The sequence below is a fragment of the Channa argus genome, chromosome 8 (assembly GCF_033026475.1).
Source record: "Channa argus isolate prfri chromosome 8, Channa argus male v1.0, whole genome shotgun sequence".
NCBI lineage: Eukaryota > Metazoa > Chordata > Actinopteri > Anabantiformes > Channidae > Channa > Channa argus.
In genome coordinates this window covers 11,688,774-11,891,117 of record NC_090204.1, presented here as the reverse complement: position 1 = coordinate 11,891,117, position 202,344 = coordinate 11,688,774, and the positions used below count along the sequence as shown (strand labels likewise).

General features: G+C 39.4%; 10 protein-coding genes and 1 long non-coding RNA gene across 20 annotated transcripts in view; 4 read left to right on the top strand and 7 right to left on the bottom strand.

The window, feature by feature from the left end:
* Positions 1-2,667: 2,667 nt before the first annotated feature.
* On the top strand, positions 2,668-13,056 carry LOC137131747 (ceramide synthase 2-like). Of its 3 annotated transcripts, none has more exons than XM_067513470.1 (11): positions 2,668-2,823; positions 3,965-4,141; positions 6,410-6,527; positions 8,003-8,121; positions 8,336-8,393; positions 8,667-8,717; positions 9,795-9,887; positions 10,469-10,597; positions 11,599-11,705; positions 12,092-12,248; positions 12,332-13,056. In XM_067513470.1, the coding sequence occupies exons 2-11, from the start codon at positions 3,966-3,968 to the stop codon at positions 12,530-12,532; spliced, it is 1,209 nt and encodes a 402-aa protein (XP_067369571.1). In that variant the 5' UTR covers positions 2,668-2,823; position 3,965; the 3' UTR covers positions 12,533-13,056. The 3 variants fall into 3 exon arrangements, with proteins under 3 accessions (XP_067369571.1, XP_067369570.1, XP_067369572.1); XM_067513469.1 differs by having other exon boundaries at positions 2,814-2,952; XM_067513471.1 differs by lacking the exon at positions 2,668-2,823 and adding an exon at positions 2,833-3,227.
* Positions 13,057-13,970: 914 nt separating this feature from the next.
* Positions 13,971-16,745, bottom strand: LOC137131746 (kelch-like protein 24). Its single transcript, XM_067513468.1, has 3 exons — positions 15,518-16,745; positions 14,915-15,326; positions 13,971-14,812 (listed from the first exon to the last, which is right to left on the bottom strand). Exons 1-3 carry the CDS (start codon positions 16,494-16,496, stop codon positions 14,509-14,511), a joined length of 1,695 nt encoding a protein of 564 aa, XP_067369569.1. The 5' UTR covers positions 16,497-16,745; the 3' UTR covers positions 13,971-14,508.
* Positions 16,746-16,752: 7 nt separating this feature from the next.
* lsm7 (LSM7 homolog, U6 small nuclear RNA and mRNA degradation associated) lies at positions 16,753-19,819 on the top strand. The gene is made up of 4 exons (XM_067513467.1): positions 16,753-16,836; positions 17,082-17,172; positions 17,837-17,908; positions 19,357-19,819. The coding sequence occupies exons 1-4, from the start codon at positions 16,831-16,833 to the stop codon at positions 19,497-19,499; spliced, it is 312 nt and encodes a 103-aa protein (XP_067369568.1). The 5' UTR covers positions 16,753-16,830; the 3' UTR covers positions 19,500-19,819.
* A 1,171-nt stretch (positions 19,820-20,990) lies between these two features.
* tmprss9 (transmembrane serine protease 9) lies at positions 20,991-30,514 on the top strand. The gene is made up of 16 exons (XM_067514079.1): positions 20,991-21,394; positions 21,795-22,000; positions 22,161-22,288; positions 22,372-22,439; positions 22,529-22,704; positions 22,850-22,894; positions 23,362-23,475; positions 23,635-23,800; positions 23,971-24,245; positions 26,009-26,151; positions 26,607-26,886; positions 27,061-27,174; positions 27,246-27,414; positions 27,644-27,909; positions 28,090-28,226; positions 28,835-30,514. Exons 2-16 carry the CDS (start codon positions 21,877-21,879, stop codon positions 28,994-28,996), a joined length of 2,367 nt encoding a protein of 788 aa, XP_067370180.1. The 5' UTR covers positions 20,991-21,394; positions 21,795-21,876; the 3' UTR covers positions 28,997-30,514.
* LOC137132045 (uncharacterized) lies at positions 25,861-27,771 on the bottom strand. Its single transcript, XR_010915063.1, has 3 exons — positions 27,632-27,771; positions 26,592-26,811; positions 25,861-26,124 (listed from the first exon to the last, which is right to left on the bottom strand). It is a non-coding gene; the product is annotated as an uncharacterized lncRNA (long non-coding RNA).
* timm13 (translocase of inner mitochondrial membrane 13 homolog (yeast)) lies at positions 30,221-31,753 on the bottom strand. The gene is made up of 3 exons (XM_067514080.1): positions 31,508-31,753; positions 31,120-31,188; positions 30,221-30,823 (listed from the first exon to the last, which is right to left on the bottom strand). Exons 1-3 carry the CDS (start codon positions 31,625-31,627, stop codon positions 30,725-30,727), a joined length of 288 nt encoding a protein of 95 aa, XP_067370181.1. The 5' UTR covers positions 31,628-31,753; the 3' UTR covers positions 30,221-30,724.
* Positions 31,754-35,013: 3,260 nt separating this feature from the next.
* enc3 (ectodermal-neural cortex 3) lies at positions 35,014-46,223 on the top strand. 2 transcript variants are annotated; one of them, XM_067513776.1, is made up of 4 exons: positions 35,014-35,312; positions 36,533-37,567; positions 37,656-38,429; positions 44,747-46,223. In XM_067513776.1, exons 2-3 carry the CDS (start codon positions 36,545-36,547, stop codon positions 38,400-38,402), a joined length of 1,770 nt encoding a protein of 589 aa, XP_067369877.1. In that variant the 5' UTR covers positions 35,014-35,312; positions 36,533-36,544; the 3' UTR covers positions 38,403-38,429; positions 44,747-46,223. The 2 variants fall into 2 exon arrangements, with proteins under 2 accessions (XP_067369877.1, XP_067369878.1); XM_067513777.1 differs by lacking the exon at positions 44,747-46,223 and adding an exon at positions 39,845-44,740.
* A 12,638-nt stretch (positions 46,224-58,861) lies between these two features.
* arhgef18b (rho/rac guanine nucleotide exchange factor (GEF) 18b) lies at positions 58,862-96,747 on the bottom strand. 3 transcript variants are annotated; one of them, XM_067512854.1, is made up of 32 exons: positions 96,598-96,739; positions 90,031-90,185; positions 88,843-89,462; positions 88,267-88,447; positions 87,788-87,914; positions 87,633-87,687; positions 87,016-87,060; positions 86,451-86,525; positions 85,843-85,951; positions 85,282-85,459; positions 78,462-78,529; positions 78,126-78,171; positions 76,487-76,694; positions 75,597-75,703; positions 74,573-74,713; positions 73,951-74,201; positions 73,576-73,701; positions 73,376-73,493; positions 73,029-73,283; positions 72,771-72,847; positions 72,414-72,592; positions 72,078-72,151; positions 71,731-71,913; positions 71,383-71,529; positions 70,952-71,067; positions 70,158-70,226; positions 69,904-69,951; positions 69,267-69,548; positions 68,958-69,107; positions 63,878-64,229; positions 62,936-63,079; positions 58,862-62,453 (listed from the first exon to the last, which is right to left on the bottom strand). In XM_067512854.1, the coding sequence occupies exons 1-32, from the start codon at positions 96,671-96,673 to the stop codon at positions 62,131-62,133; spliced, it is 5,085 nt and encodes a 1,694-aa protein (XP_067368955.1). In that variant the 5' UTR covers positions 96,674-96,739; the 3' UTR covers positions 58,862-62,130. The 3 variants fall into 3 exon arrangements, with proteins under 3 accessions (XP_067368955.1, XP_067368956.1, XP_067368958.1); XM_067512855.1 differs by lacking the exon at positions 87,016-87,060 and having other exon boundaries at positions 96,598-96,738; XM_067512857.1 differs by lacking the exons at positions 58,862-62,453; positions 62,936-63,079 and having other exon boundaries at positions 64,092-64,229; positions 68,931-69,107; positions 96,598-96,747.
* Positions 96,748-99,367: 2,620 nt separating this feature from the next.
* On the bottom strand, positions 99,368-182,565 carry insrb (insulin receptor b). Its single transcript, XM_067512028.1, has 23 exons — positions 181,108-182,565; positions 159,503-160,051; positions 130,794-130,999; positions 130,534-130,667; positions 122,534-122,673; positions 120,287-120,431; positions 119,967-120,181; positions 118,916-119,042; positions 118,358-118,608; positions 116,556-116,723; positions 116,246-116,444; positions 114,454-114,592; positions 113,995-114,148; positions 113,630-113,778; positions 112,133-112,289; positions 111,664-111,760; positions 111,382-111,449; positions 111,014-111,243; positions 110,140-110,250; positions 109,896-110,058; positions 109,591-109,720; positions 109,360-109,494; positions 99,368-107,555 (listed from the first exon to the last, which is right to left on the bottom strand). Exons 1-23 carry the CDS (start codon positions 181,199-181,201, stop codon positions 107,201-107,203), a joined length of 4,116 nt encoding a protein of 1,371 aa, XP_067368129.1. The 5' UTR covers positions 181,202-182,565; the 3' UTR covers positions 99,368-107,200.
* A 14,100-nt stretch (positions 182,566-196,665) lies between these two features.
* use1 (unconventional SNARE in the ER 1 homolog (S. cerevisiae)) lies at positions 196,666-200,888 on the bottom strand. The gene is made up of 8 exons (XM_067512130.1): positions 200,740-200,888; positions 199,976-200,025; positions 199,627-199,705; positions 199,301-199,453; positions 199,163-199,178; positions 199,022-199,052; positions 198,549-198,711; positions 196,666-197,983 (listed from the first exon to the last, which is right to left on the bottom strand). The coding sequence occupies exons 1-8, from the start codon at positions 200,878-200,880 to the stop codon at positions 197,801-197,803; spliced, it is 816 nt and encodes a 271-aa protein (XP_067368231.1). The 5' UTR covers positions 200,881-200,888; the 3' UTR covers positions 196,666-197,800.
* A 908-nt stretch (positions 200,889-201,796) lies between these two features.
* si:zfos-588f8.1 overlaps positions 201,797-202,344 on the bottom strand; it is a 59,516-nt gene continuing 58,968 nt past the window's right edge. For all 5 annotated transcript variants that reach the window (XM_067512121.1, XM_067512122.1, XM_067512124.1 and 2 more), the window contains one exon: positions 201,797-202,344. This exon is cut by the window's right edge and continues 3,294 nt beyond it. The gene's annotated coding sequence lies outside the window, so the exon portion shown is untranslated.

Below are 202,344 nucleotides of genomic sequence, written 5' to 3'. Positions count from 1 at the left end.
CCACCTTCCCGGCTGTGTTATTGTTGGCCTAGACAAAGGGGTACACAGCTAGCAGCTAGGATGTCTCTACTCTTTAGGGCCTTCAGACCCCAGAGAAACATGGTGGAATGTGGATGGTGGATATCTTGAGCTTGGCGTTGTTGTAATGTTTTTTTTTTTTGTCTCAGTCGTAGTTGGAGCATTGCTGTATAGGTGCCAATGTCAGTCTGTCAGTCAGATTTTTTATTTTTTTGGCTCGTATGTGTTCTGATGGCGTTGCTGCCTTTGTTTTTAGCACCACCACTGGCATTTGTGAAAGGATTAACATGAAAACTGGTGAACTCATTCATATTCCCTTTAGAAGAAACTTTCGTTTTCTTCTAGTTTCATCATCAGGACACCATTTTAATGTGTCAAATCACCAGCAGGAAAGAATAATCTAGAATAATACAACAATGTTTTTCATACTGTGGCAGTGAACCCTTTTTTTAAAAAATATAAGAGGTAAGGTAAAAAAGCTGAACAAAATACAGCTGTGAAGGTCTTTAAAACATAAAAGGCATTCAATGTTTCTGAACATGTACATAAGTACTTTAAAGTGTTGTTCTCTATGTTCAGCAATGATTTATACTTAGTTCATTGTCCATTGTGCTGTTTGTTCATCAGCTTTTTTTTAAGGAAAAAATACTTTATATATATATATATATATATATATATATATATATATATATATATATATATATATATATATATATATAATATACATTATATTAATTACATAGCGGTGTTTTATTAAGCACAAATAAATGCACACACACACACACACACACACACACACACACACACACACACACACACACACACACACACACACACACAATAACACACCGAACAAATACACACACAGTCATACCCTGGCTTGTCTGGGCACATACTCATTTTGACACCAATTACCATGAGAAAATGGTTCTGTAAAACTACATGGTTTACTTTTTTCTCTCGCATTGTTCCTTGTTACAAATGTTGCAGAATATTCATTACATTTCCTGGTGTCTTTCTTTCCCTTTTATGCCTGCCTGACCTAACCTGACATTACTTCAGAGAGGCCACATTCTTAGCCTGATGATGATAACAGAACTCAATACAACACAATGGCTCCCCGAAACAAAATCTATTGAGTAGAAGTATATAAGAAGAACGTTAATGAATGGACTACGCATGTGCAGAGGCCAACAGTATGTGTGCGTGAACACATAGTCTGCATACATGTTTATAAGATCAGTGCATGTTAGTGTGAGTGATATGTTTGCTCATGTGAGCACAGGAAAGGAGTCATTCTACCGGTTTGAGGACATAAAAAATATAAGCTCTGGCATGTGAAAAAAAACATCAGCCTTCCCACAATACAAACATACTGTGATAACAGAACACACCCAGCTGGGGGAAATGTTCCTGTCCACATTTCCGAGATAATAACAGTATGGCAGGTCAGATACACCTGTCAGCCAAGCTACTTGTCAGGATTTGTCTGGTGCATCTCTGGTAAACAAAGGCTTCACATGACTCTAATAATGCTTTTTTTCTTTGTATGAAGAATCAGTATGTGTTTGTGCACACGCAGTAAACACTTGCTAGTTCCTGTCTTTTGCAGATCTTGTCTCACATTTTTCCTGAGTTCCACACAGGCAGACAGATAAATCTCTGTGCATCATAGCTGCCTTATTGGCCACATTTTCTGTTTGCATCTCATAAAACCCATTCTCACGTACTCAGGTGAAGAAGTCCTGCAAAACTTAACAATAACCTCACACAAGGTAATTCAGTGTCACTTTGTAATCCTGTGAGCGCGGGTTGGGCCCTGATCATTAGTAGTTTCCCAATTGAATTAACTAGTGAAGTGGTGGCTGAACAAATTGGCCTATACTCACAGATATAGTGTTACAGGGAATATTCTGTGTACTGTTTTTTTCAGGCTTTGCCCTCTAGCCTCCGTAGTGAGTGAGTGCCAGCTATTGTCCGTGCAGAGGTAAACAGGACTTTATAAAGCACTACTGCATACCTAGAATAACACCCATGCTTCTGTGTGATTCAAAGTGGCTGAATAATATGTGACATAGGGCAATAATTCCCAAGAATGCTACATCTACAGCGCCATATGTATATGAGCTTGAGCTGAACTATGAATAACCCCAACAAGCCAACAATGTACTTATGTATGGTTTCTAAACTGTGCCAAAACATTATAAGGTCAGGAATAAATAAGCTGATGCTGACAACTGTGATTTTGAAAGTTTCATATTCTCGTAAATTACTTAAGGCAACATTCCTTACTATCATAAACGTGTCCAACAAACATCTCAACATTAACCTCTGCTTACCTCAGAAGGAAGAACAAGTGGAAATAGGACGTAGGTCAGACTTGTGTGCTTTTCCAGAATTGCTCCTTACCGACAGTCAAATTGCATTTAAAAAAGACAAACAAAATCATTTACATAAAGCTTTAGAATACTAATCTGCAAATGCTCCTTGTCCAAGGGAATTTTATTTTCCTTTCTATGTAAAATGCCTTGAGATGTTTTCAGAAGATGAATTACAGATACACTCAGGTGTTTATTGGCTATAGCACGCCTTAACAAGGATTGGCTCATGACATGTGTTTGTGTGGTAAGAAATAACGATCATCTGCTTTTCATGCAGGACAACAAAAACCCAGAGATGGAGATGAGGATGATGTGGTGCCAGCGCCTCTCTCCGCCCTCAGCGGAAGGAGGTTGCGTTGTGCACGCTCCTCCTCTCCCATTTGCCGCTGTAGTCGTCCAGTCCCCATCACAGGAGCGCGGACAGGTAACCATAATGTCGCTGTTATATCTTTTAAGCAACAACACTGATGCTTTTCTTCACCTTTCTCCGCTACAAAATAGGCACATGTAGGCTGTTGATGGGACAGATGGCGGATCGACGCTGTAGAGGGATGTAAGACATGCTTCCTGCGCCCTGACAGAGCTAATTATTTTTTAATATGTTGCGCGTTTTCCATGTGTAAACTCATGCATTTGTCTTTGCGGAGAAGTGGCCTGTCCGCTGCGTTTGTGGTAGGGCCCCGTCTTGCCTGCATCCAGGCTGTGACGCTATCAAGCTGAACCACTTTTAATCTATAAACGTATTCAGTGTGACGCTATAGGAAGAAGCCTTTATGTGGACTGCTGTAAATCAGCTTTAAACACGTGATTTTAATAACGCACAAAGAGGTAAAAAGATGTGCGTTTATGTATGTGGCTGCATCTATGTGCGTGTTTGTCTGTGTGTGTTGTGCATGCATCGTTGCTGTTGATCAGGTTTTATTTGCATACATGTAGAGACTCGTGCTTGAATCAGTGTTGGCTGGTCAATTTGTATGTACCTTTGTGTTGCACAGCCTGTGTACAGCTGAAATTATTATTCAATTAAATGAATCAATATTCGATTAAAGAAAAATAAAGGTACATTTATTTTTAGAAGTGAAGGTTTCTGTCGTTTTAAATGCAGAAATGCCAAAGGTCTCCTTTTTTCTTCCTCAGTTGTGATAATGTGATTATAAACTGGTTTTGCACTGATGGTGTGATAAAAAGAGGAATTTGAACACACCTTGGAGTGTGAGAAAATAAAATGTATTTTCCAAATGTTTTCTGTTATCTTGTCACCCAAAAGGTAATCAGTTAATTTGATCAAGACATCAAGAGGTCTAGAAAATACTTGCAGTTTAATTACCAATGAAAATAATCATCAGTGGCTGGAATTCATAATGTGTGAACATGTGTGATACTGCTTTGTTTCCTCTGTGTCTTGTAGTTCAGTTTATACATTTGAGGGTCTCAGCTGCTGTTTGACATGTAAATACTGGTTCAGTGTTTTAACAGTTCAGATTTGTGTGGTCACACTCACATAAAACACTGCTGTCCTCCCATCCTCTCCCCATATCACCTCTCCTCTCCTCTCCTTTCCTCAGGATGGAGGCGCTGTTAAATGAGTATATATGGCAGGAGGAGTACTGGCTTCCTCCTGGTATTCACTGGCAGGACATTGAGATGAAGGAGGGCAAGGGCCGCTTTCCCCTACCCAGGGATCTCATCTACACCTTGCCACTGGCTTTTGCATTTATAGCCCTTAGATATGTCTTTGAGAGGTAAGATACACCTGTCCCCATCGCATTTGGGCCATACACCAGGACCATCAAATCAAATCAAATCAAATCAAATCAAATCAAATCAAATCAAATCAAATCAAATCAAATCAAATCAAATCAAATCAAATCAAATCAAGTCAAATCAAATCAAGTCAAATCAAATCAAAATGTTGCCAGACAAAAAGAAATTTCTTAAACAAACACTGTGTCTGATTTGTTCTTGGAATGGTCATGCTGCTTTGCTGCTTGGGAAGCTGCTTTCATGGCTCAGGGTAATGGCTTCTTTACATTTAATTAGTGCTCCCAATAGATGGAAGGTGTAGATCAGGCATGCAATGGGATGTGGACATCACGAGTACATGGTTTAGCTGCAGACAATTGTAAAGTAATTTCTTCTCCCAGAGGAACTGGATCCAGCCTTAAAAAAATCGGACTTTCATAACACAATCATTGTATTTACATTTACACTTACCTGGTTATTTAGAAATCAGATGTTTATGAGACAGAAAATGTAAATGTGTTTGTCTTTTTTTAAACGATTAAATCACTAAACAGCCTTTATTAACTGATTAGTCATTTAATTGGTTAACTGATCAACCGAAAAGTATTCTTTAGCCACTTTTTTGTGTAAGTGAAAAGAAAAGTTCTTTCTCGCTCTTGCATCTTGCAAACTGTGAACGCTTTTCTGATAGGACTTTGCTTTGATGTTTTCTCCTTGACTTAGATTCTTGCTTGCCCTGTACCTCACTTGTAAGTCGCTTTTGATAAAAGCGTCCGCTAAATCACTAAATGTAAATGTAAATGTAAAGTCACAAAAATGTGAGCATACACTGCCTTCATGGTTCTTATTTTTTTGTAATCCAAATTTTACTGGCATATGAACTGTTACAATGCCATTTTTGATTGTTTTTAAAATGATATCCAAATGTGACAATTATCTTACAGAACAGGTTTTTTGTGCAGACTAAGTACTTTCCTACACCAACTTATTACATATCTAAAATTATAAATCTTTAGTTTACTTATATTTTTACTTGTAACGATTTTTATAAAATTGTAATTAATCAGGATAGACAACCCAATAGTTAGGCACTTTAACCATGTTTATATTTTTCTTTATTGCATTTTACATTGGAGGCAGTGTCACATTACATTAGGGAAACAATTAATCCAGCATTTTGCTTGTTGTCTTTTTGTTTTAAAGTTTGTTTCTGGTTTCCTAGTTCTCACGGTTAATATTGTTAAGGTTTTCTTTGAGTTCAGACACTTGTGACTATGTTGAAGCCAACTTTGCTGTCCTGTTCTGTACATTTAACTGGTTTTTGCTGGTATCAGTTCAGGAAATCAAGAATGGTGGAGACAGGGCCTGCAGTTTTAGGATGGATGAACAGATAGACTGTTTTTGCATGGCTTCCTCAATCAGCTGCTATATTATCTGTCCTAAAGTTGAAAAAACTGCATGAGCTTGTTCAACGTGAGGCAAGTGTAAGATTAGTGCCATTGTTTGGCATGAAGCCTTGTTTGTACCTTCATCAGGTATTTATAAGATTATTAGAGAAGTAACATTAGATGTATTAGTAGCAGTCAGGGCTGAGTGGATAATTCCATATACTCATACTCATACTCAATACCTGCATGCACCTGTTCATAAAGTATGACAGTATGTGCTGCAGTTGGCAGCTGTGGTGGACATTAAAACGTTAAAAATGTTATTTACATTTGTGTGTCTGTGTGTGTGTTTGCGAGTGTGTTTGTGTGTGTGTGTGTTCTGCAACCAGAGACTGTGATTCTTTGTAAAGCTGCAGTGACCTTTTCAGTCTCTGTGATCTCCCCCTCCCTCCCCCCTTCGGGATCATTATCTTTAAGAAAGAGTTACACAAACACAAACACACAGAAAGACACACACATACTTTTATCAAAACTATCTCTCCAATGTATGTACACTCATAGTGCCTCTCGTCTCTGTCTTAATCTCTCTTGTCACACAAACGCAGCTCAAATGTCTCTTAAAGCCATATTAGCTAAAGACAAAGGCCACCCAACAAAATGTGACAATACATCCATGGGTGCAGCTCTACAGGCTGTCAGGTGTAGCGTATCGTGTTGCCATTACTCTGTACTGTGGTCGAGGCCTACTGGACAGCTGTTAATGTCATCAATCATTAATCCTAGTGGAATTATAATACATATGTTCTACTATCAAGATGGAAATTTGTTTAGAAAATAAATGTAAGTTTTTCTTCCTTCTCTTGTCCTATGTCCTTTTAGGCTCATCGCTGTCCCATTAAGCAAATATTTAGGTGTGAAAGATCGCATTTGGATTCGAGCTGCCTCTATCCCAAAGCTGGAAACCTTTTACAAACAGAACAGTCGACAACCTTCTCAAGTTAGTAGTAATGTCTGCTTTCTTTACGCTTATTACAGAACATCTCTTATCTTTACCTTTACTCTTGATTTCATTATTCTGTTTTTTGTTTTCCAACTTTTACAGCTTCGATATGATTACCCTACCAGTACTCTCTAAATTGTTTTGGTCTTGTATGCTGAGTTGATGAAAATGTTAAAATGTTTAAAAAACGTTGGTCACCTGCAATTATTTTCTTGCACACTCAGTAAGCATTTTGTGGATCCTGCTGCTCAAACCAACCATTTTGATTTCAATATGAATTGTTTTGCTAGATCAGACTGCCAGATCAGAGTCCAATCCTGTACCTTTTGTCACAATTAGAGGATTTAAAACTGTGGGCCAGAAGTTGTCCATGTCAGACTAGTGCATATATATCTGCAGTGTAGATAGATGCAAGACTTACTGGGGGTTTTCTCCATGAGCATCCTGCTTAAGGTATAATGATTAGTTTACTGTTAATGCAGGCTAGTGGGGTAATGGTTAAAAAAAAGGTGTACTGATGCAGGCATGTGGATGTTTTGCTTACGCAAATGCACAAAGTGAAAAGCGTGGATAATGGATAGTAGATGGATAGTGTTAACTCAGTTCTATCTATCTTGGTGGTGCTGGGTGATGTTAGATCATGGCTGATTAGCTTGCCTGCTGTACAGTTTTATTTTTTGCCTTTTTGTTTTTATGAGGGGGGTCTATGTCACAGAACAAGGAACTGTCAAAGATGGAAGTCCCTCAGAGAGATTCACATAATTCACATGAGTCACTCTGACGCAAAGCGGTGTTGTGTTAGGTGTTTTCTTTCTGCGGTGTGAGAAAGTTTTATTCTTACAACATTTAATCACCAGTGTTCTGCTCAGTGATCCTTATCACCTTTTATTGTCATCATTTCTTTTTCTGAATCTGCTAATTAGAAATGGTTGTTCACTTCTTTTGTGCTGGGTTCAAAAATAGCAGAACAGTGTTACATAGTTCCAAGGATTCTTTTGTTTTATTCTTTGACTTTAACAGTAAACAGGTACAGAAAAGTTTAAAATCAAATGAAAACTCTACACCCTTCATTGCGACATTGGTGTTCCTGTAAAGACATGCCGGGTTGTGCACCTGTCAGGAGAACACATGCCTTGACATATCAGAAATGAAAGACAACTTTTTCTTTGTTGTGTACTGTGCCTGTGTATGTGTAAGCTTATGCACATGTGTGCATACTTCCCTTTTTGTTTATGTGCTCACCTGGAAATCTTACGTTTCCATCCAATGTGAAGTACATGGGTACATGTCGTTATAGAAGCACTCCAAGTTGACACATAGAATGTAAAGATTGTGTAATGTGTGGTTTTGAGTAGATAGGTAAAAAAGTAAAGCTAAAAGCCGAGTAAGGTGTTAAGTAATAAAGTGTTCTTAAGTTTAGTCAAACCTTGTATGTGTAATCTATGTGTGAACATGTATCTGTGTGCATGTAGAGTGAAGTGGTGAGCTTGGGTAAGCAGTGTGGACTCTCACAGAAAAAAATCCAGACATGGTTCAGACACAGACGGAACCAGGATCGACCCAGCAATACCAAAAAGTTCTGCGAGGCCTCGTGAGTTTTTTGTTCTTTTGTTTCCTAAAATGCACCTTTGGTTGTAGCTGCAGTAAGTTTGATGTTTTAGAGGAGTTACATTTTTAAAGAGTAGTGCTTTGGCAGGGGAGTTCATCCCACCATTCAAACTAACATTATGTAGATAAAATACTAATTATATCATACTTTACAGCATTGTTTATACTACAGCCACTGTCTGTTTTTACCTGTGCAGGTGGCGTTTTGTCTTCTACCTTGTAGCGTTCACAGCAGGAATCGCCTCTTTGATAAACGTAAGTCTACTGGTCATTTTAATCACTTTTCACTTTTCTAACAGACAGTCCCACCTTTGTACTACATTAAACTTAGAAGTATTCGTACATTTTATTAGATTATTTATGAGAAGATGCTGGTTTTAGTTTCAGGTGTGATTGTTATTGTGTTTGATCATCTTAACTGGTATCAAAGTTATATCTTTATCTTCTGTTATCTTCTTGGTATTGGGGTTTAAATAATATCCAGACTGAAGCTTATTTTTTGTGAAGATTGTTTCCTTGATCTTCCAGACTCCATGGTTCTGGGACCACAGAGAGTGTTGGAGAGGATATCCTAAACAAGTGAGTAGACACCGGCTTGATTCGATTAAAGTAATCGGTGTGTTGTTTTATTTTTGATTTCTGATGTTGATAAAAATCTGTCCTAAATTATAAAAATTGATACTTGCAAATTATATGAAAGGAATATCTTTGGCTCTTTGTACTTAATGAGACATTTCCTGTACGTAATGGGCCTTTACACTATCTTACATTAATTTATAAACTAAATAATAAACCAGAAATAATGATTTTGGGGAAATTGATAAATAAATGACAGGTAACTATGTCAGTAGAAGAGCAATAGAATAACAGAAAGTGAATAAAAAAACAATGCTGGGAGGGACCCAAAAAAACAAAGTCCATAGCACAGTTTAGAACACAGATTGGTCACTCCACTCCGCCCACCCACTAACTTCTGCCTTTACTCATTGTATAGCGGCATTGGCCTGAATCTTTTGTGTTTTAATGTTGTGAACGCTATCTGTGGTGTAGCATGGTGTTAGGTATGCCTGCTGGTTGGCATTTCTCCAGGCACGTCAGTTCTTCCTCGTGAGGTCGCGACCCCAAACGCAAAACAATGGAAAAAAATGTGAAACCGCAGATCTCTCTATCTTCTGTTTGAGTGATTACAGCATCTGCAGACAGTGCTGCAACTAACTTATCCCTCTTATCTGAGGTCTTGCAGTTACCGACAGTGAGAAAGAATGTGTTTTGTGGTTACATGCCTCAGTCAACTTCCTTTCTTTGTTTTGCTGACAGACAGTGTGGAGTGCTGTGGGCTGTAAGAGGTGTTTGATTTTAGTACACCACCACCTTCTTTGAATGCAAACATGCCTACTTCAGAGTGCAGGCTGACAGTTTTTTCATTAAGTGCTTTGGCCGAATTGAATCCTGGGATTTTTTAACACACAGGCCAGTGACAGGTAAAGATCTAGATACTCTGTATCTAGAAGCTGTTTAAGACTCTTTTTGGGGTCCTATTAGCTTCAACCCCCTCAGGTGTCCTTAAGCAGAATGATGAAATAGCTTCACTTTCAGCCACCGACCAAACTATGTAACTTGTGAATTCCCATTTCTCCCTTGTTCCCATTTTTTTAGCCTGTGGCCATGCCTCATTACTGGTATTACATCTTGGAGTTGGGCTTCTACTTGTCGCTGCTTCTATGTGTCTCTGTGGATGTCAAGCGAAAAGTGAGTGATTTTCAAAGATGTACTACCGCCCCCTCTCACATTCACAACATCCTGTTAATTTTGAGATGATTTCCTCTCTGGTCTCCATCGTCATTTACTTTGTGTCTGAGATATGAAGTGAAACATCACTCAATCGCATTTTTTGCACTTGTAATCCAAAAGTTTCTCTCTTGCACAATTCTTCTTAACGCAGCTTATGCATTGGATTATCTTCTATTACATAATAACTCTGTGTACTTTGATTGTGTTCTCCTTTTAACCAACTGTTTCAAGATTATAATTTTCAGTAAGCGATTAGAACATAATGTAGGAGCTCCTGAAACAGGAAATACCTATCCAAAGGCACTCAACAAATGTTTAAATGTGTTTTGCACTACTTAGTTAGACTTACTTGTATTTAACTGCTTTTAACTATTGTTTACAATAAGTCCATTACTATAATAACTCTCCTCACCTTTTTCAGGTAATTGTAGGTAATTTTTCCATATGATTCTTGGGCACAACTGATGCAGTAGTGGTTTTACTACTGTACATCCTTCTCATACTGTGTGGTTTCTGTCTATTCATGTCTTGTGTTACAGGATTTCAAGGAGCAGGTGATTCATCACATCGCCACCATATTTCTCATTGGTTTCTCATACTGTGCCAACTATGTTAGGGTTGGCACACTGGTGATGCTGGTGCATGACTCCTCTGATTTTCTCCTTGAGGTGAAGCACCACACATGTATTTCCATCAGCAACACTAAATAATATTTGCAGAATTTACTTAAGGTCCCTATTTTCTATGTTGCGTCTTCTTTATTCCAGTGGACAACAGTAAGGGGGAAGTTTCACATATGTTTACATATACATTTACATTTAGACATTTAGCAGACGCTTTTATCCACAGCGACTTACAAGTCATTGTATGGTATGTCATTGTATAGCTCCAAATTGGAGCAAAGGGAAGGAGGAAATACAGAATGCATCACTAAAATCTATTGAAAAGTGATTGAACTTTATCTCTTTATGTTCATCACTTTGGAAATACCAGAAACATTGCACAAAAAGTCGCAGTCAACTTGACTTGAATACAAGCAGTGTGTATTTTTATTGTTGAAGTTTCCTTATTATTACAACATAAAGTCCTTTTTAGAGTCTGGTATCAAGTGAGTTTTAAAATTACCTGCTAGACTATTGATGAAGTAACAGGTGTATTGTCTATGGCTTTTTTAAGTGTCACATTTCACTGATAACATCTAAAAATGGAGTTTGGTAATGTTTTCAGAAATGGGGAAATATGTAGAGTTGGTCATGTGACTGCAAGCATGAGCAGGTGTTATCTACCCTCTGATAAGTCATAAAGAGACAGTAATGAAGGTGTCATATTCGGGCAGTAACTCTGTACAGCCATGTATATGTTTGAGAGAAAAGAACAATTTGGTAGTTTAGAAATTGGTGACTTGTTTATAGAAACTATCTTGTTGCTTCTGAACAGCTATTCTGATTTGAAATCTGATGTGAAATGATTTACAATTTTCCCTTGTAGCATTTCCTTGCTACTAGGATTTACTTGAAGGTGTACAGTACAGTTTAGGTAGTGTTTAAAGTATGTTTTCTTTATTTACTTGTCATATGTCATCTATTAAATTGCTTATACTTTTAAACATTAAGTATGTTATAACAAATAAAAAATGAATTAATTTATTTTCTTCTTTTTCCTACAAAAGTCTGCTAAGATGTTTCATTATGCTGGCTGGACGAGGACATGTGATTCGCTATTTGTCATCTTCTCTCTGGTCTTCCTGGTAACAAGACTGGTGGTGTTCCCGGGCAGGTAAGATCTTATATCAGCTGACTTCATTTTATTGCATATATGTTAGTGTTGCTTTATATTTAATATTTAAGTAACTACAATAAATATGCAGAAATGTCAAACTAGATTCCTCTTTCTTGGTGATACTGTAATAATTTAAGTCACAGTTTTTTAATAAGTCTGTTTTTTGTATTGCTTCATCTGTTGCCTTCATCTATATTCGCCAGTGCCGCCTGTACTAATGCTTTGTTCAAACTTTTAAAAAAAGATCTGCTGCATTGTGCTTGTATTGCCTCTACTAGATGAAAAATAAAACGTCAGTGTTTTTACACTGCTGTAAACATTTGAAGAGTTCAGAATCTTGGAGTAACAGAACGGCTAAAATTTGTTTTTTATTGGGTTTACAGGGTGATCCACACGACCTTGGTGGTGTCTCTAGAATTCTTCGAGGCCTTCTATGGTTATTATTTCTTCAACACCCTGTTGTTAGTGCTGCAAGCTCTGCACATCTTTTGGGCTTACCTCATCCTGCGCATGGTCTACAAATTTATGTTCCTGGGCAAGGTGAGAGGAGAGCATTGTTAAACCAGCAAATGATAGGACTGGGATTATACAAATGTATCACGCCTTTTTACCTCTGTCCATAGGTTGAGCGTGATGAACGCAGTGATGAGGAGAGTGAGGTGGATGATGAAGAGGAGGAGCCTGAGGAAGAAGGCGAGGAGTGCAGCTGGGAGCAACGAAAGGGTGCAATTAACTCCAAACTGGCATCGCTGGCCAACAACTGTGTGCTGAACAACCTGACCAACCAGAGAACAATAAACAGCAGACTGCCCAAAGCCAGGTAGTGGAGCAGAATCATTTCCTATCTGCAAGCCTCACTGGAAAAATGTTATTTCCCTCACCATCTATACAGATTAAATTATTTCTGATACATACATATGGCTTGAGTGCATCCAACTAGGTCCACTGATAATTTCAGGTAATTTTTGAAGAAACACAAATGTCACTGTCAACATTAATAATGCATTTTGGAAAAATAAATTGGTAAAATAAGGAGACAGTCAAAATTCATCCATATAGTCAGATGTGTTGTTTTGCAGATGTTGTATTTGCTCTGTGTTTCTGTTTAAGTATAATAACTTGTTTGTTAATACTTAAGAATAGAACCTGTGCTAATGTATAATTCTTTTTATTCTTTTTTGTTTAACAAGAAAATGTAAATGTTTTTATACAAAACCAAGCTCATATCTAATATGTGTTATATGTTAAATCCACATACATATAGACAGTATGCTTCCATATACACAGTATGGTTGGTTGTACATAGATGATTATGAACACTGATTGTAGTAAATCTGTTGACAAACCACTTTTTAGACTATTTCTCTAAATGATTTACTCAACAGTAATTTTCATGTTGTTATCTGTAATGAAACACATATAAAGGCCACTGCAGGACACCTTTAACATTGATGAAGTTATATTTTTGTCGGGTTTTATTTAGCCTGTTATGTTTAAGCCACACTCAAGTCTTATAAGAGATATGGCTCCCCCTTGTGCACAAAGAAGATCACATCATTGTGGTATAGATGCTCCCTAGATAAACATAATGCTTTTAAAACAAATACACAGCTCCTAGAAATCCAAACTTTACCAAGATAAATATTTGTGCGTGTCTGTTGTTTATCTACTGTAATGACTTGGGGTAAAAAACATGATTTCCCTGTTGGGTTTTTGTTGTGTTACTGGACTTCAGTTCAGTGCCTTGGCTGCTGTTTTACACTATTTTGTGTCAAACACTTGATAGTCAGTTGTGCGTCCTGGTACTTTTACTGGAGAGACTCTTTGGCCAGGCCTTTCCGTGACGGTGTTTACATGTTTTTGCTTAATAATTAGGTGAGGTTTTTAGTTCCTGGGTTAGCCATAAAAAGTATGCAAACAGACAGTCATTAATAAAATGTGAAACATTTTGATAGAGTTCTTTACAAAGGTCAAATACTTTATTGCTCACATTAGAAGAGTTAATGAAATGTAAAGATTCAGTGATTCAATGATCCTATAAAAAAAGAGATGGCATATTTTTGATATGAGTAGACTTGATTGTGATACTCGAAGGTAATGAAATTTTACATCTATATATCCAGCATGTTGTAACAGTGAGGGACATTGTAATAATTGTATCACTGGATCATTGTAAGTGATGTATGCATACGGCAAAACAAAATGATGTATCCGTACGGCAAAACAAATAGATATTATTTAATACAATCTTAAAATACACAGTATTTAACTTTGTATCTAAAACTGGTGTTACAATGTCATAAGTTAGTAAGGGCAATCGTTTAAGTGTCTCCGTTTGCTGCATACGTGAGTGTGTGATTGATATAGAAATGGCTGAACAATAACTTCGAAGACCACAGCACATGGTGGGTTTTTAAATGATAACATTGTCAAGCACCAAAAGGGCTGCATTACACATCAATAGATACCCCAGTGGGATGTTGTTTTTTTTAAATAAAATATAAAGATAAATGGCAAATGGAAGGATAGAAGATAGGAGGTTCCCATTAAAGTAACTCTTGACTATTGTCTTATAAGTGCACATGGATGCTGAATGTGTGGCAATGTTTTAATAAATAACATCTATTCAATAAACAAGCAGTGCTGTCCTATTTTAAGCAGAACACTTTTTGGTTGAATGTGTTTTAATTCAATGCATTGAAATGTCTTTTTACCTTAATTAGGTTCATACAGAAGTCACGGCCTCACCTAAAACTCCAAGAGCTCTATTTAAACTGATCTATTGTAACAACACACACCATCACATAACCATTCTGATGGTGACACACCCTCTAATGGGCACAGGACAAGGTATAGCATCATCTACCTCAAGGCAAGCATCTATATAAGGGTCCAGCAGCATCATGTTTGGGAAAGCTTTGTTACTCTTTCTCTCGCTGACCAGATACATCTGGCCACTGACTGTGGTGCAGCCACAGAAAAACTTTGTGCCCAGGCATTCCTCCTTCAGCACAGTCCACTCATCTGTGTCCACGTCAAATCGCAGGGCTTGGCCTCCAAACACATAGAGGGCACCATTGAGCTCTGTGGCAACCAAGTCATACCTAGGCAAGGGTTTTAAAATGAAGCGTTAAAGGTTTCACACTCCACCAACAAAATTTCTCTTTAAAGCTTAAAGGACAAGCTATGTCTTTGAATTTCCTTACCGTGGAAATGGAGAATAGGAGACCACGTCCCACTGATCCTCCTTTACTACATACCTCTGAATTCCACTGTACGCTTCTCCATTTTCATCCAAGCCACATGCCACATAGACACATGAACTTAGAGCAGCAGTTGCTGCCCTTTCTACAGCTCTGACCATGGGGCTGACACCCTCCCAACCCTCTTCTGAACCCAGGACCAGCCTCTCTACATCAGCCAGTAGGCCTTCATCCATACTGCCTCCCATGACATAGAGTACTGAGTCGAGCCCTATAGAGCAGTGACTGTGTCTGGACTTCTGCAATGCTGGCCCATCCAGCCAGCGCTGGTTCCCACATTCATATATCCTGACCCAGTCCACACTGAACCACAGCACTTCCCGAAAGTACCCACCTGTCACAAACACACTGTCCCCTAAATAATGACAAAATAAACAAAATGTACATTTAAAGTTAAAAATGCACGGTGATTTCAATGTCCAGCATGTTAAGTGACATTACTTTCCTTTTAATAAGAATAAAAACAGACAACTAACAAAATACACACACATCATCTGTTAAAAAGGTCATCCCTAACATCATGAACATCATCATTTTCATGATTACCTAACGCAGCTACTGAGTATTGTGTGAGGTTCTTCCTCTGCAGAGGTGCACAGCTTTGCCATCTACCACTGAGTGGATGAAAATAATACACTGCCTGTTCTTCCTGATTGTGAGGACCACCCAGGACAAAAATGGTTTCTCTGGCCCTGGTCCTCCTCATTGACCGCCCCACTGACCAAGATGCTGGGAAATGTTCATTGAGCATGAAGATGAGCTTGGCTCTGGGGTCAGAGCTTTTCATCCTGGTCAAAAGTTCTGTAATAAATTGTAAAGACAGAGACTCTGGCCTCACCAGCTCAATGAGCTCCAGAAAATGCGCTTCCCGTGTTGGGTCAAATGACACCCAGTGTAGAATGGCCTCTAAAGCCAAGTCATCCTTGCTGATGGCTAGGTCATTACTAGCGAGAAGGTCTGCTATGGTCTCCTTAGACAGAGACAGGAAGTCCTCCTCAGTGGAGATAGCAGAGAAGTGTGTGAGCACCACCTGGCGTGCTGCAGTGTAGAGCTGAATGCAGCCCAGCTGCCAGGCATAGGCCATCATTCCCAGACAGTTACTGAGGTGCAGTTCTCGCTCCAGGAATTTACAGCACACCAACCTGGCTCTCTCAAGCTGTAGGAAGTCTGCAGTCTCAAGGATCCCTAAAACAGTTTCTCTATTCAAAGCTAGATTGGACGTCCTGCTGTATTCCATCAAAGTCCGGAAATGCTGCAAAACCACACCTTTGATCTCAACTTTCTTTTTGTTGCTCTCTAAGCCACAGCCAAAGAACAGAGCCCTGAAGTACGGACTCTGGAGGGCCAGATGTTGACGATTGACATAAAAACTCTCTCCTTCTACAAGTAGAATAGCATCAGGGATTGTGTCAGGGTCTTCCATGTGCAAAGCAGATTCATCCTCTTCTGGTTTGTTTGTCCCCTCAGAGAGCACTGTTAATCTGAAGCTGTGAGGTTTCAGCTCAGTGTCGGCTCTGCAGGCCATGTCACAACAAAAAGCCACAGCACCCGTCCACTACACAGTGCCTTACCCTCCTTCTGGAACATACTAACTTGTGGTATTAATAGACTTTCCCCTTAACAAACAGCTGGCAGAGCATGAGAAGAATGTGGTAAGTTTTAAAAAACAAAATTTATATGGTTTATAATTTAATGTAAAAATTATTATTTTTAAACTTATTTTAATATCATTGCCATCTGTTTTTCTCCGGTTAGAAAATCATCACAAAAGCAAACAAATGACGTCAGCCACCGGCGCTCGATTTGATTGGTGGAACGTTTCTGAGGTCACAGTTTAACTTCCGTGTCACACAGCTAACATGGCGGTGAGTTCGTATGATTGTCGCGTTCATTCAATTATCGTTTTGTTTTTGCACATATTAAAATATAATGCATGTTTATGTCTACAACGGTTTATTCCCACCATCATCTTAGATACAGAACAGTTGTTTAAAAGTAGCTTATGGCGGTTGTTTGAATGTGCTAATGTAGCTAGCCAAGTGAAGCTAACGTTGTGTGTGAGCGGCTAGCTTACGTGTAATTTACAATAATGTTCTTATGTCCCTTATAGGATAAAGAAAAGAAGAAAAAGGAGAGTATATTCGACTTGTCAAAATACATCGACAAGCCAATTCGTGTAAAGTTTCAAGGTGGACGAGAAGGTATGTGCAATTTGCTAACGCTAGTTTAACCAAAGAAAACAGTTGTTTCCCATGAAGTCATTGGGTATAACTAAGTCCCTCAATCTTATTGTCTTTGCGGCTTAATCCCACCTAATACTATAGTTTAGGGATGCATGAAAAAGACACGAGGAGAGAGAAATGTGTTCTTAAAGACATAAGACTTTCTTTCTTGTGACATGTGCATCGATGTCTGTTTCTCATGACTGCTGCTCAGCTCAATCATACGGAAGCCGAGAACAGCCATAGATGCACTTTTCTTTTTATGCTAATATCTCTTTATTTCTGGAAAACAACTTTGTTTTCTGGTGAAAACGACACTGTTTATCAAGATATAAATTCATAGTTTGACTTGCATAGATCACAACTAACAAGATACCCTTCAGTGTGATTGATTAAAAATGATTTTGCTAGATTGATTTTCAGATTGTCTTAATTCATAGTGTTTAGGTTGCTGCACATTAACAGTGCTGCAGCAAACAATTAGCAACAGGTCCCCAATATAGGATGATCTTGATTCTCACTTATAGCTACTCAGACATTGATCCTCAATCCTCAAGACAAGCAGAAAGCAAGAACAATCTTATAGAGACATAAGACACACTCATTGAATTTATTCTGAATAATGCAACACTCTGTATTTCAGCCAGCGGTGTCCTGAAGGGATTTGATCCTCTGTTGAACCTGGTACTTGACGGCACAATCGAGTATATGCGTGGTAAGTTGATACAAACTCTCCTTGGTGGTTGCTGTTAAATATTTAGGACACAGTTGGGGGGAAGAAATATTTTCATTGGGGAAAATTAGTTTTTCTTTTTAATTGACACAATTAAGAGCAAAATAAAAGATTTGGAGAGACAATACAAGACACAACCAACGCATACCTGGTGCTGTGTCCCCTTGTTTCTGTTTCCCTTAAACTAATTTAAAGCCTTACCCAGTCTAGTCATATCAATAACACCTAAACACAACCAATGATTAGTGAAAAATAAAACCAGTTCAAACTACTAAGTGCAGGACTATTGGAAACACTTTTTCAAAGTGCAGGTGATCATGCCTGTGATACGGTGGCAGTAATACACTACTACCTTGTCTAGTCTGCTAAACATGAGAAAACATGGGTAAATGATAGTCTCTCTTTTCAATCTTTTGAGGGTAATGCAAAATTCATCTTTAAAATATGATTGTGTAATGTTAGCCAATAGTTTTCTGTATCATAAAAGCTTAAACAGTTCTTCCTGTAAAGTATTTGTTGAAATGAGTACAAGTACAACTGCAGCTAATGCAACCCTGCATAATGTGGAGAGGTGGTGACAAAATCTATTGTGATTCAGACTCATTGATCAGCACTGGCAACAGTGCAGAGATACACTATACTGCCAGAAGTATTCGCTCACCCATCCAAATAAATTAATGCAGGTGCACAAAGCAAGGTCCATGAAGACATGGATGAGTGAGTTTGGTGTGGAAGAACTTGACTGGCCTGCACAGAGTCCTGAGCTCAACCCGATAGAACACCTTTGGGATGAATTAGAGCGAAGACTGCGAGCACTGTGTATTATGTATTTCATAAACACGCTCCTAAACTTCGTGGAAAGCCTTCCCAGAAGAGTTGAAGCTGTTATAGCTGCAAAGGGTGGGCCGACGTCATATTAAACTCTATGGATTAAGAATGGGATGGCACTAAAGTTCATATGGGTCTAAAGACAGGTGAGCTAATACTTTTGGCAATATAGTGTATGTGCTCTATTTCAATGTTTTTCAACTTCAAAGTTTTGCAAGTTTTTCTTTATTGAAATTTATCAATGAAAACTACCTGAAGCATGGGGCAGAGCATGGTGCACCCAAGCAGAGGTTGCGTGGGGGAGAGTCATATAACTTACTTAAATTATTGTAGCTTTTAATGCCATACTACAATTGTCATCGTGGTAAAATGCAGTTAAGTCAAATGTACTGTTGTCTGCCAAACTGCAGTTGTTGTTCATTATTGTGAAAGTCAAAGGAGATGCACTTACAAAGTGGTTTTCCTATAGACTCAGTGAATAAGTGTCATGCCAAGAAATGTGTTCTATAATAAATTCTGTAAGAACTGATTGATTTAAAATAATGAAACACTTTCAGCTTAAGCTTACATGTTTCTGTAAATATAAATAAATAAAATTCCAGATCCAGATGACCAACTGAAGCTGACAGAAGACACTAGGCAGCTGGGGCTTGTGGTTTGCAGAGGAACCTCCGTAGTACTAATCTGTCCTCAGGACGGCATGGAGGCCATACCAAACCCGTTCATACAGCAACAGGACGGCTAACACGCAGTCTGCCACACGACCATAATCACACTTGAACATTTTGAGATTTTTGTTATTTTTTTAAGTTGTTTTAATCACAACAATAATGCATACAAAATAGCAAATTTCAGTTGTTTAAAAGTCATAAGTTGATCGTCAAAAGGGCACAAGCACCTCATTTTGTTTCTGTCTGTGGTGTGCAAATTTGTAGAGATTTGAGTTGTAAAGAGCCCAGAAGTTTAGGAAGTGTTAATTGTACCGTTTTCCTTTTAGCAGAATAAGTAAACTTTTTACTATTCTTTGTTGTTTTTTGATAAGAAAATAAATGAAAATGTACGTTGGGTCCGAAGTCTTGTTTTGTCCTGTTTTTTAACTTAGGACGTTCACTTGATGTATAGATGAAGAAGTAGGAAATCTAGTAGGAAAAATTTTAAGTAGCATTCAGAGAGATGCAGCAATTCAACACAGATGTTTTGTTTTGTTTTTTTATGAATGGCTCAGCTGCAGCCTTGAGTGCAAGTCAGCATCCTTGCAACCATATGTGGGCAGTACAAAAAACACACAGCATGTTATGGTTAAAGTCATACTGTCTATGCAAGCTAAGTATACTGCTAGTTTATAAATGTGCATAAAAGACTTGTCCCCGGTGTTACCCACCTAAAATTGCTGGGATCAGCTCCAGCACGCCTGCAACCCTTAATAGGTTAAGCAGTTTAGATAATGGATAGACAGATAAAGGATGTCATTATTTTCTAAACTGGTCAACTGCTTCAGAACTTTTGAACAGCATATCCACCTACCATTTGTGCCTACTGAGCCATGTGAACAGTCTGTTGATATGCCACTGTAATGACTGAGGTGCCATCCTTGTTTTTTTTATGTAATAATAGGATTTTGCTCTTTAATTGTTTTTAGAGCATAAGGGAGTGTGTGTGTTTGTGAAGATGAGCCATTCAAGCTTTTCTGCACACTGACAAAGATCTTTTTGTAGTAATAAGTTCTTTGTGTTGGAGGTGGTTTAAGCAGGGTGGGGGAGTGATGTAAGTAAACCAACTTGTTTCCTCACAAGCTGATTTGAGAGGTTATATATGCAATCCGCCAGAATGTACAATCCATGTGTGTATGTACTTAAAAATGAAAAGATCACTTTAAAGCAACAATTAAAATTCAAATAAACGTTTGTAGTGAACAAAGCAAACTGAAGCGGGGTCAATATTGCTCTTCATCATAGCATTATTCAAATTTGTGATTAGGCTTACAACATACAGTTAGTTATAATCGAATTAAAGAAGAAAACAGATGGAATTTATGTAATATAATTTGCTTTCGCACTGTTAACCTCAGTGCACTAGGTCAATTAAATCAGTAAACGCAACTGAACGGATTAGAGAGGCTATAATCCTGGTGAAAGAAACCTTATGGCTTCACCTGGTCTTTCGGCTAGAAGTAAAAAGCAAAGAATTCCAGGAGCCTTGGCCCCTCCTCTGCTGCTCAGTCTCTGTGTCAGTGGAGCACGGACAAGCAGCAACTAAAGGGGGTATGGAGCTCCACTGAACCCTTTTATCCGGCAAGAGCTTTCCCCAACTTGCTGTAAATAACTTGTGGATGCTTATTGTTCATCTGAAGAACATGGGGGGATTAAGGTGACGTTAGAAATGCCTGTGTACATCTGGGTGTAACCTAAGGGTTTAGGACCGATGTGAGGAGGGTCGATCACCTAAAGTAAACTCAAAAGGTGAGTTACTTGCGTGACGGTCGCGGCACGCCCCCTGACAGGTGAAACAAATAGCGGAGCTCTTGCTGCTGTCCGTCGTCTTCTTTCATCCATGTCCATATTCCCGTGTGCGCCAAGTCCTTCAGTGAGAACTGCGGGGTATGGTGAATGTCAGTGTTCAGAGGCTTGCGACAAGAGCGAGGTGAGTGAGTTTGCTTCAGAACATAAAGCCTGTATTGTTTTAATGTCCCACACAGTGATGAACCTGGAGTCACACCACACGTATTTTGCTCTGATCCAGTGTATCGAATCATTTCCATCTTGTCCGTAAAAAAAAAAAAAGTTTGTAAACTTTTCTCTACATTTATACAGTATATACATTTATATAGTGTATACTATGTATGTGATATTAATTTAAAAACACATTATGACCTCTTAATTGTGAAATTATTCATCCGATTGTCCAGACCTGCCTGTAGCATAGTTCTATATAACGAGTCCACCAATGACATTTCAATCTAAGTTTATATTATCCTGTGTCTTTAACAATTTTAAGAGTATACCCAGTAATTACAGAATAGTTATTACCATATTCTTACCAGGCCTGAATCATTTCATCTGTTGGACATAATAATACTGTAGACAGTGGAATGTGAATTGTGAAGTTGGTGCTGTGAATCCAACATGGAGGTGAAGAAGGATGGAGGAGGGGGGCCGTGGTCTTCTTCCTATAATTGCTACAGGAGCACCCTCCTTGCAGCGCTCCTCTTCTTCCTCTTTATAGGAGTCTTTGTTGGTCTTCTGATTGGTGAGTCTAGAGAGAATATCTGTTTCACCACACAAATTGTAGAACTTTAAAAACAGTGAATATTTTGTGACAATGGAAGTTTTCAAACTGATCAATTAAACTATTATTTCTCTCTTCTTTTCTATTTATGTGTTCACTATTTCTCCTCTCTTTTCACCAGCATTCCTGGTGCAGGAGCAGCATTATTTCATGGAGACAGTAGAGCTGAAAGGTCTGAAGTATGATCCTGTTTTGCAGAATCAGAACTCTGCATTTTACATTGTCCTGTCCTCCGTTTTAAATAATAAGGTTAGTCCTGACCGTCACTGTGGTAGGAAGCTATTGTTTCCTTTAAAATGCGCAACCAATTTTTCACTCTCACTTTTTTACAGATTAAAAATGTCTTCACTGCCTCATCAATATCCCATCACTACATCGACTGTGGTATTGTTGCCTATGGGTAAGTGTAAGCTCAGTGGAAGTGAATAATTTACTTTGAGCAAAAAGCATCTAGAAGAACAACATTTCCTGTTTTTACTGCATTTCCAGTAACATTAATGGTGATGTGATGGCAACAGTCAGACTGGTCTTCAGGCTGTCTAAGGTCCAGCAGTATTCAGACAACTTTGTTCAGGACTTGCTGAGAGCAGGGCTCAGCACATCATTGCACAAAAAGCCGCTGGAAGTGCCAGAATTTGGACAGACCAGTGCTATCATCTTACTGGGTAGTAAAACTGTACCGTCATCAGTTGACTGTGGCCCTACGAGTGGATGTGTGTTGTGGGGGATGACACAGAGATTCCATAGTTGTGCATTGTTTGTTCAGTGGTGCTCAGAGGATCTAATGTTTTGATTTCTCCTCATTCTCAGGAGCTAGTGGAAAATCATTTTATGCTATTGGAAATGAGATGACAGGTGAGTTACTTATGCCTAATTGTACCTGGAAATATTAGGTTTTGTTTACACCTGCTTTGTGTGTTGCTCGTTCCATATAGTTTGACTTATTGTTATTGTAACTGCATACAAATGCACATTCCACGCATCAACGCTGCTCCTGTAAAACTACGAACATGCAACAGCTCAAATGTTCATCACTCAGGAAAAACAGCTTTGTTTCATGAGTTATGTGCACGTTTTCATCTAATCCAGTCGGTTTTCAAACTGTGTATTTAGTTATACATGTTTCTTTTCAAACATTTAGGGACAATTATTTTTCTGCTTTTATTAACAAAATGACAATCACTTGAGTCATCTGAATTCAAATAGTCATCAATATTGCGTATTGTTTGGCACCATTTTCTTTTATTCCTAACTTCTCATTATCTCCTCTAAACTTTTGCACATTATATTCTTAGCATTTATCTATACGTTAAACTCTCCAGGCGGGTGTCCTGACAGCACTTTCACTTGTGACAATGGAGAATGCGTAACCAAGTTAAATCCAGAGTGTGATTTCATTTTTGACTGTGCAGATCGATCTGATGAAGCTCACTGTGGTATGTGACTTTTGAAGTTTTGTTTTTGCTCATTGTTACGACAAACTGCAGCAGCAGAATATACTTGCACTGACATGTCATATTTGAGCTTAGTGACATAAGAAAAATGATCATTGCTGCTTCTGCATCCAAACCACATCAACCCACTCTCCGCTTCAGCCTGTGGGACACGTCCTGCAATGGAGACTCGAATTGTGGGTGGTGAGGATGCTCGACAAGGAGAACTGCCATGGCAGGTCAGTCTTAGGCTCAATGGACGCCACACCTGTGGAGCCTCCATTATCAACAAACGCTGGCTGGTCAGTGCAGCACACTGCTTTGAGAGGTAGGCAGCAGTTACAATTTCCAAATTAGTGAAGACTTATGTATTGTATTAATCTATATTATATTAATATCCTAAACAGTGAAGCGTTAAATAGATTTGTATCACTGTGCTATTATCTACTATTGTAAATCTTATATATTTTCTTTTTTATCTCTCTTTTCTGTTATTAGAAACAATATCTCCAGAGAATGGACCGCCCTGGTGGGGGCCAGACTGGTTGGTGGTGAGGAGTCACAGTCTAAAGTGATTAACATTAAATCACTAATTGTGTCTCCAGACTACAACCCCATGACCACTGACAGCGATGTAACTGTGCTGGAGCTGGACACCCCGCTCACCTTCAGCTCTTACATCCAACCTATCTGCTTGCCTTCTCCGTCTCACGTCTATGTTCCCGGCCAGAGCTGTATGGTGTCGGGGTGGGGTGCATTAAACCAATATACCAGTAAGTCAGCCAGCAAGAACAAACCTGAACACAAAATCAGATAAGGAATTAATTGAGAGATCTAAGTCATACAGAGAGTTATCAAATTTTTCCTTTATTCCAATTTAATGGCATCAACTTTATTATATTTTTTTGGGGGGGGTGACTTTTAGAGCCCTCTGCCATTATTTTTCCATAAAAAAGTTATGGGTGGATAGCAAAAAAAGCAAACATTCCATGTTTATTTAGAATATTCAGAAATGGGTATAACCTTCCACATCTAGTCAAATATCTCTGTCCTCTCTTACGGTACTTGTTTTAGATTTACAAACCCAATTCCAAAAAGAAACTGAGACATTTCATAATTTACTGGTAAATATTTGATGTTATTGAATTTGATGGCAGCAACACATCTCAAAAAAGTTGGAAGTCCAAAACAAATGGAGGAGCATTTGAAAACTAATTAGGTTAATTGGGAACAGGTCAATACCTTGGCTGGGTATAAAAGGAGCATTTCATAGAGACAGAGCCTCTTGAATGTAAAGATGGGTGGATGTTCACAAATCTGCGACTCTGCTAACTAATTCTGGAACAATTTCAGAAAAATGTTCCTCAATGTAAAATTGCGAAGACTTTGATTATCCCACCATCTACAGTATGTGATATCATCAAAAGATTCAGAGAATCAGGAGGAATCTTTTTGCACATGTGACAAGACCAACGGTCAAAACTAGATGCACATGATCTTCAGGCCCTCAGGCGGCAATGCATTAAAAACAGGCATGATTCTCTACGCTCAGAAACACTTCCAGAAATCACTGTCTGAACACAGTTTGCTGTGCAATCCACAAGTGTATATTAAAGCTGTAAGAAGCCCGATGTAAAAAGGATCCAGAAATGCTGCCGGGTTCTGAGACAAAATGGAAAACTGTTATATCGTCATATTAATATTAATTTTTGGAAACTATGGGCGCCGTTTCCTGTGGACTAAAGAGGAGAGGGACCATCCAGCTTGTTATCAGCGGACAGTTCAAAAGCCTGCATCACTGATGGTATGGGGGTGCATTAGTGCCTATTGCGTGAGCAGCTTACACCTCTGGAAAGGCACCATCAATGCTGAGAAGTACTTTGAGGTTTTAGAGCAACATATGCCACCCACACAACGTACACAAACTGCATCCATCACAATATCGTGGCTTTGCAGGAGAAGAGTCCTGGTGCTGATCTGGCCTGCCTGCATTCTAGAACTTTCCTAATAGAAAACATTGTGCACATCAGGACTGTTGAGCAGCTAGAATCCTACATTGAACAAGAATGGGACCACATTTCTCTCCTAAAACTCCAGCAACTAGTCTCCTCACTTCCCAGATGTTTACAGACAATTGTTAAAGGAAGAGGGGACGCTACACAATGGTAAGCATCACCCTCTTTCAACTTTTTTGAGATGTGTTGCTGCCATCAAATTCAAAATGAGCTAATATTTTCTTTGAAATGGTAAAATGTCTCAGTTTCAACATCCGACATGTTGTTTATGTTCTATTGTGAAAAAAACATGGGTTGATGAGATTTGCAAATCATTGCATTGTTTTTTCATTTACATTTTACACATCTTCCCAACTTTTTTGGAATTGGGGTTGTACACAACATCTTCATATTTTTGAAAAGTACTGAATCTAACTATGAATCTCAAATATTTGCATGACTCTGCATTGGGACTACACATTCACTGAAATATGATCCTTGTGAATGTTGAGTGATTCAGTCCTATGCTATATTGTGTTCAGCCGACGTGCCTCCCACACTGCAGAAGGCGGTGGTGAAAATCATCGACTCCAAGGTGTGCAATAAATCCTCTGTGTACAATGGCGCTGTTACTCAGAACATGATGTGTGCTGGGTTCCTGCAGGGCAAGGTGGATTCATGTCAGGTCAGTGTTAGTTTTGCAGTTTAATGAATGATTTACTTAGAATAGCATGAGCTCTTAATTTACATTGTCTTACATGGCTTTCTAGTCTTGAGGCAGAATTTATATACATACACAAAGAATCTGGTACAGTAAGCAGCTGGTTCCACCCTAAAAGTAAAGGCTTTCAGGTGTACTTTGTTATTTAAACCTTAAAATAACAAGATGCTGGTAATTTCAAACTCCAAAGTACAAAATATTTATACAAATAATTAATCTCATGACAGAAATGTCCAAATCGCTTGCACAGTAACTGCTAAACTGGTAGTGATTTGTGTTATCTTATAAAAAAAAATAATTTATGGAGACATGACCATTTATCCAATATCCCTTTACTGAATCGTCACAATTTTCGACAAAAAATGTGGAAAAAAGATCCAATATATATGAAAAGCAGTGTTTACATGTTTTCCTTTCAGGGTGATTCTGGAGGGCCCCTGGTGTGTGAGGCAGCTCCAGGGAGGTTTTTCCTGGCTGGCGTGGTGAGCTGGGGTGTGGGCTGTGCACAGATCAACAAGCCTGGAGTATATTCTCGAGTAACAAAGCTCCGCAACTGGATTCTGAGCTACGCAGATCCCAGCTTGGTTCGTGATTACTCCCAGCATGTTCCCACAGTGGCACCTACTGTGACAGAAAGGAGTTTTAACAATCCACTAGTGCCCATAGCCATGGATGTGCCTTCTGCACCACCACTATCTGGTAATGTCAGGTCAAAGCACAAAGCAACTGACAACTGAAGTTAGTTGTAACTGAGACGAACATTCACCAGTTACTGCACACAAAGATGAGCTAACGAAGTCAGATACAGATACTGTATAAATAATTTCTATTGTAGACTAATAACCGTGTTCTTTTGTCCATCGTGTTTTTCAGGCTTAAACTGCAGTGAAAACTTTCAGTGTAGCACCACCTCCTGCATCAGCAAGATCAACCCAGAGTGTGATGGAGTCCCCGACTGCCCCAACCAGGAAGATGAAAGAAACTGTGGTAAGTTAATAATAAAGGTCAGTATACACCATATTTAAAGTATGTACTTCTAAGGTGGGTATTTGTTTTAGATTGCGGTGTGCGTCCTGCGTTGGGCTCCCATAGAATAGTGGGTGGAGTAACAGCTCGAAGGGGGGAGTGGCCTTGGATCGGCAGTCTCCAGTACCAAAGACTTCATCGCTGTGGTGCTACACTCATTCATAAAAAATGGTTACTCACAGCAGCACACTGCCTCAAAAGGTAATGTGTATTAATACACTGTACACATACACTGAATTTCACCTCACAAACCTACTGAAAGTGCTTCATTTAGCATAGCAGTACATTAAAAATCATACAGACCATGCATCAAATTATACTCTTCTGTACAGCATTGTAGCTTATAAACTAAACCTCACAAAAAAAATGTAATGTCTAGAAACACTGAGTCTGAAATAATATAACAGTCTTTAATTACCCAAACAAACAGTGATCCTGGCCCCAGTAACTGGGCTGTGAGCCTGGGATCTGTGCTCCGCTCTGGGGTAGGAGCCCTGGTCATTCCTATCCAGAGGGTTATCATCCACCCAGATTTCAATGGCACCAACATGGACATTGATGTGGCTCTGTTGGAACTGGCTGTTCCTGCCCCCATCTCCTACACCATCCAGTCTGTCTGTCTGCCTTCACCAGTGCACCACTTCCTAAAAAATGCAGAGTGCTACATCACAGGCTGGGGGTCCATGAGAGAAGGAGGTGAGAGACAAGCCATTTAGCCAACAAGCATTAATTTGCATTATAAAAAGGTTATAATAACTAACTGGAAGTAGAAAATATTCCTGAAAGCAACTAAAAACAACAAAAGTTTTCACGCTGTTATACCCCTAAAAAACTGTGAAAATTAATACCAATTAATGTTGGTTACCACTTTCACAGGTTCATTGACCAATCTGCTGCAGAAAGCACCAGTGAAACTCATTGACCAGACACACTGCCAGCAGTCGTATGGAGACGTGTTGACTACTAACATGATGTGTGCTGGTTACATGGAGGGAGGCAGAGACACCTGTTTGGTAAGATGCTCTAAAGTTTAATCTGAGACAGAAATACCTTTTTCTTTATCCAAGAAATTGCCCAGATATCTGGGTGATGCAGCCTTGGCAGCATCTGAGCAGTAAGATCGTAGAGCATGATTACACTAGTCCTCAGGCTCTGGGACATAAGTCCCATTACAGTGCATGGTTAACCAAGTCATAAAAAAGTAAATCTTGCCCTTTGCTCAGTAGAGGTTTGTAGGAGTTCAAATTATGACTTAAAATTCTAGTCCAGATATTACTTGCGATTATGCTGCAAAAACTGTGTTGCTTGTTCAAAACGTTGCCGCAATTCTGTAAAAGATGCTTATCTAATGGGGGAGTTGAGATTTTCTTTCCTAAAAATACAGAGCCTCCCTTCTCACCTGCTCCCTCTCTGTAATCTGCTTATGTAAGGAAACCCACATGCATTCCTGTCTCGGTCAAAGCACCTGGCATCTTAGCAGCAATCCAAGTGACATTCTCTTAGTACCTGCTGTGTCTTTCTTACCCTTTATGGAAACTTGAAGTACTGAACTCATTTTAATTTCTAACTAAACAATAACCTTGCTCTTTTTACATATCATTCTGTCCATTCTATCATTCAGGGTGACTCTGGAGGGCCATTGACTTGTCGGCAGCTCTCTGGCCAGTGGTTTATTGCTGGAGTGACCAGCTGGGGACATGGATGTGGGCGAACTGGTTTTCCAGGGGTTTACACTCGTGTGACATCTGTCAGGAAATGGATATCTGCTTACCTGCCTTTCTGAAGAGGCAAACAGCTTTACCCGTAAAGAAATTACTGTGTGGAAACAATGGACTTTCTTAATACATCTCCATTAAATCGTACTCTCTGAGGACTAAAGTCATGCTAAAAGCCACACACAGATTCATTTCCACAGTGTTGACCTGTGTGACATACTCTTCATAGGTGCTGTTTGTGATACTGTGCAATCATGTGAACTGGGACAGCCTCTTTCTACATATACTGAAGAACTAAGGAGGAACCTGAACTGCAGCTTACAGACATCCTGCTAGCAAATGAATGATTAAAGTATTTATTTCAGTTATTTATTTTCCTAACCAGTAAACATACTGTACATTGTGGGTTTTTTCTAGTTTTGTGTGGGGTTCAGAATATGTGTGGTTCATCTATGGGTATCTTTCTTTGTATCTATTCTTCAAAAATAAGACAAAAATGCAATCTAATAATTGTTACAGAAGTGAGGGATTTCTGGGGAAATAGTTTTGTGAAAAAGGGGTTTTGAAATCAGCCTTAAAGGAATTCACCTTCGACTTGTATTTATAAAGGCAACTCGTGGCAATGATTAATACACCATAATAAGACTTAAGATTTATTGATCTCCTCATGGAAATCTGTGCATTTGGACAGTCATACCTCAAATCACAGTGTAAATGATGTTCATTGACTTTTCCGGCTATTAAATCCCTTCTCAGACTCCTAAGGATAGAAGGAAAAAAAACAGGTTCCCAGACATCTGACAAACAGTGCACACAAAGCTGAAAAAGGTTCATTACCTTGTCCACAGCAAGGCAGACCCTGCTGAAACAAGCCCGCTACTGTGGTAGGCTGCAGATAGAGTAACAACTGGAAAACAGGTCAGACAAAACTGTTTTGTTCTCCAGGTGTACTTTGATATAGCAGTGTTTGAAGCCTTGTGAATGTTAGGATCACAGATGTGAGAACAACAAGATGCTTCTCAATTTTACCTGGTGCTTTTAAGTAGGTCTTGCAGTCAAGCAAAGCCTGTTTTGTTTATTAATGGGTCCCGTTGTGCTTTTTTTATTATTATTTTTGAACAAATGACTCTTAAAAACAGATTTACAATGAAATGGATGGAAAATAAACACTGGAACATGGCTGAAAATTGGTTAACTGTAGTGACTCAGAAATGCAAGTTTACATTTGTGTCCAAATTATCAAACTGTTGACCACAAGACAGATTCTGCCTAAGTTTGATAACAGGATGATGTTGGGCTGAATAAAACTGTTTCTTTTTAATCCACATTGTAGTAAATACATAAATACAATATTTTGCAAACTCCTAATCAGGGGTACTGAGGACTAGAGTATATTCCAGCATGCAACATGTGAGAACTGGGGTACACCAGAAACCATACATGTGGCTAACACGCGTTTACTGAAAATGGCAAAATAGGAGATTCTAATATCAATCTGTCCACACTGAAGTTTAGAACAAAGCATGATTGCTTAATGAGAAAGTCAATTTATATAGCATTAACATACTTTTGTTGCTGAACTGTTCCCTTTGGGGCAAAATGAAAATGTCCATAGAGCTATTGTTATGGCAAGGGTCCATAGGCTTTGTTTGCCTGTCTGTGAGGCATTATAACAACAGGTGATTACGTGCTGCGGTCGTGTCACACCTGTGCACAGCTTGTGACCTCCACCATTGGGCCGTGCTCTTCACTGTAAGCAGCGGCCCAAGGAAGGGAGGGGTGAAGACAGTTCGTATTCACATACGAGCCCTTTCTCTCTGTAACCTAGAGTTGTATGTTCGGGACACAGTGTTCCAAGCGTCCATATATCGGTCCATACACATGGCAATACATTTCTGTGAGGACAAAAGCAGTGGGTGTTAATGTTGATAATTAACCCTGAAATTAAGCAAACCAAATAGCCAAATAGCATGTCCATTAGCAAATAATCTAACACTATTGTTTCACAATTAAAATTGGTTAAAAAGACCAGCAGCCAATCTATATATTACACAGGCTAGAAACAGTGGTTTTTCACTTGACATTATATAGACACTTATGTATAATAAAAAAAAATATTAGTTACAGAAGTTACAATCTTTAAGACAAACGACTTTTAAAGACAAACGTCTACATGCATGGCCCAATATACCTGCTCAGAGTTGTCCAGCGTGCTTCCAGGTTTCCCTACGCACTTCTTGAAGCATTTGTCTGTCATTCTCTGCAACATAAGACAAATTCATAATTAGTGTATGTCATTACCGATAACAGGTATTTAGTTGCAGCAGAAACTGCAGGTCACAGCATCAACCTGTAGACGGATACACCATTGGTTTAAAACCCAACGGGTTTTTGGACCTCACGTTGTGTCAACTGCATTTTAGTGAGATAGTTATTTCAGTTCCATTCATGTGACAGCACATTCATGACGATACTTCTATTTAACGTTATGACAGGATTTATTATGTTCAACCACAACTAATACACTTTACCACTGATAATACGACGAGCTAGCTTAGCAACAGTGCCCATTCATTTACCTGCAACAGCTCCTGTGCGTTAGCCACCGCGATCTGGACCTTGACCTGCTCCATGATGATACCGGTGTCCACCTTACCGCCGGATCCTCCTCCTGAGAAGTCGGAGCCAAACCCGTCCATTTTTACCTGAGTCGTTACCGAAAACTGCACTTTTATCGCGTTTCTTTAAATGCACGTGCGAGCAGCCACAGTTCGGCTTGGCTAACGTTGGTTTTCGATGCCCTTGACAGCGGCGGATGGGTGCATACGTCATTTCCGCAGAGAATAATTCGCCTCATGGGAAATGTAGTTTTTGCTGCGTTGGCGCTGTCGAGTTGTAGTGCTTAAAAGACAGACAATTGCACGACTGTCAGAAAGCAAAGGATCTATTTATATTCGTGAATATAATATCTTTATAATATTTTGACATACTCAGGCAACACACGCCTCTCCTCTTCCTCAAACGAAGTGCTCGTGTGCGAAGGTGATGGAAACTTGAATGTTTACCACGCGGTGGCGGTATACTCCAATCAATTCTGCTATGACAGCAAACAGCATTTCCTAGTAAGCTGCCAACAGGACCCTTCAGATATTAACAAAGAAGGTTTTCTTTAAATGTCAATCCTTTAAACGTACATTTTGTTAGAATAAGACTATGGGTTTATACATTTGTAGTTGTAAACATTCAAAACTGTAGCAATTGTAGCATACATTATTGTTGTAAAGTACCATTTTAAGATTGTTACATCTGCTGTGATTCAGTCAAAAAAATAAATTAATGCAAGGACTAATATACACAATGGAACTATAATAATTATTCCAAATAACCATATGCATGCTTTTAGGAGGGAGAGCCATACTCTTTTTATCTGCTGCATGATTATATGTCATTGCTGTTCAGTCAGCGATTTTAGGGCTGTTGTAAAGTTGTTTTACCAACTTGCCCACAGTGGTCACATTTCCTGCATAAATAAATCTTTCCTTTAAATTGAAACTGCAATGAAAGTAGGCGCCTACTATAGAAATAGAAAGTGTGCATTGTTTGGTACTGAGGCCTGGACACGAGAGTGAGCCCCCCAAGGACCCCTGTGCTTATGTTTCAGATAAAGATGACCTCATGAAGACCACCTGCCTTGAGTGAACAAAAACTTAGTACAGTGAGTCTGCAGACAACAATGGAGTGACCGTTACTGTCATCTAAGCTGACACTCTGTGAATCATTTGCTACAGAGAGAAATAGTTGTGGGGGGTCTGATTAGTGGCGTGCCTGCATAAGAGTAATTAATGACTGGCTACAAAATGCTTGCAGCCACACACATGCAGATACACACACACCGGACACCTAAGGACACTAGATCTAGTCCTTTACTCTAAACTTAACCTAATTCTAACATAAACCACATAACCAACTCTAAACCTCAGAAGACAAGAAGACAAAAGACCCCACACAACAATGGTGTCCAACTAAAATGTACCCACAAACCAACTGAAACACCCATCTACACACACACACACACACACACATTTTGAGACCAGTTGGCTTCAAGCCATAGGGCTGAATGAGGGGAGGAGAGGGGGCTGGGTTAAAGTGCAGCAAAATGAATTAACCCTAGATTACAATCATGAGTTCATTAATCTAATCTTCTTAAATTCTTAATCTCCTGTAGGCACACTTGTGCATATGAAAGCATTTGGCCCAGTCAGCTAAGTGAAGTAACAATGGTTAGGAGAATGTGAATTACCAATGAGGGTGTTTATTGGTGTCAAATTTTGAGGTTACACAAGGTTGTTAATAGTTACTTTGGGACTTTGAAGTGTAAAGAAGACATCTGGTAATTTGAGATTTGAGTGGCACTCAAATTTAAATCCTTTGTAAGAAAACAATAGAAAACGAAAGCTGGTTGCTCTTCTTTTTTTTCTCAAAACACACATACACATAAACTCTGATGGTTGAGAAACAGCAGCAGTTTTTAATCTTCAAAAGCAGCTGGTGAGTGACAGTGAAGAGGGGGTGAGGGAGAGAATGGGGGAAACCTGAGCATCGGCTGGTGTTTAGCTCAGTCGACCACTCCACCACCCCACGCTGACACAAGCCATTCGCAGAGCTGATACTGTTCGAATAAAATTTGTATTTAAATATTGAATATGCTTGATTCATTTAATCTTCTGAGAAGAAATTTTTCAGTTTTTTTTTGTTCACTTCTGAACATCATCGTCTTGTTTACGGACTTTCATGGAGCTTTTGAGCAGTCATTTGACTAATTAAAACATGAAAATCTCATGCAAATACTGACCTAAACAGTGTTTTAGCTAAACCAAACATACGCAGGTACGCCTGAATGGAGTTCAGCTCTTATTAATGCCATTAATTTAACCTGTAGGCATGTTGGGACATGTCCCAACAAACAACTGTGTGCTTGTCTTAAACAGAAAACAGACCACTGTATTGTATTTGTTGAATAAATACCTACTATATTAAAAATGGGTAGCGCTTACATATACATTAAATGTGTGCACACAAAATATAAATGTATTCTGCTCCAAAATCTTTTATTCTTCTGTTGTATCATATATATATATATATATATATATATATATATATGTGTGTGTGTGTGTGTGTGTGTGTGTCTATGATTCTTGACTGACCTGATTCTTGTCCTAAGAGTCCGCCTGGAACTAAGAGACATTCTTGATAAATTCCTATAAACCTCACAAGTCCTTAAATCCTTCGGAAAATGCCAAGAATTCAACTGAAGAAACGATCTCATGGTCCTCAGAGGGGCTTTAACCTTCCATCATATGATCATTAAGACTGTTTGTTATGTGGAGCAGGCCCAGAGACGAGCCAACACTGTGCATCGCGTTTGTTAGAGAGTGGAAATGCTGGGCAACATGCTGTGCTTGAACCTTATGACAGCGTTATTTATCCTGAATATACTCTGATTATATTAGCTCCGTTGTTTCTGACACCACGAAGAAGTCGCTCAGTTTGTATGCATCACCTATTTGTAGCAAACCTGAGGCCAACTCTTTAACTCAAGCTTTGTTTTTTATTTTATCTCTTTCTTTTTATGAAATATAATGGTACATACTCATCTCTCTCACTCATACTCTATCTCCTTGTCTATTTTATCTTTGTCCCTCTCTCTTTACCTTCCCTTGCAATGATAATAATGATGGTAATAACAATACAACTTACTTATAGGACTTATCAAAAGTGCTGTACAGAAGACAGATAGGCAACAAGACCAATCTGTAAGACCACAATTAAACACCAAATGCATACATATGTACACAGACTACATGGACGACATATAATCTACAGTATATGAATAGTGGCTTATGCAAAGCATTGAGCAGTTGTTGAAAGATGCTGTAAAATTATTATTAATCAATAGGAATAGTGTCATGTGCATATTATTTTGAGGGCAATCATCACATAGCTCTTGGTGATGGACAAAAGAGTGTGTGATCCCATTGGACAAAACAGCAGCAACAGGAGGAGCCAGGGCGAACACTAGCTCTGCTTCTGCTCCTGTTCTCTCCGCTCGACTCGGTGCTCTTCTCCTGCACGGTGCATGGCTTCCTGGGAACAAACAGCGAGGGGAACTTTTTTTGTTTTATCTCGAATTTGCGCGTTTGAATTCCAAAACTTGCGAGACCAACAGATGGCTCACACTTCTCCCAGCGGTCTCGGACACGACGTGGCTTTAACCTCGAGGAGCTGATTTGTTTAAAGTAAGCCACACACTACAAACAAATCAAGAACGGAGGAAGTTGTAACCGAGATAAAGGAATCGAGATCAGCTCTGCTCCTGTGTATAAGGTAAGCACAAGACGTCTAATCCTACTGAAATATAGATCGCCGAGATACGAGCTCGTTTGTCATTTGTCCAACTTCCGAAACGTGAGGAGTTTACTTAAAGGCTGAGATGTGGGTGATTGTGCGAGGCTGTTGTTGCTGCTACACGCTGGCTTCAACGCGGCTGCTAACTTGGGAGGAAAGTTGAGCGCATGTGAAGTGCTGAGCGGAGTTTCACATTTACTGCACAAAACCAATTGGATTTCACGCTGAGTCCCTCCACGGAAGTCCACCGCCCCCCTTACAGTGGGACTGAATACCCGACTTAAATTTATCTTCTAGGAAACAATAGAAGCTTTTAAGCGGAAGATATTTATTTGGTCGTTTTCAAGTTGTGCGCGGTCTTTATTACCCGTCTGTGCAATTACATGATTATTGCAAACGGCTTATTTTCATAACGAGGTTAAGATGTGTTTGCAATAACGAGTTATTACATAATTTATTTGAAAGCAAGGAAATGAATCCGAAATTCGGCATACAAATTTGATCCCACAATATCCTCCCGGTTAATGCAAAGACTGCAAGTCTGCCTGAACCCGCTAGGTTTTTATGTGTTGCACAGTAGTTGCATAATTTTATGCTTAAGGAGCTAGTTTGAGGTGTTGCATCCTATAAGGGCTTCAAAGCTTTGCCCTTGGCACCACCTTGTATGTAAGGCAGCTGAGGAACATTTTATTTTTTTGGCTAAGGCTGTGGCTAGAGGTGAGTCATGGCCCTGAAATACTCAAAGGGAGTTGTTATAAGACCGCACACCCAGGTGTTAACTTGTTTCACATACATTTCAGACGGTTGCATTAGGAGCAGGGTAATGTTGTCACAGGTTCGACATTGATGGATATTTCAAAGTGTAAATCTCAGCTGCACACATTGTACACACCAATATTCTATGAGAGTGGTCCTTATCAGGTCTCCTTTCATCTCTCTAAAGTCTAAAGTTCTTTTCCGTTGCAACCCAGTAGCGATATGACGATTTCAGCTGCCGGCACAGTGAGTTTTATGTGTGCATGACATTTATAAAATCCTTACTCATATGCAAGTATCAAATACTCCTGAATTAAACTAACACAACGGGGTTTTATATATATATATATATATATATATATATATATATATATATATATATATATATATATATATATATATATATATATATATAAATAATTTGTCTTTGTCTTCTTATCCAGATTTAATACAAGATGTCTGTTAGTAACCACGAAAACAGGAAGTCTCGCTCAAGTTCAGGCTCCATGAACATCCAACTCTTCCACAAGACGTCCCACGCTGACAGTTTATTGACTCAACTTAACTTACTGCGCAAAAGAAAAGTCTTCACAGATGTTGTCCTCAAAGCTGGAAACCGATCCTTCCCCTGTCACCGGGCTGTCCTGGCCTCCTGTAGCCGATACTTTGAGGCAATGTTCAGTGGTGGGCTCAGGGAGAGTCGTGACGCTGAAGTCAACTTCCATGATTCTCTCCATCCAGAGGTGCTGGAGCTCTTGCTTGACTATGCCTACTCAGCCCGAGTTATCATCAACGAGGAAAATGCAGAGTCGCTTCTAGAAGCTGGAGACATGCTGCAGTTTCATGACATTAGGGACGCAGCTGCAGAGTTTCTAGAAAAGAACCTGCATCCGTCAAACTGCCTGGGGATGATGCTGCTGTCCGATGCCCACCAGTGTCAGAGGCTGTACGAGCTGTCGTGGAGGATGTGTTTGGCAGACTTTGCTACTCTGATCAGAACTGAGGACTTCCTCAGTCTGCCCAAAGACAAAGTCCAAGAGCTGATCCTCAGTGAGGAGCTGGAGGTGGAGGATGAGAGCCTTGTGTATGAGGCTGTTATTGACTGGGTTAAGGCAGACATGGAAAGGAGGCACAGCGAGCTTCCTGAGCTCCTGCGTTGTGTCCGCCTGGCACTTCTACCTGAAAGTTATCTGCTGAAGAATGTCGCCTCTGAGGAGCTGGTGATGTGCCACAAAGTCGGTCGGGAGATTGTTGAAGATGCTGTACGGTGTAAGATGAAGATCCTTCAGAATGATGGCATCGTAACAGGTTTCTGTGCCCGGCCAAGAAAGGTTAGCCAGGCCCTTCTGCTGCTGGGAGGACAGACTTTCATGTGTGACAAAGTCTACGTGATCGACAACAAGACCAAGGAGATCACCCCCAAAACGGACATCCCCAGCCCCAGGAAAGAATGCAGTGCCTGTGCTATTGGTTGCAAGGTGTGTATGTGTTCTGCGTGAATATGCTCAGTTTTATTACATCTAATGTAAACCAGCAAATAATCTGACTTTTTTCCCTGTGGCTCAGGTGTACGTTACAGGAGGGCGTGGCTCTGAAAACGGGGCCTCCAAGGATGTTTGGGTCTATGACACGCTACATGATGAGTGGTCAAAAGCAGCCCCCATGTTGGTTGCCAGATTTGGACACGGTTCTGCTGAGCTTGACCACATGCTGTATGTAGTGGGAGGACACACTTCTCTTGCGGGATCCTTCCCTGCCTCTCCATCAGTGTCTCTCAAACAGGTGGAGCAGTACGACCCTCAGACCAATAAATGGACTCTTGTGGCTCCACTCAGAGAAGGGGTGAGCAACGCTGCCGTCGTCGGTGCCAAAAACAAACTGTTTGCCTTCGGGGGTACCAGTGTGAACAGAGACAAATATCCCAAAGTGCAGTGCTTTGACCCTTGCCAGAACCGGTGGTCAGTACCTGCTGCTTGTCCGCAGCTGTGGCGATATACGGCAGCAGCTGTAGTGGGCAACCATGTTGTTGTGATTGGTGGTGATACAGAATTCTCAGCCAGTTCTGCTTACCGGTTCAACAGTGAGACCTACCAGTGGTCAAAGTTTGGTGATGTCACAGCCAAGCGGATCAGCTGTCACGCAGTGGCGTCAGGAAACAGACTGTATGTGGTTGGGGGTTACTTTGGAGCTCAGAGGTGTAAGACATTAGACTGTTACGATCCATCATCGGACTCCTGGGACAGCGTGACCAGTGTGCCCTACTCACTCATTCCCACTGCCTTCGTCAGCACATGGAAGTACCTCTCAGCATAGAGAGACGTGCGGACTGAGGTTTCTACGGTGAGTAATTGTAGTTTCCTTAAACTGACACAAACAAACAAACAAACAAGATGTCAATTACATGGTCTATTCATAGTGCCCCATTGTCAGATAATACATAGGAACGAACTTTATAGAAACAAGAATATCCTCAATCAGTTCAAAGCACATTGTGAGTAACAGACCAAGGTGAATGTCATTTAGAACTGGACAAGGCCAGTTTATAACCCCTCACTGTTTTTAGGGTTGCTAGCGGTTACAGTTACACATTGTCTAACTGCTGTGACTGCCGGGTGTTGGGTAAACATGGTGGAGTCCTGGTTTTAGGAGCAGAAAGAATGTCAGCAGTACTGGTAATTACAGAGCGGGGGCTACAACACAAGACCTCTGTTAGTGACAGGAGCGAGCTTTGGAGGCATGGATCAGGCCTGTACTTGTAACGCCAAGACGGCAACTGGGCAGTGTGCTCTGCAATGCCGGCCCTGGGTGTTATATGGAATTCAGGAGGAAGCGGGGGGGGGGGGGGGGTTGGGGGGGGGGTTGGGTGGGAAGAGAGCATCCATCTATAGTATGAAAATATGATTGATTGACATGTAACGTAAGTGAAGAATTGCTCAGTTTAATCTGCCTGGAGGAATGACAGGTGGCAGTTTTCACAGCTTCATATGAGAAAAAGATTGATAAATTTTTTGTGAGGCGTTTTCAGTGTCCCACACAGCGTGGGGGGTGGAGAGACAGTTAGATGAAACCAGGAGAGCAAATCCTCTGATATTTGTAAGGTTTGCACGTTGTTTTTACATGTGCCCGGTGGTGGTAGACCTCGTTTTAAGTTTCACGACATGAGGCCTGTCCTCTGATCTTGTTTTAGCACAGATGCAGTGGATGAAAAAAACGGTTCATTGCTGCATTAGTCATTGGATTTGGATTGTAAAGCTTGAACTATGCTGCATTTTTAATGGTTCATGCTTTTTATTTTAAATACGACTAATTAAATGAATTAGAATTAAATGGCAAAAACAGGATGGGGTTTTATTGCAGAGATATTGACAGAGCTTTGTCTTCTTGCTATAAAACTACTCTTGCTATAAGTCTGTCATCAATGCCAAATAAATGAATGTAAATCAAACAATACACTCAGTCTGGTGTATTGTTTGATTTATAAACTAAAATAACTAGAACTAAAAAAAAACAATGTCTAACTGTTTAAACTAGACTGGAACAATCTATTGTTTTACAGTGTCAGTAAAACAGTAAATACATATGTAAATCACTATCATAGTTTTTAAAGTTTGTTTGCACTTTTAAGATGCAGCATTAAAATTTCAAGTTAGGTTAAAAAATATAATTTTATTTGATCACATTAAAACATTAGGTATGCTAGTCAATTTCTTTGACTGATATTTAGTAAAATCTTCGTTCTCTGTTCTGCATAGCAGCAGGTTTTTGCTGCCAGGAGTATATGGTTGACTCCGAACAAGCTGCTTTCTTATGCTCCCAAGAACTTTGAAAGTAAGACGAAGTGGAAGAAAGAGCGAAGCAGAGGGCTTACGGGTGACTTGTGTCTACAATAAACAGCTGGATATGATGGAGCTGGGGGTTAGCATTATGAGGCTGTTGGTAAGCATGACTGTCCCTGTGGTAGTCAAGTTTTTTCAGGATCAGTTATAAACACATGAGGTTCGTGAGGTAAGAACAGAGTCTCAGAGCAGAATGCTTTAACACACACACACACACACACACACACACACACACACACACACACACACACACACACACAGAGGAGAAGATAATTGTGTAAGCGTGAGTAAGACCAGCAAAGCTATGTGTAGTTTGGCAGCAGAGACTTAGGCCTGCCTAAAAATACCTGCTGCCGAGGCTGTCAACTTCCAGCTGGGGTCAGATAGAAGTATAATTGTGTATATGTGTGTGTGTATTTTTTCATGTTCCTTTCATGTTATAATGGGGACATAAACCAGCTGTCGGCTGTTCAAGTATTTAATAGTAGTGCTGTGATTTATTATTATTATTTTTAATGCAGTTGTGAAACCACTTCATACTGATCGTAATTCACACGCTCCCTCACTCACTCGCGCACACACACACACCGGCAGTAACATTGCTGGCCTGTCCTTTAAAAAGCAGCTATCCTTACTCTTCTTTTGGAGGAATGAAAGTGTGGCCTGCATTCCCATAAGTACAGATTTGTTAATGTTACCTTGTGGTTCAGGCCATTCTCTTCTTTTTTGTCACTTACTGTACACTTATTGTAGATTGTTGTCCTGTGTGCTTCCACCAGATGTGAGTATTCAAAGACCCCAGGGCCAAACCAGAACCCGCTGTTGATGGAAAACTATTTGTAAATGTTAAAGCATTATGGTTTGTATTTGTTATGGTCTACATGGAATGGAGAATTAAATGGCTTTTTTTTTTTTTACATTGACATTTTATTGTTTTCATTTTTCTCATAACAACCAAAATGATTGGCACTTAGGGGTTAAATTGTATATTTTGTGTATGTTTTGGAGGTAGCACACTGAGTAGCATCAGGGTGTAATCTGGTCAGTTGTTGGGACCAGACAACAGGCAGACAGGATGTAACTGGAGATCACTGCACATCTCTGCTTTCCACTGCTGAACTATAACGACCCCCAGAAATGACTGTTATCTATGTTACATCTTTTGTTTTCTCAGCCCCCTCCAGCCCCCACCTATTTCCTGCTCCATCCCTCGCTCTTCATAAATATTCTGAGTGCCAAAAAAAAAAAAAAAAATCAGACATAAGCAGCATTATCCTTTTTAATGAAGCCGTTATGAGTTGGGCACAGCCCTGTGTGATTTGTACACCTGGAGAGGTCAGAGGCCGCATGGGGAGTCTCGGTGAGCCCTTGGCATCCCCAGGCAGCTGCTGTAAAATGGAAAAGGTCATGGTGGGATCAGGGAGGAGGAGTGCAGAGGCCCCAGTCACTCAATACTAATGTTTTATTAATGCTTCACTGTGAGGGCCACCAGGAACACAAGCTGAATGAGGCTTTTATTTTGGCATCTGCGTACAACAACGATCCCCCTCCCTCCGTTCACTCAGGCACACACATACACAGTTAAAGCTAGCACGTGCACACACACTTTGTCTCCAGTCCTTTGAGTAATCAATCCTCCACATTACAGCCCTCGGCATGGCTGCTTAAATTTGCATAAACCTAATGAAGTTTTTATTGGTGTTTTCTCCACGCTCCAAGTAACAAAAAGGAAAAAGATGCTTGAAATGGCTGAATAATCACCCACACTAATTTGATTACGCTCCTAAAAACAGACGAGCTGCCATACAGTTACATGTGGCTGTTCAGAAAGCCAGCTGGGATCGGACAAAGTGTGTCTGCCCGGTAATTAATCTGAATTACGTAATATTTGCACCTCTGAAGTGGCAAGGATTCAGTCACCGAGACTCTTTGTTCTAGTCTTAAACTTGAGTTTTCCAAGGATTCATTAAGTCAGCTTTCATTATACTTTTGCAGCTGCACCAAGATGCTTGTGTCTCTGAGCTCATCCAGGAGTCTTATTTATTTATTTAATTAGTTCCTAAAAACAATGCAATGTAAATGAAGTAATTCACACAATTGTCAATACAGTGGAATTCTAGTTGGTCATTAGTAAACATGGCACAGGCGTTGTTGGACAGAAAGAGGACTTTGCTTTGGTTTGTTGTAACTTGGGTTATTGGGCCTCTAGAAGATGCAAATGGAGTCTGAAATGGAGATTGCATGATGTATGTGCCATTTATTTGATACATGTGACCCGGTCCTGTGGTGTGTGCACTCTGTGTCCTTCGAAATGATAGAAAAGCTACTGTATTTGGTGATTATTTTCCTCCATCAAACTCAAACTGGCATTATTCCCATGTGTGGGAGAAAGATAAGTGCTGAGCGCAGACAGACAGAACCTCCGAGTGCCAGATCCACTCACTTCACAGAGTCCCAGCCCATCTGTTGGTCTGCTGAAGGACACAGGGACTCCCCTATTGCCTCACAGCAGCACACAGAAAAAAAACAGACCAGATGCATACATAAGGCATATGGGTCCGTTCTGGGTTACAGTTATTAACCCTGACACTTGTTGACCTCCCAGACTTAAGCACTAAAGAAATCATGCTCCCTCTTGGCAGAAAGCAATGTCTGTCAAGGTTGTTTTTATAGTTGTTGTTTTTTTTGTTACAGTGAGAATAGAAGAATCACGATGAGTTGATGCTCTGTACTGTTCTGTATGGCTCATAGTTGAACAGTGTGGCCCATATAGCTCAGTGTTGTTTCTAATTGACCTTGACGTGGCAGGTAATAATGACAGGATACTGAGTCAGCGAGGACTCATTCCTGGTGACAGCAGGATCCTTGTTGCAGGAGAGGGAGCAGTGACACAGGGATGGAGTTGCTTTAAGGGCTGTAATGATGACACATCTGCAGTGGGTCAGAGTGTATCTGACATTTACAATCTTAATACATTTGTTTCCCTTCAGTCTGTTATAACTTTTTCAAACGTTCCTGCACAAAACTTTTTAAAAAATCTATTTCTTATGTAAATATTACTGTATGCATGTTATTCACATTGTTTACATGGGTTCAGATCATCCTTATGCCCTAACAACCTAAATGCTACATGTGAAAGCACACTCTTGCTGCAGTGAAGAGATGGGCCATAAGCAGGAGCACCCAAGAAGTGACCAATGCATATCTACCCAAAGAGGGAGCAGTAATTCCATCTTCCATTAGGATTGCAGATGCATGTGATAAGAACTGCACAGGCCGCACAGGCATGAAGGCAAAGCAAAGAGAGTTTGAGGAGTACTTGCATAACAAAATGTCTTGAATTTTTTGATGCAATGCAAATGCAAACTGAGGACAATGAAAATTAGACTATTTGTATGTTAAATGTTGACTAATTGTGCACTTATCCACAAAATGACACAAAACACAACTGTTTACATTTTCCATAGCACCTTTTGGGGTTATTCATTAATATTTATATTGAATTTAGTGCACCTCTGCAGATGTAAGGACATGGGGCTTTTGCTCCCTCCTTGATGGATGAGTAGTGTATTGCCTTTGCACCCAAGCAGGGCAGCAACTGACACATGCTTTATGTACATAAAATATTTGTGTGAACCTTGCATTTACATTGATGAAGAGTTTTTAATGCTCAGTATCAGATGTTTAATTTATTTGTATTGTTTTTGTTGCCTTCCTGGCACCCTGACTGTGACAACCACACTCCAGTCTCTACACCCAACCAAACACATAACCCCTATAAAATCGCAACTTCTCATTTTTACACTACACTCAATGAGATGTCAAAGGTTTATTTGTTAGACTTAGAAGTAGTATTGATTAAAAGTGTGTTGCCTACTACGCTCACTTGAACTATGAATATGTTTTCTGCGTTTATAAAGGTATAATACAAAATCTAGCAGTAATTCTCCCAGAGGAAGACCCTTTAATCTAAAGCCTTTTTTGCCTTCCTGTTGGTGTTTAACTAGTACATTGCTCTGGTTGTGTCGTACTGTTCCGCCGCTGGCAATGGGTTCATAACAGATGTGTATGGATCAATTGAGGCTTCTGTAATATCAGCCAGCTTTGTTGGCCATGGAAATGAGAACTCATTAGGTTATCCAAACAGGCCTCCAGCAGAGCCACCCTATAACTGTCAACGCTCCCTCTCCTGAAATACAAAGTTATCATCAAATATTTGCAAATGAGATGTAAACATCACGTTTGGAATTCATTCGGCTCTCTCCCAAAATATCCAGTGGAACATTCCTTCATAACAGCAGAGGAAGAAAATTAGACGCCAGTGTATCTGAGGTTGCCCCAAAAGCCTGTGATGAGAGATTCCAGAGAATTTATCACATTGTTTTAAGTGAAATTGTGCTTGACAAAAAAATTGCACCACAAGAAGGCATCATGCAGCATAGGTTATATCCAGCTCGTTTTGGAATATGTGTTTTATCTGAGTCTTGAGAGGCTTATTTTTACAAACTGGGTCCTCTTCATTGCCACCCTTAGGTATATATTACCTAGCGACATAAATGGCATATCAGCTTAATCCCACATGCCAGTGGGACTTTGGTTAAATAACTCCCTGTCCTGAAGCATTGTTAACGCTATGGGTAAGCCTGATAAAATGGCATGGTGATAAGCTGATGTGTATCCCTGGGGACTGAAGTCTATGCGTTCCTCTCTGCTCCCTGAGAATGCCCAGGCCCCCTTTCATGTGGTTGGTCTTCACACAACAGCAGCTCCTTTGACTTCTCAGGATCCTAAGTACTAATCCCCCTCTGTCTCTCTACCCAGATCAGCTGTGGTGTCTGGTATGCAGTCTCCCTTGCTGCAGAGACTAAGAGGAGAATGAGGAAGAGGAACTTTTTGTGTGTTCCTGCTGTGGCTCCATCCAGCCTAATACACTATATCTTCATCTGCAGATGAGCGAAGGCCCGAGTCCTAGGAAACAACACTGAGACTGGAAGTCTGCGGCCTCTTTCCATCAGATCTGTTTATTCGTCTGCCGTGTGTAACTTTCCCATGTATCCCATAGCGTGAGCTGAACTCGTTGCCATGTATACGTGCACAGTCGTTTCTGTATAGCTAGCACAGTTAAGAAGCAGACGGATAGCAAAGATTTGTCTTCAGACTTTTCTCTGTTGTCCTACTGGACCAAATAAGCTACTCACTGTATCAGCCCTGCACTGCACAGCTGACTCACTATATTATCAAACAGTTATCATCTCTCCAGTAGATTACCACTTAAACTAACAAATTGAACTAAAAAAGAATGTTGGTTGGTTTCTTTCCCATCCTGACACTGGGCGTTTACTCAGGTGTAATGTATTTGGACTGCTGATCAACTGAATTAGACCTTTTCTCTGCCAGGCATATATGGAAGGAGAGAAGACATCTGGGGAAGTGTATGATTTTGTGCACAAAAACAATCTCCCTCTCTTTATTTTTAGACTTTGGACTTGGGCTTCCCTTAATTTTGGTGAGCTAAATTTGTATCTTCCTCCACGACTTAAAATACAAGCTTGCAACAAGAATATGGACCATCACAGCTGAAGAAGATACTTCTCTTTTTCACCATGGTATGAAAAACTCTGATATATTGTAGTGGGGCTTTTTTTGTTTGTTTGTTTTCTGTCTCAGGGTTATGTTAAGATTTGCTGTATTTGTTCAAGGCAGGGTTACTGTTTAGTTTTGTGGCTTATGGTCTGACAACCTTTATTGTGAATGTACTATTTTTGTTATAAACAGTTTTACAGAAATCTCAGTGTAGAAATGATTTGTACTTTTTTTTTTTTTTTTTGTCAAGTGAAATATATGATTGGGATTAATAGTGATCATATTTGAAACATGAATATTGCGAAGTACTCCATAACTGACCCTGGTGTTTGTGTAGATTTAAATAATAGCTATGTATGATCCTAAGTAGTTAGCTTTTCATTTATTTTTTCATCTGTAAAGGAAGTATTTTGCGTGTATAGTTTGTATATTAGCTTTGTAATAATTTGTAGGAGCCTTTGATTTGCACAGTTTGTATAAAGGAATCTATTAACTGTCTTAATTTTGTATCTTTGTCTTAACCCAGCTTGGGTAGTGTGAATAATCAAAGCCTTTTTGTAGCACATAACTGAGTTATTTCTCTTTCAATCTTCATGTAAGTCTGCAGCTCTCAAAAAATCTAATATACTGGTATACAAAGCTATTACTGATGCACCATCTGTTACTTCATGTTCCACAGCTCATAGAATTAAATGTCACCTTGTTTGAAAACCTATTTCATTGTTTGTCCTGTTTTCCAGGGAATGATTACACTTTGGCACCTCTTTCATTAAGACACCACACAGGTACTCTTAACATGCCTTGAATATTTTCCCAGCTTCCAAGGAGTGGTTCTGGTATTTGCCACAAACACTCCTTCCTCTTGTCTGTGCACCAAAGGAGTCAGTGAGATGAACAACCCATGCTCCTCCTCTCTCCCATAATAAACCCTTGTCACAGCGATATCACACATTCTGGTTATGTGGTATGTGAGCAAGAGCAAGCCTCTGCTGCTCTGGCACTCACCGTGTAAAATGTGCACACACACCCATTATAACCCTCAAACCCTGAAGAATGTGCTAAGTCTGCCCAGTCTGTCAGGTGATGCTTCTCCATCATCCTACGGTACCCAGGTTAATGAGAAAACTGTGCAGTTGGGCGGGAAGAAAAGTCCGGTTGGGAAATTTTTGGAGAGGAATATACCCACCCTCAGGTTCAGGGAGGTGGCTCTGAATGTGCGGCCTGAAGGCTTAAAATCTTTAAACGTTTATGATGTTTTAGCTACTGAGCTGTTATTACTGTGGTGTAAAGATGCCTTCTATGCTTTGAAATCATGTGATCATTGGATTTCAGTGCCTAATGGCTTGCTTGAATATTCTTGCTGTTTATTTCAAAGCACAACATCTGTTCCTTAGGCACCAAGTTGAAAAACCTTTAATATCCAAATTAGTAGGTATAGGTAAATAATATAATGTAATTGCGTGGTGCCCTCTCTATCTGATGAAATTGTTCCGTTCAACAAAACTTCAAAGGTTAAAATCATTGGCCAAACTATCCATCTGTTGGTGACTTCTTGTGTTGAAGTCTCTTGTAAAAGCCTTGTAACTGCACTGTTAGTGAAAGATTTTTTTCCCTAAAATATAAATTTTGCAACACATGGGCCATATCAAATGGACTTGCGGGGGCTCCTATTAATAGTAGTGTCGTTTTTATGGCAAAATGTTTTGTAGAACTTGACCTTTGTAATTTAAAAAGAATGTTAAGATTTGTAGTCTTTCTGTCTCTCTATCAAACACAGACACACACACACAAGAGTGTGTTTATACCTTCACTTCTATCATGTTCCTGCTCAGGTCTTCCCACTTCATCATTCAGCTCCTTTTCCACTTATAACTTTGCCCTGGTGCAGATCAGATGAGTTACCTTGGGGATGTTTGAGAATGATGGATGGATGAACGTGTGTGTGTGTGTGTGTGTGTGTGTGTGTGTGTGTGTGTGTGTGTGTGTGTGTGTGTGTGTGTGTGTGTGTGTGTGTGTGTGTGTGTGTGTGTGTTGTAAAGGCTGAAGAGACATGAGGGAAACAGCCTGTAACAAATGTTTTGCAAGTTGTGTCCTGAATAATTTGAAAATCAAATGAACATTTGCTCTGATCTAACTCAAACATCATGTTCTAAAGTTTTAAAGATTGACTGTAATGTTTTAAATGCCTAAAAGTTTAAATGACAGAAATTATTCAACTCAAAGAAATCTATGGTCCATGTACACCACCAGACCTGCCTATAATTATCCATGAATAAATTACATATAATTATTAGGGAATAACCCAAAACCGACATTTGAATGATGACATAATGCACTGTTAATATTTTCTGAAGACAAAAAAAACTTCAAAACATGCTGTTAATTGGTTATAAACAAGTTGAGGCTCCAAAAATCCCCCTCTGTAGACACGACATCATGGCTGTATCAGGCTATCTCCAGTCATTTGGACATATTTGTGTCAGTGTGGGTATGGGGATTCATTAAAGGTAATTTATGGATTTTTTTAATACAATGCAGACATGCTTAAAAGGATGAAACACTGATCTCTCACAAGGGGACCTGGAACTGGACAGCAGGATGTTCAGTCTGGTCAATGGCTCCTATTGTGATGCAAAATGTGCAAACAGTGATTTCAAACAGATCTTGCCGACACACAATTAAACCACAAATAGATTTGAAAGTCGGCTGGAGACAAAAGAACTTCAAAGGCTGCCAAAACAAAACAAAAAAAAGGGAGGGAGTGAGGATGAAGGGAGAGAAAGAGGACAAACTGCAATAACAATCTGGATCCTGGACTGATAGATATGTGGGGTCTGTGTGTATGTGTGTGTACACATTTATGTCTAATGTGCATGAGTGTCTCGGGTGCGTTTGTGTATGTGAGGTTGCGGCTTCTTGTTGTGCCATAAAAAAGGAAGCAGTGAGGTGGAACAGAGAGGGACGTTGTACTCTGCCTCTCCACCCAAATATTGACGTGTGCCTGCTGGTCTGAAACCCCTGACTGGGGCCTCTGCCTGCTCTGGACGAGGACAAAGACGCCTTGATGAGACCAAAATCGATCTCCTCTCACCTTCCCTAGGGGGTCTGGTTGATGCCCTTGCAGGCCAGCTTTGGAAACCCCACAGTGGACAGCGAGATCAATATTTGGCCTTAGGATAATTCAGACCTGATCTGACAGATCTGCACAATCCTGGATTTGTTTCTGACGTTAAAACCCTGTACTAGGAGACATAACGTCTACATGTGTGTTGTGTTTACTGCAGCAACATACATTTTACTGGTGATGAAACATTGTAATTGTAGCTCAGTTCGTAGAGGAGTTGTTTATGAACCACAGGGTCAGTGGTTTGACTCCCGGTTCTCCAGGCTACATGTTAAAGTGTCCCTGGGCAAGACACTGAACCCCTGTGTTGTCACTAGTGTCTACTTATATGTCACTAAAAGTGTCAGCTAAGTGATTAATTGTATTTCTTCCACTGCCATGTCATAATTAACAGACACTGAGACTGCAACCACCAGGTAGGAATATGTGTTTGAGGTGAGACTAAACCTACATTTGTTGTGTAGTCACTGTATCTGTAGCTGCAGTTGGACAGGGAGCGTGTACAGTGCATGTCTGTGTATGTGGGTGTGTGTTTTCTTACATAAGCCCTACTCACTGCAAATCTCTGCAAGCAAACATCAATCCTCCTCTCTTACCTTTAAAACAAGTGTGTGTTGTTGTACTTTATTGGCATGAATACTAAACAAGACACCACAAGGCTGTCCAAGTCTTCAAGAATAAATGATTACTGAACAATCTTGTTTCTCTTCTCTTACTGCCTCTATTCTGGTAAAGTTAAATGTTTCTACATTTTTCTGTCTCTCCCTCTGTCTGGCTTTGGCATCTCTGCTGGCAGCAGCTCTGAGGTTTCAGAGCTGACTGGGTAAGCAAATGAAGAGCAAACAGAGTGTGAGACAGACGACAGACAGACAGACAGACTAACTGGTGGAGCCAATGGGCTGTCTTGTCTCTGGTGACTGAGGAGGGGGGGGGTCATCCACAACAAAAGGAAAAAGAGAATTGTTGAATTAAATTTAATCTAATCTTTGCAACCTTGAGTTGAAATTAAATGTTCTCTCCTGGCAGTGAGTGCATTACCATGGACCTAAGTAACCAGCTTACAGTTGGCTTCCTCTGGAAAGTTTTTTTATTTTCATGTAAATGGTAAAGCTGGTTTCTGAAGTTGGAGTTGGATTAGGGAATCCTGCTTTCCCTAGGTAGATGTCTGTTGGAGAATGTCAATTTCTTTACCACTTATACGTGTAAACTGTGAGAACAGGTTGATCTCCAGCTGTTAAGTGTGTCGGTACATGTTTCAGTACATCCTGCTTTTCTTTTAGACATCCACTCTAATCAGGTGGAGTGTTTTTTATTTTCTATAGGTTTAATACTCTCAGTTCACCTACTCATCAGTCCTCAAGACAGTTGTCCCTGCATGGCAATATCTTCTGACTATAGAGTGTGCTACAACAAGATTCCTCAACGGTAACTTTTCATAAACCAGGAAAAGCCTTTTTTTGAAAAATACCTTTCTTTCTTATTTAGTCTCATGAAGTAAAAACATTTTCTTTGACCATCAAAAACGACCTCATCATGATCATAATCACTAAAGTTGGAGTCACAGTTTTCACTGGACAGTAATGCCATGCTAATCCTGTATGGTGTTAAACATTCTTCATCCACTTTATTAGGAACACCTGCCATACAGTAACATTTTATGTTCTATTTAATTCACTGTCGACAAAGGTTTGAATTTGATTGTATTTTTTTGCACCGAGGTGTTGCACTGGACAGCATTACAATCACAGGTCTTTCTAACTGGTGTGCAGATAGTGAGGACAAAACCCTAGTTGAGCTCTACCTGAATAGACTGCATGCTCAGTGTCCCTGCATTATCAGCTGGAGTGAAACCTTTTTTTATAATTTGATCATGACTGGACATAAAACAGTTTGACACCATGATGTTAAATCAGACACTGATCTTGCTTTGGCACATCTGCGAAAACTTTTACACCACAAAAATAACAATTCAAGAAAATGGAGGCTGAGTTAAAGATTAACGGCTTTCAGCTTGTCCCTTCAGTGTTCGCCACAGCAGAATGTGTTACGCACGTTGATTTTTACGCCAGATGCCCTTCCTGCCGCAACATTCTCATTTTATCTGGGCTCAGGCCCTTGGTGTCTTGGTCGAGCCACACCTGGTTGCTAAAAAAAATGGATGATGAGTAGTAGAGTAAATTTGTTGTTAGATTTGACTTTAACTCAAAATATTGTGGACTGGTAAAAATTGTTTTGAGCCATTATAACTTGGCTTCACTGAAGTGTGAATTACAGAGGGGCCAGTTTTTGCAGACTCTTCTCTCTCTCCGTTTCTCTCTTTGCAGCAGATTAATTTCATGGCTTCTATTTTTTTAGTGTCTGTGCAGTGAAGATCTGTGGCTTTGAAAAAAGAGAGGGAGCGAAAAAGAGAACAGAGAGCGATATGTGAGCATTGGTAGAGGACAGCGCTTTCAGACTTGCCAAGATTCGGCCACAGTAATAGATGTTTACACAATGGAATAATTACCCAGTAAACTGCAGGGGGAAGAACGGAGGGAAAAGAGGAGAGACACTTTATGGTTCTGGCAGGCACACAATGGATCTGACACCGAGAGAGTTGATTGTTCAACATTCAGGCCTTTGATGAGCTCAGTTCTGTCTATTTGCTGCCTTGTGCACACACTCAAGCTCAAACATGCAAACACACATCTAAACATTTTACTGCTATTTGCCTGCAGATTCAAATTCCAAGTTTTCCTCAATGAAAACTCGTTTACTCTTCCTGTTGATGGACCCAGCCCAATAGGAGTGGTGTTTAAAAGTACACTCACTCCGTTACCGTATTTAAGTGCAATTTGCTAGGGTATTCCATTTTTTTGGGCTACTTTTGGCTTTTACTCATCATAGTTTTATTACCATAGATTTACTCCTCTACAACTATTTTTTTGTTGTGTGTACTAATTATTCATCATTTGAATGTGTATGACAAAAAAGGGTCCTCTGTCACAATTAGGAAAAAGAAAAGGAATTCTTCCACAATTGCCCACAATTTCAGGAATGTGCAGCCTCTACAAATGGCGTTTTTAAGATGCCTTTCAACTTACAAACAGAGGTGGGAGAGCCATGATATGTACTTTGGTAGAGGATTATTTTGTGATCTCCCATCACATCAGGCTGTCAACACAAGAACAGTTTCATTGAGAGGAACATTAAACAAAGGCTTCTGACCACTGGCCATATCCAATGAGTAACCACTGTGGGCAGAGCAGACATGAGCCAGCAGACATTCCAGGCAGGCCTGGCATACTTGGATTCATGTGGTACAAAAAGATATATTTCACTTCCTCTTTGTCACAAAACACGGCAAAGCCCTTTGTATTTTTTCTTTGGCATAATTGCCACTTCCTCTGACTCATTAATAAGCAGCGATTAATTCCCAGTGGTGCTGGAGTGAGGTTCACGAGGGGGCAGGGTGGAGGTCGGGGTAATAAGGAAGGGTTTGAAATATCGCCTGTGGTGACACATTTATGGTCACACATACACACATACTGCTGCAAACCCCAACCCCACCCCACCCTTGCTCCAATCAAAAGCCCCTTTCTGCTTATAGATAAAAACATTTCAGAAGCCTGACGAGACGTTCCCCAAGCTGCAGGATGGCAGATGTAAACCTGCCCTCTGGCACCTACAGGAAGACAAGCCAACAGAATATAAAAATATGCCACACATATGAGTGTGTGAGTGTGTGTTTGAGGCGACCCCTTCTGCTGCACTGTGTCCGGGTGACCACTTCAGATGAGATGTGACACCGAGGATGAATAATACAATAGAGAGATACTCTGACGTGTCAGCAGCATCTGTCTCTGTCTGGGGCTGACGTGTGTCTACCTCCCTCCTCATTCAGAGCAGAGCAGAGAGGCTTATATAAAACTAATGAAGCAGACGCACATTGTATTAACACACAAACGCACAAAGGCTCAGATTGAATGAGGGGAGACTGCGCAGTGTGGCTGCAGTGTGACCAGTATTTCATCTCAGATTCCTCAAATCCTCCCAAGAGCTTCACGCTGGTTTTGTTACACAAGCAATGAGATCCCAGAGAAGAGAGGCTCGGTGGAGTACACCGAATGACTGATGAGAAAATCACTGTAGTGAAAACCTTAATGTTTCTGGGTGTATTGTTCAGAATCGTGACTGAGTGGAAGAGCAGTTTGTTGTTATTTTGACAGAAGGAGATGGGCAGACCATGTTCTGACTGGCTGACAGAAGGCCTTACCAGAGGTGCAAAGGAAACATACGTAAAAGACAAAGAGAGACTGCGGTAACAGATAAGAAGAACAGAGACGGGGAGAAGAAATAGAGGCGAGAACAGATTTGCTGTACTTGAACAATGGCACAGTCTTCTTGTGTGTGGTGGAGCAGGTTCTTGAGCAAGTAGATGACTGTAAGCTCCAGTGATAGCTTTCATTGGAGCTTAGGTTACATTATCATATTATCCCACTTAATGCACTTCAACTCACGGCCAAGAGTCTTTGACATGTCAGTGGTGTGAAAAAAATGTGGTATTTGGCTGGATGCATTTACAGTCTGCCTTGCGTATACGTGCACGCCCGAGAACGTGCACGCCCAAGAAAGGGTTGGCAATAGTTTCTCCTCTGTTGCATATGTAACGTGTCTTCCTCTTATGTGGTGAGAACCTTTGCAACACTGAAGCCTGTTGACATTACAGTTCATTCATTACAGCCAAGAGGTGAATCAGAGGCACTGTGCATGTGTATGTTCAGTATCTTTTTAATACTGAAGCTCAGTGTTGCCTGTAAAGAAAGAAACACTTAATCTCAGTTACACATCACACCTGGCTGGAGTTGGCCACACTTTTCTTCTTCACACCATTTTCTTTCTTTCTCTCTTTTCCTTCGAGTGTCTTGTAAATAGCTCTAATTTGCATCAGCCAATGCTGGGCCTTAAGTACATGCACATACTCAAATACTGGTGTAAGTAAAAATTAAGTAAAATGTTACACCAGAAAAATGGGGGCGGCTGTAGCTCAGTTGGTACGGCATGGTCCATGGAACACAGGGTCAGTGGTTTGATCCCCGGCCCTGGCCCTAGCCCACAAAGTGTCTCTGGGCAAAACACTGAACCCCCAACGGCTCATTCCCATGTGCAGTGCTGGTCCAAGCCCGGTAGGAATTGGGGAGGGTTGCATCAGGAAGGGCATCCGGCGTAAAAACTGCCAAATCAACATGTGGACAATGATGTGCTGTGGCGACCTTGAACTCATGAGACTCCCTTACTCCTCTACTTTTCTGCAGGGGTTGCTTTCTCAAGTAGTATGTATATTCAGTTTTAAACAGCATTTAGGGGAGTCTTTTGTACGGAGTTGATGAGAGAGGTTTAATTCTCTGTCTTGTTTTTCTTTTAGTTTTTATGTTGAGTGCTTTGTCTAAATCATAAAGACGTGTCTGTTTAATCGTAGTACCCTTGAATAATGAGATCAATTCAGATTCCTCCTTTCTTTCTGCACACTGTCACAAACATCCACCCAGCCATGTCTTTCTCTGGTGTTTGGTGTTGTGGCAGTTAGTGGCCTTTTGCTTTTTTGGCAGCCTCTCCCCATCCCCCCCACCCCCCATCTCCCCATCAACAGCAGCCACCCAGCCAACCGACCCTGCCAGCTCTGGTGGGAGGCTGGCGGCTTCTCTGTTCCAGCTACTAAATCAGAGAGGCTGTGCTCACATCCCCCTGTAGAGCAGCTCTACACTCGTGATAAGCTCTGCTGTGTTTCACTCCTCCAAGATGAAAAAAAGAAGTGCTGCAGGAGCTGTACGCTGTTTTTCTTACCCTTGAGTTTGGATTTTTCTGGTTTGGGAAAATGTTTAAATTCTCTCTTTTTATCTTCATCAGCTAATATTAAACACAAATCATCTGGGTCAAAGAACGTTCAAGTGGTTTTGAAGTTACACAAAATATACACTGTCTGACCAAAACTTCCAGTGGAAGACTGTTAGGAGTGGTTCAGGGAGCATGAATCATCATTTTCACATGTAGTTTAGTCACCATTGCTAATCTTTGGGATGTGCTAGAGAAGACTTTACACAGTGGTCCAACTCTCCCATCATCAATACAAGAAAAATTAACGCAGCTCTGGAGAGACATAAACGATTTTTATGTTGCATAAGCTCATCGAATGCATGTCATAATCAAAGCTAAAGGTGATCCAATGAAATCTTAGAGTGTGTGACTTTTTTTGACCAGGCAGGGTACATAGGATACAAATTCATCTTATTTAGATAGAAAAGGCAACTTTCCTCTGCTGAAAGCGTCATGCTGCAGTGAAGTGAGACACCCCGGGCTACATTCTTTGAAAGGGACAACAAATCCTCATAGAGAGCTCCTTAAGATAATACAAGAGGTTTAAGTGCACCATCAACAAAAGTGCATCGGGTTCACCTGGGAGCCTCCAGGTCACTTTGGTTTATTGTAGTATCATTTCACGTCACTATCTGGATTTCTGCTCTTCCTACAGGCCTTTTGTTCCATGGTATTCCATGTTTGAACACTTTTTCCACTTTGTTTTCCATTTTCTTGAAAGCAGTGCACATATGCCCCAGTGGTTGGCACAAACTCAAACATCTTCGATGAAGGCAAAGAAACTTTTAAACAAAGCTCTTATTAGGTTTTTTCCAGGGATAAGCTTAGCAGTTTAAATTGCCGACATCTTCCCCTTCCAACATGAAGAGGGTTTTCCATGCTAGCTGCCAGGATGTTATTTATCTTGGCACCACTAGCGTTTGACTTTAGGTACCAAAAATGTTTGTGAGTGTGCACTTGGGTGAGTGTGAAACGGAAGTTCTTTCTGCTTATTTGAAAACACCACAAAGACCTCCCTGCATCCTGAAACTCAGGTGGAAAATGCAAAGAGGCCTGATTTATCTGATATTAGTAAATATTGCACAGAGTTCCATCATAATTTGTAACCACTTATCTTGTGCAGGGTCACAGGGAGCTGGAGACAGTTCCAGCTGTTAAAGATGGGGTGCAGCCTGGACAGGTCGCCAGTCTATCTCAGGGCCAACATACAGAGACATGCACAGACAGACAAACATTCACACCTATGGGCAATTTACTGTCACCAATTCAACTGACATGCATGTCTTTGGACTGTGGGAGGAAACCAGAGTACCCAGAGGAAACCCAGACCAGAACGGCGAGAGCATGCAAACTCCACACAGAAAAGCTGCAGTCGATGCAAACCCATGACCTTTTAGCTGGGAGGCAGCAGTTCTTACCACTACACCACCATGCTGCCCTTATTGCACAGACAAAGAATCTTAAAAACAATGTCAGAAGTGTCCTTACAGGTGTTCACATAACTGTCACAGTGCTGGTGAGCTTACCTGAATAATGTTTATAATTTAAAGCTAACAGCTGCTTGGCCTGGTACTGGTAGATGGCTTTTCTTACCTTGGGACAAAGCCAAGCTACCTGTTCACCCTAGTGAAGCTAAGGTAACTGGTTGATGGTGGTAGCCTAAATCCTACTATCAAACATATGGGAAGGAAACAAATAAGCCTATTTACTAGAATGTGAAGCTATTCCTCTCATCTCAAACTAAACATCTAATATGTTGCCTCTAGTCTTCAACAGGCTGATCTGTCACAATAGTGGTATTCACCACTTCCTGATACAGTACTGTGGAATCAGCACAAAAGCACAAGGGAATAAAACTGGACCGACCAGACAATTACCAGCTGACTGCAAAATGCAAACCAAACAAAGAGAGAGTCAGCACAGAGCACACTTCCTTTATAATCTATCTCCCTCTTTCACTTCACCTGAGGCGTCTCTTCTGGCAGAACAATAGCGCGCCACCTGATCTGATTACTACCAAGCATAACCTTTCCCTGTCAGCCTTTTTACTATTGCACCCCCACAGAGACCTCCTTTGTTGATAAAAAATGGAAGATCAGTTGAGCAGGTTGGAGGAACAATAATCCCCATTCACCAGAAGCAAACTAAGAGCCAGGCAGCATGAAATGACTCCATGTTTACACAGCACACTTTACAGCCCAGGAGAACTACCTAGTGTCCAAGGAAACATACACAGATGTAAATACACACAGTGGCAAACCATAGAGTTTTACTGCTTTCTATCACTGAAAGATAACACTCAAAATGCCTTTTTGCAGTTTGCCAAGAAGATTATGTAAGAAGAATACAGAGGAGGCTTGGCAGGAAGACATGTTTACTGCAGACTTTCTTAATCACCTTGGGTGTTAGCAGAAGGAAATATGAGTCCTCCGTGTTTTCAACAAGAGAATCTTTGTGTCAGACAGGACTGATGAAATGACCCTCAGATAAGCAGCCATCAATCACATTCCTTCAGAATGTCATTTTGTCTCCAATGACTACAGACCTATGGCTCTAACCTCCCACGTCAATGAAAGTGTTGGAGAGACTGGTCCTGGATTTCCTCCAACCTCTGGACCCCCTCCAGTTTTCTTTTCAGCCTCAACTGGGGGTGGAGGACTCCCTCATGCACCTGCAACACCGTACCTACACCGACCTGGATAAGGCTGGGGGCTCTGTAAGGGTTATGTTCTTTGACTTCTCCAGTGCTTTCACGCAATCCAGTCTGAAATTAAAGAGCGTGCTTGTTGCTGCAGATGTTGTATTAGTCCATCAGCCCCGTCTTCTACGCTGTGGTTTGCCTCGGCAGCAATATGAAGGTGGCAGACAGTAACAGACTGGACAGACTATGGAGGACTGTTTCTGTTCTGGGGGAGAAGCCGGACACTCTGCATGCTGAGAGGAGATTGTTGTCCGAACTCCTCTAAACCCTGACAACCCCTCCCACCCAGTAGTTTGTATTTGTTTATTTGTCTATGTGGTTTCTCCTTTGTTTGGTTGAGGTGCTTTTTCTTTCTAATTTTCTGCAGAGAGCAGCTGTAACAAGGCAACACAATTTTCCTATGGGATAAATACAGTTCTTTATATCTTAAAAAAAAAAGCAAGATGGAGGTTGTGTAGGATGTAGTATCATTGGTGATGTATGCTACACATAAGAAATCCCAGCCTGCGGCAAGAATCTGAGAGGTCACATGATGAATAACAAGACACTAAAAGACACTCCAGCATAACGGTAGTGAATGTATTAAAACTCCAAAACAAAATCTTTGTTAAGTTGAAATGCACAGGTTCAGGAGATGACACTGCTTTGTTGAAGGGTCACAAAAATAAGGATGGGGACCACTGAATTTAAAATAAAATGACCTAATGGCTCATTTTGGCATGTGTGGTGCCAAAAACAGGGAAGATGTTAGATCCAAATAGAAGAAAAAAAAAAAAAAAAACGAACCAGCCGAGACACAGTGTCTGTCTGAACAATTTGTCCTGGTGTTTTATGCGACAGGGAGGTTCGTCTGCATGTCTGTCTCGGTGGAGCATCCATTTATTTAACTTTGCGGTAGGAAGAGCCTCTGACACATAACAACAAAATCCAAGACTCCTGACTTCCTGCAAACAGCATTACACAAAACGCCTCCAAGCTGTGAAGCGGTTGAGCTGAGGAGGGCTGGAGACATTAGATGAGAGGGGAAGAGACAGGGTGACATGCAATGGATAGAGGAGTGGACCGAACGAGACAGAAACAAAGACTGAGTCAAATGCAGCTTCTCTCCACAGGGGAAGCTGCCTGGAAAAATTATTGTTGTGAGGAGACAGAGGAAAGCCACTAATGACAGCAGACAATAAAAACTGGCCACCACTGCAGTGTCTTCCCAGTCAGAATGACAATAACGTAGGAACTGGCAGCCCTGCTGTTAGCGAGGTCTACAGAGGGAACGACCACAACCACAGCACCTGAAAATAGAGGTTTGCCGGGAATAGACTGTTATTAGCTCATCTAAACACAGGGTCAATAACACTGTTGCTGCACCTCGTAGACACTGAGGAGTGGCTAGGGTGCTAGCTAATTGGGTGGTCAGGATTATTTTGATGAGCAGTGAATAGAAATCTAAATAATGAGTCAGAATTATACAGCATGTTATACATTCATGTGGTTTCTGATGAGGGGGAAAAAAGAGCAAATCCTTGTAAATACAAATGTACACAAATGGGAATTATTTACCCCATGCTTGACTTTTTTTCCTAAGCAGCAAGGATCCAAATATGCAACAAACCAAAATAATTATCCTTTTTCGAATATGATTTAAGAAGTCATAAACACAATAAAAGCACAGACAAAATCATTTCAAGACCTTTTATTACTAAATTCTCTCTAAGGCAGCAGTTTGTGTCCACGGGTTGTTCCAATGTCTTACAGTGAATGAAATTAAATGGTATCAAGGTTTTGCTGTGTGCTACAAATAAGACAGCTCATAGTAAATAAAAGTTCACAGACAATAATAATAATAAAAATAATAATAATAATAGCAATTATAAACATTCACGTTCCTCTTCAAGTATACTACTATCCAAAGTGACTAGTGTAAAATTGGCCAATGAAGTAAAATATGTACTATTATTTACACATTACAGGTCCAATATGTGTGTATGATTGTGTGCGAATGGAAAACACAACTGGAAACAACTTGGTTACAAATGTTGTCTTTGTGTTTCTGTTAACAGTTAAAATTAACACACACAATGATGTCACTGACTGGTGCAGAGCAAAAAGCAGTTCAGTACAGCTAAACAACATTTAAGAATTGAGTGGATTCAAACAGTGTCCACCTCGACTATTCAGGTCCTTCATAAACCAGAGAGAAAAGTCTCGTACCAGGAGCAGGACTAAAGTGCTCTTACACCAGTTTTTCTGCTAACATAACACTACAGAAAATGCACAAACATGAAAGTGAAAGTTTGTTTTACAAACCAATCCCAACGGATAGTCAAGCTTCTTTTTCCAGGTGCTTTTAACGATACAAGCACAGTAGCTATCATGCTATCAATAACTTTGGCTGAGTCAAGCCAAGTAGTCTGCAAAAGAACATACGAGTTGAAAGCTCTGGGAAAGGAGTAAGTAGGCAAGTAGGGAAGAGTTTAATTTGGATTTGCTTTGTTAAAAGTCTGGAAAAGTGTTTCATCTTTAAATGGGTTTACACCCAATAAAAACCACATAAAGTATGTTCACATCCAAACTAACTAGCCAACACAGATGAGCTCATCTACTGATCAAGGGAAAATATAAAGCCTGCTATAGTTAGGATGTGGCACTATAAGCAAGTATGCCCATTTATTATATTGTTTGGGTTTGTTAAAAATATTATAATTATTTGTGTGTGAGCAGGATATGAGCTGGACTATACTGTGCCTCAAACAGACTTCTTACGGACACACTCCGTAAGATGTTTTTACAAGTAATAAAACTTTGTGGACAACAACAGAACCAGCACAGTGTCATCTATCCTTCATATATAAGCACAGAAAGAAACCCAGTCAGCCGAAAGTCTCTTTGGTCTACACGACTGATAAAAAGCACAATTTACTTTTTATGACTGCTGCGTATTCTTGGCAACACATTACTCATGAATAGCAGGAGAAAGACCACAGACAGTGCACCTTGACTTCAATGCTACAACACAAACAAACATCAGCTGATCAATCATACATAACTTCAATTTCAATTCATTTACAACAAAGACTGATTGTGTTTTCAGAAACTGACAAGAGTTTAAAGTTGTACTGTTTTGTACATACACCATCCATGTGTATATTTCAAGTGCACAGTATATACAAATATGCGCAGACAGACTTTTGGCTACATTGTAACCTTGATTCATGTCAAATATGTAATAAAGGAGGTGGAGGGCAGTCAGTGCAGGTCACACACACACACACACACACACAATATGTACAACAATATACATAAACAATCAGAAAACCTACCAGCTTATTTGGACAAAGACAAAAGCTCCTCTGATATGTTCCACACAAAAAATACATAAATGAGTGATTCATAGTTCTGTATTTGTTCAGTAAAGAAAGATGAAGATGAAAAAATATTAGAACACAGCAGACAGTCCTTGTGTTGCTCCACTTCTGTGAGGCACATAGATTTAAGACCTGGCTAATGAAGTGTCACCAGCAATCAATAAACATGCTGTCCATGGGACCCGAAGGCCGTGAATGAAACCGACATCTCGATTCTGACAAACTGTACACCGTACAAGAGACACAAGCTTTGAACTTGGTTGAAAAATATGTACAAAGTGGATCAAATTGCAAGGCAATTATTCTCACACATTTCTCTTTTCTTTGCCACTGTATAAAAAGATGAAGCAATTAAAAATTAAACGTGGATGCTTAAAAACAGCATACAGCATGAAGTGTACCCTAGAGTTTCATACTTGACAACAGAAACATTTCTTAAACAAATAGTTGTTGGGAAATTTAACCTAGGGTGTGACAAACTCATTGAGGCCTTTTAAAGTCTGTATGCTGTAGGTATGAGTGATGCCAAATCTAGCCAAGTTCGGCCAGTTTCCTGGGAGTCTAATTGGATCAATAACAGCTCAACCACAAGTCTAGGAAATATAAATAGACCTTAAAAGTTGTACGCAAATTTAAGTCCACACTCAAATGTACCCAATTATCTGTCACAGGAGATCAAGGTTTGACTCATCACAGAAACAAAAATGCATGACATAAGCTTTTTAAAATATGAATAATATTAGGTTTGGTAGCACAATTAATTTTACCCTCAGCGTTTGTCTCACCCTGCATTAGATGGAAAAATAGTAAAACTTGCCAATATCTAAACTGTTGTTTCATTGAAATGAATGATTCAAGCACAACAACCTGGAAACATTCTGTGCTGACCAAATACAAGTTAAGTTTCAAAACCAGTGGCAATGCTAAAGATGTAATTAATCGTTGCCCTTCTGTATTAAAAGAAACAGTGTAATCAAACAATACACAGTGAATCCATAAAAGTTCATTCACAAGTCTAGAATGGATGAATATTTATACTGTGCAAATGAAACATCAAGCAGACTGCTTATGTATTAAAGGTTGGATCACGTCCGAGTCCCTGCTGTATCATTTCTTGTGTGTCAAGGTCCAGTGGAAACAATTAATGCCAGGGCTTCATCCCTGCTTGCTTTTCATGCTGCACTAACCGGCCTGACCAGAGTCTCCTGACATGCACCTGGTCTTTCTTTGCTTCTTTGTGTCAAAATACATTTGGCACTTGCAGCTAAAGTCTTTGGATTGTTTTAACTTCATTTAAACATTTTCACTGAAGAAGCCTTTGTTTTACGAAAGGTTCTGTCTCGTACTTGATAGCAAAGTAAGTGTAGAAAGAATAATAAAAAAAGAACAGTTACAAAACAAGTCCTTTTTGTTTGAATAAAATTTGTGATTTTTTTCTTTCATCAATCAATAACAACTATAATGATCAATTATCGCATGTATGCAATGGCCCTTGTGGTTGAGTGAGGGTGATGCCACAATTCATTATTGTATAGCTTCATTTATGTCATAATTTCTCAAACTGAGGGCAGCAAACTGGAGTTTAGAAGAAGATGACATCCTCCTTATTGTGGTCTTCTGTGACCTTGTAGGGTGGTGGCATGCTATGACTGTGGGTCATCCCTTGATTTAGCTGGACATGAGCCTGGGTGTTTGAACCAAGGCCCTGTGGCTGCATGTGGGGCTGAAACTGGAGGGATCCAGTGCTCTGTGAGTGGGGGGGAATGATGAGAGGGTGCATGGAAGCCTGAGGATGGGACTGTGGAGGTGGCATAGGGGGCTTCTGAACATTTGCTGGGTGGGAGGTGCTGATGGAGGTGGTGGACTGGGTGTCTGATCCAGTGCTGTCTGGAGGACTGAGTTGATCTGTCAGTGATACAAAGGAAAGGGTTTTAGAAAACTACTCCAACATTACATAAATCATACTGGTTAGATCAGTCATTTGTGTCTGTTTAATACTGTTGGTCTAACTCAACCTAACTGCAATTTATCTGCCAGAAATTCTGTTGGTGTTTTTTGTTAGAGCTAATTGTGAGGCTACAGGATCAAAGTGTCAAATGTTTGTGTCAGCAGTTCAGTCTGCCATCAATCACAGGTCAGTATGTTTAATTGGTAGTTGTTTACACAGGGTGAGGTTGGGCAAGAAGGCAGCTTTAGAAAGAGGATTGTGATCGGGTGGGGTCGGGTTTGCCCAGGTGGAGAATGCATGTGTAATGTTAGTGTCTGTGAGAACCAACTTTAATAATGCACCAGGCAAAAACAGACAGAAGGGGATAGTATTTGGGTTTGTCCTAACAAAGCAAATGACGATGCATATGTGTGTGCATAAAATGTGAGCAGGAGGGTACCTGCTTGATGTTGCACGGACTGAGGCTGAGTAGGTGCTGACAGTGGGAGTTGCTGGTGGGGGCTGCTAGAGCACTTGGGTTTGAGGGCGTTGTCTTCTCTTGCAGATAGTTTCAAAGGCAGCATCTGCTTCATATCTACTGAGGCTAAGAGGAGGGAGGAAACCCGTGGGAGGAGTGGAAGGGGGAAAGGGCGACATGTAAACACAAAACAAACAGGTCCAGAAGGGGATTTCAATGTTAAATCTGAATCCATTGGTAAACAGGAATTAACTTGCCTTGCCTTAAAGGTCTCTATTTGATATTTCAGAGATCTAACCCAATTAAGATTAATTAAGATTACAGCAAGCTGATGTAATCTTAATGAAACACTTTAACTATACCGATCAGGTCAAACTCATGTCAGGCACAGATGGCTTGGATATCAGTGACTCAGAGTCAGTTTTTAAATGCTGCAGTGAAAAAGAACAAAAAAATACAATCACCTGCATCACTAAGATGAACCTCAATCTAACACTTTAAAACAGTTTAAAGGGCTGTATTTAAGTGTTTTATAATACTTTTGAATATAAGTTGTCACCCGTTAAACTGCAGACATGTTCTTTTAGTAAAGAAACCCAAAATATCAAACAAAATGATGATGTAGCCCACATGAAGAAGTAGGCCATTCTTAACATGAGTCACACAGTCCACCTTTACCTGGCCTTTACTGTTACATTACTGCACACAATATCTTTACTTTGACCAAAAACAAGTGCAGACTTGAAGCCCTGGCATTAACTAAGGCACTTCATTTAAAAGTGTTTTACATAACTGGCAACAGTTTTGAGTTGTTTTGAGAACAACTCAAAATTACATTGGATGTTGGGTTCTGTATGTATGCTGATTCAACATGTGGGTATCGTTAGGTATCAAGATGGCCACCAGCTGATTACACCTCTTTACCTGTGCTGTCAGTACGATGCGAAGCCTTGCTACTCTTGCCTGCCTTCCCTTTGCCACTGCTGAAGGTGGCCAGTTTGGTGGGGATCTGCTGCTGCACCCCAACTAGTTTGTGCTGCTGGTTAGTGGTGCTGAAAAGATGGAGTGGCACTTCTGTCTTCAGTGGGAGAGTGGTAGAGCCTGTCTCCCGCCGCAACATCACTTCGGGGCGTTCTGGATAGTCAGCGGGTGATACTGACAGACTGGAACGCACTAGGGGCTTCTGGGGCAAGTCTGAAATACTGGTGGAGCTGGAGCTGGTGAGGCCTGAGGAGACGAGCAGTTCCCCGTTTAGACTGCAAGACATAGGAGCCACCTGGAGGAGGAAAAAGAATGGATCTTATTGCTGAGAAGTGACTGGCGTCTCCTTCAGTTGTTGCAAACATCATCGTAGAAGACAGTTTTAAGTTCACAAAATATGACTTCCCATCTCCGCACTGTAATTATCTACATTTGTGGCTGGATTCAGTTTGAATCAGAGATGTGGAACGTTATATTTACGTGTGTGTGTATAAGCAGCCTGCACTGTTGGTTATGTGTGAAAGAACAGAAACACACACAGAGATACACACTATAAATTGTCTGTTTGATGAAGAAGAGGAAACACAATCTGTTGAGGAGCAGGGTATTTATGGTCTAAAGAGGGAATCAGAAACACATGTGAGTCTTTCTGCTGAGTACACAGTAAGTTTGGCAACAGGCTTTTGATGTGTTCCAAGAGGCTCAAGGACAATGTGTCCGCACACACACACACACACACACACACACACAAACACACAGAAACATAAACCCTTAATAGTGCCTGCACACATAAAGGTGTGTCTAACTAAACAGGCAGAGCTGGTAGACAAGCAGGAGAACAAGAAAATGGCTCTCATGACATCAGTGGGTAAAGACAGTGAGTGCATTGTCACTTCATTACTACACTGAGGGAAAGATTATCTAGAGACGAGTCAATATTATCATCCAATCTGCATTCAACGAGATTGATGAGAACTTCTACAACAATGGAGTTTTGTCTTTAGACTCTTTAGACTTTCCTGCTGCAACAGCAAGGCATAAAGGAAAAAACCCAAGACAGAGGGGGGTCCTACAGAAAGTCCCCCATACCTGCCTTACTTCTTCCCCTCCATCATTTTTCTCTCTGTGCTCTTGGCACACAGATGTTCCATTGTTCCCAGAACGAGGTGAACAGCTTTTAGTGGCATAAACAGCAAGTTTCCAGGGCAGTAAAACGTGCGGAAGCTGCAAAGCACAAAGAACCTTGACTGACAGCACATAAACAATTAGCCCTGGCTACCTTCCAGGGGCTTCAGTTAAAGACAGGCTTAGACTGGCTAATTATACAGCCAGGTTCCCCTCATCCTATAAAGCTGCTTAGTTACTCTCATATCATAAGCATCTCCAACTCTGCACAATGTGGTGCCTTTTACACATTGAACAGCACTGGAACACTAAGGAGGTATTAGCTGCTGAATCTTACTGGAACTAGAACAGAAACATTTAGTAAAATACTGAATTGAAAATCAAATAAATAAGGTTGTGTAGTCCATACATAGTAAAGTTGTTCAAAGTAAATAATGGTTGTCTGATGTTTGGTAAGAGTTATATAATAATGATTTCTACATTAATTAGTGTCTTGGACCTAATTTAAGGCAAATGTATATATTAATTAATTATTAACCAAGAATTAATCATTGCAGAATTAATCATTTAACATTTTAATATTCAGCCTCTTTTTCTTTTATCAATCAAAAACTTCAAATATGTTTATCTGAGTCCAGCTTTTAAAATCTGAAGATGTGCTGCCTTTATCTGTATTACACAAATATAAGCTGAGCACATTTTGATCATTAAGAGTTTTAATTGGATTTTTTTATAGATCATTGTTGATCTTCAGCCCTAAAGCAATCAATTAAGAATGTAAGGTTCAGATCGATCTATAAAAGTTATTATGCAGCCTTTCAACATATTACCAATATCTTAACAATAAATGCCTGAAAATAAACAAAGCACACAGAAAAATGCAAACTGTCGACTGTGATGAATTTCAAATAGCACTGAACACAGTGCGCAGCTAACAGGTTGGAAGGAGCTAAGGTGACAGATAGCATAGGCATTTTGATGTGTGTTATATCTGGTGTTGATGGGTATGATAAGAGTTATTCATTAGGGTTTATTTCAGAACACAGGAGCACACACACAGTGAACAGGATCAGGAAGTAGCCACAGGACTAGGGGGTTTTCTTTAGTGCATTTTCCATTTACTGTACTGTGCATGTTATTGTTGACTTTTCAATGTGACTTTTATGACTTTACATTCATACATTCCTGTATCAGAGAGATCCTCCTAAGTTAGGACATGGCGCAACTAGTCCCACTCTAGTTCAAACACTGACAAATTTTAAAAAAGGAATTCACAAGCAGGTTTTTTTTAAAGGATCTAACCATAGCCCTATGGGTTTGCTGACAAGACTTAATTTTTGGCGGAGATTACAGTTTTGTTGATATCAGCCCAGCGTTTAGAACAGATGCTGAGGTCATCCTGAGCTGATGAAAAGATTGTTTGATGTGTTTGACACAGAGAGGGAACAAATCACTTCCACATCTCCCAAAACCACAGCTAAGAAAGTCCCAGAGCCGAGTTAACCATATAGAAGCCAACTGACAGAACTGTGTGTACAAACCATGCACCTAACTATGGGTATTTAATAGAATACTCATGAGAGCAGAGATCTGACCTGCTTCAATTCTTATCTTGCAGTCCATGGGACAAACAAACGAACAAACCGCAGAAATCTTTTCAACTATTGCTGTCCCATTTAGGGACCTGTAATTATGCAGTTTCTGCATTACTCATCACAGCAGATTAGGCCCATTCAGCCAGACGCTCAAGACGCACAAGACCAGAGGCTGCGGTTTCTGAGAGTCACTGTGAAGTGTACTAGGTACAACTAAAAGGCCTGCCTTCTGCAGTCTGTAATAAGAAAAGTGCAATCTGATGACATCTGACTTCAAGAGGTCACATGCCTGAAGATTTTGAGAGTAAAGTTACAATAGACTGATATGAATTAAAACAAATTGGACTTGCAGTTGCAAAAAACGTTTGGGACATGTTCAGACTTGAATGAACAGCAATGTGTCATCTGTCAGTTACACAGCTTGGTATGCAAAACGAAGAAGAGGTACCACCCAGTCAGAGATAGAAATATCAGATAGACAAGCGGGATTAATGATATCAGTGGAGTTGAAGGGAAATTTTCAGATGAATGGTATAACTTCTCTGAAAGCATCTAACTGGTTTGTACACATACTGACACCTTTTAATTTCCTAACAAGTAGAAAAAAATTAAAAGGCACTGACTCATTGAGCTGAATTTTTTTTTTTTGCCTTTGTTATACGTGGGAATACTTGTCAGAATGAACAAGCCTTTCATGGGGTGTGGTTTACCTGGCCTCTTCCTGATGACTAGATCATGTGTGTGACTCAGATACAAGATAACAGCACTTATCTTTATAATTCCACTAATATCAAGTCAATATCAAGATTTCCTTTCTTTTTGTTTATACTGTAAGACAATGTGTTACTGAGTGTGACATTTTGTGACAATGTTTTATGATAAATGCAGAAAATAAAGAAATATTGCAACAGACAGTTTTTATTTTGAAATAAACAACAGTGCTCTCCTCACATTCTAGCTCTTTTTGTAATGCTGTTGATAAAATATTGCAAAATGAATATGTCCATTAACTCTTTTTACATTTGGTTTGGAGTTTTACTGTATCTTTAAAAAAAAAAAATTTCATATTCTTACCTATACGGAGAACTGGACATCAAACTTTAATGTCAGTCTATATGCTCTTGTTTATTAGGGGGATTAAGTCTGTGCTGAGATAAAACATACCATTCTACTTAAAAAAAAAAAAAAAGCATCTGTCCAATGCAAAAAAAAAAACTAAGTGTAAAGCCTTAGTTCTCCTCAGCTTGTCGCAGAGAATGCCAATCAACCAAACTGCAACAGTGATACAGGCATCTGAAACCACTAAAGGCTGATTGAACTTCACTCTAACTACTTGACAGATCTGTCCCAAGCATGAAATTACAGTCAGGGGATCCTTCTCAAAATTCCTCTCCCATGAAGCTCACAAACAATAGCCCATATTGTACTGTGGGGGATATAAGTAAGGGTACACAGGAAGGAAAGGAGAGAAAAAATGGCTAAAGAGTGGTAAAGAGAAAGACTGCTCCCTACGTAGGTGGACTGTTGGGGCGAGTGGTTAGAGATGCATTCAGCTGTAAGTGTTTATCTATATGCCCATCTATGAAACAGATTGCGGGTGCTGAAACCAATGCTTCTTTTCATCTACTAAGAGGATCTGAACTCAGGAACCTAAAGTTCCTTTGACAGCTCATTTGTGTTTCCAATATACTGCAATGATGATGATGTGACGAATTACAAAGCAACAATTTCAGATGTTAATTCTACATATGATGAAACAGGAAACTGATGTTAGGAGGGAGATATGCAGAAACAGACTTAATGTGCAACTGTTGAGACTGCCAGCAGACAAAAGAAAAGGTTAAAAATGCAAATAATGTGTGAGTTTTATATAAAATTAGGCATCTCACTACCTCATTGTTTTAGATGCTCTTACCCTGGAAGGGTAATTACATGATTCATGTGCAGCAGATGGGATGGAAAAAAAACAACAACAAGAAGAGAGATAAGCTACACCAGGGTTTGAAAGAAAGAAACAGGGACATAGAAAGAGGAAGTAGGAAAATGGAAAGCCCCTTTAGACACTTTATCTTGTAATAACACCAACACTACTGTTCATGGTATTACTTATTTGCCTCACTGTCACTTTAACACCTTGTCCTTTTTATACATTTGTTGGCACCTACTTTTGAGGGGGTCCATGTGACAAATGTTTTGTGATCTGCAAATGTGCTAATCATATGTACAGAGAGTATAAACACTTGTTGGATCTTTGTATGTTTTATAATGTTACTTGCTTATTTGTCATGATCTGGACTCCCCACCTCAATAGTCTTCCTCTTGATCTTCTTCTGGTGTTCCAGGCGTTCCTTTTCTTTCTCAACTGCTCTGGTGGACTCTCTCAGCCGCTCCAGGTCCTGCTGGTATTTCTCTCTCTGAATTTCAAGCTCTTCCCTCTCTTTTGCCAAGAGCTCCTGTATCAAAACAGAGTAATGTTGCAAACTTTCTGTAAAATACTGACATCTACAGAACAAGTTAGGCATTTTGCAAAAGAGCCAGAAATTCAAGTATGAGACATAATTGCAAATTGATAAATGTTATCTGCAGTCCTCAGAAGAAACAGGGCACTTCACCTCCAGCCGTCTGCACTCCTCCTCTCTTTGCCGAAACCGTGTCTCAGTGGCCTCGACTTGTTGGCGGTGCCTCTCCCTCTCCTTCTCCCAGCGTTGCTGCTCCTGCCGGTGCTGAGACTGTAGCTTGTGTAAGCTGGCCAACTCCTCTCTCTGCAGGGCCAGAGTCCGGCGTTTTTCTTGCTCCAAGAGCACATTTCCTCTTTGGCGGCCGGGGAAGTAGGCTCGCTCTGTCAAGGAAGCCCGCTGCAGCTCGATTTGACTGTCCTGCTGTGATATGATGGCCTGAAGGCAAGAGAAACATATGATCATGCTCTAATCATGTGCTAATGCTTTGGCCATCCTACTTAAATGAATAAGGTGGCTAAAACTTCAGAAACACCTCTTCTTATAATGCACTCCAGTACAACTCCACCACCCACTATGACCTCAATATAAACCAGAGAGTAGAATCTGCCAGGTTAAACTTAAAAACTGAAAAATGGCATAGCCGCTGTATCGGACCGCATTAGATTGTACAGATGTACCTAATAAAGTGGCCAGTGATTGCATAAGTTACATGCACATTGATATTAAATTATTTATTTTTTATACATGTTTAACATTTGCCCATAGAGCATAAACAGTACAGGGGGCTTACCTGCAGACTGTAAAGCCTTTGGGAGAGCATCAGCACTCTGTCAAAGAACTGGACCAGAGACACAGACAGAGTTATCACAATCAAATAACCATCACTATCATAATCAAATACCTAGCAGCATCAGCCAAACAATATAACATTTCATTACAAACATCCTATGGATTCATATTTTCAGTTAAGCAGGCATGGCTATAAATACCAAATGCTGCAGCATTGTGTAGCACAAGGTGGTAGATCACAGAAGGAGAGTTTACCTCAGCTTCAGGGAAGGAATTGGACCAGATGCGGTTCCATCTGGCAGGAGAGCAGCAGGTCTCATCAACCTGAGCAACAACAGTCCAAGACACACAGCATGTCAACACACTCTTTGGTATGGCTACACATGTCTTAGATGCTGAAAATGCTTTTTAAAATTTTTATAGTAAAGTCAATTTAAACTGTAATTGCTTGATTTATTTAAGGCTGTATTTTGTGTACACAAAACCTCAGTATCAGATATACAATTTAGAACTCACAAATACGATGATTTTCTTATCTTCTGTCTATTGTAGATGTTGTAAATCCCAGATTCCATTTAACATTTAATTATTTGATGAGCAACATAAGAAGTAAAATACTGATCAAATTCATTTTTAATTTTTCTACCTCCCTTAGAGCAATAGGAAACACCATTTCATATTTGGTTAACAAAATATAAATTTGCATAATAAAACAAATTGTGGAATCACAAGTTGTGCAAGGTCTGTATGAATTCTGCTCGCTGTAAGGAACATGTTATGCCTGCTAATTCTCAAGCACCAGTATTTACTAGAAGCTAAATGTACATCAATGTTCAGAACAGTGTTTGGTCAAGGTTTTCTCTGTTTATAAATAAATGAAGTGACCTGTGAGAACAGGCTTACAGTAAACATCAGACATGGAAACTTTCCAGATGACTTGGACTTGTCATTACTATTTACAGGAAATAACATTGTGACTCATGCCAAGATATATTAATGTGTGTGTGTGTGTGTGTGCACGTGTGCGCGTGTGGGTGTTGAGCATCTACCGTCTGCTCCAGGGTGTGGCTACCACAGAGGTCTTTGAGCTGAGGGTCAGAGCTGGCTCTCTGGCTTCTGTCTCTGCTCCTGGACTCACCAGAAAAGTTCTTCTTTTCACTGCCATCTGGTGCAGACATATTAACACCAACACACACACACAATTAGGCAACAGCAATACACAGAATATTGACAGAAAGACAGTACATAAACAACATACAGTATATAAATATAAAACAGAGCCCATAGCCGTTTGAGTTACTATGTCTGAGAAACAGGTTCTTAGAGAACTAATATAAACAAATAAAACTAAATAAAGGAATAACCAGTTTTGAAAAGACTCAAAATGTATTCCTAATTCATTAAGGCCACAATATTCAACTGCAACTCCACTAAACTCCATTTGTAGACTTTCTTAGGGCATGGACTATGCGCGACTCACTCATACGGAAGATGGTGGGGCTGCTGTCATATCCACCAAATGTATCTGCTCGCCGGGGCAGCACCCCAGACCCCCCCCCCTCTTCTGGTCTGGAGGTTGGAGCTTCCTCCCGTACTCCTGACTGTAGCAGATTCTGGAGGTTTTCCACTGAAGAAAAAAGATAATAATTCAAAAGCTGGACAGAGTGTAAGGTTTAGTTGAAGAGCAGTATAATTAACAATGCTACCACAGAGTTGCAGTGAAAAGTACGCCAACAGTAAGTTGACAAAATCTATGTGTAAAATTCACACAGAGTCATAGAGCCATGCATACGAAGCACCTGGCACACTCCCTGCAGCGTTGCCTTACCCTCTGTGATTGCCCCCTTGAGCAGTGTCTCCCCCTGCTGGTCTGAGGCGTCTCCTCGAAGGAGCAATCTGGAACGTGAACCAGCATCTTCCAGACCTCCTACAGACTCTGCCATATCAGCAAAAAGCTGCAGCTTCTCAGAAAGAGCCTGCATAATTACAGCATCTCTCTGGCTCAGTTGGTCTATCATAAGAAAAAACATCAGGTTTTAATATACATGCTTAAGTTTTAACCCAAAAAAAATGTGCAGAAGTAGACAAATAAACTTCTAAAAATTATAAGGTTAACATACAGGAGCACCTCCTCATTTCTTTAAGTCTGTCAATGCTTACTTGATCTGTAGTTACCTTGAAATTCTTTCAACCTAGAAGCTCGTGCCTCCTGTTCCTCGCTAAACAGCCTCTCTTCAGTATGAGGACAGCTAAGACGGTGGAGGACAGAAGCCAGTACAGGTATACAGGTGGAGAGAGAAAAGGAAAAAGACAGAAAAAGGGCTTTATTAAGCTTTATTTTGGTATTATTACAATATGTTGTAAACTTTCCACAATGTGTAAATCTTTAAAACCATTCTGCACAATTTCAGAAAACCATAGTGATTTTGGCATCTGGTCTGAGAACAAATAGTCAAGTCAGTGTTTGCCAGCCTAGCCACATAAAATTTATCTTGGTGCAACTACAACTACCTTTCAACAGCTTGCCGTATGTGTGTCATCCAGGTGTTTCGCTCCTCCTTGGAAGTGGTGTGGATCTCATACATCTCTGGCTCATTGGAGGAGGCACAGATAAGAAACATGGCTTTCTCCTCATGGGCCACTTCTCTGACTATCAGCTTTTGGAGAGAGATCACTGATGGCTTGTTATCCTAGGTTGGTCACAATAACAAGGAGAGGGAGAAGGAGGGAAAAGACATGAAAGCAATCCATTTTGATTAGCAGTAAAAACTGATAAATGACATTTACAGAGCTGCCAAGCAACACAGAAATCAAGAATTTCTTTTTAAATAGAATTCTCCTGAAAAACAATGTTGTTTTTCTACTCACCACCGTAGCAAATACATATTTCTGATCTTTCTCTTGTAGCAAGAGCAACACATCTGACAGCAGCACTGCAAGAATATCTGGAATGACAAAAAGCAGATATGATATCTTTAGATGCAAGCTGGAATGAAGGCAGATGATAATAGGATTGTATGAGTTTCTTCATTAAATGTTTTAATTTTTAATCTTGTAAAGGTCCATGATTGATTTCTTGCTAATCTACAAGAGAGTAGATCAGTGATGTATTATATCCTATCATACCTTTGAGCCTGCCAGAAGCAGCTTTCCAGTTTACTGTGCCCTCGTGAAGCAGCCATCTCCTGCCTGGTGCAAGGTCTTCCCTGCGAAACACTCGTCCATCTTTAATTTTTCCAGATGCCTTTGGCTCCATCTTGTTCTGTATGTCTCTGAGTCGAGAGGTCTTCTCGTGGAGATTAACCAGCGCGTCCACCTGAATAATAGTATCTTTGATCAGCCCGAGAGCCCGAGTCAGATCCTCATGCTCCTCTGTACCAGCTAGAAAAAGAAAAATTATATACTTTATTAATAAATTTAAATATAAAAGTATACTCTTCACTAGTGCTATAGATTAATGTTAAATGCTGGACCTTCTGTGTTGTGCAGAATGCGCTCCACTAATACTGGGTACTTTGTAATTCGCTGTGTAACCAACAGGATACACTCGGTCACTCCCAGTCTCCGCACAATGGGAAGGTTGTTGATTTTCTGAGAAAACAAAAAAAGAGAAGGTTTTACTATACTGTATTACAGAGGTACTGGGAATTACATCTGGTATCTGGTATCTTACCCGAATAATATTCTGGAACTTTTTGTGGTTCTGCAGCTGTTCTTTGTAGTAACTGACAGCCTCAGTGTGGTGACTACAGAAATCTCCATAGCTATCCTTCATCCTCTCTCCTATTTCACCTGAGAACTGAAAAAAAAAAAAAAGTAAAATATCATCTCAGTCACCCAGATGGCTCAATGCTCTGTTTCTACATTCTTGTATTTGTGTGCAGGCCTTATACTACATCGTGGCACTGGTATTTTATTCTCTTTACAAATATTTTGTGTTACATATTGTCACTTTGTAACTCTGTTACGAGGTGTATTTAAAGAAAATTATGCAGAGTGTTGTGCAACACGAATGTATGTTTTTATTAATTATTCATTCCCTTCCTACCTGTGTAATGAGAATGTCTGCCACTCTGTTGATAGTATAATTCCTGTCACTGGCCGAGACAAGGCTTTCTTGCCGCCGCTCTTTGAGACAACACAGAAAATGTGTGTGAAGCTCAAGGAGGCTCTCCAAGCGGGGGAACAGACAGTCCAGCCTGGCGGAGTCCATCTGAAGGTTCTCCTTCAACTCCCGGACGTAGACATGGAGCATTATTTTCAGTGTTCGCACATGATGCATTTCTGTCTGCATCAGCTCTGTACAATAACACAAGTTTAATACGTTTATGTTTTGTAAATCACACACAGGTATGAACTATTATGATGTGTTGAATTGACACTTGTTAGTGATTGCTTGGTTGCTTCATAGCATCCCATATTTCCATAACCTATTCCTTTCTTATTTATTTATTGTTATATTTATTATTTACAGTTTGATCAAGTATTTTCCATAAAATGCTCTGTAAAATAAGTGAGCACAGATTTAAAAGTAAAATTGTGTGTAGAGCTGATGAACCAGTATGATAGTTTACTAAAGCTATCAAATTAATGAGCTACAGTAACAGGGACAAGTGAATCGTTCAATTAATTAATACAGATTAGAGTATGAACAGAGAAATCACACTTACCATATATCACATCCTGTCTCTTCACAATTTCTTTCAAATGCTTTTTAACATACTCTTGGTCTACTGCTAAACTCCATGACTCTGCCTCCAGATCCTGGGCATCAGACTCAAGATCTGCCCGCAATTCTGCATAGTGAGCATCTGAGGAGAAGAACAGAAGGATCAAAAACTGTCACATATTGCATTGCTATGATGCTGAAAACATTATTTTATTCTCAATATAATGAAAAATTTCACAATGTTGGGAGATGGGGGATCACATTTAGGTAGCTGTTTTCACAGAACAGCATCCCTGGGAAAAAAATTGTCTCGCTTGCCAGCTGAATGGTAGTCTTGTTATTACCAAGGTCACTCAGATTACACTGATGGAGTTCTCTATTTTTTTGTACATTCATAAATGATGAACAATTATTTTTTAACGATTATTCCTCTCAAAAAGGTCTCCAATTGTTTACAGTGTTGTAAAGCATCCAAGTTTAAGACTAGTGAGAATAATTCACTGCTGACTTCATGCCTCTTTTTGTAGTTTGGCAAGCTTAAAATAAATATGAGGATTGTAAGTAAAAAAAAGTTATCGCGATTCAACATACCAATTCATCCAAACAGAATAAAAAAAAAACTAAATCTAAAATAGAAAAGTATGAGGGACAGTATCAGCTCTGCGCCTGCATAACTCTTCCAGGATAAGAGTGTGTCATATAAGTAATAAATGCTGAAACATGGCAGCTGGAAAAAAAGGTGGAAGTAGTTATTTTGCTTGTCTCTCTCCCACACACTCTAACTTAATGAGAAAGGATGAGGTCACTTCACACACACGCACACGCTTAGCTTTAGGTAAACACCCTAAAGCCAAGCTGAGTCTGCACTAAGGCAAATTTAAAGATTTTATGCAATTGACCACTTAAAAACATTTTTTATTATATTTAACAAATAAAAAGTTTCATAATAAAAATGCTTCAGGGCAATTTATTTCAAACAAGAATGGCACAGTTGAAATTCAAGCTCCTGACCCGAATCAACTCACCTTCTACGAAGATTGTCTCTGTAGTGGAGGGAGCAAGGGAAATGGCATCTTCATTGCAACGTTTTAAGCGGAGAGTATCGGTCTCATCCATTTCTCCAGGGAGGGATCTGAGGGACGACAACCACAAGTCCAAGGTGGCATACATGCTGAAACTGATACAACCTAATGCCACTAGCTGGTGGTAGCCTAAATGATCTCTACAGCCAGCATGTGCAATTAAAGATGGACAGTAATAACGATGAAAAGTTGACCTAAACAAACAAAAGCTAATCAATAAATAAACCAGAAACCAGAAGCTAAATTTTTCTTCCTGGTACTGCTACTTATTGCCGACCATCTGAGTACCTGTTTTCTCATCTAGTTTGCATGCTCCCTACATCTTTGTCTCTCTCCTTCTCCCAATACCCCCACTGAAAAAGAAAAGTAGCCCACTTCTGAGAACCGTCTAGACTAAGTTTCAAAAGGCTGTCATATAAGAAAGGACAACTTGCCTTGATATGTCAACTATAAATACACATCTTACGATAGTATGGAGACATTGTTCTGAGCAGCAAAGAGAAGAACCTAAAAATATTAAGCATCAACATCAGAGCGTGCAGAAATTTTTTTTTTTGCTCCTTTCGACTTATTCTGTAAGTTCAGAGTCACCACAGCGGATAATTTTGTCCGCATGTTATTTTGGCATAGTTTTTATGCCAGATGCCCTTCCTGAAGCAACCCTCCGCAATTTCTACCGGGCTTGGGACCGGCACTGCACGGCTGGGGATGGGCTGATTTGAGTTTAGTGATCAGAAAATAGTAATCCTGTCATTCTGTAGCTATCATTTTAAAAGAAATGTAAGTACAAGCAATAAAACTTTACAACCAAAAAGTCTAACCGAGATACTCACCCTGAGCTGTTGTTGTGACGGAGGCTGTGGATAAGGCTGGAAGCAGGAGCTAAGGAGGAGCTGGTAGTATAGGCAGTGGTTGGCTGATTGTTAGATCCCCATTGACTAATGGTCATGCCTGGGGTGACTAGAAAACCTGGTTGGCCATCCACAGTCTGTGAAGAGACTGGGCCCCAATGTTCTCGCTCTCTGTCCCGGTCTTTTAGTGCTGGGGAGAAAAGACGAGAGACAGGTAAACGGAGGAAATGAGAGGGGACAGAGGAGGAACATGAGTGGAAGTGAGGAGAAGAGAGAGAGAAAGGAGAAGATGACCAGTGAAGAGGCGAAGAGGATGAGGAAGCAAGATGATGCTTGCTTGACTCCTGCCCAAGTCGACCCCAGTATTTTTTCAGCCAAGACCGAGGCAGAGATCGGAAAAATCGACAGGTGATCAGGTCACGATGCATCAACACTCGCACCCCCACACGTCCAGACAGACCCCACGATGAGGCAGAGGAAGATCGGGAGGAAGAGGAGGATGGTTTAGCAACTCCAGGGCAAGCTTTAGAGGCCCCCGTTGCCTGGCTTGTGTCTTTGGTAGCCACTATCTCCATTGTGAATGTTAGCAGAATGACTAAGCAGAATAATCCAAGTAAAGTTCAATATTCGCTGGTTCAGTATCAGAGGATATTATTGCAAAACTGAACAATGTGCCTTTACTGGTATAAATCAGGAAAAACACAGGACACCACAAAACCTGGTTTTATACATGGCGCAGTCAAATCCTGGTCTTTTGAAGCAACTTCTGGAAAGACACACACCCTTTTATATCTCTCACGCTTTCTGACCCTTCCCTTTTCCCCAATTCCTGCCTCTGCTCCTTGTCTTCCCGACCCCCTGCACAAGCTACTGATTGGTCAGAGCAGAACATGAGAAGAAATCAGGTGTGGCCGACAGAACTCCAGCTGTTCCCAAGAGAAAAACAACTGCTACAGGAGATTAACTTAAGCTGCTGCTGCAGCCAGTCATGTCTCCTGTGGGTATGATATGCAAAAGGACCTGCAGAATTTTACAATTAGCATGAACTTAAAATTTCTGTGACAAAGCATTTCATAAAAATGCTACCTGCATCTTTATCGTGTCAGTAATAAACTTTATTATGTTATACAAGGAAGAATCTGACAGCTGTCTTTGAAGAGAAGAATTTGCAGTTATTTTATTTGATTGCTATTTTCATTTGTACATTTCTATAATAGATTTCTGTGTATATTTTGTACATCACATGTTCTACAACATTATCAAATCTATCAATGACAGCAATATATCACCTTTTTAGATAAGAACTGAAACAGAAGTAAATCTGTTGCCTGCTCTAACAACAGCTAATCATCACCTTTGCCTACAGCCAGTTGGAGGCCAATCTTTCCCCTCTACACTAAGTGCATAGGCCAACCCACACATCCACACATCCACACACAGACACACACACGCACACACACACACACTGACAGTGAGAAAACAATTGCAAACTTAAAATAATGCTCATCTTTCTAATCCTTTGAAAACCCGCAGAGATGCAATTAGCTCTCTTTAATTTGACACAAAGGGGATTAAAGCAACGTTCATGACAAATATGTCTGCACATCCTTGTTCGACTTACCAAGGTTAGGAGACCCAGACAAGCCAGTCCTCTGTACAGAATCTTTCTGTGTAGAGAAAACAAAAAGAAACGTTCTCATGCATATTGTTATTTAAGACCTGACAAAGGTGCCCAATCTTTAGTGGAGGTGTCTTAAAAGGCCAGCCCAGAATTAGAGCAAAACGAAAAATCAGGATTTTGGCTTCTCTGTGCTACAGTTTTTACATGTTAATGCTTTGATGCGAAACAGACTATTGCCCTGTAGCTGATATATGCCTACTTCAAAATATTACTACAAAGAAGGGATCAATAAATGATGCCTACAAAAAGCATTTAGTGTTGCAGTGTAGTGTTTACCTTATGCTTGCTGCTGGTGCACTCACCCAGCAGAGACTTGCAGCTCTTGTGAACATTCACAGCACAGTCTGAAAAACAGCAGCACAGGAATGCAGAGTTGGTGTTGGATTAGTCTTTCCAGTTGTATACAGTGTGAATAGAGTATACAGAGGCAACAGTAGAGGCTACTAGATTGAATATGGATGGAAAAAGCGAAGAAGTAAAACCAGTAGCTTCAGAAGGCACCGTTCAAATGAAATGCTGTTAGTCAAACAAGACACCGAAACAAAAGCCTGTAGCTTTTTCTGCTGCTGATATTTAGACAAATAGTGATCCAGTAGTTCTGATTGTTTGCACAGGCATGACAAGAGTAACTGTGTAGGCAGTTTAGGAACTATTGTTTTTTTCTCAGTAATACATTTAAGTTTTATAAAACAAAGCCATTTACTGATGTAGATGTCATCTACATTTGAAAGCAGTAAATGAAATGACCAATTGTATCTCTGCTAAAAAAAAAATCTGATATAGATTACAACTGTTTTGGAAAAACACACCATGGCTAGCAAGCTTGCCTCTCCAGGTTTTACTCAATTGCAGAAAAGACAAAACACTGTCTACATATTATGAAGGTAAGCAACTGACATCTTTCCTGAAGGACTACGCTGGACAAACAAATTAAGGTACAACTATGCAAAGCCTGTTCCCAACCCAGCCAGGCAAAACCAGACTGACTTGGAAAAGAAACACATGGTCTATGCAAAATACATACAGATGTACGCAAGTGCCAAAATGCATATACACGCACTAAAATGAGAGCTACTTATCTGTAAAAAAAAGCTGAAAAGGGGTTGAACAGTTTAACAAACTGATCAAAGGCAGTACTAATAAGTGAAAGGCTGACTTTAAATGGAAGGCATTTACCATACCATAACTTTCCCTTAACAATGCCCTTTTATGCAGTTTGAAACCGAGTGCATAGCTTTTTGACAAAGGCTCCCGTTTTGTTAACAACAAAGTTTAAATGCAGCATTGACAGGAGCCATACCAACCTAGAGTATCTCACCAACTCCACTATTGTACATTTCCATTCTGTGTAGTGGTGCAATGGACACAGACACAAAAAGACTTTTAAATAAAAGGATGAAGCAGCGAGACAGATGATGATTTCATGTGTATGTAGCTATGGGTGAATTGGGAAAGACGTTAAAAGGGTCGTAATATTTAAGACTATTAGCATTATACACTGATCAGGCAAAACAAGGTTATAAGAGTAGTCACCCTATATAAAGTTAATGAGGTAATGAGGTAGAACCACCTCTTCTTATAATGCACTCCAGTACGGCTCCACTACCCACTTGGACATCACTACCAAATAGTAGAATTATCACCTTTCTAACAGTTTTAACCTAAAAACTGAGAAATTATAACCTTGTAAAGGTAGAATTCATGGCTGAGCCACTTTATTTGATTGCAAGAAATTGCACAGGTGGTCATGATGTTATGCTTAATCAGTGTATCACTTTATTTGCTCTTTTACATTTTAGATCTTCTCCTAATCAATGTTACTTCATTCACAGTGTCTAACCTCGCCCCTTCTGTCTCCCACGCTGTGGTAATAAATGTACAATTAATGGCGGAGCCAAATGAAAAAAAAAAACAGACCTAATAGTGCAAAATATACCTGGCTTTAAACACCAAATGTCTTTTAAAAGCCTACTGACCAAATAGCTCTGTTTTGTTTTTAAAGCCAGAAAAAGTTTGTTTTACCTATAGAGAAAGATATGTGCACTACAGTCATTATGTCAACAAAGTCACCTTGGACATTTTCCCCCCTCGATTCCAGCTAACATTCGAACCTTATGCCAGCCTTCCTCTTCCAGAGAAAAACCAAAAGCACAAGATACCATCAATGTCAAGTTAAGTCTACAAGGCCAGCAATACATCTCCTAACCATCTTGAACAGAGCCCAAACACTCTGATTTGGCATTGCTGGGGAAAATTTGGCAAGAACAAGGACGCCAAGAGGACATTATGTTTAAGCAGATCTAGATTGAATAAGAAAGCCATTAAAACAACATCTCAAGTCATCACTGAATAACACCAAAGTAAGGAATTTTGTTAGGAATGTGTTGTCGAGTTTATTGTCATCAAACTGATTTTAAAATAATTTTTGCTTAATTAAGTAAAAAGTGTCCTGAGATAAGCAAGAACACATTGTTTTCTTTGTTTACTGATATGACAGAGCTTATCAGCAACGACTTGCTGAAGCTGCAGACCACCTCAATATTTGGCAGTCCAGTATGTAATACCTGTGGTGGAAAAATGTGTCCAGAGAATGTGTCATCACTGACAGATCACACAATATACAGCTCTGACACAACAATTTGTATCGTTCCGTCGACCTAGTGGATGAGGATCAATCAACTCTGCCACTATTGAGCAATGTGTTAAGCTTCCAGTCACTCTATCGTGTCAGCAACAGTGTGGTTTGCAGCTGATCCACGGGACACTCTGCCCCGTAAAAAAAAAAAAAAAAAACCCACCACCACACCCAACATCTGCTGATTGGTAACACAAGAAGCACACTTGTGGTGTACAGCACACATTTTAGTGAATCACTCTGTGAACTACAAACTCAAAGAAAGACAGGCTCACTATTGTGATCAACAAATTTATTCAAAATGTATTCAAAAATTTAAAATGTAAAAACAATATAACAATATGGTATACTAACAACATGTAGCTGTGTGCTATCTTACATAACAGGGCTTGACTAAGCTTCAGATAGCAAAGGGTGGGTTCTTCCAGGGAAAAGTTAGCTCATAAACCAAAGATCTAAAGGCTCTTATCTCATACAGTTTTTATAAAATGGTATTTTCTATGCAAGGTGTTTTTTAACTAAGCACGGTGTCCCCTTCACACTCAACAGTTCCTAGAAAAACCCTTGTCACCACAAGTGCTTGGAAAGACCAGTCTAGAGGAAAATAGTCTGCTGTTTTGAAGGTATTATATTCATGCACAACAACTAAAAACTGTGTGTGTCCTGTGTGTTCAAGCATATATGTGCAGGAGGTTACCCTCAATTCCCTCAGATAATCAACAGTTGGGGTAAACTCTGAAGCTGAACAGCCAAGCCATTACATCATCTAGTGTTGAGAACATTAGGACATCTTCACTCGTGTAAATTATCTGATAAACCATTCTAACAAATATCATACAAATAACACCTCAGTGGTGGAAAATCTACTAAGAGCCACTCAAAGAAGAGGTAGAGACAATCAAAACTTTAAATCTAGTAAAAGAGAGCCAGGCATGCAGGAAGGCAAAGCAGTGTTGCATGGAGAAGTGCTTTGCTTACAAAGTGAGATGGGTGAGATCCAAAGCCAGTGGACTTGTGCACTGGCAGACCTGCCAAGCACAATTTGCACCATGTGACCAAGTCAGAGCGTGATCTCGGTCAAATCTGAGACAGAGGAGTGAGGGGTCACCCATCAATCTGAGCAATTCTTATTGCCCGATACGAAAAAGTTACTCGTAAAGGGCATCTCCTGGCCAAAAAACAAAAAGATGGATTTGACATTCAAGAAAAAATTATTCAGAGAATTGAGCACAACAATACACTGAGTGCGCCATAACGAGATGGGTACGCAACATACTGTTTAACACAGGCAGATGCCGCTTTGACTTAGCGTTTAGATAATATCACCGTGTAAACGTGAAAGATGTAACATTTACCAACCTTTGTTTTCCCCGAGGTCGTGTCTGAGCGGGCTAGTAAAGTGAATTGGATTTGGAAATTAAGAGAAATCTTAGAACGTTAGATGAGTTAGCGATCACCTGTTGAGTTTCATGCCAAGTCTGCAAACAGCAGCAAGCTCGTAAAAAGCTCGCACATGAAGTGAAAATGAAGGAACATTGCGCAACATTCAGACGCTAAGACAACAGACAGCATAGGCGAGTTTATGTGTTCGTTTATATAAACTCTTCAAGCTAATTAAAGTCAACTGCTTATCCAATCCACCTTGTTTTTCAAATACAAGCAGTAGGCAGGGTACCTAAGCTAGCGTTAAGTTGCTAAGTTAGCCAGCTAGCTTAATTGCGTTAAAACTAACAGGGACTTAACATGGGCCCATTTACGATGAACAAACACTGAAAAAACTGCCAATGTGTTTCCCTCTTGTTATACCAGACGAACGCAAACCCAACAAAGCATTAAACCCCCAGAAGTAAAATGCAAGTAGTTAGCGGTTTGTTAGCCAAGGTTAGCATTTAGCAGGCTCGCTAGCAACCAGGACGTCTGAGAAGGTCCATCGAGCGAAACAACGGGACTTATTCACCTGATCTCGCTTGACCATCGCTACAATAGCTGCTTCTTACCGTTCCAACAAGATCAGGGTTTTATCCTCATCAGCTACGTCCACAAGGAACTTTAGTCTGCCTGTGAGCTAAATAAATCAGTTCGGCCATTGACATCAGTAGCAACAAGTATCCCACATTCTTGGTTTTGTCCAGTTTTGAGTCCTACTCTGCACCGGGAACAATCTCTGGCATACAAACGACGCATTCCACAGGCTGAATCCCCACAGGGCTCGGCTCAAATTAAAGGAACACTCACTTGTTTTTTAACCACTGTGTGTAAACACGTAGAACGTGTACTGTAATCTGTATCTCTAAACAGCCATGGATGATGATGATGATGATGAATGGAGAACCGTCTGATTTACGCTTAATGTCATTTTTAAATGTTTAGAAGTGGAAAGTAACTAAGTACATTTACTCAAATACTCTACTTAAATACAACTTTGAGGTACTTTGAGGCGTTTTCACTTGCGTATTTCCCTTTTAAGTTACTTTTTTTCAAACGGAACTATTGTACTTTTTTACAGAGCGTAATTATAAATTATAATAACCTAATAAATGATAACGTTATGACAGGTTAACCATCTGGCAGTAGATAAGTGGGTTAAAATTAGCTCCACCTTTCCCACATGCAACTGGTGTAGAGTAAATAAAGCTTTAGTCTCTAGTTTATCAGAAAGATGAAACATATCAGGTTACAACAATGAAATAATGAAGTGGAAGCACTAAATGACTAAGTGCTTTTTTCCCTTGCACCCCTGGGAAATGTCCACTTCAAAAAAGTGAAATGGCACTAATATTGAGAGCAGCTGTTTCCTTCTTGGAATTTTATTTGGTGATGTGAAATCTGCCACCAACAGAACACATGGTTTATAAGAACCCTGTCTCTGAATTACAGTAATGTCAACAATTGTGTAAGTGTAACTGATTACACATCAGTCCGGCTGTGTGTGATGATGAACAATGGAATCATCTGTGGGTAATAATGTGATGCATGTAAGACCAATAGACAAAAGAGTTTGTCGTTTGATGGCATCAGTAGAATATTTTAAATAAACTTTATGATAAAGATAAAAGATGCAATCTTTGTTTTAGACTGTTTTTTTTTTGTTTGTTTGTTTGTTTTGTTCTGATAATGGAGGTATAATAAGATCATGTGCATAAGTGGTGTAACTACACCGATCAGGCATAGCATTATTACCACCCGTGTAATTGAATGCAATCGAGTACAGCAGCTCTGCCATGAATTCTACTTTTGAGAGGTTATAATAGGTGATAATTTGACTATGCGTTTATTATTGAAGTGGGTAGTGGAGTCATACTGGAGTGCATTATAAGTTGAGGTGATTCTAATGTTTTGGCCACCTCATTCATTATAAATAGGGTGGCCAAATCATTAGAACCATCTCTTCCTATATTCCATTGCATTAAATAACACAGGTGGTTATAATGTTGTGCCTGATCAGTGTACATTTGTTCAAGCACTGCCAAATCACTTTAAGTATTTATAAAGTATTTCCATTTTGTTCTACCTTATACTCTATACTCAATAAATTTCAGAAGAATCAATTGTACTTTTTACTCCACTTTACTCAACTCTCGGGAAAGTTTGACTTATAGATTGGTCTTTAACAAATAAAACACGGGATCTGTGCAACAGATTTGTAGGGACCCCTACAAACTCACCCCTCCCTGTACCAAGTAAACAGTTTTTTTGCCTTTCACTGGATATTACAAAGTTATCAGCTGACCTGCAAGCTGTGGAGGAGTGGTGCAACAGCGACAAAAAGAGGAGCTGTGTTGAAATGTCCTGAATAAGGTCTACTCCACGAATGCACGCACAAAGCTGTTACACCCAGATCACAAGAAATATATGAAATGTGAAGCTTAAGTTACAAGCTGGAGAAGCAAGGTTATTACATACTGTAGATTAACCTAAGGTAACACATCAGATAACCCATCTAAACAAGTTAGAATGCAGTGTGAATTAACCTGTCAGCAAACCCTGTCAGTGTGTTTTCATAAAAAACAGCCTCAGATTTAGTGTTGCTTAAAGAGGAGCTGAAAACAGGCATCATCTTCTCTTCAGCAGAAACATGAAAAGGAAAGCTGCAATCAATATGAGAAATGGCACATACTGTACTTTCACACTTGTTGGTTAAGTCTAAGTTGTTAAACCAAAGGGAAATTTGCTACTTGCTAAAATAATATTTGGTCAGAAATATTATGTATTGCACCTATATAAAACATCTGGGTGTTTGCTATTAATACACAAATGTTTCAAGATACATTACAGTTTGTGTTTAGCTGTCTGTGCATGCGTGCATGTGTGTGTTTGCCTGCATGCTTGAGTGCATCATAACTGGGTGAGTGAGCAAGCATGCAGTGGCATGGGTATAAATAGAACAAAGTTTGTGTGCAAACACAACACCTGTGCACATGTGTATTAACTAGAGAATAAGCGTGGGTGTGTATTACTCACTCATGCACTGCAGGCTATGCTTTTTCTGCAGGGTCTTGCTGCAGAGTGAACAGGTGGCACAGCTGGAAAAAGCACATGGCATCAAACAGTGTCCATTGGTGCTGCTTCTGCGTTCTTTCTCTTTGGCCTCTCTCTCCTTTCCCTTCTCTTTCTGCTGGTCTTTTTCTCGGTGCTTACCCTTCAGAGGAAAGAAAAGGCAAACACAAAGGAATGTTTTTATGTAGAAATTTAACTGTGACACATATTGTGCTGTTGGGTATGACATCGCATAATTGTGTCAGAGGCAGGATATATAAGTGGGTTTTGTGTAAGTAGATTAGTGTGATGTGTGTGAAGCAACATGCACAGCAGTAAACTATTTATACCTCAGGGTTTGGTGTTAGAGAACAAAACAGAGGGCAGCTATTTAAATCACTTTTCTGCATTGTACATTAAAATTGGATGGAGCATATTGTCCCAGGATTCTTGGCTCTTAAAGAAATCTGAAATGCTTATCGGCCCATATACATAATGTGGTTTCAGTTCCAGCGACAACAGGCAGCTTTTGCGCTATGGGTTTACCTTCTCTTTATTGAAGGAGCCAGTCATTCTGTTCCTCAGAGAGCTGAAAGTCCTCTTCACCTTCGTGCCTTTCTCCACTTTTTCTGTGTGATCCTCTTCTTCATCATTCCTGGCAGAAGAGGCACACAATAAAATATAGACATAATAAAATAAAGAACACACAGAAGTGCTGTAATTAATAATCTCTCCCTCAGAAGTGATAATCATTTCTATTCATTAAAAACTGTATATGTGATCATCCTTAAAAATCTTCTTTTGTATAATTTAAATAGGACAGGGTCCTATTGTCCTTTTTCTAGTTAAATATATCAATATTACTTTTCTCAGTCATGATTGTCAACCTTGGACAAAAACCCGGTGAAATATATTGCGATGACCAGGTGAATCTGTAGTATAGTTAGCCTATTTGGATTCAAATCCTTTTGGATTCATTATAACCAGTTTTTAGATGGCTAATAAAACACATGAATGCAAATGCAAATAAATAATCAATTACATGGCACCAAATTATGTAAACGATCTTTATTACTGTGAGAAGGGTCAAGAATATGAAGATTTCTGCAGCTCCACAGATAAAAGAAGAATGAAATTAAAAGGACAGTACTTACGCATTAGAAAGGAACTCATACCAAGTGACACTTCCTGATTCTTTGGCACCTGATCTGGAGTTCCTCTGCTTTTCTCTGTGGCAGACAATGAGGTGATTTTAAATTAGAGAGAAAACCACACACTAGCCTGAATATTAACCATTAATACCAACATTTTAAACTTGTGAAACAACAAAGCTCAGACATTGTAAAAATATACTTTTAGCACAGACTGAGTGAATAGTGTTGAGACACAGTTTAGCACTTAACTTTTAAGAGAAGGCTTTTGCTCAGTCAGCTGTCAGGTGAGTTCAGCTTCAGCCAGTGACCTAACCATCAAATGTATAAATGTCTAGAGCTTCACAGACCATTTCCAGGGATAATGGAAGCCTATATTGTGTCAGTGATCAACAGCCACATGCAACACACAAAGCCATAATATGCAAATACAATATAGTATGTATACACACCCATACCTATACAGTGCAAGGCTCCACTTGCTCACAAAGTGGACTACCCTGGTGCTGCGTTAATGACTGACGTGGCATTTTAACAGCAGTGGGAGCAAGCAGACCTCCCTACTTACCCATGGTACAGCCTTAGCTCCTGCAGGACTTTCTGTACCATCAGCCTGAGAGAAACAAGACACTAAGGCTGAGTGTGGGCAGTAAGAGGACAGGGGAGGTGAGGAGAGGAGAGTAGGGGAGGGGACGGGACGGGAGGGGAGGGGAGGGGAGGGGAGGGGAGGGGAGGGGAGGTGAAGAGAAGGCGAGACTGCTGGGAGCTGGGTGTCAAAGAGTGATTTAGATAGGAATCCTCCCTTGTCTGCTGCATCCACCCAATGACCAGACTCACACTCAGATATACTATTAACATACACACTAAGGGGCCATCTAAGGAGCTGGGAGAGAGTATTGTTGGAGGAGAAGGTTGCAGACATATGCCATGGAGCAGAAATGTCATGAGGGAAAGGGGGAAGCCCCTCTGTATCTTCGGAGTTAGATTGCTGTACTACACTATGATAATTCACTACAGAACAGTATGTGCACTACTGTATTGAACAACTCAAAATCTACAGGTACAAGATACATCCACAGTTGCCTCCTGTGAATCAAACCAATTGAGCTGTGCTGAAAGCATGTTGTTGAAAGGGAATACATACACCACAGGTAGCCAACATAACTAATTATAATATAGACTTACATATGGCTCTGTCCCTCAGTAGAATGTAGATTTTCCTCAGGGTCGAACTCCTCTGCTACTTAATAGAAAGGTTAAATATGTTGAAAACGGCCACTGGGTGTAAAACACGTAAACTAACATTAAATCAAAAAACATGACAAAAACATCAGACCCACCCCCTGCTGCCCTTGCAGCCTGTTTAGATGTTTGTACCACACGAGATATGTGCGCAGCTCGGGAACATTCATCTGTGGCAAGGATGTCTGAGCGAGAATACAGATGTTTGCCAGGTGTGCCACTGTCCTGGAATGTTGAGTGATAAACACACATTTGTTTGACATGCAATTAATCGTTTTAACAACAAACAACAGAGTCACCTATGGTGATATAGGCAGCATTTATTAGTGTAAAGTTTAAATGTACTAATTTGTCATTTAAACAGGTTCTGCAGGTTGTCACAACATTATAAGTGATGCACATTTAAAGTCAATATTAATGTTAGACTGCCTATGTGTTTTAGGAAAATATTTAACCTTTTTGTTTTAATGAATTGAACTACTCAGTGGAAACCAGTAGATATGAAAGTCTACAAGTAGAAAGGAAATTTATGGAATATCTCCAGCTTTATCTTCAGTGTAACAGCATTTCTTATTACCAAACTAGTGACCCTGGCTCTGGGACAGGGGTTGCTGAGCATGGGACCATCTGTCTCATCGCCAGGACAGGCTGTGCAGTCATAGGTCTCCTGTTGGTTGGACAGGAAGTGGTGGTCCTGTCTCTCCTCATCATCCTCTCTCTCTCCATCACTGTCCATGGCCATGGTATCCAGACTCAGTCTGACAGCACAGCATGGCAACAAACACACAAAAACAGGGTTCATAAGCACTGAAATATATCTGTTCACTAAATACATTTGAGACCTGTGTTTATTTTGGCAATGTTTTCAGTTTTGTTTTCTCGTAGCCTTTTTTGGTGCACTGTTAATGTTAACATCTCTAAAGTTGTCTTGACTGCCCAATTTAAGAAGCTGTGAAAGCACAAACACGAGATTAAACCACCAGAAATATTTAAAGAGCTAAGAGAGTGCAGAGACATCGAGCTATGGTGTCTAAATTCTAATGTTTACATTTATCTCATCAATGAGAAACATGGGAAGAGATCCTTTGAAATATTTGCAATCATCTTTAACAGTCATCTGTCTCTCAATCTGCACATCCATCTTACACCTTACCTCCGGCCCAGGTTAATCGGGGACACCGGGACACCCCAGCTGTGCCTACGAGATGTTGACATGGATCTGACCAAGATTGGAAAGTTGTCATTCTCTAGTTCTCCATCTAAATCCATTGTGGTTTGCTCCTTTACTCTTCCTGATGCTGTTATTCCTTTTACTGTTTCCACAGATCTCAAGAGTCCATTCAGATTTATTGTCAAACTAAGCTCTACTGCAGAGTCTGAGGAGTCACTGTTGTCAGTGATGCAACTTGGCAGTAACGTGGGACTAAGCTGAGTGACCACAATGTTGCAATGAGGTTCCCCCCCAGGCTTTAAATAGTAGGGTGGTGATGGTGCATCAACCTGAGGGGAGTTTGTAGTCAGAGAGGTTTGTACAGGTTGGTTGGTGGCAGGGGTAATTGTGTTCAGACACACCCCTAGGCCAGTAGTCAGAGTGTTGCTCTCTGGGACTGTAGTTAATGTGGATGCAGTAGGCTGTGAAGCTGGTATTCCTCCCGCCAAGTCTTTATAGAACTCAGAGTCTCTGAGAGAGGAACTGAAACCCAGCAGGTCCTCCACACTGCTGCTCACCTCCACACCAGGGCAGTCGTAGTCACTGACTACTGAACACGCATCCTGCAAGTCAGTGAGGGGGATAAGGGGAAAGAAGACAGAGAAAACAGATGTGGAGAACAGAGAGAACATTTTCTGAACAACTAATCTTAAACATAATTAACAAGACTTAACAAGATGTTAGCTGCTCTGCAATGCAATACTTATGCTCTGTGGCATTTTGAGCCAAATCACATCAGCAAACATAATGGTATTTAGCATTTATGTTAAATGTTGTACCATCTTTGCCATCTTACTTAAGAGGTTAGCATGCTATGCCTGTCATAAGCCAAAGTGAAATTTAGAGTTGATGATGACGTAAGAGGAACGATCAGGGGATCACACTGGTGATTACATTTCATCCACTAGAGATTTGTCTGTAGCTCATTTAACCGCAGGCTGCAACAGTCAAGATTTTTCTTTTAAACCTGCAAATGTCAACCTCACACTGGGACTAGAAGAAGCATTAAGGAATGACCAAGCTCTTGAGATTTTTAGTTTCAAATGAAATGGAGGACAAACCAACAGATGGAAATTGCCATCCCTGGAAAAAAGGAAGCAGAAAATAACCACGATCTAAATAGAGTTTTACCTGATCATCTTTGGTGGTACCAAAGAAGACATCCTCAGCAATAGAGGCTGGGGATAGTGAGGAAGAAGATCCTTTCCCACTAGGAACATGTGGCTGGACACAGATTCGGGCACTAGAAAGCCCACAGGGCTGACTACATGGCTTGCACTCTGATGCTGAAACATAACAGATGTGATGCTTGTGAGTTATAAACACACAAAAATTTCAAGAAATGCAGATGTTGCAGGTTTCGACAGCTGCAAGACTCCTGCGCAATCAATTTGTGTATGATTGAAGAAAAGCTTACTAACGGCCCCTGCTCTTGCATCTCACTGAAAGTTCCTTTTTTTAATTTGTGAACTTTACCTAATAGCTACAATTTTATTCATAAAGAAAGTCATGAAGTCATTGCTGCTCAGAGATAAGCGAATACTAGGCTCAACAGAACTATGGCTCTTAGTCAGCCTGGCTACAGTGCTGAAAAGAAACCGGGGGTTGTTCTTGTTTTCCTCTATTAATAATGAATAATATGCTGTTCTGGCATCACAGGGGGCTTTTTTGTACATTTTTAAATTGTTTTCCAGGCTAAATGAGATTCTTCTAAATTTCTGGAAGGCCACTTCTTTTCTAACTTTCGTGTTGCCTGCTTTGAGTTGCGAGTTTGTGAATTATACCATGGAGATCGCCTGTTCTTGTTTACTGCCTTCTTTTTCAGAGGGGCAACAGTATTGGGTACATAGTGAGGCTGCAGATTGTCAACAAGATAATCAACTTGTGCAGGAGTAAACTTAAGGCGGCTACTCTCCATTGTATTGACATATGGTCAAGCAAATGATGAAGGAATCGTTTCTTTCAATTTGTTTAAAGCTTTTTCACTTAAGCATCTGTTGTAGTGGAATTGTTTTCTAACTACTGAATAGTCCGTTATTGTAAATTCAAATGTCATTAGAAAATGGTCAGACAGAAGAGAATTATGAGAAAATACTGTTGAATTATACCTTTCAATGCCATATGTAAGGACAAGGTTTAGAGTGGGATTAAAACAGTGAGTGGGTTTAGCTCAGCGGCTGTAGCTCAGTTGGTAAGGCAGTTGGCCATGGACCACAGGGTCAGTGGTTCAATCCCCGCTCCCGGCTACAAGTCGAAGTGTCCTTGGGCAAGACACTGAACGCCAAGTTGCTCCAGGTGGGTCAGGTGAGCACCTTGCATGCAGCCACCGCCATTGGTGTGTGTGTGTGTGAATGGGAAGCTACATTGTAAAGCGCTTTGGATAAAAAGCGACTATTTACATTTTGGGGAAAAACTATTGAATCTAACAATTAATTAAATGCAGTGCTGAGACAGTTACTGTCAGCATCTACATGAATGTTAAAGTCACCCACTATAATGACTTTATTTGTACTAAGCACTAAATCGGATTGAAAATCTGAAAATTCAATCAAAAACTCTGAATAAATGAAAGATGGTACACAATAACAAATAGAAGTGGTTTTTGAGTTTTGCAGTTTGGGTGTGCAAGGCTAAGAATAAGGCTCTCAAATGAGTTATAACTATCTTTAGGTCTAGGGTTTAGTGGTAAGCTTGAGTGGAAAATTGCTGCTACCCCTCCACCTCGGCCTGTGCTTCTAGGAACATGATAATTAATATAACTTGGTGGGGTTGACTTATTTAGACTGACACATTCTTCCTGCTGCAACCAAGTTTCAGTAAGACAGATTAAATCGAATTGATGATCACTTATTAAATAATTTTCTAAAAGAGATTTAGAAGAGAGAGATCTGATATTTAATAATCCACATTTAAATGTTATGGAGTTTTGTTCTGTAAGAGCATTAGTCTTAACTTTTATTAGGTTATCATGATAAACTTCTCTTGTGTTCATTGTTGGTTTATGTAATTTAGTTGGTCGGGGAACAGACACAGTCTCTATAGGTATTTGGGAGCTGTGGGGGGGTGACAGTTATAAGGACACTGCAGTGAGGTGTGCAGAACTGGATCTCTGAATTTCCATTGCATAAAGAGATTCCTCGATTCACATGATGGCACAAACCACCATCCCCACTGGCAACTGCTCAGCCAGCCAGCATTAGTCTCCATGTCAGTGGTGGAGAGCTGGAGATTATTCCCTCATTGAGCTTTTACTGGCCTGAGAAGCTGCTAGTTTGTGGTAAATATCATACAATACGCAACATGGTATAGTAAGTGGGGGGCATACCGAGGAGTTTGGTTACACGTATCTGAGGAAAAGTGTTACTGAAATATTTGTTACATTACAAAATAAACCTGTCAGTGTCTTGTGATGTCTAAATAGTCTGTTAGGCATCTGAATATGTCTTGCACACTGTTCTCAGCCACATCATGCCCATGTGAGGAGGGAAGAACCACAGCTACAACACGTTACATAATCCTCATTTCGTAAGGGACGCCTCCTATGAACCCGAGTCTTTGCCTAAGCCAGCCTGGCTCCACAGGGCCTGACTCTTTTCTCCTTAAGCATATTCTGCTCCCTTTCTTCACCCCAGTGAAGGGTAGCTTTCTGTCTCACCATCTGAACATTGTGAAGAAATATTTTGTACAGGACAATTTATATATGCTGTTATATACACTGAGGAGGAAAGGGAAGGTGAAGGGGGCTGCAAGTGAGCACTCACTGTACAATGGATTTCTCCAACTTAGACAAAACAAAAATATATAGATTTAGAATAGAATAAAATATACCAGGATTGTTGACATTTTCCACTTATTTTATCTAATTACATGTATTCTTTAAAACAGCACTATTTATTTTTTGACCACAGAACATTATTTTACAGTACAGTATTGTAAGATGAATGTGACTAATAACAACCCCAATTCAAAAAAGTTGGAATGATGTGTAACATCGTAGAACATGTACAACATATCAAACACAACATATCAGTGGTGGAAACTGACACATTTTACCATTTAATGGAAAATATTAGCTCATTTTGAATCTGATGGCGGAAACACATCTCAAAAAAAGTTGGAATAGGGTGATGTTTACCATTGTGTACCAACCTCTCTTCTTTTAACAACTGTCTGTAAACATCTGGGAAGTGAGGAGACCAGTTTCTGGAGTTTAGGAGAGGAATGTTGTCCCATTCTTGTCTGATGCAGGATTCTAGCTGCTCAACAGTCCTGGGCCTTTAATGCTGAATTTTTCTTTTATGATGTACCAAATGTTTTGTATTGGTGAAAGGTCTGGACTGCAGGCAGGGCAGATCAGCACCTGGACACTTCTCCTGCAAAGCCATGCTGTTGTGAGGGATGCCGTGTGTGGCTTAGCTTTATCTGACTGAAAAATGTAAGTTCTTGTCTGAGACTTTGTCTGGATGGGGGAATATGTTGATCTAAAACCTCTATGTACTTTTCAGCATTGATGGGTGTTTTACACATCTACCCAACGTTTTTATTCCTTGAGAAACTTGTAATTCCAGCTTTGTACACCTGTAATTCTGTGCCTGCAGACAGGGCCTACTGTGGCTGGAAACCAAGTTGTTGAGAGTTGTGAGGCCGAACAGTAGAACTGGAAAGAGTGAAGCCCAGACACTACTCTTAAGAAGCAGTGGTTGTGATCACACTTATAGTAGCATTGCTCATTCAGATTGTCATTACTGATATTTATGTAGAACATACCAGCAGAACAACAGTTTTTAATGAGAGGCCTTACAATGTTTGTTGCCAAGATGTTTAACATCATTAATTGAGTTTACAGCTCATGTCTGTGATACCAGACATCACAGGAAAAATAACTTTACAAGCAATTTATTCCAACTCCAAAAAGGGGACAGCTGGTTTAATGACATTCATTCATTCACAACTTTTTCATTCCAAAAAGGGCCTTGTCGATGATGTTAATGTATGTGTTTGTGGCTCACTTTTTTAACATTCCTATTGTAAATGTGATTTAAAGAGATCTTGTGAGGCTGAACTAACTAGTTAACTAATAGTCATCACGGCAAACACATATAAAATAAAAAAACAGGATTGCGCCATGATGTAGAGCTCTGTCTCTATGCCAGTCTCTCTAATAATAACTTTCCAGTAAGCAATCTCAGGTAGTGCTGTGCAGTAAGATAAAGGGAGTCCTGCTCCATGTCCTGCTAAACCAGTAGCATCCACTCCTCTATTCAACACGACAGCCAGAGATGCTCTCACATAAACACACAGGCAGACACAGTGTAGACCCATTTTCTATATTACTAAATCACTGGCTGAGGCTGCGGCGATGGCAGTGTCCCCGCTGGAGGGAAAGTTTGTTTCCCACTCATAGTAAGTGTAAACTTACACACTCGGTCCAGACGCCGCAGGGGCTGCTTGATGCTGTCTTGTAGAGCTGCTGTAGCCTTTTATGGTTGGCCTCTCGTATTTGCTAATACATCACACAGAGATGAAACGTCACTGTGTCTATCTGTTTGTGTGCATTCTCAGGTGTGTGTGTGTGTGTGTGTGTGTGTGTGTGTGTGTGTGTGTGTGTCCATAAGTGTTTTGGCACTGTGTCAGCTAATTGTTTTCCCAGGGTGGTCTACTTCTAAAACTAATTACTATTATCATCTAACAAATCACTAAATTACTTTTGCCCCTTGCTTAAGAACTTTTGTTTATTTTAATATTGCTACTTTTTCTCTGCATCGTAGGTCCTCTACAGTCATGTCTGTCTGTTCTTTACATGTGGAGCATGTTGCAGGTATCCCCATTTTAAAAGAGAGATCATTGTCCAGTTTTCAGTTTCCTCCTGTTAAATGGCTGTGTGGACTTTACTTTTATGAGTTAATCAGGAGTTAAGGACCCTCTTAGACATAGTTGTGATTTTGGCTGAATAAAAGTTACTTAACTTGGAGGAAATTTGGAAATTGTTTTTTTAGGTTTGAGGGGTGTTTAAGTAACGTGATTGTCACTTTTACGTAAATAATGTGGTGACAGTTTTTAAAGTGTCCAATCTGACGCTAAAATTGTCTGTATATGGTTTCACTATGTATTGGTTATTGTGTTAGAGTTTATTATGCTCAGAGAAGTTTTGGCATGCTATCTTAGAATTTTCTGGTTAACTCAGTAACCCTGCTTGCTGCAGCAGCTCTACCTTGACTAGTTTGTGAAAGGCAGGTGTCTTTTTTTATTTGTCACATGTGAACAAATACTGTAGAGACTTTTTGCAGTAAACTGCATTAGATACATTGTAAATTCAATCTCTTTGTCGGTTGAACTACTCTACAAAGTAGCTTTATTTTACTAAATTAGATCTTTATCTAATTTATTTTGGCTTCGTTGTAGTTCAGCTTTTTCTAGTGTGACGTTTATGGGTAGCTTGCAAAGCTACGCTTTCAGAGTACTTTCCCCCAAACTGGCAGTGTATATGGTGTATGTGTTTGTATCACTGATTATATTTAGTCTTTTGATGGATTATGTAAAAAAGAAGACACTGGAGCTAATGTGACTCAAAGGAAATGAGGACACGTGCTTGCCACAAAGCCTACTGTGAGATTGTGTGCAAAGCTACATGACAATCACAAGAGGAACTCATATGGTACGGTCAGTTGATTATTTACAATGAACAGATTTAGAGGACGTACACTTATCTACAGATGTGTTTCCACAGAAACTCCGGTACAATAAACATCTTTCTCAGTGTGAGCTGATGAGATACACACACACACACACTGAGACCATATGTTACACAACTACAGAAATCTCAGGTGACAACACAAAACTACTTCAATTTTGATAATATTATTAACCAATTCAAAACTATTTTATTGACAACTTCTCCATTCAGCACCTGAACTAGTGTGCAAGTGTGACTCGGTTGTCTCTGTCAGTGCGTGTATGACAGATGTTGGGTGTAGGTGAAAACAGAACACAGAGGCTGTTAGATCTGAGGTCGAAACGCACATCAAAACAACTGTCATCTCACAGATCCTCTTTGATCAGAAATTCATCTGACTACAGAGCTACACAGGCACTGCAATTGAAGCAAAATAGAAACGTCCTACAAGGCTTCTTTTTGTCTAAAATGTTATATTCCTCTGAAGATAACAGCATGAGAACAGAAAGCATGGAGTAACTCATACATACTTGAATCATACAAAAGCTATGAGAGTAAAATAAAGAGAATAAAATGACTTGTCAGTCTTTTCTTGTCAGATTTACGCAGACAACTGTAGAATGCTACGCCAAACCTGGCTTTCCAAACTCATCATTTGGGAAGTTCACTTTATAAGTTATGGTAGCAGCATTGTAGACACAAAATGACACAAATAATAAATAAATAACCAGAGATTCATTTTCTAAATTCAAATGTGTATTGTGGCATTTATGCATTCGCACATGGTACTCAATGTACAGATGAGTCATTCGGTTCTTAAACGCTTCAACCGTGTTTCACCACAAACCCCTAATCAGGTCAAAAGCCAAATCTTTATAAAAAGTTAGGAAAAGGAGACACATCACAACATCCTACGGTCAAGCTTGGCTGCATGACACCTCTTCTAATTATCTTCTCTATCTTTGTTCCCAGGTTTTAAATCACCTGCAACATAACCTGAACCTAAAACCAGATTCCCTGCATACCTCTCTTAAAGGACCATCTCTTCATCCAGAGTTTGGAGAAGGAGGGCCACGAGTTGTTAAGAGGAGAATCCGCCATAACAGCAGTGCAGTGCAGAGGCCAGCTGGAACTGGAGCTCAGTCAGACTGGAGCTCTGGCACCAAGCAAGAGGAGAGATAGAGGGAGGAGAGTCTGGAAAAAGAGGAAAGAGAGAGAGACTCTACAACTGGGATCAGGGAGCTGCTGTTTGGGGATTACATCCCCTTAGATTCCAATGGAGTAAGAAAAACAGGAGAGCAAAAATGGAAAAGGTGTCAAAGCTATTTGGTAGGAAGAGAGAAGGGGGGCATAAAAGACTATTTGCTTTTGGAGATATTGTTATTTTTGAATTCTTTACAATAAAGCATGAGTTCAATCCAAAACAGGCCAGGGGTTTATTTGCCTTTCTGCTTCCATTTCCTTTATTTTAAAATCATCATCTTTTTTGTGTGTCACCAAACCAAGTAGTTTCTGATGTTTTATAAAATGATTGGATGACAGGAGTCAGTGTGTAAGACAGGTGTGGAAGGAGGAATAAGATCAGGAGGCAATGCATGCTTAAATTATTTGAGTCAGAAAAGCCAAAAAAGCAGGTTTTTCAGTGTTTCAGGCAGGTTTTCAAAAGGACATTGTTTAAGTGAAACAAGACAAAAAGAAAAAGAGAAGGAAGTACACGCAATGAAAGGGGAGGGCAGTGATACAATCAGTTTTTTTTTCTGAGTCACAGGGACCCGAACCACCACATCTTCTGTCAGTGCTCTAAAAGGCAAAGTGAAATTTTAAAACTTTTAAAAAGAAACTTACTTTTGCCAGAAGAAAGTACAGGACAGGATGTGAGTGGAACTGTTACAGCTACTAGACACAGAGCACATCATAGTGCTTCTTAATCTGCACAAGTGTAACTACGGATGACTGTCAAGTTCAGCTCACTGAACATCAAGTGGAAAAATGCTCGTAACTTCCCACAGACAGTAAAAGCGGAGCACTGGCAGAGAGAATGCAAATAGAAATATATTAAAATCAAAAAATATTGCCCAACTAAGGCAGTACCCTGGATGCTAGTGTATAGGGCATAGTTTGAAACTTGTAAACATACATTAAAAAACTCAGTGAAGTAATGAAATATCTACTTACCTTTGATAAGGTAACAGGTGGCAGTGAAAATCCTTTCCAATCTTCAAAATAAGCCACAAAGAGGAGAAAAAGTCAGAGATTTTCAAGGTCTGACTGCGCTGACTGACTGCCTTCATACTGAGTGCAGAGAGCCAGCAGCCAGCCACAGGATCTCAACCCCGCTTCCTCTTTTTTTTTGTCTGTGCAGCTCACAACGAACTGCAGCTGAATGGCCCACATACAGTTTCACACATAACTGCAGCTGTGAAACATGTTGTGGCAGCTCGTGCAATGAATGCAGCACAGCATTGTAGCATGAAAAGAGTTTCAACCAAAGTCATGTGTTGACAATGAGCGAGCAGGGTTATTGACAATAAACCTTTGCTCTGAGCTCATGAGCTGTGACTTTGTTTAGAGCTCACATGGATTTAATCATATATTGAACTACATAAAAACCTAAAGATGATGCTTTCATGTTTGTATATTAGTCCCTGATATGAAGTGTTTTTTCATGGTTCTCACCTTTGCGTTCTGCAGCTTTACTTTGCAGCTCCCCTGCACAGGCCTTAGATATAGCTAGGAGGATCTAGCTGCATTTGTAGTGGTTTTAGATACAGCAAAACATCATCAGATTTACATGTCGTTGCACACTGTACCACCGCTCCTCACCTTTCATTTTTTTCATACACTAGTGTGTCAACACTGAGACTTATATGAATATGTGGTGTTTTCCCCTGAAAGAGAATCCAGACAGTGAGAGTGAAAAACAATGGTATTATATCAGTAAATACAAGAGCAATGTGCTCGTTTGTTGATTTTGAATTGACTCTGCATTGAAAGATGTTTATTAAATGTAAAAAATGTAGCCCACTTTACAATAAATTTAAGTGTATCTGATAATATCATTCTTTCCTTTGAAGCTGCATCATAAAATGATTGCATATGAACCACAGCAAGCTAAAGGTTTAAATATTTCACTGAAAATTACAGCATGATGAAAAAGAAATTAACTCATCTTAACGTGTCCTTAAGCAACTGAATTGGGTGCAAGTTCTAAATGCATAAGGGGAAAATAATGCAAATATCAAATATAGTTTTTTTTTTTTTTCCTTTTGGCTTATCCCTTAAGTTCAGGGTCGCCACAGCTGATCATGGTCTGCAAAATATCAAATACATAGTAATAATAGTAAAAGTATTGGTGGAAAATCTTACTGAGGTGATACAAAAGATCCTCTTTCTGAAGGATAAGGCCCTTTATAATTTTGTGAATAAAATAATGTGCTTATGATGACATGTAGATATATTATACAAGCGTACAGCCGGGTCACTAATAAAAAAAACATTAGTTACACAAAAGACAATTATTTCCTTCTGAAACAAAGTATAATAAGTATAAAATAGCATAAAAAGTAAAACAGTACTTCAAATATTTACAAATGAAGAATACTTAGGAAATTCACTTTGTTTTTTTCCACTTATTATATTTTATGCTTTCTGAGCTTTTCAATGTATTTTGCTCTTTGTATTAGTGAAGTGATGTCAAAAGGTTAGTAAAATAGTTACTTTAAACTTTGTGTCGTATCGTTTCTGGCTTCCTGCCTTTCTGCCTCAGTCCATGGTTAAAAAGTGTGAGAAGACACATATTCTCCAATAATTTTATTCATAATTTTAATATAAACAGTTAATTGTTGAATAATTTACACACAGCAAGATTTTATTTTCATTGCAACATTTTCTGTACATGTCACTACTTGGCTCTCCTTTGAAAACATAGAAAAAATAAATTGTCAAGCGTTTATTTAGTCATGGCACATTTTTGATCCTGTACAATATGCATGATTTATGTATGTGTGTGTGTGTGTGTGTGTGTGTGAGTGAGTGAGTGCGTTCAATATGCTGATATATGTGATACATAAAGATAATGGCACATTTGGATCCAGTGTGAGGGATGAAGCGTTTTCTGTGGGTTGCGGGTTTGGACTGTACATACACACATGTAGACCTGCTGTCGGCATATGCATCGAACATAATGTGTACACAACATATCCCCAAATTAATGCATCAGCGTATTCATCGTCAATAAAATGACATTAATAAAGAGGTATTCTGCAAGACTACACACAGCATTCTGGGGACCACCTATGTGCACAGAGGAGATAAAGAGACTTGTAGGACACAGAGAGGAAGAGCACCCATCAGAAACTGTTATAAAGAGGACAACATAGACACTGCACCAATTTAAACAGCGTACAGCACAGAAAAAAGGGGAGAGACGAACATAATGTATTTTTTTGTAAACTGGAACGACCACTGGACTGACAGGTGAATCAGAGAGAAGCTCCTTTTCCTCTTACTTGTCATCTAACATACAGGTTAATTGCAACCTGCAACACCTGCAATGTCTGTCTCTCCGATCAATATCACTAACAGGAACGATTCTTTATCGCACTACTGACAAACAGCACTTAATGCATGTGAGGCTTAAAGTGTTTCACCTTTACACACAGACTACTGAAAGGAACAGTTTGACATTTTCTGGAAGTAAGCTTGTTCTCTTTCTGACAGAGTCAGACCAACATTGTTCTCAGATTGGCCTGGTAAATATAAGCTACAGCCAAGACACTGTTATTTCACTTAGCTTACAGACCAGATACATAGGGACAGGAAACAACAGTCTGGCTTACTCCAAAGGAATCAAAATGCCAGCAAATAAAGAGCAGCTCTAATGTTCAACAATAACGTGGTATGTTTTGTTTGTTTAATCTGGCCAATAAACTCCATTTAACTTATTTTCTTCACATTGTTACATGCCAGATTCGATTTGAGCCTGTGACATTTTGTATTGATACAAACAAAAACAAAATATAGCAGGCTCACTGCTCAGTTTTGTCCCGTGCTTCCAGACTCGATACTAAGCTTAAAGCTAAAATATGAAGCTTAAGTTAGTGCTAACATGAGATTCCAAATCAATCCACAGTTCGGACTGTGGTAGGGGGAAACCCGAACAAAACCCACGTAAGCATGGGAGAACATGCAAACTCCACACAGACAGGGCCCTGCCAGCTGGCTGTGAGGTGGCAGCGCTAGCCCCCCCATCCCCATGTTGCCCATGTTGGAAAATATTTGTATTGAAAATATATAATTTAAAATGTATCTACTGTAGCCTTACCTAACAGATGCTGGCTGTAGCAAAATATTTATTGTGGAGCCGCAAATCTTCGAATCTAGCTCATTGGTTAGCATTCCAAGAAATGTCCAACCACTCCTCAACAATCTCTGGGTTTAGATGTAAAATTGTTGTATCATTTGTCAAGCTTCCTTTTTAGCTTATTCAGGATTGAATCACTCATGTTTCCTCTTCTTTATGCAGTGGTCTTAGAGTCTTTTCCAACAAACAAACAAACAAACAAACAAAACAACACATTTGCAAACTAAACACTTCTCTCTCCATAAACAGTCCATACCAACATCTGTGATAGGTGAGGTCTTTGTGATATAAGAAAGGCTTTCTGGGTGACATGCTGCTGTGGATGGTTGGGGTCAAATGCATTCAGAACATGCATGGGGTTAAGAGCAGGGAGACATTTCAGGCCACATACTGTTGTCTTGTTTCACAGGGTTAAGCCCTCGAACTAGAGTTGTGCTGCTCCTGTACATACATTGACAGACTTGACTCTGTCATTTTCTGTGCAGTGGGTAATGACATGAGAAAAAAGAAAAATCTATCATTAAATTTAGAAAAAAGTTATATACACATTAACAATGTTAAATTTATAATGTACACGTGTAGTAAAAGTTTACAGTCAGAAAAAGTAATTATATTTACCCTCCCTACTTTTGCTAAAAAAAATAGAAATCATCTCTAAAATGTAATACTTTTTTCTTTTCTTTAAAATAAAACAATAATACATACAATGCTTTGTTCTCCCCCTGTGCTGCATCACTAGCATGTTCTGTCCAATTGCTTTTCAGTTAATCAGAGTTGAACAAAACAAACCTAAACTTCCCTAAAATCAAGTGCTTTCGTTTTTTTCAGGGGCTGTTGGAATCCACTGCTATTTACACTTAGAGCTTATTAATCTGTTCAAAATCCTGGATCAACTGACTGCATTTCAAATTGAAATCTACAAATGTAATGCACTCACTTGTACCTTATCAAGGGATTTTACATGTGCTTTGGGGCATCGCTGTTAAAACAGACTGGCGAGAAGCAAAACAATTAAGCGTCAAATTATCAAGCTATCTGCTGGTATAGATAATTCATTATGCATGCACAAATCAAGCCAGAGCTTAGCTGAGTAGAGACACAAGTTCCACTTTTTTTTTTGGTAAAAATCATCAGTCATATAATCCCAAATGACAGTATGTTCTCACCAAGATGTTACAAGGTTTGTTTTCTGCGGTTACAACAACAGAAACAGAATTCATAAACATAATTCTGGGTTTTCATTTCATGTTTAGAGGTGGAAAATCCTCTTTAGTGACTGGTGGAGACACGCCAGTCAGTGGTAGTTCTGCTCAGGGAGAAGTGGACTTGGTGGGAGGGGTCAAGTTGGCTGTTAGTCTGAGCAAGGCACTATGGGTCGGAGGCCCTGTTTGCTTTGCCACCCCTGACCTGCATTGCTCCCATCCAACCACTACAAGGCAGTCAAAACCACATCATGTCAGAGGAAGGGCGAGAGAGAGCAAGAGAGAGAGCGAGGGAGTGAGAGACAAGAGGATTCCTAATTATCTTCAAGGAAGGAGGAAACTTATGAAAGGGTTGTTTGGATTTTTGTTGTTGAAGACTTGTCCCTGGGCATATCACCTCCATTTTGATTATGCAAGCATGCTGAGAACTTGCGTTTCTGTCAGAGTGAATAAAAGGTAGTTAGATAGCTCTTCTTCCTCCTCATCCCCTTTATCCTCCAACCACAATGCATCAGGCCACCTCCCTGAGACGAAATGTTACAATCTAGATTTCATGTCTGTTGATAGTTCATATGGCACACAGGATTGTCCCAGTCCAGCTTTTTTTTTCCATTTTGTTTTTGCAGGAAGAGAGCGCAGGTCCTCCTTTTTTTAAAACTTTTTAACCAGCCCAGATACCAGTGTCCTGATCAGCCACAATAGACCCAACAGATCCATGGCACTGACAGAAAATAAAGGTTAACTCTTGATATTCACAGTAGAAAAATAATACATACAAAACAGCAAAAAAATTAAAACAGAGAAACAGACAAATAAACTAACAATTGGAGGATGGCTGTGGGATTTAAATGCTGTTTAACTGTTTGACCACAATGAGACAGATTGACAGACTGAAGGACTTTCTGACAGACAACAAAGCATGAGGGTGCATAGCTGAGCTTGGCCAGCCATGTGTGCATGTTGTTGATTACAGACATGCAATGAGAGACATGAGACTCTTTCTTTTGACTCACACTTATGGCACATCCCCAGGAACCAGTAGAGCCGCTACTAAATACAGTCCAGAGGATTGGTGTACATAAGAAAAGGAGAATACACATAATAGAGCTACACTGCTTCTTTCTTTGCCCAGGTGAAGCCTCTTGTAAGTTACCAGAACAGACTTGTATGTGAAGCCAATTGACTGCCTGATGTTGCACAAGTAGTAAGTGCCAAGGGAAGAGGGAGAAAGTTAATATTTGTATAGCTTAAAAGATTGTTAATAAACTCTACACAAATGCCTGGAAATGAGCTCAAAAATCAAGACATAAGAAAGTGGCGAAGATATGACAGACAGTAATTGAACAATAGCCACATACTGCTGGAGCCTAATGAACTCCTCCCCTGGAACACGAGAAAACAGAAATAATTTAATACACCACAGGGGAAAGGAATTCATCAGCAGTGTCGGTAATGTATGACAAAATGATATTAGTTAAAATGATGGGATACGGATTTAGTCTCTTTAGACTGATTCCTCCATTTGCACTGAGGTAGACTCTGGCCACACAGATGACAGCTATTACTTAATGACTAACTAGTGCTGTTGCTCATCGCCAGCTACTCCATATGTACAATAACATCATTCCACTCTCAAACACCCTAAAAATGCTTGACTAAAAAAGCTGTGTTCTTCTTACACAGTGACAATGATCATAATAAAATAAATATCTGCTATTTCAAAGATATGGGCACCATCTTAATTAAAAATTGCATATGCATGTGCACATCACCACAAGATAAGCAACCTGTGTTGCCTGATGTTTGTGTATAAACTGGAAAATTACACTCAAAGATGTAAAGTAAACAGACAGAACAGTTAAACTAAGAGGGCAGTTATATGTAGGTAGGGAGAGGGGTAGTGTGTAATGTGAAACTGAGAAACAGCTCCACCATTTCTGTCATATACACACAAGTGATGGGCATCAGATTGTTTTAATAAATCCTTTTTATCCTGCCTTTATTTTCCAAACTTTTTTCTAGACCATTTACATAGCAAAAAAGTCCAATACTGTAACTCTTCAGAACCTTGGGTGGCTGTGAGTAAGGAGCAGACTCCAAACACATCATCACAGCTAAAGCACTGGGTTAACTGAAGCTTTTTGCTGGCAACAAGCTGAAATAAAAAGACCAAAAACCCTGTCAGAAGGCTTCACAACACAACACTGTGACCCTGCAAACACAAATGTAGAATAAGTGTCCATTTCTGTGTCTTTCTTATCTGATGATAAAAGGGCACTGAGGCCTGTATGTGTGTGTGAGTGTTAAACTAGCCAATATAACTAGCCTGGACGTGGCTCTGGGTTGAGAAGGCACTGGGAAAATAAGGAGGCAGCTTCTCTGCTTTCTCTGACTCTGATTCTGTGGATTTTTGTTGCCGGCAGAAAGCTGCCAACACTTTGGCTATACAATAAGTGCTGAATGCTATTTGGCTAGATTGGCAACCACACCGGTCTGTGAGTCCAGAAAAAAAGATAATTTATACTCATCTGTTATCGCCTCCCATGTCATTGAGTGATTTGATTTGATGAGTGAGAAAAAGGTGTTTTTGGAGGATCTGATGTGAAACTCTGTTCTAAAGTAAATGAATAGTCTTAAGACACAAAATGAAGCGTCAACAATGAGGACAACTAGCTTCTCTGTACCTTTTTGAAAAGGTACAGGAATGTTTTTTTTTTTTTGAGAAGGAGGAGCAAACTTTAAAAAAATTTAGCGAATTCATCTTCACATTTTTGTTCAGGGAAATCTGTCTGCCGATGTATCTCTATCAAGTTATTATTAAGTGGGAAAACAAGTCTTTTGTGTGAAATGGTGTGGTAACATATCCGTTTTGCCAGCAGGCAGGCAAAACAGAGGAGATGAGGAACAAGCAGTTCCAAAGCCATGGAAAAGCTGACCTGAGTAAAATTGCTGCTGCAAACCGTGTTCTGACTGACTAATTGCACGTGATAGCAGAGAATAATAGGATTAGAAATCATGCTCACGCTCCCTCTCTCACATACACTAATAGAGTGACATAGAAAGGCTGCTTCCCTCTCTACACTACCTGCTGTGGACTGTGAATACAGTTGGAACTTTCTGTATCTCTCCAGCCCTCGACCAAAGAATGTGGAAAATTCCACCAGCTTGATTTTGAGCAGTGAGATCAGACGCCAATGGAAAGCCTCAGAAAGCCAGAAAAGGGAGCGAGTGCGAGTGCAGGAAGTGTGTGTGGTGCAGAGCGACAGTGAGAGAGGACTGTAAAGTGTGAATTTGATAAAATCTCTCATCTTGTTCTGAGGTCCCGAAATGCACCAGATCTCAGGTCAGAAGGAATTAAAAAGGTTTAAGGACTTTTAGTGCTGGTCATAAAGCAGATACAAACGTCAAAAAGGGCCTGGTCATCCACTTTACTTGCATTTAGCTGGGAAAATGTGTTAATTCCCACCTTGCCCTGATCCAACCAGCACAGCGCACCTGAAAAGCCATTACTGTTACATTAGCACAAGGCAGTACAATCACTAAATGTGGACAAGCTATACAACAAGCTGTCACTTTCTGTGAGCTCGCTGACAGATAACATAGACGTGGAGAACCAGCACAATCACATGAAAGACATAATAAACTTGTAAAAACAAGCACAGGTGACAACACACCTCCAACTCAAACGCAATCTGACCAGAGAAAGACAGCAGACATGATGACAAACGTCAGACATCAGGTGCACCACAAAACACCTAATTCATCTTTTATATAAAGCTTTTGTTTTTGGTTATCTTATTTTTGTTTCATATTTTCATGTAATAAAAGTGACTCCAAATATTGACAGCTCTCAGTGGAAACAAGGTTTATAAAAAAGAATGACGCAGTGAGCAGACAATATTTCAGGGCTTTCCCCTTTCCCATCCAGACTGACAGAGGCCTAAGACACAGAGAGCACTGGTGGTAAAGTAGTGTGATTTCTGAGGCTATAAACATTTTAAACCCAGAGAGAAAGAAATCTGGCAAAAAAAAATAAAAATAAAAAATACTAGCAAAGGTTCTGATGAAAAATCTTACAAATATGAAGTATTTACAAACATCAATATGTCATGTAATTATAATTAATTCATATATTGGTATATAAACACCAATATTATTTCTATATATGTATGTGTGTATGTGTACACACACACACACACTAAGATATATCAAAGCAGCAGCTATTGGTCAGTCTGAGGGAGGAACTCTTTTGTCCAATTCAAAACTGTTTAAATATCCTTCAGCCACATAGTGAGGACGCAGAAAGACAGAGAAAAATAACAATAAAAGCAAATAAATTAAAACTAGTCACCAAACACCCGATGAATCCGTATATCATTTGGAATTCTGCAGAACCAAATATAAACAAAGAAAAAAAAAAACAGAAGAAAAGAAAAACGACGAATAAGAAAACATTCCTCTAGGAATTGATATTTTGTTCTAGGATTAAGTCTTTGCATGTCATCCCACCATTCCAAACTGATTAAGTAATTGTTCAAAAAGAAATTAGTAAAAGCGCTGATAGACACTTATTTGTTTATAGGCCACATATAAAAAGGCCACTATCTTAGTAAAAAGATTTCAGTAAAATAACAAAGCACAAAAATATGGAAATGCAGATTTGGTGGGGAGAAAAGGAGGGACAAGTTTTGAGGAAGTTGAGCATAAGCAGCCTTCTTGGTTGTCAAAGGTTTGTTGTGTTCACAGTTTATTTCTCTGTTTTTGTCACGGTGAGTCCTGAAAATGTTGCAATATTGAAAAACAATAGATCAATAGTCTGGTAATAGAAAGTCTTCTGTGTTGTGGGGGAGGAAGTTAAAAAGTGTAACACCATGTTTGCATCCCTTGCTTTGCCTATGCTTGGCAGCAATGAGGAAGCAAAAGAATGGTCCTGAGATCTGTGTCTTATTCGACGGGCTTTTACAAGAATAAGAAAATCATTAGAAAACGAAAGACATGAAAAATGGACTAGAAGAGAAAGAGGGATGGGAAGGGTAAATAAGTTATTTCAGGAAACAGGAAATGTTAGGAAGGACTGGATCTGGGCAGCGATAAAATTCGTCCGTTTTTCTTGCCACCGTTCATGTGTGTGTAGGGGACATGCTCCTCATAGTTCCCTCTGAGGGCCACTGAGGGCCCGCTGTCCCTGCCTAAACTCTCCTCTCTCTGCGAATATGAAGATGGGTCAAGGGGGATGCTTTCCATGTTGTCCAGGTCCAGATCAAATTCCTCTGTCTCAGGGACTTTATTCTCCTCACTGTAGAAGAAGGAGACCTCCTGGAAAGATGGGTGCAGGTCCTCCCGCAGCATGTCGATGATTTCGTGGAACGTCGGTCGCATCTTAGGATTATACTGCCAGCACATCTGCATCAGGTTGTGCCTTGGAAAGGGCAACAGCAAAATACACACATTTTAAAACTAGAATGAAAGATTTAAAGAGAAAGGATAAAACTGGCTGTGTGGAAGATGGTATCCCACATAGGTTATACAGTGCCTTGCGAAAGTATTTGGTCCCCTTAAGTTAATACTTCGTAGCGCCACCTTTTGCTCCAATTACACCTGTAACTCGCTTGGGGTATGTCTCTATCAGTTTGCACATCGACACACTGAAATTTTTGCCCATTCCTCCTTGCAAAACAGCTCGAGCTCAGTGAGGTTGGATGGAGAGCATTTGTGAACAGCAGTTTTCAGTTCTTTCCACAGATTCTCGATTGGATTCAGGTCTGGACTTTGACTTGGCCATTCTAACACCTGGATATGTTTATTTGTGAACCATTCCATTGTAGATTTTGCTTTATGTTTATGATCATTGTCTTGTTGGAAGACAAATCTCCATCCCGGTCTCAGGTCTTTTGCACGCTCCATCAGGTTTTCTTCCAGAATGGTCCTGTATTTGGCTCCATCCATCTTCCCATCAATTTTAACCGTCTTCCCTGTCCCTGCTGAAGAAAAGCAGGCCCAAAACATGATGCTGCCACCACCATGTTTGACAGTGGGGATGGTGTGTTCAGGTAGATGAGCTGTGTTGCTTTTATGCCAAACATAACGTTTTGCATTGTTGCCAAAAAGTTCGATTTTGGTTTCATCTGACCAGAGCACCTTCTTCCACATGTTTGGTGTGTCTCCCAGGTGGCTTGTGGCAAACTTTAAACGACACTTTTTATGGATATCTTTAAGAAATGGCTTACGACTGATTGTTGTCCTATGGACAGAGTCTCCCACCTCAGCTGTAGAACCCTGAAGTTCATCCAGAGTGATCATGGGCCTCTTGGCTGCATCTCTGATCAGTCTTCTCCTTGTATTAACTGAAAGTTTAGAGGGAAGGCCAGGTCTTGGTAGATTTGCAGTGGTCTGATACTCCTTCCATTTCAATAATATCGCTTGCACAGTGCTCCTTGGCATGTTTAAAGCTTGGGAAATCTTTTTGTATCCAAATGTGGCTTTAAACTTCTCCCCAACAGTATCTCGGACCTGCCTGGTGTGTTCCTTGTTCTTCATGATGCTCTCTGCCCTTTAAACGGACCTCTGAGACTATCACAGTGCAGGTGCATTTATACGGAGACTTGATTACACACAGGTAGATTCTATTTATCATCATTAGTCATTTAGGTCAACATTGGATCATTCAGAGATCCTCACTGAACTTCTGGAGAGAGTTTGCTGCACTGAAAGTAAAGGGGCTGAATAATTTTTCAGTTTTTTATTTGTTAAAAAAGTTTGAAATATCCAATAAATTTTGTTCCACTTCATGATTGTGTCCCACTTGTTGATGATTCTTTACAAAAAATTACAGTTTCATATCTTTATGTTTGAAGCCTGAAATGTGGCAAAAGGTCCCAAAGTTCAAGGGGGCCGAATACTTTCACAAGGCACTGTAGAAGAATCACTAGGAAGCTAATGACATGTTCCACCACAGAGGTCAAAAGAAGTTTATAACAGTGGTTTGTTCCATATTTTACACAAGGCTCGCTATAAGTGTAGGCTACTGTAAGTGTAAAGAGCAAAACAGAGCTAAAACTGATCAAGGACAGGCAGAACTGGGCAGAGCAGAGATTTAACAAATTATAATCGAAAAATCAAATGGTTTACAAGAATTTTAAAAATTGTTGTAAATCATTGCAGACCTCAAGTTAAGATACTGTTGAAATGTTCATATGCACATAAAATGAGGTCTGTTTACTCACATCCTCTCGGGGCAGTTCTCTGGCCGGTCCAGGTATCCTCCATCCATGACAAACTTAAGAACCTGTTCATTGGATAAACCTTGGTAGGGTTGCTCTGCTAGCGTACTGATTTCCCACAGCACAACGCCAAATGACCTACAGAAACACACACTCTGCGTAAGGTGATCAAAAGCACAAGAAATGTAATGAGGATTACAAAAACTGCGCACCACCTGCTGAGATGTGACCTACCAGCAGTCAGAGTGGGCAGTGAAGACTCCGTCCTTCAGGGACTCCGGAGCCATCCACCTGACAGGAAGCAGGCCCTTCCCTCCTTTACGGTAGTAGTCCGTCTCATAGATGTCTCTAGTCATACCAAAATCTACAAAACAGGGAATAAGAACTCAGTCCACTTTAATTGCAAACACACTTAAAAATGTATTATGTATTCATAATTACACTGTAATGTCTGATTCAGTTCAATAACCCAATTCATAACACAGAACAAGCTGTGATATTAACAACAAAGAAAACAAAACAAACACAAGCTACAGTACCTCCAATCTTGACAGTAAAGTCCTCTGCCACCATGCAGTTCCTGGCTGCCAGATCTCTGTGGACAAACTTCTTGGTGTTGAGATAGGCCATGCCGTCTGCAATTTCTGCAGCCATCTGGATCATTTCCTTCAGTGTAGGTGGGGGACGGCCAGTTGGGTTATTCTACAAAACAAAAGCACAAAAATACATTTACACATTCTGTCAGTGACTTATCGGAACTAGGCTTAAAATACAGACGCTTGCCTCAGAGTCTGGTCTGAGACTGCGAAGGTAGCTCTTCAGGTCACCGTGGGTCATCAGCTCCATCACTACCAGAGTGGGCTGACCTTTGGACACTACACCTAACAGACGTACCTACATGAAAAAAAACCCCCAAAAAAAACACATGGCCACAAATATGTTAATTCAAAAAAACTATTTACACCACAAGACTAGAACAACATTTTTCCTTTATAATCAGAATCAACAGGCTGTCCTCAACCACCTGATCTCTTCTGTTAAAGATTAAGTTATACTTTATATATTCTATAATGTCCTTCTAAAGGTTTGTGATACAGTAAGTTATTCAAATAATTATTTTTAACCTCAACTTTGAAATTTAATAACAGTTACATTTTACAATCTAATGCTCAGGAGTATAAAGATAACACTTCAAAATCTAGTGACGTCTTTAAGATGAATAAATATATGTGCTTAACTTTAGGAAAGGTTTCCTAAATTCCTTTCTTTTAAGAGGAAGATCCCTGCTGTTAAGCAGGCAGCAGACAAGACAGCACATTAATAAATCATTGCCACAATGTCAATTCTCTCACACTTGGCAGAGGGAAAATAGTACAGATTTCTCTCCACTCTTCAACATCCAACTAACAGCACAACATATGTCAGTTTAATTGGTGTGTACTATGCCATTTAAGAAAACATTCTTGCCTACCAAGTGTACTGGTTTGTTTTGGGAGGTAAACTGTGTCAATATAGCAGCGTAAACCAAGTTATGACATGTTTATGCTGATGTCTACAAAATGATCAAAGCTGTACTAAACTGTAATTTGTGAGTGCACAGACAGCTGCTTCAGTATCCATTACATTTGTTGGAAACTGTTTGCACAGCATGTCATACCACGTGGTGACAGCTGAAGGCCTTCATGACGGAGGCTTCGTTGAGGAACTCAATCCTCTCCCGCAGGCTAGCTGATTCGTTGACTGTCTTGACTGCAACGCGTGTCTCTGGGTCTCCCTTGACAATGTCCTTGGCGATTCCCTCATACACCATGCCGAAGGAGCCCTGACCCAGTTCCCTAAGCAGATTGATCTTCTCTCGGGGCACCTCCCATTCATCTGGAACATACACTACATCAAAACAGAGACATCATGACAAAGCAGCATCAACAGTGGTGGTTATTTCACACTCAACTTATAACCAACTATATGTAGACAATATACAACATGTTGTAATTATTAATGTTAGAAATCTTATGCTAGTCTTACCATCATTAGCACTGATGTACTCAGGGTTTGAGGAGGCGATAAGAGGTCCTGTTGGGCCTTCTGTTTGTCTTTAACACAATGACAGAGAACATATAAGCACTGAGAACTGTAATAAGATGTAACCTTCCATCTGTATATCATCTTACGATCAGAAAATGCTCCTCAGATCTAATTTGCTTAAGGTAATTAAACTTTAATATGCTCAACTTTAAATTCAACAATAAGTTTCTGCACAGTTTATGTCCAGCATGGTGGGTCAGTGACAACAGTTAAAGATTTTACCTTTTCTTCAAAATCCAAAAGCATCCACCTCCCAAAAACAGCAGCAGGAAAAAGCAGATGACTGGACCAATCACAATCCAAATTAAACCAGGATCCGCTGCAATAAACACAGATGTCATTAGTTATTAATTAACTTCGTATGGCAGAGGATGGCAGATCTGTTGATAAATAATAAGTAACATTGAATAGACCTTGATTATTCAATATCTTAAAGATAAAATAATGCTTCTACAAAATAAAGACATTGTGGAAAACAAAATGTTTCTTTCCAATAAAATGTATTAAAAAAACATTAAAAAAGTTTTTTCTAACCAAAGCTTAAGTACTTTTTTATGAATGGGTTTTTGGACTTCAACTACCATAATGAGCAGAGAGTCCGTGTCAACAGTGTGTAAGCAATTTCGAAACATCCAGATGTGTGTGGAAAATGTATGAGTTCAACAGTCAGACATATACATTTCAGCCTTACGATTGGGCATGAAGAAGTATGTGGTTTCTGTGAAGGAGCCGTTTCCTGCCAAGGAAGTGGCGCGGACCCTCACACTGTAGTTTCCAGGCTGCAAAAGTGAAAGTTTTGTGCCACCTGACATGAGATAAGCCGGACGTGACACACAAGCTGTGTGAACCTAGATTAAAAAACAAAATTAAACAAAACACACACATTTTAGCATAAGAAGGCCTAATGACAAGTGCTAAGAAAGGATTTTGGCCTGTCAAGAAAGACTAATTTTGAATTCAGGATTTTTGCCTCAAATCACAGTACGATGACAACTCTGCATGTCTAACTGGACTCGTATAACAATAGTGCAAGTACTTAAAATTGAGAACACTGAGGAACAAAATGTAAAACATAATCTGACAAAGTAAAAGCTTAACATAGGACTTTCAAGTTATCCCTACATAGTTAACTACTATGTATATTGACTCCAAATTATTGCTTTTAACATCAACCGCCAACTTTAATTTAATCTACTTGAGAAGTGATAATTTTGTAAAACTCTAAACTATAAATTTGTCACCACATATACTATATGTTTCACCACAAAAAATCATAATAAAGAGCTTAATATTGAACAACCATTTTTGCTGTTTATGGTCCATGTAATTGTGAAATGTTATATTTGCACATTTTCAAGCATGTATGCAAATTAAAAGGCAGTCTGAGGTCTGACTGTACAAGTTAAAATCTAGAATAGTACACCCTATGCATTTGGATGCCACCACCATGCAATAATCATTGAACATTGAAATATTCCAGATTAACTTCTGACCTGCTCTAAATATCTGTATTAAAAAAATCTAGATCATATAGTTTAGGCTAAAAGGTCTGTTTATAGTGTAGCGCAGAGCACTGGAGATGTCGTCTGAGATGCCAGTCCAATTCTGCCACTGCATTCTAGTCTTCCTTTCTACCTCTGTTACTATGGCAACAGAGCTGCTACAGGCTCCTAGGGTCAGGCAGTGCAGCATTGAATAGCAATGAGAACTGAATCCACACATTTACAGCAAGTAAACAACAACAACAAAAGAGCACACACATGCACGCATACACGCAAACAAGACAAGCAAATAAACACACAACCACACAGAAAATGTTAACAAACAGCAGAAAATGTCAACAAGCAGTGGTAAACAAACATATCCTTTGTTCCTTGCCCCATATAAGGAACTGACAGAATTTTTATTTATACACAACAAACCTTTGCTTTTCTTGCCTGCCTCCTCTTTTCAGATCACTCCTTAGTTTCTTTGCATTTCTTCTCATCTTTATCCATGTTTTCTTGAGGACCTCTCTGCCTATAAGGTCTGCAATTCTCATTCCTACACAGAACATCATAATGCTCCTGCTGGCTTTTTCCCTCCTTCCCCTGCATCGTCTTTAGAAACATCTGAACCACAGCCCCTACTTCCTCTGACTTTTCCTAAAATCTTTATTTTCTAAAGTTTGGCGATGGTTAATACTGACCTCAGTGTCTCCAACTTTCCTGTAGAACACCTCATACAATATGATTAGTCCATTAGGAGAGCGTGGTGCATTCCACTTAATCAACACATGGGGAGTCTCAGCTATCACTATCTCATGTGTCACAGGGCCTGGGATGTCATCTGCTTTCTCTGTAAGAGCCAGTGATAAGAAAAACACATAAGGCAATATTATATTTAGTGCATTTTACATTGGCATGTGAACTACATGGATTTTTTATTCTGAGCAAATATGAACCTTGTCAATGAAAATTTGTTGCTCTGCCATTCTATTAGATGTACCCAAAGAACATGATGCAACAGAGTATATATAAACCGTACATATCTGAGGCTGGTATTTGTGCTTACCCTCTGGCATAGTACGGGCACTGACATAGGTAGCCATGCTGCAGCGGTTGAGGTCTGTCAGATCATTGCAGGCCATGATCTCTATCTTATAACTAGTAAAGTGATGCAGGTTAGAGATGACTGTTGACTCTTTTGAAAACACCTTCAGTTCCACCTAAGCAGAAAAGATGAGAAAGATGAGAAACTCTCTTTTTTTATTTTATTTGCTCCAAAGCTGGAATTGCCAATCTCCCTCACAGTATGAAAATGCCAACTCAATTTATTTATTAAAGTTCAATATAAATATTGTTTTATTAAGTATAGCATGTTTGCCATTCCGCACCATGAAGTTGCTTTTTCAGAAAACAGGTTTCACTTAATTAACCTTAATTGCAGGAATGTCAGTGTCTGGCAACTACATTCTACACAAAAATGACAAAAATAATTTGTACAGTTTATAACATTTAAAGTTTTTGAGACCTTGGATCCCTCCTCATCCTCGCCTTCATCCTCAGGGGTGGCTGTGGTGGAGCCAAATGCAAGAGTGGGTGCTGTGGTCAGAAAGTGAGGAGTTTGGGTGGCATTTGCAACTCCTACTGAGCGTCGCCGCCGAGATGGTCTGGATAAACAGGGAAACAGAGCCAAAGGTAAAGTAGTTAGCAAAACACCACTGAAAACATAATCGACACCAAGTTATTTTTAGGGACTTGATGCATTCAATTCTCTGTATGTGTGACTGATGGAAACACAAATATGGATGAATTACAGGCTTTGACAGAATAATTTCACTTTTGTGTTATCTGGTAATGGCATTATGATGGAGCTGTAGCAGGCCAGTCCAGGCCAGTGACAACTTGTAGTACAACCACACTAACCTATCCAGTGTGTAGCAAGTCTGACAGCATAAAATCTTTCGACAAATGCCTCCGACTGCTCTGCTGGAAGACCTACTGACCCTCACCACTAGATGGTACCATTAAGTAAAGTCAAATTTGCTTTTACTAGCTATGAGTGTATGCTTAGCACACAAGTCTTGAATTCAAACCAAATGAAAGCAGTAGGGTATAGGTAGAGTCACTTCATTAGTGTTGAAAAAAATAACTTCAAAAATGACTACTGCTGGTGTGGCGAGTTTTCCTCTAAGCTGCTGCTTTATAGCATCTCGTTCACAATACAGGAAATATATGGCTACGGAGTATGGAGTTAATGGTAAACCAATACTTGTTCAGGCAAATAAAACTACTAAGTCCCTTTGCACGATGAAACCGAGAGCATAAAGAGCTATTTGTGCCCTTCAGAACATTACCAAATTTAGTGGCATGGGTTTTACATACAAAAGAGGTATGTGTAAGTTTGGGTGTTTGTGTATCCAAATGTCAGTATACTGCAGCCTTGACTGGCATGGATGATAATGGGCACAGTAATCACTAACCCCCCGGGAAGTGGAGGGAGTGACTATGAGTGCTTGTATGTATTTGTCAGTGAAGAGGGTTGGGGTACTGGCTTCTAAGCATTCAGCACCTCTCAGCTTAAGCTCTCCATTTTAGTGCCTAGTACAAAAGCAAGGCTCTATATAAACCACACACACAGACCAACAAGACAGAGATCCCACAGAGCCATTTTAAAAGGTACAACATGGCAGCTGGGACTAAAGAAGACTGATCTTCTGACTGGGTAGAGGGCCTTTAGAATGGATGATGCATGGCCACAAAGACAAGCAAACTAATCAAGAAACTCCTCTTGGTGTAATGCTTAACAGACTGAATGTTTACAAGCTTTACAATTAGCTTTTTATTAAAAATTTGTAACCAATCTGCTGTGCAGTTAGTGGCTACTGCCACAAGAAAATTGGCCCCAATTTTTTGTAGATGGTTCAGTCATCAATGTGGATGTTCATAAGTGTGGTCCACCTAACAGTTACATAAGCCTTTTCAAATCTGTATAAAACAATCCCTTAAAACATACATTTCCTGATGGCTCTGGTGTGGAATGTCACAATGTAATGGCCTCTTGCTGAAGGCATGTGGAATATTTAATAAAATATTTAAAGGTTTTGTGGTAAATTAAATGTATTGAAGCCACTAGTGATTCTAATAAAATGACACTATGCAAAGATAGGTAAAATGTATTATTGCTGACCTAAAACATTACTGTTACACTAAAACATTAGACACTGTTTCTATTAATTCTGCAAATGGTATCGAGCTGTTGTTATAGTTCATATGTGTCATGAACTATAGCAACAATTTACAAAGCAAAACCTAGTGTATACCTGCTTTCAAAGACTTCATTGTGGAGGTAGTTCTCAAATGTCTTGCGGTACTCTATCTCTTCCTGCTCCTTCTTTAGCTGACTGTCTGTCTTGGGGCAGGCACAGCACCTGCCACCAGATGTGGGCTCATCCGTGTGGTTCCACTTCTGCTCATCCTCACTGTCCAGGTGGGTCGGGGTACGAGATGGCAGCTTCATTCCTGACAAAGACAAATAGGAGAGGGGCAAAGGGAGACAAACAAATGTGAAGTAAACAGCAGCTGATTTGTTTGCAAAAAGACTCCTGGCTAAACTTAAGTGGAACCACTAACCCTGGAGGCAGTAGTCGAACTTGTAGAGGTCACTGTCTTCAGGCTGCTTACGGCAGATGACTCGGTAGTGTGTGATGTTGCCATTGGGACTTGTGGGAGGCTTCCACTTCAGGATGATCTGCGAGGAGGAGTTGGAGGACGAGATGGGGTCCAGAGGCACTGAAGGTTCTAAAAGGGAAAAAGGAACACAAAACTCAGGACTGCACCGGTATTATATTGTATCCTTAGCACTCTTGCTCATGTGAATGGAGTGAAGTCCCACTGTGCAGTAGGAATCCAGATCAGCCAATCACATTTGTACAAGTTCACACTCTTGGTAGATTAATGGTAATTATTTTGCTGCTTTACTAACCTTTATTGGAATGAAGCACAACATAATTTTGTTATAGTTCTACAGTACATCCAGAAAGTATTCATATGTTACAGCCTTATGTAAAATCATTATATTTGAAAACTAATGAAATCTTTGCACGTTTATTGAAAATAAAAAAAAAACATAACAAATCACATGTAAATAAGTATTCAAAGCTTTTGCTTAATTCTTTGTTGAAGCACCTATAGCACCAATTACAGCCTCAAGTCTTTTTGAGTTTGACGCTAAAAGGTTGGCACACCTATTTTTGGCCAGTTTCTCCCATTCTTCTTTGCAGTACCTCTCAAGCTCCATCAGGAGCACAGTCATTTTCAGATATCTCCAGAGATGTTCAATCAAGTTCAAGTCTGAGAATTCAATCTTTGCCTTCTTTATCGTCTTTGTTTCAATCCTTGTTTCTCATGGTCTGAGAGTCATTCAGGCGGGCTGTCATGTGCCTTTTACTGAGGAGTGGTTTCCATCTGGCCACTCTACCATAGAGGCCTGATTGGTGGAGTGCTGCAGAGATAGTTTTTCTTCTGGAAGGTTCTCCTCTCTCCACAGCGAAATGCTGGAGCTCTTTCAGACCATCGGGTTCTTGGTCATCTCCCTGACTAAGGTCCGTCTCTCTCAATAACTCAGTTTGGCCGGCTAGGCCGCTCTAGGAAAACACTTGGTGTTTCCAAACTTCTTCCATTTACAGATGATAGAGGCCACTGTGCTCATTGGGACCTTCAATACCTTCATTTTTCTGTATCTGTGCCTCAATACAATCCTGTCTCGGAGGTCTACAGACAATTCCTTGGACTTCATGGCTTAGTTTGTGCTCTTACATGTACTGTTAACTGTGGGACCTTATATAGACAGGTGTATGCTTTTCCATATCAAGGCCAATCAACTGAATTTGCCACAGTTGGACTCCAATCAGGTTGTAGAAACATTTTTAAGATGATCAGTGGAAACAGGAAGCACCACAGCTCAATATTGAGTGTTACAAACTTATTTCACGTTGTCATTATGGTGTATTGTTTGTAGAATTTTGAGGAAAATAAAGAATTTGTTCCATTTTGGAATAAGGCTGTAGCATAACAAAATGTGGAAAAAGTTAAGCAAATACTTTCTCAATGCACTGTATATATTATTCTATAAACCTTTGGGAAGTGATTTGATTTCTAACGCGCTTTAAAACGCACTTTAAGAGAACCATATTTCCTTGTCTCACTAGCACATGAAGCTAGTTTGAATACTAGCATGGACTTCTGAAGAGGTGACATGATCCATAGGTTTCAAATTGTGGTTCTATATATCCATCTTCACCATCCCTTTGAAAAGTCACATATTTAATGGATTTTATTTAGTTTTTTATGCATCACATCAAATGTCCAAAACCAAGTGCATACAGTATACAAATTGTCCTGAAATATGTGTGTTTTTAAGTGGGGTAACTTACTGGAGGCGCTGGTTCGGACATAGATGATCTCACTCTTTGCTCCATTAACCTGGTGCTCATCAGATGCAGATAGCTGAGTTTTCACCATGATGGCATACTGGGTCCATGGCTTCAGTGGTCGAATCAGGTACCCTGGATCCTCTGCCTTTTTGACATCTGTGGAACGGGATGGTGGATCGACATCAGCAATTGCCCAGCTATTGGAGCCACACGCATCCTGTCCATCAAACTCTGTCACATTCTTATATGGCCTGAAGTACACAGAAAGAAAGTGACATGGTTTAGTTAGTGACATGACATTCAAAGTTAAAGTCAGAGTCCAAAATAGCTTCGCAGACAGTGATTCTAAATGTTAATATATGTTGCTTCTATGGGTTTTCAAACTGCATTTCAATCAAGTCAAAGTCCAAAATGTAAAACATTTGAGTGACAACTATTTTAGGAAACTGTGATATCAAGTGAGGTCAATCACATTATTTTAATTTTAATCAACTATTGATTGGCATTTTATTTGGGCAATGGTACGAACAAATGCTGTGATTTCTGTCACATACTTACGCCTCTTTGTAGAGTACCATAAAGCCCAGCAGGTCTCTGAAGTCTAAGGGCCAGAAGGGCTCCCACTTCAACATAATCATATTTGATTTGGTCTTTATCATGGTGAATTTCAGCAGCTTGGTCTCACCTAAGGAACAAAAGCAGGCAGTAGTCAACCTGCTGACGTTGAGGTACAGAAAATAACATTATAACATCAAAGAAATAAACAGGATTCCTATAAATGTCTTCTTAATTTTTTTACAAACATAAATCTTTGACTTGCAAAAACCTCAACACATTGAGGAGAGATGTCCTATCCCCCTTTACCACATGCACTAGAATCCTGACATTATCCTGACTTTGTCCAAAAGGGCTGTATGTGAGAACACAAATGTCTGGGTGAGATGCTCCAGACATTATCCAGGCGGTATCCTGCGAGCCCCTAGTAAAAAGTCTGTATTATGTGTGTGAGCTTGTACGTGCAGAACCCTGCTCTGTCCCGAACTGTCCTGAGGATTTAAAGTGAACAAATGGGCATGTTGATGACATTTCTATTACTCAAGTGCCACTGTAGTCTAGTGATATAACCGTTTTTTGTTTTTTTTTAGATGCATAGCTCTGATGTGCTGTACACAAAATACTCTTTCCAAGTTTTCAATATTGTGTTAAATTGTGCACACTGGCATCAAATGGAGTTTCTCCTGTGAGGACACTTCTCACTCAGACGATCTCCCACCGTGTGTTATATTTTTCAAAGGCAACTCCGTACAATGTCTGAGGCAAATTTCTTCTGGCATTGTTCAGAGTTCATATGTGAAATAGACTCTATCGAGTTTTCTTTCTTCCAATATTACTGTAAATCCAATCAGACACTTAAATTAAAAAAATGTTCCAACATGTATTTTACAATTAAACCAAAACAATAAAATTAGTTCAAAACAAAGGGGCAAAAACAGCATCTGCAAAGGCTTAAAAAGAAATTTTAAATACCCAGCAAGGAAGAGAAATTAAGGATTATTGATTCCATAAACATTAAATAGCAATCTGAGGTCTGACATTCTGGTCATCTTACAGGAGGCTTGGTCCCCATTGTTGCGTACAGCAATGTCATTTTTTTGGTTGCGTCCCTTCGTTCCCGTTACTTCCTCCATCTTTCTGATTTCAGACATGCACAGTTTGGAGTTGTAGTGGAAAAACGTACGACCATGCTGGATGGTGAGGTTGTGCTTAGACCAGTCCCACAGTTCACGAAGGTTCTGGTTATCCAGGGCATAGAATGCATACATACTGAGAAATACAGAGAGTAAAGAGAAACTACATTTTAACACAATGTAGGATACAATATTTATGTAAATTATATACATGTATGTACATTGAAAAGAGAAGACTTACTCTGCCTCAAGTTGCTCCCCTCTAATGATGTGCAGTTTGCGCAGAAAGGAGAGCGAAACCAAGGCATAGGCTCTGCGAATGGTCAGGTAGCCTGTGATTTCCTCAATCTGGCCCAAACTAGCTTCTAACTCAGCAGCTATGTTATCTGCAAGGACAAAGAAAGTTGGTCAGATAGATAACTACTAAGTGATGACCTGATGGAAATGTGATGGTCATATCAAAGGCATACATTTGAACCACAAAGCAGAAAGAGAACCTAAATGACTAAACTCAAAAGTAGGTGCTGGAAGATTAATGTAAACGTGGTTGCAATCAGGGTTTCGGGCTGTTGGATTATCTAAGTGCAAACGTTTGCAGTTTAGTTTAATAAATAATGGGACAATTCACATAAAGTTCAAGCACCCAGATGTTTTGTAGAGCATCATATAATGCATTTAGTTGACAGATCAGAATGAACGTAAAAAAACCAAACAAACAAAAAAAAAACGGTTTTCTGTGTAGCCAAAATAAAATAGCAATCTGAGAAAAGAAGTGGCTTACTCTCAAGTAGAAAGGTAAGAAAGCAAAGGGTATATTCTGCCAATCATTGTTTGGACGGATGTTTGAGTGAGTGACAGATGCTTATCGACAAGCTAATCGAATAGCCAAGTGAATATTTCTGTGTACCTCAAAACTCAAAGCGCTACTTGTTGGGGATATTTTCTCCTTGTGGAAAGTTAACCTGTCATTCACCTTTGTGCATGGGGTTTACACCAACATAACACAACATAGTATCTGCTTCTGTCAAAAAAACAGCTATGTATGAGGTGTGTTCAGGGACAAAACAGTATAGGTCATCCATGACAGAGACTTTGTGAGAGATTCAAAAAGAGTGCAGAAAGAAGATTGTGTGATATAAAGAATCTTACCTATCCCCACTGTTTGTCCCTGTAGACTACTTCTTTGTTTATGTTGTTAAAAGTAAATTTTAATTTGACTATAGGGGTTTATTTTATTTTCTTTAAAAAAACAGTTTAGCATGACAAAGCACGACATTAACACTTGTTCCGCTTGTCTGGGGCAATTAAACTCTGTAACCAGGTAAGTCGAATGCGTCATGAATTTCCCGATAGGGCAAGTGAAAATTTAATATGTCCACAGTGTTTCCCAAGCATTGATTTATATGGGTCACCCCATGACAAATAATTAAAGTTAAAATTGTATTTCGCTGTGAAGCTATGCACAACGTGTTCAATCTTAGTGTGTCAAAAATCTCTCATTTTAGGGAAACCAGAGACTGGGTCATTTTATTTTTTAGCTTCTCAGCTTCTTGCTCGAAATGGAAGTGGTCTGAAATGCTTAATTTCAATCCCTGGTATAAATTAAAAGTTAAAGCAATGTTTGGATATTTCCATCTGTATAATATATAAAAATATCAGTAATCTGTTTATTGTCCTTGATAACTAGCCATATCCAATTTAGATTAATATGCATTATTCAAAGGCCCTTTACTCTCACTGATGTCATGTCAATGTTTAAACTGCAACATGTAATTGTGAATCAGGACCTTTAGTATATTGACCAATTTGCTTGTTAAATATGAAGTGTATGTCAGACTACAGATATTAGTCTGTAGTCTGATATGTGTCAGATACACATTTAATCAACATGTAATTTATTTCTGCTGATCATGTCATTCTTTTGTTTTATCATGACCTGTAGTATTTTTGCTTCGCTTTAACAATAGCATTTCTGCCTTTTCAATCAAAAAAACTACTTATACAAAATTAAATCCATTAGCTTCTTTAACTTTAAATGCAAAAGCTCACATATGACAACAAATTCAGCAATTGGTTCAGAACTAAAATCCCTGAATCATAGGAATGATGCTTTCTGACCCTGATATTATTGGACAACCCTTTCTACCAGCTGAGCCACAGTTGCCCAACTTTTAACAATTATTCTGAAGTGGTCTAAAAAGCCCTAATGTCAAGCCTTGAATGGCAGGTAAGACAGTTTGGAGTTGTAGTGGGAAAACATAGAACCAGCAAAGATAAGGACTATCATACCATTGGTCTCTGTATTGTAATTGCAATTATGCTCACAATAATAGCAATACAACTATTTGTCATGCCCCCTTTGAATTCTGATGAAGAGAGAAAAGCAAACAAAAAAACCTTAAAGGTGGAGGAAGAAGGAAACAATAACAGTAGAGAACCAGAGCCTCCACAGGAGGTCCAGCAGGTGGTGCGGTGTAACAGTACTCACTCCCTCCTCGAATCTTGATGATCATGTTGCCGTGGAGAACAGTGCAGCCTCTCAAGGCCTGGGCTGAAGTTACGGAGTCAATTATCTTATTTCCCATACACAGTTTAGGACACAGGCCTGCACATGGCGAACAGGTCAACCTGCACACACAGACAGCCCCCCACACGAACATACACACACACACACACACACACACACACACACACACACACACACACACACACACAAAGATAAGGACCTTAAACATCAAAATTAACATCCTAGCGAATGAGAAAAAAAATGCCAATGGGTCATTTAATGCAGCACTACTGGTGCAAAACAATAATGATGCAGATGGATAAGCAAGTCACAATTATTTCAAAATTAATATGTGCAGATATCAGAGATTCAATGGATTTAAACTGAATGGCATGAGGCAGAAACACAATGATGACAATTTCTAAGAACAAGGCTGATTCTGTTGCTCTAATTCAGTTTAGAAGAATGTGAATGATTTAACATTTCATTTACTCAGTGAGATCTATTCAGAGTTTTTTATGCAGACAGTTTGAGTAAGAGTTCTAGATGTTCTTATTCTTTTTATATTTTGTTCAAAGTATTCAGTTCTGTTCCCCTTTTCCTAGATATTGTTTCCTTTATTTGATTTTTCCAGTGACCAAAGTGACAGCCAGATGTATGAAATCTGTGCTTAAACAACCAACTTTACTGTGAAGTGAGTGTAGACTTTCTCAAAGCAGTCAACTCAAAAGAGAGACAATTATGCAGGTGTAATGAGAGGATTATCTGTATAATTCCTTCAATTAATTTGTTAATTCCCTTAAAGAATCAATAGGCTGGTAGGAGTACAATTAGATTACGCAATCCCTCATCCACATCGAGATTCATTGCTTTGTATTAGCACACGAAAATAAACAACGAAACACAACTACAGACAACATAAACAATGTCACTGAAAGACCAGCTGCAGTTCCCAACAGGCAGTCCTCTGTTTCTCTCTCTCTCAGCTCTATAAGTGGTTCCTCTAGCTGCAAACATGTGCTTGCGCACGTAATCACATACACTGAGAAACGAGGCCCTGTAGTGCTGCCTTTCAGGAAACTCATTCACAATAGCCAGGCCTTGTTTAGCAAGTAGTTGAGTACACACAACACCCAACACTTCATTCATAAATTAGCATTCTTGAAGCCTCTTGAAAGAACATAATCCCTCTGTTTGATTCCACTTCCAGCATTGACATCCCTGACCAGAAATGTCTGTCTCACACAGAAATTGTTGTTTGGCTGTTACAGATGGGTTGGGATAGCCAATGTTAATTTTATCCCATCAATTAAGCTCAACAGCAAAACATAAATCACTTAATAAATATTGTGTTATTATTCTCAGTTTAGTATAGGCTCTTTTACCTCTTATTGGCAAAAAAGAAGCCTCATGATGTGCACAAACACCTGAAAACTGTTGTAAACAAACATGTTAGGTCAACTCAAAATTTACAAGGTCCTTTAAAACATTCATGTTCCAAAGTCAACAAAACAACTGCAAAATGTAATATTTGCAGAAGGTGAAGGAGGAACGGCAAATATTTATCTACCATCCCACATGTTAAAGTAAGTAACTTTTTTTACTTGAGAATGAAGTGCTCTTCCTCAATCTTCTGGGAGTACTATGATATATTCTGTGACTCGTTTTACCATGTGACCATTTCCAGTACCAGAGCAAGTTAACTTTCATATAACATTAAGAAAATTGCGACTGACAAACATCAATAATTTATTTATTACTCACTGAATAAAAAAAGAATGACTTTTATTTTGATTGTGTTGTTTTTAACTTAGCCTCCATAAATCCACACTCATCCAAATCATCCCTCTATCTATCTCCCCCTTAAACAACCAGGCCATGCCATAAACACCATAAAGACATTCAATACTGATTCCCACAGGTGCTGCTGTGATCCTTTGTCTGGTGTCTAATTCTCAACCCTAAAAGAGCCAAACTTCCCATTACACACCTACGCCTTTCAAGCTCAAACCAGGGAACAAATCATTGTTTCCCCTCTCTAAGCCTGAAGTACATGGAAACCTACTTTAAAACCTAATGATCTCTCCCAAACAACAGTGACAAGAATGGCAGTGTATTTTGTCTCTCTCTCTTTTCTACCACATGGAAAATCTTATACTCAGCTTCTCAAAAGTAACGCTCTAGTTGCAATGTAGAAAGAGAGGATGTTTTGAGCTGCTGTACTAAAAACACAGGCACACAAGCAGACAGGCTGGGTCCAAAGGCAGCTCTTAAAGAGACAGTGTTGATCTGTCCAGCTGAACTCTATGACTTAAACTCCAGAATCTGCTAGAACCATCTGGAACAGAGGCTGCAGCTGGCGTTCTGGTTTGGTTTTGGACCCAGGTCTGGCGGAAACAGATACACAGTCACACACACAATGCTGTACTGCTGTGCTTTCATAGCATCCAGGAAAGATGAGAAAACTCTTTATACATCAGATATTTATAAGAGCAAGATATAAAGAGCATGAGAGTATGTAAAGAGTATGTCTGAAAGTAAATAACACAGAAAAAGTAGCCCAATTGAAGATACTGAACAGACTATATGCTTAAAGTATGCCAAATACTTTAAACATACTTTAATTTTTTTTAATATAATCAGTTTGGTAACTACTCAGTTATATCAAGCCTCAAAGCATAACAGCATAAGCATAAATCTTTGTCCATCTTTATTGTGTGTGTGTGTGTGTGTGTGTGTGTGTGTGTGTGTGTGTGTGTGTGTGTGTGTGTGTGATTTATATGAAGTGTGTCGTCTAACTGTCTGGGCATGTGTGCGTTTGTCTGGGTGTAGCTTCTGCCAGACTAACCCACTGTAATGACGTTTGTTCTTGCTATAACCAAACCATAGCAGCAAAATACATACACATAAACAGACAGAGGCAATAATGTTGCAATTGCAAGAGAATTCAAATGGTAAAGTCTTATTTATCACATTAATAGCCAACCACATGTACACATGCACATACGCATGCACACACAAACATGCAAGCATATAAAAGATTCCATTGTGCTTATATTTCACGATAACTAGGTGAGACCTAAAGAAATTTTTGGTTCCTCTCTAGGTACCTGATAATCCCCGCAGACTGGCAACATCAAAGTCTCTCTTTTTCTCTCTCTCTCACACACACACACACAGACACACACACACACACAAAGTCATCTTGGGTCTAAGTGACTTTATCATCTCTGCTGGTTGTGCGAAAAGTTCTTTAGACCTGAAAAGTGTTATTTACCAAATAAATACCTCTATACATCATACACCTCTCTCTTACTGGACACTGCACAAGTCTGCACCTGGAAAAAGTAACCAAACCCAACATTTTCCTGGGAACGGGCTAACGTAGTCAGAAACACATTCTGCACACATAAACTACCAAATGCATGTACGTACACACAAACATATACACAGGTGTACCAGAGACACATAAACACCACCAATCAAACACAGACATGAATGGCTGTGAACTTAAACATTTCCCTCTGTCTAATTTTCTCCTCTTTCTTACCAAACATCTTTATGTGAAACAAATAAATGTACTTGACTTTGCATGTGATAATGTTTTTTAAACTAAGACTAGACTGACATGATAGCTGTTGCATGAGATTTGACCCCAGCTAAAAACAAGACATAAGTAATTCATCCATCACTTTTATGCAAGACAATGTTTCATCTTCATTATTGTGTGTGTGTGTGTGTGTGTGTGTGTGTTATGAAAGCACACAAACAAGAGCAGTTTCAAAACAAATACATGTCCTGCTCATTTAGCAATACTCCTCCTTCTCAACAAGAACACCACTGATGTTCCACTACCCCTCTGAAAGAAAATGTGTGTAATAAGGTCATGTCCTGGCTTGGTACACATGCAGACATACTGTAACTGTGAGCCAAGCAAGAGCAGGTTGGGTCTAGGCAAAAAATTATTTTTAGATTTAGTGATGTTACGTTCATGATCAGTCTGTCTTGCAGGTAGGTACGAAGGGATCTGAAAGCTGTTCTTGTAATGTTGTGCCCAAATTTCACTGCCTGTCCTACATCTAATCCACTCCCTTTTTTACTTGAAGAATAAGAACCAGCCATTTAACCAACCGTATAATTTTTCCTTCGGTGTCCTAAAACACACCATTTTTTTTTGTCCCCTCCCCGTAAGTTCGCTGAGAGCAAGAGCAGCGGTAGAGTGACATAGTGAGAGTAAGATGAGAGGGTGTGGCTTTAGTGAGAATAAAATACGTAAATGAGAACATTCAAATGGTTTTATCTGATGGTTATGTAACGGTTACATTTTAAAACACAAACATGGTCACACCTCCGTACAACCCCGCAGGAAGGATTTTGTATAAACTCAACTCAAGATCATGATCCAGATTTAATGAGAAGTTAAGCTCAGGTTATTAATCAGGGCTCAACATTAACGCTTGCTCGCTTGCCCGGGACAAGTACATTTTTAATTCGATAAAGCAGTTGCCCAATTGTTTAAGTAAAAAAATTGGATGCAATGTTTCTAAAACATTGATTTATTTTTGTTGCCCAGCCACAGTATCACCATTGACCATCACATATGGGTTTTCTATTTTTGTAACTACTGAAATTAATTAGGGTACTTTATATTAAACTGTCACACTGACACAGCAGTCTAGCTATGCCATGTTTACCATTTAGTAGCAAAATAGCTTTTCTCGACATCAATAAAACATATCATGAAGTATGATACATTAAGAGTATTTTAAATATGACTGATAAGCTAACTATTAAAATGAAACCTTACTCGTTATTTTGCCTCAATGACCAAAACCCAACCAAAACACAGCAGCTCTCCAAAACGTGATCTGTGTCTGGCCTATCAAAATTTATTTAATAAACAATATCCATAAAGTCGGCATTGTAATATTTTTTACCAGATGGGAAAACATTGCACCTGGTAAAAGTTGTGGCTCAGTTTGTAGAAAGGGTCAACCACTAATATTAGGGTAAAATTGACTGTGATTAAGGGATTTTAGTTTTGAATATATTATTAAATTGTTTTCAGATGTCAGCTTTTGTATTAAAAGTTCAAAATAATTTAAAGTTTAAAATAATTTATTTTTAATAACTTAAAATTATAATTTTAAGGATAATTTTAATTTTTTTTCTTGTTGGTTGAAAAAGCAGGAATACTACAGTATTATAGTGAAGCATAAATACTTATCATGACTATTACAGGTCATGATAAAAACCAGACAATGGGAGTTAACAACAGAAAAGAAAATAACATGTTGACTAAATGTGTACTGTATAGTATCTGACACATTTATGTAGCATCTGTTGTCTGACTTTTACATCTTATATTTAACAAGCTATTCAAATACAGTACTGAAAGGCCTGACTGACAAATATTATGTTTACCAGCCTAAAACATAATTTACATGAATTAAATGGAACCTAATCTCTGACTGTGAATTTAAAGATACAATTTATCAGGAAGTTGACAATTGATTTGCAGAATTTTGTAGTTACAGATATCAGTTAAAAGCAGACTGTCTACGTGACGCACCAACAGGTGGAGAGATACCTGCAGGTAGCACGTTGTTTATGGGATGGTTATTCATAGTAAAATAACCTACTTCATAGTCAAGCGTTTCCTGGCACAAGATTTTCAGCCATGCAGTGAAAATGTTAAAATCCTTTACTTTAAAGAGGTCTTTAACGCGATCAGCAAAATGTGAAGCTACTCCATGATTATTTTCTACCATTTGCTAAAAAGACAAATGTTTTTCCTTATTCAAAGAGGGTGATATTTTCGTTTGAAGAATGAATCCACAGTATTAATGCTTTATGAATTTATTGTGAAGTTTGTAAACGGGGTTAGGACAGCATCAAATGAAAAATAAAAGGGCCAGGTTTCTGGTTCAGTCTCCTGAAATCAAAGACTGTAAATACTTTAAGTTTAAACATGCTGCAAACCTACATTAAAATAAGACTTTAACTCATTTGTAGCGGTGTGGGTCGTATGTAATAATGTTTGGGAAACACCACAGACTGTCATATTTATTGTTCACTTTTTCACGAAACTGCATGAGGCTTTCCACTTGGCCGATCATAGTGTTTACTTGCCCCGGGCAAGGAGGCAAATGTTAATGTCAAACCCTGTACAGTATGAATAACCATCTACAACACAAATGCTACCTACAGATATCTCTTCTATTTACAGATGTCTGTAAAAAACAAAAGCACCTACAGACAAAACAGCAAATATATCAGCATATTGTTTTGAGCAAGATACATTTTTTTATCGTTAAAATTTTCTCTATAAATTCACAGTATCAAAGTTTGGATAAAAAATTTTTTAGAGATGTAATAAAAGGATGCCTTTATGTCTCTTATTATTTATTATTCAAACTCCCTTTAATCATACTGATGTTATGCCAATGTTTTAAGCTGCAAAACATAACATTTGTGAATCAGGCCCTTCAGTATTAGAATCCTATAATGTGTTAGATAGACATTTAAACTTAATTTGTTACTTTTTCTGCTGTTCATCTCATTGTCTGGTTTTACCATGATCTGAAAGCAGAATTTATACATCACTTCATCCTTGTAGTATTTCTGCCTTCTCAAACAAAATTTACGTATACAACATTGAATCTTTATATATTTTGAACTTTAAATACAAATGCTCCTGTCTGAAGACAAAAATAACAATATAGAAAATTTTAAACTATATATTATCATTACCTGACTATTTAATGTTTTGTATGTTAATAAAATATAATAATAACTGTCAAACTCTCTGTTTTAATTTATTTATTATCTAATAGACCCACATTTTCTACTTTGGACAAGTTTAGCTATCAGGCAAGTAAAACATCTCAGCTACTCGCCTGAAGGGCAAGTGGTTGAAAAAGCATTAGCAAAACCTACTAATTAATTTAATAGGACAATAATTGGCTAATAGGTGCACGGAGAGTCAGTCACATGATTTCTCTGCAATGCATTCTTGTTGGCTGTTTCCAAACTGATCTGGTGAATGATTAGAAATGTTACTACATACTGACAGAGTTGGTGGTGGTTCATGTGTGCAACAGAAACTTACTTAAATACTTAAAGCTTAAATAACTTTCATACTATACTGCTGTGACAACTATATTTTCTTTATGTCTCCGAATAGTAAGATTTTGACTTAATGCAGCTATATAATCACTGACAATAGAATGTGACGGAGGCTGTGAAAATACCAGGGACTCGTTTACAGTATCTGAGATTAAAGTAGTTATTTGCATATCAAATTGTGTATTTGCATCCCACATTTGGAAACATCTTTGGTGCTACTCAGAAACCAAATGTAGCAAACTAAAAGCAACTGACATAACATCTATCAACACCTGCCTATGCATATGGTATGCTGCTCATTTTCTGACTCCACTCCACATATCGACAATTAATTCTAGTAATTACTGGTAATGACAATGAACTATTACAGACTATGTTTATTAGTATGTTTTATATATTGACTGTCAAGAAAAAAACTGATCATTTTTTAAAATTCAAATAAAAATTATGGGCAATGAAATCTCAAACGATTTAAATAATCCCTTTCACTTTCTGCAATGTCTCTCTCAACTTAATTTCAAGCCTGAATGTTTTCAGCAGCTAAGCCACAAGGGTGACAAAGGACAAAGAGGCGAATAGTGGAGTAGGCAGTATTTTATACTTATCTTTGCTACATCTTACAACTATATCTCAGCAGAGTTTGTTCTCACCATAATCTCTCGTGTTCAAACGTTACTGAGTATGTTCACTGACGAAAATCCACTTGCTAAAGTCAGAGTTTGATGATTTGTTGTGGGGGACAGTTACGTCTCCTATCATGTAATGATGGTCCACTATCAGTAGCAGCAGTGTTGATGGTGGCAATAATGTTGTGTGTGCTTGTGTGAGAGACAAAGTGAGTGAGGCAGACTCACGTAGTGGAGTTTACAGTGGTGTATCCAGAAGGACACTCTGGAATACAAGCCCCGTTGTGGATGACATATTCATAGCAGCTTGACTCCCGATCCTGGTTCAATTTCTTAGTCTGCTTACACTGGTTGTGGAGTTCCTAGATTTAAAAATAAGAACAGCACATGTTAAATATCCATATTTCTACAAGTACAAAAGCCTACTATATCTACATGTGTGCAAAATATTATATAAGTTCCCCTTTACAATTACAATTATTACCAACCTGGCAGAAAGAGAAGCTGACACAGCGCCAGCCCCTGAAAACGTAGTATCCAGGAGGACATATCTCTACACAGGTGTTCCCATGCTGGAGGTTCCTGCAGGCCACACAGCTACTTGCATTACCTGGTTCAGAACACCCGCCAAGGCACTGGTCATGGCAACACTGGCCCTGGAGGCTACAAGCACCATGCTTACAGTCTAAGCACACTGAGGAGAAGCAGAAACAGAGGAGAAAAGAAAAATTGGTGGTTACAATCACATTAGAAACTGGTGGACTCTGCTTTAGTACCTTCATAACATGTTCACAAAGTCTGTATTTTTAACGACCAGTAGAAGAGCAGTGTGACCACAAAAAAACACACACACAAACACCCTGCAAAGAAAAATAAAACAAAAAGAAAATATCCAATATGCATGTAGAAACCTTAACAATGTTCAGGTGAAAAGAATAATATCCCTGCCTTCTCATGTGGGCATATATATTTCCCTTAACTCAGTGCTCCTGGTGGTTGGCTCTGATCCCAGAGAAACAAGGGTGCCACATGTATGTTTTGAGTGTACCTACACCAGGCCTTCACGACAAGAGTTAAAGAACGGTCAGTTTAAGCATCTTCATAACAGTTAAATGATCCAACAACAAACTTACTAGCACATACTAACAGTGGATGGGAGACTATGGTGAAAGCTGACATTATCATTTGTATACAAGTTTATTCTTGTGTAATGGCCGCTTTAATAAACAACTTCACTTTTGTTTTACTCAGGAAAATGTTATTGTGCGTATAACTGAGTATGGAAGTTTGTTAATGCCAGCAATCTCTCACGTCAGCTAGGTTGCCTGTCTGCTTGCTGTCCAGAGGAGCATTGCTGTGCGGACAGTGTATCGACACAGAGAGGAGGGAGCTAATAAAATGCTCATTTCTACTCCGAGTCACTTGCAGTGATGCTAAATAAGTGTTTACATTTACATTTACACACTTAACTCATTTTCTGACAGATCAAATGTTTGCATGAAGAGTTTGAATGCATGGTGCATGGAAATAATTTGCGTAATAATAATAATAATAATAATAATTACAGAAGTTGTTTTAGTTTAGAATCCACATACAAAATAATCAAGATGGCAGCATTTTTTTATTTATTACCAAATGCACTTTAATATAACACCAAAAGCATCTTGTCCCAGCTACACCCTTTCTAGACACATTAGAAAACATGCTAAAAGCAACAAAACAGAAACTAGTGCTTCAAATATCTAACCCTTTCATTTAATTAATCCACAAAAGAAAAAAGATTAATATGAAGGTCATAACTGAGCCTTAACCGTTCATGACCCCAAGTGTTCACAGTCTCAGACCATGTTTCTCAATAATGATACCTTTGATAAAGCTAAATTAGAGAGATAAATCACAATCATAATTTGTAAGCAGCAATCAAATTGGACGAGTCACCATTTAGAGCGGTTTGCAACACTGAAAAGTGCAATGAGGGCAAAGTGAGACAGCGTTCATGGGACGCCACTTCAGCAAGGACATAACATGACCTCTTACTGCCTAGGATACAACTAGGACACCCTGTTGCATGGGAAAGTTGCCCACTGTGCTGCCTGATTAAAACATCTTTTCTTGGGGGCTGGGGGAGGGGTTATTGTAAAGGACAAGACCAAGTAAAGCTTTGTTGTAAAGGTAACATTTGATGTATAATTGATTAGATGTTCATATATGCATATGGGCTCAATACCAGCGCAGCTGATGCTTGTAATATGGCCAAAGGCAAAGGCTAAGAAAGGACAACATAACAATCAGAAGGTCAGCGTTGTTAGGTAGCAATAATTACAGTTATGAAGAAACACTGTAACAGCATGCTTGTTGTGCTTACAGAAACATAAAGACGTGGCTCTATTGTGGTTCTAAAGCTTGTGAAAAAGCAAAATATTTTTTCAACTGGTTAACAAGTTGAACCATCCCTGAATTTGATGTAGCATAAGCCCAGCACTAGCAACTAGTTCATGTTGGTTGAAAAGGGGTATGAGTAATGCAGGAAAAAGAAACTCTGACCTTTTGCCGTAGTTCATTCAGAGGTCACTCCTCTGCATTTTCTTTACTATGAACTACTAAACTCACCACTGCACACAGTCTTCTCTGACTCACAGAAAAATGCACAGCTCTTCTCCAGCCCTCCCCCTCTCATCAGTCTGCTGTGTGTGTATTGTAAATGCTGGGGAGGGCTGAGACACCTCCCCGATCCAGCTCCAGCAGGGGATCCATGCCAGAGTACCTATCCAGCTCCAGATCCACCCTCAGCTTCAGCCAATGTGTTTGCTGACTGGGGGAGGCAGCCATTCAATGACTCTTCCATGTTGGGGAGGAGACACCCAGGGTTAACCCTGGCCCTGCTGGGGCAGACACAGCTAAGGATTGAGCATGCTGTGGAAAATGAATCTACTGTTGCTGGTTTGGGTAATTAACAACGACCATAGAATGGGAGAAAGGCCATAACAAAGACAATGAAATCTATTTAATAGACAACCATAGGCAACAGCTGTTTAAATGCACCTGTTATATTAATACATATTTAGTAACTGCAATTAATCAGTCAATCAATCAATTGCATTAGGCTGTTTTATTTTATCGTATATTTGTCCTCTATTTTTTCTTCCCAAGTACATCTACCCCGATCTTCTCCCATTTCTAACTGATGGTGGTCTCAGCAGATTCAAGATTCACAGAAGTTTATTGATCCCATAGTGAAATTGAGTACTACAATAGAATAACACCACTAATGCAGCAGTACTATTACTGTATTGCCCATTTAGCCCCTGCTATACAAGCTAGGTGCTACACCAAACATACTCCAGTCAGCTCACTCATTCATTCATTTCTTTCTCTTCCCCTGTCCTCATCTCTATCCCTCCTCACCACAGCCTCACCCTGCCTTTCACCACTATCTATCCCGCTATCTGTCTGCCCGTCTTCATAGGCCAGCCAGCCCCTCCCACTTTCATTCATACAACGCCTTGTTGTGTTTTCATGGTGGCTAGATGGTGGGGATCCAGAGAAGGAGGCATTTCACTCACATTTCAACAACAAGAGACGACGATGAGGCCACAGCATCCTGGAAGCTTATTTCTCACTAAATGAAACACGCAGGCATGCTTGCAGCTTCCTCACATATGCACACACAAAGTAAGGGTTTTAAATGCAAAGCCTGATCAAAGGTGTGCTGTGTTTACCTTTCATTTAGGCGTGGCAGCAAAGAGCTGGAGTTACTCACTCCCCAGGGAACAAACATGGTAGAAGCTGGGCAGCCAATGGTGTGCAGGCACACGCGACAACACTTCCTGCTCTTAACACATAAAACCTCCCCTTTAATTGGCAGTGGTGTCTATAGGCGAAGTGCTGGGAACAATAACAAACACATTTTTATCCCAGAGCCATTTACACAGGAGAACACATGCACACGCATGCACGCACGCAGGAACACACAGTTGCTGGATTCATGTTTACTATATTTGGCCACGGTGGGAGTCCTAAGCTTCAAAAGCTTTGCTATAAAGGCTTTGAGTGATCTGATGTAAGAACTTCACCCTGAGAGAGTAGAGGAGACAGACAGGGGGAGGCCAAGGAGTGTAAACAAAAACACACTGCTTGCTGGGAGGGAGAGAGTGATACTGTCATCAGAGGCATCAATATACATGCAAGTGAGCATGCACATACACAAATACAAATACACACAAAGGCAAAGGTTTGTTTGTGTTCACTGTGATGACCAAACGGAGGAGGAAGGAGGTAACAGAGGAGGAAACAAGGAAGATGACACGATAAAAACAAAAGATAAAACACGGCTTCTTATTCACACACACTCACCAACTAACTATACTAACTAACTTTGAGAAGGAGGTTTCCCCAACAAAGTAATGGTACTCCATCACTATCTAGTGCAATGCCCATGACTTAATATGCACACATGCTTTTTTATGTATGCATAAGTGCACAGTCAGAAGGGCTTCCAAGTATTCAAATTCTCCTTTGAGAATCTGTCATCAAGAGTTTGATGACAGCAATTCAATAGTAGTTGTAGAGTCCCTTTTTTATCCAGTTCCGGAGGTCACCCTGTTGTATGCTTCAACTAAGAAAATGACCATGACCACATAGAGACCTGTAGACAACAAAATCAAATGGTGAGTCGAGCTTCATGGGCATGGTTTTGCTCCCAGCTTTGTCTGTCTGTTCATTGATTTCCTCGTCTGTGTCTTCCTGTGTACTGGCCGGCCCTGCTGGCCCATCTTGTTACCATGGAGATGGGTCCAGACATAGACTGTCTGCAGTAATTAGCGGCATGTTCCCAAAAGATTTTTTCTTAGATTCCCCTCTATTCATCATTTGTGTCTTGTCTTTTTATTGCACAGCTGTACACTCTCCTATGGCCCTTTAGGCTCTGCACTCTTCTCTCCTCGACATATCCCCTCTACTTTTTCATCCTTGTGACCCTCCTCTGCTCATTTCCCTTTTGCCCCTACCCTGTCCAGCCACTGCATCTAGCCCCAGGTGACAAATCTTCTCAAGAAAGTCACAGCCACTAGATCACATTATAGACGTTTCGGCTGAATCTACAATCAATACATCACACTGATAGCTCTTATTCTAATCTCCACAAACACATCTGTTGTTACTACCTGCTCCACTCTATAATTCTCATCCCTTTTTTCTAACCAATATTCTGTTACATTCACTGCCACATCTGTGGGCTCTGTCCTCCTTCCCCATTATCATTCTTTTCTTCCCTGGTTTTTCATACTGCCATCAGCTGCGCCAACTGTTGCTGGTACACTACAATACACATGCATAAACAAATACAAGCTGGGATCGCAAACACGCACACACACACAATGTCCATATGTACAGCAAATTTTATTTTGGCTGGGCTGATATTTAGTCAGGTTGATAAATATGTAGCCTCTTTCACATATTAACTTTGCACAGTCCGGCAAAATCAGCTCCGAACATTGTCTGGAGTTGAATGTCCCACATGTAACATGGAGTGGAAGACTGTCCATGCCTGAAGGTTGTTCATGGGAGAAACTTTGCTTGATTTCAGTGAGGCATACACTAGGCACAACATAATAGAAAAGGGGAAACAGAAAGATGCCGTGGCAGTAGCCTGATAAAAATTTCATCAACACGCTAATTCCTTCAGATTAAATCCCCCTGACAAATTAGGACAGACCTGCATCCTCCACATACAGACTCACACACATAATCCAGACTTTGTCCTAGGGGGATCGTAGGATAATCTCAGGAGTGACATCGCATCGGCACACATACCATCTCCAATTAAAGTGCAGAGAATTTAACAGCCACGTGCAGCAAACAATGTGGACCAAATTGGAAGACACTATCAGAAAATACCTGAGTGGTTTCGCGCTGACCCAAGAGATATTTGATATAGAATTGATTTCTGCTCTTGCTGGATAATCACTGCCAGTCAACAACAACTACTTTCAATTTTCTTTTATAAGTCAATCAAATTTATGTCAGTAAACACACTGGATGATGACCATCTGCTTTAAGCTGACAACGGTTGAAGCAGTTGGCCCAAGAATGCAGTTTCAACTTTATCCATGTCACAGAGGAAATTAAATGCCATAATAAATTAAATTACACTAAACTCTTTTTTCTGCAGCATTCAAGCTCTATATAATCATGGGCACAAAGAGCTGCAGTGATTTGAAATCTTTAACTGGGTACTCCTCTGAGTGCAGTTTTATGGATTGCAGTTATGCTTAGATAAATACCTTGCTTCATCTGGGCAATTTAATCAGTGGTGCTGAGTGGTGGCCCAGTCATGACTAAGGTGTTTTTAAGCCTTCCCTTTCTGCCTCAATGCCCTGTTATCACCTCATATTAGCCACTGAAGAGAGAGAGCACAAAAGGAAAAGAGAGAACTCGAAAGCTCTCTCTCTTTTTCTTTCTGTGCCCTCAGTTGACACAGAGAAAATGTTTATCAAAAGGCTGATTGTCACAGTTTCCATCTCTCTCTTCTCTCCTCTTACCTTACTCTACCTTTCTCTTTCCTCTCATCCTACCTCTAACCCCATTCTTTCCATCTTTTGATTTAACATTGAAATCCTTTCTCCAGTAAAAATGGTAATATATGGAAGTTTTCAGCCTACACAATAAATGGTAAAGCAGTGTTTGGGAAAGTGTATGCAGTTACATCTGTGTATAAATACATAGATAAGACAGAGGTTAATAATACAGTTGTACAGGGACAGATAAAGGTGTAGCAAAAACCATATAGCAAGTGCCAAGACAAGCATGCATGCACAGATCGCAGAAACCAGTCTTGTGGTGGTAAACACAAACAGAGCAAAAAAAGGAGCAAGATAGACACAGTGACAAACAAATAATAATCAGGTAAACTAAAGCCCCATCCTCCTCAACACAAACACTGATACAAAACACAGACACATGCTCCATGCTTCTGTATTTCTGCAGGGTGCCAAGTTACACTGAGCAACAGACACAGTGTGGGCCAGGATGGGAAGGCTGCAGTGCAGATGCTAGTTGCCCTATTTCATATTCACAGCATAGCACTAAGTAGAGTTACAGTTTTCAGGCAGAAACACACATACGTAATACACATATGGGCACATTAAAACATCCATACACATTGTTTTTTAAGTTATGGAATGGAGATGCAAGAAAATGATTTTGTGTGAAGAAAGAGACAAGCACCAGAAAAAAACTTAACACAAAATCACAAAAATTACTTTTTGAAGCCTCCATGTTAGTTTGAGTCTGCATTCTTTTTAAATGCTGCATGCATTTAAAAACTCTGGCCATATGTTACTTTAGGATCCCCCACTATTGGGAATATGTATCCTGTCTTTCTCCTTGCTCCATTCATATCCAAGATGGCCTCAAGAAATCTATTTATTTTTGGAGGAAGGAGGGAACTTTCCATAAATACTTAAAAAAACAGGCTTGTCAGTCCCATACACATGCAGTCATCATATGTCTAGAACACACCATAAATATAGTGCACAGGTCACGTGTGGTTCCAAGCATAACTGTTCTGTTGTACAAGCGGCATTAATTTTTCAATTTACCATCATCTCTCACAGACTTAATTTTAGCCCTCATTTTGAACTCAGTGAGAGCCATTTTTCCATCAGTAGACAGAACAACCAAAGAAAAGCTCAGAAAACCAGACAGGAGTCTCCTGAGCCCATGTGTAGGGGCCGATTATGCATTGTAAACTCATTTTCAGATTCCAATGCGTCAAAAGATTTCTGGAAAACATTGTTACATCTATTTGGTTTGCTCGAGGTCGTCCATCTATCTGATCACATCCCTAGTTCTTTGTCTCCAGGACTGAAAGTGTTGTGTGAAGCAAGTGGAAAAGCTGAAGACAGGAGCCAGCACTGGGTTTTGTAGGTTTTAAGGAAACCAGGCCTGAATATATGAAGTTTCCTTACTTACAATTTTCACATTTTTAACAGCCTTATAAAATATATATAGTTTGACATGATTTTTGACTATGGGTTTATTTTGACCAACTGCTGATGTAAAGAGCCATTAAAAATGACACTTTACATTATTTGTAAAATATAACTGCCATACCTACTTGGAATTAACTTACTGATACATTTTAATTTTAAATTTGTCCAAAACACAGACTAATTTTAAAATTAGTGACTGTACTTGTTTCCAAGCTCAAAGTTAGTTAATTTAGATCAAATTGTAATCCAAACCCATTTGATAATTCAATTAACTATCCTTACACCTTACATCAACAGCAGTTCCACATAAAAGGATATAAAATCCCTTTCCTTACTGGACTAGGCATAAATATTAAGCATATTATATAGTTTACCTAATGATCCAATATGTTTATTTTACAAGATGGGCATGTCTGTTGGTTAGCTATGATGGCAGACTCATTGGCTGCCTGCCTTCCCACAAACCTGCCCCTGTTGTAATGCTAGTGAAGCTTGTGCCGCTTTAAAAACCACCCCTAATTAAAATCTTAGTTTCGATAACTCCCAGACTAAAGAGATTTGCCAAAAACACACAGTAATAACAGCCAGGCAGAAAGTGAATGGATGTGCATGTGTTCATGCACAAGCATGTATTCACATACCGATAATGAGCATTATATACGGGAACCATGGACATAAACTACTGCAAGTTACAGCAAACAGAAGTAATCTAATGTTCACAGATGTAATGGAATCTATAATGACGTGAACATGTCATAAACCACTCTGGCTGTCCAGTATACTGTATCCTTAAATATGTGCAAATCATAACTGAATACAGTAATACAGATGCACAGCTGAAGTGAGCTGTTGATGGAAGAAAGTGGCAAACAAAAGCTCACAGGGAGGGGCAGAGGAAAAAAGCTTAAAGGGAGAGCGGCAGAAAAGCCTTGGTGGGAGGGACTGTTCTGAGAACGACATATAAAGGAAAGAGAAACAGGAGAGTGTGCAGACACGTGGCCATTATGAGGGAAAAACAAAAACAAACAAAAAACTCAGCATGGACTCAACCATTGAGAACCATCTGCTTTCCTTCTCTTTATTCACTCTCTCTGATCAGTTCACTTTCACAAATACCCCTCCCGTCGACATGTTTTTTACTCCTGGTGCAGGAATGCATGAGGCGTTTTCTCAAAAAGAAAAATTAAATAGTGGACACATCATTTACCTACGAGCCATCAGGGACAGGACTTATGAATCAGTTAAAAATGATCTTTTTTATGATTATGTTACAACAGCAATAATATCCCTAACTGTTTATATAAAGCATCAATTTACTCTGAATATAATGAGGCTGGGTTTAAATAATATTGACATTGATGTTAGTTTTATTCCAGGTTTGTCCAGTATCATGTACAATACATACAAATATAACAGCTCTGACACACCATCTGTCATGAAAGTTCCTTCAATATCCTCTAAAGATGAAATTTTTGTATCGGCTTTTTGTTTTATTTGCTTTTTGTGCTTAACTAGGTTTCTCACTTTTGTCTTTCACTGCATGTTTCTGTGTGCAAGAACTGCCAAGTGTGAGACTGTGAGTAAGAAAGAGGAGCTGTTTTTACACCTTAATTCCCTGAGGAGAAAAGAAAAGACTAAGAGCTTCCGCACATGCACAACCCTTTGAAGACACAATCTCTCTTCTTATTAGAAGCTTTACATGTGATATAGAAGATAATTGAGAAACTGAGTCAACTCTCCCTTCATTGTTTAGTGCTATCAATTGTCTCTGCTGAATCCAGTTACTAAGGGATAACATGCACTTGCTACTTTCCAGATCTCAGGACAATAAAATATGCAGCTCTGCTCAAAACATGTTTGCCTCTCACAAACCAAACAACAGTGCGTGTGGTGCACAAACTAGTTCCAAGAATTCAGATGTATCAGAAATATAAACCACAAAATCTCTTCCTCTGGGTCATAAGACTGCTGCTACCTGCCTTACTGAACATTGACCTCCTATAACAAAGACCGATGCTCAAAGCCTCCAGTGATTTTGGATGTTTTGTAGCTATACCTGACTTGATCTTCCATCCTGATGAGTACCAGTCATATCTGATGATAACATAAAATAAAAAAAATCATAAACAATTATAAAGATTTAAAAGCAAAATTAATATGAGGGTTCCACCAAACATGGCAAATGGGGAAGTGCCTGTCTTGGTGTTTGATACTAATAATGCTCATAATGTCGCTGGCAACAGGCACTACAATAGACAGGGCATCGTGTTATTCTCAAAACATTTGCAAGCTATTAGGCTGCAGCTTTAGGTATAATGTGGACAATCCAGACAGGAAGAAGAGAGGAGCTGTGTCCTCCAGCAACCTCAAATGCACAAAATGTCCCTTTGGGGACCTCACTGAAAACTAAAAGCGGAATGGACGCAGAGATGGGAATTATGGGTAACTGTAGAGGCTTGCAGAGGCTCTGACATGCACATCTCCCAAATCTCAACAACGCAATGTGCACAATTTACCATTTGGCCTTTGAAATGACCACTCCTGTTATCTCTTAAAATATTAATAGGTTTATTTATTAACAACAAGGACAGGACATTCTAGTTCTCTATGTCTATCAAATACTTCACATCCTCATCTGAGCAATGAATGCAAAAATCAAGGTAACTTCACATACTTTCTCTTGTCCACTATCAGGCATCGGGGTTGGAATTTCTGTTCTCACTGAACTTGGTTAAGTGCAATGTATGAGAATTTTACCGTCCAGCATTTATTCTTTAAGCAAAACAGTTTAATACTTGTATCAGTAGTTGGTATCAGCAAGTAAATGTAAGAACTTGTAGACTGCATGGAAAAAACATTTATCAGGACATCCCTACACAAAGGAGTACCTGTATGTGCAGTGTACGAATATCTATACACATGAGTATAGGACAAAAGAATAAGGAACAAAATAAATACATAAGGAGAGGGTAAGGGGTGTCAAGGGATTGAGGAGGCCCTGCTTATCCTTGGAGGCACAGGTGTTGTCAACAAAGGCCCCTCTAGCAGTCATGCAGCCTGGAATAATGGGTGGGTGGCACACAAAGAGAAAACCTTTCACAGAAGCACAGCAGTCAGAGGTAAACAAGGAGAGACAAGCTGACAGACAGTAACCCATGCCTTTTGGCAAGCTCTACCTGCTGCTGCTTCTAAAAAAAAATGATGAAAAGAAAAAGCAATTTTAAAAAATAAAATGATTTCTAAAATGTAAAGTTTTTCCTTGCCCTTAGATTAAAAAGTGTGTATAGATACATAAAACAAGGCACGTATCTAATCTTTTAGCTTTAGTGTAAATTAGCTACTATTTTGGCTCATTCTTGTCTGTGTAGAAACATGGAAACAAGAAAGATAGCCTTGGTGTTGGCTTTGCGTTGATATATCTGTGGGGTGAAATAAGGTCACTTCGGAAATTTCATGGTGGTGCTTTCATGAAAAGCGCCTCGTCGGCCTGGGACTTGTACAGCTAGTACGGAATTCCTACTTGTATTCATGACCTAGTTATTATTTGTGAGCTCATCTTAGTGCGATTGCACTGAGATGTTTTATTGAGAATTATCCTTGAACCAAGACATCATTTTCCACAAGTACACTATTTACTGTACTGCAAGAACAATGTTATAAATGACAAGTTATTTGGTATCTGTTTGCCAGGTGTAGTGAAGTGTAAATGTACTAAATGTGTAATCACACACATTAAAGTCACTGGCCAAAAGTAGATGAACACAGACACTCAGAGCTGAACTACAAAAAACAGTGTAAGAGTTTCATCTCCAGATGCTGGCAAAGCAAACATTCTGCTTCCAGCTCAACTGGCTACTGTATGGCTGCTACTGTAAGAAATGCTGCTGTTGTGCAGACGTGTGTGAATGAGAGGGGGAAAAATTCATGTGACAAGTAGGGAGTAGTTTGTGTAAATGCTACCGTTCCACAAACAATAACAGGTGTGTTTCTGTGCATCTCACTTGTGTTTAGTAACGAGATTAATGAGAAATCCCGATGAAACAGATGTAAATCATGCTGATCCCCCCATTGTTTTTACTTGCTTAAATCAAGAACAAACTGTTCCAAAGCACTGACTTTAAATTGGATTACTAAAACCTTTAGGGCCATGGCAAGTTGAAATTCACACTTTACATCCACTCCCACACTCAAATTGATCAATCATTTCATACATCAATCCACTAATAACAATCTGCAAAATATTCAACTGTGTGTTCATTTAGGGTCAAACATGCCTCCTAAGGAAAAACGTGGCATGTACATATTAAATCAAACCCCACTTTAACTTGCCTGTAGACCAGTCTGAGTTTTTAATTGTGCAGCAAACCCATATTTCCAAATATGATACTTGATTTTAACACCACGACACCGATGTGATTTGCCACAGAACATTGGACAACAGGGGTAAACAGCCGCCTGTAAGCTCCTCCTCTGTGTCTGTGTGTGTGTTTGTGCGCGTGCGTGCGTGGGAGAGAGAGAGAGAGAGAGAGAGAGAGAGAGAGAGAGAGAGAGAATAAGGGAGGAACTAGTATGATGAAAGCTACATTTAAACACAGAAAACGGTGAATAAGTATTGGTGACTGATCTTATCAGTTGCCATCCTTGACTCTTGGAATATGAAGTATTCCAAGCCTGACAGTAGTGAGAGCAGAGCAAATATTTTGACACACCAGGCTACAACAACTACTTGCAAATTCAAGCATTTTTTTTTAGCAATCTGCAGTCAAATTAAAAAAAAAACAATAAATGGGGTCTATGCAGCCATCCAACCAGTGCCACGCATCATCACAGCTATTTTTCTGCAGTTCAGAAAAGCACTACTGGCACATTTGTCTCTGTCAGTGGTATACATGAGACAAAGAGACTGGAGCATCTGTCTCAATCTACACATACTGTCTGCAGTATGAAGTCAGGGAGTGCCAGACAGTGCCTCCTACAGACATGGGTATGGTCATACATCCATACATACAAGGAGCTGAATTTGTCATCCTGTTCTGTGCCACTCTACAGATGGGTCCCTCTCTTTCTCTCTCTCTGTCTCTCTCACACACACACCCCCACCCAAGCACTGACTTTGAACCGGATTAATAAAACCTTTAGGGCCAGGCCAAGTTATCAGGTTCAAGTTATTACAAACCCCACCATTGTTTACCTTATACATTGTAGTGCGGCCTGTACAACAGTCCAAAGCCGCTCAAAAGCAGGTTGCTGCAGGATAAGAAAGCAGAAAAAGCTAAACACATGGGCTGAGTTCAACTTACTCTGTCCTTTTGTGACTTAAAATATATTTTGTATATGTTTGGGTAATATTGGTGGGTATTGAACAGAGAGTGGTAAAGTAAAGGGTTTGATCAGGGTCCCCTCAGACCAATGACACTTGCCAGGTCCAGCAACTAGATAAAAACACGTAATTGAGGAGATCTGCCAGGTCAAGCAGGAGTTTGTGCAACCTGCCACTAGACACATGCAACATAAGCAGTCCTTTGAGCAGAGTGTTTAAAATGTTTTTGAAAACCCTTTCAAAAACCTACACAACACAAATTACTTTAAAATGACTGCAGGTCATCTCAATGACAAAATCTCTCCAAAAAATAAATAAGCTGAGCTTTGTAAGAGGCGTTACTACAGAGCCGTTGTATTGCATGTATTAGAAATAGCTTTGTACATGGTATCATTAACGTTTAGTATGATCAGAAGAATGCCAACATTACCCTAAGTGATTCTAAAGGTTATATTATGTAATTGTTTTATAATCTTTCCAAAATTTTAACAGCGACAGACAACACTTATAAACAACACATTTTTGTGATCCTATCCCTGTCATTGCGGCCGTATCATACTGTGAATACAAGCCTCACTCACTTGGGCATGTTGCTTTCTCTGCTAACCTTAACCCCTCCAGCAAGGGTTGCACTTCTCTAATAGGAGCCCCACCCAGTGCCTCCCTTGGTGTTCTCATTCCTGCTTGGGGAGGAACTGATGGGTAAACATACGGGCATGTGTGTGTGTGCATGAACCCACCTCCATGTACACACATGCACAAACACACACACACAAACATACGTACACACACACACGCAGATATTCACCTCTTTTCCCAGACTACTTTGTACCCACAAACCACTGCAGCCAATTAGTTTAGTGGAATTGGTTAGATGGGCGCCCCTCTCCCTACACAATCTGTCTGGATTGGTCAAGATTGGTCTCAATTGGAAGAGAAATGGTGGGCAATAAGGCCAAGATACACCAGTATCCATCCTGGGGGCTTACATTTTATGTGGGTGACCAACAAAGCCATTTTTTATTCCGTGTCAGAAATCAGTTTTGTAAGTTTCTCACTAATTTTTCACTTTAAAAGCAGATACATTAGATACAAAAATTAGATACAAAAATCTAATGTTAAAAGTAAATCTAGCAGCGAGAGAAGGATTCACTCAGGAGTTTTTCTTTTCCCTGATTTCAAAGTTCAGAAAAAAAACACACTGACAGGAACCAGCTGTTTTAAAATGGTGCTTTGTATACTGGATAAGCTGGAGAAATTCCTGTGGACACACTGGTGTAGTCGTGTGTCGATTAACGTCCATTGCTCCTCCCTTGTGATTGATATGAATTATACTGGGTCACAAGCTTGTTGTCCACATACCAGAAATATTGTGGGTCCAGTTGATCTTATTAACTTCAGATTCAGATGTGTGTGGGTCAGATGTTGGTGTGCAACATAGAGGAAAACCATCAGCACATGATAACTGGAAGTGTTAATATGTGCTGTTGCATTGGTTGTTTTGTTATTGCTTTGTTGTTTAGCTTTAGTTTGACTTTTGTCAAAGCAATCTAAATGAGGCTATTTTATTTGTGAGGCTATTTTAATTGGATAGCTCATCTAATTCTGTTTGTGGAAACTTTAACACACAGAAAGATTGTTACAGAAATCTGTATTTAGATAATAATGTCACAGTCACAAAGCTGTTAGTGCTACTATTCAATTTGACATTGAATAAAACTATGCAAAATTTTATGTTTTTTTAATTATGTTTTAATTCATTCAGATTACTTTAGAGATCTGTTTTTACTTTGTCTTTTAAGAGTTTTGTAAAATGACAGCAGAAAAAAACAACAAAAAAAACAAACAAACAAACAAAACAAAAATAGGATGAACACTTCCAAACATGCCCTGGAATTAACACTAAATACAAGCAAAGAATAATAGGAAGAGTCATTTATGTTGTGTGTGTAGAACAGACAGCAGAGTGCAGTATGCCCACCTGACAAGATGTGAGCAGAGTACCGAAGCAACACCTTTTTTAGCTGCAACAATGCCATCACAAGGCCCAGAGCAGCAGGCACTTGAGAGACGAGGGAACAGCCAAAGTATGCTAAATATTAGTTAGGCAGGATGTCACTCTCTGATGATACACACACAGACACATGAGTCGCAACAGACCATCTTACTAGCTCATAATCTATATTAAGGACAAGCTGTGGGTCCTACTCAGTGTCATCTTCAATATATTTGGAGGCGCAAATAATAGTGGATGTATCCATTTGTGCGCAGCTCCTTTAAAGGATGTCTTCACTCATACTGAACTTAGTAAACAAATTAAACTTCCCTCTGATTTCCCTTATATCAAAATATCCCTCTTCTTCTAACTGAAAAATGTCTCCAGATGATATCACTTGGAGGAACCTTCAGATTAGATTACCTTGTTGCTCATATAGAGTTTGTAATCATGGTCAACTTCCTTTTCCAGAGCTCATACCGATGGCATAATCTGACCTCCTGAGTGCCTAATGCCTAATGAGTTTCATTTGGAGTTTTTCAGCTAGAAGCAGAGAAATATTTTTATAAATGGAAGGCAGAGGGAACTTTAAAATGATGTATGTACATTTACACACTAAAGTACAACCATATAAAGCAAGTGGAAAATTGGTGAAGTCGTTTAATTGGCAAGGCCTGCAGGTCCCACAAACTGAACTATTCTAATTTATCTGCATATTTTTTTTCACATGCCAACAGGCAACTATCAATTAATCAAATTTTACTGCACTCTACAAATGAATAAAATTGAGCAACCATATTTAAAATGAACAAGATGACAAAAAACTTTAGCACCACCTCTTCTCATAATGCACTCCAGTACGACTCCACTAACAGAGAGTAGACTTATCACATTTTTCTGACAGCTTCAACTGAGAAATTATAACATTGTAAAGGTAGAATTTATGGCAGAGCTGCTGTACTGGATTGCATTAGATTGTGTGTGTGCGTGTGTGTGTGTGCGTGTGTGTCTGTGGAAGTGGCTGATTTAAAAAAAATACTACCAGTGGCTGGACTTACTGAAGCTTGACTGAAAGACATCACACAAACCCTAATCCTAGCAGCACAGTAGTAGGCTCTAAGTACAAGATCAATAGAGACCAGGATCTACCATACCTGACAGAACTCCAAGTGCAGGCTGTGTAAAGATGCCCCCGAGACAATCCAGCACATAAAAACCAGCTCAAGAAGTGAAGTGAAGGCACAAGTCATCCCTGTGTTATAGGAACATTTGGGTCTGTGACCCCCAAACTGGATGAGTGGTTCCAGCAGACTTCAGGAAGAGTGAAGAGTGGAGTTGTAGGAACAGACCAACAAAACTTTAATTTTTTGTGAAGAATCAACAACAAGTGGGACACAATCATGAAGTGGAACGAAATTTATTGGATATTTCAAACTTTTTTAACAAATAAAAAACTGAAAACTTGGGCGTGCAAAATTATTCAGCCCCCTTAAGTTAATACTTTGTAGCGCCACCTTTTGCTGCGATTACAGCTGTAAGTCGCTTGGGGTATGTCTCTATCAGTTTTGCACATCGACAGACTGAAATTTTTGCCCATTCCTCCTTGCAAAACAGCTCGAGCTCAGTGAGGTTGGATGGAGAGCATTTGTAAACAGCAGTTTTCTGTTCTTTCCACAGATTCTCGATTGGATTCAGGTCTGGACTTTGACTTGGCCATTCTAACACCTGGATATGTTTATTTGGGAACCATTCCATTGTAGATTTTGCTTTATGTTTTGGATCATTGTCTTGTTGGAAGACAAATCTCCATCCCGGTCTCAGGTCTTTTGCAGACTCCATCAGGCTTTCTTCCAGAATGGTCCTGTATTTGTCTCCATCCATCTTCCCATCAATTTTAACCATCTTCCCTGTCCCTGCTGAAGAAAAGCAGGCCCAAACCATGATGCTGCCACCACCATGTTTGACAGTGGGGATGGTGTGTTCAGGGTGATGAGCTGTGTTGCTTCTATGCCAAACATAACGTTTTGCATTGTTGCCAAAAAGTTCGATTTTGGTTTCATCTGACCAGAGCACCTTCTTCCACATGTTTGGTCTGTCTCCCAGGTGGCTTGTGGCAAACTTTAAACGACACGTTTTACGGATATCTTTAAGAAATGGCTTTCTTCTCGCCACTCTTCCATAAAGGCCAGAATTGTGCAGTATACGACTGATTGTTGTCCTATGGACAGAGTCTCCCACCTCAGCTGTAGAACCCTGCAGTTCATCCAGAGTGATCATGGGCCTCTTGGCTGCATCTCTGATCAGTTTTCTCCTTGTATTAACTGAAAGTTTAGAGGGACGGCCAGGTCTTGGTAGATTTGCAGTGGTCTGATACTCCTTCCATTTCAATATTATCTTGCACAGTGCTCCTTGGCATGTTTAAAGCTTGGGAAATCTTTTTGTATCCAAATCCGGCTTCAAACTTCTCCACAACAGTATCTCAGACATGCCTGGTGTGTTCCTTGTTCTTCATGATGCTTTAAACGGACCTCTGAGACTATCACAGTGCAGGTGCATTTATACGGAGACTTGATTACACACAGGTAGATTCTATTTATCATCATTAGTCATTTAGGTCAACATTGGATCATTCAGACATCCTCACTGAACTTCTGGAGAGAGTTTGCTGCACTGAAAGTAAAGGGGCTGAATAATTTTTCAGTTTTTTATTTGTTAAAAAAGTTTGAAATATCCAATAAATTTCGTTCCACTTCATGATTGTGTCCCACTTGTTGTTGATTCCTCACAAAAAATTACAGTTTCATATCTTTATGTTTGAAGCCTGTAATGTGGCAAAAGGTCGCAATGTTCAAGGGGGCCGAATACTTTCGCAAGGCACTGTACATAGTCTATCTATATCTATATAGATAGATATATATCCATAGATTATATATATACACATATATATACACACACACATATATATATACATACATACATATATACATATACATATATATACACACACACACACACACACACACATACATACGTATACATATATACACACATATATATACATATATATACATACATAAACATATATATACACATATATACATATACACATATATATATATATACATATACATATATATACACATATATACATATACATATATATGTATATATACATATACATATATATGTATATATATGTGTGTGTGTGTGTGTGTGTGTGTGTGTGTGTGTTGGCCTGTGAATCATAAACTTGCAAGCACCAAACTGAACTGTTTCTAATCATTCTATTACTACTAGCTTAGGGAAGACTGTGAAAGGATGCCAGCAGTTGGCTGAAGTGCTGCAGATTTCCATGGATACTGAACATGACTTTCTTTTCTTTCCTTTGTGTCCCTCATGCTTTGACTGATTTCCATGCTAATTGATGAAGGGCATGGTTACCTGCACTGCAGTCATGGACAAAGAGCAGCTCTTGTACAACGTGCAGAATTATGTAAGTGAGATTAAAGAAAACGCTGTTTTACCATTTAAGGTTTAACAAAATTGCTAAAAAGTTGTGTTGCCATTTTGTTACATACTGTAGGACAGCATCTACATAAAACTGTCATAAAAACAGATGTAAAAAGCTTCTTTTGTAAACATAAAACTGGAATTCACTCTTTTGCCAACAACACAAAAGCTTTGGAGAAACTTGTTATAAACAAAAACATGGGGAATGACTTAGATGTAGATGGTAACAAAGTAAATGGTCTGAACTTATTAAGTGCTTTTCTATCTTATCAGTACTCCAAGCACTTTACTGCTTCTCAGTCATTCATTCAAACTCCCAATCACACAAACACGGATGGGGGAGCTTCCATGCAGCTTACCTGAACCACTAGGAGCAACAAAACTGGGGTTCAGTGTTTTGCTCAAGGACACTTGGACATCTTACAGGAGGAGCTGGGAATCAAAAACACCAACCCTGAGACTGGTGGACAACTGCTCTATCTCCTGAGCCCCATGATGTGCACCAATCAAAGGCACACACACAGCCAAGGCAGCCATCTTTACTAACAGCAGCCAGGGCTGACAAGTTTGGTCTATCATTTTGAGGCCCAGAAATTCCTGCATGTCTGCATACCACAGCGTACAAGGGGAAGGAAGAGGGGGGGAAGAGGAGAGAAAGCACAAAAGCTTTGAACAGAGGGACAGTTAGGAAAAAAGGGAGAAGGAACGGAGTGCAGAGGGAGGATCTTTCTCATAAGGTGGAGCCACAAATGCAAAGAAAAAAATGAAGAGAAAAGAATGAGAGAAGGAAAGCCATCTCTCTCTTTTTTGTTACCGTTTTAACAGTGTCTTACGCCTTTTCTGGGCATTTCCACCCATAACTAGAAGATTAGACATCGCAAACAAGTAAAACTTAATAACTGCATCCATTCTTCACGATGGCAGTTGGGTCATCATTGGGTAGTGAGGAGAGGAAGAGAGTTGGAAATGGAAGTCATTGGCGTGACTGCAGTCTCATTTTATGCTACAGTTCTTCACTGCTGTTTAATAAAGATGCTGTAGAGTGAGATGACACCAGCAGCTGCATTTGTTTCCATGGTCTTATAGCTGTCACCGCTTTTATTGAATCAAATGCAGTTAGGCAACAAGAGAAGGATTAGTGTAGTATTTCTACATCTATCCTATAAATATAATATCAAACACTTAAGATGAAAGCTGGTATCAACATTCACAACCTCATCCTGTAACCTTGTATCTTTGCAGATTACTTAAACCAGCAGGATTCATATATCCATATCCTGTAAAATAGCACCATACTTAACATAAACACGTATAATGTTGGGGCCAATATTTATCAACACGTTTATCCTACAAGTTACATTCACTTATATGTGAATGTTACCCATTTGATTCATTGTTTTGTTTCTGTGTAAACATTTCTTATGAGAGTTCTTCCACCGTGAATCCTAAAGAAAATATCTAATACGGTAGTTCATGAGTACCACAAATGCTAAAGCAAGTAGTACAAGTCAGAGAAAACTACCTGTTTTAAAAACTGGAGCTATGCCAATCTGTGTTCTGATCCCAACAGTATAGGGGTGACACAGCCACTGAACCATTTACAAAAACAGATGAGGCTGGCTTCTGTATTAAAAATGCTTCATGACACTTCCGTATTAGATGAGATACTATATTATTTCCTCATGAAATCTCTGACTACTACCTTCAATGACAAAGTGTGTTCCAGCTGCTCTGGCATCACATGAGACTACTGAGCAACTGGAATATCTGATAAGAACCATTCAAATACCTCAATTAGTGCATTGTTCATAACATAATTACCAGTACATTTATTTTAACATAAACATGTATTTCAAAAGATATAAAAGATACATACAGATATTTCACAAGAGAATCCTACATATTTAAATGCTTAAATTAATAGGTTACACAGTGAGATGGAGTTTTACTGTTACAAGCATGAAAAGCATTTATCTTTTCCTTGGCAAGACTGTTGCGTAACCTATTTTCAGTATGTGCCCTTCTGGGTTTAGTGCTTGAATGGTGGCTAAATGTAGCTTACATATCTTGCATACAACGGCACCTCAATCTTCCATCGTTTTGCCATCTGATCAAAATCCAAAGTATCTATGAACAGGAAGTTTTGGATTGCCCAGTGTGCAAATCAATCTCTCTATGGCAGGGTCCATGGTTGTGTCATTTTTGCCAGTTGTTGCAGAATTATTTGCTCCTGCCCATCATGTCACGGCATTTACTGGAACATGCAGACATAAATGCTAGTGCTGTTGGTCCTTTTATTAACAATATCTGCTTTTAATGTCACTAATACTTAATAACTAACTTAATACTATTAGATTAATAATATTAGATTATATAATCAAATTTAGACTAGTCAGTAACAGCTCTCTAAACTACAAAGTGAAACAGAATAATAAAAGTTCCATCATACATCATCAACAAATAGAGAAAGAAGACAGGAAAAGACATTGTACTGTCTCTTTCTTTGGGTCCCACACATACACACCTATCAATAGACTTTGATAGTTCCTGTCCCTTTGAGCCCCCCAAGGTACTGTATTTGTGTTTGCATTGACACATGTTTACAAATAAGAGAAGTCCTACCCTGTAATTATAGGCAGCAAATGTGCCCTGGTTTCAGATCCTGTTCTTATGTGCCCTTGCACCATCTTCTATGTGCTCATTCCTGGTATCGGTGGGTCAACGCAGGTCACATTCTCCCAACAATGTGCCTACGTATCTGTCCACCTCACTCTCCCTCACCCCCAAGCCTAGAGTCACTAGTATCACCATAAAAAGACAAGTTCCTCAGACTTCACCATTACAGCATGTAAAAGGGTGGTGGTCAATTACTGGGAATAATGCGCCTTTCCCAGATGCTTAACACATTCTGGGCAGGGGTGGACTCCCTAGAGAGTAATTTTTTTTTTTGCGCCAAGTGAAACCTGTCAAGACATTTCAAGGAAAAAAAAAAGTCATTTCTTGAAAGCCAAGGATGTGACTTTCAGGGAAGTGAATGAGCTGGGTCTGAACAAAACTACGTGGAAATTCTTGAGTTTGGAAGCAACCACTAGGATGTGAAGGTCATACGAGGATAAACAAGTTTAGTTGAGGAAAACAAGTTCAGACACACAAAGCTGATTTGCAGCCCTGACACAGGGCTTACTTTAGCACACACATTTTATGTAAAAACAGTTTTGACTGTTCATGCTTGACGAAACCAGGTGCCTAAATGATCTAGACAGCAGGAAAATAGTAATAAATGAAAGCAGAATAATTTCATAAATAATAATAAAGTTTGAGGTGTCAAGTATGTGTCAAGTATGAACACAACCCACACGTCCCCTTTGATACCGGCTCATAGAAGTGGGAAGGTTATGAGGGCTACGAAGGTTATAAAATACAACAAAATATTAAGTATTTAAAATATCCCACACCCCACCCAATCTTTACGCTGAAGGATTTTACAATCACAAAGCTACCATGAAATAGTATTTGAAAAGTATTTAATGGAGCATAAATATGGCAAAGTCCAAACACAGTACATGTATGTTAAACCCTTAATTTTGAGATCATAAATACATCAACTTACACAGAGACTGCCTCACTAAAGAAGCAGTGTTGTTCCCATTGCAGCGAGTCAATAATGCATGGGGTTAAGCTAGAATTCGGATGAGCTTAGAGAATGCATTATTTCAATGTGTCCTCACTGTTACAGTAAAAACAGTGTGTGTGTGTGTGTGTGTGTGTGTGTGTGTGTGTGTGTGTGTGTGTGTGTGTGTGCGTGCGTGCGTGCGTGCGTGTGTGTGTGTGTGTGTGTAGGGTTGATGTCAGAACTGGAAGCAGGCAGTCATCTGATCTGGGCAAACACCTGAAAACAATCCCCTTCCCTCAACCAGAGGGAGGGTCGTGTTATTTTCCTCCCTCACACACAAACATTCTCCTTACAGCTCACTTCTCTTCTCAACTGTCTGTAGTCTAATTTCTGACAATGTGATCACAACCTGGGAGTTTGGATTTGCTGTAGGCTTAATGAAATAAACATTCAGAGCACTGTTAGAGCCTTGCATTTGTGTTACAAGGTTTCCGACTTATAATGCTGCAAAATATTTATCTAACTTATCTCCCCTTTCATTTTCTTTCACATGTAAATAATTCCCCACCCTGCTCTTTTCCCCATCCAGCCTCTCCCCAGGGCCATGTTGTACAGCTCGCAGCAGGAAGTTCTTTGGACAAAGGCAGGAAGTAATGAGGAAGTCCTTTCAGACAGCTTAGGATATAACAACCACTTGGCTGGTGACATGTACTTCTTCAGAGCTAACACAAAAAACCCTAAGAGTTGCCATTAATTTTGCTCCAACCCATGAGTATAGTCACAAATGCCCATCTCTACCACACTATAGTCGACATGCATTTCTAACCTTATTAAAACAGTGGCCATCAGGGTCAGTGTGCTCCATTTACCCTCATGTGTATGTCCGTGCTATACTTGGCGCTGTGTGCACATGTATACATGTTGTGCATGTGTCTGAATGTGTATACTCACATTTGAGTATCAGCATTTGCTTTGTGTGCATCTATGTGTGTGTGTGTGTGTGTGTGTGTGAGCTTGCATAGAGCAAGATGTGGGAGTACCAGTCCATTGATGAGCTAGAGGAGAGAGGAGAGTTTTCCAGATTCCCTGGGGCGCTCGGCTAGCACTGCCTGCCTGCTACTGCACTCACTGCACAAATAGAACAAGCAAGCAGATTCATCACTGATGCCAGGTTATCAAAGTTAATTTGGATTTGTTAACATGGATGCAAGCTGCCAGGGAGGAAAAACACAGGAACAAGATTACTACCTTTCCCTCTCCTTCTGTGTCCCTCTCCTCTTTTTTCCAGTTTTTATTTTCACCCTCTCACTCCCTGTCTCTTATAAGATATTAATGGAAATTCAAACACCAGTGAGAGCGCAGATGTGTGTTGAGGTAAGGCAAGCTGCCATGGCAAAGCCTTATCTATCACAAATAATCAAAGATTTTGCCTGTGAATATAGCAACAGGAGGGAAAGTTGCTGTCATGTTAACTGCAATGTACTAAGAAACTAGGAACATAGAACAGAACTGGAAACAATTCAGATCTTATTATACAAGTTATAGCTCTTTACTTTTTTCCTATTTGAATAAATAGGAATACTAAATAATTTCAATTCTAATATTATTTGGTCAGACAACAGCAGTGAAACAACATTAGCTATAATAATGATTTGAAAATCATTATTTGAAATCAACAGTGCCTGTAAGCCTAATGCTAGTGTTAACTCCTCTTGTGTAAGGTCCTGGAAATGTACAGTATCTCAAGCTAGGTGTTTTTTTAATATGCTCCTAAAATGACATCTTACACAAACTATACCACTACATCTGTGCAAAACATGTTCAGTTCTTTGCTATGTAAACGTTACTTACTTAACTTTAAAACAAGGTTCTACTTGTTAACTCCAGTGAGGGGGAAGATGGAAACAGATTGTGTTTCTAGCTTCAAGTCTCCCCTCACTGGAAATGCATCTATGCAGGCCAAAGTTCAAGTGGCCCAGACTGCAATAATTTGGTTCCATATTGCAAAAATGTGTAGACATGCTGAGACTAATGGTCTTTAGGTATTTACTATACATATTGTTAATATGTTATACCTTTCAGAAGTCTTAATCATTGGTGGGAAAAACAATTGTGCATGTTTGTGCCGTGTGACCTGGACAGGTGATTGGATTGGGCCAGGCAGGAAAAAGTCTACTCCACCAGGTTGGGGGCTCAAGTATTGAGAGCATTGACTCAAACAGATATTTAACAGACTGGCAACAGAAATTACTGAAGCATTTTAATGTAGAGAACACTCTTTATAACTCGAGCATCAAATGAACACACGTGCACATTTCCAGTAATAACATACACGCTGTAACAATAATCCTAAATATTACTTTAAGAAGTGAGAACATTAACCATATTTAAATAATACTGGCTGGACATTATTAATATAAAAAATTTTCCAATTGTGGCAGAATTTTAAAACTGTAGCTTTAAATCATGTTTTGACGGCAATGACATCTTCTTTTATTCTTCTTTTGTAAAATGAAATAGATTTTATCTTTTTCACACCAAGTTATTCAAACATCCTAAAATATTTGTTTCATAAGTCAAATGATACCCAATTCCAATTAAAATTTACACAATGATTTATATACAATATGTCAATTTTAAAATCCACTAAGTATCTTTCAGACCAGAATGGTGTAAATTTTGTGTCACTGTGTCATTATTAATTGTAAAAATGGTTACAACTTCTAAACTTGAACTCACCCAAGCAACTATTAGAGTCAAGTCAAGCTGTCCCTTTGTGTTTACATTCTTGCGCTGTCCCTCTGTCACTGAGCACAAAATGGCTAAATAAGAACAGAAGCACTCTCAATGGAAACAACTGCAGAAATGTAACCAAAGACCAGCTGAACAAAAGATGTTGAGAGAGACAAGTCTGAAAGCGGTCTGAGCGAACTCACTTTTAAACCCCAAGTAAGAGCTAAATGTTTTGTTTGGTTGTGGGTTTAGGCCAACAGCATGCTTCACTGAGCGTCTCCATCCCTAATACCTTCATTTTCTTTCTCTCTTTAGTTTTCTATAGTTTGGCCACATGCCACCCTGGCAAAAATTTGTTTGTGTGTGTACCTGGGAACAATTGCAGAGACCAATGATCAGTGAAGATCTTATATGAGTAACAGGCCCAAAAAACTGTTTAACTATTATATGAGTTAGTCTGACCGTGCCTTCTACCTACCTTTTCCATCTTCTCTCTTCCTCTCACCGTTGTCACAAAAGCTGGGCAGTTAGTTTAATGTCCTTCAAATGCCTGTGTCACCCTACTCCTTAAGCTGCATTCCACTCTGGTCAGGAGGAAGGCCACAAGGTCAAGCTGGATGACACACATTGAACCATTTATATCAACCGCCATCAGAGGTTTAACCTATGTGAGTGTGACGATCTGAAAGGGCTAGGTATAACGGAGATGGCATTTTCCCTCTGTGGCTTCTGACACTGGGAGGTCAAGCTATGGCTCTGTTTGTGCTTAAGAACAATCATAGCAAACAACAAAGAATGTAGGCAAAGTGAACTCTGACCTTAAGAGTTTTCTCCCATCCTTCTTCCGTATATATGTTTTTGTGTGTGAGAGTTGTGCAACCATAGTGCTGGCTGGTGTCTCTGAATCTGAACAGAGCGTGACAGGCCTCAGAAATACCTAGAGCCTTATCTAAACAGTTCGCTCCCATTCCCCCATTCTTTCATCTGTAACTAGTAGTCTTACTTCCTTTCAATCTCCTCTTACTACTCTTACCTCTCATTTGAAAAGACAGTGCTTAGTCTTGTATGCTTGTTTCTAACTAACGAGGTGCCACTGTATGTGTCTATCTCTCATTTGTAAATTCAATACTGTAGCATCAATAGAGTCCTTTCCCTATCATCTGTTCTAGTATTTTTAGAATATTCTGCTACATTTAACACATTTTTTTTAATATGCATTAATTCAACACCTATTCTATGTCCCACCAATTAGTATCACTCTTACATCAAAAGATACAAGTGCAAGATTGGATTACGTTTTATCAAAAGCAGATATAAACTACAAAACTGATTTTTAAATTAAACTCATACATCAAAAATGGCCAAAAAAAACAAGCCTATAAGCCTATCCATGCCTACACACCCTAATCGTCCAATATACAGCAGGTGCCAGTGATCCAGCGATAAGCCCAGTTATCGGACCTGACAACCTGTCCCTTCTTCTCCAAAAGTGTTGTTCTGTTGATTTTTGCCATAGTTTCATTGCCAATGAGATATTTCAACAGAACACATTAATAGTCTTTGACTAAGAAATTATTTCTTTCCCTCTATATTTGCGGCTTTAGAATGGCACTTGAAGGACTAATAGGAATGTGTTAATTGGGAATTAATTCACTGACAATTTATAATGCCCAGAATGTAGGCTGTTAATAAGGGCTAATGGAGAGGGCATTTTCCCTCTGTGGCTTCTGACACTAGGAGGTCACTACCTTTGATTGAAATATGCCATTTCTCTGTAGTTGTAAATACACAGTACTCACACATAATACATGTATACCAAAACTCTCTAGTTCACTCTCTATCACTGGGAAAACAGCACTCCCCAATGATTTTCAGACTTCAGACAATCGCTAGGCTGTCTAGTTTGCCAAGTTACTTAAGGACCATGCACATTTATACATGACTGTTCTTGGTGGAAACACACAAATGCATGCCTAGATGCATGCACACTGAGTGGTTTTCCTCCATCTGAGGAGCATATATAAGATCAAAGAAATGCAGGTTCTCCTGTAGCTCTCAACCTTGGCAACTGGTACCCTGTAAAAATACAAAAACAAACAATACCACAGTTTCCACTCACATAAACTTTAATGTCCTATCTAATGTTGCTCCTCCCTTCACCCGTGTCTTTGTTTGTTTGTGCATCTCCGTTTGAATACTGTGAGTTTTTATTCACGGAAGCCCAATAAAAGTGTCTGCTAAATGACTAAATCTAAATGTAATTAAATATCCAATAGTTTCTTCATGCCATCACCCAACACATGTTTCACTGTGTAGCACTGCAAAAGCACCTAAGTATAACAACACGTTTCTCTTTATTGATGTTCACATGCTTTTATTTCATCTAGTTGGCATATGACAACATAACATATCATAAACTGTCACACCTGTATAATATCAAGCTGCATGAAAACTTACTGCTAAGTAAGTGGACTTATATCCATGTGTGTACACCACACAGGCACACACTCCCCTCACTGCAGGAACAGACTAGCAGCCATTACATCATGTAATGGCTCCTGCTTTGACACACAGCTCTGGTCTAAACTGGTGTCTAAACTAGTGTCACATGGCGCAAAGCACAGCATCATATCTGCTCCCTTGGCCTATCCAGAGCAAAGGGAGACATGGCCACACACATCAACATGGTATACACACTTCTCTTTATCAGTCAACATTCTTTTTAGTAGTCAGATCTGGATATCACTGAAACCAAGTCAATGGACTGTATTTATTAAACTTGACATAATTACATATAAGACCACTCAACAAGCATGGACTGTTAATGTGGATAAAGGAAAAAGGAAATTGGAAAGAGAAATAATAAATGTTCAGGTTAAATGCAGATAACTGGTTAAAATTGCTCATTTTCATGACTATATAATTGTTAGACTTAAGTTTGCAAGTAGGCATGATATTGAATAATTTTCAAAACTCCAAAATGTAACTTGGTATTTGATTAATAGACCACAAAGTACACAGAAATAAACTTTTCTTTTTATTTGCATCTCATTTAATTGATGAGGTCTTATTCAGAAACTTTTTTTAGATAAACTTTAGTAATGTGAATGTCGTAGATAACACAAGCTTAAGTGCCATTGCTCTTGCATTGCAATGGTAAAAATAATTGTTTTATCATAGCGATGCAGGCAAACTAAATGCTGTAAATGTTACTCTTAAATGCAGTGTGCGTGTGCATGTTTAGAGATGGAGAGACACAAGAGACACAAAGAGAGTTATTTCCTGTATTACTTTCCTCACAGTGGGACTTGCCAGAAAATCGAGGAGCCAACATTATATGCGGGCTGCTACAGTCAATGTTCATGTATAAACATGGCCGAGGTCATTAAGCTTTGAACACAGAGTCAGAAAAAAAAAAAAAAAACAACACAAGCTATAATTCGAAAAATAATAAGCCTTCTCTCTGTTTGTCTTACAATAGAAGCCATTCTCTGTGTTTATGGTAGGAGAGGAAAGACTGAATGACTGGCCAACACAGTGGCAGCTGGCTTCAGCACCATGCAAACCCACATCTTCTTAACTAAAAAGAGAGAAATCTGTATATTTTCTAACAAACATGTGTATACTGTTTATACCTGTCTGTCAGTGCTCTTGCTCTAACCTCATTCTTTCAATGCATTTGCTTCGCATAATGCTTATCTCTGAGAATGCAATTCCTTGACTTAACAATGCAGTCGAGTCATTTTACACAACAAGCAGGTCCAAAGCCTATAATTACAAATAACTTGCCAACAATACTCTAGTCAATGAATGTTAATCAGAGGGCGTGGCATGCCCACGGCCCCTGGCTGCTGATATTATGCATTACGCAGCCCTACGCATCACAAACAACATGTTAGAAACAATTTGAATAACTGACTATTTTGTCAGTACAGGCTGTTTACATGCCTGACACCAACCATCTTCCAGCTGGTGTAAAGGGAGAACAGGAGAGAAAAAAACATCAAGACACATCAATACAGATATAGACTTACTTCTCTGGCAGTGGTTCTGTGACCAGCAGCGTCCCCTGAAGTGTCCATTGAGGATGTTTTGTTGGCAGATGGTCTGACCCTGGGCTGTGCCAGGACACACATCTCCACACTCCCTGTCATTCTTATTGGCTACGATGAAGTTGTCCTCCACTGAGTCCAGGATCTTGGACCAGTCCAGTGTGGCAAGGTAGCACAAGTCTGGATTCTTCTCAATCCTCACAGCACCTCGGGTGATATTCATTAGACTGTAGAGGCCCACGTCCTTGAACTGCAGCATCTCGTAAATGACTAGAGCATAGTTGAAGAAGAGGTTGTTGCCACGGATCACAGTCAAGTTGGGAAAAAGACTACTGAGAGTTTCAAGGCCATAAACCCTGAACAGCAGCACATAGTCTGTCACAACTCGCAGCTTCGGGTAACTGAGTCCCCTAAAGTCCTCAGTCTTGGTCTTAAACAGGAGCAGAATCTTCAGGTGGCCCTCGATGATGGTGCAATTCTCCAAAGACTGGAAGTTGGTCACATTGTTTCTGATATCTTTGCTCTGGCAGACTGAAAAGAAAGAGGGACATTTGTGAATATGACAAATACACTATTTTTTTTATAATATACCATTTTTTAGTAGCAGTTCATAATTTTGAAAATGTCTTCAAGTTCAAAATAGTTTTATTGAGAAACCTTCACCTTTACCTCCTCCCAATTGACAATAAACTCATAACAGGTAGCTGTTGAAACTTTATAAAGCAGTTTCTCAAAAAGGTAATTTAAAGATATGTAGAAGCCTTTAGTAAATGATGCTCTGGTTTCACAGAGAGGTGTTCCTAACCGAGCTGCAAAGATGGAATTATACTTCTGCATTCCACATGTACGATCACATACGCTGGTAATTCTGGATATGTTTGCATGTGTGTTTCTTTTATACTTGCACGACAATCCCAATTTCGTAAGATCCAAGTGCAAGTATGGGTAGGTGATATCTTGAATATACTCGATGTATCACAGCTTGTTCTCTATGGGATCTAGTAAATTGCTATGTTGCGAACAACAAGAACAAATTGTTACTTAATTTTGTAAACTAATATTTTTTTACTTTTTTCTGTGTCATGGGGGGAATTTAGAAAAAAGATACAACATCTTAATCGAAAAGAACATTTCAAATATAAAAACACCATAACAATAAAAAGCCTTTATGTGAGTCCAAGGTCCATTTTACAGAGCATTGACTTAAAAGTTCATTGTTACTGCTTTATGCTATAGCTCGACAGCAAATCTCCAAGCTCTTAACCTGTATTCACACTCAACATTTGAGTAATCTTACAGCCAGATGTGCTGTCAAACTTTTAGGTAAATGTATTTAAATAGTTAAGCTAATATTTACTTTTTTATCAACCGATAACCTAATTGTTTCCTTATTATTCATCTACCCTCACTGATGTAAATCAATTACCTGTAAACATAATAATGTACATGGAGAGTCATGTTATTTCAATTAGCTTCACTGGGACTTGCAGTAACAGTTAGAAACATAAAAAGTTCATCCTTGATTAGCAAAAGTATTAAACAGATTTCAGACTTCTTTTTCTCATTTAGGCCACAAAATCCTCAGTGATTTGAATTAAGTAAAGCAAAGCCATTCATGAAGCAGAGTCACACTTAAGTCTCACACATACAATCACTCTCTCTCTTCATTGGCTCCAGCTCTATTTTTCCAGAGAGAATACCACTGTCTGATCTGAATGAAACAGACATGAATGGGTTAAAAGAAATTAAGCAGGGAAGCAAAATGCTTCCACACAGAAGCCCTCATTTGAACCAGAAAATGCAAGCACTCTCATTCTCACACACATGCACACACACAGTGGTATAGTGAAGAATTCATTAGAGAACAGTAATGTATGCACACAGAGAAACAGCATGCAGCTGTTGCTTGCTATAAAGAAGATGTAAGATGCATGGCACAACATGGATTCTGACAGGGTAAGCAAAGAACCCAAACTTAGATTTTGGAATAAGGACTTATAAGAAAAAAGGACTCAGAAAAGCTATCAATAAAGAGCAACAAATAAGATAGCAGCTTTACACATTCCAGAATCATCACTATGTTTTCCTTTTTCCACTGCATCTTTCTTATAAAACATTAGAAACTATCATATAGGTGGAATGTTTTTCTACCCCAAAAATATGAATAGGTCAGTCAAATAGGTCAGTCAAAAACTGCAATAGTAAACATATGCAAACAGACTTGCTTTATAAAATGGAAGAGACATAATTTCTTCAGACAAAGCATGATTCAAACAATGATTTATTAAAATTAGGGTAATGGGAAATTATATGCAAGTTAATTTACAAAAAAAACAACAACAACAATTGGGAGGTACTGTTTAAGTGGAGATTTCGATGCGTTATTTTTGTAATACAACCACAGGACAAATACCTAATTACTATATTAATAGTTTCCTGTAGAAAGGCAATCGCATTGAAATGGGAGGAAGCTGAAGAAATCTATTTGATGGAAAAACTGAGACACAGTGAGAGGTCCAAATGGAGAGAAAATGGGCCAACTGGACTTTTACATTTCAAATTAAGGAAGGGTTGTAGTGAGCCAAATGCAAAAAACAAGGACCTGTTACACAAAAAATAATAATAATATCGGTTATAGTCTTGGATGTGTAGATGATTTTCCTGAGCACTGTATGTTGTTATTATATTGATAATTGTTAATGAAAACAATATAAATACAATAAAATAAAAACTAGAGCCACATGTTCACATTCAATAAAGAAAAGCATCACTGGTGAGACTTTTACCCTGTATCATAGTATAAACAAACCATGAGATCAATTTGTAAGATAAAAATCTGTTCTTTTTGGTTCCAATGTTGATAGACTTAGGGCAAAAATACTTACATAAGTGCCATGTGTAAATGTAGGGTAAAATTAACTCCTTCTCGCAGAAGTTATCCAATGGTCTCCTTTAAATCTACAGACACACACCTGCTTATCACACTGTGTCTTTCATAGGTCTTAGTGGTGTAAACATCTGCTTGCCACCTTTTACCCTTTTCTCCATTTATTACCCTCTATCCCTGACCACCACTTAGCACACTATGAAAAACAAAATCAATCACACAAAATGTGCATCTCCAACAAAAAAGGTTAAAATGGAGTAGATTGAAAAGAATTACTGGTTTGCTAGTGACCCTGGTCATTTCACAAGTGTAGGCTACCTTTTACCTTTTCATTCTGGTAATGGGTAGAGAAACATCCGCAATCCAAATTATAACCAGCAGCACATCAATAGAACAGTTTAAGTCAATAAATGCCAATAAAGCCTGTAATTTCTACACTGACACAACCCTCTTCTTTACCAAAACTGCCTGTTAAAAATAAGGGACTTTTTCCAGGTCTTTTTCACAATCAAAATTTTCAACCTAAAATATCAAATGGTTGTCTCTTGTTGTCACCTTACTAAAAAAGTCAAGTGTCCCACTACTAAGTGAGACCTAAACTAAAGTGAGACCGGGTTGCAAAACATCTCTCTTGTAACAGTCAGCGCAGCAAACTTCTAACCTTCAACAAATGAACCTCAGGTAACATGTTCAATGATGCCCAAATCATCACAAATATGAAAATTGATGCAAAACTTGACTTCACACAGATACTTAGGTCAGTGCACCAAATGGACAACATGTGGAGACAATGGAGCATCCAATTACCTGGAAATTGAATCCACTCTTTATCAAATAGTTTACACAGCACCAAAGAAGGCACGTTATTATGCCACAGTAATTACTACAAACTGTGTACTTGGCCAACTTTGTCAGAACTTAGAAATTTTAAAAACACTTGTTCAGATGTAAAAGATTTAAATGCAGTATACAACTTTATCCACATTAGTAGGAACATGGCCAAAGACATTTCCATACTACTGCTTGCAGCCAAAAGGATCTTGTAAAATAAGACAATAAATTCAGTTTAGCTGCTAAGCATCTTATCAGATAATGCAAAGATTGAAACAAAGACAGTGACTCACTCATATAATCTACCCAACTAACCTTGACCACACCCTCTTTATTAGACACATACTGTAACAGAAACCCAAAACACAAAAACACACTGCTTCATCCACTGTGGCAGTTGGTGTTATTCCCAGTGATAACAGCAACCTTACACCTCTGTGCCGCTCCTGCTTTATCTCCTGGCACATCAAACAGGCCTACGGGCCACCCACATGCTGTCAGCCTGCAGATTTAACCAGATACCTATTGTGCAACACAACAACATTAACTAGGTTACACAATACCAGTGGGTCCAGGGTACAACAACTCACCTCTGCACACAATGATCTCCAAGACACACCACGAGGACACAAATGTGACCTTTATTGTATTCATTGTGTGCAGGTAAGAAATACATTATAGTAAAAATTAGGTGTTTCTTCTAGCACACCATGCTAACAGGTTAGCATACATGTTCCACCTCCTGTTGGAAAAGCTTTACTGACACAAAAAAGTGTTAGTGAGCCATGATGGGAGGCAGTAGATTGTATTGCTGGGAGACCCCTCTGCAAAATGGAGTCTTGTTTTCAACTGACAGAAACGATAGAGAGGAAGAAGGAGAGAATGGGGGGGACATGGGTCACTGGCGGGCATATGGAGAGAAGGAGAGAAGGAAGTGGGAGGAGGGGTTGTTACATAGTTAGGGGTTAGCTGTGGGAGTCACTGTGTCTTTAAAATAATGAGCCATCTCCCCCCTCTCTCATTCCACGTTTAGAAGCAGGCGGACACAGGAGAGGCATAGAGAGCACATGGTGAGATAGAGAGAGACTGAGTCAGGGGAACTTAGGGGTTGTGGGCAGGAGTGGGGGGGAATACGGGGTGAAGGGGGCAGAGAAAGGAGGGGATTGAGGGAGGTGAAAGTGTAGTTTGAGCCCAGGCATGAACGAAGAGTGACGTAAGGCAGCGGTTGGTGATCACATGCATGAATGGAGGGCTGCAATGGCTCACTATGACATGACCAGCAACACACACAGCCTTGGAGAGGGGAGGAGGGGGAAAGCTTGCTACTTACTGGCCATAAAAACAACAACAAGTGATGTCCACCGACAATACACAGGCCCTCCACAAACCGAGCCTGTGTCTAGGTACATGAGGTAATGTACATGAGAGACAAAATGCACCTGTTACACACCTTCTCCTTGTGCGTCATCTAAAGACAGGAAAGTGACCGAAAGACTATAATGTGAAATGTTGTTTAAATATTTTAACTGACAGAGAAGGTCCAGGTCAAAGGTTCACATGTGATACAGAAGAAAAAACTACTAGACAGTGTGTGGATGGGGGGACAATAATAATTAGCCCTCTGTGGCCCACCCTCCTACTGAGGACCACCCATAAGCAGACAGTTTGGTGCTATGACTAGGTGTACAGGAGCTCTTAATTACAATAACAAGGGGAGAAAGGTTTTTGTTGGAGCAGAGAATGAAATGACGGTGCATAGACTGGAATGTACTGTACCATACTGTGAACATCTATAGGAGAAATGTGGGCCATCCACCCGCCTTCCTTATCTATTTGACACTTAATTTGGCAGCAGGAATGAGAAGAGGAGGAAGAAAAGGAGGAGGGAAGTATAGTGGAGTGTCAGACAAACAGAAACAGCAGGAGAAAAAGCTTGGAGATGGAGTAAGTCTCTTAAAAAGGGATTACCAAATACACAGTTGTTCAAAAATGTGGCTATGAGTTATTTTGCAGAAATTTTAACTCTCTTCATAACAAACAAATTATGTCAGGACATTTGTCCCTCTGCATACTGCCTTGAATAGTTGTGAGCTATTTTCACACATTTATGCTGTAACATTAACTGAATAAATTCCCCAAACTGCTGAAGTGAAGGCAGCAGCTTCGTCATTCACAGAAGTAACGCTTTAATATTTTGCTACATATTATATGTTTTAAAATTACTTTACAACATGACTGCATTTAAACACTACCCCTAATAATGCAGGGTTTCTCCGCTGGTCTATGGTCCAAAAAAGCATAATGTGACATGCCAACTTTGAACAAACAAGTTGAGCCTATCCCAGCTGTCATAGGGTGATAGGAGGGGTACACCCTGGACAGAACACCAGTCTATCTCAGGGCCAACAAAGAGAGACACACAGACAGACAACTATTTACACTTACATTCACACCTAAGGGCAATTTAGAGTCACCAATTAACCTAACATGCCTGTCTCTGGACTGTGGGAGAAAAAGTGCCCGAAGAAAACCCACGCATTCATGGGGAGAACACAAAAACAAACTACAATCAATCAATCAATCAATCAATCAATAAATAAATACAAGATAAAAACTTAAGTGTCATGAAACAAATGTACCTAGCCAAACACAGCATGTGGCATACACTGTAACCATTCAGCTATTGGAGCCCTGCTGCAGAACATTGTAACAAATATCACTTTAGCTCCCAACAATCAACTGTCAATTGGTTGCTATCGTGTGACGTGACATGCATATGGGACCTCCCATCTAGCTACTGTCTGTAGCTTGTTGTTACTATGAAACTGAACGAGATGTGAAACTAAAAACGGTGGATCAATGTTAGCTAATTAGCATCTACCATTGCATTGACAATGAAGAATTTTATTTCCTTCTCCAACTTAATAGTAGCGCTGTTGACCAATCTACTTAAAAAATGTAATCCTGGCAGCAGTGTAAGGGAAGGGATTCATAGTGATTGCAAGTGCCCAAAAATTGTAGTTTGTTCCAGTTTCTTTATTTTTCCATTGTTGATAAGCGATCTTAATATTAAGTGTTTATAAAAGAGGAAATACTAACAGGTCCATACTGCAGTTCTAATGGGTTCCTTAGTTTTTTGCCCGGTAGGGGTCTGCATAAATCACGTGACTAAAAACTATAAATTAGAAGCAAAGAGCACATTTCTCTCACAGAACAAACTCATAATTTCAACTCAAAAATGACTAGAGCGTGACTGGAGTAACTGAGGCCATATTATTAAACCAACTATCTCTGATAGAAACTGCCATCTCTACTATTCAGTGAGCACCCACAGCTGCAGCTTCTGATATAGTGCAGCTCCCATTTCATGCAGATTCTTCTCTTATTTTTAGAGTTGTGCTCCCTGCAGAGAATTTAATATGCATCAACTAACAGTAGCTGGCTGAGTGGCAGTGAGAAAGTGGAAGGCAGTGGCAGTTTTAAAAGGTAAGAGTGGGGTCCTCTGTGGCCTGTGGACCAGCCTGCCTCTGCCTGTAGCTGAAGGCAGCAACACATTAGATTACCGTGACACCAGACCTGTCTAGCATGAAACCAGGTGGTAGCTAACTCTGGACGTTGGGAAGTTTCCTCTGTCTTGTCAGTTTAGGCGCATGTTCTGCCGAATGAGGTGATCTGCTGATTATAGATTTGTCAACAGCTCAGATGTAAAATAAACCCCAGGAGAGAGACTATGCTGCCATGATGCCAAGTGATTTGCCAGTGGAAAAATGCATTTGTTTGTTAATATATCTGTGGAAAGTCCTGAGAAGTAAAGCCAGCTCCCTGCGTGCCCACTGCCAAGCTGTGGCTTCTACAGTGAAAAATGATGCTGAGAAATTGCATGAAAGGCATTTTGATTAACATGTACCAACTTGCACCTCCAAAACAAAGAGAGTTGAGGACCAAAATAACACTACATGAGCCAGGGAAAGACAGAGAGAAGAGCAGTTTGAAAGTGGAAACAGAATCAGTGTGCCAATAAATTAAACCACAGTGGAAATATTTTGCAAAAACTCCCTTAAAAAGAAAAAGGGGACAATGACCAAGTAATATCATGATATAGTCAGCAAGAACAACTAACACGTGCATTGTGACTGACCTGTACTTTCATATTTGAGGACATCACATAAAGGTGGAGGGTGGTTGATGGGGTGGGTTTGGAAGTGAGACGCAGAGCAGAAAAGGAGTGTGTGGGTTGGAGCACCTGTCCCTCCATTGCCTCAGCCTTTCATTGAGGAACATGGCAAGGGAAGCTGGCCTAGCCTATTTATATACAACACTGGGTCCTGTTACAGCTGTGGCACAGGGCCAACCTATGGCAGATTGAAGTGGGTAGAAAAGAGCAACATGCAGGCCCTGTGCTGTCAGATGGCTGGCCAAGAGAAGAGAGATGCCTAAATCAGATCAGACTGGTGACTTTGGCTCAGCTCCTTCTCTCTACCTTCTGGCACTGGCGAAGGAGAGAGGAGGGGAGGGACTGGGGAAGAAGTAAAGGATAGGCACAGACAGAGGGAGACAAAGAGACAAAATATAAACAGAGAGAAAGAATGAGGAAGAGAAAAAGAAGAAAGGGGGGCACACAGGGTGCCAGGTCACTGTCACTTGTTTTTTAAAAACAATGACTCACTGTTTTCTAGTTCCAACAAGCTTGGTTCGACCTTGGACTCAAGGCTGCCAAGAGAGAGTAAAGGGAAAAAAGAGGTGTTGAAAGCAAAGTGGAAGAAAAGAGGGTAGAAGAAACAGGAACAGAATGCGTGTGGACTGTCCTGTTGGACATGTACTAAGGGTGGCAGGGTACCTGATAAATCCAATTACATCCAATCACATAAAACCAATTCAAGCACCTAATATTCACTATTTAACTCTAGCAATAAAATATGTCTCAAATAAAATGCTCAGTTCAGAATACACCAAATGAGGGTGTTTGCACCAAAACTGGGCATTGGATCCAACAAGTAATGGTTTCATCCTTGTATATCATATCTAATATATGAGAAGACAAATACTGCCTTTTTTAAATTTTCACAACTGATGAGTGACTCTAATCAGGAACACAGAGTGCTCTTCCAAACACAACTGTAAACATGACTATGTGACAGAGAAATGATGGTGATATTGCTACTCATGTTTCAAGGTCGAGCTATGACATAGAGGAAATGTTTGTGGCGCTTTGGCAACACCCCTGTCGTGTCTTTTTTGTGTGTCTTCAAGACTTATCATGAACAACTATGAACACATTGGGTTAGCAAATCAACCATTAGAATATCATATGATAATGCGATAAGAATGCTTGCATAGACAAACATCAATGCATATATTAAGTTGGTCACTTGCACTAAAAAAGGAACTGATTGGTCAAGTGATATGTGAAGAATTTAGTTAACTCCTTAATGACCAAATCTTACATAGTGAACATTTCATCAGCCAAAAATAATGCATAGTGTTAAGTCTTTGCATAAGACTCATTTAAAGGGCAACTTCACCAATTTTTAACTTGCTCCCCCATGGCTTTAGTTTAGGGTGTAAATACACAATAATGCTTTTAAACTTCTCTCTAGCTTCCCTACTTTAAAAAAATGCATCTTCTTCTGACTGAAAAATGCTTCGAGACGACATCACCCAGAGGAGATTTTCATCATTAGGAGTTCAGATAATATCATCTGGGGGACTAATTGTAATATGAGGAAGTCAGAGAGAAGCATAATTGTATGCTTACATCCTTTAGGAATAATGACACTTACTGGTCTTTTCAGCAGCCAATTTTACATTTGAAATAAAAAGTTGTTAAAGAAGCCCTTACTGGTTCCTTACTGGTCATTTCCTTTTTCCATTTCCAGCTATTAGTCTCTGACATGATTGTTATGACTAAACTTTACTTTTTTACTGACTTTTTACTATTTAAACAAAGACACGCAATTACACAACTACATTCAAATTTCTTACTTAATACCATGACTAACTAGATGGTTCCTGTCTAAATACTGGACTATTTCAAGTTAAGGCAGCAGTTGGACAGCTGGCAATACAAGCCCCCCCCCCCCCCAAAAAATCTCAAAAATCCTGTCCACGCCTTAAAAAACAGCTAAACCAGGTGGTGTTCCAAACAAATAAAAAGCATGTTGGGTGAAGCAGCATTCCTGACATAGTCAAAGCATTTTGAGAACAGACAGAGGACTATAAAACAGGGACAGCTAATCAGCTGGAACTGGACTATGCTGAAGACTGTGCTTAACTGACAACACACACATACATTGCCATACTCACACAGAGTAAGTAATACAAACATCTGATATTCCTTTTTATCTTCCCACGTTAGCAAGTGGAGCACAGTGCAGTGTCTTGGTGTGGTGAACCTCTGCCTAGGAGGGAGTCAGCCAGGGCACAGTTCCCCGGCTTGACTTGCAGCCACACGGCAGCAGCTGCAGGGCCCAGCCCCACCAAAGCTCCGACCCAAAAACCAGCACTACACGTGAGGCTGGACGAGCTACGCCTGCCCAAATAGGCTTCTTCCATTCTGCTTTTCTTTCTTCTTTCGAAGTCTGACTGCTTAATAGCTCTACATCTGTAAAGGGGCTGTGAAACTAAATTTTCGATCCTGATCTGCTTTCTATTGTGCCGCAGACAGAAACAGAAAATCAGAATCAAGACAAGAATTGAACTGTACAATAATTGTGATGGGACAAATGCCTACACTGTAGCTCAACAAGCTATCTCATCTGACATGCTGTAGTTTTAAGCTTGAGCTGTAACGGTTTAGGGGTTTAGCAGAGGTATTCCCTGTGCAGTGAGTTGACAAGAAAGCTCATCCCAAGCATTGCAAATCCTATTGATTGGACTGAATTGCTGTGAGGCTGCCAACTCTAAGTTACAGCTGAATCCAAAATATGATGCAAAGAAGGAAATAATTTTCTAACTACCTTAAAATGAGACTAAAATTGCCTTGTGTGAATTTGTGTGTGACGTCCTAAATTGTGTGTGTTTATGTGTGTGTGTGTATGATTGAGTGAGTGGTTGGGAAAGAGAGAGATAAAAAGAGAGACAAAGAGAGTGAGTGAGCCTATAGACAATAACAAGGTATCAGAACAGTTAACAAACAGGTGATAGGAAAGCAAGCAAAAGGGTACAACAACAAGGCAGAATCTGAGAGATTGAGAAACCAAAGTGGTACAGGAGCATACAAAGCGATGGGGGATTTGACATTAGGAGAGTTGACAAACCAAGATGGAAAAGAGCGAAAAGCAGAGGGGAGGTTGGAGAGACAGAGAGCAGAGGGCCAGGTCAGTTTAATGGCCCATTTGTCTGCACTGTTAGACCACCAGCTCTCTCTAGCTGCTGCAGGAAAACCTCATATTCTCAGTCTCTCTCTCTCTCTCTCTGTCTCACACACACACACACACACTCCCCCTTGCCTTTCTTCATTTTCCAAAGCACAAAAGGGCTTTGCACTCTGCAAAAATCTCAGCATTTTCATCACTCTCCTATAGCACCACTTTCCAATAAGACTTAATGTCTTTAAACATGAGGATTATTCCCAACATGTTATCAATAAAGACTCTAACAGACAATCCCTGGCATGGAGGCTCTGTGGCCACGGCGGTATTGTAAAATGACTTCAATTCATTATGCTGTCATTTAGCAGCAAGGCATGATTCAATACGGGTCCCCTTAAACTGTGAGTGAATTAGAAATGCTTGCAGACTCATAAACTAGGTGCAAGCTCTTCATGTCTCAGTCCCTTGTCACTTTGTCTTGGCATCATTCCCTCCAGTGTTTTGTGTATAAATTCTGCCACACTGGAGCACTCTCTTCATATTGCTCTGCCCTTCTGTGTCTGTTTTCTTGCTTTTCTTCACGAGACCTAATGACCAGTTAAACATTGTTAAGATAGTGTGAGAGCATGTGATACCAACACATACAGAACAAAGCAAAGGTTTTAACAACTATCCAGTGACTGTGAAAACTGGTTCTGACCGGAACACTTTAAAGCATAATGTTTTCCCATAACTGATGCTTACATATCTACTCAAACAGTATAGCATGCCACTCATTTCATACAACATCACAACTTTTAAGTATGTTAGAGACTGTTTGTGTAAGTTTAGCACTTTAAATGGATCCTCATTTTTGTTGCCAAAGACACAAAGCTTTTTTACATCACTTCCAAAAATCTATCAGTAGTAAACAGCAAAATTTTATTATTTGTTTTATGAGTTGCACAAATAAATAAAATTAAATTTGAAGCAACATTAACCTAGATAACCACTATTCCAGTCAGAGACCTATCCAAACATTTCCACACTCATTTTGGAGCATACTGCTTATTATTTTGTTCAGTATCATTTGAACCTTTCTATAATCTGTCATACAATTTATCTAAAGGTTCTAATTTGTTTGTATGAAAATAATTTGTGCAGACCCAAAGTACGACTTTGGTCGCTGACAATTAGTTCCAAAATACATCGCTGTGGTTTTGGAAATATGGTTTAATGTTGTTAAACAAGCAATAAAAATCAGTTTCCTAAAACATATTTTAGGATGAAGTGTGCCTACAGTTCCAGAACCATGCATTTTAAGTTTAACCATGCATTTTGACCCAATATTGGTTGGTGCAAGCAATAGAGAGTTTAATTGCCTCCTGGTAAAGGCCTTTAAGGTTTAACAAATGTTAGAAAATGTATTCTGCTGTGTACAAGGCTAAGTCTTAGTGGATTTTATATAACATTACAGATTAAATGAATGCTGCTGTTAGATAAAATTCTTATAGATTAAGTAGAACATACAAATTAGTAATACAGACATCAGTTAATCAAAAACGTAATACAATTATACAAGCATATATTTAATAATTACAAGATTACATTTGTTGCTTGACCAGTGGTTTTGTGAGGCATGGCAAGATTCTCACGACTGTTTTCATGACTAGTCGATGAAAAACAGGAAAATGAGAAGTAAGGTTTTACAAATACCTCTTCATCTATTATTATGCTAGCGAGGCTGAAATGATTGTGAAGACTGTGTGCTATATGTTGTAAAAGTAGGAGAGGATGAGGGAAAGTCTCTGATTAGGAATCAGGGATGATGAAATACTGACAAGTGAACACTTAAAAACAATAAGGCTAGGTTATGGTTTATTTAAAAAGGGGGACACCATCGTGGGAGCACTAGGAGAGGTAAAATGTAACCATGTGCTTTACCACTTGTATTTAAAAATCACTACACTTGATAATGTTACGGTAGACTATATACAACAGAAAAACAACACGATTTATGTCAAAAATTATTATCCTACAGTTTGTCATCACATAATAAAACTGCATAAAAGAGTCAAATGTGAGTTAAATGCAGTGAGGCTGAAAGAGTATTTTTATACAGGGGAGGTGGTGGAAGCACTGTGGCCTACTGCCAGCACAGCTAGTGCTGTCACCATAGTAACCAAACTAAGGTTTGTTTATTAGGACAAAAACATACCCCCCTCCCCCCACTACTACCACTAGACACACACACCATCAGTGAACGCACACAAGCATGAGTGCTCATTAAAGGACCAACAAACACACAGCAGACACAACATAATCAGAGAGATCCATGTGACTTGATGCTGGTGTTCATCATGTGCAAATGAGCAAGTTAAGCATCACTTATTAACAAGCAGGCCTGCAAAAAAATAAAAATGCAAAACAATAAGGGGTAAGAGAGCGAGAGCGAGGGAGAGAGAGATCAAATGAATGGACTTAACACCTTTAAGTTTGAAAATATGGTTTTATGATCCTATATATCTTTAGCATGAAAGGAAAAATTAGTTCTAATTTGGCCAAAAATAAATGCAACCCATACCTAAAAATTCATGAATTGTCTCATTTCAGTGATTGTGATCGCAAATGACAACAGTTGCCGTGTCTAAAAAAAAGACATCATTTGTGAATTCATTTAGTACTGGCTAATGCCTGAGACAAATTTCACATAAATGTCACATTTATCTGTTGCCTTTTTTCGTAATTTTTTTATATCACAAATCATTATCACACTGCCCAATGACAGTGATTAATAATGTTATCTTGTGTGTGCATGCACAGATATTTGTACAGTTTTAATTAACTGCTAAGAGACTCACTGGGCAGTGTGTCAAATGGCCAATTCTTAGTCATACAACAGTCCTCACAAACATTTTGAACAGTGAGGTTGGAGTAGACTGAAGGACAACCCTGAAGCAGCCAGAGGATCAGAGATAGAAACATTGAACGGCTGGAAGTTTGACCTCTAAATTATGGGATGGTTTTGTAAATTGCAACAACCAGAGCGCACAAATACAGATTCTTATACTTCCACACAAACAATTCACCATTCCCCTTTAAAGTCCAAACTTATGTAGATAAATCTGGAAAAACTGTTCAAAATATCAGAATTTTTTGTCTACACAGTTGCTTAAATAAAAGGCATCCACTGAAATGGCAAAACAACAGAAAAACACTTAGAGTACTTGTACTGGTCAGGCAGAGGTGGAGGCCATAGCCAGAAGCTTTTTGTCATTTCTACCAAACACATTTCCACTATTTTTGAACCACTATCTACAAAGCAAGGATGAACAGACTTTGCAGGGAGTTAATTTTGGATGTGTCGATACAGCCAGGATCACATAACTATATCAGCATGGTTTTCAGTTATGTGGATGAACAATTCAGCATAAAGTCGTTTTCTGCCAGATGCCCAGTTTAGCTTGCTAATGCTATCTGGGGCTGCTGCTAATGCCAAACCTCAACAGAAGTTCTGCTCAGTATCATAAGTCGGGAGCTGAGTAGTAGACAGCTGCTGCTCTGGTGCTAACGTTCAGGACAAGCCCTAATTTAATGTAACACGCTTCAACATCATCAGCAAAATAGTAATAAAGCTAGGGGGTCTAACAATGCATAGTATTTTGCGTTTCAAAAATGTGACAATATGCATCTGACATCTGACCTTTTGTGACACATGGGTCAAGGCGCATGCGCATGCCTACATCGGCACGAGGTGCTGCAAAACTCTAGCAAGCTAGCGAGATAGCCTCCAATTTATTTCTTTTAAACTTAAGAAAGGGTATAAAAATGAGTGGGGGAGCTGAACACTTCCATACAGAGTGGGAGGTGAACTTTGTTTCACTGTCATTTTCGAAGTGCGTTTGCCTCATCTGCCAGTCTGTCATCGCTATACTGAAGAAGGCAAATGTCGGGCGGCATTTTCGGACTGTTTATAAAAACTACGACACTGACTTCGTGAACTGAGAAGAAGGGTGAAGGAACTAAAATCTCAGCTTGAGGCTGGCTATCAGCAGCTACTGTCCGGACTATGCATCCGTGGCTAATTCTATTCAGTGCAAGTAATCAGAGTAACGTAATGGAAAATTATTTTTACAGAGTTGTATTGCGCAATATGGGTTCATGTAGTTATGCAAGCTACACCATCATATAAAGAATTCTCAATATATGCATAAATAAATATATGTTTGCATTATTTTAGTAGGTAGATCATTTTGACTTGGTCATTTTATAAGTAGCTCACAAGCCAAAAACGTGTGGGCACCCCTGGTTTAGATAGAAGATGGCTAACACCATTAACTTGCTATTTGTTATATAAGGTAATGTTACTGTCACCAGTCCCTGAAGCTACATCACTGTGGCAGCCTGCATCATCACCTGCCACTGGGACATGGTGAGTTTAGTTCCTGAAGGCCTCAACTGCCTGAAAATGTAGACGTTGATATTCCTTAAAAAAGATCACATTGTCCTAAGCTACAAAAAGAAATAATTCATGTGACAAACAATCAAACTTTGGCTGTATTTTGGCTACAAGTGAAACTACACAAAAATAAGATCTGTAGTAAAACCGCACACCCCCATCGACGAAGAGACAAAAAGAGGGACTTTCTACTTTATTAACATTGGGACATGGACATGGTCTCAACCAGTGTCTGGTTCTGAATGAAAAGGGTCCCTTTACTGATCCCTGCATTACAGAGCTGGCTAAATGTGGATTTTACACTCTGAAGTCACTGAAGTTTAAAATAGGGCACATCCAAACAGCAAGAAGGACTATCAAATCAGATTGTTGCAGCATGGGGTAACGACGCTCTCTGTGTGCATGTGAGAGCAAGAGATCTCTACACTCCACCCCCTCCCAACTCAACCACATTTCTCTGCAGTGAGCAGAAGTTTACATAAACAGTCACAGTTCTCCATCTAGGAATGGGAGTTGGAGAGGAGGGCACAACTAAGCTCCATATTAGTTCAGCCCAGTCTATCTGTGAAGACCAGTTCATAAATTCGACTAACTCACTTAATGTACACTCTACATAGGATAAGATGAACCCGATTGTAGTGTTCTTAGACAGTGCATTTCAGATAGACATTGACAAGCAAGTCTGTTAAATCTTAAGCACTATGGTTAATCATCGAAACCTTTGTATCACCAGTTAATTTAAAGTAAGTGTAGGGGTGGAACATATGGTTAAAGGATCATATAGTGATCTTTTTAAACAGAATCAGGAGGAACAATCTGAATTTCTTTTAATTTTTGAAATACACTGAAAACAACAACAGTAACAGTCAGTAAGTAGTAAAGGAAGTAATTGGTACTTTAAATTAAGAAATGGAGGGTCCTGCAGGGTCAACGAAAAGGACAAATTAGTAAAACAAGGCCACCAATTTATGCTTCTATTTCATTTTAGGGTAACTGGTGTAATTTTATATGAACATTAAAATATGCGAAGGGCACAGTTATTCATCCAACATGAATCCAGTACTGAAGTTTATTTTAAGTCCATCAAATGTTTCTAAAAATGCTGTTAAGAAGTTCAGGACTACATCTGCTGTCTGCCAATACATTTATATTGTTTTTGGAAATAACTGCCAGGAACAATCAAAATACACAAACAAATGTGGTCCCGAATGAGGGAGTTGAGGTAAACAGGAGCTGTTGAGTTGATCACCCTGTAGACAAGAGATAGAGCTTTGAACCTGATGCAGGCAGCTACATGAAGCCAGTGTGAGATCTGAAGAAGGGTGACATGAGTCCCTTTTTGGTTGATTAAAAATTAGGCCTGCTGCTGCATTTTGGATAATCTGCAAGCGTTTTATTGTGCATACTGGCAACCCCATTAACAAAGTGTTGCAGTAATCAAGACAAAATATGGCCCGGCCTGTACAATGAGTTGGGTTGTATATTCTGGGGGTAGTCTGATCTTTCTGATGTTGTAGAGGGCAAATCTGCATGCTCTAGGGACTCCTTAAAGCTCAATTGGTTGTCGATGATGACCCCCAGATTTCTGGCAGACATAGTGTAGATCCAATGTTGATGTTGTGTTGTGCACAAGGTATGGCTGGGAAGACAAGAACTTCGGTCTTGGAGACGTTGAGCTACAAATGTCTCTCCCTCATTCAAGCAAAGATGTCAGAGATACAGGCAGAAATGCATGATGAGACAGGGGAGTCATCAGGTGGAAAGGACACGAAGAGCTGTGTGTCGTCAGCATAGCAGTGATGGAGGGCCATGTGAGCGGATGATAGAACCCAGGGATGGCGTATAGACACAAAAAAGAAGAGGACCAAGGAGTGGGGTGGATAATACGTTGTCCTCAGTCAGAGTTGAAAAAAACAACCTTAAAACATTTCCCTTTAGCAGTACACAATGCCTTCCTGGTGGGTGCATGCACACACACACACACACACATACACACACACACACTTGGTACAGCATTGCAGCAATAGACCCCATTGTCTGGTGGCTCTGTGAACATGGACTACCCAAACATACCACAGAAATGTGCGTTAAGCTGTGGGCAATAATTATTTTATCCACAAGATAAATAGCTTGTATTGAGGCAACAATCATCGTCTCTTCAAATGAAAATAACTTTGGACTTCTTTGGAAGGTACACGATATTTCATTATATTAAACATAGAAAGTGTAAAAGTCGGGTTTACACCTTTGATTTAGTGATTCCCATGTTTTTCCTACCCCTCAAAGTAAGATTTATAAAAGTTCCATGTGTTATGTCAAATGTGATTATCCATCGATAAGATTACTGTGGGACAAAATTCTAAGCTAAACAGGGACTGATCAACTGCTAGTATAACTCAAAAAAAGAACAAAATGATTTGATGGGTTCAACTTCCTGAATGTGTCAGGTTCAATAAAGGGAATGTATTTGTGAACTGTTGGCTGAACAAAACAAACTATTTGAAGACGTTACTTCTCATCTAGTCTAAGACTGCTTTTTCATCAAGGTTTCAAGGAACTGTTAGCTACTGGAACACATCACTATGTTCACAGCTCACAAGCTCCTCTGGCTCAAACCCTGCACACTATGAGGATGTACATGAATAGCTGAGCGGAGAATAATGGAAGATGGACATGGATGGGTGAGATGGACTGAGTCATCTGAATTTAAATCTGATGCTAACTCATGCTGAATGTCCACAACTTGTTTATTGTGGTTTACAGTGGGTGAGTGGTTAGCGCTGCTGCTTCCAAAGTAGAAGGACCCTGCCGATCACCTATTGACAGCATGGATGAATGTATGGATTACACTGATTTCCCAAAGAGTTTTGAATATTTAAAATATATGTGCAAGTATGCATGGACTTCAGTAAAAGGTTTTTATGTATCAAAACATTTATATATTAATACATTAATTACATTACATACAATACATTAATACCTACTAATTTCATTACAAAACACTTTAATTTCTCCTTTTTATGAATAAGATGTTTGGCAGGTCAAGAGGTCACTCAAACCACACGAGCTAGTGCTAACAAGCATCCAACTCTTGAGCCCGTTGTTCTTGTACACATTGTTCTCATGCCTGGCCACCACATACGGACACTTAAACACAGATACACAAAAAATATACATTGCTTGGAAGTGGGCAGGTCAGAAGCTGAGTGACGAGGTCCTGTAAACAGCACAGTGAGACTCTAGTGTACACCAATACACAGATGTACACACAAACACAAACACACACACACACCTACATGGTGGGCCACTTCAAACACATTCCAGAACATGCACAGTATTGTCGGAAAATGCCACCATGCACTTTAGTTAAGAGAGCCTGTATCCCAAATGGGCTACAGCCAAAGTTGCACATAACTCATCCAATTTTTATAAAACAAGTTACTCAGAAGAGTTGGAATAAGACAACAATTCAAATGTTTTTCCTAAAGAAAAACAGTAAGACTTCCTATGACATTTCATTCGGATTATCAACGTGGGGCTTTCTTTATGGTTTAGTGCAGTCTGTGTGATAGCGTTATAGATGTGTAAATTAGTTGAATATTTGTTTTTTTAACATTTGCTTTCATTCTTTTGGTCTTTGGTCTAAACATCATCATATTAAATGGACATGATTGGTTATTACCTAATCCTTTTATTTATACTGACCAGTGTGTACTCAGGTTTGTTGCATTCTGTACATATAGACTACCCCTTTGCAAAAGAGTACTTGCAAGCCTGAGACAAAATGGAAGGGGGCATGGCCCCCAGTTGCACAACTTGTTTTTCACGAGTTATAGCAGGAGACAGCTTGGTGGTTACATCAGAAAACTATTTGCTAATAAATATGACAAATAGACCAATCAAAATAAACTAACAACAGTTTGTTAAAACCACATTATAACATTCTCCAATATCCAGTCAGCAGATCATAGTTGCAGCATGGTTAATATAACAATAATGCTTTTCTGTTCTCATGACTGAGGTGAAAATGTCAGCATATATATAAATTCTGAATGAAGTATTCTAAGTATTTCGGTTGTAAAGCCCCCCCCCCCCCGACCCCACGAAAAGTGTAAACATCTTGAAAGTTTCAAATGTGGTCCCTTCCCAGAGAGTTGAGTAATTCAGGAAACAGAGACTGCCAATGACAAGTACCCCACTCAATGAAACAGAGAGAGACTGATGGATAATGAGAAAAAAGAAAAAAAAAAAGAGGAAGGAGGGTTATAGCAACCCTGCCTCAAAAGACCCTTTTTTAGGGCCTCTGTTTTGTCTGCATACATGACCTGTGCGAAGAATCAACAATGTTTGCTTTGAACCTTGTAACTGCACCATTTAAAGTACTGCAAATTAAATTTGAAGAGCCATATTATTACTAAAGTATAGATATGTAACAGTAACAGCAAGCACTATTATAGTTAAGAATTCATTAAGGTGATTTGTTGCCTAACTACCTTTGTTTAGAACTAGTCAATATGCTAAGCTGCCCTGTGGCCTTGTGCAACACATCATCTAAAACACTCAACACAAGTTTAAAAAGTGCACATATAGGCCAAAGGTTAAACTACTGATGAACACATAAAATGTCCATGAATAATTTTCAGAACAGCCACTGTGTTGTGTGAAGCTGCTTTTCATTGAGTCAATAATTTATTGAATTTAACATAATGCTATACAAGTAAGTTACCACGTTGCCTGGTTTGTTACCTGTTTTCAAAAAATATAATAAGATTAATGATAAATAATAGCTTTATCTTGAAATAAATAGTTAGATTTATCCGTGCAACATGTATGTCAATTTAAGTCCAGTCGGTGTATATCTCCAACTTGGCTAAATATGATGTGTCCCAATTTTAAATTTAAGATCAAGTGTATCTCACAGATCTTTAAAACTTTCTACAAATGGAAAGATGAATAAACTTCACAGGTGGGTTTTCGTACACATTGTTTTTAATGCAGCAGTGGTCAACAATAATTGCACCAATTGAAGACTGAATTCCCTTTTGCAAATTATCACTCCGCTGATATTATTGAGACTAGGCAATTTACACCAGGATGATTATCTACAGCTCTGTGCGGGCGCGTGTGTATGGCATTGCATCATTGTTTAGATAATACGTTGTTGTACTATTATAATCCCAACCCTAATTCATTCATAAAAACACCACACATATTAGATATCCATCTACAAAAAGAAGCCAGTACTTTAGTCCGATCTGCAGCTAAAGAGCAACATGGCCTAATCCACTATCTAAAAAGAGACTTCTTAGCGTCGGCGGCTAATTTGTTTACATTCAGGCCGCAGCAGCGCCGCGTGTGCGTGCGTGGGTGGGGGGGGGGGGGGGGTCTATTGTTGTTGTTGGCGATGGCGTGTGTCTGTCGCCATGAGAGGCCTAGCTGTGCACACAGGTCCAATCCTGCTACTCCCAGTTTAGACTCGCTGCAGCAGACAACCTTCGACCAGTTACAGCTGCTAATCTGGCCCTGGGGCTGAAGCATCCAACACGGGCCCCTAAAATGTGAACCTTTAAGAGACACCACGTCCTGATAACTGTATGGGGGGGGGGGGGGGTCAATAGTTAGCACGTTTGCCATGCATACTCAACAAATGGAATTATTGGTTCCTTAATTAGACGCTCTGTGAAACTTCACGCATGCGCCATAAATCAACGCGAGAGTATCGTGACAAAAATACAATCTTCACTAGTACATACAGCAGGATAATCATAGTATTTCCCATTTCATATCACCAATATATGTAACTTAAACCCTTTTCAGTTGTACCACAAACACTTAAATCGGTCTTGTTACTTCTAACTGTGAGTTTACTATGATTAATTTATTTTTAGTTTATTCTCCAAGGGTTGCGATGATCTTACACAAACTCAAAATTTACATTTATTTCTAGTGTATGCTTTTATTTATCTAAAGTGACATGTGTAAACCATATACCTTTGTTTATATTAACAGTATATAAGTTGACATTACGTGCAGCTGTAAACAGTAAAATGTAAGCGGAATAATAATGTGTGCCACACAACGACACTGCTTGAAAAGATTTATTTTATAAATAATTACTTACTTTCTCCGTTTATTAGTCCACACTGGCATATGATGCAGGTGCCAATGATCAAAAGCACAATTTGTGCACGCAGCTTTAGCGTCCACTGCTTCATTGTGACTTGAGGATAAGTTGTGACCTGCTCTTGAAGCTTCTCAAAAAAGAAAAAAAAAGAAAAACTCCAATGTTAAGGGAGATAGTTGTATTTCTAAAAAAAGCCGGGATATCAAAGGTAATAAATGCTTAAACCCTAAGCTCCAATATAGCCAAGTGATTGGAGGTGGCTCCCCTTATGCTGCAGACCACTAAATAACGTGATCTTGGGTTCTGGTAACACACGTGCGAGCAAAAATCTTCATTTTCCATAAGTGAAGGCGAAGGAGCACGTTCATCTGTCTAATTTTGGTGCTTCGATGAATCAAGGGAGAAATATTAGTGTTGTTATTAATTTCCCACATCAGAGAGCTAGTTTGGAGATCCCTGAAGGAGGTCCACTGGCCCTGGGCTCATTTCTCTGTAATGCACTGCTCCAGCGAGGGGAAGACCCACTTCAAAACTATTTAGACGTGTTTCTTGTGCACAGCTTAAAAAAATAAAAAAAACTTCCTCTCTAGTCTTCTGCTACAGACGTGGATTGAAACAGTGGGTCTGGTATAATACACAAACAAGCCCAGGCTGACAGGGTTTGCTCTCTCTCTCGCTTCCTCGCTCGCTGCTCTTGATGTCCACAGGTCTTCGAATTGCCCTCTTTCGCCAGTATCTTCTCAGAAACTCGCCTCTTTTAAAACATATGGGAGCACATCCCAGGAAACTCCTCCGAGCAGCTACGTGCAGGAAAAACGTGCGCCAATACGGCTTTCCCTACTACGACCTTCCTCTGAACTCCCTCACCCCGGCTGACCACGAACGAACAACCGCAAATAAAACGAAAAAAATTGGAGAAGGGAAAACAAATAAGGAGAACTTGAGAGGAGATCTTACTTCTTTGCTGTCTACTGTGCAGGAAAATGAGACAAAAACGCCGTCTCCGTCAGGGTGCACGTTGCCGTTCAGTGAGAAAAAGTCCGTACCACGCCGCCCGTTTCTTTTCCTCAGATTAACGTTAGCTCACGGGGAAAACAGCTAACGTTAGCTAGCTAATCCAAAACAAACGAGGTTTCAGTGTCGGCGATAGAGTTAAAAATTCAAAACAACACACAAAAAGTCAGCATCCTCTGTCCGATGGCCCAAAAAAGGAGGAGGTAAACAAACATAAAAAGACTTAGAAATAAGGGTCAAGTGTGAAAACTTGGATTCCCATTCCATTTACCGATTGCTCTCCCTCAGGTTCCCCCTCTTTCCGTCTCCCTTTCTGCGAGTCTCTCCACCAGTAAACAAGTCCTGCCAGTCACCTCAGCTGGGCCGCACGTGGTCTGCGGGAAAACCCGGAGCGGATCGACGCGCAGCAGCCTCCGCGCTCTGGATGCGGGCTGTCTGAGCTGCAGCAGCGCTGCCGTCGATGTCAAAGCACCGGGGCTCTTTGTCAGGGAGGAGGTCAACACCCAACACCACTTTAGACAAACTGGAAAATTGCAGTTACATTTTTAATAAACTACGTCCCACAAATAAATCTTTCCTATATCGATAAATGGTGTGAAATGATATCCATTTAAACAGGGGAAAATACCTAAATCTAAATATCTAATTGTCACTCCCTACAGTGATCTTTTCAATCAATGTAAATTTTTACTTTTTCATTGTGTATTCATAAATATAGATTGTGGAAAAAAAGAACAATGGAATCGAAGCAGTCCTCTACTTATTAGGTTTGGTATATTTATTGTGTATCTGTTACTTATTTTATCACGTAACTATTATGAATTCTTTGTCTGTGTTGTCCATGAGAGTTAAAAGAAACATAAGCAAATCCCTCGTGTATTTCAGCATAGCATGCTACCTACAAGATCTAAAAGATGTAGCATTAGGAAATGTTAAAAGAAAACATGTCAATAATTTTTTTTATCTGTAAAATAGGTAGCAACATATCTGATCTTATCTGAGCATCTTAAAGCAAACCCAAACTGTTTGAGAAGACCATGCTATTAATTGTCCTAACTTAATTCATGCATGCAAGATAAGCATGCATAACAGTGATATCTATAAACAATAATACAATATAACTATTTTATAATGTACATTTTCCCCAGATTTACCTGATTACGTTCTGGGCAAAACAAAGCACAGAGCAGATGAAACATTACATACTCCCCTGGCCCTGCAGCTAGGAAGTAAAATACTCATCTGCAGTGAGGTAGGTACACAATGTCACCCCAGATTTGAATAGCAAATATCCCTATTACGAAACCTGTCCTATAGATGAAACATAACTGCAAACAATACCTGAAAGAGAATAGAGTTGATAAGAACACAGTAAAACATTTGCTTAAATGGGCACACGCTTCTCTACTTTGCTACATGCTTGTGAAGCAGGCTTGTTGTTAATCTGAGGAATGTTGTTACCCAGTGAACAGAGTAAATGAGGTCTTAGTAAGATTAAATGTCACAGGTCTGAAGGACTAAGGGTTGTGGAATCTAGTCAAAACAGATCTCTTTGTGGTAGCCACGCTGTCTGACGCCAACTGGGGGCACACATGTGGCTTCGCCTCTCTTCTCTTTTCTTCTGTTCTCTTCTCTTACAATTCAGGTACTGCACATAACACCAACTTTGTTCCTTTATCAATGGGATTAGAGGAAGTAGAGTGAACGGCTTTTTATCCCACTAACCTAACTAGAGTGCTGTTAATTGAATCTACACATGCAGCACTTGTGCAGCACTACAACACTTTGCTTACACTCTGTTGTACTACAGCTTCATTTCAGTAAGTGGCACAATGAAAGACTCCAGCCAGTTTACTGACTCCAAACAACAAGGGGACAAAAGGAAATAGGCAACTCTGGGCTATCAAGTCTGCCAACAGATACATAAGGTTGTGTGTTTCTAGAAATTTGTTGGTTTAAAATAATGAAGGCAATTAAAACAATTAAATAACGTCTGCAATTAAAAGAGATTTTCCATCCTGTTCTGTGTCCCATTTGTTCTCTTTGACACGACTAATTTTCCGTACAGTACAGTATATTCTCACTAAAGTCCTAAAACATGCCAAAGCAGGGATGATAGACAATAAGATTTGAGTTTGTGATGATCTAATCCTCTAATTTAGAAACTGTGCTATTCAATTTGATCAATCCCATAATGAAAAACAGGAGGGAACTAACTTGAATAATAACAGAGGAATATGAGGGATACACATGCTTTCAAACATGTCACAAAGGGTCAATGAATAACTTATCTGTGCTGTTTCCAATTTAATGCTTTAATGGAGGTTATCTGCTGAAACCAATACATAGAGTAATATTCTCTGAAATGTATCTTTTTACAATTTCCCAGATCTGTTTAGTTCAGTCCGTTGAAGATCCAGAGCAGACTGTACACCACCGTCATTGAAACATCACATTTTTAACTAGAGCCAAAGAACTTAGAGAAGCCCTGCTAAGGCAGTTGCTTTAATACAATCCTATAACTCATCTTTTAATATCTAAAATTTCAGCCCTGAGCAGATAAATCTCAGTCGTCTTACCGAATTCAGCTAATAGCTTGATCAGGCATCAGCTTCATCAACCAAAGAGCTCTCAGGTGATATGTATATAACAAGCCTTTGAAAAGAAGAAGCATTCATCAGTGTAGTTGTTAATCAATACACACGCATACATGTAATTATAAATGCACATATTTGCATATTCTCCTCAGAACATTAGCACCTGCAACATCCAACACACATTACATCAGTGCCTCTCCCTAGCACACATGCAAAGGGCAAAACAAAGTCTAGCTCAGTCTCTCTGCAGTTGCCTCCTCTGCAGCCTGTAAATTGAGGGATTAATAGGTTTGAATGGAGAGACTCTCTTTCCTTTGTTATTGTCGAAGGCTCGGTAATTAGCTGCCAGGGGAGCCAGGAAGCAAGAGCCTCTGTTCAGCCTTTGTGTGTACGTGTGTGTGTGCATGTTAGCATCTGCATAGATATATGTGAGATAGACTGAGATGTCCACCAAGGAAAGGGTCATAAGATAAAACAGACAAAATGTTCATGGATTATCCTCTTCAAACATCTTCCCGTGTTGGAGATTTACACTTTTAGCACTTGCTGTTGTGGACTTTAGGCCTTGTAGCTGCAAGTGAGGCAAACATACAACAAGCTCCCTTTCATTCTCTGATTTCCATGTTGTTGCTTAATCCTACAATCACTATTGTCATTTAAGCGAGAGATTAACGACCATTCCACATGACGAACTGCAGAAAAAATTTCAAAAGTAACCATTTCGTTATCAAAATCAGGCTTGCAAATAACCAAAAACATTAAACGATAATGATGAAAACTACACATGTTCACTTATATTTAGTCTTTTATTTAAGTTGTTTCGCATTTTTGTTTAATTTTTATTACGTGCGTCCTGCCTTCTCAGTTTTTTTGTGACTAAGTTTGTTTCTTTGTGTTCTTACAAATGTTTATATTGTATTTATTTATTTCACAATGTTTAGTGAGCATCTTAGGGGAATTTATTTCCTTTAGGATTCATTACATTTCTTTATATTCTAATTTCCAATCAGTTTGTAAATGCAGTACAGTGATTGGGTTGAACTGGTCCTTGATGATCCAGGTGAGGTGGAGGATGAACAGATCGATCCCTGTCTAAAATAGGACCAAGGAGAAAGATTAGGAGAGCTACTGACTATGACAGCAGATGTCATTCATGAGGAAAATTTAAGCTTTTGTAAGGAACACAGAGGTGGGCTTCACACTGTGATTATGTGTCTATTATGACGTGTTTAGTCACCCCAGAAATCTCCCACACACAGTTCACACAGATAATCCACGGTGATAACAGTTGCTTTTCAGGTCGTCAGGTTTACTGTCTGATCAATCCCTAATGAAACTGCAATCAGGAGTGCACCATAAAGCAGTTTACCATGCATTACTGGGGATTTACAGATCACAGAGTAAATACTGTACGTCAGTCAGCCTTTCAGACGAGGAGTCTCTCACTATATACAGCTTACTGCTCCCTGAGTCGCAGTCATGCATGCACATGTTTGAAGATATTTAAAGTATCTGCATTTCCCATTCTCCTTCATTTATTCTCTTTAAGGCTTAAGATGCACTGATTTATTTTCATGTTGAACCATATAGATGTAATCCAGTGGTTATATTATGCTTGGGCAGAAAAACATGTCTGGAAAGTCATTTTAGCTGAGCGTTTTACAAGCATGTACTTTTCAAGTATTCCCTTCTTCATCATACATACTTTGACTCCATGACGCACTGTTGTGGATTTAACAAGTCAATGGTGCATAAATAGTAAAACATAATAAAATAGTTTTTTAAAAAGTACAAAACTGAGAGAAAATCCCACATACACAGGTTGCATCAGAGATAATAATCCAGTAACATAAGACAGGGAGCCTCTGCTTGTATAATGAGTAGGTTACTACTTTCAGTAGAATCAAGTAGTTAGATTATTATACATATGTGCGTTTAAAATAAAATTCTGAGTTTGGTTTTTCTTTTGTTTAGTTTCCTTGAGATTTAGCAGGCATATTTTTTTTAAAGATATACAACAGTTTTTTTTGAAAGGAAAGGTTTCCTCTCTAAGACATGTTTATCTCTGTCACAATGTTCTGACCAATATAGGAGCCAGCCTCCACCCTGCTACTCCCTACTGTTGTGTGTTCACCTCTGGTCTGTGTGTAAAACACTTAACCCCTGGTCACACACACATCACAGAGAGCCCTGTTTTTTCCACGTGGACACACACTTATCTATTTACAGATTAGATTGTCACAGTCACCTCTGCTGCCTACTCCTCTCTTTCCGTTTGCAAATTTTCACTGATAAAAACCTAACACCACCTTCCCCATTTTAATCTTCCTTTGTTTTTCTTTTCTTTTCATCCTTTTGTCTTTGCCACATGTTTGCTCCCCTTTCCTCCACATTTTTTCTGTTTTTCCTCTTCCTTTGCACCTGTCCTCCCTTCTATGTTGTTCCCTTTCTCACACTGATGGCCTGTTGCAAGGGTCATGAGGCTATGTGCAAAATGATTTGTTTTTCACATTGGCAAGGACCTCAGGAAGGAGTTTGCAGCACTGTGAACTTAAGCCTGAATCCCCCTCCTAAGAGGATGTCTCAATGATAGCGCATGTTGTCAGAGTGGCAGCAAGTACAACTCTTCCAAAGAGAGGAACAGTAAATACTGTACATTGGACAACAAAGGTCAGAGCAATGTCAAAGGGCCCCATGAAGCTCAGGGGAGAATGTATGTTGTCTTTGTGAAGATAGTGTGTGTGCTGTGCAGCATCAAAGTATAGCTGTCACACTTCCTCTCACACTGGGAATATAGGGAAGCTGTTGTTTTGTTGCTTCATTCCACATGTAAATGCAGACATATGTGTGCAAAGGTCAAGGAACATGCAAAGAACAGTTCAGTTTATAGAAACATGGAGAAAATAGATAGAGTAGCACCCACAAGCAAACAACAACAGGACAAACCAACAATGATGAGCATAGCAAACGCCACAGGAGGAAGTGGCCTTTCCTCAAATAAAAGCAAAATACTGTTTTGAGTATGGTTTGGGAACTAGTTTAACAGTTTTGTTCCTGTTTCCCCAGAGTCTTTTGTGTCATTTATAGAATTTTGTTAACAATTAGATAAATAAAGTTTGCTGTACATGTAGTCATGTGATTCTATGAAATGTGTCAGTTACAGTGGGGATGAAAATTCCCATAATTTTAATGACACCTGTGCTATGATGGTTTAAATGACGTGGTGACAGATTTTCAATACACCTTGGATGCCAGTTACATACATGTAAACATGTGGATTGTTGTTCCATATTAAATGTTGTTCCATATGGAAAATCCTTTTCTAGTTCCTGCTCTGGATATTTTTCAGTTTATCTTCCATTTCCACAATTCATCTCTGCTTTCAGACCAATAACTGTGTGGAGGCAATTTCTCCTATAAACAACCAAACTTCACTGACAAAGTTGAAAACATTTATTGGACACATATTGTGCATTAACCATGCAACAGCAATTTAATAGCTACTAATAGCTATTTTCTTCACCTCGAACCTGAGCAGGAAATAGTTTAAAGTATGTGGAATAACATTAGCATCTCATGAAATTTCAACATGAATGTTTCGGAGATGTATCTCTAAAGAGGAATAAGTTAAATAACGAAGATGTTTTCTGTTATAATGTATTTACAAAAATAAACCTGAGAAGCTTATACAGGTCAAAGTGCAGAACAGCCTGGCAGACAGATTGACTGAGACCAAATAAGAGAAAGGGGAAACAGTTAATTGCTTCCTGAGACCAAGGCATGGCTGTGGGATAAATGCAGCAGCATTGTATTGGTGTTTACAGAGGAAACAGAGCTGGCCACACACCACCCATCCTTGATGTAGCAAACACCACATCCAAGGTGAGAACTACTTCTACTGAGAGGATCAAAGACAAAATTCTGCATTTGTGACATTGTCAATTACAGGGAAGCAAGAAACTAACTGCTACTCTTGACAGTAACCTGGCCCAACATATGCAAATCTATTTCCTCCCGTGAACCATCTCTCCCAAACAAAATTAGAAGTAACATGGTGGCTAAACAACCTGCCAAAGTCCTTGATTAGTTTCCTCTTCCGCCTTGATTTTTTTACTATTGTTACTGACCCTGAAGAATGAAGCCTTAGTTCTGGCCCCGAGCCCTTGTCAGTTGTTTGACAGAGAGGTTTGAGTGTGTGTGTGTGTGTGTGTGTGTGTGTGTGTGTGTGTGTGTGGCCTGTTCTTTTCTGTCCTGGAGGACCCTTTAACTATTTGGTCTTCCTAAGTTCTATTTCCAGCAACAGCCCTTGACCCATGTAACTTCAACATCCTGTGACTCAGAGGTGACTGACCATGCCGCTGCACTGTGACCCCAGGGCCAGTGCCCTGCAATCTTAGAATGGAAGGAATTACGTTAGGTGGGGTAGGTGGCTGTGCTGTGTCTTGAAACTTCCCAGAATGACAGTAACATAAACAGTGTTTGTTTATGTTCTCACAAGGAGAGGGAGAGGGAGGTTGGGGACCAGCAAAGTAGGATGAGTGTGAAAGTTCAACAAGAGGTCTGGGAGTGAACAAACAAACTGTGGCTTTAGACTATGCAAACTGGCATTATTGAAATGTAATGTCATTTACTTGACAGAGAGCAAGTGTTTGTCTGCGTGATGATTGCCTGCCTGAAAGAGGCCAGCTGTGAGTCCAGTCACTAAAAATAACCTCTGTTTGAAAACACGAGAGAAAAATAGCCCAAATTAGGACACAAATATTTAAGAGCGTGTGCAAAAATAACCAGTGCCACCAAGCATGCATGCTAAGATTACACAGGTGATTATAAGGAACATGTTGTAACGTCATTAGTGGGACATGTCCATGTACGGATTAAATGTATAAATTTTTGTACTTAAGTAGTAATTGTACTTCTTTGTCACAAAACAGAAAAGTTGGTTTCTTTCACAATTTTAATGGATTTCCTATGAAACATGGACATACAATAATTTGGTACTATGTTATAAATATCGGGATACAGACTGTTCAATGAGGGTATTTAACTTCAACAGATGATAATCTTAAAGTACTGTCTAAAAGACACAGAATATGGGACTCTTAGAGCCTTTATCAAGACCTCAGTGGGAAAAAACCCCATAGGACAACTTCAACCTAATTTCAAGTCAACATCAAGTGCAGCATTTACCAAGGAGATGCACTGTCCCGTCTGCTATTTTGCACAGGGCTGAACCCCCTTACCCAGATCATCACCACAAGTGGTTAATAAGGTGGCATATTAAGATTGACAAAAGTAGAGATAGTGGCCACTGACATCCAGACAATGAAGCTCTTTTTAATACAGTGAGGTTTTAACTTCTAATCCACCATCCTGAAACTGAACACTAAGGACTGGTGAGTGTCAGAGCCACTATCCATGATGAAACAACCAAGATCAATGAATACATTTAGAAGATGGCCCCAAGTCAGGAGGTGCTTAATTCCTAAGGCAGCATAAACCAGACGAGCAACAAAAGAAGAGAAGGAACCATCATGGAAGTATACACACTCCTGCATGCTGTGTAGCCCCAGCAGATAATGTTTTATCAAGAATGCCTTGATGAAACCGTGGAATACTTCAGCGTCGGTATGATGGTTTTTGCTGTTCTCTTTTTATGCCATACAGGGCAGTGTGTTCTTCCCGAACAGTTCTACCTTTGTTCTACCTGTACACAAGTCCTTTTCCCAATAGTAATGTTGACTGTCAGGGTGGTTTTTGTAGTGTTGTTTTTGGAGAGCATGGCTTTCTCTGCGGTGTACTGCCACGGACACCATGCCTGTTCGAGGATTTGCATATACTTGACTCAAGAACACGTATGTCAACCAACTCCAATGAATCCTTCATCCCCGTCTTTAGCTTTTACTCTAGGTTTCTTTTTTTATCTCACTAAGCATTTTGTGTTGTGCTCTTGTCTGGGTGCCCATTTCTAAGGAGAGTAGACACATACTAACAAGTGTTCTCCATTTATAGATAATATGTCTAGCTGAATGATGAACAGCTGAAGTCTTTCACATTACTATGTAATTATTTCCAGCTACATTCAAATCAACAATTCTTGATCTTAGGTTTTCTGAGATCTATTTTAATATGAGTCATAGCTCACATCAGCTGATGTAAATAGCACACTGACACTGCTTCAGTGGTTTTATAAATCAGTGTAGCTGTAAACCACCCCACCATTCTCATTGCATTGATTGGACTCCGGTTTGTCAACACCTGACTCCAGTTTAGTGACATCACAAGTCTAGTGTTGCTGTAACTTTTTTCACCATCACTTTGTATGATTTATAGGTGTGATTAATAAAGGCATAAAAAAATCATGACTTAATGTGTTTTATAAGCTTAGAAGTATTGTGTTTGGTGAGAAGCAGATCACATTTCATTATCAACTTATGCAGAAATCCAGGAAATGACAAACATTGACATTCATTTATATATGTCATGTATAAACCTTTGGCCTCTCTGATCTGTTTAATTCTGACTCTCTCTGTATGGGTGCTCTGTGTTTGCAGTTACTCAGCTATTGTTGGTGTATTGGACCATCCCTGATCTGCATGTTTTTCTCTGCAGTAGTTTTCTCTGTTTAATAGTTTTAATCAAAATTTTGATCCAATGCTGAAGCACATCAGTGGAGTTTGTCTTCTTATTTGCAATATATCAAAAACAATTCTACAATACAATTTAATTATCTCATTAAATGTAGTAGTCAGAGAGAATATTTTGACATAAAAAAGGAATCTCTGAGCTGGTAAATAGAAAATGCTCCAAACACCAAGCTTAAGCATTATGGCTGCAGGTCAAGGCCTTTCTCCACTCTTGTGATGTTTTATTTAGCTGTAACATTTCTCTTATTGTAGGGCTGCAATTAGGGGGAAAAACACACAGTGAAGGTGTGTAGGGTGAGGGGAGCATATAAAACTGGCAAATACTGAGATCAATTCTGGCAAAAAAAAAACAGATATGTTAAGGAGACGAGGTTGGAGCGTTGAAATATCAGTAACATCAGCAGCAGCAGCTTAGATCAGTGTGACATTTTCTGGTTATCATTTTCCATGAGGCTGCACAGAAAACTAAAAACAAAAGACACTACAAAGCATCCACACATGCTACTGGATTTAAGCAGCTAAAGACAGCTGTCCAGCTGAACAGGGACAGTAGAGCGAGGACAGAAAATTAGCAGGAGTTGCAGAACATTTTTTAAACACTGTTTTTCAGTGAAAATACTTAGAGTAAATGTCATCAGCTAATTGTAATTGCTTGAGAATTTTTACATTTTCCTTTAGTTGAAATATTTTAACAAGTCTATTTCAGCTGGTAGTTTAATCTGCAACAATAAATCATATTTTAAGAGCTAATCATATGATTTATATGGAAAAAGTACAGTTTTGCTTAGATGTAGTGGAGTAAAAGTACCATATTTTGCACTCAAATTCTTTGATGTAAAAGCATAAAATGACATAAAAGTTATATCCTACAAACGAGGTCCACTCTGGGGATTTATAGTTTTTCTACATATAAATGTATATACAAACCCTTTGTTATGTTTCGAGGCTGTTATCAATATATGTATTGTTCATTCAGTTCTTTTTACCATTTTATTTTTATTTGATTTTACACAAAGCATTTGGCAGCTATAACGTGGTACATGTTTACTGTCAAATTTTGTCACTCTGGTTTCCAAGTAGCTCCCAAGTTCTTCCACAAACACTTTACACTGCAATAGCTTCTCCTCTTCTTCCCTTCTGAGACATTTGGCCATTAAACAATCCACAAAAAAGAAATGAATTGATAAAGGCACAAAGATTTGGTGTCAGTCTGACAACTGAACAAGCAGCATCAGTACAGACCTACTGACGGAATATGATGGGTATGAGAAATGACTGCCCACTCTACTTTTTAACATGTGTCAGCAGCATTAACACACACACACACACACACACACACACACACACACACACACACACACACACACACACACACACACACACACACACACACACACACACACACACACACACAGACTATAAAAGCTGAAACTATAACTGAACACAATGTGTTAAATTAGAACTGTAACATTTTGAGAAAGAAAGAACACTTTTAAAGGAGTCATAACATCCATTGTTTGGGTTGCATTTTCTTAGCGGCTACACTGACAACATATCATGTTGCTGAAAACCTTGAAGGGTTTTTTTTGCCAAAATGTAGCCCTGTTGTATTTGTAATTAATCATGGACTATCTGGCTGGCCTTCACTAACCAAGTAAATGAACAAAACATCTGCTGAGTGACGCTAAAGCTACCCACGAAATAAACCTTGGTTTTACACATCCTCACAAATAACAACTCAGCCAAGAATTCAGACTTTTTATCATCACAGTGTGATTTTTGTGTTGAATTCAAAAGCAATTTCAGTTGTTTTTCCTCAGTGGTGTGGCTGGGTATCATTTTTAGTGTTTTGCTAAATTGCATTTTAATAAAACATGGATATTCAGGCTGAGTTGGAAATAAGACAAAGAACCTGGTAGATGAAAGTGAAAAGATATTACACAAACACACACAGACACACACCTAATCTGCTACCCTGAGGAGCCTCCATTCTTCCAGGAGGGGCTCTGCACCTGCTGTGGTGGCTTGGGGCCTCTTGAGGGAAAACGTTAATGGGGCCCAGGAGGGGTGCGCCTGGTTCCAAGTACCACTTTTGTTAAATAGCACATTATTCCTGGGACATACCACTCACTCACCTCCATCTCCCACTCCTCCCCCCAGGACAGAGCTCTAGATTCTGGCAGCACCCATAGCCTCAACTGCTGGGCCCTCCTTCATACTGTCTACAACACCTGAATGTCCTTGACAGTTTTTACCCTCAGGTCCTCCTCCCAGTCAGTGCAGCGACTCTAGGCCCAAGGTTCACCGAGAAAAAAAAGGGCTGCATCCAAGCCACCTGCAACTTCTTACCGCAGACCCAATTCTAGTTCTAAATACAAATGTAAAGGAGTTCAATATATTGTCAAATACACTTTTACCTTTTCTCCTTAAGAATCAAGTGGGAGGATCCATCTGCACTAAACATATTTAATTTAATTTCACATAAAACAGTTGAAACCAGCAAATCCTGGCATGTGAAAAGCCAGAGCCACAGAATGTACCTCAGTTTTTAGTACTGACAAACAAAATAGTATCAATTCATTTTTCTATTTTTTTTTTAATTTAATAATAGTAACAGTAATTTTACACAATTTTACACATGACATTTTTACATATGTTATAAAAAGATAAAACGTTAAAGGAGAGCTGTAAACGTGTAGGTTGGATTTTGTTAATTTTTTAATTTTTTTTAGCTACAGTTACTGTTTCCCTCTCTTCCTGTCTCTCCAATCTGGCTAACCTGCTTACCCCAGCTACATAATTACACAACAGACATGAGAGTGTCATCAGCTTTTTCATGTAAATCTTGACCAGAAAGATAATTTACATATTCCCAAAACATTGAACTATTCCTTTAAGTCTGCTAAAAACAAGCTTGTCTACCCAGCATCAAGCCACAAAGCCTCCTGTAGAGCCAGCAACAGCTGCAGTGTTCAATCCTGCCCGCTGGGAGATCCTGAATCACTAAAAGGTGAAGGAGCAAAGAACCACAAAATTAAGCCTCTCAGCAGCAGCACTACCTGAGCTCTATACATCAAAGCCTGGGCAGAAGTCAGCAGGGAGGTTTTTTCTTCCTCTGGGGACTCTTTCAGCGCTGTGCTTCCTGACAAATAGGCTGGAAGGTTCAGTGCATTAACCCACATGTTGACACTAGGCTGTGAACATGGAGGGATAGAGGGGCAATAGGGGGTTGCAGGGAATGACATATGGCTCAGGTCATTGGAGTGCAATAAACATACATGCATGCACAAGCAAAAACACACAGGAATGCACAGACACACTGTTGGATGTGATTTACTCATTTGGTGGTCAACCTGGATCCCCAGCTGTGACGGATACAGTCAGACAGGTGGAAGTGGTCCTTCTGTGTGCTTTAGCTACTTCAACCCACCAGTCAGAGAGCTTCCATACATGTGTGTGTGTATGTGAAAGACAGAGGTTTGAGAAGAACCCTCATTGGGCTGCTGAAACTGAGGAAGAGCCACAGACACAACACAGCCATACAGACAGAAGGACAGACTCTCGCAGTCTCTTCTGCTAAGGGAGATGGTAAGTGTGCAAGAAAGTAACTTTATAGGCTCAATAAGTGCAGCTTTTTACACTCCCATTAGGTCATTAACATTACAACGCATTTAAAACTTTAGCAGAAGGGAAATAGGAAAAGCCATCTTTACCCTTTTGCTTCCACAAATAGGAGGATGGAAAAAAGAAAGCACAGAGAATGAAAGAAAAATCTCCTTCATCTCTGTAGGCAACTTAAATCCTCACAGCAGCTGCAGCCAAAAACCAAATTAAAAAGACTAGAGTGTTGGGGTGTCGTACAGAGTGGATGGAAGTTGTTTTTTCAATTTGTTCATTTGCTCTCTGCTGCTTAGAATGTTTAAACCAATTAAAACGAAATACTACACAAACAGATCTTATTATATCCATACTATGTGTATGTAACAATACTAAAATACACGTATACCAGGGACAGACACTGTTAATATTTCCAGTGATGAGTGACTGAAAAAGTGCCTTTTCTAACAAATACGTGGTAAAAAAGTTGTAACTTTAGCATATGATCAGTATAGGCCATCATGTTTGCAAGTAGCGAAAACAAATGTTTTGGGCTAATCCTTTCAGTTTTGTGGCAGTGATGAAAATGTGCAACTACTCCTAATTAGAAAATCAATCTGTGATGAAGCTAAATTTAAAAAACAGGTCTTCCACGAGCACAGACGATGCCACACTATTTTGAGATCATCCTGTGAGGAAACAGTAAAGGAAGGAACTAATTCAGGTTTACCAGGTCAGAGGTTAAAAGTTCCATTAATGCGCCTCACAGAGAAGTATTTCCTCAGTATAGAAACTCAGACTTAACTCGTGCCACACTATGGAGTCTACATAGGGGATTAAACACAAATGGGTAAGTCTTTTTAAGTTAATGGAATAATAGTATCATAATAACCACTGGAAACCACACCACTGATGAAATCATGCACTGCAGTTTCTGGTCAAAAGCAGAGACGCAGCCTCAGAGGGCAGATCACACAGCCAAAGCATTAGCAAAGGCCTGAGAATGGAGGCGCAAACAGCTGTGGTTAAACTGAGGGATGATCATCCTCTGCTGTGACACAGCCTCATTTGGTCTCCTGGTGCCCTGCATACCTCAGCTTCCAGCAGGAAAAACACCCCCAAGGGATCCTAAAATATACGATGGGCCAAGCTGCAGCCAAGCCAGCCGTGAGGTGGGGCAGCACCCAGGGAGAGGGGAGAGAGGAAGGGCCAGGGGGGAGAGCTGCAAGCCTGGACAAGCTAGTCAGCAACACAGGCCTCAGTCAACAGCCAGACTAAAAACAGGAGGAATGTTAGAAGCTTCTTCGGGTTTTGCTTACATCAATAATTATCTTAAAGCGGAAAGAAGTTAAGGCAGAAGTAAAGCTGATGAATGCAAAGATGACCCAGTGTCACATATGGTCGCTGTGTGCTTTGTTCTTTGGCAACTGCCTTTATTTAGCCATACCTTAATCCCCAGATCACTTCTAAATGAGTAGTGCGGTTAATTTAGGATTTATGACTTGATCGGACCACCAGGTTCATGGCGGTCATTATCACGCACTATTCCAAGGACACAAGTGACACATACTGGCCCCATTAAGTCAGTGCATCAGTTATTCTTCAGACGACAGAGGGCGCTGCATGGAATTTGAGTTTATAAGGAAAGCTGATACACGGCTCCAGCAATACACATACAGATCATGCAATTGTGACTCCATCAGTTAAAGGTAATGGTAATATTTTTATTCTTTCTAAAATCACTTTACTTTGCCATAACATTCAGACACACACATAAAACTGGAGCTCTAAATGATATGTCACTGCTTATAAAGGGCTACAGTCATTTCATGAGAACATTTTATGCCATGACAATGAACAACCTTGGCAGTTTGCACCAGTTCAACAAATATCATCACCTGACGCACATTTATGGAAACCAAAAGCTCCATTCTCTTAAACAACAGACTTAAGACGGTGGAAATTAAATATACAAGTTTTCACAATAATGATTTTTAAAACTAAAAATGAAGATGACAAGAAAAATCTGTGGCCTAAAATAGGTTTTGTAATTTGTACTAATATTTTTTAATTTTAAAAAAATATATATTGTTGCAATTATTTTGTTTTAACCACATAATCTGGTTTCGATCCCACAATATTGTAATTATAAGACGAAACAATTTATTCATGTAGTTTTAAAACTCCTAAATGAAGACTGATATATAACTGTCGTAAATACTGCACATTAATAGGACTTCAATGCCCGTACAGCTGTGTATGACTACATTATAGTGTTATAAAGCATTTGTTAAAGGTTTGCCTTAATGTAAAATGTTACTAAACCTTTTCAAGCTTTAGATCATCTGTAGCTACTGTGTTTCAAAGATTTCTTTCCAATTAATGCAATCTAATGTTGGACGGATCATGGCTCTCTTCAATGTATGCATGGTGGAAAATAATGTTCTACAAAAGACGGCTGCTTGCAGGTCCACCTAGGCAGAAAGTGCATACATGTGCTGAATGGCTAGTCACCTACCTGATGAGGGAATAAAATAATTAAGGCTAAGCCCCTCAGGTCTGAGTATTAAGACTATGCTGTTGCTCCAAAAGGCCCTTCAAGTAGATGTCAAATCATGCTCTGTCCAATTAAAAAAAAAACGTTTCAAAGCACTTTGTGCATTTTAATGTTTCTTTTGAATTCGCTTTCAAAAGTGCAAGCACTTTGTTTTTGTTCTCACCACAACTGATCTGTATTACACACAAACATGCTGGGGAGATCTATGGAGGCCTATGTAGTTACTCCCCTTGTAAACAAGGGGAATATAAGGACTAAAAGTTCAGAACTGTGCACAATCATCATCTGAGTCTGGGGAAGATTCTGATGAAGAGGATCATACTAATAAAGGTAAAGGAGACCAGGATGAGCATCAGCCACAGTAGCCAGTTCACAGACTTTTTGGTGTGCTGCTCTAATCGCTCCGACTCAGTCTTCAGCTTCTCAAAGTTCAGGTCTGCCTGACGCATGGACTGGCTCAGAGTCTGCGAGGGAAAAGAGGTGTCAATGTCAATAAAGATGTTTAGTATTCCTCAGTCTGACTAACAAGTCAGTTTATTGAAAACATAAGCTTATACACATGGTGAAAGTTACTTCTCTTATACTGCCCACAAGTGGTCAGAAATGGAATAAGATGGTCGACATCAAGATGAAAAAATGTTTGGCAAAAAGAAACATTGAGTCTCTAGACACAATCGTACACCCAAAACAAGTAAAACAGAAAACTTAATATATTGTAAATATGAAAGATAAAATAGTGGTAAACATTTTTGGACCATAAAAGCTTGAGTCTTACAAAAAGCTGCATAATAAGCCAAAGTTATAACACTGTTTTAAAGAGCAAATGAAAGACCCAGACATCAGTAAAAGTTGACTCTTAAAAGACAATTCCTATCTACCACTCATTCACAAGCTTCTGCACTGAAATTGTGTAGAAAACAGAGCGGAAGAAGTATCATTAACAATGTTGCAGTAACTATTGATTTCAATAACCACTGATGTAAATATTGTGAAGCAACAGTATTATAAGAACTGCGTCTGCCCAGTTACCTGGTTGTCCTGTCTGATAATGTTCTGAGCTGCTAGACTGTTGTTCTTTAAATTTCTGGCTAGGTTAAGCATGTCCTCTGCCAGTTTCTCCTGCAGGTTGTGGTGGTGCTGCAGGATGGCGTCCAGCTCTGCAGCAGACTGACGCTCATCCAGAATAAGACCTCTGCAAAAGGTAGGATAGCCTTAACATTTTATTTTGATGCATGGATGAAGAAGAAGCTTTTATCAACAGTCATAACAAAACGTTCTGTAATAAAATAACTACACAGGTCTTTATTCGTAAGAGCACTTAACAGTTAATAATTATCCACAGGGTCCTGAATTAATTTATGTTAGCTTAGAAATTCAACAGGACTGGGAATTACCTGTACATGAACTGTTGGGAGACAATTAGTGATCAGCTACTACAAAGCTTAAAAATAAATAGGACTATATCTATTCTTTTTGACAAGAAATAATGTTTAAAGCTTTACCTTCTGTTTCGCAAGTCAGACTCGGAAGTGCCTGAAGAGTAAAAAGAAACTTACTATGGTACAGTGTAAACTAGTTTGTTAGTTAGTTAGTTTGTCAAAAGGTTTATCAGTAGATATATAAAATTGCAAAATAATTTTTACCTTTGTCTGAGAATGCCTGTAATGACACAGAAAAGCACGCTTAAGAAGCTTGTGGACATGGGTTTCCAAGCATTTAATATCAAGACACCAGCTTTTGTAGACCTGTATGAATAAAATATCTCAAATTTCTCATCCTACCGTGCCAAGCAGCTCATCCCTCATCTCTCCTGTACATCGGGCTTTTGTCTGCATGTGGACAGTTTTACTGGCGGGCATTCTCTCGTTAGCTATTGTGGGTGTTCGCCCTGGTGCAAGGAACTGATTAGCTAAAGCCTTTTCTGTTGGCGAAGACTGAACATGGACAAGAGGGAGACAAAGTCTAAAAATCTGAGGGTAAATCAATTATTTTAGGTTTTTGTTACATTTAAAATTAAACATAAATGACCATGAACTTCTGCTATAAAGTAATAACACATTTTTGTTTAAGTAATAAAAACACATCTGGTAAAAATAGAGCCACTGACCAGTTTCTCTGCCTCTAAGAGTCCTTTCAGAAAATCTACTTTTCTTGTATATTCAGTCAGGACTTCTGGTGTGGGTTTACTGGATGACAACATGACATGTTATTGAACAGCGGAACTGTTACACAAAATCCTTATGTGACTGGACGGTAAGCTGGTGTGACAAGAGACAGAAATACTGGAAAATACACATGGCAGGGAAATCTGCAAGCATCAGAACTTAACAGTGATTATAATCTTTAGCTCAATTTGCATAGGTCTGCCAAAGTCCCTGTAAGTGTTTGACCAAATAGGTGTGTGTGTCACTTGTTAGCAATAATAAATATATTAACATGTTCAACAACAGTGTTACCTCTGGCTTTTCTTCAGAGCCACCAACATCTCCTCCAGGGCACCAACATACTAGGATACAAAAAAACAAACAGTAATTAAACATTTGCATACACTCAGTTTGTTAGGTCAACCTAGCAGTTTCAGTTGTAGTTGTTTTTTTAAAGCAAATACTGTGTCAAATATTTTCTAGGTTTGGCTTTTTTAAAGTCAGATTTAGACATCTCGACTTCTAATTAAACTGCTTTTTTAAAAGGGTTTTCAAAGAAAAAATATTAATTGAATTGATTTATTATTAAAAAAAACGTCATTAGCGTCATTTGATGGCTATGGTTGTTTGAGTATTTTATCCACACCATTAATATCTAAAATGAGTCAATAAAACAAAATATAAATTAAACGTTTATTCTAGCAATTCTAGTGCAATTTTGTTTTCCCTTTACTATGCCATTAGTTTTAGTTGCTTTACATGCAGTCTTATTTTGAAATTATTGATGTATTTAGTTCGAGAATAATTGGTATAATATTTGTATAATAGTCTGTGTTGGGGAGCAGATTTAACCAAGGTTACAAGAAAACAACAATCAAACTATTTAATTTGTAAATGCTGTTATTTTTGTTTCATTGAGAGATTTGTGCTAGTCAGTTTTCAGTGACGACGTGGCTAAAAAACTGGGAACCTAACGGCTACAGCTAACAACAACATGCATGCTAACTTTAGCTTACAAAAGGTGAAAGAAAAGTAGTACTGCAAAATATGATTACTTAGTGTGCCTGACGTTTTACCTTTTCTAATCTCCATTCTGTCTCGCCTCGTTTCTCCGAAGCGATAGATTCACAGCGAGACAATAATCTGATAAAATTTATTTCTAACCTAGACGCCATCTTTGAAGCCGACCGATTCGTCGCAGTATTGTGACGTAACATACCAGACAGGAAAATGCATGCCTCTAGTGACACTGACAGTTATATTCCATTTCTTGATTTTCATGAAGTGTTTTATTCTCAAGCGCATCATTTGTTTTTTTAAAAAGTACTTAGCAAATGCGGATTTGGACCCTTTTCCTGTAAAACAATTAAGAATTTATACAAAATAACAATATTAAAATATGAAACTTCCCCACAGTTTAATTTATCCCATGGCATTAGACAAGGATGCCCAGTCTCCCCTTACTTTTTTCTGAGTGCCTTTCAGTTTCTTGCCACATATATTTCACAGAGTTCTTTGAATGGTATCATGGTGGCAGAAAGACATTTTACTATCCGTCAGCTGGCTAATAATACCACATTGACTCATCCCAGATCCCTGTTGCCTTACATTTGATTAAATTAAGAATGAATATGTTTAAATATAAGTAAATGTGAGTGAATGGCCATTAAAAATTGTACCAGTACTCCTATTTGCAATATTTATGTTAAAGATCCTGTTACCCATTTAGACTGCAATATAAGACACCCCTCCATCTTCTTCCCAGAGAGATATGTCATTGAAGGGTGGTATTTGCTTTCAAAGGTTAAAGGTCTCTCCAGATGTATGTATGCATACTTTATATATGTATGCTTTATATGTAGATGGCCCTACTTTGAAAAAGATTTACAGAACGTAACTGGATTTTGTATGGAAGAGAATTTATTATAGTCTGTTAGTAATGAACAAAGGGGAATGTGGTTGTATGAATCTATTTAATTTCAACTCTATTTTACAACTTTGAGCTCTGGGCTAAGACGTTTCCTAAATGATCCTAATTCTATGTGGAATGCCATCCCCGCCCATGTCTTTTCTAAAATCGGTGCTCTGAGGTTTCTTTTGGTCTGCAACTTTATTGCAAAGATCCCCATCAAACTCTCTGACTTCTACAGACAGATGCTACTTTATTTTTCTCTCATAATTTTACACCACACACATACTATATCTGGAACAACAGGAACATTATTTACAAAAACAAATCAATTTTCTTTGAAAACTGGTTCAACCCACAATCTCATAATGGTTGGTCAGGTGCTTGAAACCCAACGGTCAGTTTATAATTATACAAAATTTCTCGGCTTCTTCCATTCCTGTATTTCCAAGGGAATTCTCTATTGTTCTTGATGTGGTTTCTTGTTCACAGACAAACCAAGTCAGTCACTACAACAATAAGTTAAAACTATTTCAACAACTTACTGTAACTGTTTCTCAAGTAAAATCATACTAGGATGGTATTATCCACAACTTGCCTTGGACAAAAGTTTTGACTCTACCTTACAAATATATTTTCTCTAATAAAGTAAGATAAATCTCTTTTAAAGTGCTTTACAAATACTATGAGTTAAAATGATAGTTTTTAATGGTTACAAAGAACATGGACACCAACTGCTCTTTCAGTAATTCCTGTCCTGAGACAATTGTGC

What these genes read in the sequence shown, in the direction of transcription:
- LOC137131747 (XM_067513469.1), top strand. Translation starts at nt 2,867, where the DNA reads ATGCTTTTCTTCACCTTTCTCCGCTACAAAATAGGCACATGTAGGCTG. An exon ending in GATCGACGCTGTAGAGGGAT is followed by an intron (nt 2,953 to 3,964) that starts GTAAGACATGCT and finishes TCCTTTCCTCAG; the next exon opens with GATGGAGGCGCTGTTAAATG. An exon ending in AATTTATGTTCCTGGGCAAG is followed by an intron (nt 12,249 to 12,331) that starts GTGAGAGGAGAG and finishes CTCTGTCCATAG; the next exon opens with GTTGAGCGTGATGAACGCAG.
- LOC137131746 (XM_067513468.1), bottom strand. Translation starts at nt 16,496, where the DNA reads ATGGCCTGCAGAGCCGACACTGAGCTGAAACCTCACAGCTTCAGATTA. An exon ending in ATACTCAGTAGCTGCGTTAG is followed by an intron (nt 15,327 to 15,517) that starts GTAATCATGAAA and finishes GTCATTATTTAG; the next exon opens with GGGACAGTGTGTTTGTGACA. An exon ending in TCCTATTCTCCATTTCCACG is followed by an intron (nt 14,813 to 14,914) that starts GTAAGGAAATTC and finishes ACCCTTGCCTAG; the next exon opens with GTATGACTTGGTTGCCACAG.
- lsm7 (XM_067513467.1), top strand. An exon ending in GTTTCAAGGTGGACGAGAAG is followed by an intron (nt 17,173 to 17,836) that starts GTATGTGCAATT and finishes TCTGTATTTCAG; the next exon opens with CCAGCGGTGTCCTGAAGGGA. An exon ending in CACAATCGAGTATATGCGTG is followed by an intron (nt 17,909 to 19,356) that starts GTAAGTTGATAC and finishes ATAAAATTCCAG; the next exon opens with ATCCAGATGACCAACTGAAG.
- tmprss9 (XM_067514079.1), top strand. Translation starts at nt 21,877, where the DNA reads ATGGAGGTGAAGAAGGATGGAGGAGGGGGGCCGTGGTCTTCTTCCTAT. An exon ending in CCTCCGTTTTAAATAATAAG is followed by an intron (nt 22,289 to 22,371) that starts GTTAGTCCTGAC and finishes ACTTTTTTACAG; the next exon opens with ATTAAAAATGTCTTCACTGC. An exon ending in TGTGGTATTGTTGCCTATGG is followed by an intron (nt 22,440 to 22,528) that starts GTAAGTGTAAGC and finishes CTGCATTTCCAG; the next exon opens with TAACATTAATGGTGATGTGA.
- timm13 (XM_067514080.1), bottom strand. Translation starts at nt 31,627, where the DNA reads ATGGACGGGTTTGGCTCCGACTTCTCAGGAGGAGGATCCGGCGGTAAG. An exon ending in ACGCACAGGAGCTGTTGCAG is followed by an intron (nt 31,189 to 31,507) that starts GTAAATGAATGG and finishes CTTATGTTGCAG; the next exon opens with AGAATGACAGACAAATGCTT. An exon ending in CGCTGGACAACTCTGAGCAG is followed by an intron (nt 30,824 to 31,119) that starts GTATATTGGGCC and finishes TTGTCCTCACAG; the next exon opens with AAATGTATTGCCATGTGTAT.
- enc3 (XM_067513776.1), top strand. Translation starts at nt 36,545, where the DNA reads ATGTCTGTTAGTAACCACGAAAACAGGAAGTCTCGCTCAAGTTCAGGC. An exon ending in CCTGTGCTATTGGTTGCAAG is followed by an intron (nt 37,568 to 37,655) that starts GTGTGTATGTGT and finishes CCTGTGGCTCAG; the next exon opens with GTGTACGTTACAGGAGGGCG.
- arhgef18b (XM_067512854.1), bottom strand. Translation starts at nt 96,673, where the DNA reads ATGGCGGATTCTCCTCTTAACAACTCGTGGCCCTCCTTCTCCAAACTC. An exon ending in ATTCCTTCCCTGAAGCTGAG is followed by an intron (nt 69,952 to 70,157) that starts GTAAACTCTCCT and finishes TCTCTGGTCCAG; the next exon opens with TTCTTTGACAGAGTGCTGAT. An exon ending in GCATCGTACTGACAGCACAG is followed by an intron (nt 63,080 to 63,877) that starts GTAAAGAGGTGT and finishes CCCTCCTCTTAG; the next exon opens with CCTCAGTAGATATGAAGCAG.
- insrb (XM_067512028.1), bottom strand. Translation starts at nt 181,201, where the DNA reads ATGAAGCAGTGGACGCTAAAGCTGCGTGCACAAATTGTGCTTTTGATC. An exon ending in GGGGAGCAACTTGAGGCAGA is followed by an intron (nt 120,182 to 120,286) that starts GTAAGTCTTCTC and finishes TGTATTTCTCAG; the next exon opens with TATGTATGCATTCTATGCCC. An exon ending in GTTCGACTACTGCCTCCAGG is followed by an intron (nt 116,445 to 116,555) that starts GTTAGTGGTTCC and finishes TGTCTTTGTCAG; the next exon opens with GAATGAAGCTGCCATCTCGT.
- use1 (XM_067512130.1), bottom strand. Translation starts at nt 200,880, where the DNA reads ATGTTACGTCACAATACTGCGACGAATCGGTCGGCTTCAAAGATGGCG. An exon ending in CAGAATGGAGATTAGAAAAG is followed by an intron (nt 200,026 to 200,739) that starts GTAAAACGTCAG and finishes TTTGTATCCTAG; the next exon opens with TATGTTGGTGCCCTGGAGGA. An exon ending in GCTCTGAAGAAAAGCCAGAG is followed by an intron (nt 199,706 to 199,975) that starts GTAACACTGTTG and finishes GTTGTCATCCAG; the next exon opens with TAAACCCACACCAGAAGTCC.